The sequence below is a fragment of the Drosophila persimilis genome, unplaced genomic scaffold (genome assembly GCF_003286085.1).
Source record: "Drosophila persimilis strain 14011-0111.01,24,50 unplaced genomic scaffold, DperRS2 tig00000652-arrow-arrow-pilon, whole genome shotgun sequence".
NCBI lineage: Eukaryota > Metazoa > Arthropoda > Insecta > Diptera > Drosophilidae > Drosophila > Drosophila persimilis.
The window spans coordinates 802,535-1,018,643 of record NW_020825329.1 but is presented as its reverse complement, the minus strand read 5'-3'; the positions used below and the strand labels follow the sequence as shown (position 1 = coordinate 1,018,643).

The 216,109-nt window shown below is 38.0% G+C and overlaps 20 protein-coding genes and 4 long non-coding RNA genes across 36 annotated transcripts; 10 read left to right on the top strand and 14 right to left on the bottom strand.

Annotated features, from left to right (window-relative positions):
- The first annotated feature begins 3,932 nt into the window (after positions 1-3,932).
- Positions 3,933-9,624, top strand: LOC6602013 (nuclear factor 1 A-type). Its single transcript, XM_026991012.1, has 9 exons — positions 3,933-4,032; positions 4,976-5,119; positions 6,788-6,943; positions 7,008-7,605; positions 7,664-7,846; positions 7,907-8,203; positions 8,272-9,074; positions 9,181-9,379; positions 9,464-9,624. The coding sequence occupies exons 2-9, from the start codon at positions 5,039-5,041 to the stop codon at positions 9,520-9,522; spliced, it is 2,376 nt and encodes a 791-aa protein (XP_026846813.1). The 5' UTR covers positions 3,933-4,032; positions 4,976-5,038; the 3' UTR covers positions 9,523-9,624.
- A 1,222-nt stretch (positions 9,625-10,846) lies between these two features.
- Positions 10,847-20,899, bottom strand: LOC6602011. Its single transcript, XM_026991053.1, has 12 exons — positions 18,785-20,899; positions 18,078-18,235; positions 16,911-17,055; positions 16,655-16,753; positions 16,351-16,514; positions 15,730-16,008; positions 15,518-15,668; positions 15,154-15,439; positions 14,960-15,094; positions 11,778-11,873; positions 11,524-11,723; positions 10,847-11,470 (listed from the first exon to the last, which is right to left on the bottom strand). Exons 1-12 carry the CDS (start codon positions 20,760-20,762, stop codon positions 11,253-11,255), a joined length of 3,909 nt encoding a protein of 1,302 aa, XP_026846854.1. The 5' UTR covers positions 20,763-20,899; the 3' UTR covers positions 10,847-11,252.
- A 1,423-nt stretch (positions 20,900-22,322) lies between these two features.
- LOC6602010 (zwei Ig domain protein zig-8) lies at positions 22,323-26,123 on the bottom strand. Its single transcript, XM_002027002.2, has 8 exons — positions 25,920-26,123; positions 25,721-25,836; positions 24,476-24,686; positions 24,026-24,079; positions 23,866-23,968; positions 23,623-23,810; positions 23,367-23,545; positions 22,323-22,458 (listed from the first exon to the last, which is right to left on the bottom strand). The coding sequence occupies exons 1-7, from the start codon at positions 26,050-26,052 to the stop codon at positions 23,409-23,411; spliced, it is 942 nt and encodes a 313-aa protein (XP_002027038.2). The 5' UTR covers positions 26,053-26,123; the 3' UTR covers positions 22,323-22,458; positions 23,367-23,408.
- A 7,595-nt stretch (positions 26,124-33,718) lies between these two features.
- On the bottom strand, positions 33,719-41,549 carry LOC6602009 (myb-like protein P). 8 transcript variants are annotated; one of them, XM_026991086.1, is made up of 12 exons: positions 41,508-41,549; positions 40,736-41,263; positions 40,148-40,225; positions 39,921-40,013; positions 39,303-39,605; positions 38,065-38,149; positions 37,542-37,730; positions 36,699-36,929; positions 35,660-36,093; positions 35,481-35,604; positions 34,861-35,373; positions 33,719-34,574 (listed from the first exon to the last, which is right to left on the bottom strand). In XM_026991086.1, exons 1-12 carry the CDS (start codon positions 41,529-41,531, stop codon positions 33,856-33,858), a joined length of 3,321 nt encoding a protein of 1,106 aa, XP_026846887.1. In that variant the 5' UTR covers positions 41,532-41,549; the 3' UTR covers positions 33,719-33,855. The 8 variants fall into 8 exon arrangements, with proteins under 8 accessions (XP_026846887.1, XP_026846889.1, XP_026846891.1 ...); XM_026991087.1 differs by having other exon boundaries at positions 33,720-34,574; positions 35,481-35,601; positions 41,508-41,546; XM_026991088.1 differs by lacking the exon at positions 36,699-36,929 and having other exon boundaries at positions 35,660-35,997; positions 41,508-41,547.
- A 1,005-nt stretch (positions 41,550-42,554) lies between these two features.
- Positions 42,555-43,989, bottom strand: LOC6602008 (ADP-ribosylation factor-like protein 4C). Its single transcript, XM_002027000.2, has 5 exons — positions 43,809-43,989; positions 43,630-43,749; positions 43,471-43,568; positions 43,292-43,394; positions 42,555-43,206 (listed from the first exon to the last, which is right to left on the bottom strand). Exons 1-5 carry the CDS (start codon positions 43,872-43,874, stop codon positions 42,655-42,657), a joined length of 939 nt encoding a protein of 312 aa, XP_002027036.1. The 5' UTR covers positions 43,875-43,989; the 3' UTR covers positions 42,555-42,654.
- Positions 43,990-46,067: 2,078 nt separating this feature from the next.
- LOC6602020 (ATP-binding cassette sub-family D member 2) lies at positions 46,068-51,030 on the bottom strand. The gene is made up of 9 exons (XM_002026998.2): positions 50,901-51,030; positions 49,575-50,219; positions 49,410-49,508; positions 47,901-48,040; positions 47,671-47,843; positions 46,736-47,598; positions 46,577-46,666; positions 46,398-46,523; positions 46,068-46,336 (listed from the first exon to the last, which is right to left on the bottom strand). Exons 2-9 carry the CDS (start codon positions 50,183-50,185, stop codon positions 46,237-46,239), a joined length of 2,202 nt encoding a protein of 733 aa, XP_002027034.1. The 5' UTR covers positions 50,186-50,219; positions 50,901-51,030; the 3' UTR covers positions 46,068-46,236.
- Positions 51,031-52,144: 1,114 nt separating this feature from the next.
- LOC113566237 (tetratricopeptide repeat protein 39B-like) lies at positions 52,145-56,155 on the top strand. The gene is made up of 8 exons (XM_026991003.1): positions 52,145-52,156; positions 53,270-53,357; positions 54,041-54,361; positions 54,411-54,568; positions 54,626-54,809; positions 54,860-55,695; positions 55,754-55,888; positions 55,946-56,155. Exons 2-8 carry the CDS (start codon positions 53,286-53,288, stop codon positions 56,040-56,042), a joined length of 1,803 nt encoding a protein of 600 aa, XP_026846804.1. The 5' UTR covers positions 52,145-52,156; positions 53,270-53,285; the 3' UTR covers positions 56,043-56,155.
- Positions 56,143-74,103, bottom strand: LOC6602019. Its single transcript, XM_002026997.2, has 5 exons — positions 73,999-74,103; positions 68,931-69,134; positions 68,220-68,865; positions 61,455-61,672; positions 56,143-61,356 (listed from the first exon to the last, which is right to left on the bottom strand). The coding sequence occupies exons 2-5, from the start codon at positions 68,989-68,991 to the stop codon at positions 57,641-57,643; spliced, it is 4,641 nt and encodes a 1,546-aa protein (XP_002027033.2). The 5' UTR covers positions 68,992-69,134; positions 73,999-74,103; the 3' UTR covers positions 56,143-57,640.
- A 5,048-nt stretch (positions 74,104-79,151) lies between these two features.
- LOC6602021 (adapter molecule Crk) lies at positions 79,152-80,590 on the top strand. The gene is made up of 6 exons (XM_002026996.2): positions 79,152-79,236; positions 79,400-79,522; positions 79,592-79,796; positions 79,858-79,986; positions 80,051-80,197; positions 80,256-80,590. Exons 1-6 carry the CDS (start codon positions 79,205-79,207, stop codon positions 80,511-80,513), a joined length of 894 nt encoding a protein of 297 aa, XP_002027032.1. The 5' UTR covers positions 79,152-79,204; the 3' UTR covers positions 80,514-80,590.
- Positions 80,591-80,638: 48 nt separating this feature from the next.
- LOC6602023 (fibulin-1) lies at positions 80,639-89,361 on the bottom strand. The gene is made up of 13 exons (XM_002026995.2): positions 89,179-89,361; positions 88,455-88,952; positions 88,058-88,384; positions 87,409-87,684; positions 87,255-87,337; positions 86,263-86,320; positions 84,057-84,341; positions 82,388-82,525; positions 81,877-82,327; positions 81,688-81,817; positions 81,500-81,588; positions 80,995-81,225; positions 80,639-80,886 (listed from the first exon to the last, which is right to left on the bottom strand). Exons 1-13 carry the CDS (start codon positions 89,264-89,266, stop codon positions 80,724-80,726), a joined length of 2,817 nt encoding a protein of 938 aa, XP_002027031.2. The 5' UTR covers positions 89,267-89,361; the 3' UTR covers positions 80,639-80,723.
- Positions 89,362-89,942: 581 nt separating this feature from the next.
- On the bottom strand, positions 89,943-92,709 carry LOC6602022 (protein yellow). Its single transcript, XM_002026994.2, has 3 exons — positions 92,585-92,709; positions 91,446-92,112; positions 89,943-90,542 (listed from the first exon to the last, which is right to left on the bottom strand). Exons 1-3 carry the CDS (start codon positions 92,707-92,709, stop codon positions 90,051-90,053), a joined length of 1,284 nt encoding a protein of 427 aa, XP_002027030.2. The 3' UTR covers positions 89,943-90,050.
- A 1,294-nt stretch (positions 92,710-94,003) lies between these two features.
- Positions 94,004-94,981, bottom strand: LOC6602032 (keratin, type II cytoskeletal 1). The gene is given in 4 exon segments (XM_002026993.2): positions 94,004-94,258; positions 94,341-94,556; positions 94,558-94,706; positions 94,770-94,981. Coding segments are annotated over 4 exon segments (669 nt in total). The 5' UTR covers positions 94,936-94,981; the 3' UTR covers positions 94,004-94,120.
- Positions 94,982-103,931: 8,950 nt separating this feature from the next.
- Positions 103,932-113,143, top strand: LOC6602554 (ankyrin-3). Of its 2 annotated transcripts, XM_026991023.1 has the most exons (11): positions 103,932-104,088; positions 104,717-104,824; positions 104,884-105,997; positions 106,151-106,254; positions 106,314-107,258; positions 109,243-109,579; positions 109,829-109,922; positions 109,991-110,215; positions 110,278-112,016; positions 112,095-112,244; positions 112,711-113,143. In XM_026991023.1, exons 1-11 carry the CDS (start codon positions 103,948-103,950, stop codon positions 112,890-112,892), a joined length of 5,139 nt encoding a protein of 1,712 aa, XP_026846824.1. In that variant the 5' UTR covers positions 103,932-103,947; the 3' UTR covers positions 112,893-113,143. The 2 variants fall into 2 exon arrangements, with proteins under 2 accessions (XP_026846824.1, XP_026846825.1); XM_026991024.1 differs by lacking the exon at positions 112,711-113,143 and having other exon boundaries at positions 112,066-112,133.
- Positions 104,308-118,163, bottom strand: LOC113566244. The gene is made up of 3 exons (XR_003409012.1): positions 117,962-118,163; positions 117,397-117,896; positions 104,308-104,577 (listed from the first exon to the last, which is right to left on the bottom strand). It is a non-coding gene; the product is annotated as an uncharacterized LOC113566244 (long non-coding RNA).
- Positions 118,164-118,500: 337 nt separating this feature from the next.
- LOC113566235 lies at positions 118,501-121,292 on the bottom strand. Of its 3 annotated transcripts, XR_003409006.1 has the most exons (6): positions 120,734-121,292; positions 120,354-120,504; positions 120,050-120,254; positions 119,913-119,962; positions 118,817-118,973; positions 118,501-118,765 (listed from the first exon to the last, which is right to left on the bottom strand). It is a non-coding gene; the product is annotated as an uncharacterized LOC113566235 (long non-coding RNA). The 3 variants fall into 3 exon arrangements; XR_003409005.1 differs by having other exon boundaries at positions 119,913-120,254; XR_003409007.1 differs by having other exon boundaries at positions 118,501-118,723; positions 119,913-120,254.
- Positions 121,293-122,752: 1,460 nt separating this feature from the next.
- LOC6602547 (probable cation-transporting ATPase 13A3) lies at positions 122,753-133,273 on the top strand. 2 transcript variants are annotated; one of them, XM_002027523.2, is made up of 8 exons: positions 122,753-123,214; positions 127,837-128,125; positions 128,198-128,289; positions 128,459-128,820; positions 129,414-129,917; positions 129,991-130,191; positions 130,286-132,167; positions 132,232-133,273. In XM_002027523.2, exons 1-8 carry the CDS (start codon positions 122,758-122,760, stop codon positions 132,888-132,890), a joined length of 4,446 nt encoding a protein of 1,481 aa, XP_002027559.1. In that variant the 5' UTR covers positions 122,753-122,757; the 3' UTR covers positions 132,891-133,273. The 2 variants fall into 2 exon arrangements, with proteins under 2 accessions (XP_002027559.1, XP_026846803.1); XM_026991002.1 differs by lacking the exon at positions 122,753-123,214 and adding an exon at positions 127,482-127,721.
- A 503-nt stretch (positions 133,274-133,776) lies between these two features.
- Positions 133,777-144,225, top strand: LOC6602527 (mucin-5AC). Its single transcript, XM_026991001.1, has 4 exons — positions 133,777-133,974; positions 134,324-134,544; positions 135,540-135,593; positions 138,561-144,225. The coding sequence occupies exons 1-4, from the start codon at positions 133,793-133,795 to the stop codon at positions 143,084-143,086; spliced, it is 4,983 nt and encodes a 1,660-aa protein (XP_026846802.1). The 5' UTR covers positions 133,777-133,792; the 3' UTR covers positions 143,087-144,225.
- A 5,491-nt stretch (positions 144,226-149,716) lies between these two features.
- LOC113566247 (transmembrane matrix receptor MUP-4-like) lies at positions 149,717-157,360 on the top strand. The gene is made up of 6 exons (XM_026991031.1): positions 149,717-149,945; positions 150,008-150,246; positions 151,688-151,817; positions 151,878-152,398; positions 152,462-153,000; positions 157,346-157,360. Exons 1-6 carry the CDS (start codon positions 149,717-149,719, stop codon positions 157,347-157,349), a joined length of 1,662 nt encoding a protein of 553 aa, XP_026846832.1. The 3' UTR covers positions 157,350-157,360.
- Positions 153,216-153,889, top strand: LOC113566256. Its single transcript, XR_003409018.1, has 3 exons — positions 153,216-153,282; positions 153,355-153,432; positions 153,490-153,889. It is a non-coding gene; the product is annotated as an uncharacterized LOC113566256 (long non-coding RNA).
- Positions 157,361-157,372: 12 nt separating the features above from the next.
- LOC6602528 (forkhead box protein I1c) lies at positions 157,373-159,184 on the top strand. The gene is made up of 4 exons (XM_026991084.1): positions 157,373-157,789; positions 157,858-158,041; positions 158,110-158,694; positions 158,761-159,184. Exons 1-4 carry the CDS (start codon positions 157,389-157,391, stop codon positions 159,067-159,069), a joined length of 1,479 nt encoding a protein of 492 aa, XP_026846885.1. The 5' UTR covers positions 157,373-157,388; the 3' UTR covers positions 159,070-159,184.
- A 4,753-nt stretch (positions 159,185-163,937) lies between these two features.
- On the bottom strand, positions 163,938-172,912 carry LOC6602529 (plexin-B). The gene is made up of 5 exons (XM_002027526.2): positions 172,071-172,912; positions 166,728-171,515; positions 166,069-166,655; positions 165,115-165,297; positions 163,938-165,052 (listed from the first exon to the last, which is right to left on the bottom strand). The coding sequence occupies exons 1-5, from the start codon at positions 172,618-172,620 to the stop codon at positions 164,945-164,947; spliced, it is 6,216 nt and encodes a 2,071-aa protein (XP_002027562.2). The 5' UTR covers positions 172,621-172,912; the 3' UTR covers positions 163,938-164,944.
- A 4,865-nt stretch (positions 172,913-177,777) lies between these two features.
- On the top strand, positions 177,778-188,975 carry LOC113566263. Of its 2 annotated transcripts, none has more exons than XR_003409023.1 (5): positions 177,778-177,885; positions 185,353-185,395; positions 185,474-185,566; positions 186,391-186,985; positions 188,825-188,975. It is a non-coding gene; the product is annotated as an uncharacterized LOC113566263 (long non-coding RNA). The 2 variants fall into 2 exon arrangements; XR_003409024.1 differs by lacking the exon at positions 188,825-188,975 and having other exon boundaries at positions 186,391-186,470; positions 186,544-186,605.
- On the bottom strand, positions 178,644-186,397 carry LOC6602530 (transcriptional activator cubitus interruptus). The gene is made up of 6 exons (XM_002027527.2): positions 186,121-186,397; positions 183,238-183,632; positions 182,475-183,136; positions 181,900-182,406; positions 181,679-181,843; positions 178,644-181,600 (listed from the first exon to the last, which is right to left on the bottom strand). Exons 1-6 carry the CDS (start codon positions 186,156-186,158, stop codon positions 179,021-179,023), a joined length of 4,347 nt encoding a protein of 1,448 aa, XP_002027563.1. The 5' UTR covers positions 186,159-186,397; the 3' UTR covers positions 178,644-179,020.
- Positions 188,976-213,276: 24,301 nt separating the features above from the next.
- On the bottom strand, positions 213,277-215,428 carry LOC113566262. Its single transcript, XM_026991100.1, has 3 exons — positions 215,246-215,428; positions 213,707-213,827; positions 213,277-213,647 (listed from the first exon to the last, which is right to left on the bottom strand). The coding sequence occupies exons 1-3, from the start codon at positions 215,400-215,402 to the stop codon at positions 213,461-213,463; spliced, it is 465 nt and encodes a 154-aa protein (XP_026846901.1). The 5' UTR covers positions 215,403-215,428; the 3' UTR covers positions 213,277-213,460.
- Positions 215,429-216,109: the final 681 nt, after the last annotated feature.

The following is a 216,109-nucleotide window of genomic DNA, read 5'->3' as shown; positions in this document are numbered from 1 at the left end:
TTAGATGTGCTAAAACATATATACTCATCAGAAAACATAATCGTATATTTTCATATACATATGTATATATTAAGCATTCATAAAATTTACTCTCAATTTATTGAGAATTATATGATTTTAATACAGACATGCATATGTATACCACGTATGGTCGGATGAGCGAATGGATGAACACTGTTAAAAATACAATTTTGTAAGATTGAAGCAATACTTAAAACTTGTGGTTTGATATTATTTTTCTTTACGAAGTCGGCTGGAATAAAGGCATTTTTTTTAAATAGAGTATAGATATTTCTGCTGGTTTTTTTATGTCAAACACTTTTTCACATTAGGGTTGACAACACCCGAAAGTCTCAAAAGCGAAGCTCCACGACCCATACAAATCAAGAGGCCACAAGGATATGTAAAACATATTTTCCATATACCGTGCATATATGCAGTATATGTATACATATGTACGCATGTACTTATGGACGTGTGTCTCCGTTAGTGTATTAAACCGTTCACCGAATTTGAACTTTCCTTTAACGTATACGGTATGTAAAGTAAAAACAAAGTTAATAACAATTCAATAAGTCTAGTTTACATATTTTTAATTTAAAGAAAATAACAAATTTTTAATACAATATGTTAGTAAATGTTGATAGCCAGCTACTTATGCCAATGGAAACAAATTGAATACATATTTTTTATTATAAGAGTCAGAGTGGAATAATATGCGCAAAAGCTCGTATACGAACTTCGTGCGCATGGTCGTTTGAAGAACTAAATTCAGATGAGACAGTGTAAAGATTCCTGGAAAATGTAATTGGTCGGACGCACACACACATATGAATACGCGTTATCTTTTTTGTCGAGTCGTATAAGAGTTTAAGGTACATACAGTGGGGAGCAAAAGTGAGTGAATGACTTTCCCTGCCCATAACAGCCAAACGAATAAAGCCAAGCAAACCAAATTTGTTCTTCAGTTGTCAAGTTTATGTTAATGCAATTAAGGTTCGTTTCGTTGTATAAAAAGCCGTTTACTTTTCGTTTCGTCAACGTAAATGTTTTTGTTTTGAAAACGAATAAATCTTGCGGAATGTTAAAACGGGAGCCCCAATTTAAGTGTATTCAAAAGTAAATCGGAAAACTTTTGTGAATGTGAAAAACGGAGCCTGGCTGAATATTAACATTTTGTGCTTAGACCCATATTAGATATTATTTTTGTAATACGGTTTAGAATGCTCTCTATCAAATTGCCAAAAAGATCTTTTAGAATACGATTTAATTCCGCATCTACACGTCTTCAGATATCACCTAAGTTGGATGGCGCTGATTCGTACCATAGGTTGACCCATTGATCATAGGTTGTGAATCGGATTAAGTTCGGTTAAAATTTGGATTAACCAGACATTCTCGAAAAATGTTTGCAATTTGGTTCGGATCCCTGTCTTATTAAAAAGATATTTAAATTCGGGATAACTACATTTCTCCGAAAAATTAAGAAGTTGGGCTTGCAGAAGTTTTAAGTAGTTTTGAACATAATACCATTAATTTTTTGTAGAGAACCAACGTCTACCATGTAAAGCATCTTCAAACCATAATATTTGAATATTTCATATTATTTCGTTTGGCTGTTGTGGGCGTAAGTCAGTGATTATGAATATGTACTCACTTTTCCCCACTGTATGTATATGCAAGTTATAAAAAGCTCTTTAGTAAAGAAGCGATACAATGATTTTTGGAGTGGGACGGAACACGATTCTCAGACCAGACTATTATTTAAATAATTGTATAAGGTAGCTAACATAAAATTAGTTACTCATAAAAATGAGTCCGCCTTGATTGAACAAACGTGATAATTATTGAAAAACTTTTTCATTCTGTCCGTGTCTTCAGATTTAAATTATCCCGCTATTCCCGAATCTCAAACCGCAAACAACGAATCCCTAAGTTAGTGCTTTGCTGTACCGTAGCAAAGTGTCACAATATAGCAATAAGTAAAGATTGACCACCAAGTTTTAAAAAACACCTTTTTGAAATTTAAGCAGCGGTAATATTTCTGTTCCGTGGTGTGCGAAAAATGGTTTCACACCTGTGGTGTCAAACTATAGGTGAGATCCACGCATGACAAAAATGCTCAAGTTAAGGTCGGAGTACTTGGTGGTAAATTAGTAAGTTAAGCAGACTGTTTCTTGGTTACAATTGTTAAATTTGTTTCTGTGAGCTGAAAGCCGATTAGAACCGGAGATATGTTGGTACAAAACGGATAAGTATCCGCCTATAAATAAGTATATCCCGGGTCAGGGAGCAATTCGTAGCCTAATTCATAGATTGTGTGCCGCCATCTAGCGGAAAGCTTTCTCATACCCAAGTGATCATTCAAAATTGAAACCACTGAGCCATGAAGTTGCCTAGTCTCCGATGCCAACACCATATTTTGAATTTTTTTAAACTTTTTCGGGTGTAGAGACCTGGGCATCCAGGACGTTCAGCCAGGACGTGCTAGTACAGCAACAACGAAATCCGTGACCACCGTGAAGGTGCACAGTTCCCATAGTACTTATCAAGCTTAGGCATGATTTGAATAATATTTTTTTCCGAATAAACTAGGCTGAATGAGCACACAGGAATTCACTTTTTTCCCTTATCTCTGCAAATTGCGTGGGATGTGTATCGTATCAATGGCTATCAACCCACAAAATAAATTACGCTGTTTCTTTAAAATTTGACAGGAGCCTTTTGACAGAAGCTCTGTTGCCCTATCATTTACAAGGCGGGAAATTAAAAAAGTCAAAAGCCGTAAACGTAGATATGTCTTTATTTTACACTTGCTTTTGATACTCTTAAAACATCGCAACTGGGAAAAATATGTATGTATATCTTTTAATTCACAGACATCTACTATGGTATACAATAAATTACAAATTACAAACTTTTATAGACGTGTAACTATTTTTTAAAATATATCTAACTGATTTGGTAACTGCCTTAAATGTAACAGAAGTTTCCCTTTTGCACCTGCTGGAAAATCTTGATTTCTCTCTCTTCCAGTGTGACTTGGTCGGGTGTTTTTGCACTCCAAGAGAGCAAACCATTTTTGCAAATCATCTCAACATCTGATTTGTGAACTTTTTTGTCTAAAAATTCTTATTTGTCTGTTCCGTTTGGTACGTTGCAGTAATGTGCGCAAAGTAAACGAATAGAGCTTGTCATCTTTTTGACAGGTGCGGATCGATCTATGTCCATATGTACATATGTTTAATCTTATTCATTCTTTATGTCCCGTGCTTATGAAAAAAATAAATTCTAGTGTTTTTTAATAAGAATTCGGTTAGTTAGAACTATAATTAATTCGAATTAAGAATTACAATTAGATTAGTAACTTTTCTCGTCTATTTTCATGAAGATTCAATTAAGAGTCGCATCCTAAGCCGTAAAGTAAATGTAATAGCAAATAACAAGTAACTAACCAACATCTCCCATTTTATGCATGGTATTTATTGGTATGGTATGGTGTGGTGTGTAATCATTACTTTAAAATCAGTATCAAATTGATACCAAAAATATCAATGTTTTACCCGAAATTTGGTTGTAAATTATTAAAAAAATGATTACAAATCACATAATAGAATTTTAGTTCAAAATTTTATTTAATAAGATGGTTATCTCTCATGACATTTCGACATTTCGATTTTAAAATATTTGCAATTTTATGTAAAATCGAATGGTATAGAGACACGGTTCATTACTAATCGTATGCATGGCACAGAGGATGGTATGGCCATTTCTTACAATTCGCAGTTCTTTTGTGGCATTTTTTGTGGCACAGGCGCACTACGAATTACAATGAGCTCTCTCGGATGCCTCGTTCTTGCGCTCCAAGTTCTCTCAGGCATTGGAGAATCCATTTTTAGAACGATTCCGTTTGTTTTCTAAGTAGGAGGTACTAGGCCCTCCCAAAACCCATTTCTTTGTTTGTTAGTTGAATACGAGAACAGAGTCCACGCAGTTACCCACTGGATTGTCAATTTTAAATTTAGTCTGAAGGTACATGCTTTGCATAACGAAACTCCTCTGACATGTTTCGGTTGTGTTGAAGAATTCGAAACACTTAAATACATACATATGTACATATGTATGTGTCTATAGTAAATACATACATATGTGTATGTTGTATATTTATCATGTGTCATGTGTATGGTACGTCTGGTGCATTCGGTGAATTACAAACATATGTAAATATATTATTGCTTTCCGTAATAAAAATAAAGAACAATATCCCTGTTAGCCATACACGAACATATAATGTGCTTGGTAACATGTGTTGTTAAAAATTTACTTATTTATATGTGTGTGTGAATATATTCCTATATTTATATACATATGTATATGGGTTTGGTGATTGTGTAATGTAGAATAGCCTCACAGGATTGTGTAATCTTTTGCAGGAAACATAAACTTAACGCAAATTCGCTATTATCCAGACAATGATGATATGTTGTGTTACCTATCATATAATTATCTAAAATTTACACAAATTATTAACCAGTGTATAAAAAACTTATTGTATTCGTAAAATACGTATATATTTATGTATATAAATATATGTATGTACATATTCATAAATTATCTATGTAGCCGCGTCCGTCATTTGAAAGATATCTGGCAGAATCTGAGCACTGAATATTTGTACATATTTAGTTCAACTGGAGTACCAAATCTTAATGATGCCAATCGGCTGTAAGACAAGTATTTGTGAAAAAATCCAATTTTTTTTAAAGTACTTTAAGTACGTACATACATACATATATGTTTGTTCACAGCTCATCCTAATTTGATTAAATCGGATACCACCACCATTGGAATAGATTGGAATATTGGATCTTCAATGGTATCTAAAGCTTTGAGAACCATAAGCTAGCATTCATTTTAATTTCTTGTGATTTATGTACAATTTTCAATTGAGAATTTCGTATAATTTATATTATAGGTACATATGGTCAATGGATTCCAAACAATAGACAAATTCGATGTACAAAAGACTGCTTAAGGTATGTTCATACCAGATACTTTAAGAAGCTGTATGATCGAGACGGACGTTTCTTCTTATTTGCAAACATCGTCGACAGGACAGGTAAAATTTTAAACACATTTTTCATAAATATTAGTCTGCGGTAGATATTATTTTTGGGTAAATGGCGAGGGTGAAGGAAAGTGTAATTGTCGGGATGAGCATATAACGAATTGGCGAATAATTGAGCATTAACCAAATACATAAATATACGTATATATGTAACTATCATTTTGATAAAATATTGGTTTCAATAATCAAACTTTACTAATTTTATCGTCAGGTATGAAAATTACTCTGGATGCTTAGGAAAAGAAATGCGCAAACCATATTCCCATCAAATATTAAACAAATTTAAATGTAATTAAAGTCTTAATAATACTTGGTATTCCAATTTATATCTTGATGTCTCTGTGTTAAATATCTGTATGTATACCATTATTTAAATTTAAATAAACACTGCACACATCAATTGCATCTTGTCATCTATCTGTCGTTACCATTCTGTGTACGTATGTACATTCAACTAAAAGTTATATTTACATATATATATACACATATTTATACATTACATATGTATGTACAATGCATATTTATACATATATGTATGTATGGATATGTATTTAACAACATAAATATTATTAATGACAATGATCCACTTTCAACTCATTCCACTTTTTTGGTGACATAGTTTTCACACGTTTGTTAAATTTCAGACAATTAATTTTTCTTAATTAGTGTTGTATACCCTTGCAGGTGTATTAAGATTATACCGCGGTAAATGTTAGCGATGAATAAAATGCAACAATAACGGTATGGTCCGACACGAGTCGACATATGTATACTTCTGTCCATCTGTCTGTTTCTGTGCATACTAAGTGCTTCTGCGTGCAGAATATGTACATATGTAGGTAGATACAATCGGATCAGAGCATTATATGATATATGTAAGCAGCTGCCATGCCACAATGGATCGAAGCCTACTCTATAGTCTAACCAAACTTCAGAACCTACTTTGGTTTATAATTGCAGCAAATCGGCCAAATTATAATTGCTGACAAGCCTTTGAGAAAAAACTGTTTGCTATTGAAGGGACTACAAACATACACGATCAATCTGCAAGAGTATACAAATCTTCGGTTTCCGAAGCTTTTCTTTATTATTTAAAGAGGAATTAGCTTTTTGTGCGCTTCAAAGGTAATTTAAATAAATATTTTATTTTCGAGTCATTTCTGGTTAGTAATGGCATCTCATCCGCATCTTATCCCCCTGAAAGAAATATTTACTTTTATTTCTTGGGGATGCTTGAGAAAATAACGTTTGCTGTTCACCACGTACATTTCTATAATATCCTTTAATACTATGTAATATGTACCATTGTATGTATACACGTAAAATATTATAAATGTTCTTTGATTGCGCTCCTAGTAAATTGTAATGATTACTATTATATAATCCAAAACAATGTTCCGTTTTTTGTTTCATTGACAAATTTATTCTTTTTAGGAGTATAACATAAACCTTTCGTTTGTACGTTATTCCAGTTGGTTTACCATTTACCCGTGTATCTACGCCTCTATATGTCTCTGTGTGTTTTTTTCTTAAGTCTAGTTTAGTTTCTGTTTTACAATCAAAACGAATTTATTAGATGCACTTGTAAAGCCTTTAATAAGCAAAAATATATGAAATAAATAATCATACTGAAATCGTTTATTTTTGTTTTAAATTTAGGATGAATTTCACCCCTTTATTGAGGCGCTTTTACCGTACGTCAAATCATTTTCATACTCTTGGTTTAACTTACAAGCCGCCAAACGAAAATATTATAAAAAACACGAAAAACGAATGTCTTTAGAAGAGGAAAGACATTGTAAGGACGAACTACAGGTACAAAAAACAAAATGTTAAAATGTTAAAATCTTACCTAAATGTTCTTTCGTATTATTTCTAGAATGAGAAAACGGAGGTCAAACAAAAATGGGCTTCCCGCCTTCTTGGGAAACTTAGAAAAGATATAACACAAGAAAGTCGGGAGGATTTTGTGCAATCAATAATAGGCAAACGTAAATCTATTTGTGTTCTATCAAATCCTGATCAAAAAGGCAAAATGCGACGCATAGACTGTTTACGACAAGCTGATAAAGTATGGCGACTTGACTTGGTCATGGTCATTCTTTTTAAAGCAATTCCCCTAGAAAGCACAGACGGAGAGCGGTTAGAAAAAAACCCAGAATGCTTGCATCCAGGACTTTGTGTCAATCCGTATCACATCAATGTCTCTGTCAGAGAGTTGGATTTGTATTTGGCTAACTTTATAAATACTCACAATTCGGTCAATCCAGCATTGTCAACAGCACAAGCAGTGGATTCAAGGTCTTCAAGCTTGACATTATACACACGCAATAATAATCCTTTGGAGAGAAAAGAAGATGGCGTTGATATAAAAAATGAAGGCGTGAGACACAATCCTTATAATGGAGTTGTTTGTAATGATATTATTTTAGCGACTGGAGTATTCTCATCGCAGGAACTCTGGACATTGTCGAAAGGTATTTTTATAAAATAAAACTAATTAATGCTGAGGCGATTCTAAAATGTATTTTCCAGATTCAATATTGGATGAAGCCAGTGACAATAACCTACACTCAAGCCTTATTAAGAGGGAAAACGTGGGGGCTATCTATGATTGCAACACATATCAAATGAATTCCGAATCTTCAATGCCTGGCTCCCAGAGTTTAGTCCAAGCTGCGGCAATTGTAGCGAATCCAATTCCTGGGGGTTATAGTAGTTAGTAAACTCTAAAAAAAAGCTAAAAATATTCCAAACCTTAACATTTACTTTATTTAGTTGACTTTGTAGATCAGAGGACTATGCATTTATCACAAAGTCCGTTACTAAACACAGAAGCGACCAATGGCGGGTCTACTGATGCCGGTAAAGTCGATCAAAGCAACTCGCCTCCGATTGTTTCTCGGCCGAGTCCTGCAGCTGAAAACTGCACCAGTAGCTTTTCCGTAATCCTTCGAGCAACAGAAAGTAATATCTCAAATGGAGAGTCAACAGCCAATTCGGACTCAGCCATCCCTTTACACCGCTACACGTCGCTTAACAGTAGACCAACACCTCAATTTCGCTCTCCAGAAGGTATACTTAGTACACAATAGCTAAATCTTTTTATTCATTTTATTTTACAAATTTTTAAATCTATATAGGTATTTCCCACCCGAATTGCTCCTCACTGCATTCGACTTCTATTAGCCCGGTTAATACGCTGTATTACCCGCAGCATAGCAACATAAGGCCTTCTACAATAGTTGACGAAGACCAATGTCACCGTGCTGTTGCTGACAAATATTCTACGGAATCCCATGACATTTCTGACTTTGTCACATACGTTTGTCAAGATGCTGGTCACTCAACAACAATATCAACAGGAACTATTGATCATGCGTTTCAACATGCACATCCACATACGCACGTTTCTCATAGCCATCCCCCCCATTTTCAAATTCACCAGCAACTGAGGAATTCGAAATTGGCTACTTCGCCATCGACTCATTATCATAGCACAATGCTACCGCCGATGTTGCCACCGATGGCACGACCAGTAGCAATTATACGAACTAGTGGAGACTTGGCAATGGTTCACTCACCTCCTTCACCCCCGGTTTCGACAAACCATTCTCCGAATGTTACTAATAATACCCTTTGCGTAACAAAAAATGGTTTGGAGCCAGAAAATAGTAGAAATACAAATAATATAGAGGGCAACAACAGTCCAATTAATACAGATACAAGTTCACATAGCGTTAACTGCACTACTCTTGTGACATCTACTTCACCCCAACCTCAACCCCAGGCACCGTTATCAACAAGTCCACACGCCTATCTTGAAAATGGACGATGTAAACTTTCACCAGTAGCTTCCAACTCTTTAAGTCGTATTACCACGCAAATGTATCCATCATCCAATGGAAGGGAATATTTTAACCACTTTCATTCGCAATCAACATCGGTAAGTATTTATTTATTTGTTTTATAAATTAACCAATGTATTTTAGTATATTTTGTGAATTCTTTTTAATGAATTTATGTGCGTGCGTGCGCATCACAATTTCCAGCTGCTGGGATACGCCGGTTCTATTTCCACAATGTCTGGTGTAATAAGTCCGACAAACTTGAGCCTATACTCTGCTCCAACTATGGCTGTAGCTCGTTCTAGTGCTAGGACTCGATGGAACGACGACGAGCTAAACTTAATTCCACACTCTGTATCTAGTACAAATATAGAAAATACACAAGTTATATTAATGGAAGATTGTAAGTAAACAATCAAAGATTTTCAAAAATACCAAGTTATACTTAAATGTTTATTTAATTTGTATTGTACATATGTATTTTCAGCTTCAAATCGTTATATCGATGAATACTCAGCTAACTCAAATCGTGACTATGTGTCATGATCTAACGCCAAAATCTCATAAATTGGACGCACACTCGTAAGGCTTGGGCATGCCAAAATATATATTTATTAAATACAAACATACAAAGACACACAAACAAAAAATAAATATTTAAACTAATCGATGAACCAAAAAATGAAATATTGATACGTCGATTTATCACTGGAGGAAGTGATAATATTTTGCCGGCAACCCAATTAACTAAGTAAAATTGTATTATTATTAACGGTGCTTCGATAATGAATAACTGAATACTGAAATTTAATCTTTTTACTGAGAGGTGTGCCTATGTTATTTGATTTTAAAGTTATTCTATATCTTACGATCAGATATGACCCTATTTTTATTCAAAAATGTATATTGACTATCATTTTCGCTTCTTATTTTTATATTCTAAGAAACGATAACAATCGATATGTTATAAAGTTATATATTTGAAATTATTTTTCTTATCTCAGTCCTTTATGAAAAATACATCTTATGACAATATAAGATCTAGTGACAGCAACAATAACACGGTAATTTACAAATGTGTAATATCGTTAATTACATGACTAGTCAAAAATAAAATGTACAAAAGGTACATGGAAAAAAAAATAATTTCAATAGATGGTAGTGCATGTGCCCACTTATTTTCTTGTTAGTGCTAAACAAATTCTCTTTAATATGATTTAAATTTATGGTTACAGTGCCCACTGGCCCAAGAAAGCTGATGTACCCCTCCAGCTACCTAACAATCTTAACCAAAACTGTGGTTTAAATGTATGTACAATATGTATGCATGTAATATTCAATATATTTTCACTCAAAATGGTCTATTTGGGTGAAAGTCGATTGACAAAACAGAGCCTACTTAGTATTAAATAATAACGTCTCGTGGCTTACCAAACAGAAAAGCGTGCATGTGTTTATGTGAATTCACGAAAACATGTGTACATACATACATATATTCATACATACATATGTATGTACATTTACAATAGTCAGTCCTAGAAAGTAGACAATATATTATTAATGTAATAGCGAAAAATGGCGTAATGAAGGATTTTTACACAGAGATATGTACATAGCGGCATGTTACGTATAAATCGGAGATAGGCGAGGCGTAGCAAAGAATAACGGATAACATTTTTTATATGCCTTGTTATTGTGTACATTGTATTACCTCTTTTAAAAAAGTAATATTAATATTATTTTATTATTTATTCATATGCTTACATACATACACATGTATCTAAAATACTAAGAAAATATGAAACTGGAAAGACGTATACAAACTAATGGATTACATTTTAAAACTTTAGTACAATAATAGTTGTAAGTTGACGGCAAAGGGCATGTGAAAAAAACGAAACAATATTTATAGTACGTTTAATAATTGGCTGTGAATACTATCTTATGCTAAAGCTGTTTGTAATTTAGGATAAGAAGCAAGTGCTAATTATTACCACGTATTCGATATTATTATAATATATATACATATATATACACATGTTTAATTCAAATAGACTGTATGCAAAAGAGACTTTTGCTAAGAGTTAAGAGTATATTTTGTTAAAATAAACAACATTCTTATATTTAGGATTATTACAATATATAACGGATAAAGTTATAGGCTATTATTTGCTGGAGTAATTTGTTCTTCGTTCATAGTCCAGATTACCCCGATTAGGGTTTATATCAAATTTTTTTATTTTTTTTGAAAATATTCATATATCTGAGCATTAAGTTTAGCTTTTTTTTCTAAAGCTGGATATCAACTGCTGCCGTTTGTATAGAGGTTTCTTTTTTTTTAATTCTATATCTTGGAGGCCATTGGATGGAAGATTGTTACATGTGACATTTTTTTCGAATTCTGCAGCCTTTGCACTCAATATTGCGCAACCAATATTCGATATGCTTGCTGGCAATCTGGGCTCTGATGCCCTGTTTCCAGCTAGTTCTTTATCTAAAAACACATAAATAAAAATCATTGAATATTAAGTTTTAAATTACTTTTACCTCTAATGGACTTTTTGCATTGTAACAATGACTGCTCTGGTGACGATATTTGAAGACTTGCGGAAAATACTTTTAAAGATTCGCTCTTTTGAGCGTCGTTATAAGAAAGATTGTGATCATTTCGCATCTCTTCTTCATTAACAGGAATTTCCAATTTTCGTTTTTCAGATTCGTTATCACAATGACTAACAGAGCCATACCTGTAATCCATACCGATGATCATTGCATTGAAAAATAAATAAAATTATTTTTACCCTTTCGTTTGTCTCGGATACTCGAAAACCTCATCTGCAGAACTTGTTGCGTCGCTGTTTTGAACTACTGACGACTCATCTGAATGATTCAGATGCCTTTTGAAAGAGTATGAAAGACAAAGTTTAATTTAAATCATCCTTTAATTACACTATGCAACAGAACAACTATTAAAACATTGTCATCAAACCTTGGAAGACTCGGGTCTCCAAAAATGTATGCTGAGATAGTTTTATTTGTTATGGTTAAGTCTTTTTTATATTAAATAAATTCTGTTTTTAGTGGTAAGCATTTTGAATTTTAAATTGCCTGAGTGTGTTAAACCAAAGGCTATACAATACCAAGATGTTGCATGAGCGACCAAAAAGCTGTTCTATGGCGGGTCCTAACACTAGGACCCAAAAGGCACGAGGGAGCGCGCGGGGTTTCAATTCCCTTTTCGCCTGTACTTCGTCTCTACCGCGACCCCGCTGCCCATCGGTTTCGTCTGTTCGGCAATGCCTTTACCAGCAACGAAATAATTCTGGACCCTCGAGCCTCAGCACCGTCGAAGCTGTGGTCGCGGATCGCCGATGTCTTTGGAGCGGCACAGTGGGACCTTTGGCCGTCTCAGCTTGCTAAATTAGTTAGTGAATATGGGTTCAATAAATATTTGCACACTGAAAAAATGTTAAACTTTGAGTGCTTATATCTCCTAAACTAAAACTATCTTGAAAATTCGATTGGAAAATTCTTTATTAGATGCGTACATTAAATTTATCTAAAGCACTCATACAATTTTTTTACTATTTCGTCTGAGTCCCCACTGTGCCGCGCCAAAGACATCAGCGATCACGCTGCCCTACGGTTTCGGCACGCAGACGATTCATATTTTGTTTTTGTATTCTTTCTCTCGAGACACACCGACTCGACGCTGACGAAGCCGAGTAGCATTTCGAAGGCGAAGGTAGCGTAAAAGAGAAGAAAAAGCATTATTTTTCAATTTTCGTTTGATGCTTCATGGTACGGGCGCGCGGGGCTATTACTTCAATTCTCTTTTACGCTATCTTCGCCTCCGAAATGCTACTCGGCTTCGTCAATGCCTCGGTCAGCGTCGAGTCGGTGTGTCTCGAGAGAAAGAATACAAAAACAAAATATGAATCGTCTGCGTGCCGAAACCGTAGGGCAGCGTGGTCGCTGATGTCTTTGGCGCGGCACAGTGGGGACTCAGGAGAAATAGTAAAAAAATTGTATGAGTGCTTTAGATAAATTTAATGTACGCATCTAATAGAGAATTTTCCAATCGAATTTTCAAATAGTTTTAGTTTAGAAGATATAAGCACTCAAAGTTTAACATTTTTTCAGTGTGCAAATATTTATTGAACTCATATTCACTAACTAATTTAGCAAGCTGAGACGGCCAAAGGTCCCTGTGCCGCTCCAAAGACATCGGCGATCCGCGACCACCGCCTCGACGGTGCTGAGGCTCGAGAGTCCAGAATTGCCGAACAGACGAAACCGATGGGCAGCGGGGTCGCGGTAGAGACGAAGTACAGGCGAAAAGAGAATTGAAACCCCGCGCGCTCCCTCGTGCCTTTTGGGTCCTAATGTTAGGACCCGCCATAGAACAGCTTTTTGGTCGCTCATGCAACATCTTGGTATTTTATAGTCTTTGGTTAAACCTTTTCAAAAGAACTTTTCTATGCTAAAAACTAATTAATGCATTTATTAATCTGGCTAAGCTAAAGTTATAAGCTTACCCGTTGGGAAATATTAAGCTTTCAAAAGCAAAATCGTTAAGTAGTAAATATATATTTTTATACCCGATACTCAAAATGAGTATTGGTATATTAGATTTGTGGTGAAAATGGATGTGTGTAACGTCCAGAAGGAAGCGTTTCCGACCACATAAAGTATATATATCCATTATCAGCATCAATAACCGAGTTGATTTAGCCATGCCTGTTTGTCTGTCTGCCGGTCCGTCCGTCTGTCCGTCTCTATGAGCGCCTAGTGTTCAGAGACTATAAGAGCTAGAGCAACGACATTTTGTATCAAGACTTCTGGGATATGTCACTGTTACAACTATATTTCAAAACTTCGACCCGCCCACTTCCGTCCCCACAAAGTGCGAAAATCTGTGGCATCCAAAATTTCAAAGATACAAAAAAACCAAAAACGCAGAATCTTCTAGACTTCCAGAATTTAGACCAGATCGTATAATTATTATAGCCCGAGTGATGAAAATAATTTCATTCTTTCTCATTCTGTCTCTCGCTAACACACGCGTTTCATGGTCGGCTTTGCCTATTGCAAAAAGTGAGCGCCTAGATCTCAGAGACTATAAGAGCTAGAGCAACAAAATTTGGCATCCACACTCCTGTGATATCGAACCTGCACAAGTTTATTTACAAAGATCGCCCCTCCCCCTTCCGCCCCCGGAAAGGACGAAAATGTTTGGCGTCCACAGATCTCAGATATTGAAGATCCGAGAAAATTAAAAATGCACAAAATGACCAGATCTACCAGATTGCCGAATCTGGATCAGATCGGATCATTTTTATAGCCAAAAGGAACAAATCAATTTGCAGTGGCCACGCAGCGGCCGGCGACACGTTCAGACACGTTTTCTGTCTCTCCCGCACGCACTCTTTGTCGCTCATTGTAGCCATACTGACTATGTACATATGTACATACATACATATGTATCGGGTATAAATGTAGAGTTGCGGTCGCAGCAGCAACTCACAACGTTCCCCCTCGTTTTTAATTGTAATTCATCGGGATATATGTACGTACACATATGTCGGTACATATATACGATTACAGTATACATTGGGTGAAATCCGCACCTCTATATGAACAAAATTACAAGTTGGTTTAGAAGTTGGGCCAGCAACATACATAACTGTAAAATGCGATTTTCGGAAGTTCGGTCAAACGGCTGCGGCATAGCTGTACTAGTATATCGAGATTTGTATTCCTTTAACGACAATTAATCAACGCGCCCTTACTACTAAATTTGTAAACAACGTGCATGAAACCCCACCCTTTATTGCAAAGCCACACTGGGAGAGAAAGAAGATCAAATGGTTCCGCATAGCTATTAAATCCTTTCGATTATAAAGTTAAATACATAAATATATGTGCATATGTACATACATATGTATGTATCTGAGATCAGTATATTTATTCTTATTCTTACCATTGTGACCCATTTATTTTGGTTGAAATTAACTCGTACAGTCTGTCTGGACATGCATCTAACATATGTGAATAGATAACGTCAAGGAAGTCTGCTGATATTTTAAATATTTCTTCATAATGGTCAATCATAGTTCTAAAATATTTATATTCTGGTTAGGTGTAAATACTTATAAGTAGAAAATAATGGCTTACCTGACTACATTTATTGCGTCGTTCATATGATCCTGCTCCCTATCCCTTGCCGATGCTTGATCAGAACCACGTAAAATATTTGGAGCAAAAACTGTAGAGAGATTACTGCTATCCATTTTGTTGCCATTTATCTCAATATTTCCATCGCTGTCGCATATATCATCACTATGTGCCGCTACTTTTGCCAAAAACCGCAGTAAGACATACAGCGTATCTCTATGTGGAATAGGGAGCAGTTTTATTAAATGTGAAATGCCCTCCAGTTGCAAGCGGCGATTTCGAATCCCTAAAAAGTCAGTTTGTTATAAAACTCAAAATCTTATATATTATGTATGTATATGTACTGTGTATAAATGATATGTACTTTGGGTTTCTAAAAATGTTGTGTAGAGTCTACTGCACAGCAGAGGTTCTGGAAGATCGCGAAGGAATTCTTTGAGCAAGGTAGCAACATCATGCGGACATGTATCATGTGGAATTCTCATATGAGATTTTTTGTTAAATTCCTCTCGCAACTAGAACGAAAATATCATGGTTGTAAATCATAATACATTTGTTAAAGTTTTTTTAACATACTTGGTTAACACGTTTCCGAGAAGTACTGACACGAAAAATTCCAATTTTATTTAACCCATTATCTTCCAAATAGTCCATGCAATTTATGATAAATGTCGGTACGTTTAAATGCCGTGGAGTGTGTAAAGTTTTAACGAAATCGAATTCATTATGTTCTATATCGTAATGAGATAAGGTTGATGGTTTAGTTAAATTAGTCAAAGAATCACGAAAGCGTTCTGACGTCTCGATATATCCACACTCCATAGACTTAGTCGGCAAGCTTTCACATGACCGAACCTGGCAAATAGAAAAATACATGAAAGATAAATTGGTGCCGCAAGGGTTCATTTTGCTTACACTTGAAATATGCATTGAACAAGGCGTATTAAAAAAACGGTTTTAAGTTGTAACAAATATATAGAACGTAACGTGTCCGACCCGATCAGAATGAATAGACGACGTATGGTTCGATATACACAATTGATCGACTCCTTTTTTATGCAGATTAAAAATAAAGAAACTTAGTTTTTGGGGTCGGAGTTTCCTTCCTTAGTACGCTATGTTTATAAAATAAACTAATTCTAAAATGCACTACAAGTGTACAACAAGTGAAAGATAAGTAAAACCATTCATATTTACACTTTCATTCAGCTTGATAATACTTCCAGTGCTATTACCACTTGCTTGAAACACAGACATCAATGACTGCTTCGATCGAGTTCGCGCCCCAACGACATCGCTCCGTTTAGTGTCCCTTGAAATGCAGCATTCTAAAGAGGTCCCAAATAATATTTCCTGGCCGTCTTTATAATCAAATTATTCAAATGTAAAAAATTATATGTGAGTTTGTGAAGTTTATTTGGGTAAATGTGTTGATAATTATATTGTACATGCAAAAACCATACTAAAAAAATTTACGAGTTGTCCAAAATAAAAATCTTACTGTGTTCATATTTTCTTCCAATATCAAAAAAACTTGTTGTTAGTGACTTCTTCTTCGGTATAATTCGTCGCTTGTGTGATTTTCTTTCCAAATCTAAATCTGTTTGAATTTAAAAGATAAATATTTATAATTATTACTTTCGCTATTATTATAAAATCCACATTTATTAACTAACTTAAGTTACTTTCAATGATCCATGCTTTGAAGATATAATACAATTTATTAAATTAATGTTATTTTTAATCTTCCTATTTACCTAGATTATTTCCAATATTCAGTTCCTTTATTTTTTCCAAAGCCAAATGCTGTAGAAAGTCTGATTCCGTTTTCGATAAATTCATAAGTACAGTTTCCACAATATGAAACTTTTCATTGTTTTCTGAGATCCATAAACAACTCTCCTGCGAACAGTTTTTTAAAGTATAATAATTTTATTTATTATTTTACACCATGCAACCGCTTTGAAAATGTGTGTATAATGCAATATTGGTTTTTTACGGGTTTTATGGTTGGTTTAGGGCTTTGCTTTTTTTGTTGTCATATCTGGAATGTTTTAAATATAGTTTTCAAGATCTTTGCAAGTTTGGAAAACTGTTGACAGCAACACAGCTGTTAAATGTCGCTCAAAACATTACAGCTTAACCTTTCCCGATTAAAAATATTAGCCGGTACATTTGACAAAACTTTAACTTTAAAAAATGAGGAAAAGTATAAGTAAATTTTTTTATAATTATTCTGTACTCGTCGCGACAATATTTGGAGTCTAACTAGAGAATATGATTTTAATCACAAAGGAAGACAGCTAAGAATCTTGAACCGTTGTTAAAATTTCATCTTGTAACGTAACAACTAAATAATGAAGTACTATATTTAATTAATTCTAAATTGACTGTCAATTTCTCAAAGTTTCACTCAGACATTAACATCGAATCGTCATGTATAGCTACATAATTTGATTTACATCCTGTTAATACAATAGTATGGTTATATGATCAAACAACGTAATAAAATTGTATTTAAAAATGTACTGTGTCTTTAAAGTTTAATTAAATCGGCTTTATAGTCAAGGGATTAACGGGCCTATACAAAAAATCTAGGAAATTAAGAATATAATTGAATTCTAATTTTTCTGAGCTTTAAAAAATAAAATTAAAAACAAAAATTCCCACAAAAATTTCGCCAAAAAATCATTAATTGCAACTAATCCGAACAGGAGACTAAAGCTTTAAAGATTCAAAGCGTATTCGAACAGATACTTAAATCATTCAAGATATGCCCAAAAAAAAAAGTTTGAAACCCAGATAGCCTTTAAAAAAGTAAAAAATTAGTAATTTTTAAAACCTGAATCATAAAATATTTTGAATCATTATACATTTTTTGAGTTGAAATTTGTATGTATAGGGAATTAATTTAAATTTCTTACCGATGGAAACCATTTTTGATAAGCTGTGGATAGGTCTTGATGTAAATGAGGTCTATTTTGGCTTTTGGAACGACTTCTCAGAATTTTTTTAGTTACAAATTGCCCAACATTAGACAACGACTTGGACTTTTGCATATTGCTTGTTGCATTTCTTAGATCTGAAATTTTAGCAAAGATTATTTACATACAATCGCCTTTCACTAATTTAATAAAACGAGGAAACGCTTAGCTGATATTTCGATTATAAAATACCTGTTAATCTCATTTATTTACTTATACCTTTATAACAAGGTATACACTTTTAGAATCAGAATCAAGTGAATGGCATTTCGTTCATGGAGAAAGAGAGAGATAGTGATAAATAGATATTCAACGAACGATGTTGTATGGAAACAGCTACAAAATTGGGCATTACGTGAAATGCGGACCAAATTAATTTGTCCCCTTTGGGAACAGCTATACCAAAAAGAGTAAAAAAGAAAGCATGCACAACACATCTGCTACGACACCATTTCCGGAGTTTACGTACATAAAATTACGTACGATTATAAAATATATTGTAATACATATACATATGTATACTACTAAAGAGGATAAATATTGTATACATAGTTTGCCAGAAGTTTCTAACGAACAGATAAGAAGCATTCCCGAACCCTTTTTCGTTTGTTTTCGCAATTAAACCATTAATTTATATAAATACTTACTTAGATTTGTATGATTCAAATTTCCATGTTTGTCGTTTAGGGTGATTAAATTTGTGGTGCTACCGGGATTGCTGTGTCCGTGCCAAATATTCGAGAGAAATTGAGAGCTTGAAGTCAGCAAGCCGGTAGAAGTTTTAATAGTTCTTTCCAGTCTTGAATGACTATTCATGTTGCATGTCGAATATGTTGTGCGTGCCTTAATTGGGTTGCTAGCAGTCTGGAAATTTTCTTCTATATTTTGTTTCTGAGTTTTGTCCCACTCTAGTTTTTTTCTAACCCGTTCATCCTGCGCCTCCTTCCATTCCATGTGGGCGTTTTGCAAGGTTCTGAAACACTCGTTTCCACGAACATACTCTAACGCAATAAGAGGCCAAGCGTCTAATGTTTGAATAGCTTTATTTAAACCTTCATCCATTCCAGGAGGATTTATTTCACCCTTTGCTTTAATGTTTCTTAAATTTCTATCGTAGTTAATTGACTTAAATCGACTTGCGTCTGCACCGTTTACGGTTTTTTTTCTTGCCATCCTTAAGTACCGCTTGATTGTGTTACTTACAGATTGTGAAACATCTTCGTTGTCAATAGAGCTTTTTCTCCGCTCTGAATGCGTAACAGGTTTTTCTAAGTCTTCATCCAGGGAATATGGTGCAGAACTATCTTTGCCCTGCTGCAAAGTATGCTCAAATTCTTCTGCCAGGCGTTTTAGTTCGCTAAGCTGTATAAAACTTGTTTGTGTTCCGCATGTATTGAAGCTTCTTTCAATCCTCTCACATTTAGTTTTGCTTTTTAGCGACCAAAGATCAGTTGCTTGCGGAGCGATGCGGGCATCCAAGCTAAGTTCTTCTGGGGCCACACGCAGAATTTTTCTGAATTCACAATTTTCTAGGCTTGTCGAGTTCTGGTATATCATCTTATCGATCCTATGATAGTCATTTATATTATTCACTCCACTGGAAAAGCTTTTGTCCGAGCTGTTTTGGTAGCTATTCAATTTTAATAAACTTGAAAGTGAAGAAGCACGACCAATATTATGTTTTGGTGGTTCTGTGGAATGTAGCATTCGATGAAGTTGCTGTTTTTTTAGTGAGTTGAATATTTTTCTCAAAAGTACTTTATCTTCAAGAATATCTTGTCGTATATTATCTAATTTTAATTGTACTCCTCCTAGCTCAGCCAGGTGGGTTTCGGATAATAATTTTAAACGAGACAAGAGCTCCGTTTGAATTGACTTTTCACAAAAATTGGTCTTTAAAATATTTTCATTTGAATTTGTACCCGTATTACCAATAGGCCGCTGGGAACTTGGTGATGAAGTTTGATCGGGTCTAACCGTTTTGGTTCCCAGCAAGGTTGTTGTTTTGTACGCATCCCGTATTTTCAGATATGACTGCAATAGTTCAATAGTCTGATCGGCATTAATATGCTGATCTGTTAGCTCCGCTCCACAGCGACTACTACTTGCATGACGAGAAATTAGTTTGAACCGCCTCTTAGAATTGTTGATTGCCCCTGGATATGAGGTCTTTCGACGCCATAAAATGAAGCGGGGCTCGGAGCCGCACACTCGTTGAAATTGTGCCTCAATTAAAGAAATATTATCTGATCCACTCTGTGCTCCATCCGGAATAAGCTTGCGTCCAGAATCAGTCATATATCGCCATGTCTTTCGAGTCAATAGCCAGCGTTCTCGTTTTTTTTCTTTGTCTTTAGTGCTGCACCGACGTCGTCTAGATCCAGGAGAAACTCTTCCCAAATTCTTACTGGCCAAATTACTTGGCCCACAATATACATCTGAAGATTTGATTTTATTTGATTTTATCAAGTCTTTTTCCGCTGTTAGACTAAGCTTGTCAATTGCATCATCCAAAGGGCCTGATCTCTTTTTGATCACCGCTACAGGACGGCGCAAGTGCTGGCCTGATTTCTTGTTTTCTTCCATATTACAATTTTTAAGCGATTCTGATTCTGATACAGGCATCGGTAACTATGTGTACCTCACGTGTGTTTTTCACCGCGATTTCTCTATGGAGCTATAAAGGTATCCTCTTAATTATTTTACATGTCAAGCACCAATGTGATTGCGGGCGTGAAAAAGCCCCCTTTTATGTATGGGAACACAAATGTCCATATACATTCATCCTTATAAGAATTTATATATTGTATGAGCCATTTAAAAAACTGTGTTTTATGACATCGCAATACTCACAATCAGATGTAATCTGTTGCAGATTTGGTGAAAGATTTCATAATTATCGTCAGTTTATCCCCATGTTTGTGTAGAGATTATACGCGTGGTTATATATATATTTTTTTAATATACATATGTATACATATTGAGGGAGAAGAGAATAATTTATATATATGCGTATTTAAACACTTAAATGATGCCATTCAAAAGCTACGCGTACTCGTTCGTAATTACACTTGTAAAAGCATACGGATATTTATAAACTTGGATATTCTTATTTCATGGAATTATAAACACTCAGCATTTCACGATATCGCTATACGAATGTATATTACATAGATACAAGTATATAATATATGATTATGTATCAATGTGTATGAACATAAAAACAATAATATTCATACATATCGTATCAATATAATAAGCAAACATAATTCGCGATTTTAATAGATGCTTTCTATCAGATTTAAGGGTTTTTCGTGCCCGTGTCCAGTACGAGGTATTTCACACAATAAGTTTTTTAAAATGCTTTTGTAGATTACAATAAATGGAATAACCAACTAGTAAAACTGTTCAATATCAGAACTGGGCAGCGAGAATAACGTTGAATGCCTGAGAGCAAGTATAAAAAGAAAGAATACGGTTTCAAAAAAAAAAAATAAAATAAAAAAATCTGATTTTTCTTGAGAAATTTTTGTTGAATGTATTTATATACACACTGTATACATTTAAAGTTCTCTCTTTCGAAAACATGCACATATGGGTACATATATACATACGCATGGAACACTTTTTATAAATATTTCAATACGAAACTTGTACATACATACATATGTATCCGTATGCTCCTATGCATGTAGATTTGTATATATGTATGTATATTTATTAAATATATACTAGTACTAGTACAAGTATGTATGCAAATGGCATACCTGTTGTAGAGGGTTTGTGAGTGTCTGCGAGTATTTTTCCTTATATTCCAACTATTCCTACAATGTTAATATTATTTCAGACTACATCGCTGTTGTCTATTGACTAAAAACGTTGTCTGACAAGTAATAAAGATGTCGATCAGTCACTATAGGGTCAGTCACAAACTAACGCAGAGAGGATACTCTTGTAAATATACTTATTACCTAATGAGTGAGATATGTGTGATATGATAGAATTATCACTTCCAACCTGCACACATTTCCGTCAAAATTTTGTTTAAATATTTCGGGTCCCCACTTGTTGCTAGAGCTAGATTATAAATTTCAATAGAATACCTCTGTTGGGCTTTTTCGGCTTAGCTAAAACCAAGTGCACTAAATTTTGTGAAAAACATTTTAATTTTTCTTATTTGTGTACATATGCATGTATGCAAGTATTTATTAATAGTTTAATTACATATGACTATAGGAATTATTTTTATGTTGTATTTCTGTATTGAATAATTTTATAAACACGTTCTCTTACAATCGTTCCATTGGAATTGGCTTGTAATCTAGAATAAAAAAAGGAATTATTAACGTCATATCATACTTAATTTCAATTATTGCATGTGGGACTTTGGTTATTATTAAGTGTATTAATAAAGAAAGATAACATCGGCTTCCCGAAGTGTATGTACTCTCGAGGTTCGACGACCTCTTTCATTCTTTTTTCGATATGTTTTAGTCTGCGAGCATTCCCCTAACCGATGCAAAACTCCTGATCGTGACCAACAATTTACATTTCATGAATTTACTATATTGCGGTAGGTATATAGTGTTCCGATTTTGTGCAAATCTTACTGAGTTTCACAAATATGAACGTAATCATATATAATGCAGTTGTCCTAATTTGACTAAATATTTGTGACATATGCAAAATTAACATTATTATCTTATTAAAAGCACTAGGGTCTTGGCAACGACTTTATGATGCACATACATATGTATGTTTGTACATGAATGATAGAGTAATACAGATTGAGACCGCTAGAGCGATTCGATGTGTCAACCTTATCGAAAATATAAAAACATTCATATTTACATATAAGTACAAATATCGCAATATAAGATCTAAGTCTTCCTTACTCCAGTATAAAATATTTACACTGTGGTTTTGTACTATACAGTTTTTGAATACAAAAAAGATGTATATATTACAAATCCTCAAATCCTAAAAATGGTCATAAGTTCTACGCAATCAGGGTTACGACCTAAAATTTCTACATTCAATCATATAATCTGATTAAAATTGATCAAGAACATATGTTTTGTATTATATGTTTATGGGAATCGTCAGACACATATGTGCATATATGTATATTTTTCTATGCACATGCAAAAGTACAAGAATACATGTACAACATAATACTCGTATACCGTTATACACTACGAATATCGAAGATTGTAAATGATAGTTTACCTTAAAGTTAAATATTTAGAGTATGGATAGTTGCTTAGTTAGTCATCTCTCCTTTCGGCACACATATTCTGCTAGAGTTGAAATATTTAACAAAAACTTTATTGATATGATGTTTATCATGGCGGTGTGAGCATTCATCCCGATGGCCGCACTTGTCTGCATTGCAGCCGGCTGTTCGCCTGTAAAAGTATTTAAAAGTTTAATTTTAGTCTAAGCTCGGTGATTATCGATTAAAATCATTATAATAAAACTCTACCGGTCAATACATGAACCCGCACCGATGCGGGTATAGCACCATTAGGAACGCAAGTATAGTTTCCGGAATCTCGTAATGAAGCTCTTGTCAGCATTAATCGACTAGTAGTTCCAATATCGGTTTTTTCCGTTTCCAAACTTATTCCACCTCGCAGCGAATCAAAATCGACTATTGAAGAGCCATGATACCTTAAGGTAGAGCGTAACATTGTTAATAAATAGTATACAGTCCAAACACCCTTACCATAAAACAGATGATGCATGCATATTTACTGAGCAGGCTAGAGCAATAGTGCTATCGCGTTTAACATGGATTTCCGTAGATCCTAATATTTTTGCACGGGCCGCTATTAAGAGAAATATAATTTTATAATTAAATGATTACCAAGCCTCTTACCTCTTACCTTTTGAATCATAATACCGTCGATCCGAATTTAGATCTCTAGCTTCGCTCTCAGCTAAAATAAAAGAGAGTTGCGGAAATCAGAAAGAGTTCTTAAATAAATTTTCCTCTTATTGCTCCTATAAAATTCTAATTTCCAGAACCTGAGGATATTGCTTGATGGCAACACTACAAGGAACTCTTATTTAACTACAATAAACTACCCGGAACTCAGAGAATGCCGTTGCAGGTGTTTATCAAGTGCTACATACTCGTATATAACTTTTTCAAAAAGTTTCTTACGAGTACCGTAATTGAAATCACACCTCAAGTCGATATGCTGGGAGGAGTGTAAAGAATTGGATAGTTCCTGAATTTTTTCCCATTCGATCGTATATCTTTAAATCCTCTTTTTTTACTGACGAGCAGACCCCTAAGAACAATCGGTAATTTATGGAAAACGGTACCGTACCTGCAATATCCAGAATGATTGCTAAGTTTATTTTCGGCTCAGTATTAACTTGACACTCATAAATTCCGCTATCCCGTGGTTGGGCGTAGTCAATTTTTAAGTCCCAGTCCTCACTGCTGGGTGGGTGTATTACGGAAAATCGTTGATCGCCAGTATAGGTATAAATGTTAGTTGTTAAAATATGAAGGTCGCGCTTACGCATCCATGAAACCTGCAATAGTTTTGAAATTATTTATTTCAAGTGACAATTTTAAATTTAAATAAATTTTTTTTTTTTTTTGTAATACCTTAAATTAGAAACATTAATCTACAAATATATTTTTTCCAAGTTTCAAAGAGTGGAACAGTGCATTTTTACACATGTTACTCGAAGAGTATAGACTTAAATTAAATTTGTATTGAAAGTGGATGTGTATAACCAAAGACTATACAATACCAAGATGTTGCATGAGGAACAAATTCTTTTTCAATTTTCGTTTGACGCTTCATTGTACGGGCGCGCGGGGCTATTACTTCAATTCTCTTTTACGCTACCTTCGCCTCCGAAATGCTACTCGTTAATGCCTCGGTCAGTAGTAAAAAAATTGTATGAGTGCTTTAGATAAATTTAATGTACGCATCTAATAGAGAATTTTCCAATCGAATTTTCAAATAGTTTTAGTTTAGAAGATATAAGCACTCAAAGTTTAACATTTTTTCAGTGTGCAAATATTTATTGAACTCATATTCACTAACTAATTTAGCAAGCTGAGACGGCCAAAGGTCCCACTGTGCCGCTCCAAAGACATCGGCGATCCGCGACCACCGCCTCGACGGTGCTGAGAGCTCGAGAGTCCAGAATTGCCGAACAGACGAAACCGATGGGCAGCGGGGTCGCGGTAGAGACGAAGTACAGGCGAAAAGAGAATTGAAACCCCGCGCGCTCCCTCGTGCCTTTTGGGTCCTAATGTTAGGACCCGCCATAGAACAGCTTTTTGGTCGCTCATGCAACATCTTGGTATTTTATAGTCTTTGGTATAACACCCAGAAGGAAGCGTTTCCGACCCCATAAAGTATATACATTCTTGACCAGCATAAAAAGACGTGCCGATAAAACCAAGTCTTTCCGTCCGTTTGTCAGTCTTGTTTTACATATGATTTTTACGAGTATTAGGTGTTTTGCGGATGAATCAACTGCTCTGAGGAGAGCATAAAAACAAAACAAGATTGATTAGAAGTAATTTGTATTTGTGTGTAATTTCTTACAGTGCGATTTCCTTTGTTTTTGACACGACATCTTAAAACTGCAGTTTCATCAATGACAGCTGAGACATTTCTTGGGCTTATGTCATCGAAGAAAGGTCGATCCGAGCTTGCTAAATCTGAAATACGGTTTACACGTAAATATGTAGATGAAAACCTTAAGGAGTCTAAATGTGAACTCAATATAGTCTATATAGCTTACCATTTATGTTCAAAAATGAAGTTGCGCTTATATGTTGAACACATATATTAAAATTCAAAATCAACAAAATTATAGGTTTAATTTTGTTGAAGGAAAAATCCAAGCACGTTGATTTTACAAATGACGCCGCCATATCGGTCAATACAAGCGTCTTGAAATTGCAAGCTGGATAGTTAGCATGCCTGAAAATAAACGTAATATGCAACTTAAGTATCAAGAACTTTTTCAATCAAAGCGCGTACTTAAAAAACTAATTTTCACATCACATATGTACATATATATGTATGAATATTTATGTATCTGTACGGAACATATGTACCTACATATGTAGGTAAATATCTAACTGATATAAATGTAAAAGTTTCTCTACTGCGAAATGCATACATACATATGTGCATAAATAAATGTGTATACATTCATATCGGTTGATGATACGTAAGATTTTTTTATCTGACAACATTCAGATAAAAGTAGCATTCAACATATTGTATTTTATTGCTTAGCACTTCAATGTACTGTTTTTCTGAATTCTTATGATAGGGACTGGTCACGGCCGAAACTGCCGAAATATCGTTTTGTTTTACTTAATTTTGATTTTGAGGTATTGTACTGAAAATTCGCTCTCATTTGATTTGTATCGGACAAGAATTTTTAGCTTTAAGTAGAGATTTTTCAACCCCAAAATATTTTTTTCTATTAAATACTTGTGAGTGAGCTTTTATCAGGACTCGGTGGGTCGGCCTTCTGCGCCCTTTTTACGAATATTCGCGCAGGCGGACTACAGTGGTACATCGTATAACAGTATAACAATGAAATTGGCAATAAAACTAGAATCCAGTATATTATTTTAAAAATTAAAATCATAAAGTTGCAGTCGGTTGTCACCTGATATTTTATTCTAAATTCAAAAGGTCCCCGAGAGTATTTTTGTTGTTGCTTAAGCAGCAACGAGTGAAGCGAGCATGGGGAAAGAATTTTCTATTATGTATGTAGTTCTGATGTTTCAACAGGCTCGCTGCTTACTCGAGATGCTCCGTGTAGTAAGATCCATATCATTAACCAAATCAGGATATTTGGATAAATAAATCTATGTATGTAATAGAAAAAAACGTTTTTCCAAAAATAATAAAAACTTCATGAAATTTTGACTTGCACTTTAACTAATTCAAAATGTACCCGTTTTTATACCCGATATTCAAAATGAGTATTGGGGTATATTAGATTTGTGGTGAAAGTGGATGTGTGTAACGTCCAGAAGGAATCGTTTCCGACCCCATAAAGTATATATATTCTTGATCAGCATCAATAGCCGAGTCGATTGAGCCCTGTCTGTTTGTCTGCCTGTCCGTCTGTCCGTCCGTCCGTCTGTCCGTCCCCTTCAGCGCCTAGTGCTCAAAGACTATAAGAGCTAGAGCAACGATGTTTTGGATCCAGACTTCTGTGATGTCACTGCTACAAAAATATTTCAAAACTTCGCCCCGCCCACTTCCGCCCCCACAAAGAGCGAAAATCTGTGGCATCCACAAGTTCGACGATACGAGAAAACTATAAACGCAGAATCGTAGAAGATGACTATATCTTCTAGAGTGCAAAATCTGAACCAGATCGTATAATTATTATAGCCAGAATCACGAAAACAATTTCACTCTTTCTCGCTCTGTCTCACTCTAACACACAGGTTTCATGGACGGTTTTGCCAATTGCAAAATATGAGTTCAAGGATCTCAGAACCTATAAGAGCCAGAGCAACCAAATTTGGTATCCACACTCCTGTGATATCGGACCTTGACCGTTTCGTGTCCAAATTTCGCCACACCGCCTTCCGCCCCCGCAAAGGACGAAAATCTGGGGCATCAACAAAGCTCAGAGACTATTAAGGCTAGAGTAACCAAATTTAGTATCCGCACTTCTGTTTGATCTCACTATAAAACGTATATCTCCGAATTTCGCCCAACCCCCTTCCGCCCCCACAAAGGACGAAAATCTGGTGCATCCACAATATTGCACATTCCAGAAAACTAAAAACGCAAAATCATAGACGAGGGGGAACGTTGTGAGTTGCTGCGGACACCGCAACTCTACGGTTATACCCGATACTAAGTCAGTATGGCTCTCCTCCGGCAGACGCCGCTAATATTTAACGACACGACAAAGAGTGCGTGCGAGAGAGACAGAAAATCAGTCTGAGCGTGACGTCGGGCGCTGCGTAGCCAGTGCAAATTGGTTTGTTCCTTTTGGCTATAAAAATGATCTGATCTGATCCAGATTCAGCAATCTAACCTGTGTGTTAGAGTGAGACAGAGCGAGAAAGAGTGAAATTGTTTTCGTGATTCTGGCTGTAATAATTATACGATCTGGTTCAGATTTTGCACTCTAGAAGATATAGTCATCTTCTACGATTCTGCGTTTTTAGTTTTCTCGTATCTTTAAAATTGTGGATGCCACAGATTTTCGCCCTTTGTGGGGGCGGAAGTGGGCGGGGCAAAGCTTTGAAATATTTTTGGAGCAGTGACATATCACAGAAGTCTGGATCCAAAACATCGTTGCTCTAGCTCTTATAGTCTTTGAGCATTAGTCGCTGAAGGGGACGGACAGACGGACAGACGGACGGACGGACAGACGGACGGACGGACAGACGGACAGACGGACGGACGGACAGACAGACAGGGCTCAATCGACTCGGCTATTGATGCTGATCAAGAATATATATAAACTTTATAGGGTCGGAAACGATTCCTTCTGGACGTTACACACATCCATTTTCACCACAAATCTAATATACCCCAATACTCATTTTGAGTATCGGGTATAATAACCACCATATCTATCAGATTGCTGAATCTGGATCAGATCAGATAATTTTTATAGCCAAAAGGAACAAATCAATTTGCACTGGCTACGCAGCGCCCGACGTCACGCTCAGACTGATTTTCTGTCTCTCTCGCACGCACTCTTTGTCGTGTCGTTTAATATTCGCGGCGTCTGCCGGAGGAGAGCCATACTGACTTAGTATCGGGTATAGCTGTAGAGTTGCGGTGTCCGCAGCAACTCACAACGTTCCCCCTCGTTTCTTGATTAAAAATGTACTTAATTGTATGCGCATACTGCATTTTTCAGTTAATAACCATGTAACATAAGAATAATTTTTTGTTTTCTCTTGCGTTAGTTTCATTTACTAGTAACGTTATTCAATAAAAAAAAGGTCTGGTGCATAGACTATATATGTACATCGGTATACAGAAAAATCGTTTTTTCAAACTATCTAATATTTGGAGTATTTTTCTATTACTTACAAAAAACAGATTTTTTGTATGTTCGTTGACATAAATCTTAAAGCGCCAGCCGATTCCAGCTGCCTCTGCGGCATTTAGACCGATTTCCTCATTGCGTGACAAAAATATATGTATGGAGTTTGTCGGGTTTCCCAGACCGATTTGTAGTCGTCAAAAGCCGGTGGTGCCGCCTAACATAATCATCATTATTGTTCACTAGTTCCACTGCCCACTGTACATAAACGGCAGCGGTCGTTCTTTCGTTTCACTGTCCCACCTTCTTCCTACCTGCAGTTACAGCATCTAAGCCATTCTCTCGCGTTCTATCTATCGTTTGTGCTTCACTCTAACGCTCTCCGTCTATTACCCTCTCTCGCCTTTTTCTAGGACTATCTGCATAGTGCCCTGGTAATTCGCCCCGTCAGCCCACAATAGTCTTGAGCTGATCGTCATAGCTATCCTATCAATCGTTTTATCGTTCTTGCTGTAGTTGTAGTTGCATTTTTGCTTTCGTCTACCAATAAATTGTACCTAATTACATCGAACCTGCTCGACTTGTATTTAAAACTTTAACAAAAAGCTTAATAGCTTAACAGAGTTCGTTTTAAAACTTATGTACATATATATAAATTTCGCGAAAGGGAGAATCATAAAAACTGAAATAAAATGATTCAAGCAGCATTTAGTAGTGAACTTATGGATATCGAGGCTTATCTGCAAGGAATTTCTTTGGGATAAACGAAATTACTACAAATTTTATTTCATAAAAACATTTTTGTTCAGAAGTTACAAGTTATTTCGCAAGCTGAAATTACCAAAGGCCCCACTGTGCAATGTAATAAAGGAAAAGTATGTGTTCCAAATCTTTGGTTTGTAATTGGATTATCTTCATAAATTCGCATATTTCTGAAAAAAGACTACATATACATATGCATGTATGTGAAATGTATGTCTTGTATTGTTCCTAAAGTATATTGTTCTTAAAATTGTGATGATTGAATCTTTCTGTGCGCTTCGAACTTCTGTCCAACTTTGAAATACCCTCTAGATCGCAAATTGTTTTTTGCCCACAAAAAGTATTTGTTTTATTGCTTTCGTTTTAAAATGTAATGTTTGCTCTTTTTTTTTGCCTATTATTTTTTACCCCTACCCCTCCCGTGAACGAGATACAAAGATCGGATAGTAGTTCGGTGGTGGAAAGAGATAGAGAGGGAGATATTCAAAGGACGGTGCGGTATGAAAATAGCTCAAATTTGTCATTAGTCATTATTCCACATAAGCACATACGGAGTGCAATAACATTAGAGCGTGACTATCGCTCAAGCTAGCTCTTTCTATATTTCCGCCATCACCGTTGTGACTTTTCTCCTGACAGCCACCCCAAGGGCAATGACAGCTGCTGGTGATACACATTCGGTAGCCGAATTTATCACCTCAGAGAGCCTGCAAAGTCATTAGCTATTCCGATCCCACCAGTAAAGAGGTGCCATCAGAGGTACCAGGCCTGTGGTGCCAAAAATAGTTTGGACATCTCTGAGATGTCGTGTAGAAAGGATGAGCCCAGGTGCTGTAGCCTTCTTCTGCTGAGAGCTGGGCAGGAGCAGAATAGATGTTCCACTGTCTCCTCCTCTTCCTCGTCTCTACAGCTGCGACAAAAATCGTTATGTGGGGCCCCCAGCCTGTTAGCGTGGGTGCCTATTAGCCAGTGTCCCGTGAGGGAACGTATGACTACGCTGCACCTTTTCCTGCTTAGCTTGAGGAGCTCGGAGGTGCGCTTCATGTCCATGGTCGGCCATATTTGCCGAGTTGTGCGACATCGTGGCACTATTTGCCACATATCGTTTGTTAGTCGCTTGTATTGCTCTTTTATAATGAGCTTACAGGTGGCCATTGGCATACAGATATCCTCCTTGTCTTGGAGAAGGGGGATTGTAGTGCCAGATCTGGCCAGCTCGTCCGCTATACAGTTGCCCTCGATGTCCCGGTGGCCCGGGACCCAAATCAGGCTAATAGCAAATTGCTGAGCCATCTCGTGCAGAGATTTGCGGCAGTCTGCCACGGTGGCCGAGTTCGAGGAAATCGCACTTAGCGATTTGATCGCAGCCTGGCTATCGCTATAAATGTTTAGCTTGGTTGCCGTAACGGCAACCGCCCGTATGCTGCTTTACAGTGGTGGAGATTGATCTGAAGGAGCCTCAAGGACATCCTTAGTGTTCTCCACCACTTTCTCCCCGCCTTTGCTATCTTAATTACATGCTCGTATATTCTACCTTCTTCGGATATCTCAATCTATGAGCAGCACCTATCCGCTTTAAAAAATATGTCTTCCACGCTATCAGGCAATGATCATATAATAGTTCTTGGTGACTTTAACTTGCAAGGTACTGTTTGGTCTTCGGTAAACGAATGCCCATGTCACGACATGACTTTGTTGGAAGGTTGCTTGACTAGTACCAAGTTAACCATGTGAAAAATTACTTAGGTCTATTGCTTGATCTGTGCAACCTTTGCAACCTTGCAACCTATTTGCAGGAAAGCTATTCTGGTCAGCCGTACCCATTCGGTTTACCAAGGTCGAATGCCATTTGCAGCCCTTTGTCAAATGAATGCACTATGCTTCAGTTAAGCCGGTGTTTTCACAGGGATCTGACGGTGTTCCCGGCTTTATACTCAAGTACTGCGCCGAGGCTCTGTGTGGACCCTTGCTTAAACTATTGTCCATCGATTCTTCTTGCTTTCCCCGATCTGGAAGGAATCGTTCATAATTTTTGTTCACATGAAAGGAGCAAGTCTGATGGAAAGAATTATAGGGGCATTACCAAGTAATCCGCCATTCCTAAAATGATTGAGAACATTTTAACTCCGCCCCTGCAACATACCTACAAATCACTTATAACGCCAGATCAGCATAGATTTGTAAGGCGGGGATCAACTACCACAAATTTATTAGAGTTCACCTCTTTCATCGTTAAAGGCTCTCAGGGAAATTCACAGACGGATGTTATTTCCACCGAATCCACGAGTGACCTTTTAGGATTTACGCCCAACTTCCTGAAATGGATATCTAGTTACCTTTGTTTACAGGTCTCAACGATTCCTCTCAAAAAACTCCATCTCCTCACCAGTGAAGGTTACTTCTGGAGTACCACAGTGCATCCATTTAGGCCCCTTACTTTTTACACTCTATATTAATGACTTTCCTTCGATATTAACATACTCTGAAGTAGTCATGAATGACCACCCCATGCGGTGGTTCTCCTGAAAGAATTACTCTGGTTGATGATTTTGGTTTTATATTAGATGCCAAGCTAAAGTTTTTTGAACACATTTCTTCCTTGGTAAATAATAAGGCCATGGACGTGTTTGTGTTTAAATAGGTGGTCAAAGCACAACGATTTTAGAATACGGCTCTTGTGTACAAAGTACATCAGGACCTTCTAGAATCAGTCCAGAAGAACTTTATACTTTTTGCTGTGCGGGGCATTAACTGGAATTCAAGTGTGAGATTGCCATCTTACCCTAGTATATTGCCATTAATAAGCCTTCCGTCCTTAGTTAATCTTAGAAAAATTCTTGCTGTGATTTTTTTGCACAACTTTATCAACGGTGACGTAGATTTTGTTGAGCATAAACTTCACGATTCCTATTAGACTAGAGACTATGTACCGTTGTCCCCTCCCCGTTATTCCTTGCAGATTATAATTTACTATTCCAGGCTTACTATTGTTGTCATGCCGGATTATACTAGAAATAATTAGTCTCACAGTTTGTTTGGAACGGAACCTCGGAAGCAAAGCCTTCCTAAATAATACAAAAAACTGTCTGTCTCCATTTCTCAATCCGGAATACGAACCGGTTGTTAATACATTATAAATAGTCATATCATCATAAGGACATTAATGGCTGCTTTTCTGTCTGTGGCTGGTGTAACAAGCTTTGGCTATACTAACTATGATTGGGATTGACTTCATTACGGCAGTTTCATAACTAAAAATCTCAAGTATCGAATTAAATCTAACTCAAAAATGAATAATGAAAGTTTTTTAAGTTTTATTTCTAAAAAATGTATTTATGCAGCTATCAATGATATTTCCTATTTTTGCTAATTAAAAACTCGTATAGTATTTAAATCCAATTCTGTGACCTAGCGCGTCAATCGTAGCGCCTCTCTCCATTTCCTAGTAAGGATAAGTGTATGTGCTTTGTCGCCACAATAGTTCTCGTAATTTACGATTTATTTTTACGATGACGCCATGGCATTCCATGACAATGGCAATTGGTTAATATTTTATTTAACCATTTTTACCATACATCATTCATATATATACTGCTGCATGTACTAAATATAATACTTCCCTCATGTTTTGTTGTTATAATCTATCAAGGTATCCTTTAGTCATAGATAGACTTTTAAAACTAAATTTTTCCCATTTGATATTTTTATCAAATATGTAATAATAAAGACTTGTTTTAATTAACGACTGATTTTTATTATTATTATTATTTTATAGACGCAAATAAACAAACGCAATTTATATATTAAATAGAGAATATATGTAAATATCTATGTATATATGCATAGTACTGAATAAATCGTATCTATGTATGTACATATGTCGTAAATCGTGGTGTTGGTCGAGAAGCATACAGTTGGTTATACACGTCTAAAAATCCGAATACGGCATATTTCCTTGTGCTGGTAAAACGTTTTGTCCTGGATAAGTACATTGATTTTCTGGTTCCGTGACCCAACCCCGGGCGCAATTGTTAAAGGTCTGAGCCTGACTTGAGGAGGTTAGCCGCGGTACCGTACTGTTAGATGGTTGTCCATATCTTGTAGATATACAGGGTGATCGAAGAGGTTGCGGTGATATCGAGGCTATTGAACTAGGAGATCTTGAAGCATGTTCCACGGAAAATCGGGCATGATTGGATCCAAACGGTGTAGGCGAAGCATTACGTACTTGGGATGATTGCCGAGCATTTAGGTAATTTTGATTTTGATTAGGGTAACTTAAATTTGACTGTTCAAACTTGGACAATTTCTCATATGATAACGGCGATGGGTTAAAGTTGACCGGCGGCGCTCCTTGCGCAGAGGTCTGAGGTATTTTCTGGTAGCTAGCAGGAGTAGACAACTGTTGCTTTGGAGGTATGGTGCTAAAACCAGTAGCTATGGGCTTAGACACCGGAAAGCCCCAACTGGTTCCCATCGATGTTTCATTTAAACTATGATTTACTTTTGGCAGAGGCTGATGGGAATACTCGTGGGATGTGTTTATATTTGAAATATTATGACCCGGATATGCAGGCTGCTTATCTGTAAAGTTCTTCGGTGGTGGTGCATAGCTTGCTAGGGAGATTTCCTTAGGAACGTATAAGCCTGTGGAAAAATGAATTTCTAGTTAAATTTATACGAAATATATAAAATTTGAAAGGAAATAACTACTACTACTACATTCAATATACATTTTTAGGGAAAAAAATGCAAGCAAATTAAGACATTTCAGACAGACGAAATCAGTACACACGATAACAAAATAACACTTATCTGTTATATAAGGAAATAATGTAAATATTTGTGTTCTCTAGACTGGACTGAACGAATAACAATATGAAATACATAAAAAATTAAAAACATGGGATTTTCCGGGATCTAAAAGTCTTGCCTCCATTTTCATTGTCAGCATCGGTCGTTTCATTTGATAGATATGTAGAACCATTTTGACTTCTGGGCTTTACAGATACTTTGTATTCACCTAAGGACTGCTGTTCGAACGAGTATATAAGATCTCGCACATTTAAGTTTTCGTTTATTTCATCATCATCGGTACTGGGACCTGCTTGTACTACATCTTCATTATTCAGGCTTACGCCATTGGGACTCTCATGCTTGAGCTGTTCCCGATTTAATTTGGTTAAACGGAATAAACGAGAGTCGTCGCTTCGCTTCAATATTTCTATTTCAAGCCGTTGCTGTTCCAAAAAATATTTTTGAAATTTTTCGAGTTGATGCAATCGGGCTTGCACATCAACAGCGAAATCAATGGGCGGCCTTTGCCCATGGCACATTTGAACATTGTCCCTAAAAATGTCATGCTCTTGACTGACGTATTCGTATTCGTTTTTGTATTGATCATTGCCCTCCCAAGATGATAACGGTTCATTGAATTCAAAATACTCTGGAACAGTTTTTTCATAAGGTCAAAATTATCATCTTATCTTACCAAAGTAAAGTATTGAAATACCAGTAATTAATTAATTAATTAATCAATAGGGATTAACTTACCTCTTGGTAGTTCCACATTTCGGCCGCCCCAGCCCTGGGCAACACTTGGTTTATAAGCCAATTCTCTTTGTGGGTTCGTGGGCAAAATGGATGATTGCTGTTTCACATGTTGGTTAATGGACTGCTGGCGAAAAACTTTTTTACGTCCAATATTATTAAAATAGGTACTTCATCATTACCTTGTTATATGATTCCTGCTTATCTATCAATGGTATTTCATAAGATACTGGTTCAGCTGCATCTATAAAATCGCTTCCACCACTATGGAAATATGGTTTTGGTACGAACGAAGGCGTGAGACTTTTAGGTTTGGATTCCTCCAAAAAGGCAGAGCTCGCTGAACCTGTCTGTAATGCGGCCTCCCAAGGTGATTTAACAACCTGCAGTCCAGGCTTAGAATACTTTTCTATCAATTGATCTTGGTGAATATTTAATTGAACGCGATGTTTTCCCGCATCAGAATACGCCGGCAAAATGTTTGGCGAGGTTGCCGGCTTGGACTGATACTGCTGATAATCTGGAATACCAGATGGATGATTTTGAGTTCCTGCATTTGTTTCATCGACTACCCAATTATCAGCCTTTCGACGACGTTTTGCAAACAGTTCAGCACCTACATATGTATATATGTATGTATGTATGTTGGATGGTTGAGCAGATTGTAGAGCAGGCGGCGGCGGAGACGGCGGTGGCGGTAGCGAAGCAGGTTGTAAGCGATTGCAATCATGAAGTCCATGGGAGAAAAAATATTTTAGTTACTTATGTAACTTAAATTGGTTAAATGTGTATTGGTTCGATACATTATTTGGTTTTTTGTTCTTTTGAGTCCTTTACGAAAATTTAAATTATATCGTGTACAACAAAAATGTTAAATGTTCGATATACATACATATACATATATACATATGCAGGCTATAGCTAACTAAAAAAAGAAAAAAATCATGATGGGCCGTGATTTATCAAGAATTTACGTGTATAAACAATTTGGCGTTCAGACATGTTTATTTTTTAATGGAATCTCAAAGTTTAATTTCTTGCCCATACATAATGTACACATAATCAAGTATACATATGTACATACCTTACATGGTATATCGAACAATTAATCAAAAATAGTTGTATGTGTCAGCCCGTAAATATTAAGATTTCCTCATAAATATAACTGCTAAATAATGATTCCAATACACTTTATATTATACTAAGGAATTGTTATTTTACCTCGTCCCTGATTAAGTTTTAGTGCGGTTATTAGTTCAGCGCAATTGTCAGGCGATAACAGTCCAGTTTCAACATTAATCGATTCTTTGAGTGAGTTATAATCGCGAACTTGTCCTCTTGGATTCATTATGAGCTTTAGAGGAATTTTTTCCAGCTTTGTTAGTTCCAGCCAGGAATTTGCATCTGTATTTTCTTTGTATAACGTCTTAGCTTCACCTGTGCAATCATCCTCTGTTTGTACAAATGATTATACTTTAGCATGTTTTCAAATTCATATGTATGTAGCTAGTCTATATGAGTTTGTACATATGTACTTATGCCTGTTCTTTAATATGTACATACATATGTATGTATGTATGTCCCTCAATATCGAATCTTCTTATCAGCTTATTTGCATATACTATGTATAGTCTGCAGTACGATATTTCAGTTAAAGTTGCTTAAAGCTTGAACCACTAGATAACAATGATAAAAATTTTAAAGTTCACAATATAATTGCCAGTTCACTAAAATATAATTTTAGTCAATCTGTACATTCCTGAATGGCTGAATTTCTACCGATTCAGTAATAAATATATTAAGAAATTCGCTTGGCCGGCGTCTTAATTTTTCCTGTAGATTCGTTGGTAAACTTTCAAGGAATTTGAAAATATTCTTAGAATGTATACGGAAAACTGATACAAATTTCTATTAATCTTAGATTATTTAGCGCAGTTGGTCCCTCTTTTAACTAGTTATTTAAGTAGATCTGGTGTAAGTCTTTATTTGATTCCATCCCAGGGTAGTAAAATACGCATATCGGTTAAGTATGGTGACTTATGCATGCATCGAAGTGACTATTACCTTTATCACTACCTTCATGAACCCATTTTACAGAGCGTTTCTTGCGATTGACATACATTGTTTGACCCTTAGACGTTTGGTTACTGATATCACTCAACGAATGGGATATTCTTCGTGCTAGCTCAACCTGGTCTTCCACAGTAGGATGTAGGTTTGGAGAATAAAATGCGGATGATGCATATAGCTTTCCTATTTTAAACAAATTAAAAATCAGTTTAGGTAGCACAGAATTGAAAATTAGACGGTATACATTTGAAAAAGTTACTTTTAAAAGGCGATACGTAATTAGTGATATGATTTTAGTTTAGAAATTGCGTAAGCGAACAATGTAAGACGTGAGTGAAAGCTGGTAATTTCAGCTGAGATTAGTCCACTGGCAATTGACCAAAGCGAAAATATTTCATGTACTGATAACGGGTAGCCCCACGTAGGTATGGTAGTAGATATGTGTTACATATATTGCTTTTAAGTTGTACGAGGCTTACGTATCACCTTTTCTGTTTGTTTTTTTTTTTTTACTTACGATTTTTTGGCAATATCTCAATAGCATCGGTCGCAGGTGTGAATATTTTTCGCAAATCAACTGACTTCGATAAATTCGTTGTTTCCTATTTTAATTACAACACATAGGAGAAATTGTTCTAACTAAGCTTGATATGATTGATGATTGTTTTATGCAAGCCAGTTGTGTGTACTGAATATATAAATAAAATGCTTGAGCACCGAAAAATAATTACAAAGTTAATCATTGCTGTCTGCTTTTTAGCTATTCGACCCGGATGATACATACATTTTTTCTTTGCCACAGCTTCGTGCTTAGCTCTAATAAAACTTTTCTTTTACTTTGATCGTATAGATCACTGGGCCGAAACCCGCGTTTTCTCTCTACTATGCAATTCATTTTAAACAAATTAAGTGGTGGCTTTTGCGCATTAATAAATACTTCGAACGTTAACCTATTTCATTATGACCATTTTTATTCGATACTAGCGGGCGGCACAAATAAAATTCTAAAAAAGACACTTGTCGTTGAAGATACATGCATACATATGAACATATATGTATATGTACGTATGTAAAAATGTGTGTATACACATGGACGCATACAAAGCTCTCTTGAAGGCTAATTATAGATGACTTTTTAAATGTTGGAACGAAACGTACATTAATTTAAATTCTATATAATTTCAGGCAAACACATGCACAGACGTATACATAAGGTAAATTCTCTCATTTTGAGAGCTCGGCATATACAGTAGTGGAAATCAATGTTATTTGCCATTCACGTGTTCGGATATTTAATTGCGGTTGCAATTCGCTTTTCATCATTTTTGCGGAACACAATCAGTAACAGAATTGTAGCTTGTCTTTATATGCGTATTAATTTGAATTATGTTCCATTGTACATGTACATATTAAACAATAGATGTAACAGATCCCGAATAGTAAACTACGAATCCTTAGCCTATTCTCATACAAATAATTAAACTTGTTAGTTACATAGGAAAATTGGAGGTAAACTTTGAGAATTTTGTAACTTTCCAACTCTACAGGCAATAGCTTCCTGTTTTACTTTATTCAACTCGGATTGCTTTATCCTGCAGCTTCGATTACGAATAATCGATCTAAAAGGGTACCAAAATATTTAGACACTATCTACTAATATGGAATATGTCCCATAGCTTCGATTGGACTTACTATATTATTCGTGTTCGGAAAAAGTTTCTAACATGAGCTACCGGAATTTCTTTTTGTACTTACTTTTGTATTATGTAAATCATCACCTTGAGATTGCGTTGAGGAAAGTCCATCTCGCTGGTTTCTTTGTGAACTCAAGAACTCTTGTTTCTCAACTTGCTGTTGTTCCCACTGTTTTTGCTTAAGTTGATTTTGGGCAGTCAGCTGTTGAGCCAAAATTTGCTGCTGCTGAATTTGGTTAGTCAATTCGTTCTGTTTCTGAATTAGCTTCAGCTCTTGCTCCTTAAGCTGGGTAATTTTCTCTTGAGTTTTTATATTGATATCTATATCAGATATAATGTCCTGAATTTGATTGTTAAAGTTTTTCTGCAGAGATAAAAAAATAAATTGGTTTATAAAAAGTGTAATGGCTTAAACGTCGCACAATCGCACATTCCAACACTCTGAAACCATTTTTAAGCAGTATTATGCTACTGCTACTTTACTTGCTTTCTAATTTTTGTATATAAATTTAGTATCAATTTTGAATTAGTCTTAAGACTGCTTGTATTTAGTACACAAAATTACCTTATTGAATAGTTTTCCTATTGCAAACCAGTTCATGCGAACAAATACATACATATGCAAAAAGGGGTTTGTTGTTGGTATATAACTACGAACCAAAATTAACCAAAAGCTTACTTGATCTTTTAATAATCTCACATCTGCAACTTCGTTAGCTGTCTGAGGCGATGGATCAGACGATTCATTCAATTTTTCCTTTGAATCAGTGCCCTAATGTAAAAATAAAAAAGTACATAAATGAACACATACATTTTCATATGTATTTATGTATATGTATGTATATATTTACATTAATTTATATGTATTCACATTTAATCAAACTTAAACCTAGACTACTCAGTTACCTTTTTAGTTTGGCTTTCAATTACTTCAGACGGTACTTCAGATTTCTCCGGAAAATCGATAGCAGTTTCGACGATATCCTGTTAGAAACGTGTTTGAACAGTGTTTTAGCAATCGAATCAAACGGGATTGTTAGTCACTGTCATATTACTATTATGGAAGTTGCTTTTAATATTTTATTTTATTAGTTTTCGCAGATATTTAATTATATACAGAATACGTATTATACATTAGTATTAACAATCTACTTCAGTTTCATTAGTTTTCATTTCACTTTAGTTTTATTAAATATTCTTTTTTTTTGTTATGCGGTGAGCTCATATGTATGTATTTATGTATGTAAGTAATGTATTCAGACTTAATGATATCGGCTGAAAAATTTTAAAAATCAAGGCCTAGTTTTCTTTGCTGTTTTCAGCATTAAATAGCTGCAGATAGAAAAAAGTTCACTGCTATGCACGTATTTCCATCAACTTATAGTTTGCATGTTTAGTTTTAAGATCTATCAAATAGATCAGATAGCTTTACTGCATTCGAAAAGCTTGGAAGCGCTTAATCAGATAATTTGAATATAAAGCGTAACAAAATACTTCTTCTGTCACAGATTCTGTCCCATCTTCTGACTCCGTTTCTTCCTCATATTTAGCTTCTTCTACTTCGTTTACTTGCGATTTGGCAGAAACTTGAGGTTCTGCTTCCATTTTCGATTTCCCGGCATTATTGGATGTTTTGTCTATAGGAACATCTTGAGGATTTGCCACACTGCTTGCATCTATTTCAGCAGTAGTTAAATTTTCAACCTCTGTTTCCACCACCTCTATAGTTGGCTTTACCGTTGCCGGTTTTTCCGCTGCCAGTTTTCCCGTTACCGGGTTTTCCGTAACCGCTGTTTCCGAAACAGGAGTTTCCGTATCCGTTACCACAATCGAATCTACTATAGCTATAGTAGTCGTGGGTGTTTCGTCCGATAGCATAACGTCTTGATCCGATTCTTTCGCAATAACGAGAACACTTTCATCAATTGAATTATTAACACTTTGGCTAGGTTCTACAGATGTTTCGAGTAGTTCGTCGTACTCTTCGGCAGCCAAATCCGTCACTACAACTTCAGTCTGCGGCTGTTGTGGTACAAAAAATTAAAATAATAAAATGTTTCCGCAAATTTGTAGAAGAGAGGCAAGAGATCTGAAGGCTCTGTTGATATAAGTGACAGTAGTAGATCTAAGAATACATATGTATGCATGAACATATCACAAGTATGGTTATGGCTTTTCGCTTGTTTTCTATAACTGATTTTTCTACAGGGCTTTAAAACTTCATTTTATGTACAGAAATATAAAAAATGACACAAAAATTACGTACCACAACTTCAGAATTTGAATCCATTTCTTGTTTTTAATTCTGTAAATTCCGTGCTCAATGAGATATCTGAAAGTATTAAACTATAATTAGAAGAAAGGGGAATCGTACACAACCTTTTTCTGAATGGCGATTTTAATAATAAAAAACGCCGATCCGATCCACATGCAACAGGTGCTAAAATGTATTTCTACTTTTATCTCGAGCTCATAACATGTAAACACATTGCCATACATATTTTCATATGAATGTAAATGCATCTGTATCACAAGTGAGTTGTGAGTTGAATCAGAATAAAACTCATTTGATGTTCACTTTAACTTGCCCGTTACACAATTAACAATTATTCACTTCCTATAAGCACATATGTACATATGTTCACACATTCATATGTATTCTTGCATGTAAATTTATTAATACAAATGTTTATATAAATTCTTTTGTGCTCCAAAATAATTGAGTTGATATTTCATTGTATACTTATTAAATACCAGATATTGCTGCGGAGCAAATAATTTAAATTTTGTACAAGGCAGTACAATCGAACTATTGTAAGATGATAATAAAATAAATGCCGTCCTGACTAAAATAATGACCTCGAATGAGCGAGAATATACATACGCCGTTCGATTTCAAGAATATGAGTGCACATCAAAGATAGCTTCCACACTGTCCACATTTTGTCTATTTAGTATATAATCACCGTTCTCACGAAGAACTTTTCACAAAATTTAAATTTAAAACTCACTTATACATACATACATAAAAATACATACATTCTCGTAGTTCATCTAGAAAATTTCTTGCTGCAAAGCGAGCACAATCGGTGCACAGTGGGTCCGATACATAAAAAAGTTGCAATATACTCGCACCAGAGCAGAAGCGATCTAGTAACCAACAATTCAGAAGCGTCGGAAAAATGAATAGCTATCAAGTCTTTGAACATACTATTGCGATTATCTTAACATCAAAAGAATGGCCCATTAAAATGTGGTTTATATGTGATAATAATCTGTTTCGGTGTTTCTTACATATTTGATAACCGTAAAATATAATTACTATTTTTTATTGTGCATTTTCATTTATTTAATTGTGCTAAATAGAGTTTACGTTCTAATCACTTTCCCAGAGGTACGACCCGCTGTTTATACTACCGTCTCTTTTTATGGGACTTATTTATTTTTCGACGTTTCAAAATCATTTCATATAATGCATCCAAACCTTCCTGAAGACCTTCGCCAGTTATAGCACACGTGGGTTGTATATACCAGCCTTTCATGTGTAAAGCATTTGAAGCTTCAGCATTGCTATGCTTTACTGTAGTATGCCAGTTTTGCTTTGTTTCTTGCTGAATTTTCTTGTCTTTTTCAGCCGAATCAGAAGGCATATATGAAAATGAGGCCAATGCGCCACTACTCATTGACGAATTGCTTTCATAAGTTTGATCGAGAATAGGCGTTATGGGAGCTATTGGAGAGTATGGTTGGCTTGGTAGATGCGGATCCAACGCTTTCTCAGTATATCTTTGGTTTGAAACGCTATAACCAATTAGGTTGCCAGTTGAAGATGAGCTTGAACTTATCATTGGTATGTTCGGCACTGGATTTTGAAGTTCGTTAAGCCCCAAAAGCTTTTCCAGTTCTTTAGCACCGCATGCGCTGGGAAGATCTTGTTTATTTGCTAGTATCAGTACAGGAACGCCCTGTTTAATACAAGAAAAGATCATAATTTAGTACCATTGGTATGCAATAAATAATTTTAATGCTGTGGAAAAATGTATTTTTCACCTGATTGTCTGGACATTTGGCCGTACGCATTAATTCCATTTTTGCCTCTTCCATGCGTTCTGTGTCGACGGAATCAATAACAAACAAAATGCCATCCGTGCATCTGAAAGCAATCAAAATCTAAATAAAACCGCCGCTTCATTTACATATATATGTACGTATGGATTAATCAATCATACCGTGTGTAACTTCGCCACAATGGCCTCAGCTTTTCCTGTCCTCCAACATCCCAAATTAGAAAGTGAATTCCCTTTGCTCGTCCAATCGTACCTTGCACCTTTAAAATTAACAAGGCCTTAGTTAAAAGACATTATCTACTATTATGAATCTATAATAACCTTTTCACAATTAAATCCAATAGTGGGCACTGTATTTAAATACTGGTCAAATTTGAGTCTGTATAGTGCCGTTGTTTTTCCAGCAGAGTCTAAGCCTAACATGACAACATGCAACGTTCCCTGAAATTTAATGAAATGTAGTCGTTTGAAATGATAACATTATTATTTTCTGAAACTACCTGTGACGGCAATGCATCCAACAAATTTCCATTCTTTACCAAAGGCTTTACCATTGTAGCGCCCATCTTATAAGAAAGTACCTTTCTTTACATTACGCGGGATCGTTCTGATTGCAATTAATACAGGGCAGGGCAAACGTTATTGGATGTTTCCCAATCGAGTTTTGTATTTTTGCCAATTGAAACAACGGTTTGGGATTTTTCCCAATTGGTATGATTTTATTCTGATTTATTCGATAGCATAAGAGTCTTAAATCGATACATGATATATTTTATTGATTTATAAAACATTAGAGGTATTCCTACAACTGATTTTGGCCATTTCTACCTGTATGAATCTACTCGTGTATGAATTCGTCCCGAGCGATCTTAGTAGGGGTACTCATGAAAGTGATTAAAATGTGGCTCAGATTCATCAAAAGCATTTATCTGGGGCTGCCGGCAGCCTGGCAGCCGGATTTTTTCTTCTTCTTGCATTTTTATATGTTGGTGTTTCTGCCAGCGAACTGAAGAACTCATTTCTGTACCAGCTATCCTATCTCACGCAATGCTCGATATGATATTGCATCTCTTATTGCTCTCTCTCAGCAATTCCTTTTTGATATTCCTTATATTAACCATATTGGTACATATGTATAAAAGATATGGTATGCTACTCACCTAGTAGTATTCGATTTTTTTCACAGCCTTCTGTCCCACTCTCTTGATTTATGTTCAGAATTGAACATGACCCTACCCCCAACGTGTGGAGACCTATTTAGGAAGCCCTATTTAGATAGGATAATCTACTATTATCAGTCAGAAATAAAATGTCATCATTTTGACCCTTTTATTATTATATCATTTATTTGTTAATTATTTATTTACTTATATAGAGAATTTTGACGAAAATGTAGGTCCCGTTAAGATAAGTTAGAAATAATGGATTCCAAGCAGCAGATCAGTAGTAAACGAACAGTCTAAAGTGAACATATTGGAATTTTCCAACTAGAGTGAACTCGAAACTCGTCAGTACCCTGGTACCATTTAATGGTGAGGATTTAAATATTTTTTTTAATAAGATAAAATCTCTGTGCCGGTTGCTTAGCTTTATACAGTTTCACATAACTGCGGCTCAGAATCAGAGGTAAAGCCGTCTCTCGCCTTGGGCACCAAGATTGATATAATATCAATCGATGACATGCCGAAAACAATGTCCACAATAAGCAAATAAAAACTAGCAGAAGCAAAAAAATCTAATGATAGATGACGGTCGGCTCCTCCAAAGCATAAGAATGCAAGCGCACAAAAACATGATAAATTCTGGCCTACAGGTAGTTTTCATCAACCGAAGAGACATCGAAGGGAAGATCTCGGATATAAACTGGCTAACTGCAATAGGTAAAATCCTAGATGCCATGGCAAAAACTGTAGAGCGGACAGAGAACCCGGCTCTCTGTGTTCCATTGGAAGCAAGTGGTATAAGGGAGCAAAGGCAGTGGCCTGTGGAAACAGAGAAACTCTCAAGTTTCTTAAAGCTTAAAGCTAAATTGGGCTACACAATAAAATCAGTGTCGTGCCCTCATTCCAAAAAGAATGATCATGAAGTTATGGATTCCCCCGATGATCAGAGAGGACAAAACTATACTAATATTGTTCAAGCTCACATCTTAGGCTACGAGGAGGCATACTGGACTATCAGAAGAGTTATACGGCGCGACCAAGGAAAAAAGGAACTCCAGATCATTGATATGGGAACTGTGGCGGCAGTACCGCAATTCCTCGGACTTGCCGAGCACCATAAAGGTCTGAATCACTTGCATCCTCCCGAGGCCCAGACGAAGCTCTAAACCTCTCCCCTGACGTCTGGAAGCTAGAATCCAGGGTCTGAAGGGGAATGCACTTCGATCATCTCAACTTCAGGCATTCTTTCATGCTTCCAGATCGCTGTAGCGTCGTAAGTGGAAATTATAAGAAATCAAAGAATCCCTGTGAAATATATATAGCGATAGCCAAGCTTCGATCAAATCACAGTGTAGAGCTGTCCATCTAGCGGTGGGTGCGTCCTGGGTGCAACCTACTCCCATTACTCCTACATGACGCAGCACTTTTTCAAAGATAATTCCCGAAAAAACAAATTGCATGTCTCGTGCATAACAAATCACAGTCCTTGGGGAAGAACGTATTGACTGACAGCAAGTTCAGCTGCCGGCCCCTGACTTTTTCTGTTAAAAAAAAAGTTTTCTAATTTTTGTATGTGTAATAAAATAGCAAAATATAAGAGAATTTAATACGTCTAACTATTTAGGTCTGTATATAAAATTCATAGTCAAGTTTTTCGACTCAATAATAACAAATCCGACATATAAAAAGCAGACATTTTTCCTTAGAGAACAACTTAGTCAAATATTTATATGTAACTATACATTTAAAATACTTAAAACGGCAGTTAATGCAGGAACTGTTCTTTCTGCTGCTCATTTGAATCCATTTTTCTAAAACGCCAGCTTCCCAGACCGTCAAACTCCAAAATGTGTGTGTGATATTTCCTAATTTGTAGAAATAAATTAATTAAAGTCTAGATAAAAAATATACACATTCAGATCTAACCATAGAGTCGGTCTGTGTGTTATTGTCAGAAGCGTTATGCCCATGCTTTTCGCAATTTCATATATCGAACTCTCAACATCTATGGAAACTGCGCTGGTACATTCATCAAGTAAAGCATAACGTGGCCTAAGAAAGCAAAGTATTATATATCAGACTTTTCACATGTAAATTATTCGTACTTATGATAAAATAGTCGAGCTATCGCCATACGTTGTTTTTCTCCTCCAGATAGAATGTCCTTCCAATCGCGAACCACATCAAAACTATCACTAAAAGTGGAATACAAAAATATTAATTAAAGTCGTAAAACTTTCATGAATTAAATAAAGAGTATTTACCGTTGCGCAATGTGCTCTAGGCTGACCATTTTTAAAATGTCTTTTAGCTCATTTTCGGTTATGTTCTTGCGTTTCATATCCTCTCGGGTATCGGGATAAATTATTTGGTCACATAAGCTGCCAATAGACATATACGGTCGCTGCGGAATATAGAACATGCAGGGTTTATCTTCCACGGGCCGTGGAATATGCAATTCCCCAGCATATATGGGCCAAAGTCCACTTAATATACGGAATAAGCTAGACTTTCCACATCCATTTGGACCAGTGATTAACAAATGCACACCGGGCTCGATGCAAAGCGTTAGGCTTGGTACAACTATATCACAGTTGGGTGTCACTACTGGAACTGCTCGTAGAGTGATTGACATATTTCCGGGATCATCCGTATAAATAATGCGACCTTTAGCTACAGGTTTGCCATCACGGAATTCAATAATACCATTCATCTCGTCGTTTTCTACTACTGTTGCCTTACAATAGATTCCCTGAGCGGTTTCCTCAAACACATCCATCATGCCAGCTACACGGTAAGTGTAACCAGCAAGAGCAACAATCTCCTTGTAGGAAGACATCAATCGTTCAATGGCGTCCGCTGCAGAAATTAGTAAATTTCTGGCTGTTGTCAAATACTGAGTGCGCTCGCTAACATTGGACTCAGTGGAAGAAGAATCAACAAGGGATGAAGAATCGCCGGCACTTCCTGTCAGAATAGGTAACGATACCATAATCATTCCAGTACCAGACCAAACGTATTTCATAAAAAATTGTTCAAGCATTATAAACCACAGCTTTTGGCTAAAAATGTTATTCATTTGATTAACAAGGCGATTGTATGCCTGCCTTAACTGTTGCATCTCCACCTAAAAATTCAAATAAACGTTAAGTTACTACATTCATTATTTTGTTCAATAATTCTGGAAAATATGACTTGCCTTATGCCCTCCGTAAAAAGCTATTTCTTCGGCATTTGTTATGATGCGTGAGTGAATATGCCTAAGGTAACCATAACGGTTTGCCTCCTCCGATACCAGCTGTCCAAACTTTGGTGAGACAATCCGTAAGATGTGCGCGGTTAGGGCTATGACACTTACAGACAAAGCCGGTCCTGAATAGTGGGGTATAATACATTATAACGGCATTAACACAAAAATAATCTATTAACCTGTTAGGATATTCGCTTTCATTTTTCGGGACGATCTCATCAATGCTAAGCCAATTAGCATCAAGTCGAAACAAGGCTTAGTCAGGCTACTATATAAATGAGCCACAGAACTGGCAAATACGGAAATATCTTCAGTGAGCCTATAGAGGAAATTATTTATGTTGCAAGTTTCAAGGGCTCTTATTACAAGTTTATTTTTCAGTAAATCAAAAACAAAGGTACTGGTGTTGTTCATAATTTTTGTTTTTTATGGTATTCTTTAAGTATTCTTTCTCAAATGGTGAGAGGTATCAAAACCAACTCAGAACTTTAGACACTATTACACTTGGATATATATATACACACTTGATCATAATAATAGGTACACCTTGAAGCTTTTCATTAATAATTAGTTTTATCGTACTTTAAAGTGTTGAAAACAAAATTTTGTTTGGTATGTATGCGTCAAAAAAATCTAGCCATGGGGCAAACTTTTGCTAAAGATCATAAAGACTGCGCAGGATGCGCCGGAGAGAAAAAGTGGAGAAGCCTTTTATGGAGCGACGAAACTAAAATAAATTTATTAGGGAATGAATGTGAAAGCAATGTAGGAAGCCCTAAACGAAAGAATTTTGATCCATGTTTCAAGCAAAAAATTTCTCAAACATGGAGGTGCCAGCTAAAGACATGGGGCTGCTCATCTTGGTACGGCGTAGGTCCATTTTTCCTGACAACGAACAGAATGGACGCTGAGCAATACAAATCCAGATTGCAGACAGTTATGCTACCTTATGCTGAAGAAAACATGAGTTTCCATTGGGTATTTAAGTAATATAACGACCCAAGGCACACATCTAAGCTTTTGACCAACTTTTTTGAGGACCAAACAATAGACGTTTTAAAGTGGCTTCCTAAATTTTCCGACTTAAATCCAATCGAAAACTTGTGGGGAGATTTACGAAACAAAATTAGCTAAGTTTTCATTTTCAAATAATCAAAAATTATGCGAGGGCGTCCAAAAATTGAGGTATGAGACACCTGCCAGACGCTTATTACAAGTACGCCAAAAATAATTATAAAGGTGACAAAAAATCAAGGTGGATACATCGGATATTGACTATAAACCCCACTTAGGCAACAAAAAAATAATAATAATCAGTTAACAAAATTTTTTTTATAACAAAACTTAAAGTGTACCTATTATTTTGAGCAGCCTGACATTGACTCTGAAGTACAAATTGCTCTCTTTTCTTTTATAACATTATCCTATAATATAATAAAGTTTTTTTTATTGAAAACAAATACTGTTGGTATAATTGAGAACTAATTTTAAGTTTCAAATATTGAATACAACTGCTTTTTGTTATGTTAAAGTTTACGTAGATGTGTGTACCTATTATTATGATCAAGTGTGTATATATATATAATAATTATATATATAATATATAATTATCAAAAGAAACACAGCAAGTACCTTGGTTTTAAATAAGATAATAAAGTCTATAAATGAAAATAGACTTAACGACTCACCGATGATCCGCATTTTCGATACGTCCGTCCAAATTTGATACTCTATAGTAATTTTGATTCTTGAAATATAATCGGTATGAATGACGTACCAAACGCGTTCTAAAATAAAAAGTTAAGTGGAGTTAGAGTCTACTTATACTCTGCATACATCATTTTATTATTTACCTGAAGGCGAGTGCCAATTTACTTTCCAGAAAACGTATCATTGAATTCACAAATGTAGCGGGGATAGCAATACCAAACCATTTAAGCAGAACAAAGGAAAACTGCTTAACGTCCTTACGCACTATAAATTTAACAAGTGCACCCTCTAATGCGGCCACATAAATACTGAGGAAGGTTCGGGAAATGAGGCAAAACGTGTGTATGCTGAGCAAGCCTGTCTCGTAGCACAGAGTATTAGGTATCATAATCTTAACTAGCATTCCCAGTTGCTTCAAAAATTCTTTGTTTAAACCAGGCTCGATCATCTGCTTGTTGGTTTTGTTTTTTAATTTCTGTGCCACCAATAATTTTTCTGCTTCAGCGAGCTTTAAATCTTCATCAGAGCCATCTGTTCCTGATGGTGTTAATGCCCCTGTATTGATTTTTGTTTTCCCAGTTAAAATCTTTCTTGGGGATTGTGATTGCGTATTTCTTACATACGGAGTAGTAATCTTAATGGTAAGAGCTACTATCGCACTGGTCACGAGCACGCAGCTAAAAGCGTGCTTTGTAATTCCATTTTGTTCACATTTTTCCGCTATACGGTCTACGTATTTGGATAGAACGGTCATATTTACACAATATATATATATAAGCCTGGTGCGTCTGTTAAAAATTTATTGAAATAAATGTAAGAAAAAAATATTTTTAAACCGAGATAAAAATGAAATGACGCTTCGGAGTCCGAAGCCTTTTAATAACATTGCACACCGATCTTCATACGCAAGGCGTAGTAATACAAATTTTATTATCTTCAGAAAGAACAAGCTTTTGCCATCTAGACTTGTCTTCCAACCGATCGTTACTGTGGAAAATAATTTCAGTGTTTAGGTATTAAACTTCAATTTTGAAACAATTTTGTCGATTGTTCCTATGGCATATATGTATGTATGTATGTGTATATCGACTTATCTTATATATATATGTACATATGTATATATATATACTACCTGGATCTGCCTGATCTAAAATAAGTACATAGTTTCAAAATAGTATCTTAATTTAAAAAATGGGTTTAAAACAAGTATAAACCATTTATTAACAAAACATCATGTAAAATGTATTTTAAAGATCCGGTCGACTATGCAAAATCAAATTCAGGACTAAGAGTAAAAACGTTGCCAACAAAAATATCTACATACATATATCCATTTGTGGGAATTTAATAGTGTTTTGGCAAGTTTAAAACGAACAAACTGAGTTTTTGCTGACCTATCTACAGAAAAGTAGTCTGCATGTCTGAGTAGGGCTCATTATACATATGTTAGAATATTGACTATTGCGTACCAATCGTTCCACTTTTTCTGATCAGTAATATTGGTGGGATTTGATAGAGGAACACGTCAGAATCGATCAACTCGGTAGAGTTCTATGAACATATAAGAAAAAACAGATTTTTAAAGCAAAATTTAATAGTACAAAACAAAGACCGTCGCCGTCATTCGTATCCGTCGCGGTTTGAAGCAAAACTAATCAATGGCAATTCGAATTTCTTGCTTAAGGCAACGTTATAAATTTTGCTACGCTTCCAAATTTGATAACAACTACTATAAATTAACAGCGGATATGTTAAAAATGTACTTATAAGTCGACCAGCGGAAGATTTGCTTAAAATTAATCTGCTGAGCGAATTTAATTTGTTCATAAAGAAGAAGTCGCATCTGAAATACATACATACAATATGTACGAATATTAAGCAGGCTATTTAAATTTATTTATTTAATGTATAGGTAATGGTAGTAAAAACGTATTTCATAGTCATAATATGTGTATGTGACTCCATAAGCTTGTGAATGTTTCAATAAAATGCCTATTCGATAACGTATCTAACACAACGCGGCACACCACACAATAATGGATGGATGGTGGTAGCAATCGTAAATCCAGATTAGCTGACGGAAGTTTATAGATTATATTATCAATTCCAAGAGGACTTTGAATCTTGTGTAATCTGTTTAAACTCTTTCCATAATTAAATACCGATATGAACTTTGGAATAACAGGCATGAGACAGAAATGCCGACATGTACATATGCGTGTACCATGAACTTTTATGCGTTTCCAGCGACTAATTTGTATAAAACTATACATATTACATAGCTCTATACGGTTGATTGTCAAATTACAAAATCCATACAAAGTCAGTACAGCGCGGTTCACATAATACAGCTGCAGTTTTCTGGCTTCCCGATCAGCTGTCTTTGTTCATCATAAGTATATGTAGGTGCATCGCACGTTGTGACATTAACTTTTTGTAAAAGCTTAAAAAGTTCATCCATACGTACTTACATTCACACATTTGTAACTAAACAAAACAAGGTACATTATTACGGGAAATAAAACCAAATCACACAACAGCTATGCTAAGGAGACAATTTAAATTTGTATGTATGTGTGTAAGTATGCACAATAAATCGCAAGTTTAAGAAAAGGTTCAGCTAATTTAGGTGATTATATTATGTACATATGTATGTATGTATGTGTATTATAATTATAAGGTCCCAGCTGTTATTTGATGTGCATATATAGATTTTTTTACACAGGTATGTATATATGTATGCATGTAAGAAGAATACTATTTATGCAGAACCCAAAAAACACTCTGGAACAACAACACACAAGCTTAAAGCGTAATCGTATATTATCTTTTCCCTCACAAATGATTCACACAATTACCAACTGCAGCAAGGGGTACGGAAAAAAGTACCAGTTTAAAGAACTTTTGTATTTATAATATTGTAAATATACAAGAAAATATAAGCAATAGTATAAAGAAGAACAGATCCCTTCTGTTATTACAATGTGATAGGAATGGCATGCATGCGGAACACAATAAAAACACAACCGAACAACACAAAAGCTTAAAGCTTAATGTACATATGTATGTACATTTGCTCATATTTTTGTATATTTACGTACATACATCAATAAAAACGTATACATATGTACTTATATATGTATGTAGATACGAATGCTCCCTTGCTGGGTATTATGGTTTTAAGCAAATGGTTGCCACTCAACTGTATTATGTATGTACTACGCACTTTCATATGTATTTAATCAATCAATTCTCTTAGGCGACTTTGAAAATTTAACACCCAAAAGGGTGTTAAGTATTTTTGTGACTTAATATCTTCTATGACAAAGAAATAATCTAAAGCGGAAAAAAAAATTCTGAATATACGTACATATGTATGTACATACATATGTATGTATGTACATATGTGGGGCTTTTCAAAGCCCAAAATACTATAGACTGCACTCATTACACTTTTATGAAAAAACAAATGATCCGAAACTATTCGGGCATAATAATTGTATTGTAGTAGGGGTTATAGTCGAAAGTTACTATAGACAGTACGTAGCTTTATAACTTTAAATATACATATGTACATATATAAATGTGGATAAATAGTTACCTACATATGTACATACATACATACTCGTATACGTGCATATGCATGTCATTTGTTATAATTGTATCACCAATGAAACGTAGATTTTTCGCTTTGTTACCGATTCTGAAATAAGCCTATCCGCTCAGTTTGGACACATTCAGTGTATGTAACTGTATTTTTAAGTTTCCTTTCGATACTATTTTAAATATACTTATTACCTAAGCACAGTCACAACTATAGAATAAATAAATCTACCAGTTTAGAAATTCCCGAGATGTCGGTCACCCAAGCAGCGTTCAAAGATGGTCAAAAATGGGATTTAAATGAAGAAGAGTCAGATTTCGAGGTATGGTCCATGCCATTGTATTGTATTGAAAATTGTTTCTATACCTAGTACTCGAAGAGTATAGACGTATATTCGCTTTTTGGTGGATGTGTGTAACACCCAGAAGAAAGCGTTACCCCAAAAAGTACATATATTCTTGGTCAGCATCAATAGCCGAATCCATATAGGTATGTATGTCTGCCTTCCTGTCTGTCCGTCCGTCCCACTCTCCGTCTTGTTTGCCGCCTAGTTCTCAGACTATAACATTACTATAGCTGTTATAGCAACCAAATTTCGTGTGATAACACACGGAATCAAGTTAGCCACTGACGAAAATCTGTGGCATCCACAATTTCGATACGAGAACACAAAAAACGCAGAATCATGGAAAAATGGAAATTGCAGTGGTTACGCAACGCCTTCCATGCGCTTACTCATTATCTGTCTCACATATTTTTCGTCAGACTTCGTTCGCCCTCTGGCGATCGTTCGACCGATTTTTATGAAATTTGTTGTATCCAAAATATCAATTGGTTCCTGCTAACAGCGATATCAAACGATATATAAATTATATTGTATAAATTACATAAATCACAGGATCCGATATGTATATACTGACTGAGTACCGGGTATAAAAGTAAAGCAATGTTGCCGCTCGTTATTGGAGGTTGTAAGCTGAATTGATGAACATTAAATTTTTCTAGGAATATTATGATGCGTGCTCGGATCATTACGGCTTTGATAGCTATAAAACTGATTTTAAAACATCTATAGAGCACGCCGAACTGGCGTTGCAGTATTTTTTTAATAACCAATTCGATGAAGCAAGAAATATTTTGCAACCATTCGCCGAAACAAGCTTTTATCACTCATTGGGATATGCAGTATTTTCTTTTCTTGAGGCTATGCTTACTTTCGAAAATATCGAGGGTGCGTCGGCGAAAATAAAAAAGTGTATAGAGCTTTGCCAATTATTCAGGAAAAAGAATACTCTAACGGAATCCATCACTAGTACATTCAAGAAGGTAACTATCCAGTGCAGAACCCAATATTTCATTACCTAAGTCTTTTCAGAAAAACTATTCCCAGCTAACAGATCAGGAATGCCATGCTGAGCTGTGTTTGGCAGAGGCTTTATTAATGAACGCCCTCTTAACATTCATTGAGAATGATAATCTGAGTGGACTGATTCGTGGTAGCCTCAAAGTACGGCAATGTTATAGTGGTTTCAGGTGAGAAGGACTTTTATTGTGATAGTAATTTTGATTAGTTGTTTCTATGCGCAACAGAGCATGTGAGCAAATAATGAAGTCTCGTGAATGGATCTTCGACGTGGTCAAGGACTCAGCATCGGCTAGCACCCATTTCGCCAGTGGAGTGTATATGGGGATTGGAACGTTCAACCTTATGATATCAATATTACCTGGACGTATACTAAACATTCTTAAATTTATTGGATTTACGGGCAGCAAGGTACGTTTTTTAGTCAACCTCCCAGATAAAAGCCTACTGTTTTTTTTTAGACTACTGGCCTAGATTATCTAAAGAAGGGAAACCGAGAAAAAGGGTTGCGCCAGATTCTTTGCGGATTGTCCTTGCTTGGGTATTATCTTGTGGTAATAGCTATGCTAAGCGATCGGCAGTCGGACTCCGATGTACAGTTTTGCGATGAAATTCTAACAGCTCAGCTTGCCAAATATCCAAAGGGAGGATGGATACTTTTTCTTAAGGGACGACTCGAGCTAATCAAAGGAAATTTGTTTGCAGCAGAGTTATGGTACTTAAAATCAGTGCATTCACAAATCACGTGGCCACAACTTCACCATTTAAGCTTTTGGGAGCTTTTTTGGTTGAATAGTCTAATGGGAAATTGGGCAGAGGCAGAACTATATGCAACATATTTGCTGCAAAATAGTAGTTGGTCACGAACCATTTATACATATAATTTAGCCGCGGTCAAATTGGCATGCATTCAACAGAGAAGGACCACTGCTTGTAACATTACCGATCCTGATATACAGGCTCTAATGCTTGAAGTCCCCGCATTTAGACAGAGGATTTCTGGGAAATCGCTACCAATGGAGAAGTTTATGATTAAGCGAGCAATTCGTTTTGGCGCTCAAAACAGTGATCTCGTTCTCCCGCTTATCGAGCAAATGTATCTGTGGAACATATTTAAATTGATTAAAGCAAACTCACTTATCGCCGACGATATTCTACAGACAATTAATAAAGAGTTAGTCCTGCTAAAGGACCCAAGTCAAACTTCACAATTATACTATGCAGACAATCGAGCCCTTTGTCTCTTGCTGCGTGGAGCTTTCTATAGGCAAATGGAGCAGCCGAATCTAGCTCTTCAGTAAGCGTATCTCGAGCAGAGAAAATTATCCAATTATAATTACCTATTTCGATTTCAGGGACTTGCACGATTGCTTAACACAAAGAGGAATTAAGGAGGACTTGTTTTTATTACCATATGCTTATGTTGAGTCCGCCCTTTGTTACGTACCTTTCAACAAAAATCAAGCCATATCCATGCTACAGGATACCAAGTATGCGTAACTTGATCAATCCCATAAACATACAATAGTACCTATAATCATTAACAGGAAAAAGTTTTCGCACTACGCGTTAGAGTCCCGGCTGCACCTCAGGATACACATGGCGCTAATGGATTTAAATGATAATACCGACGGGGAATTGTAAATTCAGGATTTTTTGGATTTGTTTAGTTGTTTCTAGGTATGCTTTCTGCAGAAATCTGTTCTGCATTGCGCAGAGCAAAGTAGGAATAAAAGCTTGGTTATATTGTTCAGTAATATTTTTGTCATTTTATTGTGGGAATTGAAAATTCCATATACTCGTACATGCGAAATTTGTTCATATACATGATTGAATTATAAGTATACATATTTAATTTGTATTATGATGGAAATTAATTAATGGTATTCTAACCATATAATTATTTTTGATGTGTTGGTGTAGTGCTTAGTGTGCATAGTCTGATTAATACTATAACCTTTTCCTTAAGTTCTCAAATTGATCGTACTTAATAGAGCAGTATAAGTTAGTTAAGAATACATTTATGTTTGATCAATTTAACATTAGAAAATGCAAAAGCCTTAACTAATCAGTACTATGTATATTAACGTGTCATTATAACAGGCTATTAATTACTTATTTTCGTAAAAGCATTAGTTTTGTGTATATTTCTTAGTTTAAATTTTAATCTTAATTTGAATGAAATCATTTTCTACAACATAGTCAAAATTCAATTTGCTGAGCACTTAGCAAGGCCAAGAAAGCAAAAGCCCTGTTTTTTTTTTCTTTATGTAGGAGTTATTTTAGGCCTAAGCCAATTTTTCATTTATTCTTCCATTCACGGGAAAGATTTTATTTAAGTTCAATTTAAAGTTGTATTGCCCTTGCAGAGGATGTTTTTGTTTATGTTTGTCTAAATATTTGTACATATATTGAATGTCAAAAGAAAAACATTAATGATAAAAGGGATTAATAAAAAAGGATCGTGCGGAACTGAATTTAAGGGATAAATAAGTCTTTATGTAAATAAAAGTAGATAAATACAAATCTTTGTCTTATTTAATATCAATGGCTAATGGAACCCCAAAATGTAATATAATATATATGTACAACGCAAGAACGCCTGTATAGACTTTCAAATACATTAACGCTAAACAAAATAAGTACAATAAGGAAAATTACGAAATAGAAATGATATTTCTAATGCTTTTGAAAGTTGCTGGTTTCTGAATATTTACATACATATTTAATATGTACATCAAATGATTGGGGCCGCCGAAATAGAACAGATCTCGCTACTATGAATTGAAATCTGTAAGGTATACTGTTTCGTGAATTACATATTTATACGGTGTTTGAAATGCATGGGATGCTATCCGTGCATGGATAGAAATTGTTTATATAAGTTTTGATTCTAAATTATGAATTTTATGAAATAAATAAGACTGATATATGTATATTAAATACGTACATATGCTATAATGTATTGGATCGTAAATAACTTTATGCTTTACCGACTGACAATATTTTGTATATATATATATATATATAATTTTTTTGTTTTGTTTTGCTAGTTGTTTGTTATATGTATATCACAAGTTTGAAGAGAGTAGAAAGTGGTGATTTAACTACTATTGGCATAAACCAGCAATTAAAACAGATTTGCTTTCAATTGCTTTTAACCGAAACAAGACAATTATCGTTATGGCATTCAAAGCTACGTAGCATGTACATACATACGTATGAATAAAAAAATGATTGCTTTAGCAATTGATGCCATTTAGGGTTGCACTGCAACTTGGATGGCGAAGAGACGACACAGCGACACTGTTAACGCTTCCCTCTGGAATTGAGTTATTTTGCGAATTATTGGGATCTTCAATAGAACGAAAACGTAGAAATCCTTGCTCGGTCACTAACATGCTGTCCGAAGCACTTGATGTCGTGCATGAATTGGATGAGGCTGATGCAACCGAAGCTGACGAAGTAGCACTCAATTCGGAACGAAGCTTTCCATTATTTTGTACATGCAGATGTGAATGTTGAAGGATCGAATTTTGATGTGAATGTGGGTGTTGCGACTGTGGGTCATGGATACGATTTTTTGCGATTGCAGCCAGTGCAGCTTGCGATTTGTTATTGCCAATTGAGTTTTGAGTGTTGATTTCGCCCGAAATGGCCAAACCATTCTCGTTGCTAATTAAGTTTGTGCACTCCACATTGCTTCCCGATATCATGTCGTCCTCTTCCTCATCTTCTTCTTCGGAATTACGATCGTACGGTAGCTGCTGAAGCTGATGTTCCTTAAGAGGAATACCATTTATCGGATCAGCTTGAAATGGTGTTAAGTCTGTACCAGCTTGTAATGACCTTCCGTTGGAGGAGCGCTTACTTCTCTGGTAATAGTGGGCTCTCTCTGAGAGAGCTAAAGTCTGTACTCCGTTAGCTATCATTCGCTGGCCACCAACAGAAGATAATGGCACAGCCATAGCTCGACTTGGCGTAGGCCCTCCTAATGTCATGCCTCCGTTAACAATACTGTTCAAGGTACCGCTTTTGCGCACACCGTTGAAAAATCCACGCTCATATGAATTATAGCTGGCATAACGCCCGCCCCCACCATTCGATGACGAGCAGGAGTTTGTTGAGTTGGAACTTCGACGCTCGGTATTCTCAAAGCCGTTACGTTCGAGCGATGCGTTCAGTTTTCTTTCCCGACTTTTAGCTATCTTGAGCCGGTCATGATCACGCTCCGGCCAGCACTCAATGTTGGGTTGCAGTTGGACATTGTTTACAGATTTCTCTTTAAACACGGGACGTTCGAAGTTGTTGAATTCAAATCTAGAGTTATTCTCCTCAAGTGGTTCCGAGTAACATGTGTCGCTTTGCAATAACAAAATTTGTTGTTGTGAAGAGCCCGATCCAGACCCAGAACCAGGCTTAGAATTAACAACATTTTGGTCTAGTTTTTGGATATTTTCCACCCCTACAACTGATGAGCTCGTACGTAAATCAAAGTTTGGGTTTTCATAATGATCTGTTGTAGCATCAGTCATATAGTCCGTACTCATGTAAGTGGTCTGTTCATGAACTCGCATGTGATGTTGATGCTGGTGCTGATTCTGCTGTTGATGATAGTTTTGTGCACTTTGGGATCCATACTCTGCTATATTATGGTTAACAGCGCTTCTAATTGATCCGGTATCATACGGCCTCTGGTACATCGGCTCCTGCAACTGGTACTCGCAGTTGCGCCCACTCGGGGATGCAGCATTGGGCCCTATAGGATTGAGAGCATAGCTGTCATCGTATATGAGTTTTCCCGTCCGCATGGTATATGTGTGGAGATTTGTGTTGGCATTGCAAATGGCCGGATAATCAGTTTCAAACTGCTCCTGACTGGAGCTCGATGTACAGGGTAAAAAGAAGTTTGTAACATTTGAGTTGTGGCCGCCGTTTCCACCATGCTTTTCCCTAACTGCATTGCCAGCGCTACCGCCGCCAGTTTGGCCATACGCACCCATGGAAACCACGGGGCCAACGATGCGCACGTCCCCATTTAGGCCAGCTGGAACGTTTGGTGAATTTGGATCGATACTAGTCTTCAGGCCAGTCACCCACGATATTAGGGTTATTATCGCAATCTCTATAAGTCGCAGGGAGAACTGGTATCCCCATTGTAACCAATCCACCTCGACTATATTCGCTTGACGCGAAGACGAAATGCAAATGGCTCCAAATATCTGCAGAGCAGCCAGTAGCACAAACAGTAGTGCCGTGGCAATAGTGATGTGTATAGCGTACGATAGATTCTGATAGCCATGTATATAGTTCTGGGACTTGCTGCGCAAGATGCGCTTCAGTATTCGATATAAGTAGAGATACAGAAAACCCAGACTGAGGCATATGAATATGTAGATAATCTGACAGATGAGCGTTAGGACGCGTGGCGGTGGAGGTGGACTTGCCAGACTTGCCGATGATGAGATTGTCGGAGAAATTTGACTTTGCTGATAATGCTGACGTCGAAAGTACTGCTGTTGCTGCTGTTGCTGGAAGTACAAGTGATGGTTCTTCAGCGTATACGATTCGACGTAGTGCAGCGTAATGCAGAGTACAATGTGAACGCCGCAGCCCACGACGACGGTGAGGGGTCTTATCAAAGCCGAGTAACGATTGTTCTTATGATTCAACGACTTCAGAAAGAGGAATAAAATGAGCACAGAAAAGGCAACTGTTAAAAATGTGGAAGGTAGATTCAGAAGGAGCTCTGCGACAAATATATTAAAGGTTCCATGGATATTGTACGCATCATAACAGAGGAAAAATATCCGCATTATGCAAATCGTTATTAGTATGAGATGAATGCAAACAAAATACGACTGTGCGAAAAGATGTGTTAGCTTATTATAAGTGAGAAGTTTGTAGAGCGAGTACACTGATAATATTGTGAAAAGTACCACCGACAGGTATATATGTATGTTCCAGGCCCAAGTCCAGGTGGTGTGTGCTGATGCCGCTGCCGCAGCAGCAGCCTCGTCGCGAGCCCCGCCGCTTGGACCCTGACCCTGGCCCTGAATAGTCGAAGCAAATGTGGTAGTCGTCCTGCTTGTCATTTGCCCAGATTGGCCAGCGTTTGTGGTTGCGTATGAGAACGATGTAGCGGCTACATCTCCAATAGCAGCTGCAGCAGCCGGTGTGGTCACTGTGGACTGGTTTGAGTTATCGTAGAAGTCAAGCTGACCTGACAAATGTTTGCTTTGGTTGATGTTTGGACTGGCAGAGGCATTGTCTTCGGCATTGTCTTCGTTTGCCGAAGAGTTTTCGATCAGAACAATTGGAGAGGACGGTGGGTGATGGATGCTGGTGACCGGTCTCGGAGTTACCTGCTTCAATAGAACTGCTGGAATGTCACTTTTTTTACCATTTGATCCGAGAATGCGTCTTATATTTGGCAGCACCTCCTGCTTCTTATTAGGGCCACTGTAATCCACGTTCTGTGCACCTTGTCTCTTTGAACCAATCTGTTCACTCAAATAATCTTCGTTGCTGGCGGGCTGGCGGGCCGGTGTATTAAGAGCTTTTTTGCGATCAAGTCCGACCGTATCGAACACTGCATCTTGTGTGCTTGTGGACACAACAGGACTCTTGCTCTCCACACCATTATCATAACTTACATTCGCTATCAAAATGCCGTTGGCCTCGTTGCTGGTGCTCCCCAAATCAGGGGGTCGAATGGGTATCCTGTCCTGGCTGGGCATCAGGCTGGGAGGTGGAATGGGTCGTCTATTAATGGCAATTTGGCCCTCATTATTTGAGCCGCGTAATGTTGGCTTGTCCGCAAACGGGTTTTGATATTCCCGTGGTAGTGGTGGCGTAAAAAAAGTTCGAGACGGCGGCGAGTATAGTGGAATATCGCCTGGATACATTGGTATTGTCGGGGACTGAGCTCCATTTGTCTTTTTCAATAGGTTAGGTACTGTAAGTATATTTATTGTGGGTAAGTTCAAATGCACTGGCATATGATATACTATTATCTACATATATACATATTGCACGAAAAGAAACAATACTCACTTGACGGCACTGGTGTGGAATTATACTGCATTGTGTGACGGTGACGATCTCTGTCATGCGAGTGGTGACGATTTGGATTGGGGTAAGTGGGATTATTGTTACTTTTCAATATGTCAGCATTGGGCGCAGAGGTGGGAAGTGCATGATCTCTCTCCAAGTCTAGCTCGTAGTTTCTTTGACGACCACTTGTGCTCTGTTGCTGATGAATCGAATGATATCTGTGATAAATATAGAGATTGTGAAAGAAATGTAGATCAGGCTCGAAATACCACCCATGTACATACACTCCCCGACATTTGAATACGACATACTAAATTGTACACTTTAGGCACCAATATTTTCGGGCACAAGCCAAAGAAAACGGTGAATTTGAATTTTCCTCAAATCTCTATTCAATTTAGCATAAATTAAATAAAAAATAGCAAGAAGAAGAATAGAAGAATAGCAAGAGCAAGATCCTAAAACGGCGTGGAACAGTTGATTTTTCATTAAGTCGAGTTTATCAAATATGCAACAAAGTTGAGGGGTTTTTATACCCGATACTCAAAATGAGTATTGGGGTATATTAGATTTGTGGTAAAAGTGGATGTGTGTAACGTCCAGAAGGAATCGTTTCCGACCCTATAAAGTATATATATTCTTGATCAGCATCAATAGCCGAGTCGATTGAGCCCTGTCTGTCTGTCCGTCCGTCCGTCTGTCCGTCTGTCCGTCCCCTTCAGCGCCTAATGCTCAAAGACTATAAGAGCTAGAACAACGATGTTTTGGATCCAGACTTCTGTGATATGTCACTGCTCCAAAAATATTTCAAAACTTTGCCCCGCCCACTTCCGCCCCCACAAAGGGCGAAAATCTGTGGCATCCACAATTTCGACGATACGAGAAAACTAAAAACGCAGAATCGTAGAAGATGACTATATCTTCTAGAGTGCAAAATCTGAACCAAATCGTATAATTATTATAGCCAGAATCACGAAAACAATTTCACTCTTTCTCGCTCTGTCTCACTCTAACACACAGGTTTCATGGTCGGTTTTGCCAATTGCAAAATATGAGTTCAAGGATCTCAGAACCTATAAAAGCCAGAGCAACCAAATTTGGTATCCACACTCCTGTGATATCGAACCTTGACCGTTTCATGTCCAAATTTCGCCACACCCCCTTCCGCCCCCGCAAAGGACGAAAATCTGAGGCAACCACAAATCTCAGAGACTATTAAGGCTAGAGTAACCAAATTTGGTACACACACTCCTTTAAGATGTCACTATAAAACGTATATCTCAGAATTTCTCCCCACCCCCATCCGCCCCCACAAAGGACGAAAATCTGTTGCATCCACAATATTGCAGATTTGAGAAAACTAAAAACGCAGAATCATAGATAATGACCATATCTATTAGATTGCTGAATCTGGATCAGATCAGATAATTTTTATAGCCAAAAGGAACAAATCAATTTGCAGTGGCTACGCAGCGCCCGACGTCACGCTCAGACTGATTTTCTGTCTCTCTCGCACGCACTCTTTGTCGTGTCGTTAAATATTAGCGGCGTCTGCCGGAGGAGAGCCATACTGACTTAGTATCGGGTATAACTCTAGAGTTGCGGTGTCCGCAGCAACTCACAACGTTCCCCCTCGTTTTTATTAATTACAGTCCCTTATGGTGTGGAGTCTTCGAAAAAACATGTTTTATTATTTTAGCACTAGCTTAAAGTACAGTTTTAGATTTTTAAATCGAGTTTTAGTCGTGTTTTTGAGATGCGGCTCGCAGATGAGATCTCATAGAGGTCTCGGAAGTAGCAATTTTGATTCGGTTTTTTATGTTTTTGCCATAATTTGACCCGTTCTTTATGAAATCACTTAGAACATACCGAGTTTTACCAATTTCACCACTTATTTTCATTATTGATGGACCTACTTCCTTCGAGGCTTTTATTGTGGAGTTTTTTCAATGTGAATGTCGTATTCAAGTGTCGCATTTTTTGGGAGTGGAAATTTGAGTTATGCCAACTAAATTTTGTTCCTCAATCTACTTTGATGAATATTGCTATTATTTTTTTTTTAATTTATGCTAAATTGAATAGAGATTTGAGGAAAATTTAAAGTCACCGTTTTCTTTGGCTTGTGCCCGAAAATATTGGTGCCTAAAATGTACATTTTAGTATGTCGTATTCAAGTGTCGGGGAGTGTATATAGTAGTGGTCCGCAAAATTTTTTTGTTCGACGTACACCTTCAAATCAAGAAATTTTAAGCTAGGTACAAACGATGCAAACTATTTGCAGCAAGTTGATTGCTGCAATCAAATTTGCACGTTTGAACACGAGTGCAAACATTTTGCTGAAAACAAAAAATTCGCAATAACTGTTTGCAGCAACTATTTTAGCTTGTCGTCTGTATACAGAATTTTATCGTTAACTTGGTTGCGTCAGTTGCTTGCTTGTTTGCATGTGCTGTTTGCTTTCAGTCGCAATATTGCAGCAAGAGCAACATTTGGGATCACGAGAAAACGATACAAATTATTGAATTGTACGAGAATAATTCTGTTTTATGGGATGTCTCGTCAGCAGACTATACAAATAAGAATAAAAAGCAAAATGCTTATCGCGAAATTGCTGAAAAATTAGACAAAAGTGATGATGAAATAAAAACAAAAATTCATAATTTGCGCACTCAATTTTTGCAAGAGGTGCGCACAGTGAAGCAAAAAAAGAGTGGCCAGGGTACATCGGACAACTATACCAGCAAATGGGAGTTTTTCAAGGCGCTTAAATTTAATAAAAATGACGACGGAAATAATTATAAAATTCAAAATTTGGTAAGTAGTACAATTTATTGAACATATCGTAGTAATTACTTATTTTATATATGTTTATATTGCCATGACACTTCACCATCAGGCGAAACAAACCAATTTTTAAATTCTTCACGTATATCTTTTGCTTCAGTAGAGTTTTGCGTATTTCTTTGAATTGGTATGCAGTTTCCTTCTAACGTCAGATCGTTACGACAAGTACCTGTTACCACTTCTCCATCAACTTCATTGTCGAATGTTCCATTCGGAGTTCATAAAAATTTTAATTATATTTAATACATACCCGTGGCTTAAAAACGCAATATCAGGGCTAATCGCTCATTTGGTGGAATCGCAGGACGCATTACGGTGTCTTGTTTAGTTATGCAGTTTTTTACTTTTTCTAATAAAAAATTGAATTCACTGACTGACATGCGAAAAAAATTGTAATAGTTTCTTTCATCGCCATTTTGTAGCTCTTGTAAAAGGTTCTGATGCACTCCTTTTTCATCTCTTTTGGAAATCCACTTTTTCACCCAACACTTTCTTTTTTTTGCCGACTCTAATCTTCTCACTTTTTTACGTTTTATTAAAACTGCTAATATAGCAACAGCAGCAACTCGCGATTTTTGTGCCGGCATAATATAAACACGTCGTTATTCCTTGACTTTCTCAAAACAACAGAACTTGCAAATGAGTGTCCCTTGCAAGAACTGCAAACAGAAAATGAAAACACGTGTAGACATTAACGCAATAAATTGCATGAAATAGCCATGCAAAAGTTTGCATGCAAAACAAAAATTGATTGAAGAAAGAAATTTGCAATATTTGTATTGGTGTGAACATTTTTGAAAACTTTTGCTGCAAATTATTTTTAACTTGCTGCAAATTGTTTGCATCGTGTGTACCTAGCTTTAGAGGTACACCAAAGAAAATGCAATGTTTATTTAATAATTATTTTCACTTAAATCAATATACCTTATACGAAAAGATGTTTAGTGAGAAATTTTTTTAAAATTCGAAATGCCAGCTATAGTTTGAAAGCTTTAAGTTTTAAGTCCCATCAGTTTTTAACCCGATGATTATTCCTATTCCTTTTTCGGTAAGAGTCCAAGGATTGTCCAAATGTTATGGACTTCGTACCCAGTCCATAGGTTGCTTTCCTGCTATTAGCTAAAAGTGATTCACTATCAAAGCCAGCACTTTTATTTCTGAATCAGTAGCCCTAGCATTTGGAAACATATTATTATTTCCATTGAAAGTGTAGCTGATCCATAACCTCAACTTAGCGCGAAAGCTTTCAGTTTTGTCCGAAGACATTTAAATACTAGAATTTGTGCCTTGCATTTTTCTGTTGATCTCAAATGAGCTCATTTAAATAAATGAGCGAGTATGTAGGCCAGATATGCAAGTTGTACTATCCAGTTCTCGTTTAAAACGCAAAAGCAAGATCCAAACCCTGTGCCTCTTAAAACGTCTGGGTCTTTTTTTAGTGGCTCATAAATCCGAGAAAGCACTTTTCCACGAGAAAGCCATCGTACTTCTGTATGAAACAAGAGTGACTGATGATCTGCTCCTATTTCCTGACATACTGCACTAAACAGATTGAAGTTTAACAGTCGCGACTTGATTGACAGTGAATGACAATTCTAACAACTTTTTGGAGGACAAAAAACCATTCATCAGTGTTTTCCTGTTTAAAAAATAATGTGAGGATGTCCGCGCAATAATAAGTCGGTCGGGAAACAATTTTATTGTTTTTATACCCGATACTCAAAATGAGTATTGGGGTATATTAGATTTGTGGTAAAAGTGGATGTGTGTAACGTCCAGAAGGAATCGTTTCCGACCCCATAAAGTATATATATTCTTGATCAGCATCAATAGCCGAGTCGATTGAGCCATGTCTGTCTGTCCGTCTGTCCGTCCGTCTGTCCGTCCCCTTCAGCGCCTAGTGCTCAAAGACTATAAGAGCTAGAGCAACGATGTTTTGGATCCAGACTTCTGTGATATGTCACTGCTACAAAAATATTTCAAAACTTTGCCCCGCCCACTTCCGCCCCCACAAAGGGCGAAAATCTGTGGCATCCACAATTTCGACGATACGAGAAAACTAAAAACGCAGAACCGTAGAAGATGACTATATCTTACAGAGTGCAAAATCTGAACCAGATCGTATAATTATTATAGCCAGAATCACGAAAACAATTTCACTCTTTCTCGCTCTGTCTCACTCTAACACACAGGTTTCATGTTCGGTTTTGCCAATTGCAAAATATGAGTTCAAGGATCTCAGAACCCATAAGAGCTAGAGCAACCAAATTTGGTATCCACACTCCTGTGATATCGGACCTTGACCGTTTTGTGTGAAAATTTCGCCGCACCCCCTTCCGCCCCCGCAAAGGACGAAAATCTGGGGCAACCACAAATCTCAGAGACTATTAAGGCTAGAGCAACTAAATTTGGTTGCCGCACTCCTGTTAGATCTCACTATAAAACGTATATCTCAAAATTTCGCGCCAGCCCCTTCCGCCCCCACAAAGGACGAGAATCTGTTGCATCCACAATATTGCAGATTCGAGAAAACTAAAAACGCAGAATCATAGAGAATGACCATATCTATCAGATTGCTGAGTCTGGATCAGATCAGATAATTTTTATAGCCAACAGGAACAAATCAATTTGCAGTGGCTACGCAGCGCCCGACGTCACGCTCAGACTGATTCTCTGTCTCTCTCGCACTCTTTGTCGTGTCGTTTAATATTAGCGGCGTCTGACGGAGGAGAGTCATACTGACTTAGTATCGGGTATAACTGTAGAGTTGCGGTGTACGCAGCATCTCACAACGTTCCCCCTCGTTTTTTAAATTACAGTCCCGTGCTTTTAGCTTCAAATTTGGATAAGTCCTCTATAAACAATTTTATAAGAAATTTCGGTAAATGCGTTACGTAAAAATTACCAATTTTCCCAAGACGGCTGAGCGTATTCTGAAACGCTTGAGCCTTAACGGACGTGGGACAACAGAAAAAGCAACTTCACGAAACTTGGATTGTACATGATTGTAGAAAAGTTATGCTTTTGGCGCTAATTAACGAATCGGTTAATGAGGTCAATTTTATTGGGATACACTTCACTGATTTTGCCCCCTGCCACCGTGACAGCTCACGAACATATTTAAACTATGCTATTGCGTTGTATTATCTCTCTATTATATAAAAGAGGGGAAACGTTGTGAGTCGTTGCTACGGCCACGACATTACATTTATACTCGATACGCAGTCAGTATCCTCCGCCAGAGGGCGCACATAATGCACGCAAAGAGTGTCTGAGAGAGATACAGAAAATGCGTAGGCGACGTGAACGGCGTGATGCCACAGATTTTCGTCCTTTGTGGGGGCGGAAGAGGGCGTGGCATACATTTTGAAGCAAACTTATTTTAGTGTTTTATCACAGGAGCCTAGATACAACATTTCGTTGCTCCAGCTTTTCTAGCCACTGGGAACTAGGCGTCAAACAAAACGGACAGACAGACACAGCTCAATCGACTCGGCTATTGACGCTGGTCGGCTATGTGGTCCCAAACGCTTTCTTCTGAGCGTTACACATATACATTTTCTACCCCTATACTCTTTGAGTACAAAAAATGAGTGCATGAATTCGACAACCACCCCTCACTCATTCAATTCATGCATCTTCGTTGAAATGTAATGAGTATGAGTCTTTCGTGCGCTCATTCACTCTTTCGGCGTAGATTTGAATTCACTCAATTCATTTTAAACATTGTTAATTATAATTTTTGTCATTCATCTAGAACCTTATATAAATCGATTGTTGGGAGTTGGGTAAAGAGTGATCGCTTTAGTGAACAAGCTCTGTTGCTAAATTGTTCACTTGATCACTCATGAACCAGACATCCATATGCAATATTTAATAATACAGCTGCTATAGCTATAGTAATAGCTATTTATGTCGTACCTCTGGGTCGTCAGGAGTGGTGTAGCAACTGTAGTTAGGCCTGAAGCATAGCTATTGTCTGGTATGCTCCGTTTCGTTGTAGATGTTGTGCCGTAAGCGACCTTTATTAGAACGGCGGCCACACTACGCTCAAAATTATCCAATTTTTCCAAATAACCGCTGGCCGCAACTGGAGAGGAACCAGAAATTGCATGGCTTTCTCCAATGCCAGTCGAGCTGCCGTTGCCTCCGTGTCCGTGTCCAACTGGCTTTGCCCGGGAAATTGTATTGTTTCTGGACGACTCATCAGTGGATGTCAGCTTCGGTTCCTCCACTAGCAGCGAATGCGATAAGCAAATATGATGTGAGGCTATTAGCAGCATAAACAACATAAAGAAACGGTGGCGTTGAAGCATAATTAGAGCCAGCAAATCGAAGAGAATGATGCTCAAAGGTCCTTCGATTCTTTTCCTGCTCACACGACACGGAAAGTGGTAGCCATTTCTATTAGCACAGATCCTTGAAGATGCGGGTGTCTGCGGGATCAGAACGCTTGATAATACTGATGCGAACCTGCTTCCCAGATGACTTGAATCACATGTGGAACTCAACATCTTATAATTTTCCCTTGAAAGCTTGTGATCCGTTGTGAAAACCGCTTGATGGCCTAAAAATAAGTAAGGCCAATTCCGATTATAGAATGTGTCAAATTTAACTGCAATCAGTACTTACCTCTTCCTGTGTTGGCTCGCTTTTTAACTTTAATGCGGTACCCATAGTTCACTGATGACATGACTCTATCCTTTTGCTTCCGATTGCGATTCTTTTCATCTATTCGTTTTAATTGCAATCTTAATGCATAGATCCAGAGCTCAATTTGTTACTTTTAAGTTGGCTTTCGTGTATATTCACCTGAATATAATAAGGAAACTGTGCCTAAACGAACGAAAAAAAAAAACATTTAACCATCTTTCATGTAAATACGAATAAATACGGGAATAAATACGATCACTGATCCAAAGGCTAAGCAAATCAATGAGTTTCTTGTTTCTTGTCTTTTTAAAAAAATCCACAGCCCTATGGCTGCCAGGACTACTCCAAAACGGACCACAGCTGGTGGGATAATGTAATATTCCTAACAGAAAGCAAGGCTAACCGTTATGGCAGTGGCAGCAAGACAATGGCTTAGCGGAAACCAAATACTGAGCTGCAGAAGAATCACTTAAGACCAACAGTGAATCACGGAGAGGGTAGTGTCATGATTTGGGGCTGCATTTCCACAAAAGGAGTAGGAAATCTTGTTTTCATTGATGGGATAATGGATAATTTTTAAAGACAATTTTAAGCAGTTGGTGGAGAAAATGGGCATTGCCAACACGTTCAAGTTGTATCAGGACACTGACCAAAAGTCATGGAAACGCCCAGCTTTATTTTGTTGAATTATATTTTCTTTTAATTTTAAATAAAGATTTAAATATGTATACCTTTATGATAAGGTAATACTGCAAGCTTTATTCTACATTTGAAAATTATCGTTTACCCGATACCCCATAAAGTATAAATATTCTTGGGCAGCATCAATAGCCGAGTCGATTGAGCCATGTCTGTCTGTTCGTCCGTCCGTCCCTATGAGCGCATAGTGCTCAGAGACTATAAGAGCTTGAGCAACGACATTTTGTATCCAGACTTCTGTAATATGTCGCTGACAAGTGTATTTCAAACCCCTGACACGCCCCCTTCCGCTCCCTTGACGTGTCGTTCAATATTTGAGTCGTCTGGTGGAGAAGATCCTCACTGACTATGTATCGGGTATAAATGTAGAGTTGCGGTGGCAGCAGCAACTCACAACTTTCCACCAAAAAGTTTTTTACATTTTATTCGCGCTTGAAGTTAGAAAAAAAACCCGAATATTAATGTTATCCACTGTAGCACATAGGAATTATACAGATAATTCGGATAATTAATCGTCTTATCAGTATCGCTCGCGAACAATTAAGATAAATAGAACAAAGATGGCAGAGGCCTTCCATAAACCTGTGTAACTGTTGTGCCAAGACACACGTGCCTACACCTTATGATATTCTCTAAGCAGTTTGTATATATTTACATACTATATACTTATATATATATGCTATATATACAGTTGAACTTCGATATCTCAAAAGTTTGTACATTGAATTTTCTATATTTCGAACTAAAACGGTTGGGAACCAGTGCTGATAGTTTAGACTAGATTTCAGACTAGATCTAGCATTTTTAAAAGGTGACTTATAAAAATTGCAATTAGCTTATATAGGCTGTTTAGTATATTATGAAAACAAATTAAGCTTATTTTAGCTTTAAACTAAAATTTAATCTTTTCTGGATTTTTTGTTGAACAACAAAAATTGGAGTGGTTTTTTATTCATTTCATGATGGAAACTTTGTTCATAAGAGCAAGATTTTGGTTGTGTTAAATTTAAGAGTAGCCTATAATTTTGATGTTCTTAAGAAACTCAATGTATTTTCCTTTGTCATTGGGGGAAGTTTGGGAAGTTTTGGAAGATAGTAATATCACCGACATTGATAGTATAAAGTCGTACGATAAAATGTATTTGTTAAAATGGGAAAATACCGACAGTACTATTCAATTTCGGGCATATGTAGGTGCTGGCCTACAAAGATGCGGGGAGAAAGAACCCATTCGAACCACTTGCTCTATTTGCTACTCAAATGCTTTCTCTCCTGGTGAAATGCTGATGTGGAACGGGTGTTCAGTCAAATTAATCTAGTTAAAACTAAATTTTGGCCAAAACTACGAATTGCCATTAAAATATTTTAATTTTATTTCAAAAAACGACAAATACTACAACATTCAAGAGTGGGAAGCTGAGGTGTATAATCCATAACTACTTAAGTTATAGCTAGTATAACAAAATCACTAATACCACCAAATATTGTATATTTTGGGGTCTTAATCCTTTTCCATTTCCTTTTAGCTACGTTTACCATTTTTTTTTTTCAAATCTCTGAAAACCTGGCAGCACTGCTTGGGATATAAAGTTAAATCAAAGAACTGCCATCACATCTCATAATTCGTAAATCGCACAATAATACCATATACATGGTTTAGACTGGTTACCTTATTAGAACTAGAGGTAGAGGTAAAAAATGTTTGCTTTAATGTTTCAATCCTTTACACGTTTCGAATGCACAATGGCCTCCAAAGTTCCCAATTCATCCGTGAGATTTGGCAAAATTTGGTGCATCGATTAGCAAATAAATGGAGAACGATTTCGTATAAGAATGGATATCCTCATCTGAATGGATAAGCTCTCAAATATTGCTATAAATGGCAGAAAATGTTTGAAATCGATTTAATAAACCCAAATCGATCTAGTCTAGCCGCCAGGTCTAGACAGGTCAATGGGGAATGGGGAACCTGATTTGCAGCTTATAGAATTTATATTTATTATTCCAAACTGAACAAGAGATAACAAGTCACTTTAAACAATAATCTATGAACCTGAAAATAGGAAACATTTTAAAAATTAAACTAAAACCTCCAGCAGCGGACAGTGAAATGTGGACAGTAAAAAAGTGATTTGTTATGTTTTATAAAGTTTTGGTTTGTTTTTCAAGAGAAAAGTTCATGAAACTAACTAAATGAAATAAAAGGCTAACGAAAAACATTAAATATTGTAATCCAATGTCCTTGTTTTAAAAGAATCCTGAAATCATAAAGTGTAAAATCACTTTTATAATTGTACGGAAAAATTCATTCTAGGTTTTTAGTCCGGAAATACAATTTTTCTGTTATTACGTTTAATTCGATGAATATTGAAGAGTATGTAATAAATTAGTTAAATATTTTTTTGAATTTCCTCGCTCTTTTAGAACTAGTTTTCTACGCGAAAGCTTACCTCCAAATTTGCAGATTGATTCGATGTTTATATCGTTGTGCCACACTTTTCCAAATATTTCTTTCAATTCAGATAAAGTTTTGGGTCTCTGTTTTCATATTAAAACGTTCAGGATGGGCTAAATATTAAAACCTATTCCCACTATTGATAAGTATTATTTTAGCTAAGAGAACCCATTGTTGGAAAAATCAAACTTTTTGTATATATCATTACAAAATACAATTAAAAAGTGGAAAAAAATATGCCTGACCAATCTTGCCTGACCATCCTAGTAGATGAGAGCGTCAGCAAGCGGAAAGTGGTTCTCATTAGACGGAATGAGGGTTTCCTCTAAAATTTGTTTGCACGTTACCACCTTACATATCCGTCAACTAGCGCCAGATACCCAACTCAAAAAAAAAAATAACATCAACAAAAAACCTGCTGCCTCCTTGAATTAAAGTTTCGTTGAGTTTTAACCATTGGCGCCTTTTCTGGGGGGACGTCGTTTTTCGAAATTGTGCATAAAATTGTTTAAAGAAAACTTCCTCATCCCAAGTTTTAAGATAATAGTGCCAAAACGAATGTTTTCTGAACTCAATGCCAATATAGCTGCCCTGTCGGCTTCAGTAATTTTTTATACATTTTTTTTATTTTAACTTCTTGCTTTTTTTTATGAAAAAGAGACGTTATCTACACAATAAAAAGGTTTCCCAACTGACTTGAGTTTTTGCATACGCGCCATCGGCTTAAAGTTAGATAAAATGAGTGTCCGCTACTGTATGTTAAATGTTCTACCTGTTTCATATTCAGTTTTGAATCAATTTAGTTTTCAGATCCTTTTGAGAAGCAATTTTCAACTGACACATAACTCACATAACTGACAGAGCTATATAAATTATTTATTTTCAATACTTTTAAACATCCAGCCTTTAATTTTTAGCAAAATTCTTAGGTCTCATCTTCGGGACCGATCAATGAGCTCTCTTCGCTAAACAAATGTCTTTCATAAAAATATTCAATAACTAAATTAATTTTTTTGTTGATTTTTAATTTTTTTTATACTCATTTACCTTAGCACTACTATTTTAATGGACAGCTGAGTTCATCGGTAATGTCTAAAGTCATGGAAAACAAGAAGATGGAATTCTAATGTAATGGGATTTGTAATGTTTACATTCCATAAATTTTAAATAGGTATCACTTGTTCAATTTGGAACACTACATATATTAATTTTGTTCAATAATCATTCATTACTCATTTATTCAGTTTGTGGAAAACCAAATAAAATAAAATACATAGTAAAGTTCGTCGGAAATCTCACTACACTATGTACATCACTGTATTATTATGTATTTGTGGGAATAGCACTTTCATTGGTATTTACATAAGACAGACGGATAAAATCGGATTATTATGGATTGGATAAAATAATTGAATTAGCAATAGCTTCAGCGCCCGAGCAGCTTTCTGTCGTTTCCAAGTGTCACCATACAATTTTTGGAACTTAAAAAACCACTTTTGCAATGTCGACGTGATAGTTACTACGTTAGTATACATTTTTAGATGTCTCAAAGCTAATATTATTCACTGGTTACTTTAAGCCATTGCCACTGTATACACATGTACATATGTACATATGCACCCATACATATTTTATACATACATATTAAGGTAAATGTGTGTACATATATATTCATTTTGGATATAAATTTCACACAAATATTTACCGTTTACTTCATGATTATGGTTTGTTTCAAAGAGAACGACATTAGAGGTGCCGATAAAATTTCCATTATATACGGATGGGTATGCATCCATCAAACAAGTTATTGGCTTTAACACATGCACATTGAACTAAATATGTGCATGTATTAATATGTATACATGCACGCATATGTGCATTAAAGATACATACATATGTGTACTTATTTGAGCAAGTAAAATGGGGCGTACGTATAGGACTCCGAAACAAACCGTAGGTCAAAAGCAAAATAAACGGTTGGGTAACTCCGATATTACTAGAATATTTTTCAATTCACGCATAAAAACAATAAAGATTATGTATATTGTGTTGTGACGTCTCGATTTTTCACTTTTCAACAAGAATCCACAAAATGGCGGATATCTTAATCGATTAACTATCGTAAATATCGATAAATATTTATGATTGATATCGTACAGAAAAGTAAGGGTATTCAGTAATAATATATATACCTTAAAATTTTGCGTAACGATTTCCTCAACCAGATTTGTTGCTGGTGTTTCTTCACCGCCAGTATTCAGATCTGGATATATATGTAGCGATTAATACTCGCCCTTCCTTAGCGCACCAACGCTCACAATTAAAAAATTACTGAATGCTTTCATACAATATTTTAATAATGTAGATAAACACAACATAAGTGTAGCCGTAGAGCATATACACTTGGTCCCAATCTGCGAATTATATGACACTTGTACATTTTTGGTATTAACGTAGGTTTTTACGTAGGATAAGCATAGGGGCCTAGTGTTGGCAAAAACTTGCGTCTTTTAAGGACGCAGTTGCGTCTATTCGGATTATTTCATTTTTTTTGTAGCTTCACAGAATATTGTTTACACCTATCTATAGTAATGACATAAAAAAAAAATAGTTTAAACAATCTAAATTTGCCGGATAAAAACTGTCTGAGGAAGAAAAAGGAAATATGCATACATATAAAACATATACATTGAACCTTTTTGTCAGCCCCTGAGGCCCTGATTTGATGATTTCCTCGTCATCAAACATATAAACTAAAAACTAAGAACCTATGCTTGCATCTCTGGCAAGATTCAAAATCGCACGACGCATCCTTAATGTAAACAGGCTATGAGCAGAACTGCGCCGAATAACAGGCCAGTCTGTCAACTTGGAACAAAGAACTTGGGAAAGCCATCTCGTGAAGAGATTAGCGGCAGTTCGCCACAGTAGCCGAGTTCGAGGAGATCGCGCTAAGTGATCTGATCGCAGCTATAAATGTTTAGCTGGGTTTCGCAACTGCTTGAAGGCAGTTCACAGCCTCCCTGATCGCTATAACTTCCACCTGGAATACGCTACAGTGATTTGGTAGCCTGAATGAGTGCTTTATGTTTAGCTGTTCAGAGACGATTCCTCTTATAACCCTCGTCAAGCTTCCATCCATCCGCGAAGATGTTTATGGCCCCATCTGGGCCTGGGAGTCCCTCGAGCCATTCGTCTCTGTGAGGGATGATGGTGATGAATGGAGTATCCGTGTACTCCTTTGAAACTTGATAGCCCGTTCTTGCTTGGACATTGTTGTTTTTATTTAGTGTCACTGTGGTTGAGGTACCCAATGTTCAGAGTCTCTAAGACGTATTGCTGCCATTTCTGCCCGCTCTTTTCCTGCAAGGTCAAGGCTCTGGAGGCATAACATGGCGTTTAGCGCATCATTTGGTGTGGTTCGAAGAGTTCCACTGATGCAGAGGGCGGCAGTTCTTTGAAGTTTGCCCAGCTGATTGGTGATTGTCCTTTTTGTTAGGGCAGATATTGACCATTGCCAGATATGTATATCCATAGGACTATGCTTGGGTTCATGCCCCACTTTAGGCCAATAGCTTTTTTGCATGTGTAGAGTGCTGTCGTTGCCTTCTTCACTCTATCCTTGACCTTCAGGCTCCAGTTAAGCTTTTTTTCAATTACCAACCCTAAGTAACTGGCACTGTCACTGAAGGAGAGCCTGTATACATTTGGTATTCGGGGGTTTAAGGGCGGGACCTTGTAATTATTTGTGAATAACACGAGTTCCGTTTTCGAGGGATTTATCCGGACAATCGAGCAAGCTTTGCGGTTATTAAGTCGCAGAGTGTTTGGGGGTATTTCCCCGCAAAGATAATTGCAACGTCGTCCGCGTATGCCACTACTTAACAACACTACTCTGACCACTGCTGCATAATTCTTGCAGTGGCTTGTGAAATTTTTGTATTTGGTAGCTCGTGTAACTTAACGTCTTAACAAAATAAACTCCTGCGGTCGTAGCTGATGGTAATTGCGGCAAGTTTTGTTGGATGACTGAGCTTCCAGCGGGGTTTTTTATTAGGTTAGGTAATTTTTTAGTTCTTTACAGACAGGTAAAAACCTCTAAGGTGAGCAGTGTAGCTTACACCACAGTTGCTTTTGGCAGATGGGTCCTCCCTATTTACGGGGCAAGGCTCAGTGAGATGTACATCCCCGCAGGCAACGCAGACTGCGAGAGGCGAACAAATCCAATAAATTTACGAAAATGTTCGTATAAGCATGTCGCAATTGCGTGACTTTTAATCTCATAAGGCACGGCTGTAACTAAATCAGCAAAGACAATTGGAACGAAGAGATATCCGAACTTATGTTGGCAAATCGAAACTCATATATAAATTCATACATCCGATTTCTTACTCGTTACTGGTACTCGCATTCGAGTAACAGCCTAATATTAAATATTTCTCTCATCCGAAAATGCTGATTGGTGCTATGTAGAGATTGTATGTGTAGCGCGTCAAGAAAAAAGCAACTAAGTGAAATTGACACCACCGTAACCAGAATGAAACTTGTTCTTAGAGTCAATTCTCACAATCAATTTTATTCATAAAATAACTAACATATGTTAGTTCGGAACAACAGAAATAGTTCACAATACTGCAATAAAAGGTTTACAGGGTCAGCTAGTAATATTAATAATAACATATATAGTATATTAATATATTAAATTTTCGTGTCACAAGTTTTGTAGCTAACCTTCTCCGAAATGGCTCGACCGAAATGGATCGACATATCGGTGAGGTCTGCGCATCGGCCGACATCTAATTTTCATCACGATCAAACCACTCCTTCGGGTACCTCCCAAACACCTATGTATGTCATTTTTTTGGGAAGTACCAGAAGGAGTGGTCTGATCGGGTCAAAATTTGGAGGGTTTTGACAAAATTTGATTCAGATTGATTAGTTTTAAGGCATTGCATCGTAATGAATAAAGGAAGTGATATGGCTGTATTTTTAATTAAAAATACTAATGTAAATCTGAAGCTGCAGAACCAGTAAAACCCAAGAAATTGTTACTACGATTACCAAGAAAAATCTCGCCAATCTGAGCCAACAGCTTTTCATGTAAATTTGACTTCATGAAATTCAAAGAAAATGTTTTGAAAAATATTAAATTGAATACAACTTTTTCATACACATATGAAATCCCAGTAGACTGAAACAAAAATTTGGTCCTGTGGTATGAATATTGTGATGAAATCATTATCATTCACCTCGGAAGCGAAAACATCTAAAAAAGGAGGACGTAGAGGACCAACAACGCCAACAATTTCATCGAGCATTTACATCACTTTTTTTTCGACTAACATTCCAGAATGAGCCTGATGTTGAATATTATGATCATTCTAAAGTGGTTATTGTTAAAATTTAAATTTAAAATCAAATATAAAAATGAGCCTGTTGTGATGTGTTACTCATCAGGAAAAGTACAAATAACCGAAACTGAAATACCACCTGAACGGGTTACTTATCGGTACAGATCCCGATTCTAGCATGTTCCTGAAGCCAATTCGCACATTCAATTCATGTTTCCAAATGACATAATTTGGAGCAACAAAAATAGTTAACAATATTACTGCAAACGGTCTACAATTTAATTCCACGTTCAAAATCATAGGCCAAGTTTATCACCAGTTTTATCAGCCAATCCCAAAAGAATTTCATAAATTTTTACAAATAAACTTTCTGGGTGGCAAGGACTTTGAACGTGCACTCGCCAATCACGTAGATGCACGTTGCGACTATCATAATTTCAATTCAAATTTTGCCAGGCGTATCGTATTAAAAGAGCAAAATGAATTATTGGAATTATTCAAATCACACATCCACAAACTAGAAAGGGACAATCACGCTATTGTCATCAATCCTGATAGAACACCAGCTCGAGAGCTTATAAATACGTAGATTCAATGCACCTGTTGTTGACGACTTTGCTGAAATCGTGGTTGGCGACCTTACAGCTACGCGACAAATCGTGAATCGAAGAAGAAATAATGATCTTCAGTTTATTAGTCATACCCATCGTTCATATGACGAAGTAAAAAATTAAAGAAATTAATTGGCAAAACAACGTTTTACTCTGTAAAATATATATACAAAAAACTAAAATTAAACTTAATTTTTGTATTGGAATAAAATAGAGTGAAACGCCTTTAGTTCATACTGTTTAAATTAATTTCTGTGAACTTTTTATCGATCCAGTTCAAGTGTTTTTTTTTTTGACCGTGAGAAATCTGCTGCTGCCATGCAGTGTTGCCAGATTTTGAGAGTCACCATAAGTAGATTGAAGAAAAAAATAAGCTAGAATAAGCTATAAATTAAAAAAAGAAGCTTAAAAATAAGTTGACCATTAAAACACATCAAAATAATAGATAATTGATATTTTTTTTTAAATTTGTAATTAAAGTAATGATGTATGATGCTCAGCAATGTACAAACAAAGTGAAATTATGGACTTTATTCATAAGACACTTTCGGCTTTTTTGTATGTAAATGTGCAAACATGTGCAATACTGCAGTGTGACTGAAATTTATCAACGATAAATTACCATACATTTATACACAAGAATGGATGAACAACGAACAACAAATATGATTGTTGTCCGGTTTCTCGATAAAAAATTAACAAATATAATACAATAAAATATAATGTAATATAATATACAATTTTTTTAAGCCAAAAAAATAAATGAAATTTGAAATAAGCTAGATTTTATGCTATAAGCATATCAATTATTTTTCAAGCTATTTGATTTACAAAAAAACGAAGTTCCGACCAACACTATTTTGGCTGAAAAAGGAAAAATACACAACACTAGAATATGCGTATGTACACACACAAATAAAAAACAAACAATTCTTCGACTTATTTAATTTATATGTTAAAACATGATGTTACAATCATAAAAAATTTATATTCGCACCATAACAACTACAAAAGACCTTTAATTAAGTCATCATTTAAAAGTCATATGTGTATTTTGGAGTTATCCAAATTCATGTGTCTCATTTGATGTCGACTTAACTTGATATAAGCTCCAGTCCAGCCATATTAAAATCAAAAATGGATACATTTGATGTGTCAGATAAGAGCAGGTAAGCAGCGACATTCAAATGAAATGAACTGTACTTTTGTAAATATTAATCTAAACATAGCACTGTACATATGTATTTATTATATATGTATGTATGCTACGATATTAACATGTATGTATAACTAAGACATTCGATTAAAATTACATTTGTCTCGAGTTTACAGCTGGTACTTTGGTCCAATGTCCCGGCAAGACGCTACCGAAGTATTAATGAACGAGCGTGAACGGGGAGTATTTTTAGTGCGTGACAGCAACTCGATAGCAGGAGATTACGTACTCTGTGTAAGGTAAATTAATAAAAGATTTACAAAAAAAGACCATCATGAAACTGTTAATTATTCCCCTTTTTAATTTAGAGAAGATACTAAAGTTAGCAACTATATAATCAACAAAGTTCAACAACAGGATCAAATAGTGTATCGCATTGGTGACCAATCGTTTGATAATCTGCCAAAACTCTTGACATTTTACACACTGCACTATTTGGACACCACACCACTAAGGCGGCCAGCCCAAAAAAAAGTAGAAAAAGTAGTTGGAAAATTTGATTTTGTTGGCAGCGTGAGCATTTTAAAATTTTGTCAGCATTCCACAGTTTTTATCTTACCCTCGTTTCTCAAAGGATCAAGACGATTTGCCTTTCCAAAGAGGAGAAGTTCTTACTGTAATCCGAAAGGACGAAGATCAGTGGTGGACTGCACGTAATTCATCGGGCCAAGTTGGACAAATACCGGTTCCTTATGTGCAAAGGGTACGTATTTGCGTATACAATATATGATGAAAAGTTTAGCTGCAGCTTATTTATTTTTTGCCAGTATGAAGACGCAACAGATGAGGACGGATTCGATAGCCAAGTTCTTGGACACCCGAGTTCTACTATCGGACGATTGAATAATTCATCTGACCCGCCAACAGTCTCTTGCAATCTGTTTGGTAATACGTTAAAACGGACAGACCTAAACGTAAGTTTTATGATTAAACCATACAATGAACATTTATTTGTAACTATGTATTCACTAGCGCAAACTGCCAGCGTTCGCTCGGGTAAAACAATCGAGGGTGCCCAATGCATACGACAAGACTGCATTAAAATTGGAAATAGGTGACATTATTAAAGTCACTAAAACTAATATAAATGGCCAATGGGAGGGTGAACTAAATGGACGCAAGGGCCACTTCCCATTCACTCACGTTGAATTTGTCGATGATTGTGATTTAGGAAATAACTGTGGAGAGGTACGTTTAAATAGCGCCAGTAACGATTGGGTGGAACAATAATATTTTCATTTTGTATAATTTTTATTTAAATTTATGACAAAATGTATCAAGAAATAACAGTAAGTGGTGCATACCAATTGTTAATACATATATTTAAAATATTTAATAAACATATTACAAACCAATGCAACTTTCTGGCTCAGATCAACCCAATCAAATTATTTATTTCACAATAATTATGTATGTACATATAACATATATCGGACAACGTTAAAATGGGTGCTGGGATACAAAGAGAAATAGCTTTGCAACACTCTTCCCACGCGGCATTCCGTTGGTAAAAACTGTCATACTCAGTTCCATCTCAATGTCCTGTGGCCCCTCTAGGGATCTTTTAAGTAATACATTGACTTGGTTGTTGCTTTTTAACGTACTGTATTAAAGAAAATAAAATATGAATAAATTAGTTTTAAATTTGACCTTTAATATAAATCACAGTACAGCACCAAAATTCCGAATAAATTACAAATTGAATACTAACTCGAAATGGTTTTCAGTTGCCCTTTCGATGTTCATCGAAGCTTGGATCCTCAAAATTTTGAGGTCAAAATCTATATTGTCATACCACATTGGACCACGTAGAGTAAAGATCGTTCGACCATCCGGCGGTATCATCAATTTAGATACAAAAGTTATAAAATTGTATGTATAAGCTGAGGGTTTTGTGTAACAATCTTCTCCTTCACAAAAGTTGCTGTTTTGACGGCACCGGCTGAAAGAGATAAATTAAAAATAAAGTTTTTTAGATCGTTTTTAGTCGACGACTTTCGCAAGTGTTATTCTGTTCGTCTAACTTTTATTTTTGGATATCAGTAAATTAATTTCAATCAAAAATCCATACAAATTTTTTGTATCGCATTATTTTTAAAATCATACTTCTGTAGTTATGTTTAAGTGTTAGGTTGAAGTAATTTAAAAAATTTTTGGTTAGCAATAATTATACTTTAAATTTATTTTCAATGTACTTATCTGTTCTGTGGCCTTACTTTTTTTGCTCTGGGTCGTTGCTATATCCAGCAATACAATTAATAGTAGTACATTTAAAGCTTCCTCGAATATTTGTGCAAATATCGTTCTTAAAAACCAATTAAATATTTAAAAAAGCGATTTAATGAAATCTATATAAAATTTAGAAAATTCTTCATATATAAATGTTCTTATCGAACAAACATACCCGACCAGTGCATACATGATTGACGGAATCAGCACATTCATCAATATCGCGGCATGTATTCATGTCTGAGGCCAGAGTGTAACCACGAGGACAGGTACATTGGTAGGATCCAGCAGTGTTGATACAAAATCTGAATAATAGATCACATGGTTTGGAAGAATGTCTAGGCAAATTGTCGACAATTCATACCCCATACACAGCTTATAGTGCTTGTGAACTTCACATTCATCAATATCGTTGCATGTGCGGTTGTCCTGTCCCAATTGGTACCCTGAATTGCATGTACATCGATACCCACCCCAGAAGTTAACACACTTTTGCTGGCAAAGACCCGGAATAACTTGACACTCATCCACATCAAAGCAGGCCGTGTTACTGTCGTCACCGTCGCTTGTCTTCTTCTGGAAACCTGACTTGCATTCACAATAAAACGAGCCAATGGTATTAAAGCAATGAGCATTCGAAGGACACACACGTTGATCGCGCGCGCATTCGTTTATATCCTGGCAGGTGCTGACGCCATTGGAAATATGTTTTAGCTCATGACCGGTCGGACAGGCACAGATGTAGCTGCCGTTACGATTTCGGCATATTTGTCTGTCGCCACAATTGTGCTCGCCCGTCTCGCACTCATCGATATCTGTGTTGATAAAAATCTAATTTGGCTTGGGATATATGCTTTTTAAAACATCCCACGTACCAATGCAGGATGTTCCTTCTGGCGTTGACTTATAGCCAGCCTTGCACTGCAAAAGGCTTTCGCAGCGGAAATGACCATTGGTGTTGATGCAACGCTCATGGCTACCACAAGGATTCTTTTCAAAACATTCGTTTATATCTACATATGTAAAAAAGGGAAAAGGGTATAGTTAACATTTCCATCCACAGTACAAATATTTAATCGCGGTGATGTCAAAGCTGAGTTTCATATCCGCCAAATGGAATTTTTTCAATTTCAGAAGGGCCCCTTCATATATTCTGAAACACATTTATTTATGTTACTGCTGACTTAAGGCGGGTTGATAGTTCCGATCATGGTCTCATATGGATTGCCCCGTCAGTTAACTGTATAAATATTATAAATTACTAGGTGACTCGGCAAACGTTGTTTTGCTAGTCGAAGAAATAAATTTGATGTAAATGCTCTAGCGTTGTTGGTTAATTCCTCTACAGCTGTCGACTATGTATCTACGCGTTACTCTCCGTCCTAGTTGCCTTTGTTGATTTCGTTTATCTCTGGCCTCTTGCGATTGTGATTCACGTAACCGCGCCATGCTCACACTCTCATCTGCATTGTTTTCTTGGATTTGTTCACCTGAAATTCTTACTCTTATATCTCGTATGGTTCTAGACTAGATCGTTTGACGACTCAAATTGGTCCCTCTGCTTCTTATTGGCATGGCTCAAATATATTAAATTTCTGGGTTACAATGTTTGTTATTGAACTTCTCCGAAATGTCTCGACCGATTTTCTTGAAATTTTATGTGCTTTCGATTATAAGTTTTTTTTTTCGATTTTTTCGCTTCCGAGGTGAAACGAATAATGATTTCATCACAATATTCAAACCCTAGGACCCAATTTTTGTTTCGGCCTACTGTGATTTCATATGTGTATGAAAAAGTTTTATTCAATTTAATATTTTTCAAAACATTTTCTTTGAATTTCATGACGCCACATTTACATCAGATGCTATTGGCTCAGATTGGCGAGATTACCTCGGTAATCATAGTAAAAAATTTCTGGGTCTTACAGGTGCTTACGACGATGGATAAAACATTGTCAAAACATAAGGGCGTGTAAAAAAATTATTCATACCAAATCTTGATCCGATCAGACCACTCCTTCGGGTACCTCCCAAACACTATGTCCTTTTGTTTGGGAGGTACCCGAAGGAGTGGTCTGATCGGGATGAAAAATAGATGTTGCACACAACATAGCACACAAAATTTCACGAAAATCTGAGGAGTTCAGCCAGAAAATTTGTAACACGAGAATTTTATATATTAGATTATATTATATATTAAGTTTTAAGTATGTATGTAATGAACTGAAAGCGAACATGAAGGAAAGATACCTGTTAAACTGATATGCGAGGAAAATTAGAACTAAACATTACTAGTAGAACTAATTACGAGAAAGGTACATATAATAGAGATCTTCATGGCTCCATTTAAAAAATAAGTAAGTCTAACAGTATTCGAATGGATGTATTCGAATTTAATTGAGTTGAGTGAGTGTGTATAGCTATACCCTTACTCAAACTTTATCGCCGTAGCATTATACATATTTCACTCAATTGATTGTAAGTATTGTCAATTCGAATTCCGGTTTTTCTTACCACTCATGCAGAACTATAATTTATATTTACCGACACACGCGCCAAGATTATTCCTGTGAAAGCCAGTGGAACAGGGTAACCGATATATAGTGGAGCCATAGTAGCCCTGCTGAGAATTAAGTGGATAGGGATATTGGGAATAGTGAGTTCTTGAAACTGGCTCCTTGAACGTAGGTGCAGCCGTTGTTGAAGTAGTTGATGTTGTGGTTGTTGTGCTTGTTGTTGTTTTCCTATAGCAGCGAAAGGATCCCTTCGTGTTGTAGCAATCGAAATTCGGCTGGCAGTTATGGGTATTGAGTGCGCATTCATCATCATCTTCAAAGAGTAGATTTAGTATCGGATTCACGATTAGTTGTGATTTTTAATATTGGATATATTTATATCTCTTTATTTATAATAATATTTATTTATTTATTTATACAATTTATATTGGTATTTAGTGTAAGAGTTTTAAGTTCTGGAGTGGTTTTTAATGATAGCACCTTTTACAAAAATTAAATTTTTTTCGACGTTGTGAACCAAACGTTGTGATAGATTTGGGTTCTAAACATATATGCACCTTATTTAATGTCGTCATTTGAATATTGAATATAACTTAAAAACCCGCCGATGTTAATATAATTAATTTGGCTCTCTATTGATTTGGACTAGTTATTAAGTGCCAAGAAGAAAACATATTAATTTTTCGATTTTTCGAAGACATAATGAGCCAACATCCACAGATAATGAAACAATCGTCCAAATCCAAATCAATTGTAAAGGATCTAATTTCAAAACGAGGGGGAACGTTGTGAGTTGCTGTTGGGACCGCAACTCTGCATAGTCGTATGGCTCTCCTCCGCCGAACGACAAAGATTGCGTGCAAGAGAGACAACAAATTAGTTAGAACGTAACACTTGTAACAGTGAGATCTGGCAAGAGTTATTTGTGAATTTTTGCAGGTTCGATATTACACGAGTGGATACCAAATTTGGTCGCTCTAGCTCTTATAGTCTCTGAGATCTAGGCGCTCAGTTTTTTCGATAGGTAAAGCCGACCATGAAACGTGCGTGTTAGAGAGAGACAGAGCGAGAGAGAATGAAATTGTTTTCTTCATTCTGGCTTTAATAATGAACGATCTGGTTCAGATTCTGCAGTCTAGAAGATATCATTCTCTACGATGCTGCGTTTTCTGGTTTTCTCGTATCTTATGCCACATATCACAGAATTCTGATATACAAAATATAGTTATCTAGCTCTTATAGCACTAGGCGCTCATAGACATAGACATACGGACAGACAGACATGGGTCAATCGATGATCGCAAACAACATCAAATATAAGCACCTCAGAGCAGTCCTATAGCTTTGCAGGTAAGAAAGAAAAAATCTACTACTCAATTCAAAAACAGTACTATACATAAACAAAACTCCTGAAACACATTGGTAAACTCATACCGACCAATATCGCTCAACCCGTGCATAGCTGAGGTTCTAGGCAAGATCATAGCAAATCGACTATGATGACTAGTTAACAACATCAAGCTCCTCGAGAGTCAGCAACTAACCCTGTTACACTACCAGAGCACTGCAGTACTGTCCTTCAGAAGCCATCTTGAATAGCCTTGATTTTGAAAAGGCATAGACAAATTGAATAGGTGGAGAATAGACGCCAAGGTTCTAAACTACGTTTAAAAAATTTTCTTACTAATCGTAAAACTCGTTAAAATCAAAAGCCAGTACTCAGAATATAAACCACTCCACAATGGTATTCCGCAAGGATCAGCTTTATGAGTCATAAACATCCTAATGGCCTATAATAAGCTTTTCAATACTATAGAGGTCCACAAAGGTTTCCAATTCTTTTCAAATGCAATCGTAAAAAAAGTTAACAAGAAACTAAACACGGCTAACATAAACCCCATGTTCACACACTGGTGCGATTATTCAGGGGCAAAACTATTACTCCGCAATCAGAGATCAGAGATAAATAAATAAAGAATACCTCATATGTACATAAATATAGATATTGTAACGAATGGTGATTAAGTGGGTTGACTTTTGTCTTTGCTTTTATAAAGTCTCTCTGTTTAGTAAAAATACTCTCTGTTTTATATGCTCAACCCGGAAAATACGAACCGTATAAACGTAACAATAAGATAATGATTGCCCGAAATTTGAAGGATCGGATTATAGAACCAATAAGTGGGTTGCAGCGGACATTATAATTAGATACTAGATCTGTTTGGATTTCTTACCATCGCAAATTCCTGTTTCAGCGTTTAATGTATAGCCCGTTCCGCAACTCTGAAGACGCTGAAAAACAAAAAATAATTAAATACACCTTTAAGAAATAATAAATGAATGTGTAGATACCATGCAAATATATGAACTTTGTGTGTTTTCCAGACGGAATAATTGTATTGTATGGATATATAGATATAATAATAACAATATATATGATATTCATATAAGAAAGTTCAGACAGGCGCTCATTATATCTAAAGCTATTGCCCTAATGTGGTTACTTCCTCTCTTAAAGATACATTAATTACACATTAAAAATTTCCTTTATGAGTATTCCTTTTTCTTTAAAAGCTATGCTAATAAACTCTGTTTCAGTCAATATCGACATGAGTTGTTGGCTGATGCTGATCTTCCTCGTCATCCTCTTCAGTTATCACCCGCTCATCCTCTTCGTTTTCGTCTGTTTCGTAATATGTCGTCTACTTGCCGACGACTGCGATTCTTGACGTGCGTGCTTAGCATATACTTATGCGCGAAATTCTTGTTGCACAAACGGCACTGGAAGTGCTTCTTGCCTGTAAGTTATAGGGAGTTATGAAGCCCTTCTGGCAGTCGGGTATCTAGCAGATGTGCAGGCGCTTCTTATTCTCGCCATCGGTGCAATTGCGGCAGGTGCAATCCACACGCTGTCTGCGCTTTACCTCCGTCCCCGCTACCGCTCCACTGGTATCCATGCTCAAGTCTCATCTGGGCTGGTAATGGCGGTGGTGCAATTACCGCGGTAATGGTGGTGAGCGCGATCGCTGTAGCTTGAAATTGCTGGTGCACCTGCTGCTGTCTACTAATTTGCACACTGAATCGGCATCTATCCACGCATCCACGCTCGAGTTCAACACAGAATGACAATGACCCAATGGTGGGTAAGGCCGCCACTTATGACTCGGTGAGTCCTCCAGCTGGTCCAGTCAATGCTATTGCTGATTTTACTGACGAATTTACTTACCGTGCAAATATATGAACCGATCGTGTTATCACATCTTTGAGTTGGTAGGCAGTTGTGATTGTTAATAGAACACTCATTAATGTCTGTACAGGTAGGCAAGTGTGTATTGTAAGAAAATTATATAAGAAACAATACTGAAAGTCGTACAACATACCTACGCACACATTTTGAGTAGTATCCAAACGAAACCCTATCTGGCATTGGCAGGAAAAACTGCCTATAGTGTTAATACACTCCAGAAGATGAGCATGGCAGGTGTGTGTTCCATTATTTTTGCACTCGTCTATATCAGAGCAAGTGCCCTCCTCGAGATAAAAACCTATTTCGCAGGATTGACTCTCAGCTGAGGTACAGTTAAAGCCCCCGGCGTGATTGGAGCATTGTTGGTCAGGTTCACATGGCGGCGGCGACTCTTCGCATTCATTGTCATCTACATAAGTATAAGTATAAGTAATAAATATATGACTATAACTATAATAAATATGTATTGTTACATGAGGCAAAGGAGACAGATAATTAGTTTATATTTAAACAGAGCGACTTTATTTCCAAAAGAATTTGGAAAGTCTAGTCTAGACAAGACTAGATATTTCAAATATATTCCGGCATGACAACAATAGTCAGCCGCCATTCGTTACAGTAACTTAAAAGTGACGCTGAAAAGTACATCACATCATTTTTAAGAACATTTTCGCTTTGAGAATAAGCACTAACAGCGCGAAAACTGTGTTTAATTCCTATTCCTATCACTCTTCAGCGTTACATAAGGTAAAATATAAAGACATAAGTTTAGCAGGACTCACCTTCACATTCTAGTTCGTTAGCATAGTGATATCCTGATGGGCACTTGTTGAATTTTATATTTAGACAATGATAGCTGCCAATCGTATTGTGGCAGTACTGGGTCAACGTGCACTCATGAAGTTTCTCGCTGCACTCGTCAATGTCAACGCACTTGCCATGGTGCTGATCCATATAGTATCCATCGGGACATATGTTATTTTTCACCGATGAGCATGTAACGTTGTTGTTGTCTAGTTTAAATCCTGAGTGGCACTTACATTGATATGCGTCAAATGTATTCTCACAGATGTGAGCGCACAGGTTTGGAATTTTGCCACAAATGTCGTCTATATTTTCAATAGAGAAACAATCAGTTGAATTGTTTTCCAAGGAGCCGAGCAACCACTTGAGGCTTACCATCGTCTGTTAGGACTATCGTACCATCGGATGAATTCTCAAGATACTCTTCAGGACCCATGTCGCCTTCTATTTGTTGACTTACATTAAACATTTCATCGGATTTTGAATTTAAATTACTGTCTTCGTAACAGCAAGTCCGATAGGATTCAATAGCAGAAAGAAATGAAAATAATGGATCACTGCAGTTCTGTTTACTTGCCTTAACTGCCAAGCCAACTTGACACGCTCGACAACAGCCCGCATAGGCATTAGAGTTCGAATTGACCTCCGTGTCACACCGCGTTCTGTTTAAAGCAGCCAATCGACCCAATTCACAATTCTTGTGGTCTATTTCTCGGGAACAGCACACTTCATAGGTGGAATGACATAGTCCAAGCCACAATGGCGGTATAATGGATACGGAGGAATCAATATTTCCACAGGACTGAATATCCATAGTTCGTGCATGCCGAAGCCCACTTATGCAACATTTTCTAATATAATCGGAAATGTTGTCTATGGAAAAAAAAGATTTACTTGAACGTTTAACTAAAATAATAATAATAATAAAAACGAAATAATAAATACGGGAATATGAAAGCAAAGTATTTGAGTTGTTAGACTAATTCCTAAAATGTAAACACGTATTTATGTACAAAAACTTAACTGATTTTTTATTTTAATTAAACGAATACAATACTATGCAGTAATAATTATTAATACTTACTTATAATCTACTTACCGCTTGCCAAGGTTTCTGCGGCATTGTGCCAAGCCATCATTGTATAAATAATAAACCATATTTTTCTAATTTTGATCGAAGTAATCATTTTAGCCGGTGTTTTTGTATCACTGACTTCATTAACGTGCCACAAAGGAAGCGTTAGGAAGCTGTTTACGACCTGAACAAACCAGACAATAATGGAAAATAAGAATGAATATTGTGCGCGTACGCTTGTCCACATTGCCTCAGACACTAGCACTAGCACTGGCACATGTGCAGCCAGTGATTCTGAAGCTACATCTATATTGGGATTAGCGTAGATAAAATTCTAGAACAAAGAATAGTTCGGTCTTGGCCTCGGGTGAACGGAGGGGGAGTGTCAGGGGCCCCCCGTACACATGCTCGTACATACATACGTACATATACATACGAGTATGTACGTGCATATACATCAGCTACATACGCTAATATTTATACGCCCTTATGTACGTATGTATACATATTTACATAATTTTATACTCTTTTTTTACCACCAAACCATAGGGTGAATAGTGGAGTTCAAGGCTGAAATTTTATCTCGTCCCGGCAGTACCTTCAGGAAAACCTAAATACATACATTTTTTATAGATATGCAAATATTAATATATATTTATACAAGCGAATAAGCAAATAGTAGCCCAATCTTAATAAGTACACATGTATGTACATACATATCTCACTATCAAAGGCAGATAACTGCACTGAGGAAAATCTGCATAATTGTCTTCTAAATAATTTGAAGTAAAGCAAATTTAAAATGCCATAAAGTCGTACATAGTATTTTTTTAAATGTTTTTTTGTATTTTTTGCATTAAGCCTTGAAACTCATTTATAATGTAACTGCAATTTGTTTAATAGCACTGCCCTTCCTTTATTGACACTATAGCAGATTTAGATCCATTACCGTATACGTTGGCAGGATTGCATATGGTGCTATTGATGATCATGTTGACATCACCCCTTAAAATGCGGAAATTTATTTCTGAATAGTCCAGCTGGCTATATAAGTAAATAGGCAAGCGATTGCTCATTATCCACACGCTTTGAGTTTCTCCTTCGTCTACTTTCAAATCATTGGGGAATTGAATGAGCGTTGAGGAGACATCCGGATCGAGGAGCATTCCTAAATTGGCCCGCGTGTATGGTTTGGCTGTATCCCAGCAACCAATGTTATCTCGATGAACTTGTGTATAGAACATTACACCATTTCTAGCAATTCCAGATGTGGAGGATTGACCATTGTATCCGCGATCGCCAATTGAAAAGAAATATTTTGCGTTATCCTGACTATTAATTTCCCATAAAGATTCGGTTAGCAAGAGCTCGGTCGATACTATAAATTCCTAATAAAAATGAAATATAGAAAATATTGGGTAGTGTTATTCTATAGAAAATGTGAATTCTACATTGTATTTGTGTTGTTGTTATTCACGGTAATCGAAAGGATATAGGGATACATTAGGGATATATTAGTTTTGTGGTGGAGGTGTGTAACACTCAGAAGAAAGCGTTTCCGACCCCATGAAGTTTATATATTCTTGGTCAGCATCAATAGCCGAGTCGATATACGTAGCTATGCTAGAGCACAAAGGACGCCCCCACAAAGGACGAAAATATGTGGCATCTACAATTTTAAAGATACAAGAAAACCGAAAACGAAGAACCATATAGAATGATTATATCCAGAAGAGTGCAGAATCTGGTTTAAATCCTATTACGCTACTCAACAAAATTGAACTTTTTTTCGACGCTGTGAACCCAACCGACTACGCAACCCCCTTCGACGTGCCAACGGAGGGCGAAGATTAAAGATGCCTGGATTGATGATTGCTGATTTGCTTTGCTTATTTACTTATTAGCAGTAATATTTATTCTGGTAAGAGCTGAAAAAGCCTCTGCAAGGGTATACAGTGGTGCTCATACACTTAAGCCACAAGAACTACACCAAGAATTTAAGCGAATATCAAGAAAAGTTTTTATTTTACAGCTCCTATTTTTTGTCTCAAATTAGTTCTATATGTCAGTGATTTAATACAACAACAACCAAGTTATGAAAACATATAGTCAGCGAAATAATTGATAAATCTGAAATCATCTCCAAAATATCCTGCTCATATACTTAAGCCACCTCAAAACAAATGGTTAAAAAAGTTAAAATTTGCCCAGTATTCCTAGTATTTTTAATAAAACTACTTTAATATTTTGTAGGATGACCTTTCTATGGAGAGATGTCTCTAATTGCTTACCTTAAAACTTGCCATTGGATGGAAATAAAGCACACGCTGCTTACTTTGATGATCATAAGATATACTCATCCCAAACACACCATCCAGCCATTGAAAGTTCAATCCATATATCTTAAAGTCGGAAGCCACTGGATTTGGTGCAAAATTGTAGTTAGTTACTCGCCAGCTTCTATTTTTCGCCAAGCTATAAACAATAAGACCAAAACGCCATACGTCTGCTACAATTGCATGTGCGTCTTCGCAATGATTACCCACTTCAACAATGATATTGGAGTGCAGAGAATCCTCTTTAACTTGCGATTTAGGCAAGTCATAGCGAACAATCGTTTTGTCTGCGTTTAGATCAAAAGCTACTATTTTTGGCGGGCAAATTTGATTTATGTTAATTGTGGCGTTGATAACACCAGAATCAATAAGCCAGAGTCTGTTACATGTGTCTACGGTAGTGCGATATACCGATATCAATTTAGAACAGTCTGGATTATATGGATTTCCATGAGCTTCCCAATTGGGATATGGTTTAATTGCTGGACTTAATTCCCTCGTCGGGAACGGAATAGTACCCAAACTTGCGGGTACGCCGTCTTTCCAACGAGGCGTAGTAATAAATAATCGGTTTTTATGTACGTCAATGCCCAAAGGAAGATTATTCTTCGGTATAAAGTCTCTGAGGATAAGATATATGTACATAAGTAAAATTTGTGGCTGATGAATTGGAAGCAATTAAATGAATCTTTAAACAGAGAAGCAGGGACCGCTATCACTTTATTTTTAGGTAAGAAGTATGAATAGACTTATTGGCGTTTGTACAAAACTTTCTGAGGACAATTAAGTTTGGGAAAAATGTTTTGACATTGATTTTTTTGTTTGATATGGCCAAATCCGACATTTAGGAGAATTTAGAAGAAAAATGGTTTTTTGTTAAGTTTCAAACTGAATTATAGATTTCATAGAAACAGATTGGCGGTTAGATAGTATGGTCTATCTAACCAGTCTAGTCTAGACGCTGATCAAGATGGACTAACGGACCTTGGCTTTACTTTTTTTGGGTCACAGCTCCCTTCTTCTCTGTTATGCAAAAATGAGCAAACTCATAATAAGCTCCGCAAGGTTATAATGAAACAATTTATATAGATTACCCATTCATAATTGCTCGTTGGCGTTCGACAAAAGTTGGATATTCAAAGTCCAAATATTTCCACTCATTTACAATCTTAAGCTGACTTTCACGAATGGAGCTCTGCTTTTGAGAGTTCGACTGCATTAAATAGCCAAAATCTGCATTAAATGATTCAACAAAACTAACACTATTGACAAAGCTAATAAGAATAATTAGCTGAAACGTAATTAGCCAACTAAATTTAAATGAATATCGATTCATGACTTCTTATGGTGTTAGGTCAACCCGTTTAGACTTTCTAATTTATTGAATATTTTATAAAAATTCACTCTTTCCTATTGATCATTATGTCCCACTGAACGATAAGCAACTGACGGGGTTGATGTTGATGGCAGGTTTTAGCCAGCTGGAGTTTCTTTTAAAACTTACATATGTACAGCTTAAAGCTTCAAGTCTGTCTCTCAGATTAAAGTTTCCAATTTACCTGTCTTTTACCTAATGTGGTCATAAGCTTTTCATACCCATTACGCATAGAGTACAAGGTTATATTGCATTCGTGAAAATGTGTGTCATAAATAATAAACTGCCATATCTATATAAATTTACATATTCATTTTATTATATATTCACGTGCTGCAACACTATTCTATCCGGCTACTATTTATTTAATCTTATGACTTATTCATATTTTACAATCAGCCGTTTTTACAGTCATAAAAGTTTTCCGATTTACTTTTGAATACACATAAATTAGGGCTCCCGTTTTCACATTCCGAAAGATTTATTCGTTTTCAAAACGAAAACATATTCGTTGACGAATTGAAAAGTAAACGGCTTTTTATACAACAAAACGAACCTTAAGTGCAAAATGAAAAAAATAGATGACTTATTGATGCATTATCATAAACTTGACACCTACATATATCAGGGTAATTTAACTTTTGCTTTCTTTCTAAAAAATTTTATTTTAACCCAACCTCAAATTAAGCTCGGAAAAACGGAGCCTGCCTGAATATATCTTTACTTTCACGAAGTACCATCCGGCCCTTATATCTCTCTAACTCACACGTGGCTGAACCCCCCACTGAACAAGAAAAAGAAAGGGAGAGCAAGATCGTGAGGGGGAGTCAGCCACGTGAGCCAAGTGGTAGATATGATGCTGCGTGCTCGGGTTTGTGGATGCCGCACATTTTAGGAATGTAGGCGGCGGAAGGTAACGTGGCAAAAATTTATTTTGCACTTTTTAAATGTTACATTACAGGAGGCTGCACACAAAACCCGGTGGATGTACATAGAGTACATGGCATCCCTGTTGTAGTGACACGTGGCGGTATCGCACTCTTAGGGATGTTCATGAAAGTATGTATGAATACCGTAATTCTGCGCACTTCGCTAGGTTTTAAGTTCAGATTATTCACCAAATAATGATTTTTTATACTTTTAAAATTATTTTTCTTTATTATTCAACGCCGCTTGTTTTTTTTTCGACTTAAAAGCTATAGTTTCTGGTGTCGAATATATGAACGCAAGGCTGGATAAAATATTATCTTGGAACCTAATAACGAAAACTACCAGCGCCCACGACCGTTTCCGCCTGCACCACCGCGTCCTCTGTTAAATCCTCCACCTCCTGCTCCACGCCCAGTTCCTCTAAAGCCACTGGCTCCAAAGCTGTTCCGTGCACCCCGGCCACCTAATTAGAATATAAGTAAATATATTAGATTTAACAACAGAAAATAAAATATTACAAAATATATTTGATATCAATTCATTACCCATTCCGCCTCGATTAAAACCACCCCTTTGAAAACCAGGTCCACCTGTTGCGCCCTTTTTCTTAAGTCCTTTTGGCTGTGGGGGTTTTGGTAAAAACCTTGCGATAGGCAATAGTTTCCCAGGATCAATAAACAAAGTTTGATCAGGTTTAAAACTGTTTGCATAAACATTTTCCGACAACTTAATGGACACGGAGTAATCACGAACTGTGCCAAATATTTCATCGATTTTTCCAATCTGTTCTTTATTTTCGAGAAATATTGGTGCATTGAAATAAGGAACATCCTCTATCGCAACTTTGCAAATTAAATCATTCTGGCATGTATAAACAAAGTTTCCTATGGGAATAACACGTTCTGGCGGACCTATAATTTAATAAATATTACAATATATATATAAAATGTATTTTTTTATAAAATCGGACTAACCATTATCAAATGCTCCACGACCTCCTCCGCGACCACCACCACGGTTGAAGCCACCACCTCCTCTGTTGAAACTTCCTCCAGACTTGAAGCCACCTCCGCCGCCGCTACCACCACCGCCGCGAAATCCTCTTCCGCCGCCACCACCGCGAGGTCGACCAAATGCCATTTCAATAATATAACCCAATTTTTGGAGGATACAAAACAACTACAAACACGTGCGTGCCGTTTGTGCCGAATACTTGGGGATGGTAAATGTACATACTTTTGGGAGTACGATAGCTGAAAAGTATACATTCTACCGTTTTGAGAACGATGGAATCGGAATACATTTACAATCCCGAGATTATAGGCTATTCACACGACCATCCACCATCCATTTTGGGGATGGCCCGAAAGGTTTTGCCGTTCCGAAAATTTCCCAGTTAGTCCACCATCCATTTTGGATGTTCTTAAACCGCAATAAAAATAAATAAACAATATTTTGCAATTGCAGATCGTATCTGTTCTGGTGACTGATTAAAATCACCAGAACTGTTGCTGCTATCGGGCTGTTCGCATATTTTGCTGTTGAAACACGGCCGAAATAACTGCCAAATCATCATCCATTATAAGAAAAAATGTATAAATCTTCCCCCCAAATATAATGTACTTGTTATTGGCATCAGCTGTTTTTGACGGTTTTCACATCTGTCAAAAAATCCCATCATTCCCCCGGGATGGGCTCAGTGTGTCTGTATACATCTAATTATTTTCTCTTCAATCTATTCAGAAATAATGACCTGATATAGAGGAATTATACTTTTTCTGGTCCACGACCAGTTGCATTTCCTATATATTTTGAAACTTTAAATTGAAATAACCGAGATTTTTAAAGTAATTACATTTCGTCCAAATTTTGTTCATCAATTTGTTTAATTGTGTCATCTTTTTTCACCAACTTAAACAACTGACTTGGCTGTTTATAAATAATAAGTGTGTTACGGCAGAAACCGCAGCTCTAAATATCACTGCGCCTAACAGTCCTGAATATCACTGCGCCTAACAGCCCTGAATATCACTGCACTTAACAGCACAAACATTAACAGCGCTGAGCAAAGGGTTAATCAGGGCGAACGGCAGCTATAGGCAAGGGAAAGGAAGAAAAAAAAAGAAAGGCAGCGGAAAAAGCACTAAAGCGGTACAAGTTTTTTAGCGCTAGCTCTCGTAGTTTAACACCCGCCCGACATTGTAAATGAATAAATGAATAAAATAAATGAAACAAATAAAACCGATTTGAAGAACAAAACCACGGGAGGCCTATTGAACACGGGAGGCTTATCAAACGTACGGCCCCAGATTTGGAGGCGTTGCCCGGCGCGGCAATATTCTAAAAAACTTTTCCTGCGCAACGGAGAGCAAATCGAATAATTACGACCGACAGAAAGAAGATCGGCGTGCGACGAAGTCAGCTGCGTCACGAGGGATTCGACTTTGAAGGTGAGATATCCTCATACAGTTGGACAGAAAGGCTAATCTCTTACATTCGAGCGACACGTGGTTCGTGTATAACCACAAACCAGGACTGTACAAAAAAGGCACCGGAATAAAATGGACGGCGTCAAAAGTCAGCAGTCGGAATCTGGCGGTGAGACCCCGTGTGGATTAGGAGAAATAAATGTGCCGGAAAATATGCTTGGTGCGTGTTCTGAGACTGAGGGAGGTGCAAGGGAAACTCATCGCGTTAGGGATACATATATAGATGTGATCTCGGCGGCAACAACGGCCACACCTAACGTGTCCACCACAGCCCCAACGAGCCATCAAGCACCAGAGCATACCAACCAAGGAGGAGGGGTGGATCAAGCCTTTTCACCAAGAACGAGCCTTTTAGATAGCTGGGAAACGTTCGCTCAGCAGAGAGCGGATGCATTAGGAAGGCCGACGTACGCCACGGCCTTCGGGGGAATGCGCTCCATCCCGACGCATTCCAGACTGCCTCAAGCAGGAGGCCTCATGAGCTCCACGGTAATCAACGGAGGCTGGGACAGAGCAGTTCCCAACTGGACCGGAGTCCACATGTCAGGACCCACGGAAGCAACGCGGATTGGAATGCCAACTGGGCTGAATCCGAACGAGACAATGCCAGTCGGCGCTATGTGGCATCCAATGGCCGCACCGGCGCTGGGTACCAACCTGCATGGGCAAAACCCCTTCATTCACGCCCCGACTGCACAGTATTACCCAAGTACGAGTCGAAATATTTCGGACCCGTACGCGTACGGGAGTAATCAAGCGGTCGCGCCAGCGGGGGCGGAGAGATGCTTGACAGCATCCCAGATAGCCGCAAGACAAGTCATCAACAAGGATCTACCATGCTTTTCTGGAAACCCCGATGAATGGCCCATGTTCTTGGTAAACTTCGAGCAATCTACAGAACGCTGCGGACTCAGCGATCAAGAGAATCTCATGAGGCTGCAAAAGTGCCTGAAAGGTGCCGCTTTGGAAGCAGTACGAGGAAAATTAATGATGCCCGCAACAGTTCGACTAGCCATCGAGACTCTTCGAATGCTATATGGCCGACCAGAGGCCATATATCACACCCTACAGACGAAGCTAAGAATGGAGCCGTCCGTGAAATCGAGCAGCATCAAAAGCCTAGTGCGCCTGGCGCTGTCGGTGCAAAATTATCGCGCTACTGTTGACGCAATAGGACTGTCCGCCTATCTGAACGACCCAATGTTACTTCGCGACCTTGTGGAGAAACTCCCATTCGACTTGAAACTGGATTGGGCCAGACAAAGCGCTGGACTTCCGAGGGTAAATATCGCTGTTTTCGACGATTGGCTATTCCGAGTCGCATCGTGCGCAAGCACCGTGATGCCAGTAGCACCCGAGAAAGAAGTCTGCACGAAGGAGAAGAACCCAAGAGTCCGGCTTATGGTGCACAATGATAGCAGCGCACAACCGCCCTGCCGTAGGTGCAATGGGGCCCACAAATTGGAGGACTGTAAGCAGTTCCTGGAGCTAGAAGGGCCAGGTAGATGGAACTTCGTCAGAGAAAATAAGCTATGCTGGAGGTGCCTTGGCAAACACTTTATAAGGCACTGTAAGTCAACAAGAGTATGTTCCGTCGACGGATGCTCGAGAAAGCACCATTTCCTCCTCCACAACAGTAACCAGCAAAGGGTAGAGAATAGGTCGAAGGAAAGCACTACGGTACTGCACACGATGCAGAACGAAGCTGCGTTGTTTAGATACGTCCCCTTAACATTGTATGGACCGAACGGCCAAATGCAAGTGTTCGCACTGATAGACGAAGGATCCGACTGTACCCTAATCGAGACTGAGATAACGGAAAAACTAGGTATCGATGGCCCCTCGGACGAGTTATGCCTACGCTGGACTGGAGACATCACGCAGAGAGAATCTCAATCCAAATGGATAAGCCTAGCGATCTCTCCAAGGGACAATGTGGCTCGCAGATTCATGCTTCAAAACGTGAGAACAGTAAAAAACCTGGATCTGCCGAAGCAGACGCTGGACGACTGGACGCTGCCTAAAATCCCATTCGCACCTGGAAAAGCTACCGATACTCAGCTACAAGGACGTGAGAGCGTCATTGATCTTCGGATTGGACAACGTGGAGTGCCACTGACTGTCAAAGAACGCGAGAATTCCGAATTTATCGCCGCCAAGTCCAGGTTGGGGTGGTCTGTTTATGGCCGCAGAAAGGGCGACGGGCCAGCGAGTCCGCGGGTAATGCACGTATGCGAATGTAATAAACACCCACAGCTGGACACTCTTGTAAAAGAGAGTTTCTCATTAGACGCGGTTGGCATAAACATGGCGAAGAGCACACTCAGGTCCAAATAGGACGAAAGAGCAAAAACAATACTGGAAAATTCCACGAGGTTTAGCAGCGAAATGAAGAGATGGGAGACAGGACTTCTCTGGCGGTACGACAACGTGGAACTTCCTTCTTCCAGAGAGATGGCAATGCGACGACTTCGGTGCCTAGAATCTCGTATGACACGCGATAAGGTGCTACGAGAGTTCGTAAACGAACAGATTAAGAGGTACGAAGACATCGGCTACGTCCGAAAACTCAAAAAAGATGAAATGGTCGAAGGCAAACGCTCCTGGTATCTGCCCGTATTCGTGACCAAGAACCCGAACAAAGGCAAACCAAGACTCGTATGGGATGCAGCAGCCAAAGTGGAAGGCATCGCTCTTAATTCAATACTTCTAAAGGGCCCCGACCAATTGCCATCGCTGGTAGGAGTAATGTCGCGCTTTCGAGAGAAGTCTATTGGCATCTGCGGAGATATCAGAGAAATGTTTCACCAGGTTAGGATACGTTCGGAGGATCAAAGCTCACAGCAGTTTCTCTGGAGATATGGTGACACCAGTCGAGAACCGGATAGGTACGTAATGAGCGTAATGACCTTTGGTGCTTCTTGTTCCCCAGCAGCAGCGACCTACGTGAGAGATAGGAACGCAGAAAGGTTCATCGAGGAACAAAGAGAGGAAGTAGAGCCCATACTTCGCAACACCTTTGTAGATGACTGGCTCCAAAGCTGTGACTCAGAAGACGAAATGGTCCGTCTAGCGCTGGCAGTGAGGAACATACACAAAGAAGGAGGCTTCGAGATGAGAGGATGGATATCTAACTCGAGCACCGTGATGAGAGCGCTCTCAGGAGATGGAGATCATCAAGAACGACCCATCGAGATGACGGACTCGACAAGACGAGAACGAGCGCTTGGCATGTGGTGGCATCCAAGGAATGATTACTTCACCTTCGTCAATAAGTTTCCGAATGACATATACGACGAAACGAAAACTGTGACGAAGCGGTCAATTCTACGTACAGTCATGACCATCTTCGATCCCTTAGGACTATTGGGGTTCTATATTATACAGGCAAAGCTAATACTGCAGGACGTGTGGAGGTCGGCCGTAGGCTGGGATGAACAGGTCGAAGAAAGCGAACGTCAACGTTGGACGATATGGGCACGGCAACTACAGAACATCGAAGAATTAAGGGTTCCACGATATCTCGGTCTAACGAAAGAAACATCTAATATCCAATTACACATCTTTACAGACGCGAGCATAAACGCCTTTGCAGCCGTCGCCTACATAAGGATCGAACAAAGAGGAGAAGTCAGATGCACACTACTCGCATCCAAGACAAGAGTGGCACCATTGAAACCAATCTCGATTCCCAGGATGGAGCTTATGGCAGCGATCCTCGGCCTACGACTAGCTAAACTCATAACACAGGAGCTCTCCGTCGAGGTCAAGCGACGTGTTTTTTGGACCGACTCCAAGAACGTGTTGTATTGGATATGTTCAGACGCCCGAAAGTACCATCAGTTCGTTGCGCTCCGAATTGGAGAGATCTTGGAAACCTCGGACATATCAGAATGGAAATGGGTTCCATCCGCTCTGAACGTAGCAGACGATGGAACGAAGTGGACCAAAGAGTCGAGTTTCCAACCGGAAGCGAGATGGTTCTCCGGTCCGCCGTTCCTATTTGACGAGGAAGAACACTGGCCAACTACACAGCTCAACTCGAGTAATCTGGAACGGATACACGTACACGAATGGACAGATACGCCGAAACCGCCATCAAAGCTGAGTAGCATAATCCCAAATGTATGTCGCTTTAGCAAATGGGAAAAGTTCACGAGAGCCCTGAGATGCGTGATGAGATTTCTGGACAAAATACGCAAAAGAGATTTCGCATCAGAGGAGGCAAATTTAGCCGCACGCTTTCGCAACATGGAAGATGTCAACATCGTTATATACCGGATGGTCCAAGAAGAGGCTTACCCTGAAGAAATGGCTCTTCTACGACAGGGAAGAATCGTGAGTAAGAAAAGTTCGATCTACAAATTATCGCCGTACCTCGATGAAACAGGCGTACTGAGAATACGCGGCCGCATAGATAAGTCGATCGGCATAACGAGGAACCTGAAACGGCCAGTAATTCTACCCGGAGGACATAACGTCACTAATCTTCTCATTGATTATTTCCATCGGAAGTTTCAGCATCAGCTTACTGAGATCGTCGTCAACGAGATGCGACAATTGTACCACATACCAGGACTGCGAGCAAGAGTTCGCGCCGTAGCGAAAACCTGCCAAAGATGTCGCAATAAAAGAGCGCTTCCAGAGGCACCGGAGATGGGAAGCCTACCACCAGAGAGGCTAGCAATCAACGAATTGCCATTCACAAACACAGGTATCGACTACTTCGGACCACTGGAGGTAAACGTAGGAAGACGACGCGAGAAACGATGGGGAGTACTATTCACGTGCCTCACCGTGCGAGCAGTACACATCGAGCTGGCAAACTCCCTGTCAACAGACGCCTTCATGCTAACATTGGAAATGTTCGTAGCCCGTCGAGGAGTCCCCAAGAGAATCGTGTCGGACAACGGGACGAACTTCCGAGGAGCCAGCCGCTTACTACGAGAAGAAATTGAAAGAATTCTACCGAAAGAACTGGAAACCAAGTACCCGCAAATAGAATGGTCCTTCATACCCCCAGGAGCACCCCACATGGGAGGTGCGTGGGAAAGAATGATCAGATCGGTGAAATCCATACTAGCCGAAATATTAGAGGAGACGCACGTACAAGAACCAGTGCTGAGAACAGCACTAGCAAAGATAGAAAATATGCTAAATTCCAGACCCCTGACTTACGTGTCCTTGGAGTGTCCGGAAGCCGACGTACTTACACCGAATCACTTTCTGAGAGCAGAGACCAGCTCGATGGCAGCAAAGAGCGACAGCAGCGCAATAGGAGCTATGCTTGGTAAGAGTTTTCGCATTGCAGGGCAGATCGTGGACAGCTTCAGAAAACGATTGCTGAAGGAGTACCTACCGTGCCTGACGACACGAACCAAATGGCATGGACCCCCAACCAACCCTATCCAACTCGGAGACGTCGTGGTTCTAGCGGACGAAACAAGCCCCAAGGTGCAGTGGAGGAAAGGCGTCATAATGGACCTTCGAGTAGCCAAGGACGGGATCGCCCGAAGCGCGGTGATCCGCACTGCATCTGGACTGCTAACTCGGCCAATAGTTAAACTGGCCAAGTTAGACGTGAGGACAACGAACCCACTAATGGATCAAGGCGTAACCAGAAGTTTGGCAAACATCACGACAAGCGACGAAGTTTGCGAAGGGGGGAATGTTACGGCAGAAACCGCAGCGGCAGCTCTAAATATCACTGCGCCTAACAGTCCTGAATATCACTGCGCCTAACAGCCCTGAATATCACTGCGCTTAACAGCACAAACATTAACAGCGCTGAGCAAAGGGTTAATCAGGGCGAACGGCAGCTATAGGCAAGGGAAAGGAAGAAAAAAAAAGAAAGGCAGCGGAAAAAGCACTGAAGCGGTACAAGTTTTTTACCGCTAGCTCTCGTAGTTTAACACCCGCCCGACATTGTAAATGAATAAATGAATAAAATAAATGAAACAAATAAAACCGATTTGAAGAACAAAACCACGGGAGGCCTATTGAACACGGGAGGCTTATCAAACGTACGGCCCCAGATTTGGAGGCGTTGCCCGGCGCGGCAATAAAGTGTGTTTTTTACAATTGCAAACGCTCACAAAGCGTATTTAATGTACATTTTACATATTCGGTAGAGAGCTGTTCGCGACAAAACGTAAATTGTTCAAAATATAAGGTGGGGTAAAGAAGTTTATTAAAAATATACAAAACAAAATATATATACAAAACAGACATATGCTCTCACTTGCAACTCAGGTTCGTTATGTATAATATAAAAATTAATCGTTGAAAGTGTTGCTATGAGCAAATCTAGAGATCAGCTGAACCGAGTTCGCTAATTCTTTTTCATAGTATTTCTTGATGTGCGAAGATGGTTCAAAGTTCAAAAAATGTCCTGAAAAACAACAACACTTTTCGCTTTGCTGTGCATCTATACTACTAGATCTAAAAGACAAAAATGTCTGTAAACGTCTCTTTACTGTGCACCTATGCATCTTACTTAACCTAAAAGCCACATAGTTCTATAAAATTAAAAAAGTGCTGTGTCTTTGTGACTTACTAAATATGCCTCCTATAAGGCGGCGGACCAATTTAGGCAGAAGAACCCGAAATGCAACGAGTAAAATTAATTATCAATCTAATTGTACTGCCAAGGAAAGTAAAGATTTCAATGAACGTAAATGGCTCATGCTTCGAAGCATAAACCAACCAAAACTGTGCTACAGTACGCGCTTGGTTGTAAGAATATTGATGAACAATCGAAGGATTCCGATGACTTCAATTTCCGATACGTCTTGCATTCGCCATGACTATTAAAAAATCACAAGGTCAATTTTCGAAAGTCTAGAAAATCAATGTTTTTTCACATGGCTTATTATAAGTGACATGTTAACGGGTCGGAAGACCATTAGCGTTGTTTGTTTTTGCGCCTGATAAAAAAACAAAAGTGTTGTGTATTACAATTTTATTTTTTTTTTATTTGTCAGCCGGCCTATAATACATAATAATAACCTATAATATATTATTGTTCCTCATTCCGTCATTCCATATAAACGGTAGTTTAACTCTCATTCATAAACTATATAATATAGTGATGGTGCAGAAGCGATAAGTATAGACCCACTGAGCTGGGCTAAAAACTTTCTCTCAAAATAACTAGAAGATTAACTTTTGCAAGGTGTATGTAAATAAAATTTATAAAATTATATCAAATTTGAGGATCCAAATTAAATGAACGCAACGCAATGTCTTTATAGTGTGTGTGGTATTTCTGACCACACGTTTTAACAAAAGATAGGGAATAGCTATGCAAAACATTATGACGTCATAGTGACAACAATTGTATACTAGCTAGCCAAACAGCAGTAATTAAATAAAAGTGAAACTAAATCTTTTATTATGAGCAACTCTGTATCTACGATTGCGAATTCAATTAGTTACCATTTAAAATTCTTCAAATTTTTAAATTATTTTTAATTAATAGGCGGATAGAGAAACACACATATGTACACTTGACTGTTGGTATGTATGCAAGTAGTACATGCATACAAGCAATGTGAATGATGAATATGAGAACCGTAACATTAATATGCAACTATGTGTGTGTGTATTTCTTTGCTTACATGTTGCTTCTGGTATTGGTACTTTCAGTCATTGACGCTAAAGTATGACACTAGGAGAGAACACGATACAAAGCGAAAACAAAAATCTAAGCGAAGACACAATGACAACAAAAACAAATTATAAACCTGCAGATAACGGGATATCCCTAGATAAAATAAATGGAAACACAAAATACGAAAAGCAGGTAATGTAACATAAATATGTACATATTTAGTCGAAAATTTATTTATACACTACATATACTGTCAACACCGATGAAACTTAAAATAGTAGCTTGTCTTTGTAAGCGCGGAAATGGCGTTTACATATGTACATTCCATTTTTTAACATGGAAACTAGGTGCTATAATGATTTATATATGTATGTATGCATCACTTTATTTAATTTAGCCAATTAAGATCAACAAATTTTGTAATAATAAATTTACGAGTGTCAGAAGCTACGAATTTCAGGTCAAGTCTTAAAATATCTACATTCTTTTTTTTTACTCAATATTAAACATTGTAACCGCGCTCACAGAACGAGAAAATACATCCACAATTTTTAAAATACAACAAAATGGAAAAGTCCTGTAGACACATTGCAGGCGCACTTGTTCGCTTTCACTCTCTTCCCCATCTGTGTCGTAACTGGCGGAGTGAACGAGATATTACGGCCGGATGGTACTTCGGTGCTGGGCAGAGAGATATAACGGAATAGGTGTAAGAGAGAATGGGGCTAATAACAATTCCGGTGTTTACGTATAAAATATATTGTATAAGTTATATAAATCTTAAGATATACGTACTGGTGACGTACTGCTTTATTGACAGAACGACTCAACGATATCATTTTTACGAGCTGCCCGCAGTGGAGATTTAACAAAACTTCTTGATTTTATCGAAAGTGGTGAGATATCGGATATTAACAGTTGCAATGCGGTAAATGATTGAATCTATTAAGATATTTTATAAGTATTGATAACTTTACATACTCTTAGAACGGCCTAAACGCTCTACACCTAGCGGCAAAGGATGGATATGTCGATATTTGCAGTGAGTTGCTGAAGAGAGGCATCAAAGTGGACAACGCAACCAAAAAAGGAAATACAGCCTTGCATATAGCTTCGCTGGCGGGTCAACAACATGTTATTAAGCAACTTATTCAGTCGAATGCAAATGTAAACGTGCAATCGTTAAATGGATTCACACCGCTGTATATGGCAGCTCAGGAGAATCACGACAACTGTTGCAGACTGCTCTTGGCAAAAGGAGCGAACCCGTCGCTGGCCACAGAAGACGGCTTTACACCATTAGCTGTGGCAATGCAGCAAGGTCACGATAAGGTGGTGGCAGTCCTACTGGAAAGTGATGTTCGTGGAAAGGTGCGTCTTCCGGCACTTCACATTGCAGCCAAAAAGAACGACGTAAGCGCAGCCACACTGCTGCTGCAGCATGATCACAATGCCGACATTGTTTCCAAGTCTGGCTTTACGCCTCTGCACATTGCCGCTCATTATGGGAACGTGGACATAGCCACCTTGTTGCTGGACCACGGTGCTGATGTCAACTATATTGCCAAACACAATATATCGCCGTTGCACGTGGCCTGCAAGTGGGGAAAGTCTACAGTTTGCAGGTTATTGTTGTCTCATGGCGCACGCATAGATGGACCCACACGAGACGGCCTGACACCGCTACACTGTGCCTCACGATCAGGCCATGTTGAGGTTATTGAGCTCCTGCTACGTCACAATGCTCCAATACTATCGAAGACAAAGAATGGATTGTCGGCCTTACATATGTCCGCACAGGGCGAACACGATGAGGCGGCGCGTCTACTTTTAGAACATAAGGCTCCAGTAGACGAGGTAACCGTTGATTATTTGACAGCGCTCCATGTGGCCGCACACTGTGGCCATGTGAGGGTGGCCAAACTTCTGCTTGACTACGGTGCAAATCCAAACTCACGTGCCCTCAACGGTTTCACTCCCCTTCATATTGCCTGTAAGAAGAATCGCATCAAAGTAGCTGAATTACTCATCAAGCATGGAGCTACCATTAGTGCAACCACGGAATCTGGCCTTACACCATTGCACGTGGCTAGTTTTATGGGTAGGTACATAGACAAGTTCAAAGGTTTGAGTTTAACAGCAAGCATTTACTTATTAGCGACGATTCAGTTAAATCCAGCATACGTATATATCAATTATATGTATATCAAATCTAGTCGATATTCATCACTTCCTCAAATTTGGCTATTTGCAGGTTGCATGAACATTGTTATTTACTTGCTGCAGCACGACGCTAGCCCAGATATACCAACAGTACGCGGAGAGACACCATTGCATTTAGCAGCGCGTGCCAATCAAGTAATATGTGCTATCTTGCTATGTGGATTATATTTATTATTACCTATAAATAATTTCAGACGGACATAATTCGAATTTTGCTTCGCAACGGAGCGCAGGTTGATGCAGTCGCTCGGGAAGGACAAACACCACTACATGTGGCTTCCCGATTGGGCAATATTGATATAATTATGCTGATGTTGCAGCATGGAGCCGAGATAAATGCTAAAACTAAGGATAAGTACACGGCGCTTCACATTGCGGCGAAGGAAGGTCAGGAGGAAGTCAGCTTAGCGTTGCTCGAGAGCGGCGCACGACTAGATGAGGTCACACAAAAGGGTTTCACTCCATTGCATTTAGCAAGCAAATACGGACATCAAAAGGTGGTGGCTCTATTGCTTGAGAAGGGTGCTTCCATTGATTGTCAGGGCAAGAACGATGTGACTCCATTGCACGTAGCGTCACACTATGACCATCAGCCAGTAGTGATGGTACTTCTGGAGAACGGTGCATCCCCAAAAATATGCGCCCGCAACGGACACAGTGCCGTGCATATTGTTGCAAAAAAGAACAACGTAGAAATGGCGCAGCACCTTATACAGCATGGTGCTGATGTCGGTGCCATCAGCAAATCTGGCTTTTCCCCATTGCATCTAGCTGCCCAAGAGGGGCATTTGCCTATGGTTGAACTTTTGCTAGAAAATGGTGCCACGAGTGCTGCTGCTAAGAATGGCCTAACCCCATTGCATTTAGCTTCCCAAGAAGGCCACGTCCCTGTCGCGCAGATTCTATTGGAAAACGGTGCAAGCATTTCAGAGCGCACCAAAAATGGCTACACGCCGCTTCACATTGCCGCCCACTACGGACAAATTAATCTCGTAAAATATCTCCTTGAAAATGATGCTGACATTGAAATGTCAACCAACATTGGCTATACACCACTGCATCAGGCTGCCCAGCAGGGTCATATAATGATCATTAGTCTCTTGTTGCGCCACAAGGCGAATCCAGATGCTTTAACAAACGTGAGTTTTACTGATTATCAATATATAATAATTTTTGCCATGAGTTATCTAGTCATGTCTCAGCAATGATCGGTCACTCCGCACGATCACTCCCTGGCAAAAAGCGGCTATGCATCTACATATTTAATTACGCTGCCTTTTTTCTACTTAGCCTTAGATTGAAACCCCACCATCTCAACATAAAAAATGGTTTTTAGTTTTTAGAAATATTCTCGAGGAATATGAAAAATTGAAACAATCTATTTTCGCAACAGTTTTAGCAGACTCAATCGTTTCTTAAGTAACCGTGGCTGTATTGGCTGATCTCCATCTCTTCGCATCAATTGACAAGATTTTGATTTGACGATTTTGTCAAAAAAGAGCGTGAGAGAAAGAGACAGAAGATGAGTAAGCGGCGAGGACGGCGTGTCGTAGTCGCTGAAAATGGATTTCTTCCTTCTGGCTATAATAATATTCCAATCGGATATGCTAGATATACGCCTAGTTCTCTGAGACTATTAGAGCTACAGCATCGAAATGTAGCAGCAGCAAATGTTGTATGCAAACTCCTATGATATCACACTGAATCGAGTTTGTTTCAATTTTTTGCCACGCTCTCTTCCGCCTTCACAAAGGACGAAAATCTGCGGCATCCACAATATTGATGATACGAAAAAACCAAACACGCAGAATCAGAGAGGATGGTCATCCGCACGCCGCTCTCACCCCGGAACCTTTTCTTTAGTAATCACTCTATCCGTATCACCTAAACCTAAATAACTGTTCTTCCTCTCTAGCTCCCTAAACTTTCAGAGCAGTAGATTTCTCTAGCTTTTGCTAGAACTTCTCTCCTTTGAGAGGCTCTTGGATAGCGTAGTGCAAGCAAAATGCGCTGGGCTTTATCGAAACGTAATGGTTTGCAACACAATTGTGAGGCATGCCGTGTGGTTTAGAATGACACGGTCATATTTATTATTATATTATAAGCCGAATTCATTACATCAGAGAGGATGCAGCCATCCTAAAAAAATGTATTAAAACGGCAGGTCGACCTGTGTCTTTCGAACTTTATACTTCTGGAGCTCTTTTGAACCGTTGAATGATGCGCTGCATGGAATTATTTGTAATTTCCAAAGGGGGGTTAGGGTTAGAAAAATACAGAATGATTTTACACTGAGATTATTTGGTGCTAAAACATTTGCTAAGACAAAGAGTTTTGTAAATAAATGTTTACCAAAGGCATAACGTGTAGCATAGCACTGACCGAACGGTTCTATTTTTAAACATGTTATTTTAGTTTTTCCGGTACGTATACATGAATGCTTATGAGTATATATGGATGTACCTATACATATGTTTTCCTAATAGAATCTACATGGAATTGTGCAAATGCACGGATAATTCCACTGGTTAGCTTCTTTACCGACTCTCGGCCTCTCTGGCATCTTGTAATTTTTTCGGTTATCCACATTTTGTGTATTATACTTGTGATAATCTGAGTCGATTGTGTAAAAAACAAGAATAACATTTGGGTGTGGTTCCATATAGTTTTGATAACTTTATATTTTGTATATTTATGTATATACTGGCAGAAGCCATATTAAATCCAATAGCTGTCGCTCAGAAACTTTTTTTCACAATAAAATGTTTCAGTATTTTTGCGGTTTTTGGTTTTAAATTAAATTATTATCCATAAATAATTTAGGGTATACCATTATGCAGAGCATAGAGTAAAACGTAAAGTATGTAAATACATTATTATCATCAATAGGCGTGTCGATTTAAAGTCAATTCCATCGGTCAGACCGTTAATATGAGCACCCATATTTTTTTTAGGATATAAAAGAGAATTACCAAATTTCATTTTCAAATTTCTTAGAATGTTTTGTTTCCTATGCTCACCACTCTCGTTAAAACGTAAAACTCTTTGACGGAATTGACATTACCAAAATATATGTACTTATTTCAATGAATGATAATTAGATACAGCACTAAACTATTTCAGAATGGTAAAACAGCTCTAAATATTGCGAGCAACTTGGGCTACGTTACAGCAGTGGAAACACTTAAGGTCGTCACCCAAACATCTATCACCAATATGAGCATTGGAATGGTGGGAGAAAAATACAAGGTTGTGTCACCGGAGCTTATGCATGAAACGCTACTCTCTGATTCCGAAGACGAAGGCGGGGACGAGCTTTTAGACCATAATCAATACAAATATATGGCTACCGATGATTTGAAAGCAAACTATGGCCATGATCACGACCACCAAAACTTCGACACCACAAATCCTGAAAATGATCAAATGGATATATCTGTTGGACATCCTCTCGAAAAAGGTAATAACATCCGGTACACTCATAGACAAGAGATAGTAGTTTTAACTGCTGGTTTTAACAAAATAACAAAACAGTTGAATAGCTTTTAAGGATTATTTGCTTTTAAGTACATACATATATGGATAAATGGACATGCCGCACAAGATTAGTTTTTTAATTTTTATATTTTATGTCCAGTTACATATTTTATTTTCCCATTGTCGCAAATATTAATCGAGAAAATTTCGATTTATGCTTGTATCTATAAAGAAATGATCAAGCATGAAGAGCAAGAGCTGAGTGCATCTACAATAGGACGTCAAAGCGATAATTCTCTTATTGTCCGCCCACCTGTTCACTTGGGGTAAGTTCTAAAAACTGTTCTATACGTCAAAATGGACTATATTTTAAATGTTTATTTTACATTTACAGATTTCTCGTATCGTTCTTAGTAGATGCCCGTGGTGGATCTATGCGCGGGTATCGACACAGTGGAGTGCGCATCATCGTTCCCCCGAAGGCATGTTCTGAGCCAACGCGCATTACTTGCCGTTATGTCAAACCCCAAAGAGTGGCAAACCCTCCGCCATTGATGGAAGGCGAGGCACTGGTAAGTCGAATTCTGGAGATGTCCCCGGTGGAAGGAAAGTTTTTGAGGTATGAGTTGTAGAATAATCAGCTTTAGAGATAGGAAGAAATGTGATTATTTTTTCTTCAAGCCCAATTACACTAGAGGTGCCCCATTTTGGATCACTTAGAGAAAACGAACGCGAAATTATCATACTGCGCTCGGACAACGGCGAGAGTTGGCGAGAACATAGCTTATATGAGAATGAAGAACATATTCTAGACGCCTTGCATGACGCCATTGATGCGGATGTTAATCCGCTGGAGGAACTACATACAAGCCGCATAGTTCGTATCGTTACACAGAACGTTCCGCACTTTTTTGCTGTTGTATCGCGTGTGCGTCAGGAGGTGCATGCGATCGGACCCGATGGCGGAACGGTTTCTTCGATAGCTGTACCACAGGTTCAAGCCATTTTTCCACCTCATGCCTTGACTAAGAAAATTCGAGTCGGTCTTCAGGCACAGCCAGTAGACCTGGTTGGTTGTTCTAAGCTTCTCGGTCAGGGCGTGGCTGTATCACCGGTGGTCACTGTGGAGCCACGACGTCGCAAATTTCATAAGGCGATAACACTGAGTATTCCTGCACCAAAGGCATGCACCAAGGGCATGGTTAATGCGTCCTATGGAAATGGAAATGCAAATGCACCCACTCTTAGACTACTGTGTTCTATTACTGGTGGTCAGACACGCGCCGCATGGGAAGACGTTACCGGATCAACTCCGCTGGCTTTCGTCAAAGATAGCGTTACATTTACCACTACAGTTTCTGCACGCTTCTGGCTAATGGACTGCCGCAATATTGCAGACGCGGGCCGCATGGCTACAGAGCTCTACACCTATATGACACAAGTACCATTTGTCGTTAAGTTTGTGATCTTTGCAAAACGTATTTCCTATACGGAAGCAAAGTTTTCGGTCTTCTGCATGACTGATGATAAAGAGGACAAGACGCTAGAACAGCAGGAATACTTTACTGAAATTGCAAAGAGTAGGTGTATTGAGGTGCTGCAGGACCAGACTATTTACATAGAATTTTCGGGCAATCTTGTGCCAGTTTTAAAGTCGGGCGAGCAATTGAATACCAAGTTCCAAGCTTTTCGGGAAAATCGTCTTTCATTTATTGTTCACATCAAGGACCCAGAGCTGCCACAAAGTCGCATCTGTTTCATGAGCGAACCAAAGGTCGGACCCGGAGAAGCACCACAAATCCCAATCTGCGCTCTGAATGTGTCAGTGCACGATGCAAAACTGTCTACGCATAACGAAAATGGATTATTAGAGAGCTTTGACCATGGAAATAACTTGTACAAGGAAATCAATCGTAATGATTTAATAAACACCGAAATGAAAGCAAGAGCAACAGAAACGGCAGCAATTGATAATCAGAATCAGAATGTTATAATTGACCAACCAAAAAACCTAAAACCGAATAGAGCTGGCTCCAGTAAAGTAATCCATCATGCCGACATAAGTTTGTTGAATATATGTAGCCTTATAGGCAGTGACTGGCCACAACTGGTGAAAGAATTGGGTGTACCCGAGACCGACATCGACCTTTTCAAAGCTGAGAATATTGGGGACCTTACACCCGAGCAGCGCATCTTGATGTTGCAGTTCCGACTTCAAGAAGAGCAAGAAGGCATCTCCGCAGCAAAAATCTTATCTCAAGCTCTAAATAGGATTGGTCGTGCCGACATTATAGATCAGTGTATTTTTAATATGGAGCCTGTCACTGATAAGTCGGAACTCGATTTGACTACAGTGAAGAAGAACGAGTCTCTGACGCTTACCCCTACAGATAGTTCAGATGCAACACGAAGGGAAGATGGTAGGGTCAATAAACGTAGTTAATACTGTGCTAACTTGATAAACTTTAGAAACTGCCCTTATACTAATTAATGAATAGGTAATTTTTGTGCCACACCACCGTCAACTCCAGTTGAAGACGAAAATAATAAATATGACTGCAAAATGAGAGGCACACAAGAAGTTGTATCGGAGCACACAATAAATTTGCTGGGAGAAGCGCAGGAATATGTTCATCAACGAATAGAAGGTAAAAAACATAAGGGCTCGCGCACACTCTATTTGAAAAAGGAGCGGAAAGCACAACTGAACTGATGAGCTTTTTTAAGTCACCAGCTTGGTAGGTGCGCACACTGTCGTCTGAGATGAATAGGTATGTGTCCGTCTGTTTCTTTTAAACTATTATTTGGGTTTAAAAACTATTTCAACGAAATGTTGTTTTCTTTTATAAATTTGCCAATCATTTGTCGCAAAGAGGGGATGTGACATCTGTATCATTTGTGTCTATATGAAAATTTGACCACAATATTATATAGCTTCCATTGTAATGAAATATTGAATGGTAGATATCAGCTTTTTAAGTTTTCAGCTCAGCTAAGTCAGCAATGTGCGCACCGGTGCAAAAAGTTTTTTTTCGGAGCTTTTAACAAAGTGTGTGCCGCTAGTCAAGAAATTAAATAAATCTTATCTAATGTCTGGGATTATTCGATTTGTAGCTATAACAGATGATTCGTGTGTAACGCGGAATGAAAAATTTGGCAATGAGCCCATTGATCTAATTGGGTTGACAGTTGAGCCAATTCTGTTGAAGAGAGATGCCACAAATATTCCAATAGGTGGAAATTCTGTTACTGATGAAACAATAAAAAGATCAACAGGAAATGCTCAGGACAATTAATGTTTTGATAAAAACCCCCGTGGTGCATCGTATAATTATTATTTATTTATATATATATTTACCAATGTATTCGTTTCTTATTTGTCTACAGCAGTAAACTTCTAACTTCTTCGACTTTTCGATCTCCAGTTTATAATTAGCTCAACAGTTATTTATAAATTGGTATATTGATATATATTTCGATATATTATAACTTCTGAATACTAATCAAATAAATTGTTAAATTATTAATATTCTTCCTTGTAATACAATTAATTTGTGTCGAAACGAGAGAACAAACTTTTTTGCGCCAAAATATGAACATTACATTGTTTTTGAAACGGCGCGAATGAAGCAATTCTGCCATGTGGGTTATACACAGTACAGTAGTCTATTGTAGCTTTTGTAATGTAAACCCACGACAAAGTCGGTAAAGGTGAATTTCTTCACTTATATAGAGCGGATAGTATTGAAGCTCACTTCCCAGGTAGGTCACAGATACTAACGAGGAGGAACGTTGTGAGTCGCAGGACAGTCAGTCAGTATGGCTCCCCTCCATCAGAACGCGCAGGCATTCTTCATGGTGAATGCCATGAAGAGAGACGAAAATAAGTAAGCGCGTGGACTTTGCGTAACCACTTAAAATTGATTTGTTCCTTCTGGCTAAAATAATAATTTGATCCAATTCTACGATTTTATCATATCTTCATAATTGTGTGTGCCACAGACCACAGGCGGAACGGGGCGTGGCAAAATTTTGATAGAAACTTGATTCAGAGTACTCAGAGGAGTCAAGATATAAAGTTCTCTGAGATCTTGGCGTCCAACAAGACGAACGGACTGACATGGCTCTATCGACTCGACTATAGATGATTAAAAATATATATACTTAATACTCAAAAGCTTCCTTCTGGGAATCCACTTTCCCCAAAAATCGAATATACCTCTATGCTAATTTTGAGTATCGGGTATAAAAAGCACCAGGACCTAGCAACCGAGGAGAAGCAACTATTCCTAAACTCAAACCCTTTGTTTCTTGTCCTTTGTGTTCAGAATCTCAGCATGGATTTGTAAAACATCGCTCAGTTTCTTCTAACCTCCTGGAATTTTCCACCCTTGTAACTGATGTAGTTTATACGGATTTTAGTAAAGATTTTGACTCAGTATCTTATCCATAAACTATCCCTTTTTGGGTTTCCAACTCAACTAATTTTCTGGATAAATGGGTATCTTTGAATCGTTCTCAGCGTGTCTGCTTCAGGGTAGCCATCTCGGTCCCGTGTTTAATTTTTTTATTAATGACCTTCCCCAAATCTTAACTTATTCCCGAGTCCTAATGTATGCTGATGATGTCAAGCTAGGTTTTAGTATAGTGAAACTGAATACCCGCTATTTTTTCAGTTGGATCTTGACGCTCTCAACAATTGTTGTTCAATAAACCTTCTTCCTCTTAAAAATTCCAAATGTAATGTCACGAATGTCGCTGCAAGCCATACCTTTATACCTTGTATAAAGTTAGCGACTTGGGCATTGTCTAATTATTTATTCTTAATTCCCATACTCCCACTATTTCGAATAAAGCCAAAGGAGTCCTTCGTTTTATCAAAAGATGGTCTGAGGAATTCACTGATCCTTATACCTTATACCTTCAACCTAACCTATACCACAAAACTACTTTAAGTTTCTCTTGATCTATGGTTACTGTGTCTGGTCTCCTCACTACATTTATTCTAGATCAGCATTAGTGTTGCGTTGCTCATGAGTGAGTGAACAAAAAAGAGTTGTTCACTTAAGTGAGCAACTGAACATGTTCCTTCCAAGTTGTTCTTTTTTGTTCACTTGTTCTTTGTTGTTCACTTGTTCTTTTTTGTTCACTTGCTCTTTTTTGTTCACTTGTTCTTTTTTGCTCACTTGTTCTTTGTTGTTTACTTCTTCATTTTTACTCACTTGTTCTCTACTCACTTTTTGCGCAATTTTGCTACTCAAAGGGCATTTTGCGATCTGGTAGCTTTGCTCATATTTGCGTTTACTTCACACTTTTTATATTACGGGCAAAGCTGTTTACAATTTTGAAAAATTCACTATGTCGCTAATTCGGATGTATAGGGAGATTTGGAACCATTTCGAGGAAGTTGGAAGCCAGGAAGCCAAGTGCAAGTATTGCACATCAATTTTGAGTTGCAAATCTCAAAGCAACTTAAGCCGCCATTTAAAGAGCAAGCAACCGGCGTCTATGGAGCCCGTTATCCGGCAAAACACCGATGGCCCGATTTTTGTGCAAAGTGCGCAACCAAAAATAACAAGCTTTGCTGAAAGGCCTGTACCAGCGAGCAAAGCGCAGCAGATTGATCTGCAACTTGTACGGATGATCGCCAAGGGTCATCACGCCTTGCGCTTGGTCGAAGAACCAGAATTTAAAAAATTTATTCACGATGTGTCGCACGCCCCAAACTATAAGCTTCGATGAGGAATCAACGATGCTGACCTCCTATACAATTGCTTGTCAGGCCTTTGAAGCGTCGCACACTGCTGCGAATCTGTGCAGCTTTTTGGAAAAAATTGTGAATGAATGGGATCTCAAAAACAAAGTCGCAGCAATAGCATCCGATAATGCACACAACATTGCTCTTGCTATTAGAACCGGCAATTGGAGTCATATACGGTGTTTTGCTCATACCCTAAATCTAATTGTCCAAAAAGCTCTAGATAAAACGAGCAGTGTGCGCAGAAAAGCTAAAGCTATAAGCGAATATTTTCATCGCAGCTCATCAGGCTTAAAAAAGCTTAAAGATATGCAAGCGCTGCTTAAGTTGGCTGACCTCAAACTAACACAGGATGTGCCAACACGTTGGAACTCAACGTACAAAATGTTTGAACGGCTGTCTATCCTGAAGGAGGCAGTCGTGGCAGCTCTGTCAACAAGGACAGATTTAATTTTGTCACCAGAAGACTGGGATGTCATTGATGGAGTGCTTCCCGTATTAAAGCCATTTTATGAAGTTACAGAAGAGATCTCAGCTGAAAAAAACGTAAATATATCCAACAGTTAAAAATAACCTAGTTGCCGAAGTAATCAATGAAATCATAAACGAGATGGACGGCAGGTTTAACGTTTAACGAGGCTAATATTTTGTATGCGGAGAGCACTGTTCTGGATCCCAGGTTCAAAGGACGCGCATTTAAATCTGCGGAGGCCTTTAAAAAATCAGTAGCGGATATCAACAAAAAATTGGCTCAAACGATACGGTCACTCCCTGAACCTCCACAAGAAGCTATAAGCAACAAAAAACAAGAAGAGGACACAATATGGGCTGAGTTTGACACCACTTTTCAGCAAGTAAGCCAACCCACCAACAATACGGCAGCATCCATAAGAGAAATGGATAAGTACCTGGCTGAGGAGTACATCAGCCGAAAAGATGGTCCATTGGTATGGTGGAATCAGCGGAAAGCGCAATACCCGCTACTTTATACCTATATGCTGAAGCGCCTCTGCTTAGTCGCCACCTCAGTGCCATGCGAGCGCATATTTTCAAGTGCAGGCGAAACCATACGTAAAAGGCGATCCCTTTTAAAGTCAACAACCGTTGAAAATTTATTTTTTTTGCATAACAACATGTAAATCGGAAGTGAGTACAACCTAATTTGTACTTGATTGCTTGTTTGCTTGATTAACATTTTTTTCTCTTATAGCACTAAAATGAAGAAAACGAAAAGTATAAGAATTCCTATGAAAGGATCTCCTTATTTTTAAGTTAGTATAAGAATTCCTATGAAAGGATCTCCTTATTTTTATGTTAGTATAAGAATTCCTATGAAAGGAAATAAAAAGTTTGTTTTTTTGTTATATACATTTTTGTTTTGTTTTTAGTTATAAATCTTTGATTAATATTGAAATGTACGTTTTTTATTTGTGTAAAAGTCTGTGGTGCTTAGGGTTCTGTGCATGAATAGTGAATAACTGAGCAAGTCAGCAACTGAGCAAGTGAACAACTGAGCAAGTGAACAAGTGAGTAACTGAGCAAGTGAACAACTGAGCAAGTGAACAAGTGAGTAACTGAGCAATCTAAGAGAGCAAGTGAGCAATATGAGTGAGTTGACTCACTTACTAAAAAAGAACAAGTGAACATGTTCACCAAAATGAGCAATGTTTACCCAACACTAATCAGCATCAATAGCCGAGTCGATAGAGCCATGTCTGTCTGTCCGTCCGTCCCTATTAGCGCCTAGTGATCAAAGACTAAAGAGCTAGAGCAACGACGTTTTGTATCCAGATTTCTGTGATACGTCACTGTTATAAGTATATTTTAAAACTTCGCACGCCCACTTCCGCCACCACAAAGGCATCCACAATTTTAAAGATACGAGAAAACCAAAAACGCAGAATCGTTGAGAATGACTATATCTTCTAGACTGCAGAACCTGAATTGTATCATTATTATAGCCATTATTATATGGCAAACACTTTACAAAAAGAACCGAATCATTTGCATTTTAATCTTGGGCACTATGCTGTTATGCTCACCAAACATGACATTAGTGGTGTCAGCTGTAAATTCTATGATGTTCTCCATGCTGAACACAAATTCCTGAAGTCCCTTATCCAAAGCTTGGAATAAGTCCTCTGCTTTCTCGCCATCCAAATCAATCGAAAATAAGTACTTGGTGTCGAATAACTACTGCGCACGCTAGTAAAGTAGTACATGTCACATCCGTAGACTCGTCGATGATGATCGAAAACATGGTTTTTCCAGCTGGGCACACGCTCTTTTTAACCTCACTCCTCAGTTTTTCCTTTGCAGCAGGTGCCATCACATTGTAAGCCAAAGATGCCGACTTGGTCCGTTTGCAAGCAAAGCCTTGCGCAATGTCACTGTCAGGAAATGCGTTTTTGATGACATTGCTAAGATGATCCATTGCCCGGAACGGTATGTTGTGCTCTGCTGCAGCAGCAACAAACAGCGATTCAGCTCTCCTCACTCTAGTCGCAACACTTTTGCTTGTATCATCCACGAACGAATCAATCTATAATTTAAAACCGCTTATACAAGTATTAACATAGCGAATACAAAAAAAAAGTTTGAATACACCTTAGATTGGCCACACAAGAACTTATTTTTCTCCTTATGTTTGTGTGTGGCAGCGTGCTGTCTAATTGATGCTATTCGACTCAAAATATCAACATATCAACGTCCACTGCATTTTTACTTCTGCAGAGCCATGTCTTTGTATCGGGTTGAGACTCCCACTCCTGTCTGTACTTTTGTTTAAAATCTTTGCTCATTATTTTGTATAGCTTTTGTTAATAGCGGGAGTTCCCTAACTTAATGGCTTCTCGAAAATGTGTTACCATCTTAAATATACCGATATACCGTAAATATACCGTCGGCTCATTTTGGACCCCAAAAAATATTGAAAAGTAGAAAAACATCGATAGTTGAAACATGGGTTTTTCAACAAAAACTCGATAATATCGATAGTATCGGGAATTTTTTTAAACATTTTACATTTTACTTCTCTCCATTAAATTAAATTAATAAAAAAATTCATCTGACAGCTTTCGTTAATTATTTAAAACAAAGAAATAATATATAAAAATTAAATATAAAAAAAAAATATATTACTTCAAGTAAAGTACACTTCATAAGTAACTTAAAAATAAGGTTTTTTTGGAGATCCCAAGTTCACGTTTAAATTTGGCTCATTTATTTGGCGATCCATATGTTCCTATTTAGGAACGTCAGCATCTCCACATTTTTAGGTTTTAGTGATGCTCTTCTCTCGCTTGCTATTAAGCCAGCCTTGCTGAACATCCTCTCCGACTCAGTCGAAATGACTGGAATTCATAAAATCTTATTTGATATACATTTTAGTGAGGAATCGGTTGTAGCGCACTAAAATAAATACAAATATAATTTATATAAAATGTATGTTTAAGTACTTACCTGCCAAAATTCCAAAGGAACTAACTAACTAAGTTTCAAACCCAGATACCTGACTAATGTAGGGTATCGCGTAACTTTTACTTCTCAAGCTTTCAAACGAAAGCTCGTTGTGTGGTTTTCGCAATGGTGACAAGCGAAAGAGTTCATCGCTGCAGCTCTGAACGAGGTGGGCAATAAACAGAAGTATGGTATTATTATACATATATTATTAGCATGATTTAAGTGTGATTGGTAGTTTTAAATAAAAATCACACAAGCGTGCGTGCCATCAGAAAATGTAGGCGTAAAATTAGCAAAATTTCAAAATTCCCGCGAAAATTCCACATTTCTATTAGTGGCAACGCTCCTTTTAGTGGCCGTCGACCTGGTGGGACCACCAATTAGTGTTAAAGTTAAAAGTCAAATTTTAGATTTAAATGTCCATTATAGCGAGGAGCGATTCCCAAAAATAACAAAAATTATTATCACAAAGATGATGCCAGACTGGACAATATACCAGGTGGCAACGACCTATAGGGTTTCAAACAGCAACCCTATTACCTATCATGTATTTATTATAATCAGAACCGCGTGCAAGTAAAAAGGCATCATAATCTTAAAATAATGAAGATAATTAAAAGTGAAAATATTTTACGTTTAATATAGTTCTGACCGCAAAATCTGTAAATTTTTTATCGACTTAAATTTAAATTATCAGCAATATTTGTACGCAAAAGAATATGTCAGAATCTATGTACCATCTGAGTATATTAGCGCAACTACAGTGATATACATACATATGTATACATACATAAATGTATGTTAACAGAAATGTTCCCGATGTATTTTGACCATTAACATTAGCAATAAATAAGATTGATTTTTCCTGCATGATTCATATTCACATACATACATATATATGTACATGTAGATACATATGAAGAATAATGCTCCCTATAAATTTTAGTAGCATATATGTATATATATATACATACATATATAAATATTTTTAAGTGTATGTACTGCAATATGTAAGTATAACTGTTTTTAGATTAACACTGGATACATAGCATTTGCATTTGCAAACTGTGATTATATTTAGTAATAGTTTTCCTACCTTCGCAGTAAAGTAGGTATTATATAGTCATCCGATTTTGTAACCATTGGCTATGAAGATCGAGCAGTCCATTTATGTTGATCAGAAATCAACATCCATTTATTTACATATAAATTAGAGTTGTCTTTGAAACCTACATCTTTAATAAGTGCCGTAGCGGAACAAGCAGCAACTCTGTCTAACACACCAAATCTGCCGCACATCATAGCATAATTGGAGGTATCAAACCTTTTCGTATTCTAAATAAAAAAACTTCATCAAAATCCATGTCTGATGTCTCAGGTCGGTAAGATGAATCTGCAGTAGCAGTTGAATCCGATTCCAAATCAATATCCACCAGGTCTGGTATTGTGTAAAAAAAATCGAGTAAGTTATCAGGCGTCAAGCCATATGAACAACGATTACATTGTAAACTGCACTTGCATTTTACGATATACATACATAGATGACGACAATTACGGTGTTTTTTTCTCATGAAGACGTGACGTTTGTTACTTTAGAACATTTATTAATCCTGGTTTTCAGTAAATTAATTCGGTTTTCATTGCCATTATGGAAATGTTCAATTTGTTCAAAAATTTCAATCAACTTGCTGGTGGAATAAAAAATGCGTATGAAAACATTTTATTTTATTTTAATTTGTAGACGAATACTGAGAAAAAACAATTTAGATCGTTTAAATCACTTGGCAAGCCAAAAGCACTAATATTCGGATCTGGCACATGCATCAAATTTAATTCCTTGTGACTTGATAATGTTATATCATTATTAGAAGAACCAATTCAAAACAAATAAAAAATTGCAAGAGACTTAAATTTTACCTATAGACCTTTTTTCCTCTTCTGCCGAATCATCAAACGTTGTGCGTAATAATTCATCGAACTAATTTTCTTTGTAGTTTCTTCACCACTCAATGGATTTATTATTTTGATATTAAAATGATATCCATCTTCTCCTTGCCAAAACATGAGCGAGTATAGCAACGTGTTATATAAACGATGTGTTTCAGATATTTTTTGCAATTGCCCAACATCGCGACGTGCAATCACAATATCACGTCTTTCTATGTTTTCACCAACATCACGATGGCAACTTCATCTAATGTTGAAGCGCCAACGCGGCGCTCTTCAAGGGAAATTTGTTGTTCTTCTGCATTTTCATTGGCTGTATTTCCAAATCAATTCCAAACAATTTTAAGAATTTTTTATATTGTTTCGTATTTGAGTCGACCCGAATAATAATTTCGTGTTTTGAAAAGCCAAGCCAAACCGGTTCCTGTGACACACAGCCTACTGTGCTGACGTTTGTCATATCACACGAGAACGCGGACAAAATGGAATATAGAACCAATTTTATGAGGGAAAAAATTAAAAAAAATGTGCTGATGTTTTAAGTTTTTTTTTTAAATTTTCAGATTTATTTTCGTATATCTTTAAATATTTAATACATATATTTCTAAACAAAAATTTTTGCGTGAATCAAATAAATAAACCAAAACAACAAATTTCGAATTCCCATTGATCGATATTAATAGTTGGCATGGGTTACAGAGTTGTCTGTTCCTTAAATATTTTGGGAATGAAACACTATTAAATTTTTATTCGTATGAATTTTTCAAGTTCAAACACAAAAATTTGCGATATCCGGAACATAGCTGTATAAGTATTGATTCTAAGTCAGGAATGGAATTAATCTAAATTAGAGTAAACAAAAAATTAATTTTTTTTCTTTACAGATCCGTTGACACAATTTGGAGTCGTTCTAGATTTACACTCACATAGGCATGCTTTTGCATGCGGCGTTATGAATATGCCATTGAACGCTGTTCGACGAGAAATGAGTTTAAACTGTATATTCGATTGTCTGTTATCTGTTGAACCTGAAGCAGCCTCTACCGTCGCCCAAAAAACGGACCGCAAAGAACTTATTTTCCCAAAGTGGCATGTGAACACTATTGAGCTTTCAAAATCATTTATAAAAGCTAACCAAATCCTTTTTTCTACATGTCAAAACTGTGGAAAATTTGTTTAAAATAGTGCACCAAAGTCTAGACGACACTAGCCTTGATTTCGATATTTGGCACTCTCACCTACTTGGGACAGTCAACACAATACGTTTATCCCTGGGATTTTGATATCGTAATGAATTCAGTTAAAGGTGACACAAAGAAGCAGCAGGAGAAAAATTGGGTACTAAAGAGAAAGCTGCTCAAACGGTGCTACGGACTGTCAGCGGTGTCAAAGTCGGTTTTTTGGTGGATTGGCGTCAGCATCCTGCCCAGTGGGACAAGGATAAACTTAGACATTTTGCAGAAGGATTACGTAAAGCAGTTCTTCTTTGAGAAGCGTGTGGGAAGCGGAGGAGTGTACGAGTATCGGTCCAGCGCCATCTCAAACTTTGGATGATTAAAGAGGATTTGGGGTAGCAGCCTAGCAGCGTATACCCATCCATCTAAGCTCACATGTTCACGTAGATAACATATTCAGTTGGCTATCTGACAAAGATATCGCAAGAAATCGCGATTCAAGTTTTCAGACCTAAGTAATTGGCGATCCAACATCTACGTCTATTCTTTCCTTTTCCAGTGGCCAGTTTAAGTTAGCAGACAAACGAAAATGCCCGCAGTCAGATTCTCAACGATTTCGTCTTGTTGCATCGTAGTGATTGTTTGTGAAACACAAGAGTTTCGTAGCTGACATTACAGCCACGAATATTTCCACAGAATCTACAGGAATGGTCTATTCGGCTCCCTACGTAATAAATAAAAACCCAAACATATGAACATATAATATCGGCGCATTGTTAATGATGTTCTGATTTTCTGAGTTCTTTCCTCGCTTAGAACATGTCTGTTTGTCAAAGTGAAGGCGCAGACATCGCAGCCTCTCGTCCAGAGACGTTGCAGTTGCAATCTTTATCAAACGCTATTGTAAACTCAAGAGAGAAAGACTTGGATACAGAGGAATACTATCCCTTTTCACGAATTGCTACCAAAAACAATCGCTTAAAGCTCAATTGGTGGCATTCACCCACACAACCGCAAGATGTGGAAGCAGCATTCTTGCAGCCTGAGAGAAGGGAACAAAGAGGACATGGACATGCCGATAGAATAAATACCGTTGATAATAACAATACCGTAGTTCATAGCTGCCTTAACACGCCATCAAAGCTATTTTCCGTCCTTCAACGAAGTCAGCCCGATCGAGATCAGAAAGTGCTCACTTGCGATACAAAAAACGAACCTCCCTTTGATCCGGGGGTTGAGGAATTTGATATGAAGGACTCTCATCGACTTGTAGATGGTATGTACACCGATATGCGCATGTTACACATGTCTTTAAGAAGAAAAAGTACTGTTGCCTTTTTTGTTTATAATTTTATATACATATAAGTATTATTTCAATACTGGTCTAAATTGTTAATCCGATCCTGTAACTGTAGTCACTGTGAGTTTGTATCTATTTATAGAATACAAATCTGGGTAAAAAAAAAATCAAAGATTCAATTTTGATTCACTAAAAGAACCAAATTAGCATAATATGTATGCCACCATGCCAAAAACATTGAAAGTCAGTAAACAAAATATTTCCATATAATTCTGTCTAGAATTTATTCATAAAATTGTTTGATAGTTGACCTATTTAATAAATTGGCATTTCGTTAACTTTGATTTAAAAATACACAAGCGTTTACTCAAAATGAGTATAAGGGTATATTCGATTTGTGGGGAAATTAAATGTGTGTAACGCCCGGAAGTAAGCGTTTCCGACCCCATAAAGTATATATATTCTTGATCCGCATCAATAGCCGAGTCGATTGAGTCATGTCTGTCTGTCCATCCCTATGAGCGTCTAGTGCTCAAAGACTATAAGAGCTAGAGCAACGACATTTTGTATCCAGACTTCTGTGATATGTCACTGTTGCAAGTGTATTTGAAAACTTCGCCACGCCCCCTTCCGCCCCCACAAAGGGCGAAAATCTGTGGCATCCACAACTTTGAAGATACGAGAAAATTAAAAACCTACAATTATAGAGAATGACCATATCTACCACATTGCCGAATCTGGATTAGATCGGATAACTTTTATAACCAAAATGAACAAATAAATTTGCAGTGGCTAAGCAGCGCCTGAGGACACGCTCAGACTCGTTTTCTGTCTCTCCCACACGCACTCTAGATTTGGTTCTTTAAAATTATATATATATATTATTTTTTATTATGATTTTATTTTGTATTTTTTATTATAAAATAATATCACTGATACAAATTATGTTGTTTGCTGTTACTGCTAGAGCAACATATACAGGAAAAATTACAATGATTTAAAAAAATTAAAATGAATATAACAAAAAAAATGTGTCATCAAGAATGCGTGTCGAAGAATTCGGATGCGGATAATATTTGGTTCAATTATCTGCACAGGATTTCTGGGGTAGAACTTTTCTTAGATTATTCTGTTGGGCAGGTCAACTGAGTGTATACGCCGGTATCTGGTTCTCGCAAGACGCCTCGCCAGTATATTAGGGTGGCGTCTAAGCTTACAAATATGGCTCTTCGCTTGATTGTTGATAACATCACCAACGAGTGGTACGTTAAAGCCCTTGGCAATATCCCGGTTACGGATATACCACTCAGCTCCAGAGATCCTACTCAGAAATTCACTCTGGACTGTCATGATCCTCGCAAGGTTAGTCTTGCCGGCAATCCCATACACCTGAATGCCGTACTTCCAGGTAGTATGGCTTTGTAGATCATGAATTGTTTTTCAAACTAAGCTTGTTGATTTGTTTAAGTAGTCAGAACATTTACTGGGCCTTATCCAACAACTTGTCCTCACGCTACGGATGCGACTGTCGAAAGTTAAGCTTCTATCCAGTGTAACTCCGAGGTATGTTCCCAAGCAGGAAGACACCAGGGCTAGAGCCCCTTCTTCAGTGCAGATGTTCCATCGGCAGGCCCAGTTTTCAAACAGCTTGAGGCATTGTTGTAGATTGTCTGTGGCATAGACACAGCTAGCCCTCGAGAGTTCTGCTGTGTCGTCAGCAAATGTTGCCACCTTAAGGGTCTGCCCTGTTTGCCTTCGGACCGTAGAGGGATTTGGCATGTCGGTACAAGCATGCTGCCTTGCGGTACTCCTACCTTGATGGTCTTCGTCAAAGAAGCTGCACCATCCTGGACTACACGGAAGGTTCTCTCCGTCAGAAAGCTTTTGATAATATAGTATAATCATCACTTCATATTTTTTGTTTTTCAAAAATACAAAATAATTGTTTTCTCATTTTATTAAAAACGAGGGGGAACGTTGTGAGTTGCTGCGGCGACCGCAACTCTACATTTATACCCGATACATAGTCAGTATGGCCACATTGAGCGACATTGAGCGTGTGCGTGTCGTCGGGCGCTGCGTAGCCACTGCAAATTAATTTGTTCCGCTTGGCTATAAATATGTTTCGATCTAATCCAGATTCAGCAATCTCATAGATACCATCATTCTCTATGATTGTGCGTTTTTAGTTTTCTCCTATCTTCAATATTGTGGACGCCAAAGATTTTCGTCCTTTGTATGGGCGAAAGTGGGCGGGGCAAAGTTTTGAAATATTCTCGTAACAGTGACATATCACAGAAGTCCGGATATAAAATGTCGTTGCTCTAGCTCTTATAGTCTTTGAGCACTAGGCGCTGATAGGGACGGACAGCCGGACGGACGGACAGACGGACAGACAGACAGGGCTCAATGGACTCGGCTATTGATGCTGATCAAGAATATATACTTTATGGGGTCGGAAACGATTCCTTCTGGACGTTACACACATCCATTATCACCACAAATCTAATATACCCCAATACTCATTTTGAGTATCGGGTATAAAAATATGTCAGCATGTCTGTCCTTCCGTCCGTCTTCCACTCGTCTTGTTTGACGATCAAGCTAATTTTGTGTGCAGACTTCCATACTGGGTGCAAGTCTCTGGTGACAACAATTTCGAAGAAACGAGAAAACCGAAAATAATAGAGAATGAGTATTTCTTCCCGATTTCTACATCTGCATCAAATCGGATTTAGCCAGAAAAAACTATGCAAGGTTCCAAGGCTGCATATAACGGCTGGTATTGTATTGAGACGCGTGAGAGAGCTAAATGAAGCGCCATAAAAACAAAGAAAACAGATAAAATGTTCTTTAATTATAATCAAATAGGTCATTAGGTGGAAAGAGGATAAACAAAGAGCAAGAATTAACATTAGAACCAACTATGTTCTCCCATTACTAAAGAGAAATGTAAGAAAATTAAAAGAGAGATCGTGGGGGATCTCTACACGCATTAAACAACAAATTAATTCGTCGCTTTTGTGAACAAAGACACCAAATGACAGAGAGAGAAAAAGCATGCTGCACTCATGGGCTGCGAAAGCAATTCCGGCGCTTACGTTAATTAAGCACATATGTATGTATGTATAAAATATTATTTGATGAAAATTTCATAAATCACATATACATATACCGTCTGAGTACTGCCGCGGCTCAGAGATTTCTGCATACTTACATATGTTAGTGTATATGTATTTACACACCATATACATACGTACATCGGTATGCTGGTATAGTTGTACAAAAAGTATGTCATACACAAATTCTAATCAATGTACATATGTACGTATGTATACATACGTATACATACATATATAGTACTTGTGTATTTATTGACACTTGCTGTTGCCCGTTGTGGTGTCGGTGAATATGCATGATCAAATAATAATAATTTTTCGGCAGTAATTACCAGTCAGGAATAAGAGAATCGAGGCAAAAGATAATTTCGAATCGTGACGACCTATAATACCTATGATTGTACATTTTGCGATCTTTAAAATAAAAACCTTAAATGCACACACTTTGGACATCGGTGGGGGTTTATTGTTTTATGTTTGGCACACAACTTGCTCATAAATGCGCCGTCTCACTTTCAAAGCTATTGAGGAGTATCAAGAAAATGTTCGTACGGCTGTGAAAACCTACATATTCATATATGTATGTACATACATACATGCATATGTATAATTAAAGCTCTATAAACAAATAAACGAATCTAGAAAGCCCGCAAGCCAGGCGGACTCGTACTCTCTTGGCAAATAAACAATAGCAACCGAGACGATCGTGCTTCTTATCATATTGCTTTTATCTACATATTGGCTGTTAGCTTTTCGATTACGCGTGTCGCCTTTAACTCCCGAAGCTAATAGCTAACCGTGGTACCGTAATATCTCACTGTGTTGATCCGTCCCTTCGAGTAGCTTTACCTGTTTGACCAAACACAACGTAAAATTTGCTTCTTTATTATTTGGGTCAATTTGGTGTTAAATTTGCATTTGCATTCCGGTGTTAAGACAACGATCTTTATTGTACATACAAATATACAATTTTAAAATATGAAGTCTGCTGTTTTATGGGACCTTGTCACATTTACGTGCGAATGAACATACGTATACGCTTTAAAAGAATTTTCCGAAAGACCTTTCAGAAGCCTGGACCACGAGGTTTCTTATACGTACTACATATGTATGTGTGTATATACATATGTGCATACGTATATGCATACATAACCTAGTGTAGTTTTATGTATGTACACCTTGATGAATCTGTAGAAGTCGCTTAATTCGAATATCTGGATGTTATGATTCACGAAACTCAATCACAACAGTTCAGGGCTATGGATTATCGCAGACGCTGAAATAGGCTTCGAACTATTCTGTTTTTGTGGTTGTCACGGGCACATTGTTGGCGAAACTGACGATGAACTGCAACGTGTTAAGAGGTATGGAATATAACAAAGAAAATAAGGTGAACGACATAACGTCATAACTAGTGGCAATGGAAACCATTGAAAATTTAGCAAGCATTTAAGACTATGTTTGTTTTTTTTTTCTTAGATCCTAAACCATGCGATGGTATATTAAATCAAGACCAGGAAGACCAGATGAACATATCCGGATATCGACGGTGTTATGTGCGCAGTATTCTTTGCTGGGTCTGCATTGTTCTAACTGGAGGTCTACTGCGACTCGTGTTACACTGGTGGCGCCATTGGTATTTGTTCGCCACCTGCCATCAGTGCCCTCTAGATGAGGCAGATCAGGTATTGATAGTAGAGGACTATCAAGGCAAGCACAAGCTGTATCATGTGAAGAGCGTTCGCGTTTTAAATACAAATCAACTGAAGTAAGTTAAGGGCACATTTATTGGGATTGTCGATGCTGTAATAATGCTTCATTAAATATTATTCAATTTCAGGTCCTTATTGCTAAAGGGATATCCAAAAAGTAGTGAAGTCGATGATAATAATTTGCAAATCTCAGTGCATTTTACATCAGCTCAGTTCAAAAGTATGTGGTATGGTAGACAACTAATACATTTAAAATGCATCATAAGAGATTATACATACTTGCATTAGTTTATGCAAAAATTAATAAACATACTTACATATTTCTTTTAAATATTTATAATTCATATCTGAGGATATTAAATAAAGGTTTGCCAATTCTATTTACCCAGATTGTTCGTCCATTCGGATATTCCGGTGCAAGCAATTGGTATATGCGTGGGACAGCACACTGAATTGCTTTAATAAAGTGAATGGCCTCGACCTTAATGTTCCTTGTTCATACTACCATCAGCAGCGTGGCTTAACGGTGTATGAGCAGCTATCCAGGCGCATAGTTTTTGGCGAAAATGAGATAACTGTGCCATTGCGAGATGTCAAAACGTTATTATTCCTGGAAGTGCTCAACCCCTTCTATGTGTTTCAAATATTCTCGGTTGTCCTGTGGTTTACTTACGACTACTACTATTATGCTTGTGTTATTCTCTTAATGTCTATCTTTGGAATAACAATGTCCATTTTGCAAACGAAAAAGGTAAGTGAGCCGGTTACTTACATTTTTACAATTTTCACATTGTCTTTTAAGTAAAACCAAAAGTGTATATGTATAATGTCCGTCTGTTCGCAAAAACACATGGAGATATGAGAACAGAAGATCTAAAGTAATAAAATAGTGCTCACAACTGACCGACCCGGGAATAAATAATCTTGATCAAAAGCTTTTTTTAAATTCACAAAATAACAAATTTTATAAACCGAAAAATACTGTATTTATTTTTGGTGCAAGTGATGCTAATGAAAGTTTCATTGCAAATATTAGAATTTCATTGCGAGAGTCGGGGTAGTTCATAGTACCTTCTCTGATGATGGTCATATTTTGTTAAATAGCATCTCCGAACCCATTAACCTATTAACATACATATACAGTTATATAAACGAGATCTTAATAGAGAGACAGAATATCCGTGTAGATAGAAATTACTAGCAGTTGTGAAAGATATATGATCAATAAATCAGAAACCAAATCTGATTACTATATCATAAATACAACACAGAAAAGATCGATCTGTAAGAGTTGCTTTCTTTTCTTATTTAATTCCATAATACTATAAAATTCCTGTCTCCTAGAATCAAGATGTACTTCAAAAAACGGTGCACAACACTGGGAATGCTTTCGTTTTGGATTCTAAGGGTGTTTCCAAAGAGTTTCCAACACAAACTCTTGTACCGGGTGATATAATTGAAATACCTTCATCAGGATGTACAATGCAGTGTGATGCAGTATTATTATCAGGCAACTGTATTCTAGATGAATCGATGCTAACGGGCGAGAGTGTTCCGGTAACAAAAACTCCGTTACCTCCGAAACGTGATATGATTTTTGATAAGAAAGAGCATGCCAGGCATATACTCTTTTGCGGAACAAAGGTTATTCAAACGCGATATATTGGATCTAAGAAAGTATTGGCATTCGTGATTAACACCGGTAACATAACAGCAAAGGGAGAACTAATACGATCCATTCTTTATCCTCCACCTGTGGACTATAAGTTTGAACAAGATTCATATAAATTTATCCAGTTCTTGGCATTAATTGCTTGTGTTGGATTTATTTACACACTAATAACAAAGGTACATTAGTATACAAATTTTTATTATTCTTGTATAATTTAATTATTTTTAACCATGTGTAAATGATTTTCAGATAATACGGGGAACGGATCCGGTAAAAATAGCAGTTGAATCTCTGGACCTAATTACTATTGTTGTACCTCCCGCCCTACCAGCTGCAATGACGGTCGGTCGCTTTTATGCCCAGAAGCGTTTGAAGGTTAACGACATCTTTTGTATCTCTCCACGGTCTATTAACGTGGCAGGAAGCATAAATTGCTGTTGTTTTGATAAGGTTTGCCATTTAATTCCATTTAGGGTAATTCTTACATAGGAAGTTGGTTCTGAAAAAAATTATTTCTTATTCTTACTTCTTTTACTAATTTCAGACTGGTACCTTAACGGAGGATGGGCTGGATATGTGGGGGGTGGTCCCTAAGTCGTCCACTAACCAATTTCAAATACCCTTGAAGAACGTGAATCGTCTGCCATATGATCACTTTCTTTTTGGCATGGCAACATGTCATTCTATTACTGTACTGAATGGTACGATGATGGGTGACCCACTGGATCTTAAAATGTTCCAGTCAACGGGGTGGATACTAGAGGATTCTAAAGATATACCGGATAATGAGAAATATGGCCTTATTTATCCAACAATACTGCGCCAACCAAAAGACTTTTCCTCCGATACTTCGTCACATATTAAAACTGGGTTACAACGGCAGTCATCAGTAGATGATTTGTTAGCTAATGTTGGCCTGTCGCAGACCCAGAAAAGCTTTGATCATGGGATTGTACGAGAATTCCCATTTACCTCAAGTCTTCAGAGAATGTCGGTCATCACTCGTTGTCTCAGTGCACAAGGATTTAATGTATACTGTAAAGGCTCTCCGGAAATGTTACAACAGCTGTGTAGACCGCAGAGCCTACCAGATAACTACTCCCAACAGTTGTCGACATTTGCCAAAAAGGGCTACCGAATTATAGCCTTGGCATTCAAGGCCCTCGCCCCCAAGATTAATTATACAAAAGTTCAGCGCATTTCCCGCGAGGAAGTTGAACTTAATTTGGAGTTTCTTGGTTTTGTTATCCTAGAGAATCGACTCAAGCCCGATACTACAACGGTAATCCATGCACTAAACGCTGCCAAAATAAGGACAATAATGGTAACTGGAGATAATATTTTAACTGCGACGAGTGTTGCAAGGGATTGTGGTATAGTATCTCCTGCACAGGCGGTAATTACGGTGCACGCCGATCCAGTTGATTTGGCTGCGATTACAAATACGCATGCTCACAGTAGTCATACTAGTCCAGGTGATACGAAAAGCACGTCCGAACATTATCGACATAGACAATACAAACTTCAGTACACTTTGGACTTGGGAAGCAAGAACTGTGCCCCATCTCAATGGAAATCTAACTGCAATGGAAACACTGTAAAACAAGAGAGTAACTTAAGTGGCAATTGTCCTCCAAGCCTTTACCGGTTGATGTCTACAAATTCGTTAGCTAATGGGTCAAACACTAGTTATGCTGAAAGCATTTTTCCCAACAGTGATAGCTTGGCTAGTGTAAAGACCGTGGACACATGGACTCACAACGAGGCTATAGAAGTTGACGTGGAGCTTGGAACGGAATTCGCACAAGACGATAATTGGCGGCGCCATTATATATTTGCAATGGATGGTAAGACGTGGCAAATTGTGAAGGAACAGTTTCCTGAGGAGCTGGGAATACTTTTAACGCGTGGAGCTATTTACGCCCGTATGTCGCCCGAGCAAAAGCAGGCATTGGTTATGGAACTTCAAAAATTAGACTACTGCGTGGCCATGTGTGGCGATGGTGCCAATGATTGCGGTGCACTGAAGGTGGCACATGCTGGTATTTCGTTAAGTGAGACAGAGTCGTCCATTGCCTCCCCATTCACTTCGCGTAATCCCACGATTGCGGCTGTGCCAAATGTTATAAAGGAGGGTCGCGCCGCATTGGTCACATCGTTTGGCATTTTTAAATATATGGCAGCATATTCGCTGGTACAGTTTATATCAGTGATGATCCTGTACTCGATCGACTCGAATCTAACAGACAAACAATATCTTTATGTTGACCTAGGCTTGATATCAATATTTGCCTTTTTTTTTGGTAAAACTGAAGCTTTTGATGGCCACCTAGTAAAACAGGTCCCGCTTAGTTCGCTGATATCTCCCACGCCATTGGCGTCCCTCTTATTGCATCTGGTCGTAGTGACTGTGTTTCAGGTAGCTGGTGAGTAATACAAACTGTTACTTCAGTCTTCAAATAATATTTAAATATCACCCCGATGATCTAGGTTGGTTTCAGCTGCAGCAACAGCCTTGGTTTCAGCCGTTTCAATCATCAGATGAGGATCACCTAGGTTGCTATGAGAACTACACCATGTTTGCAATTTCCAGTTTTCAGTATATTATACTCGCTTTTGTATTTTCGAAAGGTGCTCCTTATCGGAAACCCTTGTGGTCTAATTGGCCACTGTGCTTAACATTTATTTTAAACTGTTGCATCATAGTCTATTTAGTTGTTTACCCTAGCGAATGGGTAGCCAATTTTTTCCAGCTAATTGTGCCACCAGTTATGAGTTTTCGATATGTAATGCTTATTTACGGAGCTGCAGCTTTTGTTGTCCATTTGTTTGTGGAGTCTTTTCTTGTTGAATACCTAGTATTCAAAAAATATCAAGTGCGGCGCGATCAAAGCTGGACTACGTCTAAGCAACAACACATGCGCCTGGAGTATAATATTACAGCAAATGAGAACTGGCCACCTATAACTGAAGTATACGAGCCCCACGAATCCACTGATTGGGAAGGAGGACAACCTACATATGTTAGCTTGGGCGCTGAGCAAAGTCTTGATACGCAACACAACACCTTCCTAGGATTTTTTGATTCGTCGGATAATAATGCACATAATATAAAACAACCTCCATCTACTCCTTCTGTAGAACAGTAACATTTAAGTCCATTCGCATAAGAAATTGTACAAATCTGAATAGTTAATCATCCCTCTTTGTAAATACTTGTGTTTGAATACAAAAATTAAAATAGGAATACATATATTATATAGGTGACTAATTATAGTTTTGTTCGTAGTTGGAAATTAAGTTACTTTTTTGTCATATCATCATCTTCATACAAGAAGAGTTTGTTCTTATAATCGAAGTTTTGAAAGTGTGCACGGCGATGCTATATATATAGTGTGTAATATATACTACCTCTGATTTCGGCCGGAAATTGCACATTACCAGATAATTCTATTTGTTTTATAATAAGCAATAGATGATTGAATGGATTTAGATACGCTTCGATTGATTGAATAAAATCGTTATGAATTTATTTCATAGTTTATTTGTGTATAATCTGGTCTTCATATATCGTTTTTTCGTAGTTCATTTTGTCATCTGTCTCAGTATTAACAAACATCTCGAAGACTACAAGAGCTACGGGCAAAGAGAATTTCTCATATAAAACTACACACTAGCTTTATTGTATGTACGTTGGTAAGTTTGGTATGATGAGATAATATTTATTCCTTTGTATGAATTTCTGCAATATTTAACTGGGTGTAGTAATTATTATTTCGAATAAATATTGCATTAGAAAATAGGACACACTTTCCAGATATCCGTTAAATAATGTTAAGTTTATTTAGATTTAAAGACTGTCTCGTATCAACGAAGCTGTCAATCATTACGTGGTACAAGAAATACTTTTCGACAGTTACGAACAATTCGATTAATAATAAATTGAAGACCATGGCTGCCTGTTCAGTTTTTTATGATGCCGTGGGTGAGACTGCCAGTAAGTCCAAGTTGACGGACAGTAAGCTCTTTCATGTGAAAAGCTGTGGAGCTGATGGGAGTTGAATTTTTACAGCTTGGCCCGAATAAACTAGCCAAACTACCTTTGCAAATGCGATCGTACCACGCTCAAGCTCTTCGTGGGTTTGATTTGAACCGCCAGCGCAGTGGTTATGGTGGGTTATTCAGTTACCTGGCTTTCGTTTGCATGAATGGTCGTGCGTGTTCCTTGAAAGAGTAAGCGGTTTACATATGTACCTATACATATGTTACAAATATATATGTACAAATTTGTATGTACACGGTACTAAAGCGCAATAATTTTTTGCAGTGTGCCGTAAAAAACAATTCTAACGATCGATTAATATCTTTAAACCTTTTTTTAAAATAAAAAAAAAACTTGAAAATAATAATATATACATATATGTATGTATATGCATGTGTATGTGCTTATATAATATATAAATGCTATAAGTATAAAGCGACGAAATAAAGATTAAACTATCAACTTTGTGCCGTTGCAAACATGCATATCTGTATGTATTAGACTCATCAGTGTATATTTCCTTGTCTGCTCTGTTTTAAGGGAGTTAAAAATGCTACAACCACGTATAACACGGATGGTCAAATACTTCGAGGATAACTTCAACACATTGAAACCTGACTGCAGCACCAATATGTACGCGAAGCAACCTGATTCCATTTCTCAGAAATTTCACATATTATCAAAAGATAAAATACTGAGCCTAACTTTGTTAGCCACGTTTTTCTTGTCTATAGTACAATTTGGAGCTGCCCAAACTGTTGGTGAGTCAGACAAAAATCAAATTTCTACAGCCAAAGTTTTTTGTGTGTGATAATCAGCAATCTAACTACCACGAGTAAAGTCTCAGCTATTTATGTACATATGTATGTAGATGATAGATTGACCTGGCTTTTTTTTCTGATCTTAAAAAAAACTAGTTATGCGATAGCAATAGCATCCTCTTAAAGGTAAATACGGATGTGATGTTGTTATGGTGCTCAAAATGCAGACAGGTCTTCGCCTGCTGAATGTACACACACACATACTGCATATGTGACTCTCAGTAAAAGCTTTCGAAAATACCTGTTGGCCTTATGCCCGCGAAATAGTGGTAGATACCACAGATGTGCATGGCGATCGCCATCGCTCCGAGTGGCTTTGCTGAAAGTTGATTTGAAATTAAGATAGGAGACTGGTGGAAAAGGGAGATGGGTCTGCTTGACATCATTGCAGCTTACATACATTCATTTACAGTTTTTCTGCCACTTTCTTTTCTTTTGCCGTCTGAAGCAGTGTAAAATACATATGAACAAGTAAATATGTATGCATGGAAATACATGAAAACCTAAATACATCTCTCCATACTTTCATTTATATGTGTATCTCATTCGATACACCCAAGCCTTAACTCACTGAAAGCCAGATAGAAAACTGCTCCATTCCATATACAGACAATAGACTTGATGTCTTCTTTCTGCCTATCTTTTGTATTTTTTTTTATTATGTATTTATTTTTTAAAGCCAGACTTTATAAAATATACAAAAGAAACCAAAACTAGTTTAGTTTTATTTGAACCTGTTCGCGCTGCGGCAATTTGATAGAGCTTTTGGGAATAATCATATTGTTGTTAAAAGCTACATATGTACATAAATACATTCGCATCTCATGTATCACACAATAAGGTCCCGTTTAAATTGTTTAGATTACATCAATAGGATATGTTACGAAATGAAATAATTATCTGATTTAATTTAGTCTGAAAACCTATAATTTCAGATGAACCTTACGTAGTGAATCCAACACCAACATTGCCGGTAGTGGGCGCTGATGGTAAGATTTGTTAGTACGTAGAAGGATGAACGTAGGACTGTGCTCTAAGTTACTGGGATACATACATATGTACCTAAGTACATCAACTCTACAAAATATCCCTATTCTTAATTATGATTTTACTGTTTGTAAACCAATTTGGAATAAGACAAAATTCACAATTTAAATAAGCGTAGACTTATCTACATACTTATCTAGTGACAAAATATGTACTTACATTTCTTATTCCTTTTCTTTATATCTTTCTATGTATATGATTTCACCATCTTTTTGGGCTGTACATTCTGGAAATATGAACTAATTACCTAACCTTTCAATTCTTATCTGCACCAAATGATTGCATCTGTAAATGTAAATTTAAATGTATATTTATGTTCCGTATAATGTAAATATTTGGTAATCTCGCTCCTTTCTCTTACTCTTGCTGAAAATGATTTTGACTCATTTCTTTCACGCAATCTCTCTACCTATATATGTATATTTATGTATTTTTACATTAAGATGTTACTACTGTGCTCTTTGTGAATAATGGGGCTGGGAGAGTGGGGGATAGTCATGGACGGTTCTTAACAGTGCGTCCAGAGGTTGGACTGTTGACTTCAACAGCGCGAACATTTATTCAGGATGGAATTACAACCGAATTCGCCACCCAGGTTGTGGGTACTACATTAAATAACGGTCGCATCTATGCCCAGTACCTAAAAAAAAGTTCAAGGGTTGTCTATGAGAACGACCGTGTCGTTCCTTCTGTTGTTACAAGTTGGGTGGGTGGTGGTGGTGATTATTTAAAAACCCGTTCGTTTCTACAGAATCACAACGATCTATTTAATGCTGATGCCCCAGACTGGCAGGACATTGACGATAATATAGGAGTTCATCGAGGTGAATTTGTAGGAAACACAGACTTTGTGAACTTACAAAATGCAAGAGGCACAGTTTTGCAAACAATGGAAGCGGAGTCATATCTGGACAATATATCTTCCTCTTCTCTGCAATTAATACAAATATCTAGCAATACAGCAATATTACAATCTGACTTAAAAGCTGAGGGCAGAGCGAAGAACTTTTCTGCCGAGAATGTTTTGTCTGGTGGATATTTGCCAACCATCACAGTTAAAAATTATTTTCAACATAGTGTTTTCCAGCCAATCGCAGGAGTCAAAATAACTGATAGAGATTCATCTGAGTCTTCTGCAGCCAATATGGATGATGGGCGGTTTCCGAAAGCTTACTATCAACAGCAACAACAAAGTGGAGCAAAGATAGAAAATTCTCTTTCGAAAGCAACAGCTCTGCCAGCGACCAAACGAATGTTGGCAACAGTAACCTACTACGGCTTTGCGGATTTCACAACGATAGTTGGTGATAGCGTGATTGTTTTTTCACCGAGCACTATTCAAAGCAGTCAAAACTATGGCCACGTTACGTCTATTAAAGGAAAGCCTACTTTAAGAACCGAGTCTTCAAATGTTTCCGATGCAATGATTTCCGAACAAATGCCGATTTTATCCACTGCTATAAATCAATGGAACTTTGGATTAGACACGACAAGAATCCGATCAGATTCATCAAATATAGTTGATGAGACTAACAATTCAAATCAGTTTTCGACTCCAGAAATAAAGATAGCACCAAATCTGAATTATGATACCAATTTTACTTCCGTACAGGCTTTGTCAAGTCAATCTACAACAACAGAAATAATTCATATGAATACTGGCGATCTATTAGAATCTATAGCTGACCATAAAAACACAGTACAGAGCACGGCCATAGTAAAGAGCGATGATACCCTTTTAGATGAATCAAGCCCTCAAGTACATGGAGGAGCAACAACCGTTTTTATTGATGACGATCCTTTTGCCAACTTTGTAGTTCCTACGGGCGTGTCACATCCAGTTCAGTCATCAACAGATCAAATTGATCACGAAACAATTACTGAAAACTCTGAAGACGCAGACGAAACAACTGTATCAATTGAAGAAGACCAAGAAAATACTCCAAAAACCGAGGCAGCGACTGAAAACTTGACCGAAGATTTGTACGATAATCCCCTTACTGAGCCGTTACCACCCTTGCCAACAAATGATAATAACAACACCATCTCAGAAACATGTGATCACACAACATCTCAAGTGTTCCTAACACAATTGACAAAGTCATTGGGATATCTAAATACTGGGAAAGAAGATCCGTCAAGTGCATCAAGCGATGAAAACCCACTCTCCGCATACGATATTGTCCAGACTACCAAATACTATTGCATACAGGCCACACAGGTACAGCAGCTGGAAAAGCCCGAAATAGAATTTTTGAGCGTAGTTAGTGAAGATGCAGCCACAGAATTAATATCTACAGAGTTATCAAACAAGATAGAGGAATCCACAGTCCATGAAACGGTGGACTTCGATGTAACGACTGATAATGAATATGACAGTGAAGATGATGATTACGATACTGATAATGGTTCTAATGAGGTTGATTTAATTTATAAGACTCTGTACACAACCTATACATACCTGACGACTTTCTTTCAAGGCACTTCTACTACTGTATCAAGCCATACGGAGATTGTCACCAATCTTATTTCCTCTACAGCTGGTACAGAAGTAGATACCATAACAAAACCAACAGATACTATCGCTACGTTTGGAGGGTTTGGATTGGATACTGCAAGTATGTCTCAACAAACGGAAAGTAAAGCTTCAGCTTTGGCTTCCAAGTATACAATTCCGCAAGAGATTGTAAGCTTATTACAGACAGAAAGGGAAGAAAAAAGCGTAGTTGATGAAAGTAAGAATAAACAACAAACTGAATATCTTAATGACTCTAAGTATACAAACACATTATTCACTACCTACACTTATTATACATCGATATTCGCCGATAATGACACTGATATAATGTCTCGAACTGAGGTCGTGACAAATTATATAACCAAAAATTCGTTAAATAATTACCTTACAGATACTCCAACTTACTTAGATACAAAAAACGCTGCCCAAAACTTGCAAGCGTCAAGTCAGGTTAAATTTAAACCAGCAGAAGATCGAGTCGAAAAGGAAGAACATGTGACCTTAGTCATGGATGTGCGGTCAATTAGCGTTAATGGAAACCAGCAAGTCATTTTAAACCAAAAAGATCCGGTGGACGACCAAGTGAGTTCGGAAAGTAACACCGATGAGATAATACCATCAGCTACTCTGCTTCTTCAAACAAGCTTTACGACGTTTACCTTCTACACAACTATGTATGTCGGTGATGTAATAAACGTTATCAGTCGCCTTGAAACAGTTACTAACGTTGCAACTGAAACGCTAAAACCTACAAAAATGTTTGGCGCAGAGGAAGCAACCTTCCCTGTTACCTATTTTACGACATTTACCTACTGGACTAAGCTAGCTAAAGATGGTGAGATTACTACACTAAGCAGAGAAGAAACATTATCAAATGTAATTGAACCGACAAATCATGCGTCGATTCCTGAGGACGAAACATTACGGACGGCAGCTAATTCTTATAGCTCCCTAGATCCGAGCGACGATGGTAACCAGCATCTTCGCATAACGGATACAGATACGGAAAGTATTGTCACTTCCGGGATGACTAATACGAGCTTACGATCTGACTTAACCACTTATTACACCACATATACGTACTATACCACATCATATGAAGTTAATGAGACAATTACAAAATCACGTTTTGAAACAGTGACTAACGTGGTGACACCGACGGATGTTACAACATCGACGGCAGAAACAATATCGAAAACACCAGCGATAGCCCAGCCAAGCGAACTCTTGACAACAAGTCTAAATAATATAATAAACAGTAGATCTGCATTGGTTTTGTTTGACTATAAACATATTGTTGATGCGGACGAAGTAAGTACATTGTATTTTACAACTGAAGTGGCATCAGCGATTGACAGCGAGGGAATTGAAATAGAAATAACAAGTAGTACATCAAGCTTGCACGTTGATGAAATGAAAAAGTCTAGTTTAGCTATAATGATATTAAACGATGATAGCTTATCTAGCTCTAAGCCGTTCAAGACTGGTCTGGTACGGCTTATTGAAGGTACACGAATCGGAAACGGTACAACTACTTTATACCAGTCTAAGGTCATTGGAACTGTAATAGATAATCGATACGCGCAGATTATTGAAAGTACGTCTAGCTTTCTCTTTGAGAAAAAAACTGAAGATGCAGCGCTGTTGCCAACGTCTGTCATAGTATCGGCTATGCCATCACAAACAGGAAATTTGCATGTCAACGCGGATTCTAATATCGAGCAAGAAGACGAACCAACTACAACAGGAGATATCGATGATGAAAATGGCTCGAAAGCTTTGGACCCATCTCAAACATCAAAGCGCACATTTGCCCCCGTGATAAGACCATTTGCTTCACGAAATAGGCCTAATTTCGCTCCAAAACAAAAAACATTAAGTCCAAGTAGTGCTACTATTATAACAAGGTCAGATATAACACCAACCATTACGGCAACTCCTGCCCTAAAAACATCCGGCAGATATAGCTCATCAAGACGAGGCGTTATTTCAAACGCACCAATAAATCAAAATGAATTGGGATTCCCACAGTCGTCCCGACGCACTTTTGGCCGGCCGATAAAGTCATCGAGTAGCTCTGTACTAAACGAACTGGGCGTCAGCCCCCAGTCAAATGCTGCATTCGTACCCCCCAGAAATCGATTTGCATCTTCTTCACGTCCGACACAAACTGTAACTAGCAGAAAACAAAATATAAATGCTTCGTATCGTCCATCTAACAGCCCAGGTTTTCGTGCTTCCGGAATATTGGTTGGAAATTCAAAATTTCGCGTTAAGCCAACTGTCTCTGGATCATCAGCGAATGAGCGGACGACAACAAAAACAGTATCAAAAGAATTTAGTTCAGATAGCAGTGTTGAAGATGACAACTCCACTGACGAATTGGTACAGATTAGTGACGAAGAAGAAAGCACAAGACGCAATCAGAACCCATTGTTGCGACTCCGACGACCGATTAATAGGCCAAGCGGGTTTGCACCTGTGCCACGTTCGAGTGTCAACAGCTCTGCTGTCATTTCACTTAGAAGAAACCCATTGTCAGCCCGAGCAAAGACAACATCTACTACCACTACCACCACAACGACTGCTAAGCCCCGAACTCGCAGTTTTCAGAGGCCAACAATTTCTAGCCTTCAGGCACGTTCCAGGCCACAAAATAGTCTCTTTCCGCCCCGTGGGCTTTTCCAGACGCAGCAAAGAGATGAAAATCAGAAAGAAATAAAGAAAAACGAAAATGAATCCGAAAATATTTCCGAATATGATGATGACGATGATGCCGATGATGATGGGGAAGATGACGTATTAGACGAAGTCAATCGTAGCAGACGGTCGAATTCTAAATCGCAAAAAGGTAAAAGTCTTTCCCGGGTGCGACGGCAAGCAGATGCTTTTAATAGGAGCCGATTTAGATTTCGGCGACCAAACTTATCAACGATGTCTCCACTGGAAGACCCAAGCATTTCAAATACTGACGATTTAAATGAAACCACAGCGAGTTCTCGCGTTAAAACCAATTCTCGATTCGGGTCTAGGTTTCCTTCACCACGTGGCCAACAGGCACATAGTCAGAAATCACAGCCAAGTTCCAGCGCTGTGGCAAATCATCGAACTATTCGTCCAACAAGGCCAACTACGCCGCGAACCCAGTTTACCCTAAGAGAGAAAGATGCAACTTTAAATGGCGCTAAACGTTCAGGCACACCATCAAATTTTCGACGTCAACCATCAACCGGAAGTCCTTCTATAAGACGCACTATAGGTACTGGAACTGGCACCAGTCGTAGACTAAAGAGCTACAGTGGTCCTAATGTAAACAATAATGCTGACAACGGGCGGTTAGTAGGTACGTCTCGATCCAGAAATGGAAACTCAAATGGTTTAAATAGAGGAAGAGGGTCTGTGCGTGGTCGAAATAGAAATGAATATGTTCCAGATTTGCAGATAATAGAAATGGGTAGTCAAACTATCACGGTTACTCATCTTATACCAGCCGAGGTCACGGTGCCTGTTATAAATGGCCAAATAACAGAATATAAGAATATAGTGACTGCGAAGACCAGCACCGAGGTGCTCGGACCAAATCAATACACGGAGATTTTGGGAACGAACGGCCAAACTTCGAAATATCTTACGCGAGAAGAATCCAGTATTAACAATGCAGGAGTTACAGAGCTAACGAGATATCTGTTGCATGACTCTCTAACAACAACAGTAACTTTTACACCTACCACTATCCGCGGGCGAAAGACATCCTTCTCCCACATACTTCCGTCTACCGTGTACTCTGTAGAGCATCTTGTATCGACAGTACAACCTCAAATATCTGCTAACGCTCCACTCGCGAATATATTGCTTTCTCAGTTGCTTTTGGGCAATCTTAATTTGCCGGCCAATCCTTTAATTGGTGCGCTTGGACAGCAACAAAGTGCGATATCAGCTATAGTGTCCACATCAGTTGAGCCAGTCACCGAGTACCGCACTCACACCTCCACATATGTAACTACCATCTTCGATGGAAAGTCTACTATACTCCCACTGACATTTCAGGGGAAAAAGATTTTGACTACTGTCTACGATACTACCGCACAAACTATAACAGCTACGGAATACAGTGTAGATACTATAGTGAACACACCTATAATTCCTCAAAATGTAAAGTCACATGGACCTGCAGCGCAGGTAAACAGTTTATTGTTGCAGCAGTTGCTTCTTCAGCAACAGCAAGAGCCATTTTCGGTGCCTCAGGGCTTATCCCATACTCAATCCCCACAATTACTTTTGAGTGAGAACCTGCAGGATTTGGACGACGCTGCCCGGACAGCAACACAAGTTGATGATATTGACGATGAGATTGTGCCAATTAACAGTGAAATGCAGACTACGAAAATCAATCGCAAGAAGTCCCGAAAGACGAGCAAGGGACACAAACGAAGTAAGCAACAGAAATTGGATAATCCGCTGGAGGACACTAGCGTCGTGACACTCTACGTATCGGGCCGTAGGCCCGGGGAATTTAGCACTGTGTTGTCAACCGTGCAGAATGGCTACGATCATTCGGCTGCCTTGCAAAAGAGACAAGCTCATTCACAAATACGACAAACGGTAACTTTGGGAGAGAAGGAAGTTAATGATATGTACGACACCGAAGAGAGTCGAAATGTCATATTATTTATATCACCAAAACAAGATCACCCTCAGCTCGATAAAAACACTCTTGACACATTTTTTGATATATATCATGGGGTTGGCTCAACAGAGGTTTTCGGTGACAATGTAAAGGGTCGAACTGCATCATTAGAGAGCATTGTAGGTGACGTAGACCTTTGGTACTCTAAGTCTTCCAGTCAATCGATGATTCTGGCCTCGAAAACAGATTCTGTGGCGATTGATAAAAGTAATTTTAATTTTTTAGCGTAAAGGACCTCACTGAGCTACAGTCCCCGCTACAGTTGCAGGTCAGAAACCTATATTCTGTAATAGTTCATCCCCAGAAACTTCCTTCCATTTCCATTTCCTTAGATGGCATAAAAATGAACAATCATAGAACAAGACGTGAAACTCATACCAGCTTATCCATCATTAATTCTGATACATTTAAAAATGTGACTAATCGCTACTTACGAAAGGTACTTGTTCGCCGTAAACCGTTGGAAGAATTGCAATCACTAGTCAATAAAACAACAAATGCAAAAGGCAGTCCTCTTCCACAGTCGTATACATCCCCGACTATTTTTCCAAAGAATTTTCGGGTTGTAATATTGAAGCGTAGAATACCAGATAAACAAACATTTGCCTTTGAAAAAACAGGCAATCCCCAAATTGTTCTAGGGGATGTTTCACTGACTTCCGTTAGGAAGGGAAAATCGCAGAAAGAAAATATTTTTACCAAACATATAGGGTATAAATCACTGGGAAATCAAGACAAAAATTATGACCAGGTCCAGCCAATTCTATTAGCTCATCCAGAAAGAAAGAACCCCAAGGACGTGTATGATCTATCGACTATTACCACAACAAGAACGGAAGTAATTACACGCACTTTTACATACGTCGTTGATCGCGTACAAAACAACCAACACGAAGTACAGACGCACTCTACATTTACACAAGTTACTACCAAAACCTTCGATATCACACTGACAATCTCATCCAGCCGACCTACTAATTTTTCAGTTATGCCCACAATATAACATTTATTGGCTACACACTCGTATATAAGCAAATGTACATACTTTATTAAATTTGTCTTTTGTTATTTTTGTAATTTTTTGTGTCTAGACTTACGATTAAAATGAAATAAAAAATACGAAGTTCAATCCTAAGGAAAAAAAGATTTGTTAATATTTCAAGAGCCACTTTAATTTACACAACAGGGCTTCTTCCTGAGGATTTACTTTGGATTTGGTGTCTCCTGTTCTGGAGTTAATGACAGGGAAACTAAATAAAAAATTACCCCTTTTGAAGATTGTTAATTTAAATTAAAATTTCTGAATTTGATAAACCATAACGATATGAGGTAGCTTTTGCTAATTATCACAAAATTATGTTGTATAGAAATGTAAATGAAATAAATATAAATAAAATAAGTATAAATATTTACATTATATGAATAAATTTCATACTTTTAATTTAGTAATAAATTATGTTTACTGTACATATGAGTATAATAGTATGTCTAAATATAAGTTTACGTACATTTATATCAGATTATCTATAATGGGTCTATTAATATTACTTTATAAAAATGTACATATATACATATACATTTATAGACATTATTACATACATTTGTAATAATCCATGAAAATAAATTTCCATACTAGCTAGTGTTATTTTTCAAGTATTTATACAGTTTTTTGCAAATAAAACTATTTTGACTTAATAAAGATAAATGAACTAACAAATACCTCTTCATGTACTTATATTTACCTGAAACTGATATTTTCGTCACCCTACATTTTATATGGTTTATATAGTTTTTTTATAGGCTTTATGTAGCCACTTAGCGGAAAATAGGTCTTATCCAATTTTTGGAGATATATTTTGGTGCTGTACCCAAATTTTATTTCTATTACGAGTGCATAAATAAATACAAATATAGATGCAATTCTTGGCATCTGCAAGGGAAACTTTGATGTTTAACTGCTTATTGTAATTTTATAAATATACATATGTAAATATGTACAAATACGGACACGTAATCTTCCAAAATAAATGCTTCTAATTAAACATGTTTTGGAATATATGCAGGAAACAATGATAAAAATAACTTTACGCAATTTAAAGAATACATCAGCTCTGAAACGTTTGAGGCTAGGAACATATTAAGCTATGAAAATCGAGTCGACATATTAGATGGCTCTGTATCGGAGAAGACATTAGACGAGGCGAGATATAATCTGGCCACTCACATAATGTCAAATGGAGTTGAATTGATAATTGCAAGTGAAAAAGGAAAGTATGTAGAACAAGAAGGGATAACATCGCAGATATTATCAAATATTCGAAGCCGTACGATACCTGCATCGCATTCTAATCATAAGCCTCTTACTCTTGCTCCGAGTACACTAAAAAACCAAATGATTTTGACGATACCCTTAGAAAAACAGGTATGGTAACAAACAATCATCAATTATCATTTAACATATCAATCATACTAAAATATTTTTATGCGATAGGAGAAATTTACTATGCCGATCAATGATAATCAAATCATTACAAAAATATGCCTCACTACCTACACATATCGCACGACTTATGTTGAGAATGGAAGCACCAGTGTGGAAAAAAAAAAAACGGTTATATCAAATAGCCATACAGAAGAGCGAAACTACTTACTTGACAGCGCCCTATTGGTAAAAGATTTAACTTTCTCAAAAGTAAGTATTTGAGTTATTTGAATTAAGTAAATAAATAATTTATATATATATATATATATATATATGTATACTTTCCTAATCGTGTTAGACGACCGAGTTAGTTGTGGGAATATTACCAACCCCTTTTCATTTTGTGAATACTCTTCCAAAGGATAAGACACAACAGATACCTATAGTTATCACACCTAAGACTACCTATATAAATACAATCAGTGGAGCACATAAACATATTGTTATTCTGCATCCATCAAAGGAATATACAAACACTTATAACAGTAAAGTCTTCTTAACGAAAAGAGTGAAAGATGACCTGAAAAAGATGACTAATGAAAATGTTCTTACTCAGGTAGATATTACAGAGTCTCTGCCAACACCCATCTCGCTGACATTTCCTAAAACAAAGATGAATAATTATAAAAAAACTGGGTTGTTTCTTAACGGAGTCCTAAACACTGATCTTCCCACTGCATTGATATGGAAAGAAGAACAGAGCGCTGTACACATATACGCCACAAAAACTTTCTTAACTACGTTAACTTTTTATACCACTTTGTTAAATAACAGTATAACTAGAACTAGTTTGCAAGATCCGATACCCATGACGGTGTATGACAATGATCCCACATTACACACTAAGCACGAGTATGTCAATGCCAAGCTTCATACTCAAGTAATAAAAAATATCGTCACAAACACAGTGGCTAGTTCGTTGCTTAAGCCAGAATTAGTCTCCATGTTTAGCACAGAACTCATGCGGAAAAAGGGAAAAAATGATCGCAATGCTATTGTGACGATGGCTACTTTGCTAGATGGCCAAACCATGCAAATAACCGCTGTGGAAACCCTGACCAAATTGCACACAAGTCAGAAATCTATTTTAGAAGACATTCAATCGAAACTGAGCTTAGTAAATGATATTAATAATTCACCGATCAGCATAGAGAAAATTAACCATGGTCAAAAACTTAAAGTTATCGCAACAAAAAAATCTTCCATAAATAATAAAACCTCCGTCAAATCAACGGAAAACATCCAGATGTATCCTCAAGTTGAAGAAGATCTTAGTTTATCGGAAACAGAAAATGTTGATGTATATCCAGAAACATATATAAAAACCAATCCATTAATGCAAACTGTATCGCAAATTATTGGACCTTTGACTTTAGAAAGATTTGGGCCAATGCTAAATGTTATGGCCGACTTAATTAAGAAAAATATTGCAAATAAGCATAGCGCCGATCAAAGCAGGCAGTCTTATAATCAAGGAAATCTTAAAAATGATGTAGAAACAACGAATGGAAATCAGATTATAACTAGAACTGTCGAGGGACCAATGTATATACCCCTGCAAGAAACTGAGAAAGATTACTTAACAAGCGGATATTCTTATGATGGCAACGGGAATATGGACGTGTCCGTTGATATTAATACGGTCAGTAAAGCGAAGATTAAAATTATACCTAAACACCATTTAAACCAACAAACCGTGAACAATATTTCGTTTCCACGACGCGCAGAAGATACGAAGGAAGCTTATGGAAGCTCTTTGCTTAGAACGGGTATCCCTATACGTCCGGGAGAGGTTATAACAGCCAACGCTGATGTTATAGTTGGCAGACCTAGTACGAAGGTTTCTTTAGGGGATACTGCTATGCGACACAACTTACTCGAAGTGAGAAACAACTTATTAGTGCCTAAGTTTTATCGCCAATTAATCCGTTCGAATACATTATACCCCAGTATTCCATTTTTACATCCCCCTAAGACTAATCAAGATCGCCTAGATTCCGTTAACTTGAATCGGGGAACTCTTGACGGGTATGGAAGCATATTAAAGCCGCCTCCGCCTATATATAACCAACAAATGAGTAAATTTGAAAACAATTTGCAGTATCTGCTGTATCCGACCCCATTGCTTGCCCAATCACGACTAACGCAAAGTCGAATTAAGTACCCGCTACCTATTGAGCAGAACAAGTATCCGAGTGATAATTATTATGCTTCAGAAAAAATCGCCAGCTTGAATTCGGAGCTGAACAGTAATGAAATATTAGAGATAATGCGAATACCAGAAATATTTAGTACTAGACTGCCTGCCATTACTAGTTATTTGGCTTTATCAAACACCTATCATTATTCTCCAATTCCGCATTCTCTGGTATACCCATTAAACCCGACTGGGACATACAGATCGCCATTATCTGCTTCTACATATTCGGCACTTCATCAAGTTAATCTAAAAAAGGAGATGCTTAGTCACACAGTCAATATGCATGCACCTCCACTTACATTTAAAAAAGAAGTTGAACATTTTCCGCATGCTGCTGCCATTAGGGGACGCATTGTTCACTTGTCAATGCCTTTAATCAAGATACCGGTTAATGAAGCTAAAGTAGATGTAAGAGTATCCCCCCAAATTAATAGAGTAGTTCTTGTACAAGATAAACACTCCAGTACGGATTCAAGTGACAATAAATTTAAACAACGAAATCAGAACCTATCGAATTTGGCAATTGGTCAAAGCAGCGCGTCAGAAAATTACAAAAACCTTTTTACAAACAACTTCACGCCTTCGACAAGTAATGCGAATGAACTTTCTAAAATATATGAATCTAACGGCGGATATACGAATATTTTGTACCGCAATCTAACAAAAGCGGCACAAAGGTTCCCTCTGGGCGACATTGGTTTATCCTTAGAACATGATCAAAAAGCTGATTACTCGAACTATTCTCTTCAATTCTACAATGAGAACAATCCGGAAACACTAAATAAACACTCTTTAAGCTTGTGGTTAATAATGCAACAAAGTCAACCAATTATAACAGCTCCTCACAGCTCACAATATTCGAAAATGATTACTAGCAACATTGATAAGATCCTTTTAGCAACAGGAGAACATTTTCATTTGGGAACTTTAATTAAGTCTGAATTTGAGTTTGAAAAGTCTAAAAGGACACCTCTAACGCAAGTCCCAATTTCGATTAATCATATTTCTAGCGCAACGCATAAAATGAGTGTATTCGCTGATACTACAAAGACTCTATTGGAACATTCAAATCCAAGGGCACATTTTTATAAAACTTCAATTCTAATAAATACCACTGTAAAGTATTCTAAAATGGCGATGGCCACTAATGCAAATTCACTCAAAATTTCTTCAACACTATTGTCGGCAAGATTCCAACATTTTGACACTCAAACTCTCGGTACTAACTTAGATACAATAAATTCTCAAATCAACCGTTCCGAAAATAGTTCCTTCAAGCCGATAAAACACGATATAAAAAGACTTGAACCGTCTGAAATAGTACACCACGATTTTCAAACTATTTTAAAAAGAACAAGTGAATTAACAAATCGTCTGCCTTCTAGTTTTACTGCTATGAAAAAATCTATTCTGGAGCCCATGAAAATATTATTCTCTACAGCAGATAATGTTTCATTATTAATCCCTACGATAACAAAAAAAATCCAATCAAAAGAATCTCTAGGTGCAGGTGTGTCGTTAATCTCGAATATGATTCCATTGAACTCATCGGAGATTTTAAAAGCCACTCTAATACCTACCAGGAACACAATAAGTGTCAGTGGCTGGAGCTCAATTTATTCCATATCTATGAAGCAAGATATACAAAAAATTGTCCAGGTTAACGACACTAAAAAGCAGTTTCGATCAAGGCATCCAGACAAAGGCATACAGATCAGTGCATTTATTCCTGCCAACACGCATATTCTCAACGATACGAAAATATCCTACCCATCCGTATTTAATGGAACTAAGTCTAAATCATCTTTGGCGATTTTTCCTACCCGAAAGAGTTCAAAAGAACCGGATACATTAGTAGCGATGTCCAGAAAAAAAGGGGCAATGCAGTCCGATATCGCACGAAATTCACAGAATTTATATACTTCAAGCTTGCCACAGATAAAGCCTACGTTTTCAAATCCGTTAACAAAGAAACCGTCACAAATAATAAATGGATTTAAACCAGAAATCATAAACATAAGCTCTGTTATCAACACGAGGCCAGATTTGTATCAAAAGATTACGACTAAAGATTCCATTAACAGTCTAACGCTAATAGCAATCTCCAAAAGTACGTCTGTTATTGACCAAAGGCATAATTCGCCCATTTTATTAACTCATCCATTTCGGGATGAGGAAATGTATTCCCCTATCGATTCCAGAAGTATACATCTAAGTGGTGTACTGATTGATACACCTTCAAAAACTAAGCATATAACAAAATTAAGCTCAGCTAGCGCTTGCAATCCAGTGTGCAAGTCAAAAAAAAATGAAATATGCGTTATTATTAGTAATGGAGATGAATCTGTAAGCCATTGTGCGTGTCGACCAAGTTTTGGGCGCATATTTCCGGACCGACCTTGCAAGCGTATGTTTCAAACACTAATTTTTGTATGTTACCTCGATTTATAACGACTTTTGACATTACAGCCACATATACCTACGAAATGCAAATGGAAACTCTCCGGGTTGGAAACTACATCCTCAAGTTCAACGATGGGCTTAAAAGTAATGTGTCAAACGAATATCGTCACCTCAGTGGAATTATACTAGACGCCGTCGATCGCATGATTATGCAATCGGACTTTCGGGACGTTTATCATGGAGTGCAATTAATTAGCATTGCTGCTAATAAGAAAGATAATATCATTAGTAAATTCTTGCTGCAGGTGAGTTTTCGACCAATTGTTCCTATGCCAGTTAAGCTTAAGCTAAAATTGATATAGCTCTAGTTAAAAGTCTTGTACATACTTTATGTAGCCTGTCCGTCTCAAAGATCTGATGACAATACTCGAAGGATATCAAAGTTGAAATAAAGAATTAGAAAATTTGGTTTTGTGGGCGGACAGATATCGCCAAGTTACGAACTAGCGGACTGTATTATCTTTAATATTGATTTTATTGTATTCAGCCAGGATCCGGTTTTCTCTTTCCTATTTACTTTTGAAATCACATAAATTGGTGCCCCCGTTTTCACATTCCGCAAGATTTCTTCGTTTTCACGCCAAAAACATATATTACCATTTGATGCAATAATATAGATTTGACATCATTACCAGGGCAGTTTAGCTTGTGCCTTTAATATACCCGATACTCAAAATGAGTTTAGGGGTATATATTTTATTTGTGGTGAAAATGGATGTGTGAAACGTCCAGAAGGAATCGTTTCCGACCCCATAAATATACATATATATTCTTGATCAGCATCAATAGCCGAGTCGATTGAGCAATGTCTGTCTGTAAGTCCCTATGAGCACCTAGTGCTCAAAGACTATAAGAGCTAGAGCAACGACATTTTGTATCCAGACTTCTGTGATATGTCACTATTACAAGTATATTTCCAACATCGCCCCACTCCCTTCCGCCCCCACAAAGGACGAAAATCTATGGCATTCACAATTTTAAAGATATAAAGAAATACTATATCGTTTAGACTGCAGAATCTAATCCAGATCGTATTATTATTATAGCCAGAATGAAGAAAACAATTTCATTTTCTCTCGCTCTGTTTCTCTCTAACACACATGTTTCAGGGTCGGCTTTGCCTATTGATAAAAGTGAGTTCCTAGATCTCAGAGCATTCACAATTTTAAAGATATAAAGAAATACTATATCGTTTAGACTGCAGAATCTAATCCAGATCGTATTATTATTATAGCCAGAATGAAGAAAACAATTTCATTTTCTCTCGCTCTGTTTCTCTCTAACACACATGTTTCAGGGTCGGCTTTGCCTATTGATAAAAGTGAGTTCCTAGATCTCAGAGACTATAAAAGCTAGAGTAACCAAATTTGATATCCACACTCCTGTTAGATCTCAGTATAACACGTGTATTTCAAAATTTCGCCCAACCCCCTTCCGCCCCCGCAAAGAACGAAAATCTGTGGCATCCACAATATTGAAGATACGAGAAAACTAAAAACGCACAATATGGTATGTATGACTATGCACTATAGGAAACTCAAATAAGCTTAACAATAAGCTTTTAATAATTTGGCCGTTTTTGGTAAAAGCTGAATGTTTCGGTAATGAATCGATTATTTTAATCTAGTAATTGACTACTACGCGGATATGTTACCTTAAAATTTTAATAATTTCTCTACATTTCAGTTGTCTGAGAACAGCGATCAAAAGCGACTGTCATCCGTTTTTAAAAAATATTTGCGGCAAAGCAACTTTAGTATTGGAGGCACTGAGTTATATACCTCAAAAGAAGGAATTAATTCATTAGAATTCAAAGGTGATAATTTTGCGATTACCAGATAATATTTGTGTCTGCTATCTGTTTTGATTTACGCAGATTTCGACGAATGTCTTCACGATAATTTTCATGACTGTTCGACCAATGCTCAATGCTTTAACTTGGGTGGCAGTTACACATGCAGTTGCCGGGATGGTTATGTAGATATATCTGATAACGCCATTTATCCAGGTAGAAAATGCTCAGATAACATAATTGGCTGTGAAAAGTGCAATTACCACGGCAAATGTATTAGAACGCCGCTGGATAAAGTTCTGAAGTTAACTACGGTATGCCAGTGCTTTCCTTGGTATGCAGGAACGACATGCCAACTAAATCTTAAGATACTTTTGATCTGTCTGATTGCCATCGGCACAGTTCTGTTTATTTTGCTCCTGTTTTGCATATTAATTATACACACAAAGCGTAAGAATCAGGGCGCTTCCGCAAGTTCCATGTTTATTGCAGCATCAAATATACACCCTAGTATGCTGACATCATCTGGAAAATCTCGAATTGTGGAATATATAAATGATTCCAATAGCGAATCAAGTTATAGCTCAGGATCTATTTTGCATAAGGTAAAGTAAGGTAGCACATTAAAATAATTCGCATATACTTATAGTCTCGTTCGCTAAATTTAGAAAGGACATGGGGTGAAAAGGTCGAAAATGAAATCGAAAGTGGAAGTGCTTACAAAAACAAATTTAGCCAACAAATGCAAAGTTACTTCAATACGGAATATGTATGACGTACTTGATTTAAGTGAAGCAATTGAAGAACACGACATTCCATCATATAACATGGATGAAGGTGTTGCTGATACAGACCAAGCCGATCGTTCTCTCACCTTTATGATACCACGTGCTAAATTCCGCCAACCGTATATTTTAAAAAATTTTCAACTGAATAATAATCTAACCTTGGAAAAAAAAGAAACACAAGGAGATTTGCATAAAAAGGAGGGCTTGGAATATCGATCTGTTTTTATCGATAGGTCAAAGCAGCTTTTAAAAAAAATTGAACATTCCGCTCAAGAACGCATCACACCCACTAGTGCATTAGTTTCTGCTGGCTATGAAGTCTCTGCTATTGTAAACGATTCCTGCGCCGCACCTGGCAAAGTCGTATCAACCATGACTGTTGATATAAAATCCCAACAGAATGTAAAACTAGATTCTGAGTAAGTAAAATAAATATAGGAACAATCAAACCGTCAAACGCCAAACCACACTTGGTCGGGAAATATTAAATATATTGATAAAAAACCCTTTTTGGTGTCTAAAATATGAATTAAAATAGATACCATAGATAAGCCATAATTATATTATCATAATAATTTCATTTTTATATGATCTCAATTAGATCAAATGGCGTACGGTCATTTGACGAAACAACAGTTGAAGCTGTAACTATCCCCGCTCTTCTCAAATTAGACTCGCAGATCAAAAACCATACAATTGAGGTGAATTTTTTTTATCACAAATTTAATGGTGGAATTACTATGAAAACACAAATTGAATAAAATTAAATCTAGGAATTAAATACAATGGCTGAAAGAGATTTGGGCTCAACCTTTTTGTTGCCACATACGCATCTATATAAGCCAGAGAAGGTCTGTCAAATTACAAAATATTTTAAATCAATAATTAATGTGTGTTAACTGTTATAGATACCGAGTGAATTTTCTGGACTTGATTCTCTGTAAATGCTGAAACATCAAGATTGAACGACACCTTTAAAAGCATATGATGTCAGCTCTATAATATAATTTTCATCCCACCACCTCCTGCCCAACCGACGAAACAGGGATGGAAAAAAAAATAAATTTAAGGTATCAGTGAAGAGCAAACAAATCTTATGGTACATGATAACGAATCGATTTTATTCGATCTTGGTAATTTCAAAGTGTATATTGTGTGCAATAACAAGAATATCGACTGATACTGATCATACTGATAAGGATGCGACTTTTGCGAAAATTATAATCAATCGAAATCCTATAGACATTTGCCAGTTGCATTTATGAAAACAAACTACAATATATTACGAGTATTTACTACTATGTCTGCTAGTGGAACGTTGCTAAATATATATATATTATATATAATTAATCAGAAATACAGGAACTTAATATATTTTTGTACTCTAAGAGTATTTATATTTAGTTCTTAAGTTTTTAAATTGCTGTCAGTGGACTAGGGTATAAACTAGGCACACATTAACTAAAATATAATTTAAATACAAGAGTACAAAAACGGGTAAACAATTTTTATAACTTTCTAATATATATTTGTGTATAGAAATATAGAATTCTTTGTACCCGAATATAATCTGTGCCAGTTTTTTAAATAAGTATGTCAAAACCTTTTTGTAATAAGCGATGTATTATAATAAGTATATTTTATCATTTGTATCTAATGCCTAAAAATCGACAACCTTTTGAATATTGAATTATTCGGCTATAATTATTCATTAATGTGATTATTCGATATTATATTATCAAAATCATTTGTATAACAAAATAAAAGCTATTTTGTAATAAATGTCCTTTATTTGTGAATATATTTGCGTTATAACATGTTTTCGATTAGGTGACGTGGTCATATATAAAATGCCATGGATTTCTTTTATTCATTGTTAAGTAATAGGATCTGAGCATTTAAAAGAACTAAGAATTCTGGGTGTCCAACATGTTTTACTTGAATTCACACATTTTGTATGTTTTTCATTGGTGTATAACTATACCAATTTGGTCGCTATTACAATGGATTATTTTTGCAAACGAAGGAGAACCTGTGAACAGAAATTACATAACCAATGGTTCCTAAAGATATACATACATACATATATGAATTGAATCGGCTATACAGGGAATGTGCCCGTCCCCTAAATCAACATATGTAAATACTACCTACCAAAAGTGACGATGATAAAACTGGTGGTTGACAAGTGTTAGCCGTAGTGGTACCCTAGCCTTCTATGTCCGGCACAAATGGGGTGAAAACGGGGTTGCTGCTGCGACCTTTAGGTAATCAAATAGTTCGTGGACGTTGGTCGATGGTCGGTCGGTAATTGTCGGCAGAGTTTAAGCACTCGGAGACGTTAGACTGCGGTATAACGTACAACTCGCTATGTCGAGACTGGGGTATTAAAACTGAACTGAGTTCTGCTGCAAGGAAACACCTGAGCTACAGTCCACTTTGCCCCTATATATGTGGCCGAGCTATAACACCTACCAATTTTTCCCAATACAGTGGAAAAAAGGTGGTTGGTCGTGGACCGTTAAGCAGACATACAGGTGCAAAGGCAACGACCATCAATGCAGTACAGTTCTAGCAGTCCATCTGAAACGGTTAAATAAAATAAATTCGTCGCAGCCGTTAAAAGTACTTGATACAAAAAAAAGAATTGTATTGAATAAACACAAAAGTAAGTGGTATGTTATCCACTCACCAAAGTCGTACATACTGTTTTGTGAATCAAGATATTACTTATATGTCTATGTACTATATATATTATATACATAGATACATAGATATATATTGGATCTTCAGCAAAATTATGTGTTAGCCAATTAATATGATTTTGCAACAAATCAAGAAGTGGATATAACAGTCTTACTGCCTTATTTGACATTATGTAGCTATTTGGACCAAAGAAAAATTACGTCCGCTGTACTTTTATGACTCACTCGCAGGTAGCCCATAAAAACTTACCAATACAATCGGAAGTCTATTTTCAAAATGGCGCAGTGAATTCTTCACCCCTATTAACTTACTCATCGCAAGTTCTCCCTTGGCCCCAATCATGTTGTTACATAGAAGTTCTCGAGAGCCAATCATAACATTGTTGCCGGTACATGGAAAAAATAATAGAGTCGTTGCAATTATTTGAAATTGCCAATCAAACTGGACACAATATATTGGACGAAAAACAATATATTCTATGCAATTGGAAAATAATATTATAAAAATAACTTAGTCCATTCGTAGAAGCCATTTGAATGAATATTTAATTTACTCCAAATTGTGTAAAAGTGTAGTTCTGGTTTTTTCGCGTATTTTCATCATAATCGTTTTTTTTTTTATTTAATGTTTCGAACTGATTGGCAAAAAATCGTAGAACTACTAACGTCAGCGTCCCAAAGCTCCCTTCTATTTGTGTACACTTGCAAACGGAATTATAAAATGGTACAAAGTACTCCAAAATAGATATGTACATATATGCGAGGGCTGGCCCTTTTATTTTTATCCAATTTTAGCCTCCAACCAGTCAGGACGTTTTAAGTCTTGGCACACGTGCCGCGACAAAACTAATTTTATACGTGAACGCCAGAATTGGTTTTGGAACCGATGAGTGCTGCATGCTTTCTATCTCTCTTTCTCTCTCTCTCTCTTTCCTTGTAATCTCGGTTTGCAAAAGGAACAGATCGATTTTTTGGTTAAAGCGGGTAGGATGGTGATTGTGGTCATGTGACACTCCTCCCCGACCGGGAGCTCAAAGATTTCTACCAATCAAAGTAGCGTGGAAAAATTTAGAAAAATGTGTAGTCTCTGAGAGAAAACTAGGAGTTAAACGAGACGGACTCGAAGACAGACAGGGCTATATCGACTCAGGTATTGATGATGATCAAGAATATATACATACATATGTATACTTTCTGTGGTGGGAAACGCTTCCTTCTGGCTGTTACATACATATTTCTAATGTAAATGAACACGAATCCAGTGGTATACTACTGAGTACCGGGAATAAATATCTGTTGAGGCGGCTATGTGTAACAGCTCGGATACAATCCGAGGTATTTCGAGTTTGGTTTCCCCTAATTCTAATTATAATGCAAAAGTTGCTTTACCGAAAGTGCACCAATTGACATGAGGCGATTGCCGAATTATCCTATATTCGAGAAAAATTCAGGTTGAAGGCCAAGTTTTCATGTAATATTGATCTAACTGATCTTGCAATATCGATTGAATTCATTGCAACTAATCTAAGCAATGGCTAAGCATGTTGCTTCAACGCCAAAAATGTAGGAAGTTGATCTTAATAATCCTCGTCGAAAATCGGATACGCCGGACATAATATCACGATTTGTGTGTTTTTCTCTCAGCACGAATTTTTCAAATTCCGATATTATATTTTTTAACCAATCTTAGTTAATTCGAGCCTTTTCCGAACATTAAAATTTTTTTTGTTAACACCATTACTTTTTTTCATAAAAAAGGGGCAGCTAATAATCCCACGCTACTCAAGGGCAGATCTTGCTTAATTTCTTAATCATAAATCCAAAATATCAAACCAAGTGCTAAAATATTCTGATATATTCTCGTTATCTTAATTAATAGAAACGAAAAGAATGAAAAAATATCAGACGCTAAAGAAAATAGTCTTTTACTGGTGGTGGAACTGCCAGTGTATATAAAGTTCGGCGAGCCAAAGTGTGCTATTGTGTTTTTAAATTTTATAAATTGTATGTAGCATAGTATTATTTAAGATCGACTTTATATATTATATAGCTTCCACAGGTAGATTCGATTAACGGACCAACGTCCATTGTTACCGTATACAATGTTAACATATCAAAACTCATTTCGTAAGAGCAATGCTGTGTTGAAAGGCAACACTAAAGTGCAAAAACAAGACGATTCTGATGAAGAGCGCGAGTTAACAAATCTCAACTGGCTTTTGCGAAACCAAAACTTAACATGGCCGAAAACAATTGACACAATCACCGAGGACGACATAAATACAAATGCGAATTCGAAAGTAATGTCACAGGGGATACATTTCCGAACTCAAAATCTATCGGAGGAGCAAATTAAACAGAGCTACGAAGAGAGCTCGGTAAATAAAAATCCTGTATCTAAGTCGAAAATACTTTCTCAATACAAAATGCTACCACCGTCACCATTACCGAAGCGCCCTACTCCAGCAGAACGATATGAAATCTTTATAAACAAAATAAAACGGTAAGTAATACGATACTCTCCTCGTACGAGTAGATACATAATTTTTTTTGCATTCATTGATTCTCTAGAGACTTATCAGAATATGAAAAGTTAGCATCAAAGTACGAAACAGACGTGACGGAAAAACCACCATTCAACTACTCACATATAATTGGAATGGCAATGCTAGTAAATGGACGGGTCACTTTGCAACAAATATGTGCATGGATTGAGTCAAAGTTTGCATTTTTTCGGGTGCGAAAAAGATGGAATGTAAGTTGTTCTATAACTGACATGTTTCATTTCGATTATAAAATATTATAATATAAATTGTTATTTAGAACTCAATTAGGCACAACTTGTCGCTCCACCACTGCTTTCGTAATCGAAAACGCGAGGAAAAGGGGAAAGGTGGTTACTGGGAACTGGGAGTAGACCCAAAAAAATGTGATAGGAAGCGCATACGCAATCGAAAACTGTCACATAAAAAATTAAATCAAACACCTAAAAGAAGTTGGGCGCACTGGAACACCACTAACCCCAATATTCAAAACGTTTCGGGCGAATATAATCAACTGGCACCAATACAGCATGGGGAATCTATTCAAAATTCTTACAGAAGAAGTTCTAAAATGCCTCAACCAAATGCCTTAGTAGAAATTAAGGGACCGAAGAACCATGGGTCGTCATCTTTTACACTGACCGAGTTGGGCTTGTCGTTATCTACTGGTGTTAGTTCTCAGGTAAACGACATTTTTACCACCTCATTTCGGTCTAATATGGGACCAATGACAACGATTGCTGACGAGGAAATATATCAGCAACAATATGAGCTTGGCACAATTATTATTAGCACTACGGAGATTATCGACGAGTCAAATGGTTTAAATTGCCTTATAACCGACAAATTAGGATGTACTAGCATGGTAAGACTTACTATATTACTATATTCTTGAATCCTAACGATGCTATCCAAGTCTCTATTTCATCAGATATACAAAGAGGACGATATTGCCCCGTTTAATGAAAGCGTAAACATTACGTCTAATATGACACCAGTTCTTGCTTCCACATCAGCAAATTTAAATGTTCTTGAAGAACAAGATGGAACTTTAATAACATCTGCTATCTCCAGTCCTGTACATCCAAGTAGCATTACTATTAATTACGACTACACAAATTTTCGACCCCTAATGGATAGCATAGATGAGCCGTTTCATTACCTCCACAGCACCGCTGAGTTCGGACGTAGCGATGATATTTTAGATAACCTTCTTGACGTTTGTGTAACACACTATTAAAAACTATGCTAATACGCAACACTTACTCGTATTATGAACTAGCAAAACACACGCGACTTCGCCATAGTGCATTTTGTAAATGATTGTAAAGAATTAAAGAAATTGCAACAACTAATTACTTTTTTTTTAAACCATGATCGTACGGTAAAATCATTCCTCCAGATATTTTTAAATCCAGTTTTCCATGTACATATGTCTTCCATCACACCGATAATATACAGACATGGTTGCTGGATTGAATGTTTTTATGATTGCGACGTTTTACTAGAGGTACATACATATGTCCAGTCTGCTGCTTTTGCGAATCTCTCAGAGACTCAATCTGCTTGATGCTTGGGTTATTTGATGGTGATTGAATCTTTTCTGAAGACTATTGTCCTTAATGTCTCCGCAGCTACTGTACTTCGTACCAAGATTGGCTTGATTTGCAAATTTATTGAAGCAAATTTACGTTATATTTAATATAGCTAATGACTGGACTGCAATTCGTGAGATAACGTGCCATTCTGCAGTAGATGATACATTGATATGTGAGTAGATACTCATGTCTGTATAATGAAATTTTCTCAATCTGTCTAATGTGTGCAGTACCAAGTAGTAACGGGAACATCTGAAGATTAAACAGCTAAAGCTAAACAGACAAAATGACAAATTCTTCGTTTCTATAGGAATTATTTCATCGCATTGTCACCATGCAGTATGAAATCCCTAGAGTACCCGATTGACGAGCTTCAAGCGAATCCGATGAATTTTTCAAATACCATATCATTTTTCTACCATTTTTCAACCATATTGGTTTTTTGAGGTTAGAAAAAAAAAACTTATGAGATGGAGCAAATCGGACCTTATATTCGTGTTCAGTGCCCCAAAATACATAGGGATATGATACTCTGGTCAGCCGCGCAGCACACTTTTTATACCCGGTACACAAAAAGAGCACAGGGTTATATTAGATTTGTGGTGAAAGTGCATGTGCGTACCGTCCAGAAGGAATCGTTTCCGACCCCATAAAGCACCTTGTGTTCAAAGACTATAATAGCTAGAGCAACGACATTTTGTATCCAGACTTCTGTGATATGTCACTATTGCAAGTATATTTCGAAACATCGCCCCACTCCCTTCCGCCCCCACAAGGGACGAAAATCTGTGGCATCCACAATTTTAAATATACGGGAAAACCAAATACTATAAATACTATATCTTTTTGACTGCAGAATCTAAACCATTATTATAGCCAGACTGAAGAAAACAATTTCATTTTCTCTCGCTTTGTCTCTCTCTAACACACACATTTCATGGTCGGCTCTGCCTATTGCTAAAAGTGAGTTCCTAGATTTTAGAGACTATAAAAGCTAGAGTGACCAATTTTGGTATCAACACTCCTGTTCTATCGAACCTTCATAGGAGTATTTCAAAATTTCGCCCCACCCCCTTCCGACCACGCCAAGGACGGAAATTTGTGCCATCTACAGATCTTAGAGACTATTAAAGCTAGAGGAACCAAATTTGTTATCTATGTACATTCCTGTTAAATCTCACTATTACAAGTGTATTTTCTTTATTTCTGCCCCCAAAAAAGACGAAAATCGGTGGCATCCACAATTTTGAAGATTCGAACAGATTAAATCATATCAATCAATCACAATCATAGAGAATGACCATATCTACCAGATTTCGGAATGTGGATCAGATAGGATCAGATCGGTCGCAGCAGCAGCTCACAACGTTCCCCCTGAGATAATAGATAGTCAGTCTTTGCTTATGGCCATATGACATTAGAATTTGCTAACTGACTAACTTAAAAACAAAACATGCAATGAGGGCGAGAGACATATATGTATAAGCCAGCTTGTAGTTCTAGTTGAGCTGGGAGCAGTGCTGTAACACGGTTTAGATCCATATATTCGTATTCCTCCTTCGTTTACTTTCCACGCAAGATAGTCCGATATATTTTCAATAAAGTTAAGATCTAAAGTTATGATATTAACGTTTTGACTCGAGCGTTAGAATTCGGGGTATTATCTTGTTGGAAAACACATGGGATTGGTCCAAACAGATCATTTAACTTTGAAAATACGGATTCCTCATGAAAAAGTTTTGAAAACCATCAGGTCCGTCAAAGTTGAAACGTTTTTCAGCGTTCTTGAGCTGCGCTTAAGCTGATTGGCAATATATCGATTCAATAGACCCTGTGCGTAGCATATTTTCCCATTTTTTCATTATAAATTTCTTAAAAATAATTGATTTCTTAATTTGTAGTTATTATTTCATCAACAAAGCTCTTACTACAAGACTATCAAATACGAAGTGCGTCTATTTCAGATACCAACAAAAAATGAACGTGTTTGCATGGCAATTTCTAGAAATTTCGAATGAACTGTTATGTTAGCGCAAATCTAGCCATTTTTTTCGAAGAAAAAAATTTGGTGCGTCTATCCTTGTACTCTTAGATCCGGCACATCGTTTCTATTAATTGATAAATAAAAATAATCAAAATAAGTTTTAATATAAATTATAACGTTTGTGACAAATGTAAATGTGAGTAAATGGTTTTACTCTGTAGATATTAATAGTTCAAAATGGTCGATAGCACAGAATTTAAATGGAATGGAATTTGATGTCTTACCATGGACAGACGAAAATGCCATTGCAATTTGCAGAGAATATGAAAAAAAATTCCTGTGAGCTCTTTGAGCGATTTTTTTTTTTAACCATCATTTCATTGACCACCATTGAAATGATCATCCACCATTAACTTTGGGGAAGAACCGCAATGCCGAAATATTAGATTATTACAGTAGGCAAACTAATGTTCTTAATAATAAGGTTTTAAAAATCTTCTGGGAATTGTTCGGGAAATGATTGAATTCAAATAGGCTCCTATCCAGAAATTACAGGAAGACCACCAGGAATCAACGCGGGAGATATTTCAGCAAATTGCGAGCAGCCAAGGCCACACCAACTTCGCAACAGAGCTGCAATTTTGAACAGAGTAAAAGGAGTTTATTATAGCCAATAAAATAGCACAATTTACAATTCAGATCAAAATTTTTTATTTTATGCTCATCAGCTGCTTTTTGACGGATGGTGGATGGTGCCAGTGTGAATCGGGGTTTTACATGTGTCAAAAATTCCCTTCGCGCCACCGGGAGCTGCTCAGTGTGCAGAGACTTATATATAGATTTTGATATATACTATCCGAGAAGAGAGAGACCGATGTAGCGGAATAAAAAGCAGTAGTAGAAAAAGGAAACAGATAAAATGTTTAGAAAAAAAATCAATTCGTCCCTTTTACGAACAGCGATACCAAAATACTGAAAATTATAGAGCATGCGGCTGTCGTCGCCTCCGAACCCATTTCCAAATAGGTATTATAAATTATAATTATAAATTCTCAAAATTTGTTGGGGCAGAAGGGGCGAGTTTTGAAATACACTTGTAACAATGACATATCACAGAAGTCTGGATACCAAATGTCGTTGCTCTAGCTCTTATAGTCTTTGAGCACTAGGCGCTCATAGGGACGGACAGACGGACGTACGGACTTTCATTCTGGACGTTACACAAATCCATATTAAACACAAATCTAATATACTATCGGGTATACAAGAATTGAGAGGACAACGTTTTCTCGACCCCGAAAGAGGCTGATGAAGTATTGTTTTAGATATACTTCCTTCTGAATGCCAAAGTGATGCGAAAATGTTTATAATAGTTTATATTATAAAATGTAATAAAATGTTCCAAAATACGTATTCTTCTTGGTATATTTTTAGCCTAATAAAAACATTTTCAACTACGAAAGTTCGTTTTATCATAGTTAGGCGATAGCTGCCTACGCCTACGTACATGGAATTGTAACACATCGATCAAAATCTAGTTCAACACACATTTGAGGATCAATATCCATTCGAATTACATATTCTTTAATATTTGCGGCTATAGTTTCTGCATTCAAGGCATGCAAGTCTATAAAGACAACAAATTCATCAATAACACAGCCCCACAAACAAAACAAAAACAAAAAGTGTCGCACGCGGCTGAGCAGAGTATCACAATTTTTTTTGTGGGGCTGTGTAATTTGCATTGGACCTTGGTAAGAAAAGGGATTTATGCGAAAATTTTGTGCTGCTCCGCATTAAAAGATTCGCAAGGTTAAACGATGATTAGGCACACCATGTTTTTCACACGGAAAATTATACGTTGCATTTTCTCGCATACAATTAAGCTTATTGCCTAAAGGCGGATTGAAAAATATATCGAACACTCAAAAGTTTTTCGAAATTAATATTGACTTCATTTATTTCATTTTTCTACTTTGCGATAAAAAAATATTTTACTTATTACAACTATGAATATGTCTGTTACGTCATTGAATTGATCAAATAGCTGTTTGGTTCTTTTTTATTTTTATCGGGGGTCATTGTCCACAGACCTCCAATCATCTTTCTTTCTTAGATCACTTAGAGAGTTAGAGTAGTGGACGCAGTATCTGTTGCTGTGCTGCCTTGTTGCCCCCGCTGTTATCGAATTGAGAGCCACAGAAGAGCTGCTCGCCGTCGGTCAGTTCATGGCTCCCGACTGTCCAAGGTACTTGGAGCATGTAAATTGCTCCTCTGACGCTGGTTGTGGAGCGGTTTTTGCTCCTGCTTTATCATGAATAGAACAAAGGAAAAGTTCAGTCTATTTATTTTTTTTTATATTAAATTCATTCTCGAAAAAATTCATACTGATGTCAAAATTGCAACATTGCATTATCCGATCGGGCTTTGGGCATATAAATATATCGAGTAGTTCATTCGTAAACAGATTTATTTACTTATGTATATACATGTTCGTACTACAAAACTAAAAATAGCAGTCTAAATATAGCTAGTTATCGTTTACATGTATACATATATTTGAAATGTTTTGCGTGTCAATAAGTTAATTTACAAAATGCAGCTTTCTTAATTAGCTAAAGCCAGATAACTGGCAATTTCTATACTTACTTTAAAATTCAAGACACGCAATTTTTACTTAAGTCTATAATGTACGAGTAATTTTATTCCATTGGAAAAAATTAAATTATATTTAGACCTGATTAAAAATTTTGTATATATTAAGTGGATCGGAAAACATGGCCAGCACGACATTGCCATCTAGTGTCTAATAATTGGAATCCCAACACTTGTCATTCAATATTTATTAAAAAAAAACAACGCTAAAATATAGAAAAAGTGGTTTTAAATCGGGCTATTACATTTTGGAATGAAATAGAAAACAATTAAATTAAAATGAAAGAACTGCCTAATATTATACATATCACATTTTCTAAAATACTATTATCATTCTCAAGTAAACTAAATGGTGTGTGATGAACAAATTTATAAGTTACGACTGTTTAATTCAATTTGAAAGAATTATAATTATTTTGAAGTTTTATGTACAATCCTTATTTAATTTTTTTTGTATTATTTGAGATTTATACATTCAGTCGGTGAACATCAATAATGTCTTTAAATTTTGGATAATATGAGTTTTGTTAAAAAAAATAATATATAAATGTAAAAAAGTTGTATATTAGTATTAACCTCATTTACATATGTGAAGTTATGCGCGTTCAGGATTTTCATCTTGTGATTTGCTTAAATGTCTCTAGTCAGTTTTAATCATAGTGATCTATCAACTAAAATAAAACTAAGCTATGTGTTAGGGATATTTAAAAATGATGAAACGGGAAATCCTGCTAGATGTTTTATTCCCCGTTCTGTTTAATTTACAAAATACTGTTATTAACCCAATACCTAAATATTAACCTACTTCACGAGTAAGCCCCAATGCATAAGGTTATATTGAAAACTCTGTAAATTGCATTCTGATAGTCATATTCATGTCAGCAATTAGATGTATTGTCGCCATCGAGTGTGCACGCAACATGTTCCAGTTTCCGGGAGAGGTGCATCTTTCGACAATTTATGTCAGACTCAAGTGCTTCCATTATCTTTAAAATCATAAACAATAAGGTTAAATTCGATAATAAATATAATATAATAAATATCTTACCTGCTCTTTATATTTGGTTATATAAATGTATAACTCTTTCAAAGCAGAGATGGTGTCAAACTCGTCGTTCTGCTGCACGGACAATTGCTGCATAGCTGTACTCATTTCCTGGTCACTTATCTGGGGAAGCCGTGCCACATCTCGGTAAAAATCCTTAACCATAATTCTATAGTTTGGAATATCCTGTATTCAATAAAACAAAATTGTATGATTAGTAAGTATGAAGTTCCATGTATATTTTAGTCGAAATACTTGGAGTTGTGACACGAGAGTTACGATAGCTTCTATAGGAGACATATTGCATTTGAATATATTTTACTTCTTTCCATACTCTCTCTTTTGATAGTCTAGTAGAGAAGCTGATTGTTTATGATTTTGCGCTATCGGAATTCTTGCATCTTTAAAATTATTGGTACTAAAAGTGGTTTCCGGTTTTAGGCCTGATAGGCCAAGAGGCCTAATAAAACACTGGAATACACTGGATACATAGTGAAATCCCAAGAGTTTGGACACAAAATCTGGTTGCTCGAGCTCTAAGATCTAGGCGCTGATCAAGACGGATAGATATGACTATATCTACTATTTTGACTATCATCAAGAAACACTTCCTTTTGGCTGCTATATACATACATCTGCACGAATGTATATTCCGGTATTGTTTGAGTTCCGTGTATAAAATATATACAAATATATTTTATGTGATTCAAGAATCAGAATTTAGGACTTGAGAAATTCGATAAAAGTAAATATATAAACATATATAAATAATCTACCAAAATTAGAAGGAGCCCCTTTAATAAGCCCTTACAAAACTTGAAATTTTAAACTTCTTATATAAATATAAAATAATATCAAAAATATTAGAGGGCAAGCCCGAACGGCGACGACTCAAAACTTGTATTATAGAGAGATAACATTATAAGATATTTATATAAAATATATAGTGAGTATTACTTTCGCAAAAAGCAGCTTATTTGACGGCGAATCCTTTCCAAGTCGATGCTCTGATGTTGAACATGCGTCCATAAAAGTTTGTGCTATGACACTTAAACAGGAATCCACACAATACGTCTTATTTACATCAAATATAAAGTCTGGGTTCTTTATGAAATTAACCCAGAAACGCAGGGGTAAGCTATTTGATTTCCATGCGTGAACTATATCAGAATCGGCGATATTATGCCGACGTGCCGCCTCATCTAGCAGGTCAAAAAGCCATTTTACTGCTGGCGGTAGCTCCTCATTGACAGTAAGAATTATTGAAAAGAAATCATCAACAAATTTTTGTATAGTTCCTTTGGTGGCCAGCAACCGAGTTAAGTATACTTCTGGTATCGTTTTATTTACCCTCTCGTTGGCATTGCTAACGCAATGAGAGGTTTGTGATGCCGACAATGCTCCAGATATGGCTGAGTTTTTTATGTTCATATAATGATCAGGCATAATCGGTTTAACCAGGTGATATAGTCGCGGCTGCTGCAGCCCGGACTCAATATCGTTATTTATTATAATATGACTTTGGGAATTATTTATGAAATAAACTGCAAATGAAGTTAGTTAAAAGTTAGAGAAATTTTTTAAGTTAGAGACAGAGACCATTGGAGGTTACTTACAATTGTGATATGGTGCTGGGTGCTGGTTTTTACTATAGGGTATATGGTAGCTATCATTTTGTCTTGCGATAAGTGACATTACCGCAGATTCTTTAACTCCATAATGAGCCAATGTGTTGAGCCGCTTCCAGCCACTTATTGTTTTTGTGGTTAAGTCTTCATCCTGCAGTGTGAGATGGCCCCCACGACCGTGTCTCCACTCCAAGTCCACCTCGTGAACAGATGGCCGCATAGAAAACGGAGTGTTTTTAAAAATAGCGTCAAGTATTTTCAGCTTGACTTGGGATATGGTATCCCAGTCGTTTACTCTACATTGGACCTTCTCATCGAGATCATCTTGTAAGATATGCAATATAACAATGGAATGGGTAACTTGTTCGTGTAGTAGACGCTCTTCTGAGAGGGAGTAACGCGCATCGTTGGTTATGGCATCCACCAAACCCTTTTCAATTTGATGCTTAATTGCTTTAAACAACAAAAAGAGACTGGATCCAGTATATTCCCTTAAATAGTCGTACATGCAAATCGCCAAATAATTGGTCAGCATTTTTTCCACGACACTTTCCGTACGACGCAGCATTAGCTGAGGGTGCTTGCTGGTCAATGATTTGTCAATTAAACGCAATAGAAGCGACTTTAAGATCTCCGTCGCGTATTCCATCTTATTCATTAAAACAACCATAATCAGCGAAGCAACGTTTACTCGATCGCGTATTGAAAACGATGACCGCTGAGCCTCCAAGGTCTCAATAAATATTAGCAGAAAATATTTGTTGCCAATTAGCTGCTCAAACTGTATCATAGCGGCATCATAATTTGTATGTGGACTGTTGCCACGGAATTTTGGCGTGTTCAAAATTGGATGATCCGATACTCCGGGAAAGAAAACCTTCATTATGTAGTTCACGTGATCAAGGGTTGGTATTCCGCTGCTCTCCAAATCGGCAGTTAGGTCAGTCATGTCTGTCTGGAGCTCAGCAAATGCCTGCTTGCACTCGGAGCGCACATTGCTCTCCAGTGTTATCATCTGAATCTGAATGCGTTTATACTCACGCTCGGCTTGCGTAGACTTTCTCCTGAATATGACAAGTATAGTAACCAGGACTACTACAAGGGCGGCCACCGTCAACATTATGCCGAATAATGCATGAGAAAATGCATATGGTTTGTTCAGATCATACTTTAGGTAGCCAATGACAAAACGCAGATTACGCCCCACTTTAACAACAACTAAAGGCAAATCCGGTGATTGATCCACGCCATTTTCATCAGTTGGTGAAGGTTGCTGTTCTGGTGGAATGCACAGCAACTGTGTGAGTGCCAGACTGGTAATGTTGCATTGCGCAGTGCCGATAGTAACATTCACGTCATACTCGTCCGCCGCCAAATTCAATAGCTCGCCTTCGATGACCAAAGTATCTCCCTTATATAGCTTCACGCCATCGTTAGGAAATGGCAAATACTTGGGATCGGCCAAATAAACAATCGTACTACGAATATCGTGAAAATATTTGTTCAAGTCACGAACCAGTTGCACGTTGTCCATAACAAAACTAAGCTGCAGATTTAATTGGGTTTCATGAACCTTTACAAAGGCTGTTACATCTAGGTTGTTAGCGGTGAAATAGCTGGACACTGTACCACCCGTCGAGTACAATTGAAAGTTATCGGTCATTTGAGCTTTGGCTGTGCGCTTTCGCCTTGCCAATCCACTGTGGTGCGTAAATTCCGTCGACATTGTAGAGTTCTTTAGACCCGACTCAGAGTCCGTCATTTGGCTGTTATTCTTTAATAATTGAAATTTAAGATTCACCGGTGGAGACGGACACTCCATCTGACTTGAGTTAATGACTACGCAGGAGGTTTTATTTACCCGTTCATTATCAAAGAAAACCTCCAGCTCTGGCTTTTGAATAGAGTCTAGGTACATACCGTGCACAGTTAGAACTCGGCCGCCACTTATAAAGCTGCGTAGAGGTTTGATTTGCATTATCCGGGGATCTTGGGTATAGTTAAAGATGGAGCATGGTTGTCGTGGCGGGGTGCGAATTTGATAAGAACTGAAGTAGCTTCGAGATGGGCTTGTTACACGATGCTGGTTGCCGAAACTGTTAACTGGATTCTGACAGGTAAACGTTCGGTTAGCGCCATCTATAACCAGTCTTAGAGAGCGTATTGGCTCGGGCTGTGTCGCCTCTGAGGTAATGCAGCTAACTTGGGAAGACAGTGCCTGAGATACGTTAACATGGCACTCATATTCATCTAAAAAAGCACGAATGCTTGAACCAATATTCAAGAACTTTCCCATTAGAGACAATTGCGTTCCACCAGATTTGGGTCCAATCGTTGGATATAAGCCGGTAAGCTGTACATCCTTAAAGTGGAATTGTACACTTGATTCAGTGTATCCTGCGTCATTGGCCACCTTAATAGGCGCTGACATCTCGTGCACAGCTGCCCCGGTGCGGCATTCAATCTTAACAGATATTTGGTAGTTCACCAGTTCACATGGCACTGAGCCAATTGATATTTTTCCACGCACGTCTTCTTCTCGTATTCCCAAATTGCTGCCTTCAATTGTAACCAGAGTGCCACCCTCGACTGGTCCCGATAGCGGCTTAATAATATCAATCCTTGGTCGAGGGCATTCGCTTTGGGTAGCCATAGCTGACATTGTTTTTATAGAGCTGTCGCTAGCTCCGCAAGTCTCATTGTATACACACGAGTTGCTGCACCAGGCGCACTGGTATTTCGGGTCCCGAGTTACGCACAAACTGCAGTCAGCATGGTCCCGATGAGAACCAAGGACGTCACACTTGTACAGCGTAACCATTGCGGTATCCACATAGTGTTGAAAGTTCCATGTGACTACTACTTTCGCCTCGTATTCGTGCGTATTGGTCTCGTAGAAGTAGGGGGTTTTTTCACACACCACTATCCTGTTGGCCTCAATGTGCGCTGGCAGTAGCATCTGTGCGGCCTCAATATGAATGGTGCATAGGAAACCAGCATGCGCACTTTTTGGCCTTGGCAGGTTTTCAATCTCCAAGCGTATTTCCTGTGGAACACGCACCGGCAGAAGAATCGGCTCGCGGCTTCGCTTCAAATGGGGACATTGGGCCACAGCACTGATGGCGTTTTCCATATTGCGACACTGCTGCGACTTGTGCACGCATTTATTGTCGAAAACACACCAGTTGCATCCCCAAGAGCTGTGCATGCATTCCTGACAGTTTGCATGGTGCGAACAGTCAAAGAATGCAAACGATCTGGACACAAAGTCTTTGTTTGTTTCTGAGCTGCGCACTGAGAGTGGTACCAGCACATGGTCAATGTTGCTTGGTATTATCGGTCTTTGATCCAGAGGTGGCGTCGCACACGCCAGGCCATTCTCCAGAATTTCAGCGTCAATGGGAGTGGAGTTGCCAAAGACGCACCGATACTTGGCATTGAATGGCTCCGGCAAAGTGCGAATGATCAGATGAAGCTGCGTCAGCTCAGTGATTGGTATTTTGTCCGGCACAATAGATTCAAAGTCAATGCACTGTTGTCCGCTTCCAAGAGATAGCCAGCGCGATGCCGAAGTATCTCTCTGGCAGGTTGATCGTACCGTGCATCGTTTCTCCAAGGAGCACCATCCACAGAAGGGGTCCCGAGACTCCAGGCAGGCGGAACAATTAGTATAAACAGAGCAATGTTCGATCCTCAATTTTGTGATTTTTTGCAGGGACAGTACATACAGAAAGTCCTTATTTGGCGACATCATAGTGTTGGGTAATATGCGGTTGCCAGCATCCACGATAATTTCTTCATATTCGCCAGGCTTTTGACCGGACAGCAAAACCTTCTTGATAATGCCTGCATCCGTGCCAAGAAAAGCGAGTGAATGTTGTTGATCAGTTGTTGAGGTTGCGGTCACGGACGTAACCGATACATTATCAAAATGGAAGAGAGCATGAGCCATAATGGGAGACACTCCGCTTATCTTTAGTCCCACGGAACAGAAGTTGTAAATGTTGCCAAGAGAGCCGACAATTGGACATCTTCCGTCGTTTATAGTCCCGGATATATAGCCGAGATTTCTATCTTTGATAGTACCGTTGAAGCACATATGTATATTCTCTATAAAAGTGTCCTCAATATCCTTTATGCTATATATGCACATGGCCGATTTGCTTTCCGGCTGATTGCTGATTTCCTTTGAGGGAGAGAAAACGGTTACCAGAACATGATCATCTTTCTTAATTCCCATTTGTTGAGCCAGCTTTTGGCTTGCGTGCGTAATCTTAGCATCACGTAGTATATTGTAGTCGGCATTGCTTTCGGTTGCCGTACACTGAATTGTTATTTCCGTGTAACTATCGTAGTTCGGATCTGTGATGCATATGCGAGCTAAACGAGTTATATACCCGGCTTCGTCGGCTAGATGTGACTTCTTTTGAACAAGAAGAAAATATGCATACTCTGACGAATTGAAGCCATATACGTAATCGACTAGAAAATGATCCCGATATTTGACATCAATATTTATTATTGACTGCTGGATCGAAAACTCTGCATAGTTCAAATCGTCCAGACGACGTGACGAAATGGCAGGCACGTCATGCCGATAGTCACCAACATTGGTGAAAGTGGTGCCCACATACAATATATCCTCTTCCTTCCAGGAGTATCGTGCTGGTCCCACAAACGCATATGTCGATGCATATTCATCGTTTGCAGCTAATGGCACTGCAATGAACTGCGGTGCGGCTGGAAATCGTGGCAAGCTGTAAATTTCACAAGCGCCTGAAAATAATTTCAAGGAATATCTATGTATTATCAAATGCAAATAACTTTGCAGATACAAAGTATGCAGATATGGTATCTTTTCGGTTTAAAGATACCGCTATAGATATTATATGGAAGTTGGTCCCAATTTTACTCATAAGTACACCGGAAAGGCAAAAACGGAAATAGCTGACATAGTAACAATGGATCTGACAGACTATTAAAAGATACGTTAAACTACGATTCTCTTAGAGAACTGGGAGATCCTGGATTTTGGTATGCGGAGTGCGCTAGAAGTTTAGCCACTGGAGTTGAAAACTAGTAAAGGGAGAGTTCGAGGACCGGACGGACGCGTGTGCATGGTAATCTCATGCTACTTTCTCCGGGAAGGATATGTGATTTAGGTGCCTCTTTCAGGTCTTTTGCTTCCTTTGTATCAACGCATACTCTGGGTACCTTGCCAGTATGGGATATATGTGTATTTATGTACCTGCGGCCGAACACAATGAATGTCCGAATTATGCATTTTTATAGGTCAGATAGGACGGTAGAATCATATATGTAAATCTTTACCTTGTCGAATGCTACCACAGGATATAAGGATGCCATCGTGCGCGTAGCTTACTACCAGGATTTTATTGTAGTTGTTAACCAGGGTGGTCTCCACATCCTCAGGACAGCCACCAGCATGGCACTGTGGCGAGTCGTTCTTGGGACCAGTAACAGCTTCAGACAACACCCGAAGATTTTCGTTCAGTTTTAGTATTTTATTAGTCGCGCCAGCGTACAAAACGTTGTGCGTAACATCATAGCTCAAGTGTGTGAAGTAGTTTTTAGATTGCATATCTCCACCTGTACCTAAGCTATTCGTGCTGGAGCGGTTAGACAAATTTGCCGCCGTGGAGGTGGAACTACTCCTACTTCCCAATCCAGCCGATATCGGAGGTAAGCTGAACTGGGCGACAATGTCATTTGAGGAGAACTGAGCCGCCACTTTGTCTGCGACATCTTTAGTGCACTGCACAGAATCATGTAGTCGCCAGCTGAGTATATGGATTATACAGAATCCATAAAACACTGATACGGCATCAGTAAGAAACAAGTTTTTCCGCAGCATTTTCATTCTGAGGTTTGATCTCGTCTTTAAGTACAGAAAGATTCCTTCTCGTCTTCTTTAATGTGATGAGTTTTAATCACTAATATTACATTCCATTTGTCAAATATATTTTTCTTGATCCATTTTTATTGGATCTGATTTTTACTTTATATTAAGCCTACACACCAGTTTATTTTTACATATGCATATGTACACACATACATATTTAAATGGGTGCCCCCTACACTACTTCTTCGTGAGCAGCAACACTTCAAAACAAGTATGGATCATTGCATTTATCGTTACGTTGAAGCAATTGGAATTATTTATTTATTTCACAGTTTATAATTTCATTTATAACTTTGTCGTTTGTACAAATGTTTCATACCACACACAATTTGTCAAATATGTATACATATTCTGTAAGATTTTCCAGCACTTCCCCGTACAAACGATTGCAAAGCAATCGAACTCAGTTGGGGTATTTGCGTAAAGAAGTCATCAAACGATTAGTTTGCACGTCAAAAACGTTAATAAAAACTATATGAAGAGTTACACTGAGTTTTCTATCGAAATGGAAATTAACGCATTATCGCAGAATTGTCGTTTCAATTGACATAACATGCATAATTGCTTTATGAAAACAGATGACTTTAATTTTGAAGTCAAGAAAGACCACCAAAATATGAAAAATAACAAGAAAATGGATAAAAGAGACCGCATGCTTTTATTTTTTCTTTAGTTTTTTTTCACCCATATCCTTATAGACGTAAGACTTCTTCCTTACACCACTAAATATCAATGCTTTCCTCCTATCGATCTAGTAGCAATTCTATGACCTTAATTGCCCTCGAAAATCGAATCCCTTATCTAACGATAATGTTATCTAGTTATAATGGATGATGATGTGGCAATTATTTTGGCCGTGTTTCAATAGCAAAATATGTGAACAACCCGATAGCAGCAACAGTTCTGGTGATTCTCACCATTCTCAAAATATTGTTTTGACCGTAATGCAAATTATAAACTTATTTATTTTTATTTTTTTAGCACTTCCAATAAATCATTCTATCGTCTTTTTTCGTTCGCTTTGGCGGGGGCCCTTGTTGCCAGAAAAGGTGTTGGAGCTACATAATCTGTCCACTTCCAACTCGATAATGTTCGAAAAATACTCATTATTAAAGAATAAATTATGCATAACATAAGGCATTTACAGAGAATACAAATATTTGTTCTATGTTGGCAGTCGTCTCCCATTAATTCGCCACACACTTGCAAATGCAGCCTGGCAGACTCGGACATGCCGCATTCAAACTCATCGCCAGCCTTGAATGCATACGAGCCATTGGGCATGATTTTTGTATTTTTTTTGTTTATTTTGTCACTATCATTGCTTACGTTTTTGCAGTGAATACCACTATTTCGTTATGAGTGACAGTTATTCATAGTTGCATTTGAAAACCATCGGCTAACTATCGCATAGAAACGTCCGGTTTAGGAACATCCAAAATGGATGGTAGACTTACTGGGAAATTTTCGGAACGGCAAAACCTTACGGACCATCCCCGAAATGTATGGTGGATCATGTGAATAGCCTAGAAACCTATTTTTCGGTTCTTCTAATTCAGCACACATTACTTACATATATAATATTATATGTTATAATGTTACGCTAATATATACAAGTTTTCAATTCAAAAAATTCTCTAGCAGTATGAGAGACCAGGTAACAGAGAGTTTATACGTAGCTTCTCCACTACTTAAAGATTTTCACCGCTTGTTTTGTTAAAGCATTAATTTTTTCAAAGTGTTTTCTTGGGCCAGCTGGCTATATATAATACTAACTTAAACATTATAATGCTTTTTATTCACATATGTAAGTCGATTTTTGATTTGTAAACCATTAAATAGCAAACTCTGACGTTCAGCAGCACTGCTACGCTATACAAGCGTTACATCGCCAGGTATTTTAACGTGGCTAAGAGAACCATTTGTTATGTATATTCGGTTTTTTGGAGCATAAACAGTTGCCAAAAAAGCTAGACAGTTAAGCAGTGACTTAACAAAATATTTGTTAGGGCGGTGAACACCAATATAACGCCATCGTTCATTATTATCTATTACAAGTATTCTATTTAATATTTGTTAATATTGTTATTACTTTAGACTTTGCTAAATTTGCTGCGACAAGAGAGATATCATGATAGACATCGATAAATTAGTGCTGTTAAATATGGTGCTGCTGTTACTATCTGGCGGGACGCATTTTTATTTTTTGTGAACATATTTTCGGACGGATGCGTATCTAATTTCCCTCCCCAGTTTGCATGCGAAGCCTGAAATTAATTATTTTCAGTCAATTTATATCAGTATTATTATTATTACATAATATTGATGGACCTGCCTCCTAACTCGCATTTCAAAAGCCGTTTAGCTGACCACCTCTTTCTCTTTGTTTTGTTCTGCTGTTAAACATGTGATGCAATCAAATTATTAAATGAATAAACACTGTATCATGATATATCGCAGAACATATAGGCACCAAGCCAGCAAAATTTGTACTGATAATTGCATTAATCGATAATATGCGCTGCTTCCAGCTCAACTAGATAGCCAGGCTGGCGCATATATATCACTCGCCCTCACTGAATGCTTTCCCATAAGGCTGTCGCTGTTTTTGCCGCTTGTCATTTAACAAAGTCTAATGTCATTCAGCTATGATTGAGTTCGTTCGTTCATTATTCAATAACTAATAGGTTATTCACACGGACGAACATCCACCATCCATTTCGGGGAAGGTCCGTTATGTTTTGCCTCTACAAAAATTTCCCAGTTATTCCACTATCCATCTGGGTTTTACCTAAACCGCACGTTATTTAGACGATGGTTTTCAAATGCAAATATGTCGCGCCTAGACATATTTCAAATCGTTCAAGACCAAAAAAGGAAAAAATACACCAGAGGCAATACAAAATGGCGAGAGCAGAAACTGCTGGTAGTAACCTTAATAAGTATACATATGTATGTATCTATGTATGTAGGTATTAGCTTTTTTAATGATTAGTTCTTTGCAGCCATTAAAGTTGTTGAAGTGGACTGCGTTGATAAAAAATATATACATATTTGGCATGATAATTCTGCGGATTGTTTTGGTTATCGAAATAATTCAGTTGATGTCGACCAGGACAGATACAACGCAGATCTAGTATTTTTTCCGCACCAGCAGCCAAGGCCAAACCAAATTCCAAACAGAGCTGCCGCAAATTTTAAGGAAGTCCAAAGAGTAACGTTTATTACACTTATATGGATTGTTTTATTACAGTCAATAAAACAGCCAATTTACTAATTTAAACTTGTGAAAATTTCACAATTCAGACCAAAACTTTATAATTTTATGCTCATCAGCTGCTTTTTGACGGATGGTGCCAGGGTGAATCAGGGTTTCACATTTCTCAAAAAATCATATCGTTCCCCCGGGATGTGCTTTGTGTGCAGTTCGTTCTCTCAGTTTGTTGGATTTTGTTGTTCGTTTATTTTCGTTCGTCCCTTTTTGTTTGATAAGTCATGGGCCTCTTATTTCCCGATACATCGTATGGACTATCGACTATGGACAAGCTCTAGTAGCGGCTGAAAGTCTAACTCGTCTAACTCCCGTGAAGCGAACTGCACCTATACCGCCCTCGGAGGAGGCGCAGCCACGCCTCGCCTTTGTCGGTCCGTCGAAGGAAAACAGAAAACAAGAGCTGGCTCCGCTTCCCATCCGGGAAAACTTCTACTTAAAAAGGGTAAAATTAACTCTTCCCAAACGGGAAGAACTGTATGAACTTGTATGAACTGTGAAAGGTTTGCACACCGTAATCATCTGCTTCATCTGTTTGTATTGATTTTGATAAGAAAAAATTTTAAATGGCTAATCGATAGGATGATAGGGAAACATACAAGAAGCTAAAAATTTTGATGAAATTTGAAATTAAGTCATATCAAGTCGACTCATAGGTCAGATTAATTTTTGACCCCATTTAATTTATATCGGGAGCCAATTTGAGCGGCGACTTTATATATATATATGTTTATATATATTTATGCATATTTATTTTATTATATATATATTTTAGTTATAATAAACAAAAAAGTCGAGAACGGCCGGCGTTTACATAATTTTTATAATTTAAATGTGTAAATTTATTATTGTAATATTTTATATTTTGTAATACAAATCAAAAAAATAACAGCTTTTATTTTATTTCCCGCGCCCTAGTGTACCATACCCACTCCCCCTGCCTATTCTTCAAATTTCATTTCTAGCGGCCAGCAATACGAGAACACACACACGCAAAGTATGTGAGAATGCGAGTGCACCCATACATTCAAATATGCTGGGGGCATAACAGAAATTAGCATCAGCATTAGATCTCTGAGAAAGAAAAAAGCATACAAACACATATTTTTGTCGAAACATATTGCATGCAAAGATGTTCTCTCTGCGCTCTATCATGATGACGCGTCAGTACCCGAACGCCAGAGCCGAAGTCTCTGGGGTTCTCAGACTGGTAACCCAGCGTGTGACGTTTCGTAGTATGAACTGGCACATCTATATAATGTATGGTTAGTGGTACAGCTGACAGCGAAATTCTAGATTAATCCCACAGACTTTCAACTATTGATCTTGTGATTTGAGTCTAATGGTAGCCAAACAGAGCTGGATGAGTCAATGAAAATTTTTATATACGATACTCAAAATGAGTATTGTGGATTTGTGGTGAAAATGGATGTGTGGAACGTCCAGAAGTAAGCGTTTCCGAACCCATAAAGTATATATACTCTTGATCAGCATTAATAGCCGAGTCGGTTGAGCCATGTCTGTCTGTCCGTCCGTCCCTATTAGCGCCTAGTGCTCAAAGACTATAAGAGCTAGAGCAACGACTTTTTATATACAGACTTCTGTGATGTCACTATTACAAGTACATATAGTTCAAAACTTTGCCCCGCACACTTCCGCCCCACCAAAGGGCGAAAATCTGTGGCTTCCACAATTTCAAAGATACAAGAAAACAAAAAAAGCGGAATCGTAGAGGATGACTATATGTTCTAGAGTGCAAAATCTGATCGTATAATTATTATAGCCAGAATTACGAAAATAATTTCATTCTTTCTCGCTCTGTCTCTCTCTAACACACAGGTTTCATGGTCGGTTTTGCCAATTGCAAAATGTGAGTTCAAGGATCTCAGAGTTCAGATGTAACAGAACGTCTGGGCAAGGAGAGCTGTTTCCCGCCACATTCAATTCAAAATGTACGTGCAAAAGCTTTATTTTATACCCGATACTCAAAATGAGTATAGATTTAAAAGGATTTAGACGGAAGCGTTTCCGACACCATAAAGTACATAGTCCGTGCTCAGAGACTATAAGAGCTAGAGCAACCAAATTTGGAATCCACACCCCTGTGATATCGAAACTGCACAAGTGTAGCCCACCCCTTTCCACCCCCGTAAAGAACGAAAATCTGTGGCATCTACAAATCGTTAAGACTATTAGAGCTAGAGCAACCAAATTTTGTACCCATACTCCTGTTAGATCTCACTGCTACAACGACACGTTTTCTGTCTCTCCCGCACGCACTCGTTGTCGCTCAATGAAGCCATATTGACTATGTATCGGGTTTAAATGTAGAGTTGCGCTTGCAGAAGCAACTCACAACGTCCCCCCTCGTTTTTAAATAGTTTACCGGTTGTAGTAATGTCGATGCACATAAGGCACAGGTTCTAACTGGCCCTGTGGCGCTTCTTGCTAGAGGCAGTCAGAAAAATATTTTTTACAAATCCAATCACAAATGGCCCCAATTTATTCTATGTGTTCTATGGAGGAAAACATTATTTCGCCCATTAGAACCACATGCGGTATATTTATGAAAGATATGCAACAGACATATCTCGGTTGTAGCCGGGAACAACGTTTATTTTAAATTACTTGAAAGTATAAATATGTGTAGGTATGTGTAAAATACAAGTATACTTTTAATTAAAAAATATGAATTTTTGTATTACAGGAAACTAAATCATCTCAATGATATGGAAGACACATGTCAAGATTATATTATATTACCTTAGAACTTAAAAGCATTTCAGTTCATCTATGCTCTTAGGCATTCATCATTTTGTATCTTTAAAAATTAATAGTCCTTTTTCTTATCGAACGGCCTTTTCATTATGCTTAGTTATAGTAGAAAATATAATACTTGAATATTAAATATTATCAATTCATATTGTATGTTCAAGTGGAGTTCATTTTGGGTTTGTTTTACACTCATATCTAAGTCAAAATCGATGTTCGATATATGTGCCTCGTGATGTAAGTCATATGTATATTTAATAATCTCTCTGCTATACAGCACAGTTTTAGTCCCATTATTTATTCTGATTTAGAGCTCTACTGCATCATCTGTAGATATCGATTCTCCTCTAAAAGTGAGCTCAGTGATGTAGTCATATCGTTGATAACCATATTTGTTCCCGCATGAGGGTGAGTCGAGCTGCTTACATCCGACCACACGGGATTGTTGTTAGAAACGTGCATATTGGTGGTTGCGGTGGTTGCTGTAACATGAACATGACCTGTAACTGCGTTGTTTGTCTGCATCCAGTTTTGACAGCTTTGAACATATTCCAGGGTACGTTGGTATGTTTCTAAATGCATTGAAGTTACATTATTTGTTCGGTTTTCAGTCCCGATTTTTGGGCTTTCCGCAAGGAGACATGCAAGCTGAATGTTTTTCAAGGGGGGCTTTGCAGGGAATTTGCTTGGGCTAAGAGTTTGTGTCCTCGTGGTCGGCACTGGACCAGTGCCATTTGTGTTAATAGATGGTGACATTTGTGACTGACTAACGACTCCGCATTGTATCTCATTTCCGTTATTATTTTGATGTTCACTATTTAATAAGCTTATATCATCTGAAGGAATTTGTGTATTAGTAGAAATATCCGTTAGCTCTGGCAAACTAGTCATTGATGAATCTATAATTTGATTCTGGGTTACTGGTATTGGTTGTTGCTCAAAAGATAGCGTTGATAGTTGGGCATATTGGCCATTATCAAGTCTCTGCGAAAAATTATTGCATTCCGTCTGTGCAGGACGACGGAATTCAGTTGCGTTCATCTGATCTCTTTGTGCGTATAATATTCCGAAGCCACGTCCAGCTTGATGCGACGTAGTACACGGTCGAATTGCTACTGATATGTCTAGGTTTGAGGCGGGTGACGCCAGTTGTTGATTTGATAAATTTCCAGGTGGACGATCCTGATTTTCATTAGTTGATGAGGTTTTTGCTACGCTAGCTGATATATCTTTATTTTCATGTCCTTTTGTAGACAACAGCTTATCGTCATCTTTAACCAAATTTAGATACTGCAGCATCTCATCGGGTAATATGAGCTCTTCAACTTCATCCAAATTCACCCTTTCATTTGGATGTTGCTCAGGTGACGTAAGCATGTTCCCAGTGTTGAGTGGGACTTTGGAATCATCCTGCATTTGAGCAGCCTTTTGTCCGGTTCTGAACTCATTTCCATGAGTTTCGCCTGTGCATGTTATATACCTGTTATTGGAGCTTCGCATATTTGGGTCATTCAAAGTAAGATAAGGATCTAAGCTCAGGTTCGGCAATAATGGCTCGGATTGGCGCCTAGGTACACCATTCTGCAGTGTTTTACCGAACTCTAACCCTGCGTCTTGTCGGTAGTTCCCAGAATGCGGAGACTGCATAATATTGGGAGTAGAATAACGTCCGCCGTTGTGAAAAGCCTTTTCCTGCTGATAGCTGCTAATACCATTTGTCCCCTGCAAGCGCTTTAGATTAGTTGCAATCAAATGTGAAGACGGAGGGGGCGGAAGACTGTTATTAGGGCCGAAACATTGATTTGCAGGGTTGTCATTTATTTGTGCACTAGCCCCACAGTTTGTGTTCGCATACTTGTCCGTGGAACTCGATCCTGTTGTTGGTGTCAGGGCATAGCAGCTCGCAACATTTGACATTTGACTCGACCGACGAGAGCAGCCCGGCGAAATTGGGTCGTAAAGAGATGCCGAGGTCGTGTTATAGGAAGGATTCGGTCGCATAGTTGACATGGACGATAACTGTGATGATTGACTACTACGTCGACTTTGCATGCTGCCGTAATATGTGCTGGCATTCGAGTTCTGGCTGTCGCGTCGGAACTGAGCTTGTAGAGAACTATGTACTGCTGCATAGCCTTGCTTAGTTAAGGCAATGCTACGATTCTGTGACTGAGTTTGCGATAATTCATCTTGAAAGCCGCCTAAACCCGTATTAGCAGGCACTCGCGCTTGAACCTGAGCCGTCGGCATACCTGGCTCCATCTTTAGCTCTGTAATACGCTGGTTAAGTTCGCTAATGCCAATGGCACGATTACTTTCCGGAATATTACAGAGCATCGAAGTACTCGAGTTTATACCTTTAGTTTGAAGTCGACTGCGAAAGCGCTGGCGACCCATTGAAGTTCCCCCCATAGACGCGGCAGAGGCATTACCATTCCCGATATTAACCATTGCTCGCAAGACAATAGGTAGGTCGGCCACATCGACGTCCTCATCACAGTTCCAACATTCATTCAAGGCACCGTTTTCGGCAATATCGTCTTGCGTGTATGATAAGAAGCAATCAGAAGCTGAGGCGCCTCCACCATTTGTCATTAAATGATGTGGAGAATTGGCATCTGATTCAGATTTAATACTGGGACTGGACATGCCTATCATTTTTCCAATATGCAGGTCATCGCTACAAGGGCTTGAGTCAATATGCTGCTCTTGCAGATGATGTTGATTATGGCCATTATCCCTCTCTAGTTGAGAGTTTGTATCATTTAAGGGCAAGCCTTTGTGTTTCTTATTAGCATAGAACTCAGCGCCATGAACGGTTTTGACGTGTTTTCGCAACGAACTTGGATCGGTATAACGTTTCGTACAACCGGGTGCTTTACAAACGTATGGCTTCTGCAAAAATACACAACAGTTTTAAACATTGACAATGTTTAATGTTTAAACAATGATTGCAGTGTTTTAAAATCTTACCTCATTACTGTGAGTTCGGTTTTGATGCTTTGCTCGATCACTGGCATTGCTGAAGGCCTTGCTGCATCCTGGATACTCGCAGGTGTACGGCTTTTCACCCGTATGTGAACGCAAATGAGTTTTCAGGTTCTCAAGACGGGAGTACGCTTTGTAACACCCTTCAAACTATAATGAATCTAATATAAAAAACTGTTTCGACATAAATTTAAAAGCGATCCTACCGTGCACTTATGTGGTTTTTCACCGGTATGGCGACGCATGTGTACAACCAGCATATACTGCGCCTTAAATGGCTTTTCACCTCGTGAACAATTCTCCCATCGACAGACGAAAGCTTTCTTGTTGGTTTGAATGTGGTCGTTGTTTATGTGTTTAACGAGTTCATCTTGGGTCATAAATTCGATACCACAGCTACGCCAATGGCAATTCGTTTCAATGAAATCACCGGGCTCATCTTTAATATCTGTTGTGTCAGCAGTGGTACAGTCATATTCATTCGATGGAGTCGATGTTGAGCCAAAGTTGACAAATTCCTCCGCATGGCTACTTTGTCCAACCCCATTGACATTACCAGTGCTGCCTGAACCTTTATTACGTTGTCGGCGCTCCAATAAATTCGAAGAGGCGCTATCCGCTTCTACTTGTGCCACGCTGTCAGATGTGGACGATGGCTGCTCCATAGGCTTGTTTTTTAATTGTCGGGTTTTCTGGTTTCCCTCGTCGAAGTTCTGTTACCGAAAATGACAATAATAATTTACATTATTAACATATTGCAAAGAAATAAAAGTACACTTACTTTTAAAGCAGCAATCTCCTTTAATTCATTTGAAACTGATTTCGATGTTGGAGATTTCGATGCAAGAATGGGTAATTGTAACTCTTTTGGTTTGGAATGGACATCACTTAGGCCTAGAGCAGCTGCGTTTGCTGCATGGGTCATGGAAAAACTGGCAGCAGCCGCCTGTTGCGGGGTCATGGGGTGCAGAAGTCCAGCACTTGCACGCAACAAATGTGCTTGTATTTGCTGTAAACGTGGTGTTATTGATGTGTGGGCGTGTGCCATTGGACTCATTGCACCAGCGGTAATATGACCATATGAGCCACTAGCAGCGCTGCTGGCTCTCGAGCCATTCATAATCGTGGCTAGTGAATTTGGTGAGAATCTGATCATTGAATTAATATCAAATGAATCCGAATATGGCGATGAAGACAGCGCGCGTTTGCGGCTAACGCTTGCACGAATACTACCGCCAGCCGGCCGCGGGCTATTTAGTCGTCCGTTACCATCGATACTAAAGTGAAAGTCTGTACTTGCCAGTGATCCTGCAGCTGCGGCGGCTGCAACAGCGGCATGATGCAATTCACCTATAGAACCCATACCTCGCGTACCCAAGAAGTCACCTGATCCTAGTCCAAGACCGGCCAAGTGGAATGCCGAGGCACAGTTGGCATATGGATCTACCAGAAGGAAATTATATTAATAACATTATTTAACAAATATTACTATTAACAGCTATGCTATAAAGCTGATGCTCAGCTATTCCCAGCTGAGTACCTACCATGGTAGGATGCAGAGGGGCTGCTTCTTTGCAAAGAGTAAAATTGTTCCATGTATCCGGGAATTCTGTAGGCCGGGTGGAAATCGTGTGGTTGTGGTTGCCCACCTACATTTATACTATGAACATGTTGATGCTGGTGATGATGATGGTGCCCAGCTGAGTTGGCCAGTAATGCGTGGTTACTAGCATTCCCAGTATTAATTGGTGTGAGAATAGAAGTAGACGCTTTTATAGAGTCCGATGCCGCAGGTTCATTCATCGGGGGTGGAACTGTCACCGAACTACTAACATCTGTTATCGGAACGTGGTTCAGGCATGGTGATCCTGGTAACACAGTTGCCGCCGCTGCTACAGCTGCTGCTCGCCTAGATGCTAGGAATTGTAGTTCCGAGTATCTGTAACATGTAACATATATATTAAACACTATTTTTGTATACCCGGCATTCTTAAAATGCAAGGATATTATATGTAAAAACATTTCATTTTTATATATATGTATGCACATATAAAGGGTGTGGGTTAGCTCTGCAAAAACACCGGACGAATTTTTATATTTTTATTTTCTTTTGTTCTTTTTGAACTTTTGAACTAGAGGTAATAGCAGCAAATTCGAAAAAATCAATCAGCATTTTAGATATCAGATAGACCTACAATATCAGCTATATAGAATCTGTTTTAGTTCCCAGTGCTCAGAACCACTAACCAATTATCTCGCAGAAAATCGAATTTAGGTCGTCGAACTATCAACATAGAAGGTTCGAATAAAGTCTTCCCAATAAAGTCGTTTGGTGCAACGCATATTTTACAGGAAAATTCCACACTCACTTTCAAGACTGGCCAACATATTCAGTTACAGATTCAAAGGCATATAAACATATCAATTTTATGCTGTGTTTCGTTCCTCATTTGTCATTCATGCAACCACAGCGTGCTGCAACGAAACGTGGCCGAACCGGCTAATAATACATTTATTCAAATCTGAGAAAAAGGTCCTAATTTGTAGCTCCTAATTTGTTCAGGCGCAAATGTCAGATCCGTTTTACGTTTGTCAGTAAGTCAATGCCGGATATGAAAACCCACACTTTAATGTAAAGCCACTCTGGGATTGGAATTTATTTTCATCACTCTGATCCAATCGCATCAGTTTTCTGGACCATTAAAATGGGCGGCAGTGATTTTATACTTTGAATGAGACAAAAATCCGATTGAGTTTTTACATCCTCACACTTAGACTACTCATAAATAGTAAATAATAATAAAAGAATTGCTGGTTTGAAAAGAGATATTTATTTATATTATTTACTATGGGTGTTTCTGGAAACTGCTATGAACACAATTGCTATCTCTCTCTAAGGCTATAAGCAATGCTTGAAATTTTGGAATTATTTTATATACAAAATTCCTAATTAATGTTGCATCAAAAAAGCAAAAGGGGAGAGAGAGAGACTCTAGAGAGACTATAAGAGACAGGCCAAATTTTATGACACTTTCTCATGTCATGTTAAACGCACATAATTGTCTGTTATGTGTAACATCCGATCCTTATGTGAGATTTTTTATATTAAATTGTATCTGTTTCCATTTTTACATATGTCTCCTTTTCTCTTTTCTCCTTTCGATCAAATTCTATGAAGTTTTTTTTGCAAAAAAATCAATTTGGGGTTACTGCGAACATCGATACCAAACGACATATAATATAAATTACATAAAACATATATTCTGGCTTACTCTCGGGTATAAAAGTATAATTTTTAAGATTTTAATTTAAGATTTGCAAAACCAGGCCCACAACCAATATTTCGTCTTGTGTTCAGTATATTCAAAGTTTGTCCTTTTGTAAAACTGTGTAGTTTTCTATCGTATCCTCAGCTTTTGGGATCAAACAGGATGTCAGGAAGACATTCGCTTCAGTGTGATGTCACAAAGGTGATCACCTAAAATATGGCTGCTCTAGCTTTTACAGTCTCTAAGATGAACAGACCAAAATATTTAAGTCGAATATTTTTTAAATCTGATCAAGAATATATATACCGTATGGGGCCGGAAACGCTTCTTTTCGTCTGCTGAGTATCGAGAACACAAAGGATTATTCATCGACCTATCTTCCTATGACAGCAATATGAACTAACTTTTCAGCTGAGCTTATGGAAGTTAACGGGTGGGTTAATATCTTAAGGAGCGAACGAAGCTTTTTCACAAAGGTTTGTTTTCCAACTGATCGTTCTTATGGTAGCAGAAATGGAAGCATGCATTCATAGATGTATTTCAAGGAGAAAATTGAGAACCGATGAAGCAACACGAGCACCAGTAGTTTAGGCTGATCGAAAAGGTATACAATTTTTTTTTTAAATTTAAAAAATGTATCTTTAATTAAAATAAGTAATTCCTTTACACGACGGTCATTATACCGAAACTTTAATCACGGTATTTGCACAGATGCATATAAGTGTGCATAACGATCACATAAAATCATGGGCGTATTTGTCGTCACTGAACACGGTCCAATTTTTATGGGTAGACACATTTTAACTGTATTCCGATTGAATATCACAAATACTCTATTTCCGCATGTGTATTCACGTTGCTGATTATTTATTTCATACGATGCTTTGGCTTCTTAAAAATACAATATTACAATATTTTACTCAATAAAAGTGGAGCAGTCTTCTCTGTGTTCAAATATGTGAATGGCATAATATACCGAAAGTAAAACATCCAACCTTCGGCCAACGAAACCGTCTGAGTTATAAGACGATTCATAATTTGTACACTGTAATATAAGAAACGACAGAAGCGATGTGGTGTCGTTTCTTTTCTCAATTTTGAAGTATATGAACACAGAAATATACATATGCTTACAGATAGTAGAATAATTTAACTTACGCAAGGGGAAAATACGTTGGTAAAGCGTACGCGTCCATGTTGATTTAACTGATCCAGATTAAAGATGTTTCTATACGACGTTCAGTTGAACTTAACGGAATATTTTTCACATCATGGCTTTGCCGTCGGCACTTACTTTTTTAATTTTAGCGGAGTTTGAAAACATATTAATTCTAACAACGCACTGGCACAAATATGTAATTTATCAAGGTTAAAAATATTTTGCTTTTGTAAATAATTATGCACGAAACACTCGTATACAATTCACAGGACACAAATAGTGGTTGCAGTGCTTGTTAAATAATTTTTAAAAGGTTTTTATATGTTTTCCCAACGGAGCTCACACGCGGGTGAGTACTGTACGCGAATCATGTGGTTACAAACAGTACCCAAATTAATCGCTTAATTTATTTTAACTTTCAGCCAACAAAAATAAATTAAGTGTGACAAAGTCAATAACGATTGTGTGCTGCGTCTTATTGCGGTGTTTCTTGCGAGTGGACTGAGTGGCAGCAACTCTATCTCCTGCAATGCTTCGTTTGCTTAGATGGAGCACCAGCACTAACACCGCACGTCGTCTCCTCTCACAGATACTGATGCAGCTGCTAACACAGATACAAATTAAAATACAGCACCAACACACAGATACATGTGCAAGTGCGTCACTGATTCAAGTGTATAGCTACAGATCACGAACAGTCAGCGAAGGCGGGCAGATCGAAGATGGCCATATAATATACAATATACACAACACACACTCACACATACATATTTAAGATACTTTTTGCCCTTAGATCTGGCGTTTTGGCTACTTTTCCGCTACAACCGAATAAGGCTCAGCTGCCTCGATCTGGTCCAATGGCAGGTAGGTTTTGTTTTTACGGCCTGGACGGCACCAACCGAATCTTAACAAATAGACTTTTATTGTTTTTTTTTTGTATGCGTCGAACGTAAAAACGATCGGCACGGCGCTCCCACACTGCGAGTCTCTGGATTTCTCATCTCACTGTCGTTGCAGTCGTCTCTCTCCCTATCCCTTCACACTATTCTGCTCTCTTTGTTTTTCTTTGTGTATGGTGGCATGTATATGGATATGTTTTCATGTGCACATAGATACATACACACACATTCATACTAAGCATACACTCGAGCATACACACTAAGCATACACATTCGAAAACGAGTAGCGCTAAGGGTATACCTTTGCTCAATTAATACAAAAAAAAATAATGAAGAAATTACTTCGTTGCATCCAGGCTTATGATGCCAACGAACATGATGAGATAAATGTGTATGTTACCATATATGCATGTATGTATAATTAAAAATAAAACAAAAGTCAGTTATACTCTGGCTTCCAACAAAATGGGCAATACATAAAACATTAATTTAAATTTTATTGTTTCAACGTTTTTGAAATAATCCTACTGCTAACCCCCGTCTTAATTGCTTCGTTCATTCATGCTTCACTTCTGTAGTACTAACTACTTCTAATAACATTACACGGTTGACAGTATCAAAAGTAAAAGAAAAATATCATCGATAGACCGCGATTTATCAAGAACCTACTTGAAGACATGATTATTTTCAAAATTGTTTTTCAATGTATCACATACATAAAATATAGGGACGAAATAATCGTGACTTTTGTTTCGAAATTGACTTTTTAATCAAAAGTTGCTATAAAATCCTAAATAATACCCTGTAGTTCCTATATTTATGGTATTTATGTCCTCTGACTGAAAACATTTGTTTTTTGACCGATCGGTCTAGTCCTATGGTACCCATATATCTAATTATCCGATTATGTTTATTTTTGTCTGAGCTATATCTTTATATACAAATGAAATAAATGCACTCTTTTTAAAAGAAATAAATTATACATATCTTTATGTAACATATGTACATATGTATGTTACTTTCCCGTCTTGACGCTTCCTACTTCTGTACTACGTGTAGAAAAAATAAGAGTCTTTATAAACGTGCTCCCGAATAGCTTTAAAACTGAGGGAGAAGTGGTTCACATAGAAACTGAAGCGACTGACATATGTATGTATGTATATACTTTATGAGTTGGGAGATTCTTTCTTTTGTGTGTTTGCAAACATCTTGTAATTCCCAAAAAGCCCCGTTGAATCAGAAATAACCTGGTAGCAGCTTTTTTGAAATTGTTGATTTGAAAAGCATTCGAATCCTTTATCTTTTTAATTAGGTTTATACTTTTGGCCTGTCCGTTGATGCAGCGATTTATTTATTATTTAGTATTTACACTAGTGTAGTGTGACAGTAGTCTCTCAGGTTTGAAGCTATCCCGGCGTCACCTCGAATTGTCTTATAAGTGAAAATTGCAATGATAGGATTTGTATATCATATAGTTGCACTAGAGAACAATCGTTCAAAAAACAATTCCTTTTGAAAAAAAACTGTTTTTTTTAATGATATTTCAACTAAGCGTTTAAAATTACATTATCGTAATCGTTACATCTCAGCCAAAAATAATTTATGTGCTTACCTCGATCGCATCATTACAAGTTCCATAAAAAGAATCGGTTTAAAAATAAATCTGTCAGAAAAATTGTTTTTTAGAAGATAACAAAAAGTCAAATTCGATTGAAGGTGGCAACTTATTAATTTTTACACATAAACATGTATGTACATACATACCTGTGTTTCTAAATTGTTAAAATAATAATTTACATTCTAGAGGCCTCTGCATACTCGCTTCGCTAGTGCTCCAGCCCCCGCCAAAATAAAATTTCGTGCGACGACGACCCCAAACTATTTTATATAATATAGAGATAATTATATCGTATGTAAATCTCGGATAGGAAAATTGGTTATAATAAAAAAATCTTTTGACCACAAATTTTATTTTATTTTTTTTTACGAATAGGTACATAAATATGTACATACCTATTTATATTTTCTAAATCGTATTATGTGTAGTTAAAAAACATTAAAAAGGCATTGTTTTCCTTGCCTTGATATTTAGAGCACGTACCATAAAATAATTTAATAAAAAGTTACATATTTATGCATATATGTACATATATCTCGGGTAGGAAATATATATACATACATAAAGAAAACATGTGAATCTGAGTGCTAGTGTTTATGTATTAGTGAGTATCTGTGTGCGATCTGCATTGTACCTGCATACACTGACTCTGAATATTGTCAATGCTTGGCTGGGGTAGTCAACGAGCCACGATGTCTATAAAACGACCTTTCGGTAACCTGTGGCGTGGCTGAGGGCTACGTTGGGACTCAAGCAGATTCGCTGCCTGCGAGAGCACAGCGGGCTGGATCAGGCCTTAAAATGCGCTTGCTGTGCGCTCCTCTCCTACGTTCTCATTATGTGCCTTTTGTAATTTAACGTCTTATTCAAGTCATTCCAAGCATACATATAAATTCTTCAGTATTTCTGTACGCGAGAGATGCATACATATGTATGTATGTATATACGTATGGACATTTCCATGCACACATTTAGTCTTATTTTATGAGGGAACTTTGGTCGGTTCTTGGAAACAACAAAAAACCAGATATTTTTATATACATACGTACACATTGATATATATGTATGGATGTATGGTAGAGTTTAGGTACTCACACATTTAAACTTTTTCGTACATACATATGTATGTATATAGAAATGTAAGATTTTGCATCTGCATTCGTCTGTCCATCAACTGCAGAGGGGTAAAAAATGAAAGCGACCTAATCTGGAGGACGCGGCCAAGCAACTTCTCCGTGCTCCAATAACATAACTTGGTTCATCAGCAGGTTTTGATATTCAGATGCAATTTACAGGCCTTTATCAGATGACACGGACATTAAAGGAAAAGATGAAACATTATAGTAGTAGTATTTTTTACGGTTGATCAGGTACATACTTGGTTTCAAGTCTCGCAGAAAATATGATAAGCGTACATCTATACACACACTATATACATTCTTAGATTAAAATAGGTTGTTGCTAATATCGCTGAACAAATCATATTTTGACCATATTAAACCATCATCATTAAACATTGATGCCGAGCTCAATGACTTAATTTTCATTTCTTTTTGGCCTGACCAGTAACAATTTTAAGGTCTTAATTAGTCTGCAAATCGAAGCCCACAAAAACATCACCTTTGTCTTCATCGACATACACACATTCATATTTATATACATGACAAGCACATACATACATACATAAATACATACATACTCTTAAATCCAGTTTCTTTCTCCATTAAGCGACAAGACAGACGCAGATTGAAGCATCATCATTATCAAGAAATTGAGCCGAACTCGCCTTTCGAATTATGTTGTCCGTCGAAGCAGAAAATGAAAGAGGAACAAGTTAGCCTTTGCTCGATCTTCCGACTATAAGATACCCGCTACCAAGATTGTCTTTAAATCGATGTTTTCCTCGATCCTTTAACAATAAGATAGATTGAATTTCTTGTTTTTGAGATGCATTTGTTTTATTGATCAAGAACGTCTGATTCTCGCTTGACTAAATCGAGAACTCCAGCTCTCCTAAAAATTTATAAATAACGTAAGGAACAGTTTTTCAAAATATTGTTGGGAGTTTCCATACAGGAAAAGAAAGCAGGTTGTTGTTGTGAATCGTATGTTGGAGGCTTCCTCAAGCAGACATAAAATTTAAAAGTTTCCAAAAAAGGAATCGAAGTTCTCCACAAAAACAAAGGAATCGATTAAATCGATGTTGACATCGATCGATAACTAAACTATTTACATAGTCTGTATGTATGTACATTTATTTGTTTACAAAAATTACTATTTTATTGTTTAAATCACAATATTTTGTGATTAAATTCATATATGTACATATATATACTCGTATTAATGTTTACTGTTTTTAGTCTATCCAAAACCTGTACATTCCTTTCTATTCTCCACCTTTTCGTCCCATCTCAATTCGCATTGTTTGGTTGTTACTACTTTTACTGATTAAGACATTATTTTACTCTTAAAAGGAGTACAAGCACTTTATCATACATAACAGTAAGTGAGTACTTTTTATCCCGGCACGACTATGTACGGGAAAATTTTTTAAAAAACTTAAAAACACTGAAGCGGGTGAAATAGTTTGGGCTTTAATTCTTAAAAACAGACTTGACCACTCCGTCCTGATGTCTCCAACTCTATCTCTTTATACTCTAAACAAATTACTGGCAATGAAGAAACTAAAAATGTTCAATAAAACAATGTTTCAATCCCTCAGTGGATTTTTTACCTAACGTTTTCAAATATTTTGTTGGCGAAATAGTGAGTGAGAGTATGTAAGGTTCTTCCTGACATAGTGCGCTTGCACTCTTGTTATACGATCAACGGAAACTCAGCCACTCAGATCGTTGTTTGTCGTTGCTTAAAATGTTGTGTTTGAGCCTTGAGCCAGCACAAAGTTATGTTTGTATCAAACAGTCATCAATTCTTACAAACATACTCCAAGATGTATATGTATGTATCTATATATGTATATGAAGACAGTACTGTTGTTTTTATAAAAATATACATATGTATGGACTTGTACAGATACGTATGCATGTTTCCGCTGCTCATAAAGTAAGAACCGTATGACACTTACTTTACATTAGAGTGGCTATTAAAATCAAAGGAATATCCAGGGTGCCACCGTATATGTGTTTTGATTCTATAGGGACGATCGGTCGGAGAAAGACAAATTTAGTTCTTAAATATCAATTAAAATAATACTCTGAAGACATTTACACAAAAACAAAAGTTACTTTTATTATAGAAAATGTATTATGATTCAAGTTTTTTCTTACAACTAGTTTTTACAGTCACTAATTCAACATATTAATATACATATATACATATGTTCCCACTTTAGACAAATTGATATACAATAATATTATGATTTCCAATTTTTTTCTAACGACTAGTTTCGACAAAACTATCCTCAAAAGTCAGATAGCTTTGAAAATTACTAGATTAACTAGAAGAAATAAACAAAATTACATCGAATTGGCTTGAAACATTGATCCATAATACATACATACATAATGAATTATGTCGCAGATTCTTTCTTTGGTTTATTTTAAATATATGTACTATATAAAACCTACATTATCCAGCATACGTATGTATGTGCATACATATGTAATGTCCATTAGAGTATAGATATTCGGCTCGAAAATTCATGTAGAACCTAAACTGATAAACGTAGCAATTTTGTACCCGACTAATGAAGACATTCCTCGTAATCGGTTATAGTCGATGAAGTATTCAACCACAAAGAGAGAAGCCAGAAACCTGTTTTGCTCCTATCCATTTTTTATTGAGTTGTATACTTTTATACACACACACCAGTGTACATTTTTCGTGTGTTGTATTAACCCGTTTCAGAATGGTTTGTGTGAGTGTGCCCATCTACCCAGCAAACAAAAACGTGAAGATTTTTTCGTTTCGTCATGCCTTTATACATACATATATATGTACATATATGCATAAATACAAAAATGTTTACCTACACTTGCATATGTGAATAATATTTGATGAATGTATACAGTGTATACATAACAGCTGTTATTATACAAGTAGTCATATATGTACATACATATGTACATAATTACATGATTTTTTCATTGATTTTTTTAAATTTAAATAAATTATTTGTATGTACATACATACATATGTTTGAACATATACATATATAATACTACTAACTACTACAATAATATGCTAAAAGGTGGAATGTCCGTGGTCATCAGTACATACATATGTATGTATGTATGTACATATCATTCTCAAAATAGTGGACGATTTTATGCGTAATTTTGTCATGTGTTTTCTACGACATAAGCTGAGCTACAACCTTTGCTCTATGCATACATACATATGTACATATGTATATGTATGAGGTGTGTATGAATTGGGTTCAACACATTTGAAGTTAAACTATTCAGTCAGCTTAAGAGATAAAACAGGTTACATAGGAGGAGCTTTATGCGAATCAACAGAAACAAAATGGCGAATAGTGATATGGGCTTAACAACGAGAAATATGTAGCATGCCGTTATTATGTACATATGTATGTATGTATGTATGGTTGTAGAAACTTAACCTAAGTTAAATTGACTGAATGTTTCAATCTTGGTACTTTTCCTACATACTTTTCTCATATATAAGTTTGTTACATATATAAGTACATATGTACATATGTATGTAAATTACGTCGATTTTTTAAATATTAAAATACTGGAGGAGTCTGATTCGTTTTATTTAAAATCTTCTGTTTTTAATTTTAAATATAAACAGTATACATACGTGTGTATATATATTTTTACATAGTTAAGAATATTTAATGCCCACACAGCTACATGTAACAGTCAAACGTGTAAAAAAAACTAATATCTGATTTTTCAAATCTATGAGACAAGTTTACTTTTATTATTTACTGCAAAAATTGGTTGATTTAGTCAATAGAATCTAATCGTCTCCAATATTTGGCAAATGGTTTTAAAATAATATTTATAGCTTATACAGCTTTTTAAGATTATCAATATTCATAAGCTGTATTGAACAAGACCATCTGCGGTTTCCAACTTTATATTATTCTCCTCACCAATTCACCATCCATATTGACTCGCCTATTCATGCAGATGAAGAAAGTACATTCATACGTACATACCTATGTTTGTGTACTTTATAGGATGCATGTTATCTTCTGTGCGTTCAAACAGGCAGGCATTGGGGTTCACTTAGTTTTGCAGTTTGCATTTTCATGCAAAATGTTCTGTTTTCGTCTTTAGTGCTCCCGTTTTCACAAAAGTTTGTCATTGTTATGTTTAATTTTATCATCGTTTCTGGCATCTAATTGTCTTGTAAATATGTATAATTTTATTATTTTTTTTTTCAAATGCTATTTTGAAGCAAAACAACGTAAGAAAGTGTGCTAGACGTTTTAGTTACAATACCTGTGTATTTAACAAGGCTGACAAACTGTGAGTAGCAGAATGTAAAGTGAAAATTAAATTGCAAATGTGAAAAAAATTATTTTTTTTGCATTTAGAATTTAATGTAGCGGGAAACTGCTGTCTTTACCCAACTGTTCTGTTACGCGCACCATTTAGTTTTAATACGAGCAAAATCTTAAAGAGCCAATATTTTAGAACCAAATTTGAGGTTGGGCTAAAAATGCACTAGCTAAATTTCCAAGTAATGGTGTTAAATTTATGTTAATCTCTCAATAATTCATCTTTTTTTTTCCTCTTCCAACTAAATTATGTTTTGCGTTTTCATTTCGGCGTAGAAAATGTTTCCGTTTTGAAACCGGTGTTCGGAGCAGAACGTCGCTAATTGTCATAAAGTAAATGCCATCGAGCATCATTTTTTGTTTTTGCTATTTTACCTGTTTCGCTATATTTCTCCAAAGGCGCTCTCCCCGCTAAAGCTTCGCTCTGGTTCATCTGTCCCTCTGGCGTTTGATCTGAGCTTTCGGCTGCTGCTGCAGCCGGGCAGCGCTGAGGTTTTTGTGCAGCTCAGACCACAAACATACAGTAAACATTTAATTTAATTATACGATACAATTATACCCCGACGTTATCCCGACCTGATCTGAAGTCTGCACCACTGTCTTAATAATCAAACTACCTATAATGTTCAGAAAATGTATTATTCGCAATCAAGCTGTTTGCGCACGATTCGGCGCCAAAAACATAAAATACAAACACAAGCAACACACAAAACAGACACACATTGTTACAGTGCTAAGGTGCGGACGCACATGGATCGCTGCTTCGCAGCCCTGCAGCAATGCGGCCGCTCTGCTGAAAAGCTCGAACAGAGGGCGCTGGTGGCGACTTACCCTCCAACAGATGGCGCTTCATAAAGTACGGGAAGGGCTTCACAAAGGACAAAAGTCTGCTCCAATTGATAGCCATCCGGCTAGGAACACATTCGACAAGACAGCACAATGGAAATGGCAGGCTACTAACCTGCTCGTAGCACCGAAGCCAGTAAGGTGCTCCGTATGGTATACTGAAAGCAACTTATGATACTCTGTTGAAATGGCTCTTGGGCTAATGTTTTTGCCGCCACCGTCCCGATAAAAACGTGCCAGCTCTCTTCTAAAGCTGGGTAGCTGCACCATTAAGTTGGTTGCGTAGGTTTCGTTGATTCCATCCCAATCAATACCGATCTGGCCCTGAACTCTGGTGCTCATAAGGCCTGGAGTACACCCTCGCAAGGACCTCACTCTCGGAAAGGTACCCATGGGATCACGAAGGTGACTACGGATTAGAGCTGGAACCATTATAAGAAGAAACAGCCCGGATGCTATAATCATCCAAACTCAGGGCAACCTAACCTACAGCGATATGATGCGGATGGTCATCAGGCGGCAGGACGACAAGCTGAAGGCCATCAACAAGAACGTCAAGATCAGGCAAACAGCAAAAGGAGAACTGCTGCTTTAGCTAAAGGTTGAGTGCAGCAGCAGCAACGAGAGGATGAAGGAGGACATCCGACTGGCGTTGGGGAACAAAGCAGGCAACAGAGCCGTGACAGAGGAGTCCTGCGTAGAGATAAGGGATCTCGGTATCCCACCATTCGCTAACGAACTGCTTAAAGAAGGTAGGCACAAAGGAGGTGCTATAAATTCCTGGAGTTTGGCCATATAGCACTAGCGCTGTAGACCGCTCGAAATGCTGTGTGGTGAGAGTGGCCACGGAGCAGCAACGTGCCAAAATCACCCAAAGTGCTTTCTAAGCAACGAGAGTCACTAAGGCTGACGGATGGAATCGAAGAAGTCCACAAGGCACTTCGTTAGAGTAAAGATCGAGGAATTCTGGGCTTACAGCTGCTACCTCGCACCGAGCCTGCAGGTAAACGAGTTCTCGGAGGTTCTAGGCGAGCTATACGAGGACGTTTTGGAGTAGTGATAGCGGGGTATTTGAAGGCCTGGTCTGAGCATTGGGGCTGCCCGTCAACAAACTACTGGAAAGCCTGGCCTCACTTGATATTGCTCTGCTGAACGCAGGAAACGAGCAGACCTTCAACCGGGCCGGAATTAGATCATGTATAAACCTGACTCTTGTCAGCAGCTCCCTATAAACGCGATCTGAGTGGAGGCTGAGCGATATCTGTACGGCAAGCGACTAAAATCGGTTGCGAAATAAACACTGGCAGTATAGCCGACCAGGCAGGGATCCCCAGGCAAAAAGGAATGGCTACAAAGCTGTATCTTTCAACCCAGTGGAATTTGCCGCAAACAACGTCACCCCACTGCTAGCGTGGTAATGCCTCTAGCGAGGCGGACAGGGTGGTGGAGGCAGTGCTGCACGCCTTCAATGCGACCATGGAAAGACGGTACGAGTATAGGAGTGACCACCATCCCGTTTACTAGTGGAATCAACAGATCGCGGATACTCGACGGAAATGCCACACCTCTAGGGCAAATACACAGTTGCTCGCAGGGAAGCAAGCGGAAGTGCTTCCTGGAACTTTGGGAATTTGGGGAAGGGCCTACAAGATTGTAATAAAAAAAAATTAATGCTCTAAAACCAAAGGCACCGGTCGAATCAGGTAAAATAAAGAACATTGTGGAGACCCTATTCCTCGTATTGCACTGGGTATTCCAACAAGACAGGAGTATGCTGATAACCAAAGGGAGCTAGAGCAAATCTGTGAGTCAGAGGTCATGGCCGCAGCTAGAAGTATCTCAATCGATAAGACTCCTGGCTCAGAAGCTCGTTCTGATCCCAAAGCCAGACTAACCGCTGGATGAGCCCTCTTCCTATAGGCCGATATGCCTATTGGAAACCGCGGGGAAAATCCTCGAGGGGATTATCTACACTAGGCTGGAGCGAGTCATTCAGCGGGTTGGCGATCTATCACCAATGCAATTTTGATTGCGCAAGGCTCATCCAAAAACTATTGCATCGTGGTGAAGCTAGACGTAAAAAACGCGTTTAACCCTGTCAGATGGGACGGTATCATACGGGCGCTATCTATTTTTTGAGTTGAAGGTCATCTCATACGCATGGTTCAAGATTATTTTCCGGATCGGGTACTGTACTGTACGATACAGATGGAGGTACCAAGGGATACGAGGTATCTGGCGGCGTTCCGCCAGCGGTCCTAGGGCCGCTACTTTGGAACACCATGTATGATAAGCTCCGCTGCGCTACAACTGGGCGACAACAAGACGGAGGTAGTCCTGATGAGCAATTGCACGAAAAAAGGAACAGTGCTATTAGAACGTATTGCATAATGTGCTAATGGCGATCATGCTCTACGCTACAGCGGTCTGGCCTAAGGCGGTCAACACCAAATCATATATGAGAAACATACAAGATTAGGTTAGCATACAAGCAACCTATCAGCTGGGATCCCTGCGCGTAAGCAGTGTATTCCGTACGGTATCGGACGACGCGACTCTGGTCATTGCCGGGACGGTACCGATTGACTTGTTAGCAAGGGAGGCTACCGAAATCTACTCGCAGCGAGGAGAAGAAGCACTGGCGGCATCACATAGGGAAGCTATTCATAGTCGGGAGCGCCAGCGAGTAATGGCCGAGTGGCAGCGAAGATGGAATGGTAGATGGACATACACCCTTATCATAAGAGTCAAAGAGTGGTACACGCGAAGGCATGACTGTCTAAATTTCTGTCTGATGCCTAAGCGGCCACTGTTGCTTTACCTCCACAGATTTGGCCACAAAATCGATAGAGATTGTCTGCGACGGATCACCAGAGCATGCGAATGCTGGAGGAGGAATGCTGTGGAGGATGGCTGACGAAGGAAAAGCTGCTAAGAGCGATGATGGAGGGCACGCGCAAATGGGATGCAGTGGGCAACTTTGCGAGCGTAGTAATTCGTAAGCTACGCGAGGATGAGAGCGTCAGAAGATGGCAAACAGGAGAGGCATAAAGTACCCGCCTGGGAAAAAAAAATCATAACAGTGATATTTGACTTTGTACATTACCGGCATTTGGCTGCAGTTCAGTGCAAAGTTCGTCCTCTAAAAAAGCTATAGGCCTATATATATGAATCTATATACATATATTTAGGCGAAATCGGTTTCATAGCACAGTGCAATTATCCCGTCATGAGGCGGTTCTGGTTGCCCTTTGATGCTAAGGAAAAGACAGAAAGCAAATTCGAACCGTTTGTTTTTGGTCGCTTGATTTTTCGCATGGCCCGCGCATACAGAGTGTTATATCGTACCGTTGCAAACTCAAGTAGTGCCTCTGTCGTTTCGGTGTACCTTGACCTTGGGGACCGGAGCCTGCCTAATAATAAATACACATAATTCATTTTAAGCTTGTTAGATACCTACACATCTGGTCTGATGAGCTAATGAAGTGGCTTAAACGGAGTGAAATTTTAGAATAGTTTTTCTAAATATGAAATACCGAAAACTTTGGGTGGCTGCAAATTAATGTATATTACGACGAAAAAATAATAAGTGCGTGCGTTCGTTTTCAATAGATTTTGTCGACCCCTCTATATTCAAACAATTTCTTTTAAGCCTATCGTACCTACGGTGGCAAAGCGGGTGAATTCGCCAAGAGCGAGAGAGCGAGCTTTTATTGCGCTCCCGCTTTGCCCTAGCCTAACTTACACTAGACTTCATCAAATTCGATCCTAATATTATTCTAATACAAATTATAAGCCAAATGGCGCTACACCGGCCCCGTTGAAGGCCTGGAAGGCTTCAAGCCAGTGGCAGAAGCGCCGACTTGTGGATTGGTCTCCTGAACGTGGCTCCGCTGCTTGTCCTTAGGTCGACCACTCTGACCCTTCCGTCCTGCCCTGCGGTAGTTCCGACCACTCTTCCGAGGAGCCACTGTTGAGGGGGCAGGTTGTCCTCGGCGACGATTACGAGGTCGCCATCCTTGATGTTGGGTTCCTCCTGGTGCCACTTGCATCCTATTTGCAAGCCCAGCACATACTCCCGGGACCATCGCTGCCAGAACATTTGCGTGGCTGACGAGACAAGCCGCCATCGCTTTAAGCAGCTCAGACCCTCCTGGTCCGGGGTCCTGGATGCTGGGGGTGCGATTAGTGGCCCGCCTGTCAGCAGGAGTAGGAGTAGGCCCTTGGCAGACTTCACACCGGCCTCCCAAAGTCCGCCCATGTGCGGTGCTCGAGGCGGTATGAAGGCAAACTCGCAACCGCTTCTTGACGCGAATTCGCGTATCGCGTCCGCTTCCGCCTCTATCTTCCTCCGCAGCTCGCTGAAGTGGCGACTTGCTTCGACGAAATTTGTCGCGTTGTCGCAGTTCACGCGTTGCGAACATCCTCGACGACCGACGAACCTTTGGAATGCCAACAAGAAGGAATTAGTCGTCAAATCGGAGACAATTTCTAAATGAACCGCCTTGGACGCAAAACAGACAAATAACGCTATGTAGGACTTAAAAGGCGGCCTTCCACGAATTTTCAGAGTCGTATAGACTGGGCCACAAAAATCAACGCCTCATACTGAAAATGGGCTGAGAGCACGGAGCTGGTCTGCGGGTAAGTTGCCCATCATTTGGGTCTGGAGCAGAGGCTTGCATTTAAAGCAACGAATACACGAACTAACTGTCGCCCTGCAGACCGCCTGAGCGTTCACTATCCAAATACGCTGTCTAAGGATACTCACGAGTGCTCGTGGGCCGGCATGAAAATTCGTTTGATGTAGATGGCGAACGTCTGCGAACGTTTTGTCAATAACAAAGGAAACTTGGCATTATATGACATAGGAGCGTTAACTAGTCGCCCCCCAACTCGCAACAACGAAGAAGAGCACCAAGTCCCAGCCTCTTCATGGATAAAGGGATTCAAACTCTGAAGACTGGGGCCTAACTTGGTGCCTTTACGAACCCTTTCAATATCTTCTTGAGACTCATTTTTCTGCGTTATTTCGACTATTTTTAGAAACGCCTCGTCGTATTCTACGGATGACGGAATTTTTTCAAAGTTGAGACTTTTGTCTTTGCATTTTCGGATGAAGCGGGACACGAAAACGAACACTCTTAGCAGTTTGAGGTGTGACGCGTATCCCTCGATTAAATCCACTAAATAATTTGGCTTGGCCGCGACGGTCAGTCCGACCTATTTCTTCCGACTTTCCATCTGTAGCTCTTCTTCGGAAAGCTTAAAGTGTGGATTTCTGGGCCAGCTCTCTTCTTCAGACTTTAGGAACGCGGGTCCACCAAACCAGATCGACTGCACGATTTCCTCCACGTCACAACCTCTCGAAACTATGTCTGCTGGGTTCTGTTTTGTTGGCACATGACGGCACGTAGCTGGTGAAGACCACTCTTGAATCTGCGCTACTTGGTTCGCAACGAATGTTGACAACGACGATGGGGGAATCGGATCCAATGAAGAGTAACTTCTGAATCTGACCAGTATATTATTTTTATACCCGATACTCAAAATGAGTATTGGGGTATATTAGATTTGTGGTAGAAGTGGATGTGTGTAACGTCCAGAAGGAATCGTTTCCGACCCAATAAAGTATATATATTCTTGATCAGCATCAATAGCCGAGTCGATTGAGCCATGTCTGTCTGTCCGTCTGTCCGTCCGTCCGTCCGTCTGTCCGTCCCCTTCAGCGTCCCCTGCTCAAAGACTATAAGAGGTAGAGCAACGATGTTTTGGATCCAGACTTCTGTGATATGTCACTGCTACAAAAATATTTCAAAACTTTGCCCCACCCCCTTCCGCTCCCACAAAGGACGAAAATCTGTTGCATCCACAATATTGCAGATTCGAGAAAACTAAAAACGCAGAATCATAGATATTGACCATATCTATCAGATTGCTGAATCTGGATCAGATCAGATCATTTTTATAGCCAAAAGGAACAAATCAATGTGCACTGGCAGCAGCTGGCTGACTCATCCCAATCTAGCTTGTTAAGCCTAAGCTCCTGCAGTAGGATCTTTCCCTTAATTACTAAAGGACTTAACAAGTCAAGGGGGTCAAACAGCTTTGATGTCACCGATAATATGTTCCGTTTTGTCGCTCGGAGACACATAACTGACGTGTCAATTTGGAACTTAAAGACGTCTTCGTGTGGCAGCCACGATATTCCAACGCCTTAGTTGACTCTGAGTCCGAGATCGTTATCGGTTTAACTGTGCTCTCGGATGCGGTGACATCAGGTGAGTTCGAAAACCATTTAGTCAATTCCAACCCAGCAGTTTGAAGAACCTGAGCCACATCAGACTTAATTGTCTTTAGCTCCTCTACGCAACCAGCACCAGTCAACATGTCATCGACATAGAAGTCGGAGTCAATAACTTCAGCAGCTTTAGGGAATGAGAGTTTTGCAGACTCACTCAACCTCTTCAAACACCGAAAAGCCAAAAATGGGGCTGGTCCAGTCCCATATGTTACGGTGTTGAGCTGGTATATTCTCAAGGACTCAGACGGGTCTTTTCTACACACTATGAGCTGGAATTGTCTATACGCATCAGCGACCCAGACTTGGCGATACATCTTCTTGACATTAGCTGTCAAGGCGTACCTGTGTAGTCTGAATCGATGTGGAATGAAATAATTAGGGATTGTGTTGTCTGTGGTAGACATGTGACCCAAGGAGAGGTACTCTTCCATTAGCTCCAAGTACATTTTCTTTAACTGGAGGTCACAAGACAATCGTTTTTCAAGCGATAAAAACCGCCGTTTAGCCACTTCAAAGGAGTTGCCTAAGATACTGGGATCTGATTTGAACGGCAGTTTTACTTCAAACCGACCTGAAGGCACGACCTGAGTAGTCCTTATAGAATACTCTTCACATAACTTGTGTTTAGGAGATAAAGACTTTTTAGAAGACGGCAATTCTTCCAGTGTCCAAAACTTTTGTAATGTGTTGTCGATGTGTATCGACAACTCACACAATTCCTCGCTTCTTGGGCGGCAGCCACCTTTGGAGTGTATCTACCCGACACAATCCAGCCGAGAAGCGTTTTCTGCAGGGTTGGATAGTCAGGACCTTGTCTAATTTGACCAACAGATAAAAGTTCGAAAAATGTTTCTGCACCTATTAACATATCTATCTTCTGTGGCTTGAAGAAGCATGGGTCTGCAAGTGGTAAGTTCTTCGGGATTTTCCAGTCACTCAAGTTAAGTGTTTGATCAGGGTGATACCCCGAAATGGACCTTAAAATCCAGAAATCGACCGAAAACTCACTACCAGTAATTCGCGACTTCACCACCGTATGTATATTTTTCTTGACTTGTGAATTGGATTCACCAATACCAAGCAAGTTGATACACGAGGAGGGAGGAGGGAGGAGCCCTACGGATCTGTAAGCGCTGTGCTAAGTCCTCAGTTATAAAATTGGTTTGAGACCCCGAGTCAAGCAGAGCTCGGGCCAAAACATGTTCACCATTATTTGTTCGGACGCTTACGATCGACGTAGCCAGAATAACTCTATCCATAGCTGTCGCATGGAGAGCATGCGAAGTGAAAGGTTGATTCTGATTGGGAGGAGGAGAAGAATTCTCTGGGGGTGATGGTAACGCGAGACTTTTATTCGCCACTGTGTACCTATGCAATAAGGTATGGTGTGAGCAGCCACACACTTGACACTTCTTAGCTTTGCATCGTACCACAAAGTGGCCTTGTTGCAGACAATTGATGCACAGGGATACAGTTTTTGCGAATTCTAACCTTTGCATTACTGCCAGCCGACCAAGTGGACTGCAATCTGTCAACAAATGGCCTTTCGCATTGAAGTAGCTGCATTGTTGGTTTTTGGTATTCGCGGTAGAACACGCGAATGACACAGCTTTCTGCTCCTGCTTTGGTTTGTCCGAATTTTCGGCGGAAAGATGCTGATGTCTGCGATTAAGCAACTTTTCACAGTCAGCCCAAAGTGGCAGCTTCTCATAATCGAGCTGTTCTTCCCATTTATCTTTGGTCACCGGATCGACTCTGCTCAAGTCGAGATGAATAATCATCGCATTCGAGATCTTTTTATCATTGCCTATCGACAACAATGAACCATATATGGATGAGGCGGTATCGATAAGGTTCCTCAAGGACGATGCTGATTGCTGGGTCATTTTGGGAAGACTACATAGGGCAACAATGTGATTTTTAAAGATCAGACAATCATTATCGTAGACCCGTTTTAAGCTAGCCATTGCTTTCTCATAGTTGGTCTCGGTTACTTGGAAAGCCCTAACTGTTTCCAACGCTTCACCAGAGAGACACGAGAGCAAATGGTTGAACTTTTCGATAATTGGAATGCTTTCGTCATTGTGAACCAGAGTCTCAAATAAACCTATGAAGTTTTTAAAGTCCGAAAAGTTGCCGCTGAACTGCGGCAGTGCTAACTTCGGAAGGCGAGCACGAGTTGGGCCACCATAAGCTGGTACTGCAGGTTTTGTCTCATCAGCTGTCTTCAAGGCGCAAATGAGTGACATTAATTTTCCCTTTGTGACAATTAAGAGTTCTTCCAATTCGACTCCAAATTCATCGTCAGTGGCTATATCTTCAATCTTCTCTTGAAGTTCGCGTGCCGTGTGAATGCTACGCATCAGCGTTTCGAGTCTGCACTCGAGCTCCGTCAATACCAGCGGAATATCCCCCGCTTCTAAACAGTCCGCTAATAAACGAATGCCTTTGACACGGCAACTGCGCTTTTTCTTCAGCTCTTCAAGGACGATATTGTTGGCTTTTGAGGTCATATTGATTCTCAATACAAGCAACTGAAGGCGAAAGGTCGTTTCTAATAATCGTATTCAATGCCGAGGCACTCAATGAAATAATGGGTAATTGTACCCAAACGAGGTAAAAACCAATATACCCGACAACGAGCTGAACATCAATATACCCGACAAATTTAGGGTAGAGCGTCGCTTGGCTGGCGCGTAAACGAAAACCAAACAAAATGAACAGCGATAAGCAACGGTGAGGAGCGAAAGCGAAACGAAAAATTCACCGCTGTAGTTCTGAAAACTGGATGTTGTTTATACGTATGCACCGACGACGATCGACGCTAAAATGATTTGCGAAGCACGACTTTGTCTTAATTGATAGTTGGATCCTACTGACCCCAAACGAATATACCCGACGAAAACAGGGTAGCGCGTCACTTTGTGTTTGGTTTGGATCAAGTAAGCCAAAGAAAAAGAACAGCAATAAGCAACGGTGATGAGCGAAAGCGAAACGAAAAATTCACCGCTGCAGCTGACCCAACTATAAATATGTATATTTGACACAACGAAAACGAGAAAGGGAAAGGGGTGACAGCGATTGCAGGTGGTTAGGTGTATGTATATGTATTAATTTGGACGTTGACATGCAATGACTGCATATTTCAAGAGGCGATGCAGTTACTGCACCGTCAAGTGGCCCGTGTGAAACCAGCAGAAGGCTGTTACGCGCGGATCCCAGGCAAAACGCAGCCCTCCTCCCGCCCAACCGACCGAGGGGGGCTCCGGCATGACGCGCGGTGCGTAGCCGAACCAAACGCGAACATGCAAGAAAGATAGCTATTACACTAATATTCGAGGAAAATTAGCACTAAACTTACTAAGAAACTAAGCATGCAATCAAAATACAAATACCACTATAATTACTAATTACTAGAAAGGTGTGTAAGGATTAATAACTTAATAAGAGGAAGATAATTAGTGTTGGATATAATATGGTAGAGGGAATTATAATCCGAGCATAAGACCCTAAACCCTAGGAATCGTGAAGTTTATGCGGCTCAACAGATCAGGGCTGTCTATGTCCCCCCTGATCAAGTTGTGCATAAATATCACACCAAGCATTTTTCTACGGTTAACTAAGGATGGGAGGTTTACTAATAATAGTCTACTAGAGTAAGATGGGAGTCTTACACCCGCATCCCAGTTAAGGCCCCGCAGAGCAAAGAGTAAAAAGTTTTTCTGTACTGATTCTATACGGTCCTGGTGTACTTTGTACTTTGAAAACAAAATAGGTGCCAAAAATGCTTGGCATCTCCAACAAATACTATGTATATATTTGAAGAAAACATCGCTGCACGGCGAGAAACCATAATCAATCTGCAGACCACTTGAAAATTCTTGGAATTGTTTTCGATAATAAATTGAACTTCTAAAGAACACTGTCTACAATCTAGACCTAACATCGTTCGATTTCTAAGCTTAAAATTTTTAAATATCCATGTTAATACGTTAATATATATCATTTTGTAATACGTCGGCAAATAATGATCTATTGCCTGATCGCATTCGGTTTACCGAGGTCGAACGGTATTTTCAGTCCCTTGTTAAATGAATGTTCCCTACTTCATGCTCTTCGACTAGTTAAGCCGGTGTTTTCACCGGGTCCAGACGGCGTTCCAGGTTGTGTACTCAGGTATTGCGCAGAGGCACTGTGTGGACCCTTGCTTTAACTATTCACCCTGTCCATCGATTCTTCTTGCTTCCCCCCCATCTGGAAGGAATCGTTTATAATTCCTCTCCATAAAAAAGGTAGCAAGTCTGACGCAAAAAATTATAGAGGTATAGCAAAGTTATCCGCTATCCCCAAAATGTTTGAGAAGGTATTAACTCCGCACTTGCAACATCTCTCCAAGTCACTTATATCTCCCACTCATCATGGATTTATAAGGCGGCGATCAACCACCACGAATTTGTCAAAGGTAACATTATTAAAGGTAACATACAAGGTATTTTACAGACGGATGTCATTTACACCGACTTTAGTAAAGCATTCGACTCTATAAAACATTCCCTTTTAGCGCATAAACTTGACCTTTTAGGGTTTCCGCCCAACCTCCTGAGATGGATATCTAGCTATCTTTGTTCCAGGTCTCAAAGAGTCCTCTTCAAAAACTCCCTCTCTTCACCAGTAAAGGTGTCTTCGGGAGTACCACAGGGCACCCATCTAGGCCCCTTACTCTTCACACTCTTTATTAATGACTTGCCTTCAGTATTAACATACTCTCGAGTACTTATGTATGCGGATGATGTTAAACTCTGTGTTCAGTACAAGAACATTTCATTTCATTCTCGCTTGCAATCCGATCTCAATAGCTTTCAGTCATGGTGTTGTGCAAACTTGTTGCCTCGAAATGCAAAGTTATGACATTTCATCGTTCTAGGCCCTTGTTGGCTCCCTACACCCTATTTGGTGGTTCTCTTGAGAGAATTACTCTGGTGGATGATCTGGGTGTTATGTTAAACCCCAAGTTAAAGTTTTCCGAACACATTTCTACCATGGTAAATAAGGCCATGGTCGTGCTTGGGTTTATAAAGAGATGGTCAAAGGAATTTTACTCTAGTAGACTACTATTAGTAAAACTCCCATCCTTAGTTAGCCGTAGAAAAATGCTTGGTGTGATATTTATGCACAACTTGATCAGGGGGGACATAGACAGCCCTGATCTGTTGAGCCGCATAAACTTCACGATTCCTATTAGGCTGACTAGAAATTTTATACCGTTGTTCCTTCCACTTTGTAGATCGAATTATTTCTTGCATGAACCGTTTAGGGTCTTATGCTCGGATTATAATTCCCTATACCATATTATATCCAACACTAATTATCTTCCTCTTATTAAGTTATTAATCCTTACACACCTTTCTAGTAATAAGTAATTATAGTGGTATTTGTATTTTGATTGCATGCTTAGTTTCTTAGTAAGTTTAGTGCTAATTTTCCTCGAATGTTAGTCTAATATCTATCTTTCTTGCATGTTCGCGTTTGGTTCGGTTACGCACCGCGCGTCATGCGGCAGCGCCCCTCGGTCGGTTGGGCGGGAGGAGGGCTGCGTTTTGCCTGGGAAGGCTGTTACGCGCGGATCCCAACCGACCGAGGGGCGCTGCCGCATGACGCGCGGTGCGTAACCGAACCAAACGCGAACATGCAAGAAAGATAGATATTAGGCTGGTGTCACACGGGCCACTTGACGGTGCAGTAACTGCATCGCCTCTTGAAAGATGCAGTCATTGCATGTCAACGTCCAAGAAAGAAAATAAAAAAGAGAATTTGGTTTAAACTTTATAATATGTATTTACTTTTGATGGCTTAGCGGAAGCCGATTGCTTGCTATGGCCAGATAAACTTTATAAAAGGTCGATATGCAACCAATGCGCAGAGGGGTTAGCATAGAACTGAAATAAACAACGGCGGCAGATCAAAGTGAGTGCCGAAGTGGCGGCGGCAGATCAAGGTAATCCAGACGAATTTACTGTTGACGAATCCTACCAGCAATAAAACCGACCTGTAAAGATTCCCATGTCCTTTACATTCTGCATGATTTTCGTAAGGAAATAAGCTCTACTTAATTCCAGCTTAGGATCCGATAAAGTCTTTAGAGGCGCCACTCGTCATATACGCCAAATGCTTCTAAGCTGGCATCTCAGAATCCGTAGGCACACTAAAATGAAGAACCAAGAGAGGATCATAAAAAACGCTCGCACCAATGAGGAGATCAACCCGTTGAGGATTGAAAAATGCAGAATCGGCAAGCTGAATGTTAGATGGAATACTCCAATCGGATACATTTACTGCCATTCTTGGTTGACAATCGGTAATCGTGGGGGCGATGAGAGCAGTAAACGTAGTTGTGTAAGCAGAGGTGCAAGAATGCATACAAATGCTTATGGTGGATCCCTCAGTAGAAACGCTGTTATCGCCCAGCCCAGACACAAGTGCAGACGATTGAGTTCTCCTAAGCTAAAGCTGCTGGGCAAACTTGGATGTGACGAGATGCAGCTGCAATCCTGAATCTAAGATGGCACGAAGAGGAACTAAAACGCCTGACCAATTCTTAACGAGAACCACGGCTGTAGCCAGAAGCACAACATCAGAGTGTAGACCTTGAGCAGCAAGAGAGGTAGACGAATGTAGAGGCGAGCTGTTAACAGCCAGATCGGGATGAGTAATACCTGGGCAGCTTTGTGTTGTGGGCAGCATAGTATCGAAGTACAGCAAGCTATGAGGCCTACCGCCGAATACTCGACATTTTCCACTATTGCATGCTCGGGTCCGGTGCCCCGTTTTTAGGCAATTGAAGCATAGGGAATGCTTCTTCACTTCTTTGTGGCGCAGCAACGGTGAAAGATTTCCGAATATCTTGCAGGAGTATATTCCATGGCCCGCTGTGTAGCAAAAGACGCATACAAACGGGTCGGCGGAAGAGTTGGAAAACGTTTTGTTAACATACGTATGTGAATGGTTTTTTACCATCTGATCGCTACTAGCGTGTGTCGCTAGGAAAAAAAAGACTTTTTTTATTAAAGCGTTTATTAAGTATATCCAGAGCCGCACGATAATTGGCAAGAGCAAAGGTGCTGGAATTTCTCGATGTCACTCAGATCCGCATCCACTTCAATAACCGATTTAAACATTGCCATAAAATCCGAAAACTCGACGTATCCACCATTGCACATTTTTTGATTCTTGTGTCCCGCTTTCTTGTCCGATTAGATCTGGAAAACCCCCTTGGTTTACCAAAGAGTTATCCAGTCTAAAAAACTTAAAATCAAGACTTTATAAAAAATTTCAAGAAGTGGGTTCTCCTACTTCTCACTCTCGTTATGTAATAGCTCGGTCAAACTTTTCAGTTCTTAATGCTCAATGCTATAAGAACTACCTATCTCGTTGCAGGATACGTTTTTCTCAGGACCCTAAACAGTTTTACTGCTTCGTAAACAGTAAGCGTAGAACGTCCGCACACCCATCCTCGCTATCATTTTGTAATACGTCGGCAAATAATGATCAGGCAATTGCCGATCTTTTTGCCCAGTTTTTCCAAACTACCTATTCTGAGGAACGCTACTCTGGTCAACCGTACCCATACGGATTACCGAGGTCGAACGGCATTTTCAGTCCCTTGTTAAATGAGTATTCCCTACTTCAAGATCTTCGACTAGTTAAGCCGGTGTTTTCACCGGGTCCAGACGGGGTTCCAGGTTGTGTACTCAGGTACTGCGCCGAGGCTCTGTGTGGACCATTGCTTAAACTATTCACCATGTCCATTGATTCATCTTGCTTCCCCCCAATCTGGAAGGAATCGTTTATAATTCCTCTCCATAAAAAAGGTAGTAAGTCTGATGTAAAAAATTATAGAGGTATAGCAAAGTTATCCGCTATTCCCAAATTGTTTGAGAAGGTTTTAACTCCGCACTTGCAACATCTCTGCAAGTCACTTATATCTCCAACTCAGCATGGATTTATAAGGCGGCGATCAACCACCACGAACTTGTTAGAGTTTACCTCTTTCATTATTAAAGGCTTTCAAGGTAACTTACAGACGGATGTTATTTACACCGACTTTAGTAAAGCATTCGACTCTGTAAACCATTCCCTTTTAGCACATAAACTTGACCTTTTAGGGTTTCCGCCCAACCTCCTGAGATGGATTTCTAGCTATCTTTGTTCTAGGTCTCAAAGAGTCCTCTTCAAAAACTCCCTCTCTTTACCAGTAAAGGTTTCTTCGGGAGTACCACAGGGCAGCCATCTAGGCCCCTTACTCTTCACACTCTTTATTAATGACTCGCCTTCAGTAATAACATACTCTCGAGTACTTATGTATGCGGATGATGTTAAACTCTGTGTCCAGTACAAGGACATTTCATTTCATTCTCGCTTGCAATCCGATCTCAATAGCTTTCAGTCATGGTGTTGTGCAAACTTGTTACACCTTAATGCCTCGAAATGCAAAGTTATGACATTTTATCGTTCTAACCCTTTGTTGGCTCCCTACACCCTATTTGGGGGTTCTCTTGAGAGAATTACCCTGGTGGATGATCTGGGTGTTATGTTAGATCCCAAGTTAAAGTTTTCCGAACACATTTCTACCATGGTAAATAAGGCCATGGGCGTGCTTGGGTTTATAAAGAGGTGGTCAAAGGAATTTGACGACCCCTATATAACAAAGACTCTCTATACCTCGCTTGTTCGTCCGATCTTAGAATACGGCTCCTGTGTATGGTGCCCTCAGTACAAAGTACACCAGGACCGTATAGAATCAGTACAGAAAAACTTTTTACTCTTTGCTCTGCGGGGCCTTAACTGGGATGCGGGTGTAAGACTCCCATCTTACTCTAGTAGACTATTATTAGTAAACCTCCCATCCTTAGTTAACCGTAGAAAAATGCTTGGTGTGATATTTATGCACAACTTGATCAGGGGTGACATAGACAGCCCTGATCTGTTGAGCCGCATAAACTTCACGATTCCTATTAGACTGACTAGAAACTTTATACCGTTGTTCCTTCCACTTTGTAGATCGAATTATTCCTTGCATGAACCGTTTAGGGTCTTATGCTCGGACTATAATTCCCTCTACCATATTATATCCTCCACTAATTCTCTTCCTCTTATTAAATTACTAATCCTTACACACCTCTCTAGTAATTAGTAATTGTAGTGGTATTTGTATTTTGTATTTTATTGCATGCTTAATTTCTAAATAAGTTTAGTGCTAATTTTCCTCGAAGGTTAGTCTAATATCTATCTTTCTTGCATGCTCGCGTTTGGTTCGGCTACGCACCGCGCGTCATGCGGCAGCGCCCCTCGGTCGGTTGGGCGGGAGGAGGGCTGCGTTTTGCCTGGGATCCGCGCGTAACAGCCTTCTGCTGGTGTCACACGGGCCACTTGACGGTGCAGTAATTGCATCGCCTCTTGTTAGATGCAGTCATTGCATGTCAACGTCCAATAAAACTTAGGCACCTTCAGCTCAGGAAGTCGCTGCTTGTGAGCCATGATGATGGTACTATGTCCGGAATGGCTTGGCAGAGTCGTAGAATGGGCAGCGGCGTGTGACTGGCTTACTTCAACAGCAGCCAGCAACTCAGCTTTCAACGATATGAAAAGAGTATCGAAGATTTCGCGCAGCTCACTCCCAATCTCGTTTTGATCGAGAGCCTCCAATTCATTATGGGCCTTATTGAATTCCGAATTTCTGCCAACATATCAAGGCGCACCTCGACTTCCGCGGCGGTCAACTTATCGATTTTATTCCCCGCGAAGGATTCGCCAAGCCTGTGAAATCGATCATATAATGACTGACATTTACGCTTATACAGACTCAGTCTGGAATCAGTCACCACAATATTGCCGCCCGCGCCTGTATTCGGATCGTTGTCCATGTTAACCGTTGTGCAATTCGACACAACAACGGAAAATGAAATACCGCTTAAGCGACGATGTATAGGCGCGAGAGTGAGAATGCACGACACGAAAAGTCAAGATCCGCGGCTGCAGCTGCGCAGAGAATGAGAGATTCGACGCTTAAAGTACCGGAATTGTATATAAATATTCCAGCCGCACTCTCACTGAATTTGCACTTTAAACTGTTTTTCAACGTGCACCCAAATGTATTTGTTGGTAGTTAAACTACCCAACAACAAAATATTGTATAATTAATAAGTGTTTTAATGGAACGCGATTAAGCAATGGTTTTATATCACGTCGGGGGGTCACCAATGTTTGAGATGCCAAGCTTTTTGGCACCTATTTCGTTTCCAAAATAAAAAGAGAATTTTGTTTAAACTTTATAATATGTATTTACTTTTGATGGCTTAGCGGAAGCCGATTGCTTGCTACTTATGGCCAGATAATTTTATGAGAGGTCGATATGCAGGGGTTATAGGAGGGGGGTTAGCATAGAACTAAATAAACGACGGCGGCAGATCAAAGTGATTGCCGGCAGAGAGCTCTTTTAGCGGGAGAGTGCAGCAGCTCTGCAGAAAGTCATCGTTTGCAAAACCTAGGCGGCTCAGTCTTTTTGTACAATGACAATAACAATAGCAATGATTAAATCTACTTCATAATTAATTCTTCGGCGGCTGGTCCGAACAGTATTTTAAATTTGTTTGTGGGGAGTGTGGCAACCGACAATTTTCCCCACTCCTGAATATCTTTAAGTATTTTTTAAAACAATTATGTACAGCGTTTGCTTTTTATATCTTAGTGTAGATGATTGGGTCGTCTGCATAAATTGTTAAAATAATGTTTTTATGCCTAGAATTATTTTAAGAATTTTGTCGAAAGCAATTATAAACAATACGACGGAAAGAGCGGAACCTTGTGGGATGCCATTGGGAGAGAGAGAGAGAGAGTATTATTGATGAAGTTGGACGCCAAGAAACCAAGTGCAAGTATTACAAATCTTTTTTGTTTATAAATGATTGAAAAAATTTAAATGTAACGTATTTTATTGGTATAAAAATCGATGGTGCTTAGGAATCTGTGAATGAACAGTGAAAAAGTGAGCATCTGAGTAAGCAGAGGACTCCCTCGTAAATTCTTTTAAGCCAATTAATGGTTTTTTGTCCAGCGTGAATCAGTTGGGCAGTGATTGTATGGTTTAAAATGTTCTCCTGACTTCTTAGGCAACAGAAGGAACCCCGAAGTAGTTTGGTTGTGAAGATGTAGTGAATCATTGCTGGAGATTGTCCAATACTGGTCGGCATTCTTCAGGTAACCCAGGGGGTGTTGTCTTCAAGAAAACTCTGCGCAAGCGCGAAGCTTCTGAGCTATTCTTGATTTCGCTACAAAACTTACGCCGGGAGGCGTTTGGCTTTCCTAAGTTCTTTATTGTCTGTCAAAAGACTGGGGAACTGGGAATAGAGTAAAATATTTAGGGATTCCTCACTGCAGCTAGTCCACATACTTGTGCTGAGATACTAATTACCGTTAATAATGTTGTAGCGAGGGCTTATGAAGATTCAAGGATATGCGCTATACATGTAGGCCATCCAATAAATTTCCTGGATTGATCGTCCTCAGCTGCTGTTTTTCCGATTGCTTCTTTGTCATTGCTCGTTGCCTCAGCTAATGAGATGATCTCTGAATATGAGTAATCATTGGAATATAACCAATTTAAGTGAAAGATGGTACGCTAGGTGCACCTGAGGAAGATGTCTTGCTAACTTTGTCCGGAAAGTGCGTAGGAGGCCGGTTGCTAAAATGTCACATTAGCTTCTCCACATTTTAATAAAGTTAATATTTTTGCATGATCTGGCTTTGTCAAAACTGTAGCTATTGGTCTTTCAATCTCCGCTATAATGAAATTTATCGTCTACTACTTGTGACCTTAAATAACCGAATTTGGGGCAATTTTCTGTTTAGTTTTTATTTAATGGATTTATGTGGACTTCATAGTTAATTTAACTTAAACCCTGTACAAATTCATACTCGTCACACAATTAATTTTAAACACTTGCAATAGGACAACTATTATTTGCCCTTTAACTTTATTTCTTATAGAACTTTCCTTATAAAATCGATTTGACAATCGCATTCTCTTTAAATTGTTTCGATTTATCTGACCCAAACAAAACACATATATTTAAATAGTCGGAATATCAGGTATATCTCAGTTAATAGTGGAAGCCCAAATTCATATATCACTCTTCTTGCCATCCTCCTTTTCAATATCAGGGTATTCCAGCGTAATGCCCGGCTCACATGTAAAGATAGGACAGCAATAAGGGAAAGACGCGGTTTTGTTAGTCTTTGATGTGTCCAATTTACACTTGTCATTTGCCAGTGGCAGCGGCCCGCAATCCTCAACAAGTTCAAGAAGTCTGTGAATACGTAATATATATAAATGCAGCTGTATAAAATAAATGAGTCAAAATATTACTTTGTCTTATTGTCTTCATTTTGTACACAAGTTGAACGACCGCAGAATGGAGTCAAGTCCCATGATTTCCCAGGTTCAACCGTAGCGCAACGTGTAGAAGCAAAGCACATTCCCGGAAAGTCTGAAAGTAATTAATCTAAATGTATACTTGATTTTTCATTTGTTATTTTTATACTGGCAAGCAATGCTCATCCCATAATACATTTATCGATGTCCTTCCTTGAATTTATACTTAAGTGACTTCCTTAGGCACGTTACAGAAAACTGTGGTAAAAACTTGTGATCTGATATAATTATATAATTAGAAGACCTTCGACCGATCAGTTAGTTAGTGGACGTTAATTAAGCTTGGCATAAAAAGTGTTAAACCTAATCAAATAAAATCAAACTGCGATTTTATTATCATATATGAATGTACAACTAAGTGTGCATGCAAAATGGACTGTATTGAAGTGGAGTTAAAATTCAAGGATGCCTCTATCTCACGATATATCACACGTCGATCTTGCACTATCAGTTCACGCACACCATCGATGTTTCGTGACACAACAACTGATTTTAGACGACCTTCACGGAACTTGTCATCGACTGAAATACGACCTCGATTAAATTCTGCGATAAACTGTCGTTTTTGATGGTGCTTTCTCGACATACAAAGAACTAATTTCATCAACATTATTCATTATTCTTTGGATAATCCACGTCGAAATGTGTGAAAATTAACCCAACGACAAACCATTGGAGAAATTTCCATTGTTTTGCCAAATTGATTTTTTAACTGATTATAAACAAAACAAAAACCAATTTTACATAAAAACGTTGTACGTACATATATGCTAAAAAAAATGACAAAGTTTATTATGGCGTTGTCAGATTTCACTTATTGCCAATTCCCGAAACACAAATAGCAGGCCTCGTAAGCAAACTGTTTTTTGCAGTTAGTAGGTTCATATTAGTCAGCTTATAAATATTTTATTAGATCAGATCTATATTAAGATATATTCTATATTTTTCCGTGTTACACTTTTTTGTCGATTCTTCCGAGAGCTTTCTTGTTATCAATAAAGTTATGATCTTTTATTTTTTAAATGTCCTGACTGAAAAAAAGTGTTACTAAAGAGCCACCTAAAAATACATTTTACATTTAAGTTACATTATTTCACTGCACTTGATGACCATCCTTTGCCAAATCGATTAGTTATATACACACAACAAGTGTTTGTTGCAACAGTGGTATACGTAATATAGTTGCAATATTAAATTTTGGCTCACATACAAACGACCTTGCAGCACAGATCAATGCAAGCTGGCTTTTTAATATAAATACACACATATGTATATATACATATACATACACACGCAGTTAAAGCTTTCTCATTTCGTGCGTTGAAAAGCTGTTTGGCAAGGGTATGAATCAACACTGATCAGGTAATAATAGCAAAAACTAACATTTAAATTTATTTGATGCTTCCATTTTCTGGAAGCGCGTTCCAAAGTTGATTAAACCCCTCTTTCACTATGGTTAATGGACTGACTTACCTCTCAGCACATCAGCCGGAATAAGGCGTTTGTAAATTCGTATTTCACCATCACTATTTGTCTCATCTGATGCCAATTTTTGGTCAGCCCCAGCAATAAAAGGGACCATAATAGTTGTTATGGCAAGAGCCAAAATAAGTGTAAGATGGGCATTCATTCTGGCAAACTAGAAGTTTCTAAAACTGAAATCGCGTTTTGATATTAGCAGCCGCAAATGAAATCGACCATAACAACAATTGGATTAAGAGTAGTAACACTGGAAATCAACAAAACATTTGTCCGTTTGCAGCGAAAGTTAAAAACAAATTGAGACCAGCGGACCTCTCACAACCCTACTTATAGTAATGTCGGGTATGCGGAGGTTTCGAGAGTTTAAGCTTTGGCTAGTAGGGTTTGTACTGATGTTGGAAATAAACGTACCGTGGCGATTGGTATGAAAGTTGTTAGAGACTAACAAAGAGCAGCTTTGTGCTTTGCCCGCTTTTGTGTTAGCGTAGAAACACGTCGACAAATATTTTTACATACATATCCATGCGTAAATACTTATGAAAATACATTCTTAATAATGTCTTGACATACATATATATTTTTTTCATACATATTTTGATGTAATATTTTGAACACTTATGCTGATTTCTGAAAAAAGTACATACATATGGACCTTGTACATATACATATATACATACATATGTATTTACTAATAGTTGAGTAGAGTTGCTCATGAATTTAACATACGCATATACTAGCTCTCATATTTATAATATTTATAATATATATATATATATATATATATATATATATATATATGTATATATAGACAGCTTAAGTTTATCGAATTCGGCTATATAACTCTTTAAAAAGAGT

Excerpts from the sequence above, each read along its gene's own strand:
- LOC6602013 (XM_026991012.1), top strand. The coding sequence starts at position 5,039 with ATGTTCATACCAGATACTTTAAGAAGCTGTATGATCGAGACGGACGTT. Across the intron at positions 5,120-6,787 it reads AAACATCGTCGACAGGACAG|GATGAATTTCACCCCTTTAT; the intron begins GTAAAATTTTAA and ends TTTTAAATTTAG. Across the intron at positions 9,380-9,463 it reads AGTTATATTAATGGAAGATT|CTTCAAATCGTTATATCGAT; the intron begins GTAAGTAAACAA and ends ATGTATTTTCAG.
- LOC6602011 (XM_026991053.1), bottom strand. The coding sequence starts at position 20,762 with ATGCCTGTATCAGAATCAGAATCGCTTAAAAATTGTAATATGGAAGAA. Across the intron at positions 18,236-18,784 it reads TTTGAATCATACAAATCTAA|ATCTAAGAAATGCAACAAGC; the intron begins GTAAGTATTTAT and ends CTAAAATTTCAG. Across the intron at positions 17,056-18,077 it reads ATCAAAAATGGTTTCCATCG|GAGAGTTGTTTATGGATCTC; the intron begins GTAAGAAATTTA and ends AACTGTTCGCAG.
- LOC6602010 (XM_002027002.2), bottom strand. The coding sequence starts at position 26,052 with ATGGCGGCGTCATTTGTAAAATCAACGTGCTTGGATTTTTCCTTCAAC. Across the intron at positions 24,687-25,720 it reads AAAACAAAGGAAATCGCACT|GTTTCATGGATGCGTAAGCG; the intron begins GTAAGAAATTAC and ends AAACTATTGCAG. Across the intron at positions 24,080-24,475 it reads AATCATTCTGGATATTGCAG|CTGAGAGCGAAGCTAGAGAT; the intron begins GTACGGTACCGT and ends CTTTTATTTTAG.
- LOC6602009 (XM_026991086.1), bottom strand. The coding sequence starts at position 41,531 with ATGGATTCAAATTCTGAAGTTGTG. Across the intron at positions 40,226-40,735 it reads CAGAATCTGTGACAGAAGAA|GATATCGTCGAAACTGCTAT; the intron begins GTATTTTGTTAC and ends CGTTTCTAACAG. Across the intron at positions 40,014-40,147 it reads TTGAAAGCCAAACTAAAAAG|GGCACTGATTCAAAGGAAAA; the intron begins GTAACTGAGTAG and ends TTTTTACATTAG.
- LOC6602008 (XM_002027000.2), bottom strand. The coding sequence starts at position 43,874 with ATGGGCGCTACAATGGTAAAGCCTTTGGTAAAGAATGGAAATTTGTTG. Across the intron at positions 43,569-43,629 it reads TTGGATTTAATTGTGAAAAG|GTGCAAGGTACGATTGGACG; the intron begins GTTATTATAGAT and ends TTAATTTTAAAG. Across the intron at positions 43,207-43,291 it reads CCAAATGTCCAGACAATCAG|GGCGTTCCTGTACTGATACT; the intron begins GTGAAAAATACA and ends TGTATTAAACAG.
- LOC6602020 (XM_002026998.2), bottom strand. The coding sequence starts at position 50,185 with ATGACCGTTCTATCCAAATACGTAGACCGTATAGCGGAAAAATGTGAA. Across the intron at positions 47,599-47,670 it reads CTTTTTACGGAGGGCATAAG|GTGGAGATGCAACAGTTAAG; the intron begins GCAAGTCATATT and ends TTGAATTTTTAG. Across the intron at positions 46,524-46,576 it reads GCTCGACTATTTTATCATAA|GCCACGTTATGCTTTACTTG; the intron begins GTACGAATAATT and ends TTGCTTTCTTAG.
- LOC113566237 (XM_026991003.1), top strand. The coding sequence starts at position 53,286 with ATGTCGGTCACCCAAGCAGCGTTCAAAGATGGTCAAAAATGGGATTTA. Across the intron at positions 53,358-54,040 it reads AAGAAGAGTCAGATTTCGAG|GAATATTATGATGCGTGCTC; the intron begins GTATGGTCCATG and ends AAATTTTTCTAG. Across the intron at positions 55,889-55,945 it reads TCCATGCTACAGGATACCAA|GAAAAAGTTTTCGCACTACG; the intron begins GTATGCGTAACT and ends AATCATTAACAG.
- LOC6602019 (XM_002026997.2), bottom strand. The coding sequence starts at position 68,991 with ATGTCATCAGTGAACTATGGGTACCGCATTAAAGTTAAAAAGCGAGCC. Across the intron at positions 61,673-68,219 it reads CCACTCCTGACGACCCAGAG|ATATCATTCGATTCATCAGC; the intron begins GTACGACATAAA and ends TATTTATCACAG. Across the intron at positions 61,357-61,454 it reads TTCCACACCAGTGCCGTCAA|TACCTAACCTATTGAAAAAG; the intron begins GTGAGTATTGTT and ends ATATACTTACAG.
- LOC6602021 (XM_002026996.2), top strand. The coding sequence starts at position 79,205 with ATGGATACATTTGATGTGTCAGATAAGAGCAG. Across the intron at positions 79,523-79,591 it reads GATTACGTACTCTGTGTAAG|AGAAGATACTAAAGTTAGCA; the intron begins GTAAATTAATAA and ends TTTTTAATTTAG. Across the intron at positions 80,198-80,255 it reads TAAAACGGACAGACCTAAAC|CGCAAACTGCCAGCGTTCGC; the intron begins GTAAGTTTTATG and ends TGTATTCACTAG.
- LOC6602023 (XM_002026995.2), bottom strand. The coding sequence starts at position 89,266 with ATGATTACTTCGATCAAAATTAGAAAAATATGGTTTATTATTTATACA. Across the intron at positions 84,342-86,262 it reads TGAAACAGGAATTTGCGATG|ATGATGATGAATGCGCACTC; the intron begins GTAAGAAATCCA and ends TACTCTTTGAAG. Across the intron at positions 82,328-82,387 it reads AGAAGGAACATCCTGCATTG|ATATCGATGAGTGCGAGACG; the intron begins GTACGTGGGATG and ends TTATCAACACAG.
- LOC6602022 (XM_002026994.2), bottom strand. The coding sequence starts at position 92,709 with ATGCAGTCGAACTCTCAAAAGCAGAGCTCCATTCGTGAAAGTCAGCTT. Across the intron at positions 92,113-92,584 it reads CAACGAGCAATTATGAATGG|AGACTTTATACCGAAGAATA; the intron begins GTAATCTATATA and ends TCTTATCCTCAG. Across the intron at positions 90,543-91,445 it reads ATCCAATGGCAAGTTTTAAG|GAATTTATAGTATCGACCGA; the intron begins GTAAGCAATTAG and ends CATTTTTATTAG.
- LOC6602554 (XM_026991023.1), top strand. The coding sequence starts at position 103,948 with ATGACACTAGGAGAGAACACGATACAAAGCGAAAACAAAAATCTAAGC. Across the intron at positions 107,259-109,242 it reads ATCCAGATGCTTTAACAAAC|AATGGTAAAACAGCTCTAAA; the intron begins GTGAGTTTTACT and ends AAACTATTTCAG. Across the intron at positions 110,216-110,277 it reads GTGGAAGGAAAGTTTTTGAG|CCCAATTACACTAGAGGTGC; the intron begins GTATGAGTTGTA and ends TTTTTCTTCAAG.
- LOC6602547 (XM_002027523.2), top strand. The coding sequence starts at position 122,758 with ATGTCTGTTTGTCAAAGTGAAGGCGCAGACATCGCAGCCTCTCGTCCA. Across the intron at positions 128,126-128,197 it reads TTAAATACAAATCAACTGAA|GTCCTTATTGCTAAAGGGAT; the intron begins GTAAGTTAAGGG and ends ATTCAATTTCAG. Across the intron at positions 128,821-129,413 it reads CCATTTTGCAAACGAAAAAG|AATCAAGATGTACTTCAAAA; the intron begins GTAAGTGAGCCG and ends CCTGTCTCCTAG.
- LOC6602527 (XM_026991001.1), top strand. The coding sequence starts at position 133,793 with ATGGGAGTTGAATTTTTACAGCTTGGCCCGAATAAACTAGCCAAACTA. Across the intron at positions 133,975-134,323 it reads CGTGCGTGTTCCTTGAAAGA|GGAGTTAAAAATGCTACAAC; the intron begins GTAAGCGGTTTA and ends CTCTGTTTTAAG. Across the intron at positions 135,594-138,560 it reads GCCGGTAGTGGGCGCTGATG|ATACTCCAACTTACTTAGAT; the intron begins GTAAGATTTGTT and ends ATTACCTTACAG.
- LOC113566247 (XM_026991031.1), top strand. The coding sequence starts at position 149,717 with ATGTATTCCCCTATCGATTCCAGAAGTATACATCTAAGTGGTGTACTG. Across the intron at positions 149,946-150,007 it reads TCCGGACCGACCTTGCAAGC|CCACATATACCTACGAAATG; the intron begins GTATGTTTCAAA and ends TTGACATTACAG. Across the intron at positions 151,818-151,877 it reads TAATTCATTAGAATTCAAAG|ATTTCGACGAATGTCTTCAC; the intron begins GTGATAATTTTG and ends TGATTTACGCAG.
- LOC6602528 (XM_026991084.1), top strand. The coding sequence starts at position 157,389 with ATGTTAACATATCAAAACTCATTTCGTAAGAGCAATGCTGTGTTGAAA. Across the intron at positions 158,042-158,109 it reads GGGTGCGAAAAAGATGGAAT|AACTCAATTAGGCACAACTT; the intron begins GTAAGTTGTTCT and ends ATTGTTATTTAG. Across the intron at positions 158,695-158,760 it reads AATTAGGATGTACTAGCATG|ATATACAAAGAGGACGATAT; the intron begins GTAAGACTTACT and ends CTATTTCATCAG.
- LOC6602529 (XM_002027526.2), bottom strand. The coding sequence starts at position 172,620 with ATGAAAATGCTGCGGAAAAACTTGTTTCTTACTGATGCCGTATCAGTG. Across the intron at positions 166,656-166,727 it reads CCCAGCACCATATCACAATT|TTTATTTCATAAATAATTCC; the intron begins GTAAGTAACCTC and ends CTTCATTTGCAG. Across the intron at positions 165,298-166,068 it reads ATAAGCTGCTTTTTGCGAAA|GATATTCCAAACTATAGAAT; the intron begins GTAATACTCACT and ends TATTGAATACAG.
- LOC6602530 (XM_002027527.2), bottom strand. The coding sequence starts at position 186,158 with ATGGACGCGTACGCTTTACCAACGTATTTTCCCCTTGC. Across the intron at positions 183,137-183,237 it reads CCCCTCTGCATCCTACCATG|ATCCATATGCCAACTGTGCC; the intron begins GTAGGTACTCAG and ends TCCTTCTGGTAG. Across the intron at positions 181,601-181,678 it reads ACCGAACTCACAGTAATGAG|AAGCCATACGTTTGTAAAGC; the intron begins GTAAGATTTTAA and ends GTATTTTTGCAG.
- LOC113566262 (XM_026991100.1), bottom strand. The coding sequence starts at position 215,402 with ATGAATGCCCATCTTACACTTATTTTGGCTCTTGCCATAACAACTATT. Across the intron at positions 213,828-215,245 it reads TCCGGCTGATGTGCTGAGAG|ACTTTCCGGGAATGTGCTTT; the intron begins GTAAGTCAGTCC and ends AATTACTTTCAG. Across the intron at positions 213,648-213,706 it reads AATGAAGACAATAAGACAAA|ACTTCTTGAACTTGTTGAGG; the intron begins GTAATATTTTGA and ends ACGTATTCACAG.